Source organism: Mobula hypostoma, chromosome 16, assembly GCF_963921235.1.
Source record: "Mobula hypostoma chromosome 16, sMobHyp1.1, whole genome shotgun sequence".
Lineage (NCBI taxonomy): Eukaryota > Metazoa > Chordata > Chondrichthyes > Myliobatiformes > Myliobatidae > Mobula > Mobula hypostoma.
The window spans coordinates 22,631,730-22,920,087 of record NC_086112.1 but is presented as its reverse complement, the minus strand read 5'-3'; the positions used below and the strand labels follow the sequence as shown (position 1 = coordinate 22,920,087).

Below are 288,358 nucleotides of genomic sequence, written 5' to 3'. Positions count from 1 at the left end.
CTCCAGTTCCTTGACCCTGTCAGTCAGCAGCTGCAGTTGGATGCACTTCCCGCAGATGCCATCATCAGGGAGACTGTTTGATACCCTGAAATCCCACATCACGTAGGAGGAGAATTCCACCCCCTTACCTACAATCCTGCCTTTACTTGTTATACCTCTAACTTCTCAAGCTTAATCAGAATTAGAACCAGGATTATTATCACCAGCATATGTCATGAAATTTATTAAGTGAAGTAGTGTTCATGGGTTCAATATCTATTTAGGAATCAAGTGGCAAAGGGGAAGAAGCTGTTCCTGAATCGCTGAGTGTGTGCCTTCAGGCTTCTGTATTTCCTTCCTGATGGTAACAATGAGAAGAGGGCATGCCCTGGATGGTGGTTGTTCTTAATAAGGTACACCACCTTTCTGAGGTTCCGCTCCTTGAAGATGTCTTGGGTACTATGGAGGCCAGTAACCGAGATGGAGCTGACTAACTTTACAACTTTCTGCAGCTTCTTTCGATCCCGTGCAGTAGTTCTCCCATGCCAGACAGTGATGCAGCCTGTCAGAATGCTCTCCACAGTACATCTGTAAGAGTTTCAAGTGTCTCAGGTGACAAACCAAATCTCCTCAAACCCAAATGGTTCTGTTTATTATCAGAGAATGTATACAATATACAACCTGAGGTACTTGTCCTTGTAGACACCCACGAAAAACAAAAGAACCCCAGAAGAATGAGTAACAGAAAAATATTAGATGCCCAAGCCTTGTCTCCCCCTCCCCCACAGAAGCAGCAAGCATCAACCTCCCACCTCTCCCCACCACCTGTTTCAGCAAAAAGCATCAACGTCCACCACCCACCAAGTAACAGCAAAGCACCCAAAGAGAGACCCTAATCTGCAGTCAACACAAATCATTGTCAGACATCCCACCTCTCCCGGAAGTTCCGGGAGTCTCCTGCATATTAATTCTGGCTCCCTGATGCCCGCAAATTATATACAATGTCCCGGAAATTGAATTTCTTGAGAGCGAGCGTGAGAGAACTCGTGAAAGAGAGCGAGACAGCGAGTGCAAGAAAGCAAGCGCGAGAGAGAGTGACCACGAGAGAGAGAGCGCGAGAGAGAGAGCGAAAAAGCAAGCGCAAGAGAGTGAATGCGAGTGAGAACGACCACGAGAGGGAGAGTGCGAGAGAGAGCGACCACGAGAGAGAGAGTGCGAGAGAGAGAGCGAGCGCAAGAGAGAGAGCGCGAGTGAGAGCGACCACGAGAAAGAGAGAGCGCGCGCGAGAGAGAGCGACCACAAGAGAGAGAGTGCGAGAGAGAGAGCGAGAGAGTGAGAAAGCAAGTGCAAAAGAGTGAGCGCGAGTGAGAGCGACCACGAGAGAGAGAGCGCGAGAGAGAGCGACCACGAGAGAGAGAGTGCGAGAGAGAGAGCAAGAGAACGAGCGCAAGAGAGAGAGCGACCACAAGAGAGAGAGAGCGAGAAAGCAAGTGCAAGAGAGTGAGCGCGAGTGAGAGCGACCACGAGAGAGAGAGAGCGCGAGAGAGAGTGACCATGAGAGAGAGAGCGCGAGAGAGAGTGACCACGAGAGAGAGAGTGCGAGAGAGAGAGCGAGAGAGCGAGCGCAAGAGAGAGAGCACGAGAGCGAGAAAGCAAGCGCAAGAGAGTGAGCGCGAGTGAGAGCGACCACGAGAGAGAGAGAGCGCGCGCGAGAGAGAGTGAGAAAGCAAGCGCGAGAGAGAGCAACCACGAGAGAGAGAGCGACCATGAGAGAGAGAGTGCGAGAGCGAGAAAGCAAGCGCAAGAGAGAGAGCGCGAGAGAGACCGACCACGAGAGAGAGAGCGCGAGAGAGTGACCACAAGAGAGAGAGTGCGAGAGAGCGAGCGCGAGTGAGAATGACCACGAGAGAGAGAGCGCGAGAGAGAGAGCGAGAAAGCAAGCGCAAGAGAGTGAACGCGAGTGAGAACGACCACAGGAGAGAGAGAGCGTGCGCGCGAGAGAGAGAGAAGGAGAGCGAGAGAGCGCACGCGATAGTGAGAGAGCGAGAGCAAGAGCGAGAGAGTTCCAAAAAAAGTCAGAGTGGCAGTGTTCCAAAAAAAAATAAAATGTACGTCACCCAGACTACCCTAAAGTGTACCCCTGCCTAATAGGGGTCAAAAATAATGACAGTGTTGCTCACTGCACTGTTTGCAACGGTGACTTTTCTATTGCCCGTGGTGGGTTAAGACTGTACAAGACATGTTGAAGTGAGTTTAACAGGTGTCATTCGTTCATTAGCGTAGCTAACGTTATTTAAACTAGCTGGCTAGCTGCTAAGGAGCTACTCTATTGCAGACATCCCACCTCTCCCGGAAGTCTCCCACAAATTGATGATGCTACCTCCCTGAAATGAGTTTTTGCGGGGTGGGATGTCTGCATTGTTTACCCAACAGTTCAACATGCCACAGGCTCTCTCTCTCACTAACAAGGCACAGAGAGATATCACCTATTTTCACAGTGAAAAGGGAGACTGACAGTCGCTGTTACAATATTACAGTCTGCTGTGTCACTTTTCCATATGTCCACTGCAGCGAAATCCTGATGTTCCTACTCCTGCGACGCCTCAGTCAGCAATACCGGCCTGAAATTAGTCATCCTCAGGGCCACACCCTGGAGGTGCCATCTTCCAAGCTGTGCCTGGAGAATGTCGGAAAACGGTTGGCCAACAAGCTTCAGGAACGGGAACTCATCTGCCATTAAAAATAAAATGCAGTTTGAGTGCCACTTGCAGATCAGGATCTCGACAGAACCCTGACCACCTTGAACAGGAAAAAAAAAGAGACGTTAAAGAGAGAAATTATAGTAACACACACAAAAATGTTTTAGGACTTCAGCAGGCCAGGCAGCATCTATGGAAAAAATGTTTCTTGGATTTCCAGCATCTGCATATTTTCTCTTGTTTGTGAAAGAAAGAAATTACGCTGTTTTTTGCAGATGAACTCGAAGAGGTAGCCACTTGTGCCATCTTAACTCTGCCCTCCTAATGAAATATAGCTGCTGTCTTGTCTTATTTATAGCTGCATCGATATGTTGGGACAAGGTTAAGTCCTCAGAGATCTTGACACCCAGGAACTTGAAATTGCTCACCCTCTCCACTTCTGATTCCTCTATGAGGAATGGTGTGTGAGCATTTGGCCTACCCTTCCTGAAGTCCACAATCAGCTCTTTGATCTTACTGACGTTGAGTGCAAGGTTGTTGCTGCGACACCACTCCACTAGCTGGTATATCTCACTCCCGTACACCTTCTCGTCTCCATCTGAGATTCTACCAACAATGGTTGTGTCATCAGCAAATTTACAGGCATTTGAGGTGTGCCTAGCCACGAGGCCATGGGTATAGAGAGAGTAGAGCCGTGGGCTAAGCACACATCTTTGTGGTGTGCCAGTGTTGATGGTCAGCAAGGAGGAGTTATTAATACCAAACCACACAGATTACGTTCTTCTAGTTAGGAAGTCAAGGATCCAATTGCAGAGGGATGTACAGAGACCCAGGTTCTGTAGCTTATCAACCAGGACTGACAAGCAAGGACCTGAGGCAGGAGTCAATTCTGACTATGACCAACCCCTCAAAGCATTTCATTACCATTGGTGTGAGGGCTACTGGACGATAGTCATTAAGGTAGCTCACACTTCTCTTCTTGGGCACTGGTATATCTGATGCCCTTTTGAAGCAGGTGGGAACTTCTGACCGTAACAGTGAGAGGTTGAAATACTCCTGCCAGTTGGTTTGCACAAATTTTCAGAGCCTTACCATGTATTCCATCAGGGCCTGCCACCTTAGGAGGGTTAACCCTCCTGAAGACAGCCTGACATCAGCCTCTGAGACAGAGGTCACAGGGCCACCAGGTGCAGCAGGGATCCTCACAGCTGTAGTTATATTCTCCTTTTCAAAGTGGGCATAAAAGGCAATGAGCTCATCTGCTAGTGAAACATCCCTGCCATTCATACTATTGGGTTTCGCTTTGTAGGAAGTAATGTCCTGCGAACCCTTCCAGAGTTGATATGCATCCGATGTCACCTCCAACCTCGCTCAGAATTGTTTCTTCTCTCATGAAATAGTCCTCCACAAGTCATACCTAGTGTTTTTTTTGTACAGATCTGTGTTGACTGACGTAAATGCCACAGATCTAGCCCTCAGCAGACAACAAACCTCCTGGTTCATCCACCTCTTTTGATATGCAAATGTACAGCAAGTTTTCATAGGCACACACTCATCCAAGCAGGTTTTAATGAAGTCAGTAACCACCACGGCATACTCAACCAGATTTGAAGATGAATTCCTGAACATAGTTCAGTCCATCGACCCTAGTCATGCTGCAGTCTTCAGTCTCTGCCTATACTCAGGGAGCAGGAGTACAACCAGGTGATCAGACTTTCCAAAGTGTGGGTGTGGGATGGCACGGTGGGCGTATTTGATGATGGCGTAACAGTGTGTTGTTTCCTCTGGTACAAGTGATTTGTTAATTATAATTGTTTGGTGACTTTTTCAAGTTGGCCTGGTTAAAATCCCCTAAAATGATGGTGATGATGTCGGGGTGTCTTGTTTCATGCATGTTGATTGCATCATTCAGATCATCTAGAGCCTGCTTGACTTTGGCCTAAAGTGGAATGTACACCACTACGAAAACGATCACTGAAATTTCCCACAAAGAGTAACATGAACAACACTTAATTGCAAGGTATTTCAGGTCTGGTGAGCAGAATTGGGATATCACTGAGCACCAAGAGGAGTTGATCATGAGGTATACACCATCACCTCTGCTTTTGAAAGATTCGATCGTCCTATCTCGATGCTATATAATGAACCTGTCAATCTGAATTGGTTGCTGTCCTAATGTCCCTCTGATGCAGTACCCTAGCTTTGAGATTGTCAGTTTTATTTACCAGAGCCTGTATGTTTGCCAGCAAGATGGTTGGTAATAGTAGTCGAAAACCTTGATTTTTAAATGCACTTATACCCCGAGCAACAGCCACATTTCTGATGAGGAGTCCTCCTCGTGAGTATCTTAAGGCTATTATTTCTGTCAGTTTTAAGCAGCACTAGATTATTCAAATGCCTTAAACCATCTTTATTAACTGTACAGACCTTAGATGCAGTTGTGATTTTCTGCTGCAGCCGGCTGAAATGGGAATATTTAATCGTATCCGTCAATCTGTTCTGCACAAAGACACCCTGGAAGATGAGGCACTTGCCTGCGCTTGTTCTTGCCCAAAGGAGATTTCCTCCTTTATAAGAAAAGAATGCATGAAATCAATGTTAACAGCATTACAAGTTCAAGTTATTAATTGGATTTTGAATTCTCCATAAGAGTCCATGCTCTGAAAAATCTTCCCTGTGAAACATCAACTCTGTTTCTCTTTCCACAGACGAACCCTGACATGCTGAAGGTTTCCAGCATTTTTTTTAAAAATGCGTATTCTCTGTGACCTTTGTAAATGCACTGGGGTTGCTTGTTTTGATTTTGTAAGATGTTGTTGATGTATCAGTTATCTCTGGAATCAGTGATGGTGTCACTTCCTGACTGTGGCCATATTATATGCCAGTTCTAGGAGTCTACATCAACTATGTTAATTGTAGTAGGGTACTCAACTTCAGGGTACTTTAAAACTCACAGTCTTCTTCAGTGTTCTCTTCGGTATCTTGTGCTGAGGTGAAGTGGTGTTTGTGCTTTCTGAATCTCTTAACTGCCCTTACAAGATAATTCTTGGAATGGTATCTCTTATCCTATTTTTCTCATATCTGATTCATTCAGCATACAAAGTTCAACATATGATCTGAAACTCCTAGCTTTCCTGCATAATGACTTTGTTTCATCTGGCATTCTTTTACTTTTCTTCCTGATATGTGTCCTGAGTCTTCTTATGACCAGCATTTCTACTGCCATGTGTCTTGTACAAGGCAGCATCAGTCTGAAGCTCAAAAGAAAATCTGCATGTTCATGCTTCATAGTAAGACCAAATTTGTGTTACCACGAATTGCTTTTTAGTGCTGTGTGAAATCATCTTTAGTCTTATCTGTTGAAGGCTAATTGATAAGACAATAAGATGTGATCATTTGCTCCATTTACCCTGCTTTATTTTGAAAGGAAGAATGAGGAGAGGAAATATTGAGTAAATAATATTGTTCTGAAAGGGATTCTGATGCAGAGGGACTTTGTGGTACAGGCACACAAGCCGTTGAGCATAGCAGGCCATGTTGAGAAAATGATTTATGAGCCCACACAATTCTGAACTTTATGTACAGAGGTATAGAATTTTAAAGCAAGAAAGCAATGCTCAAGGTCAATAAAACACAGATCCATCTCAAATAGATATTATGTTCAATTATGGTCACCTAGTCGTGGGAAGAATGTGATTGGGAGAACTGGAAAGCATCCAAAGGGAACTTAAGAGAGTGGTCCCTGAGATGAGGGACAACTGTCATAATGATAGATTAGAGAGGTTGGAGAAGACCAGATGGAAATCTGAATCATGTAAGGTGATGAAGGGTCCGGATAGTAGAAGGGTATTCAAGTTGATCAGTAGCTCGAGAAATAGAGATCAAAGAAATAAAATAAAGGGGAAGTAACTAGTTTTGTGAGGAAAACCCTTTTCTACAAAGCTTCTGGCAGGTAGGAATCTGAAAAGCACTAGCTGCCAAAGTGATAAATACAGGTTCTGTTATGGACTTTTTTATGTTTATTAACTTCAAAACATTAAACTAATTCAAAGAAAAACATGGGGAGTCCGAAAATGCAGGTGTAGCTTTGTCTTTACTTTAAGTGAGTCGCGCACATATCACATGGTAGCACGATGACGTATGTAATTAACACATTTTTACATATAACCCATAATGAATTATTTAAATGATCAAGAACACTTAATCAAACATCATATATACAAGATTACTCAAATATTATTGAAATATTAAATACACAACAGACATCAAGCAGGATTAGATAAATACATGGTGAAGAAAAATTTACCAGATTATAGAGGAAGTGTCCAGTCTGTGGAACTAGTGAACCACCCTCCTAGAGAGATGGTAGGCCATATTGTCTCCTGTGTTGCAAAATCTTTCTATGATTCAATAGTAGACTGTCCAAATTGATGTGATTGTAATAATGGATCATTATCTGATTAGTCCTCATTGGAGAGGTCATGTGTCGGCATCACACACAAAAACTGGAGGAACTCAGTAGGTCTATGGACGGAAATGAATAATGAACTTTTCAGGCTGGGTTTCAGCCCAAAATGTCAACTGTTCATTCCCACCAGAGATACTGTCTGACCTGCTGAATTCCTCCAACATTTTGTGCGTATTACTCAAGATTTCCAGCATTGAAGAATCTCTTTTGTCTCCAATGGTTAGTAAAATGGATCTGAGTTCTGTTGATATATGTTCCATTAAAGTGTATAATCCCAAATGTTTTATCTCAATCCATTTTATTTAGTTTCTTTTTAAAAAAAAAAATTTAGAGATACAGCACAGTAACATACCCTTCTAGCCTAGCAAGTGCACTGCCCAGTGCCACCCAATTATGTTGAAAAATGCACGGTCATGCACTTAGGAAGTAGGAATAAATGTGCGGACTATTTTCTAAATGGGGAGAAAATCCAGGAATCTGAGATGCAGAGGGACTTGGGAGTCCTTGTGCAGAACGCCCTGAAGGTTAACTTGCAGGTTGAGTCGGTGGTGAGGAAGGCAAATGCCATGTTAGCATTCATTTCAAGATGTCTAGAATTTAAGGGCAAGGATGTGGTGCTGAGGCTTTAGAAGGCACTGATAAGGCCTCACCTTAAGTATTGTAAACAGTTTTGGGCCCCTCATCTTAAAAAAGATATGCTGACATTGGAGAAGGTCCAGAGGAGGTTCACATGGTTGATTCCAGGAATGAAAGAGTTATCATATGAGTAACTTTTGATGGCTCTGGGTCTGTACTAGCTGGAATTCAGAAGAATGAAGGGGATCTCTGTGGTAAACCATATATATGTTGTAGCTGGGTTAACTGTCTGGACATGCCCCTCTGCTGACTGCCCCTGTGGCTCTCCCACAGACCCCTGAATAAAGGTGATTCCACCTTGCCCCTCCCCCTCAGTCCGGGGACAGACACTCACCGTGGAAGTTGTATTGTACAGCGAATAAAGGCCTTTCAGTATTTACCCTGCTTCAGTCTTTTGGAATTATTGAAAATGCTTCAATCTCAATGAAACCTTTCGAATGTTGAAAGGCCGAGACAGAGTAGATGTGGACAGGATGTTTTCCATGGTGGTAGAGTCTAGGACAAGAGGGCATAGCCTCAGGATAGAGGGGCGCCCTTTCAAAACAGAGATGCAGAGACATTTCTTTAGCCAAAGGATGGTGAATTTGTGGAATTTGTTGCCACATGCAGCCGTGGAGGCCAGGTTGTTGGGTGTATTTGAGGCAGAGATTGATAGGTTCTTGAGTGGACATGGCATCCAAGGTTATGGGGAGAAGGCCAGGAACTGCGGTTGAGGAGGAGATGGAAAAAAAGGATCAGCCATGATTGAATGGCAGAGCAGACTCGATGGGCCAGATGGCCTAATTCTTCTCCTGTGTCTTATGATCTAGATAACCTACTAACATTAGATTAGATTATGAGAACATTCAGTCCTCTTTTATTGTCATTTAGAAATGCATACATGCATTAAGAAATGATACAATGTTTCTCCAGAGTGATATCACAGAAAACAGGACAAAGCAAAGACTAACACTGACAGAACCACATAATTATAACATATAGTTACAGCAGTGCAAAGCAATACCATAACTTGATGAAGAACAGACCATGGGCACAGTAAAAAATAGTCTCCAAGTCCTGAGTCGATCGACTCCCAAGTCCCTGATAGCGGTGGCAAAAGGAAGAAACTCCCTGCCATGAACCTCCAGGCACCGTCAACTTGCCGATACCGTGGAAGCAGCCGACCATGGCCAACACTGAGTCCATCCATCCAAAAACTCCGAGCTTCCGAGCAGCCTCTCCGATACGGCCTCCCGAGCGCCATCCTCTGCTGAGCGCCTTCGACCTCTCCCCGGCCGCTGAAACACGCAAAGCCGAGGATTTCAGGGTCTTCAGCTCCGGAGATTCTGGTTACCGCACAGTAGCAGTGGCAGCGAAGCGGGCATTTCAGAAGTTTTCCAGATGTTCCTCCGTACCCTCATGTCTGTCTCCATCAAATCAGAATTGTGCAAGGTCCCCTACTTGACAGATAACAGATATCATCACCGAAGTGGCTGCACGCGCTGCCGTTGCGCCGCCATCTTCTCCCCCCTCCCGGTAAAAGATAAACATGTATATCTTTAGAAAGTGGAAGGATACCCAAGGGGTCACATTGAGAACATACAAACTCCTTATAGGCACCATGTTACCCCGAATGGTTCTTCATCAAAACCATAAAGTTGTCCACACTTTTCTCGAGGTAGTCTATATGCACAGATTTGAATTGCTATTTTCATTATTAGAGTGGAACCCCTTGGATTCAAGATTGTTCATTGTCATTCTTCAGTACACGAGTGTATGTCGGAACAAAATGATTGTTACTCCAGATCCGATGCACCATAAAAACACAATAAGCGTAAAAAGCACAATACGTATAAATATAAAAGCAATCCTATAAAACACAATATGTATGTAACTGTGGAGTGTGGAGGTATACATAAGGTTAGCTCATATACATATACTAATTGTACTGTATATACATAAAATGGGATGTAGTGGGTTAATGGGTGGAGGTTTTGATCAGCCTGACAGCTTGGGAGAAGTAACTGTTTTTGTGTCTCGTGGTCCTGGCATGGATGCTGCCTAGCTTCTTCCCTGATGGGAGCGGGACAAACAGTCCACTGGCGGTTCTGATCTGCAGTATTGGCAGACTGTGCTAGTCCATCAATGCCAGCCAATAGAAAAAGTTACAGTCTACATGTTAACAATACCAAATGCTCAGAGTAAAATTCTTCCTTTGTGCTCTTTTGGATATAACTGGATTGTGGCTCCAGACTATTCAGCTGTGTTTAGTGGACGTATTTTAATATTTTTGATGGAGTGATATTTTATTCTCATCCAAATATATGTTTGAATCACTCCAGTCTAAATATTAAAGTCTAAATATTAGAGATTAGTTTTCCATGTCAAATGTCCTTCAGAACATGCATTGAAATGCATCGTTTGCATCAAATCAAATCAAATTAGTGAACATTGTGCTGGGGGCAGCCTGCAGGTGTAGTTATGCTTCCAGTATCGTCATGACATGCCCTCAACTTAATAACCCTAACTTTGGTATGGCTTTGGAATGTGGAAGGAAACCGGAGCAACCAAGAAACACCCACATAGTCACGGGAGGAAATATATTATTATTATATATTTAAATTATTATATGCAAACTTTAATGAGCCCTTGAGAATCATTAATATTTTAATTTTAACTAACCTGGAGATAAAATTGAATTTTGGCCAGCTAGTTTTCCCAGCAGACATTTTCAGATAAGATCTCAAAGGAATTGTAAGGGGAATACAAAGAGAGATGACCACAAATTAAGACTGGCTTTTAAAGTTATTTGAACCTGTAAGACCTATCCCACCTCCCCAGGTAAATGAAATTTAACACATGGATTAACAATCAGCATTGTGTTCACGTTTTTAGACTTCCTTGGGGCAGGAGATCATTCTTAAAAATCTGTCTCTGTGGTGCTTATTTTGCCTCCAGGTGCTGTTACTGACAACAAATATCGGCTAACCCGTTAAGATGACGTATTATTTTGCACTTGCCTAAATGAACAGCAGGTGGTTTCCCAATGCTTGTTTATCTTGTTACTCCTCCAATTCGAGGGGAAACTCTAGCCTGATTAGCAGATTCAGAGATATGCACAACATTATTGTTGAAAGCATGGACCATTATCTATGAGTCATTTTAGCTCCCAAAAGAACTAGTTTACGTAATTTTTAATGTAACTTAGTGCTCTGGCCTCTAGAGATGCAGTTATTTTTGTATGCACACCACTTTCTGTTTGTAAGCTGTTTTTTATATAATTTCTTGCGTGGATTAATTTAGATTTCATTTTAAAGCACACGATGGAAAGACATTTATCTCCTTCCTCTTTTATTTACCCTTGAAGCAGCAATTTTTTTTTCACAAGGAAGATCTCTTTAGAACCCCTGAAGGAAGCTTCTGCCTCAGGTGATTTTTCAAAAGGTGTTCAACTCCCTGCTTAGCTTTGTAAATACGCAATAGAGTGAAAAGATAACTCATCTTCAAGGGCATTGCTCACGGACTGGTGATACGTCTGAATGCCATAGACCATAATGTCAGTTTCTGACCCGAACAATGTTAATCGCCAAATCTGGAAGTGAGGTCTGAATGTGATGCATCTGTAGTATCTTCGCGATGCATAAACGAGTCCACGATTAGCATAGCTGCAGCATGAACTCATGCCAGAGCTGAAGCGGCAAGAATGACAGCGACTTAAGCTAAATGCAAAGTTAAGATGCAAATAGAAAAAGCTCACATTGGCGTGGAGAAAGCTCATGTGGACAATGGAGAAAGCTGATACAGACATGGAGAAAACTCATATAGACATGGAGAGAGCTCATGTAGTCCATGAAGAGAGCTCATGTAGTCAATGGAGAAATCTCATATAGACAATGGAGAAATCTCATACAGACAATGGAGGAATCTCATAGACAATGGAGAGAGCTCATATAGACATGGAGAGAGCTCATGTAGTCAATGGAGAAAGCTCATGTAGTTAATGGAGATAGCTCATGTAGTCAATGGAGAGAGCTCATGTAGACAATAGAGAGAGCTCATATAGACAATGGAGAAAGCTCATGTAGTTAATGGAGAAATCTCATATAGACAATGGAGGAATCTCATAGACAATGGAGAGAGCTCATATAGACATGGAGAGAGCTCATGTAGTTAATGGAGAAATTTCATATAGACAATGGAGAAATCTCATACAGACAATGGAGGAATCTCATAGACAATGGAGAGAGCTCATATAGACATGGAGAGAGCTCATGTAGTCAATGGAGAAAGCTCATATAGACAATGGAGAAATCTCATACAGACAATGGAGGAATCTCATAGACAATGGAGAGAGCTCATATAGACATGGAGAGAGCTCATGTAGACAATGGAGAAAGCTCACACAGACATGGAGGAAGCTCATATAGACATGGAGGAAGCTCATATAGATAATGGAGAAATCTCATATAGACAATGGAGAGAGCTCATGTAGTCAATGGAGAAAGCTCATGTAGTCAATGGAGAAAGCTCATATAGACAATGGAGAAATCTCATAGACAATGGAGAAATCTCATGTAGACAATGGAGAAAGCTCATATAGACAATGGAGAAAGCTCATATAGACAGTGGAGAAAGCTCATATAGACAATGGAGAAAGCTCATATAGACCATGGAGAGAGCTCATGTAGACAATGGAGATAGCTCATATAGACAATGGAGAAAGCTCATATAGACCATGGAGAGAGCTCATGTAGACAATGGAGATAGCTCATATAGACAATGGAGAAAGCTCATATAGACCATGGAGAGAGCTCATGTAGACAATGGAGATAGCTCATATAGACCATGGAGAGAGCTCATGTAGACAATGGAGATAGCTCACACAGACATGGAGAAAGCTCATATAGACATGGAGAAAGCTCATATAGACATGGAGAAAGCTCATATAGATATGGAGAGAATGTGTGTAAGGCTACATTTAGTTTGCTCAAAGAAAAGCATGAAGCTGAAGCTGGCTCAGCAGAGGTAAAAGTATATGAAGCAGCAGCTGATGTAAAACCAGTCACTTTGGGCTCATTAGCCATAGTTGGCAGCTCATACAGGAGGAGGAAAACTCTGATCTCAAACTTTCACTACCTTATGGCTATACCCAGTCAGGGAGAAGGTTTCATGAGTAAGCCCTGAGGAAAAGTATGGAGCTGGAGTCCTTAAGACAGTCCTACACTGAGTTCAACGCTGACTAGCAACACTTGCGATGCCACTGCTGCCAAACTGTATTGGCCTTTGCCATTCCTTTGGAATCATCAGCCACATAGAGATGGGGAGCCTACTGCATGGGCAGCAGCTTGCTCTTCATATCGTACTGCCCTGGCTTGCTTATCACGTAAACAGCTAGAATGCAATATCCATGGTTGAACCCAAGCAATAGAGGGCCCCATTGTCTCATTGACCTTGGATTATGAGAGCCGTATGTCATTGGCAAAGTCAGCATTCTTTGGCACATTCAGTTTCTGTTTCTCCATACACTGTAAAGGTATGCCCCAGAACATTAGAAGTTGCCAGAAAAAGAGCCAGTGGATTTGTCATGGTGTTAACAGGAGGAGAGGTTTGCTTACCTTTCCAAACCCTCATTGAATGTGACCATATTCCATAATAACATAAGATATAGGAGCAGAATTAGGCCATTTGGCCCATTGAGTCTGCTCCACCATTTAATCATGGCAGATGCATTGTCCGTCTCAGCTCCAATCTCCTGCCTTCTCCTGAATCCTTCATGCCCTGACCAATCAAGAATCTATCAGCCTCTGCCTTAAATATACATGAAGCCTCTGGCAACGGATTCCACAGATTCCCTACTCTCTGTTTAAAGAAATTCCTCCTCATCTCAGTTCTAAAAGGACACCCCTCTATTCTGAGGCTATGTCCTCTGGTCTGAGACTGAGACTCTCCCACCATAGGAAACATCCTCTTCACATCCACTCTATCAAGGCCTTTCACCATTCGATAGATTTCAATGAGGTAACCCCTCATTCCTCCGAATTCCAGTGAATTCCAGAGCCATCAAACACTCTTCATGACAAGCCATTTAATCCCGGAATAATTTAAGTGAACTACCTTTGAACCTTCTTCAGTTTCAGCACATCCTTTCTAAGATTAAGGTGCCCCAAACTACTCACAATACTCCAAGAGAGGCCTCACCAGTGGTTTATGAACTCTCAACATTACATCCTTGCTTTTATATTGCATCCTCTTGTCTTCCTCACTACAGACTCAACCTGCAAATTAACCTTTAGGGAATCCTGCACAAGGACTCCCAAATCCCTTTGCACCTCAGTGTCACGGTCCACTCTGTGAAGTCCGTATTCCAGTTCATGGTCCGGTCCATTGTTCCTTATTCCAGGTTTTCCGGTTTTCCCCTGTTCTGTTGGGTGCTCTAATTGAGGCACCGGATTCTCATCTTGGGGCTGGCTACATAAATAGCTCCTGGGTTCAGCTTCTTTTGCTGGACTGTTCCCTTCCCTTCCCTTCACCTTCCTCCTGCAGCCTTTGCCTGCAACCTCGCCTGTATCGCTGTCAAGTTCTACCGCCGGAGCAAGACTGGAGTCTTGCTGTGTTTAGATAAGGAACTGTCTTTCATTGTTTGGAACTGTCTCTTTGTGTCCTTGCCTTCGCTAGGTAGGTCCGGCCATTTGCCGCTACCTTGAGTTGGGAACTGTCTCCGTGTCCACGCCTTCACTAGGTAGATCCGGCCGTTTGCCGCTACCTTGAGTTGGGAACTGTCTCCGTGTCCACACCTTCGCTAGGTAGATCCGGCCGTTTGCCGCTACCTTGCGTTGGGAACTGTCTCTTTGTGTCCTCGCCTCCGCTGGGTAGGTCTGGCCATTTGCTGCTACCCTGAGTGGAGAACTGTCTCTTCGTAGTCAATGTATTGTGTATAGAAAGAGCCCCGGCCCGTGGTCCTGCTCCCAAGGAGGGGTCCCGGCTCTGTGTTTCATGATCCTGTGCTCAAGACCAAGGCTCCATGTTTGCAGTGCTGAAGTCCAAGGCTCCGAGGCTCCGGAGTTCCAAGTCCAAGGCTTCGAGGTTCCTGAGTTCCAAGTCTAAGGTTCCTGAGTTCCAAGTCTAAGGTTCCTGGGTTCCAAATCCAAGGCTCTGAGGTTCCTGAGTTTCAAGTCCAAGGCTCCAAATTTCCTGAGTTCCAAGTCCAAGGCTCCGAAGTTCCTGAGTTCCAGGTCCAAGGCTCCAAGGTTCCTGTCTCCCAAGACCAAGTCATGGCTTCATGTTCTCATCCTGTCCACGTGCCTCGCCCAGCCCAGGAGTACCTCGCCCAGCCCTGTGCTGGAGTTCCCTTGTCTGGTGCTGGAGTTCCCTCATTCTGTCTAGGAGTCTCACGTCCTGTCCTGTAACCACGTCTTGTCCTAGCCTAAACCAGTTCCGAGTCAAGACCCAGGTTCCTAGTCCTAACCAAGACCCAGGTTCCGGGTCCTTGTCCAGGCTCTAGTTCAGGAGTCCCGTGTCCCTAGTCCTTGTCTGGGTTCCATGTTTCTTGTCCATGTCCTAGCCCAGCCCCTGCATCCTAGTCTCGTCCAGGGCCTGTGTCAATGTCCAGTCTCCTTTCTTCCCCATTTCCCTTGCTTTCTTGACACACCGAGTCCTGTTCCTAGAACTTCAGTGTCTGTCAAAACCGCCACCAGTGCCCCCCTTATGACACTCAGATTTCTCAGATTTTTGTATTTTCTCTCCATTTAGAAAATAGTCAACTTTTTCATTTCTTCTACTAAAGTGCATGACCATACACTTCCCTACGTTGCATTCCATCTGCCACTTCTTTGCCCATTCTCCTAATCTGTCTATGTCCTTCTATAACCTCTCTACTTCCACAAAACTACCTGCCCCTCCATCTATCTACATATCATCTGCAACCTTTGCGACAAAGCCATCAATTCCATCATCCAAATCATTGACATATAACATAAAAAGAATCAGTCCCAACACAGACCCCTCCGGAACACCACTAGTCACCAGACGCCAACAGAAGAGGCTTCATTTATTCCTACTCTCTGCCTCTTGCAAATCAGCCACTGCTTTATCCATGCTAGAATCTTTCCCATAATACCATGGGTTTGTAGCTTGTTAAGCAGCCTCATGTGTGGCATCTTGTCAAAGTCCTTTTGATAATCCAAGTACTCAACATCAATCAATTCTCCTTTGTCTATCCTGCTTGTTATTTCCTCAAAAAATTCCAACAAATTTGTTAGGCAAGATTTTCCCTTGAGGAAACCATGCTGACTAATCCCTATTTTATCATTTGCCTCCAAGTACCCCAAAACCACTTCATTAACAGTTGAGTCCAACATCTTCCCAACCACTGAGGTCAGACTAACTGGCCTATAAATCTATAATCTACGCTCTGTCCGCCAGAGAAAGCAGGATCTCCCAGTGGCCACACATTTTAATTCCACATCCCATTCCCATTCTGACATGTCTATCCACGGCCTCCTCTACTGTAAAGATGAAGCCACACTCAGGTTGGAGGAACAACACCTTATATTCCGTCTGGGTAGCCTCCAACCTGATGGCATGAACATCGACTCCTCTAACTTCCGCTAGGCCCCACCTCCCCCTCATACCCCACCTGTTACTTATTTTTATGCACACATTCTTTCTCTCACTCTCCTTTTTCTCCCTCTGTCCCTCTGAATATACTTCTTGCCCATCCTCTGGGTCCCCCCCCGTCTTTCTTCCTGGACCTCCTGTCCCATGATCCTCTCGTATCCCCTTTTGCCTATCACCTGTCCAGCTCTTGGCTCCATCCCTCCCCCTCCTGTCTACTCCTATCATTTTGGATCTCCCCCTCCCCCTCCAACTTTCAAATCCCTTACTCACTCTTCCTTCAGTTAGTCCTGACGAAGGGTCTCGGCCTGAAACGTCGACTGCACCTCTTCCTACAGATGCTGCCTGGCCTGTTGCGTTCACCAGCAACTTTGATGTGTGTTGCTTGAATTTCCAGCATCTGCAGAATTCCTGTTGTTGGCCTATAATTCCGTTTCTTTTGCCTTTCAGGGATGAAATCCTAAATCCTGAAGCTGATACCCCCACTTGACTCTTCTGTTGAGAATCTCCTATTGCTTGACAGAGGCACCATCTGTACAGATAAGGTATGTGAATATCGTAATGGTTGGCACGATGCACTTTTTACCCAATGACTGTACCTGGATTGAGTCATAGTGGATGAAGTCTGCCTTTTATAATAGACTTACAGCATTTACAAGATTTTGTTTTTTTCAGGTAACTTGAAACACATGGTGGAAAGCCACCTATCTCTATCCTTTCATTATGTGGCCTTGAAGCAACAATATGTTTTCACCAGTAAGATCTCACTAAAAACCTTGAATGAAGCTTGCATCTTGGGTGATTTTTGAGGTGTTTAACTCACTGCAGGGCATTGAATATACACTCTGCAAGGGCAGCAGACTTAAATACTAAAGCCCCATCAAACATATGATTATAAAATCAAAATGTTGTAAATGCTGGAAGTAAAAATAAGAACAAAAACATTGCTGGAAATATTCAGCATCTCAAGTTACAAGTAAATTTATCACTAAGGTACATATATACCACCATATATAACCCTGAAATTTATTTTCTTTTAGTAAATCACAGTAAGTACTAGGAACACAACAGAATCAATGAAAGATCACACCCTACAGGACGGACAAACTTCTAATAGAAACATAAAAAACTTACAGCACAATACAGGCCCTTCGGCCCTCAAAGTTGTGCCGAACATGTTCCTACCTTAAAAGTTACTAGGCTTACCCATAGCTCTCTATTTTTCTAAGCTCCATGTACCTATCCAAAAGTCTCTTAAAAGACCCTATCGTATCTGCCTCCACCACTGTTGCCAGCAGCCCATTCCACGCACTCACCACTCTGCATAAAAAATGTACCCCTGACATCTCCTCTGTACCTGCTCCCCAGCACCTCAAACCTGTGTCCTCTTGTGGCAACCATTTCAGCCCTGGGAAAAAGCCTCTGACTATCCACATGATCAATGCCTCTCATCATCTTATACACCTCTATCAGTTCACCTCTCATCCTCCGTCGCTCCAAGGAGAAAAGGCCGAGTTCACTTAACCTGTTTTCATAAGGCATGCTCCCCAATACAGGCAACATCCTTGTAAATCTCCTCTGCACCCTTTCTATGGTTTCCATGTGTGAATGTGTGAAAAAAACAGCAAACTGTACAAATACAAAAAGAAAAAGGAAGAAATAATAATAATGATAATAAGAAAAACGGAAATGATAAATTTGACAAAACACTAGATACGCTTTAGCACTACCTGGGACAGAAGGAGGAAGAGGAATTGCAGATGTAAAAAATTTACACAACAGTCACATTTTCATCAAGGAAAACAGGATTCAGCACTCCATGTGAGCATATGAAATTCTGATAAGAAGTACACACCACTAAACTTAAATGAGAGCACAATCCAGAAAATGAAGACGTTATCACTACAGAAGGAAGGACGTGACCCTCCATGGAAGACGTCCCCATGATCTGAGCAGACTAGGTGTCTACAAGGAAGTGTCAAATGCTTGGATCATAGTCGGTGACATCTTCCCAGAAACAGAGGAGTTCCTTATGGCAATATAGGACCGGGTGCTTAACACAAAATATTATCAAAAATTCATAATGAAAGACCAACAAATTCAAGATGATAAATGCGGAAAATGCCAAGAGAAGCCAGAAACAATGCAAACACTTTACAGGATCCTGTAGAAGTTTAACTCAGTCTGATTACTTAGACACAATCAAGTGGCAAACATTATTCACTAAAATTGTGCTTTAAAATACAAACTCATAGAAGACACAATAACTTGATCCAAATTTTATTATGGCTGATCCATTATTACTGTCAGGATAATCCATAATAACCATCTGGATATACAGTAATATTACAGGATAAACTTAAGCAAGATATGTAGCCATTCCAAGCACACGCAACATAAAGAAATCAGTAAGTAAAAAACACCAGAAATATGTTGAATTAAAAGAGGAAATTGAAAGACTTTGGAACATGAATAAGGCATTCATTAGTAATATCCCAATAATAATGTCTACAACTGGTATCATCCCAAAATCACGACACAATAGCCTTAAACAATTAAGTGACATAGCAATATTTATTTAAATCTCCAGAAAGCTATAATACTAAACACCACTAGAGTAGTCCGAAAATTCCTAGCAATTGAGAAATGATTGTGCTTGGCTATGCCTGTACCTCAGGTTTTACTAGTTTGAGCTGAGAAACAAAAATTACAACAACAATAATAATCAATAAATTAACAATAAATATCAAAAACATAAGATGAAGAGGCCTTGAAAATCAGTCCATAGGTTGTGTAGACAGTTCACTGAAGATGAGTGAAGTTACCCCCCTCTGGTTCAAGAGCCTGATGGTTGAGGGGTAATAACAGTTCTTGAACCCGGTGGTGTGGCTCCTGAGGCTCCTGTACCTTCTTCCGGACAGCAGCAATAAGAGAGCCTGGCTTGGATGGTGGGGCCCTTTGATGATGGATGTTACTTTCCTGCCGTGCTCTATGTAGATGTGCTCAGTAGTTGGGAGGACATTACTAGTGATGGACTGGGCTGTATCCACTACTTTTTGTAGGTATTGGTGTTTCCATACTAGTCTGTGATGCAACTAGTACTGTTTACTACACATCTATAGAAGTTCGTCAAAGTTTCAGATGACATGCCGGATGTGACATAAGAAAGTAGAGGCATTGCCGTGCTTTCTTCATAATAGCATTTACGTACTGGACCCAGGACAGATCTTCTGAAATGATAACTCTGAGGAATTTAAAGTTGCTGCCCTCTCCACCTATGATCCCCTGATGAGCACTGTCTCATGGTTTCCCCCTCCTGAAGTCAATCATTGCTTTGGTCTTGCTGACAATGAGTGAGAGATTGTTGTTGTGACACCGCTCAGCGAGATTTTCAATCTCCCTCCTATATGCTGATTTGTCATTGCCTTTGATTCAGCTAATGGCACTGGTGTTGTCAGCAAACTTAAATACGGCATTGGAGCTATGTTTAAGCCTCCCAGTCATAAGCATAAAGTGAGTAGAGCAGATCCTTTGCCGAAGGAGATTGTGGAGGAGATATTGTTCCCAATCCAATCTGACTGGAGTCTACAAGTGAGGAATTCAACGATCTGGTCACACAAGGAAATACTGAGGCCTAGGACTTGAAGCTTATTAATTAGTTCTGAGGGGATAATAGTATTGAATGCTGAGTTGTAGACAATAAAGAACATCCTGATGTATGCATCTTCATTATCCAGTTGTTCTAGGGTTGAGTGAAGATCTGTTGACCTGTTTTAATGGTAGTCAAGTTGGAGCAGATCCAAGTTGTTTCTCAGGTGGGGTTGATATGTTTCATCACCAAACCCTCAAAGAACTTCATCACACTGGATGTAAGTGCCACTGGATAATAGACATTTAGGCCGGTCACTTCTTGGACACTGGTACAATTGAAGTCTGCTTGAAGCAGGTGGCTACTTCAGACTGTTGAATTGAGAGGTAAATGATATCTATGAACACTCCAGCCAGTTGATCAGTACAGGTCTTTAGTATTCGGCCAGGAACTCTGTCTGGGCCAGATCCTTTCCAGAAGTTCACCCTCTTGAAGGATGCTGTCACGTCAGCCTCAGAGACTGAAATCACAGGGTCATTGGAGGCTGTGGGAGTTTGTGAAGGTGACTCCATGTTTTGACAGTCAAAGTCAGCATAGAGTGCATTGAACTCATCCAGGAGTGAAGCCTCGTTGTCACCTAAGTCACTTGGTTTCAGCTTGTAGGAGGTGATAGCGTTCAAGTTCTGTTGGTTTCCGTTTGTAGGAGGTGATAGCATTCAAGTCCTGCCACAGGTGTCCAACATCCTTCAGTCATTCAAGTTTTTTCCAGAATTGCCGCTTAGCATGTGAGATGGCTTTCCGGAGACTGCACCTCGACCTCTCATATTTACATTGGTCAGCAGACCTGATTGCCCCTTATCTACCCCTCAGCAGGTCACAGATCTCAGGGAAGACTCTAAATGATTTTGTAGGTGGGGAGACACTTGTCTATGACTGTTTTTATGAAGTCTGTGATAACCGCGTGTATTTATTCAGATCCTCTGATGAGTCTGTGGAGGGAGAAAAGTTATCAGTCTGTATCTCTTTACAAATTTTTCCTGACTGACTATTTCCAGTCAAAGAATTTTACAGTCAGTATTGTGACAATCTATAATCATGAATTAGTTTATCCTGAAAATATGGGAATTACCTATGAAAGGTCAATGGCTGGGAGGCATTGTTAAGCATCTGATAAATATGGTCCTCATTATATTACCTATAATCGTGATGCCCTACTCCAGAAAAGACTATGCCTAGGCCACGTCTTACTTGAGACTATGAGACAGCAAAGGCCCCCCTGAATCAATAGTGATCTCTATGTCCCTTCTAACTAAACCTTCAATGGAAACTGAGCAAGAAGACAAGAGGGAGTGTGGAAGAATATGAACAACATGGTTGCAAAAGTGTTAATAATTAACTGTACTTGCTTGCAAGGGCACTATTAAATCTATTAAGTACTGTTTGAAGTTCCAAGTAATTTTATTGTTCCAAGTACATATATGTCTCCATATACAATCCTGAGATTCAGTTTCTTGGGAGTATACTCAATAAATCCAATAACCATAATAGAATCAATGAAAGATCGCACCAACAGCGCGGACAACCAGTGTGCAAAGGACAACAAACTCTGCAAATACAAAAAGAAGGAAGAAAAGAAATAATAATAATATTCTGGTATCTGTCCCCCACTTTTCCTTCGCTGCATCGATGACTGCATTGGTGCTGCTTCCTGCACGCATGCTGAGCTTGTTGATTTTATTAACTTTGCCTCCAACTTTCACCCTGCCCTCAGGTTTGCCTGGTCCATTTCTGACACCTCCCTCCCCTTTCTAGATCTTTCTGTCTCTATCTCTGGAGACAGCTTATCTACTGATGTCTACTATAAGCCTACTGACTCTCACAGCTATCTGGACTATTCCTCTTCTCACCCTGTCTCTTGCAAAAACGCCATCCCCTTCTCGCAATTCCTCCGTCTCCGCCGCATCTGCTCTCAGGATGATGCTTTTCATTCCAGGACGAGGGAGATGTCCTCCTTTTTTAAAGAAAGGGGCTTCCCTTCCTCCACTATCAACTCTGCTCTTAAACGCATCTCCCCCATTTCACGTACATCTGCTCTCACTCCATCCTCCCGCCACCCCACTAGGAATAGGGTTCCCCTGGTCCTCACCTACCATCCCACCAGCCTCCGGGTCCAATATATTATTCTCCGTAACTTCCGCCACCTCCAACGGGATCCCACCACTAAGCACATCTTTCCCTCCCCCACCCTGCTTTCCACAGGAATCGCTCCCTACACGACTCCCTTGTCCATTTGTCCCCCCCATCCCTCCCCACTGGCACTTATCCTTGTAAGCGGAGCAAGTGCTACACATGCCCTTATACTTCCTCCCTTACCACCATTCAGGGCCCCAGACAGTCCTTCCAGGTGAGGCGACATTTCATCTGTGAGTTGGCTGGGGTGAAATACTGCGTCCGGTGCTCCCGATGTGGCCTTCTATATATTGGCGAGACCCGACGCAGACTGGGAGACCACTTTGCTGAACACCTACGCTCTGTCTGCCAGAGAAAGCAGGATCTCCCATTGGCCACACATTTTAATTCCACATCCCATTCCCATTCTGACATGTCTATCCACGGCCTCCTCTATTGTAAAGATGAAGCCACACTCAGGTTGGAGGAACAACTCCTTATATTCTGTCTGGGTAGCCTCCAACCTGATGGCATGAACGTTGACTTCTCTAACTTCCGCTAATGCCCCACCTCCCACTCGTATGCCATCCGTTATTTATTTATATACACACATTCTTTCTCTCTCTCTCCTTTTTCTCCCTCTGTCCCTCTGACTATACCCCTTGCCCATCCTCTGGGTTCCCCCCCCCCCGTCTTTCTCCCCGGACCTCCTGTCCCATGATCCTCTCATATCCCCTTTGCCAATCACCCGTCCAGCTCTTGGCTCCATCCCTCCCTCTCCTGTCTTCTCCTATCATTTTGGATCTCCCCTTCCCCCTCCCACTTTCAAATCTCTTACTAACTCTTCCTTCAGTTAGTCCTGACGAAGGGTCTCGGCCTGAAACGTCGACTGCACCTCTTCCTAGAGATGCTGCCTGGCCTGCTGCATTCACCAGCAACTTTGATGTGTGTTGGTTGAATAATGAAACCCCCGCTGGTTTTCTTGGCTGCGTGAGTCTGGGGAATACACACTCCAGTCCCGTCAAACCTGTGAGATTGAGACAGCTCTCCCCACCTCCCGATCCATGGTTTGTATGGATGCTGTGTAATTTACTACCCTGTTACAACTCAGTACCAAGAAATAACAGACAGCACACTGCATACTATTAAAGGAATTATATTTATGAATCTTAGCCAAAGGGTTAGCAAAAGAAAAGAAAAAAATGAAAAGAGCCCATAATGATTAAACAGTCAGATGTGCACAAGCTGGAGCTCAGTTCTTCCAAAAGTAATATTCGCCGATCCTCAATCGACTGTGGCACCTTCTCCATTGAATCATGGTCCACCACCAGGTCGAATTCTACGATCCGTTCTCTCCAGTGTCTTCCCTCTTAATTTCCTGCTGAACAAAGGACCCAGCTCACATTCCAAAGCACCTGTTATCTCTAAATATAACCCAAACACTGCTTCTTCAGAAAGACCATCACGTTGGCAGGGAAACCTTTCCCAGGGTGTTACAATAATAATAAATATCAAGGCCATAGTTGTGGGAACAGTTCAGTGATGGGTCATGTGAAGTTGAATGAGGTTATCCCCTTTGGTTCAAGAGCCTGACAGTTGAGGGGTAATAACTTCCTGAACCTGGTGGTGTGAGTTCTGAGGCTCCTGTACCTTCTTCCTGATAGCAGCAGTGAGAAGACAGCATGACCTGGGGGTCTCTGATGATGGATGCTGCTTTCCATATTGATGCTCTCAATGGCAGGGAGGGCTTTACCCGTGATAGACTCGGTCATATCTACTGTATTTTTGTAGGATTTTCCGTTCAAGGGCATTGGTGTTTCCTACTGTGATGTATCCAGTCAACTGCTTGAATGAAACGAGCCTTGTACAGTTAGAGTTGAGTTGTTTATTGTCTTTGTCTGCCATCATTTGCTCTCTGTGTGACTTAGCACAGGATTGTTACTGAACAACACGAAACAGTATAAGAAGGAATTGTAAGAAAGCAGGTTGCTCGGTAGATAATTAAAGGATTTCACTGCTACCAGTTGGTGTGCTCGGGTTATTTACTACGGAATGAATTTTATCAATACACCAGAGAAAGCATCCTCTCTGGAGGCAAACGGCCTGGTTTGACAACTGCTCGGTGCGTGACCTCAAGTAACTGCAAGAGTTGTGGACACAGCTCAGCATATCGCAGAAACCAACCTCCCCTCTGTGGACTCTGACTAAACTTCTCGCTGCCTCAGTAAAGTAGCCAGCATCATCAAAGACCTCACTCACCCTGGACGTATTCTCTTCTACCCTCTCCCATAGGGCAGAAGATACAACGTCCTGAAAGCATGTACAACCTGGCTCAGGGGAAGTTTCTATCCCACTGTTATCAGACACATAACTGGACCTCTTGTACAATAAAATGGACTCCTGGCCTCATAATATACCTCATTATAATCTAGCACGTTATCATTTACCCACAGTGCACTTTTTTGGTAGTATTGCACTTTATTCTGCATTGTTATTGTTCTACCTTATTTTAGCACAATGCGATGTGAAATTATTTGATCCATATTTCACTGCGTCTTGGTACATGTTACAATAATAAACCTATCATCATTATCATCATCATCAGGTGCCATGCCCAGTTTGAGCTTTGACTGCCATGGCCCACACACTCCTGTTTTGGGTCAAGTGAATCAATTCAATGGTACTCGTTTCCAGTTCTCTGGCTGCTGTCTCCAACATCATCTGTTTTTGTCTTCCTCTTGCTTTCTTCCCTTCAATCTTTCCCATAATCACCGTGCATTCTAACTTCTCTTTTCTAATCACATGTCCAATGAAGTTATATTGCCTTTTCATGATCTCATACATTATTTCTCTTTTTGTTTGCGCTCTGTTCATGACATCCTCATTAGATGTTTGTTTCGTCCATGATAATCTTTGCATCCTCCTCAAAAACCACATCTCTGCTGCTTCAATTCGTTTCCTCATGTTACTAGATATTGTCCAACATTCTGAGCCATATAACATAACTGGATAAGCGTAACATTTCAGTACTCTGAGGCAGGTTGTCATGCCTAGTTTAGTGAACACTTCATCTGTGAGTCAGCTGGGGTGATATACTGCGTCCAGTGCTCCCGATGTGGCCTTCTATATATTGGCGAGACCCAACGCAGACTGGGAGACCGCTTTACTGAACACCTACGCTCTGTCCGCCAGAAAAAGCAGGATCTCCCAGTGGCCACACATTTTAATTCCACATCCCATTCCCATTCTGACATGTCTATCCACGGCCTCCTCTACTGTAAAGATGAAGCCACACTCAGGTTGGAGGAACAACACCTTATATTCCGTCTGGGTAGCCTCCAACCTGATGGCATGAACATCGACTTCTCTAACTTCCGCTAATGCCCCACCTCCCCCTCGTACCTCATCTGTTATTTATTTTTATACACACATTCTTTCTCTCTCTCTCCTTTTTCTCCCTCTGTCCCTCTGACTATACCCCTTGCCCATCCTCTGGGTCCCCCCCTTTCTCCCCAGACCTCCTGTCCCATGATCCTCTCATATCCCCTTTGCCAATCACCCATCCAGCTCTTGGCTCCATCCCTCCCCCTCCTGTCTTCTCCTATCATTTTGGATCTCCCCCTCCCCCTCCCACTTTCAAATCTCTTAATAACTCTTCCTTCAGTTAGTCCTGACGAAGGGTCTCGGCCTGAAACGTCGACTGTACCTCTTCCTAGAGATGCTGCCTGGCCTGCTGCATTCACCAGCAACTTTGATGTGTGATGCCTAGTTTAGTATTGGTCAGTATACTCTTCATTCTCATAAAGGTGTCTTTTGCTATTCCTATTCTTCTTTTGATGTTTATGTCGCACCTGCCATCTGATGTCACCCAGCTTCCTAAGTAGCAAAAGTTCTGTACTTGTTTTATGTCTTCCCCATTTATTCTCAGCCTGCAGATAGGATTCTCCTTTTTTTTGGATATCACCATACATTCTGTCTTTTTGCAATTGATAGATAGACCCATTTTTGCATTTTCTTTAACAATTATATCAATTAAGTTTTGTAGTTCTTCCTCCGTACTTGCAATTAACAGTGTCATTTGCATATCTGAAATTATTGATGTTTTCACCGCCAACTTTGATTCCCAAGATGTCTCTTATTTTTTGCAATATTGTTTCGCTGTACACATTAAATAAATTAGGGGGGAAAACACACCCTTGTCTAACACTTCTCCTGATTTTCGTAAACTGACTCACTTCTCCATCTATTCTTACAGCGGCAGTTTGTTCCCAGTACAGATTTATGATTAGGCGGAGGTGTTTCGAATCTAGATCTAGAGTTTTCTGTAATATTTCAAATAACTTATTGTGCTTCACTTTATCAAATGCTTTTGTATAGTCGATAAAACAAATAAACCTTTTTGCACTTGAATAGTTCGTTCTGATAGTATCCTTAACATCAAGATTGTGTTTCTTGCACCTTTGTCTTTCACAAAACCACATTGTTCTTTACCTATTTCAGCTTGTATCTTACTTTTAGCTCGTCATCAAAATTCTTAGAAGTATCTTAGAATAAACCTTTACCAATATCAATTATGTAGTTTATGTTTCCAATTATTTGGAAATACATAAAGACATTTGGTCCAATGGGCCAGTTCAGCAGAGTTCCATTTCATTATGATTATATATTAGACTGAAAAATTAATGAAGCTGGACCTGGAGGTGAAGAGTTGTTTGATACAGCAAAAACACCACGGTTTCATTCTCTATTTAATGTATTTTTATTAATAAATACACATAAATATTTTTGCGACTCTATGGTCATAAATATCAAATGTTTACATCCAATCTGGATTATACAGAGAATACTGAAGATCTAGCAGATTGTACATAAATTATCAGCAGTAAATAAACTAACAACTTTGTGTGTTAGTAACATTAAAATAGACTTATTCAGCTGAGCAAAACAATTTTTTTGATGTGTATTAGCACTGCTTATAGATCGTGCTGTGTTTTAAAGACAAAAATAAATGGTTTCTTAAAAATAACTGCATATTTTAATATAAAACATAAAAGCTTAGCTTACAAAATTTCAAATTTTAAACTAATGTAAATTATACATTTTAATATCAATATATCCTGCAAAATGTCTTCCATAGAATATAATACCAGTCATTAAACTATATATAATATTAAACATTTAGGAAAATCACTATGATGTAGTTCTTCAAAATTAGTTACAAAATAGAAAACCACTGACAATCTCCATTTCATTTAAGTTATTTAACTAATTCCTTAAGTAAAATGACCAGTTATTACAATTTAACAAATGTTTACTTAAGGATGAAATAAAACTTTTAAAGTTATGAATTCCATACAAAATAATTTTTAAAAACAATACAATATCTATTTCATATAAATAGCTATATCAAAAATAGATATTTCAACTTTTGAAATATGCAGTTTCTTTGGCTCAATTTGCCTGAATTTTGCATGTTTACAAGGTTTGGATGTATTCTATCAACAATTCTAGCAAGCAGCAATCAGGTTAAGTTGTGTTGGAGAGATAGATCGCAAGATACAAAACTATAGTGTAGCTACATTACTCTGTTGTAATTCATTTTGAAACTGCATCATAATATAAACAAAAATGAAAACAGTTTGGTAATTTATAGCAGTCAGATTGGAAAACAGTGGAATGAAATGATGACTCAATGAAAATCTTACATCCTTTATATTGTAATGTTGGCAAAATTACTGGTATACACCATAATTAACACATAAAACTGTAGTAATTGGAATTTTTTGAAAATGTAGCTTAAACTTAATGTGAATATCCCAAACTAGCTGTGAGCAATCTACTGCACCTTCATAGCTTTCCCTGAAACAATAATGTTGCATCTACTTAAATTGATATTAAAGAGCTTTTTTGCAAATTAGTGCTGCTAAAAATGTTAAGAACTTTATATTTAGTTGCAGTGAGCTGTAGGTGAGGTTTTGCTGTCATACAAAACCTGATTTTTTTTTAAAACAACTCATCAGGCCCAAAAATATCACTGAAACATTCACAGGGAAAAAATGTGATCAATGTATAAGAGACTTTTAAATAAATCGTGTTTTTTTAAAACACTTTTAAAATAGTTTCTGATATTTACGCTTTGAAATGGAGACTGAAAGACACTATATTATGTGTAAAATGTAAATTTAAGTATTGTTTTATAGTTTCCTAATATCATTGGCTGTTCAATAGCTTCATGATATTGCAGCTGCAGAATAGCTAGGATTATTATGCACTGATATTTGATAGCAGCAGGTACACCTGGAAAGTAGATGTTCATTACCCACTACAACTTCATGGAAGCTTTCTTTTAGTTTAGCATATAGTCCTGTTGTTTTCCTCCTGCTAATTTCATGATACTGGATTATGAAAGAGTGGAGAATGCTATTATCAACAAATTATTTAACAGATTTATTGTTTTGAGGTAAAGGTTCCAATCAGATGATCTGATATCAAAGTTTAATTGGATTGAAGAACTCGTAATAAAACTCTATGAGTATACAAATTAGTCTTAATGAGGAACAGTACACAAGATTTTTTGCAAATAACAATCCACGTTGGTCATTTAAAGACAAGGTTAACTCATCTAGCCCATCATGCCTGTTCTGCAAGTCAATGATATTATGCTGCACATCTTGGAATATTTTAGGAATAAAATTAATCCATTTCAGCTTTCATGTTATTGAGCCATTTGAGGAAAGCTTCCAATCATCTACTGCCCTCTACTTGTAGAAATATTTCATAACTTAATTCCTAAAAGGTCTGTCTCCATTTTTAAAAATTGCACGATACTCCAATTCCTGGACATCCCCAGCAAGCAGAAATATTATCCATATATTAATTATCTTTAATGTCTTAAAACATTAATTAAATCATCAGAATTCCAGCTCCACATATTTTACTTCTCCTCATACTTTAGTCTTTGGACTCTAGTTAAAATTCTTAGAAATCTACACTGCACTGGCTCCTAGACTATATAAACTTCTTAAGGAGTGGTATCTAGAACTAATCATTATACAATAAATGGCATTTAAGCAGTATCTGCATAACTCCTGCCTGTAAAATGCTAGAAATGCCATCATTTACATGCCATCTATCATTTGTATACACAAATTCATTATTTCAATAGAGAAGAACACTCACAAAGGACAACTTACAATTTCAGCTAATTTTGTTAAATATTTTACATCATATTTTTGTGTTTATTTTATATTTTCTTAAATGTTTCTAGGATGTTTAATTTCAGTAATTGTTCTGTTGATGATGGGTAGGATTCTTCACAACAGATAGGTAGAATAAACAGAAAAACAAGAATATTGGGAATCTATGAAAATGTTCATGTTCTCAGACTTGTTGGAGTGTTGTTATCCCAGTTATGAAAACTTTCAGGAGTGTTTTTGTGCTTTCTTAGTGCACAATACACAATAGGAAGTACTGCTGCTTTTCATGTTGCTGGTTTTTGTGTTAAGGCTTTGGGGTCAGATCAGTTAAGCACCAACATCCTTGAGCAGAGTTGCCAGGTTGGCTGGTAAGAAGCAAACTTCAAATGCTAAAAAAAAATGCTTCTCAAGAATAAAAAAAGCCACAGGAAATGCAAATCAGCAAATAACATCCAGAATAAAACCGGAAAATGCTGGAAACACTTAGCAAGTCAGGAAACTCTGGTGTGAATAGTGAGAATTAATGTTTTAGATCTGAACTCCTTCATCAGAACAGCGCGAAAGAGAAAACAAGTTAATTTGAGCCAACATATTTGACTCTTCTTTCAACAGCCTCAACATGTGCCTTTGTTTTAACTCTCTCATTTCCCCCACTAATCTATCAACCAAATTGTTTCATGAACATTGTTATCACCTGTACAAACCTGGCATCAGAGACATTCCCTTTATCTTATCTATCTCTTCCCTCGCCGTCTGCAATTTTTAAACAAACTTGATTTCTTGCTTTCCCAGTCCTGATGAGTGGTCTTTTACCTGAAATGTTAATTGTTTTCTCTTTCCACAGATGCTAAACTGCCCAGTGTCCCAGCATTTCCTGTTTTAATGTCAAAATTGTTTTTAACTTGGGTTTAAGACTAAACAAGCAAATGAAAGTGTTATCTCCAGGAAATCTGGCAAACCAAGGAGCAGTTTGTTAACATTAACTCCCACCAGTACTATTCTGCATAAAACCAAAAGATGCTGATGCTACTCAGCAGGTGACATGTTAGCTGTGGATAGATTCTCTTGAATGTGAATAAAAAGTCATTGATTTAAATTTGATTCTGAGTGTGGATGTGCAACCTGCTAAGACTTTCCAGCTTTTCCTTTTTTCAGTTTAATTTCTAACAGTATATTACATTTGTTCCATGTGATAATTTATGATGTAGTAGCCATCACAGAAGCTTTAAATCGGCCAAATCAATTATGTCATTAATTTTACGGTGAGATGCAATAGCAGTTAGTTCAGCCTTTTCACTCTGAAGTAAGTAAAATCCCACTGCCATAAGTAATGGCATTTAAAACATCAAATAATTTAAAGCAAGAGTGCCAGGACATTAAGTTCTACACCAACATGAAGATACAAATTTTAAAGATGCAATGAATCACTGGAGTTTCTTGTTTCTGAATTTGTTGATCCTAAATAAAGCCAATTGCTGTATAGGGACTTCTTTACCTTCATAAGGTTTCTGTTCACCCGAAGTTTGCACGATTCTTTTGTGTCCTTTAAAAGAGAAAGTATTAATAGGTACATTTTAGTGTACCAATTGAGAATAACTTTCAGTACAATTACATCAATTAAATTATTCAGCATCAATTATATTTCATGACAAAATTTACATTATGCAATAGTTGGTTAAGTTTGATAAACAGATAATGTCTATGCTTAAAACCAAGAATAACTTCAATATATTTGACAAATTAAAGCCATTAAGAATGAAATACAGGGTAGCTACAAGATGCAATGGGGAAACTTTGTTAAGATAATATATAAATAAGGATAACAGGGAGCTGGTTTGGGGATGGGAAAGGGTTGGAGTCTGGTTTGTAACAATTTTGGTTTAAGAAACAGTCACAGCTGTAAGGAGGCAAAATATGTTGGAACGATTATTAATTGAAGAGTATGGCCAAGTTAAATTCAGATGGCTATCACACTGTTGTGCATCTTCTATACTAGTTCTCCCTAGGTTACGAAACCATATATACAAGCCAGAATCTGAGAGGCTGGCAGGATGCTGCAAACATCTTCTGTCACCTGGGAATATCATTTCTGGCCACCTTTCTGACCTGTGAACTGTTCTGGTTCTGAACAGTTCACAGGCACAGAACTCTGCTGTAACCTGGAGGCAGCCTGTATTTCTCCACACAGCTTGAAGAAAATGGAAGAGCAAATTTGTTAGCAAATTTCTGACAACTGTCAGTATGGTGGGAATTTCTACTCAAGGTAGTACATTTTGGCCAGCATGTTACAAACACAACAAGAGTAGAGAATATCTACGTAAAAGCATTAATATTAATATCTATGGAAAGATACAAGATTGAAAGAATGCAGAGAAAATTTACAAGGATTTTGCCAGAACTTGAGGACCTGAGTTATTGAGAAAGGTTAAATAAGTTAGGACTTTATTCCATAGAGCATAAAAGAATGAGTGGAGATTTGATAAAATTATGAAGGGTATAGGGTAAATGCAAGCAGGCTTCTTCCACTGAGGTTGGATAAGACTAGAACTAGAGGTCATGGGTTAAGGGCAAAGGTTGAAATATTTAAGGGGAACATGAGGGGGAACTTCTTCACTCAAAGAGTGGAGTGTGAAACGAGCTGCCAGAAGAAGTGGTGGATGTGGGTTCGATTTCAACATTTCAGAGAAATTGGATGGGTACATGGATGGGATGGCTGTGGTACAGGTACAGGTTGATGAGACTAGGTAGCATAATAGTCCAGCATGGGCTAGATGAGCCAAAGGGCGTGTTTCTATGCTGTAGCATGCTATGCCTCTTTCTATAATGCTATTTGTGAAATGGTGTCAATTCAGATAGATTCAGCAAAGCTACGGCTGTAAATGGTAAGTAGTAAAGACTACACACTGAAGCAAGATGAATGCTATGAGACATTAAACAAAAGATGGACAGGAAATAGCCACATTAAGGTAAGTCAGTTTCAAAGCCACGGGAGAATCAAAGGGCTATGGGTAAATATTCCCACAAAGAAAATGTAGGACAGTCAAATCTAGAGCTGGTCATGCATACTCAGATTATCCCATCCTTCCCTTTGAAGCAATGTTGGCATACCAATACCAAATCCAGAGAGGACTGAAAAAAAGTATGGTAAAGAGTCCACAACTTCCACCATACTGCTTTTAATAGCCTGGAATACATTTCATTTAGACCCAGTGTTCCATCCATTTTTAAAAGGTGATGAACCATTGAAACTTTGGACCGTAGGAAAATGTACTTAGTTTGGTCAATTGAACAGAAAAATAGAAAATGAATTTAATCCCAAAAACTATGAGGTAATGTATTTGGAGTTGTGTAACAAAGAAAGGGAATGTACAATAAATATCCAGGATTGTAAAGAAATGAGGACCTTGTAGTGTGCTCAGATCTTTAAGGGTAACTGTTCAGATCAATAACTTGGTTATAAAGGCATATGGATGCTTTACTGTAGTTTCCAAGGCACAGAATAGGGATGTTAAGCCAGAAGTACAGAGAATACCTGTTAGCTGCAGCTTGAACCCCGTATTGTGTTTCAGTCTCCTTGCTACAGGTACAATGCACTGGACAGCCCATAGAGGACGTTTACAAAGGTGTTGCTAATGGATAAGTTTGGGTTACCTTCCCCTGCTATGCTATGTACTTTGTGCTGGAAGATGTGATTAGGTTCACTGGCTATTCATTGACCAGCACAGATTATGATGGGACAAGTGGCCACCTGTATCATAAATATTCTCATTCTCTGACCATCATTTGATTACAAAATGTGGAGTCAAATACATAAAAGATACAAATAAATATTGAAGCTTATTCAACAAGAACTGGAATGAAAACTTTAGCTGAATATTACATACTTTAAAAGAGAGAACAGTAAATGACAGATTAAAATTACCACACAAATGTCTTTGCCACAAGCAATCGTGATGGAATTTAGTGCTTCTGAAATGAGTTCATCCTTTACACACTTGTACTTGCAGATGAGATATATAATTTTCTGAAGTGAATTCTGAAACAAAATTGACTGGATTATGTATCTGGTTAATTTGTTTACCTGCTGTTTTGTTCATAAAATGAAAATGGCGTGCAAACTTTAATAAAACAGTAGATTATAACAATTAGATAGCACATATTGGGCACTCAGTTATCAAGCAGATACTGGAATCTGGAGCAAAAAAATAAAAACACTGCTGGGGGAACTCAGTATCTGTAGAGAGAAATGAACGGTTGATGTTTCAGGTCAAGACCCTTTACCTGGAGAGTTGAGGTCTTTGGGTACAATGAACAGAGTAGATAAAGGGAAACAAGTGTAGTATATTTAGATTTCTAGAGGTATTCAGTAAGGTGGAAAAGATTAACGTAATGTTAATGGAAAAGATTGAAGTTCATAGTATTTGCAATAAATTATTAGAATGGAGAGAGTACTACCAGAAAACCAAGTCATCTTCTAGTTGTCAAACTGTAATTAGCAAGAAGCTAAAGAGAATGAGTTTAGAGGCTTAGCAATTTACAATCTATTATAATAATTTGGATGAAGGAACTGGGTGTGTTACAACAAAAACTGCTGATGATACAAATTTGCTGGGCAAGTGTGTCATGAAGTTGATACAAAGAATAGGCAAAAGGATATGAGGAATGTGAGAAAGCAACAATCTGACAGTTGGAGTGTACTGTAGAGAAATGTGAGCTTATCCAATTTTAATTGAATAAAATGCAGAATACCATTTAAATGAAGAGGAACTGCAGAATTTGGGTGCCCTGGCATGTGAAATACAGAAAGTTATTAGGCAGCAACACACAAAAAAGTTGCCAGTGAATGTAGCAGGCCAGGCAGCATCTCTAGGAAGAGGTACAGTTGACGTTTCGGGTCGAGACCCTTCGTCAGGACTAAGTTAGTCTGCTGCCTGGCCTGCTGCATTCACCAGCAACTTTGTGTGTTGCTTGAAATTCCAGCATCTGCCGATTTCCTTGTGCTTGCGAAGTTATTAGGCAGGTATGGCAGGTATTAGGAGGCAAATGGAATATTAGTCCATTTGCAAAACAAATGGAGTATTTATATAGGGATGCCTAACTATAGATGTGCAGAAAGTTGGCAAGATCACACGTAGAATCTACATACAATTCTAGTCATATTTAAAGAGGGGTATACTTGCATTATAAGCAGTTTGAAGAAGATTCATGAGGTGTAATTTTAGGTGAAGTGATTGTCTTACAAAGAGCTTCTGGTAAGATGGCAGCATGGTTGGACCTAGCAGCTTCTATCGGGCCACCCAAAGGTATTGATGTCTTTTTAAAATGTATTTTTTTACGATTGCAAAACCCCAATGGACAATAAGAACTTAAAGTACTGCAGGTCCACCCATCTGCAAGTTACTCATTGGCGAATAAACTGAAGGAGCTGGACATGGTGCAGATCATGCTGCTGCCAGCATTGGACAGTCAGAATTGGTGCATAAAGGAGGTGTGCAATCTTGCAGTGAATGATCATCTTTGTCACTTGTGATTGCAAGGTCCTGTTGGACATTGTTAATGTGGAATGCTGCAAGCACGATTCACTGATTTGTTGGTGAGTGGTGGGGGACTGCATGACCTTGGTCTTGGCGAGAATTAGGCCTCAAACCACGAGGTCGCCTGCTCATCTTATGTGGCTATCTAGATATCTACTGATCATCTAGATAAGATCTATATAGAAACTTTAGCAGGCTAAACCTCTCCTATCCATATGCTTAACTGGATGCCTTTTAAATGTTGCCAATATATCTACTTCAGCCACTATTTCTGTTAGTTCATTTTAAATACACACTAACTTTTTCCAAGAAGAATCTGTCCATGTCATTTTTAAAATAGTTTGTCTCTGATCTTAAACCTATGCCCTTTTATTTTTAACAGCCCTCTCTGGGGGAAAAAAAGCTGTTTTCACCCTGCCTAAGCCCTTCATAATCTTATATACCTTTATCAGGTCAAACTGCACCCTGCTCCCCCCAACAATCTCCCATATTCTGGGGAATAAAATCCTATTCTCCTTGCATCTAAGGTCCCCAAGCCCAGAAAATACCCTGGTAGACCTCTTCTGCATTCTTTCTAATTTAACAACATATTTACTATAACAGGCTGATCAAAACTGTATACAGTACAGTAAGATCAGTCTCACCAATGTCTTAGATAACTGCAACATAATTTCCCAATTCCTCTACTCAAAGCCTGGACTGAGAAAATCCAACATGCCCAATGCCTTCTTTATCACTCCATCTATCTGTGATGCCACTTTCAGAGGGAGCTAGTTGTGCATTTCTATAGGATTCCCTAGGGCTCCAGCATTCATTTTATAAAACCAACCCCGGTTTGATCTCCCCAAATGCAAACCTCACATTTATCTGTGCTGAAAGCCATTTGCCAGTACTCATCTCACATACCAACTTGACCAAGATCCCCCTGTGATTTGTCATAACCTTCTACATTGTGTTTGTAGATTCACATTCAAATTGCTTATATAAATTACAGAGGTTCCCAGCACTGACCTCTGTGGCACACCACTAGACACAGTCCTCCATTCCGAGGAACGACCCTCAACCATCACCTTCTGCTTCCTAACACTGAGCTAATTAGGAACCCCATCAGCTATCTCCCAGGTAATCTAACCTTTCAGACAAGCCTGCCATGAGAGACCTTGTCAATTGCCTTAGTAAAGTCCATTCAGACAACATCCAGTGTCGCACGCTCTGTCCGCCAGAGAAAGCAAGATCTCCCAGTGGCCACACATTTTAATTCCACATCCCATTCCCATTCTGACATGTCTATCCACGGCCTCCTCTACAGTAAAGATGAAGCCACACTCAGGTTGGAGGAACAACACCTTATATTCCGTCTGGGTAGCCTCCAACCTGATGGCATGAACATCGACTTCTCTAACTTCCGCTAAGGCCCCAACTCCCCCTCGTACCCCATCTGTTACTTATTTTTATGCACACATTCTTTCTCACTCTCCTTTTTCTCCCTCTGTCCCTCTGAATATACCTCTTGCCCATCCTCTGGGTCCCCCCCCCCTTTGTCTTTCTTCCCGGACCTCCTGTCCCATGATCCTCTCGTATCCCTTTTGCCTATCACCTGTCCAGCTCTTGGCTCCATCCCTCCCCCTCCTGTCTTCTCCTATCATTTTGGATCTCCCCCTCCCCCTCCAACTTTCAAATCCCTTACTCACTCTTCCTTCAGTTAGTCCTGACAAAGGGTCTCGGCCTGAAACGTCGACTGCACCTCTTCCTACAGATGCTGCCTGGCCTGCTGCGTTCACCAGCAACTTTGATGTGTGTTGCTTGAATTTCCAGCATCTGCAGAATTCCTGTTGTTTGCCTCATCTAAACTGTTGGCTTTCTCCTTAAACAATCTGACTTCCCACACACTGACTGTGCTGAATCATATTTTCTCTCCAAATACAGATCCTGTTCCTTAGAATCCCCTCCAGCAATTTGTCCAACAGTGATGACAGGTCGGCCTGTAATCTCCTGGCTTGATTTTGCACTTTTTCTAAACAATGGAACCTCATCAATGGCCAGAAGTGAAGTAAAAACCTCTCCAAGGGCTTCTACAATTTCTTCTGTAGTTTTCCACAAGGTCTGATAATGCACTGTTGACTTATCCTCCTTAATGCACTTTAAGGCCCCTAATACCTCCTTCTTGCTAATTTGTATGGGGTGCAAGATATTACCACTCATTTCCTGAGCTTTCATAACTTTCTTCACAGTGAAAACGGAATAGAAATATTCATTAAAAAAATCTCACCCATTTCCTTTGTTTCCACATATAAATGGTCATGTTGGTCTTTTAGTGAACCTATTCTGTCCCAAACCACCCTTTTACTCTTAATATATCTATAGAATCTCTTGGATTTTGCTTCACCTTGTCTGCCAGATCCCCATCATATTCCTCTTTTGCCCTCCTAACTTCTCTTAAGTGGACTGTTAGACTTCTTGTAGCCATCAAGTGATTCATTCATTCTCATTTACTTATGCACAGTATATGCCTCACTCGCTTTTTTCTTAGTCAGTGCCTTAATATCTCTTATCAACTGGAATTCCCTAAACCTGTCTGCCTTGCCCTTCACCCTAACAGGGACATGCAGGCTCTGAGCTCTAGGCATCATATTTTTAAAAACCTCCCACTTGGTAGATGCTCCTTTCACTAAATAGTCTCAATCAATCAACCTCTGCAAGATCCTGCCTAATGGCTCTAAAATTTGTTCTTCCCCAGTTCAGGATCCTAGTCTGTGAACCAATCATATCCTTCTCTATTTTAAAACTAATAGAAATATGGTTACTGGACCCAAAGTGCTCATCTCAGACACTTGCCCTACCTCATTCCCCAGGAAGAGGTTTAGTGTTGCACACTCTCCAGTAGGTCCATCCAGATATTGATAAAGAGAACTTTCTTCCACACTGCTCGTTTCACTCTCTCCAAACCTTTTACACTATAAATAACCCAGTCAATATTAGGGAAATTAAAATCCCCCTCTAAATCTGCCCTATTGTGATTACTAGCTGCAGTCTTGCTGCAAAGCTGTTTCTCCAATCCCTGCTATCTATTGGAGTCCCTATAGTACAATCCTATCAGAATGACCAACCCCTTCTTGTTTCCACGTTCTATTCATATTGCTTCACTGGATATTGCCCTAATAATACCCTCTCTATGGTCAATTGTTTTGTCCTCTCTCATCAAGAAACCAACTCCCCCTTTTGTTTCCTGTATGCTTAATTAATCCAATGTTTACCTGGTTGTCTATCCTCAATATCCTTTGCTCTACATGTATTATATTTGCACCAGGTTTTATTCCCCCATCACCTTTCAGTTGGCTAACAATTAATGCTACCTTCATTTAAAAATTCTCTCTATCCCCAATTTCTTGAGCCTTATGACCTTATGCAAACTTTGAGAGCCTGCAACTTCAGCTGAGTAGGTTTTCCATACCCACTTCCTCTGCCCAACCATTTACGGCTTAATTCATCCATTCCATGTATTCTTATGTTCTAAAATCACTTGTACTTTTCCATTTCCCTGTCTTCTCCCTGAAATCCACTCTGATAAAGTTTTAAACAGCTATGCAAATAATTATTTGTTTTTAAAAAAGTAACTTTTAACTGCATTTTACAAAATCACTTTTCTTATAATATGCTGATAAATGAGAGGCACTATTTTAATATACTGCAAATTTACCTTATTAGCTGGTCCTCTTTCCTGTTTCTGGACAAAAACGGGAGAGAATAATCAGTTAATTACAATTCTTTTTCCAGTTATTCATAAATTAGACTATATTTGCATTTATCTGTTTAATGAAACCAGCTCTAGATAAATTGTATTACAGAACGCAGCTATTCAGAAGTACTCGCAGAAAGCTATGCCGAGGCTCCCAATCAAATTAGGGCACCGTTAACCCGATCTGGAATCTAGCGATGGAAATATCATGTTTTTTTAAACTGCAGATATTTTGGTGGAAAAAAAAACAAAAAGTGCTGGCAGCATATAACAGACCAGGCAACACTTACTGATCTGAAGCGTTAGTGTCTGTCTCTCTCTAGATGCTACCTGACCCGTCGACGCCAACATTTTGTGGCTTTTTTTCCAGCATGCCCAGAGAGTAGCTCCATAAAAAGGTGATTCCTTTTTGGCCACGGACGACGCAACATTTATTATTTACGCATAATATATCATGCACGTGACCGATGCTTCCAATTACACATAACCCTATTTAGAATGAAATAACTTACGAATTCACGAAAAATTATTTCTTGGTCCTGTTTCATTAATGCCACGTTACATCTTTTAACTACGTCGGTGGTATTCTTATCCGCAAACACAAATACAACTTGGAAGAAGATTATGTACCTAAAAAAAGCTGTCAGGAAAAAAGAAGTAAATATAAGACCATTGGAAAACTTCGATTATAACACAAATTTACTATTTCGGATCTTGCAGTGTTCAACATCAGAAGCTGCCACATGCTCAATCATTCATCAGCTACTTTTCTGTACTTAAGAATGACTTACCCATTTTTGAAACCAGTAATGGACCGTTTGCTGATAGAAGTGATATTGACTGCTGTTTCAGTTACACCTATTTATACTGGTTATTAGACGCCCCCACGGAACAACCGAAACAGGTGGGTTTAATATTACAGGTTCATTCTTCCTGAGCGAAATTCAAATGTTCCAATCGAGCTTTAAGATTAGGGAAGAATACCGATATCACCATATTCCCCCACATCCTGACAAGCGAGATATCAAATTATTATTCATGAATGAAGAGGTGTTTTGATGCATTGAATCATTCAGTCTTGGACAAGCCTTTTTTCCCCTTCAATTCATTTTTAACATGTAAATCTAGTTAATTAGGAATGTCCTTACATCATCTTTACCCTCTATTTTATATGTGGGCTTTTGATAGTTAAGCAGGTTTCTTGACTTTGTCTTTAAGACTAATTGTGAATAAGAAATTAGCTCCAAAAATACTTTCTACTGATAAGAATTTTATGTGTGAATATAATAATTGTTATTTTCTCTGTAATTTAGTTTAATATGCATATGCATTATATGTATTATATAATCTAATAACAGTTAGATTATATAATACATATAATGCTTATTAAACTAAGTTATTTGCAGAGTTAATCCTGCTTGAGTAAGAGGTCACAGATTTACAAGTTAAGAGCAAAGCACACATGATGCTGGAGGAACTAAGCAGGTCAGGCAACATCTATGGAGAAGAATAAACAGTTAATGTTCTGGGCTGAGATGATTCTTCACCATAGATGCTGCCTGACCTGCTGAGAGTCTCCATCATTGTGTGTGAACGTGTGTTGTTCTGGATTTCTGCAGAATTTCTTTTTTTAATTATGGTTTACACGTTAATTTCTCTAGTGATACATATCCAAGCCTGCAGATACTGATCTTCAGCTCCTTCAATCCCTTGATTCAAAGATTACTTCTACTGTGATTCATTGAAAAATTCCATGAGAATTTAGTATTCCAATCTTAGATTCACAGATGCATCTTAAGACATTTGAATGATTTACATATAAGAGAAACAGATATGGTTTATTTCTCTTTTGTTTGTACTTTCCTCTTTTCAAGTTTGAATCAGCATTCTGCTTGTTGGAAGTTCTGGATAATTGAAATCACTTTCTGTTAATTTTCCTGGAAGTATTTCCTTTCAGTGCTACTGAACATTAGTCATACAGAGCTGAGGATATAAAGCTTGGCTGAGACAATCTTGAGCATGTGGGCATCAACCTTTTCAGAAAGTTCATGTTTGAGAATCATTCCTTCATTGCTTATGACATTAACTTTGATGGAAATGCCAGATCTTCGTGAAATAGAATTTTTTTCACTTAACACAGAGAGTATTGCAAAGACACTCACTGATGTTCTCATCAGGTTCCTTGGCAGACATCAGCAAAACAACCAAGAAAAATGCGGAAGAACTCAGAAAGATCACTCAATACCTGTAGTGAGAAGAATTATTTTGAAAAATGCATCTCACGATGCTGTGAATACCTCATCAGTGATGTAACTGGGGTTTTCGGGTGTTTCAGTGTTAGACACCCTTAACCAAGCTCCCCAGCCGTGGTTGATCAAGCCATGACTTGTGTTCAGATCCCCAAGGACTTGCTCTCTTCATCCAGAGCCATCTTGATGCTTTCTCTGCTGCCTCGGTGATGTTACCAATGGCTCTCTGCCTCCTTATACCGTACCAGTTAAAGCATTGGGATGGCATCCTTTGGTGGCATCATAATGGTTGCTTAAACAAATCTAAAGATGATTATTTCAACTAGAATTCGTTCGTACCCTGTTAAAGCCTTCATTATAATTAAATGTTAAATACATGGGGTAGTTCAAGATCGAAAGGTACAGCACAGAAAAAGACCCTTCAGCTCACCATGTCTGCAATGACCATGCCCTGAATCTGAACTATTTCCATCTGCCTGCATATGGTCTGTATCCCTCTATGTGTTCATGTGTCAGTCTGGATGTCTCTTAAACATTGCTATCATATCTGCTTCTGCCACTTCCCCAGGCAACATGTTCCAAGCACCTACCACTCTCTGTGTAAAAAAAATAAACTTGCCTCAAAAATCTCCTTTAAATCTTCCTCCCTTAATGTTAAACTTATCCCAGATAGTTTTGATATTTCCCTACTCTGGGGAAAAAGATAACCATGTGCCCTATGATTTTATATGATGCCTCTCATGATTTCATATATTTCAATCAGGTCTCCTCTCAGTTTTTTGATGCTTCAGAGAAAACAATTGAGTTTGTCCAACCTCTGCTTGTAGGTAATGCACTGCTGTCCAGGCAATATCCTGGTGAATGCCTTTTACGCCCTCTCCAAAGTCTCCACATCTTTCCCATAGTGGTGACCAGAACTGCGGACAAATATTTATCTAAATATTTATCTAAATATTTGTGCTCAGTGCCCTGACCAATGAAAGCAAACACAGTGCACACCTTCTTTACCACTTGTGTTGCCATTTCCTGTGACTTATGGACTTGCCATCCAAGATCCCTTTGTTCATCAATGTTTTTAGGGTCCTGTCATTTACTGTACATATGCATTCCTCTTGCATTTGACCCCACACTCATCCAGATTAAACTCCATCTGTTGTTTCTCCACCCAAATTTCCAATTGAGATTGGAGTAAATCCTTATAAATTAAAAGGAAATTGCCTTTCTTTCTCATGCACTGAAGACTGCAGCCATGTATAATTAGGCTATATTATTTAAGAGTTGATGATTTAATACAAATAAAATACACAGGTGCTAATCCCTCTAAAAAGTAAGGGTATAAATAAATGTGCTTCTCAATTCTGGTGAACTATGTGATTCAATGGGACAAAGTATTTGGGAGTGCCATCCGCTTTTAATAATTTTCCAATTTACAGACTTTTCTGATTGGAAATATAGCAGATCATTGCAGGGTTAAACCCAGCAATTCCCTACCTTACAGCATTATAGGAGCACTATCATTACATGGACTGTAGCAGAAGGGGATACATCTGCAGCTTCTGAAGGTAACAAGAGACGGGCAGTAAAGGACAGGATTGCCAGTAATGCATGTGATCCAAATAGTGGACATGTTAATTATTGCTAACTACCAACTGAAACAATAAGCATATCTTAAACAGTCTGCAAATTACTGTCTTCTCTAAATGAGCAACAGTGATCATAGGGAAGAATCTTTCCGTAAGGCATAGGACATAGAAGCATAATTAGGCCATTCAGCCTGTTGAATTTAATCTGCCATTCAATCATGGCAATATATTTTTATTGAGATACAATGCAGAATAGGCACTTCTGGCCCTTCGATCCACACCACCCAGGAATCCCTTGATTTTAATCCCAGCCTAATCACAGGATAATTTACAATGAGTGATTAACCTACCAACTGGTATGTCTCTGGATTATGGGAGGAAACCGTAGAACCTGGAGGAAACCCACACAGTCACGGGGAGAATGTACAAATTCCTTGTAAGCGGCAGTGAGAATTGGACCCAGGTTGCTGGTACTTTAAAGCGTTGTGCTAACCAATGCACTACATTGCCGCCCCAATACATAGTAGTTTGAAATGGAACAGAACCCATTTGATTTTCCCTGTAGTTAAAACAATGCAGATGAAATCTACTGAAGGGCCTGTGATCATTCGTACCATATCTTCATTTCTGCGCTTGTCGGCATTGCCTATGATGCCCATGTGATGAGGTTTAAAATCTACCCTTATATATGGATAGTAGAATGTGCACTATTGAAGTAAATTCAAACATTAGGATAGGGATAATTTCCATAATAAAAACGTTTAAAACATTTGCTTTTCCACAATCCATTTAGTTTTTGATAACATTATAGTTGAAGTTTCTACTAATCCATAAATGTTGCTGAATAACCTGTCCGAACCGAAAGACCTAATTTTATTTATGATCTAATTTCTGCAGAAGAAATATTATTTTGAAAGTTAGATTTTGAATTAGATGCCCATCCCTTCGGATAAGATGCTAGCTTGTGTACAGCACACACTACGTGTGGCAGACTCTGAAACGAAAAGATAAAATCCACACCAGGAAGATTCCTAAATGTTTGTGTGCAACTATCTTCAAGATCTTCCTCTCATTACTGACCACGAAATCTATATGACCATCTTTCAGTTTTTCTCACAACAATTTAAGCACATTTCTAATTCATATCAAACTTACCATATGACTCTTGTAACATCTTTAGAACTTCCATTTTGTGGTATCTGGATTTGAGTATCACTGATAAGTAAGCAGAGAGATAGTGGGTGACAAGCACAATTCAGTAACCCCATGACCCATTAGTGAAAAGCCCAAAAGGGTATATGGACATATACCAAAAACTACCCTGTCATAAAAAAAATCGATGTATCTGATCTGCTTAGCACAGATTTTATTGCTTGGGCCTCTCTGTGGTATCTCTGTGGTGATCAGTAGAGGGCATCCATTGATGGGCTCCTATGTGCAATAGTGAAATCATAGTTTGAACAATACTCGTACAGCAGGTCTGGAAAGAGGGAAAGCCCCTTCTAACATGGTGCAAATTCATGCATTTGCCAACTGCTCATCTTTGAGCACTCTCTTGGATCCTGTTTCCTTCTGCTTTTTCTACATAGTTCCACCTGCTCACGGCTGTTGCACAGCTTCCAGAGGCTGCTAATAGGGAATTACAGAAAACAATGTAGGAGACATCAGACACGTTTGGGCAGCTCTATGCCCAGAAGGCATGGCATCATACTGTCCTATATCTGCATGATTAGCTGCCATCTCGGTTAACTAATTAACAGTCACTGTAGTGATGAGATCATGAATGAATGGATGGATGATAGCATGATTAGGGGGGCGTATGCTAATATTCCAGGGCATGGTGATATCAGGAAGTAGGAGGCACTGGGATTCATGAGGCAAATTAAAGTGGAAAGGTCTCCAGGAGTCTGTCAAAGGTTATTGATACTGGCTCCTAGACAGTGACCTCTTTAGTCACAGAAGACTGGAGAACAGCCAACATTGTTTCTCTGTTTGAGAAGGAGAATAGACAAACCAGGAATTATAGACCAATGAGTCAGTGATAAGGAAGTTATTGGATAGAATACTTGGAGAGAGGATCAACTCATATTTGAAAAAGCATAGATTTATTGTGGATATTTGATATATCTTCATGAGGGGAGATTATGCCTCATAAATTTAATCGAGTTTTCTGAGAAGGTGTCGTAAACTGTCGAAGAGGAGAGGACAGTAGATGTTGTTCGTGTGGACTTCAGCAAAATTTACAACAAGGTCTTTTAAGCTAGTCTCACCCAGAAGGTTAAAACATATGGGATCCATCGTGACTTGGTAGATTGAATTCAAAACTGGCTTGGCCATGGAAGACAGAGTGTAATGGTGGAGGAACTCAGTGGGTTTGGCAGCATCTGTGAAGGGGGTGGGGGAGGAATTGTCATTTGGAGATGAATCCCTGTTCAGGACCCCAATCATCAAAAATTCCTTTCCCACTCAGATGTTGCTCAACCCGTTGAGTTCCTGCAGGAGACTGCACTTTTTGTCCAGATTCCAGCATCTGCATTCTTTTAAATCTCTTGTTTTAGAATGCAAAATGTGTTTAACAGTAAAACCAATGTAGGCGTCAGTCATTCTGGAATTCCTGGGAATTTGTTGAAATTATGCCCTCAATTGCAATCCAGTAGATGACCTGAATTTTCTTTTAAATAATTCAATCTAAAAAAACTTCTTTTGTATTTCAAACACATTGCCATGAGACTAATTCCTCCAATGGGAAGATCAATTGAAAATCAAATACTGAAAATTTAAAACTGATAAAGACTAGAAAAATAAGCAAATTGCATAAATGAATGTAAAAAGGAAAGGAGAATGAAAAAAGAGGGCATGCAAAATAATACAGCAAAAAAAAAATCAAAGAAAGTCTTATATATTTTCTTAGGACATAAAGATCAGTTGTACAACTGAGTATAGGGCCTATTAGCAATAATAAAGGTGATCTGTGTGAAAATCAATGTGACTGAGCTTCTCAAATAATACCTCACAAAAGCAGGGATTGTGCTGAAGTTGTAGGTGAGGAGAATGAGAGTGAAATATTGAATTGTATGAGTGTAGTAAAGGAGGAAGCATTATGGGGTCCAGCACTTTTGAAAATGGATAAAGTGTCTTGGATGAAATGTATTCCAAATTGTTAAAAGAAGCCAGAGAGGAAGCTGCAGAGGTTCTGACCAATTTTCAATCATTCCTTGCTACAGGAGTAGTGCTGGAGGATTGGAGGTTTGCTGTTTAAAAAAGGAAGTAGAATTAAACCAAGTATTCAGAGGGCTGCCGGTTTCAGTGGTGGGGAGAAAAAGCCAAAATCACTGGGATATTATATATCCTCATTTAGAAAGGCACAGATCAATCAAGAACAGTCATCATGGATTTTAAAGAGAAGGTCATGTCTAAGATTGAAAAAAGAAAATATTTAATATAGACAGCAGATCAGGCAGATAAGGAGGGAGTGAGACAGTAATCCTCCATGGAAATTGAGAAAATTTAAATATTAATCATATTTCAAATTGCAGGTTAGTGAGTGGTGGAGCGAATAAAGTTTGTGGTAGGATGGAGGCCAAGGGAAACATAACGACACTAAGAGTATTGGCCCTGGCTGAAAGTGAACAGTGATGGCTTATTCGCTATGCCTGTAGGAGATACAGATAGATCAAGGAAAATGGGAAAAAGGAGAAACAAAAGGAGGAAGAAAACTCAATGAGACACACAATATTCATATAAAAGCAGAAAAAGCTGGAGTCCTAGAGAGGGAGAGGGGAAGGGGGAGAGGGAGGAAGGAGTGGGGGAGAGAGATACAGAGGAAGAGAAGGAAAGGGAAGAGAAGGAAGGGGGAGAGAGGGAAGAGAGAGAGAGGGAATAAAGAGGGGGAAGAGAGGGAGAGAAGGAAAAGAGGGGAGAGAGGGAAGGGAGCAGGGAGAGAGATAGAGAGGAAGGGAAGGAAGAGAGGGGGAGGAGAGGGATGAGAGAGAAAGAAGAGAGAGTGGAGAGAGAGAGGGAATGGGGAGAGAGAGAGGAAGGGAAGGAGAGGGAAGGAAGAGAGAGGGAAGAAAGAGAGAGAGGGGAAAGAGAGAGAGGGGAAGAGAGAGAGGGAGGGAAGGAGAGGGAAGAGAGAGAGAGAGTAAGAAGAGGGAAGGGGGAGAGAGGGAAGGAAGAGAGAGCAGGAAGAGAGAGGGGAGAGTGAGAGAGAGGGAAAAGAGAGAAAGAAGAGAGAGAGGAGAGGGAGAGAGGGAAGAGAGAGGGGAGAGAGGGGATGGAGTGGAGAGAGAGATAAAGGAAGGAGATGGGAGAGAGAGAGAGGGGGAAGGAGAGGGAAGAGAGGGAAGGGAGAGAGAGGAAGAGAGAGAGGAGAACGGGATAGGGGAGAGAGCGAGAAAGGGAAAAGAAGAGAAGTGGAGAGAGAAATAAAGGAAGAAGGAGAAAAAAGAGGAAGGAAACAATAAGACGCAGAACATTCATTAAAAAGCAGAAAAAAACTGGTGTTCTGGAGAGGGAGAGGGAGGGACAGAGGAAGAGGGAGAGAGGGAAAAGAGAGAGGGGAAGGGAAAGAGAGGGAAGGGAAAAGAGGGAAGGGAGAGGTAGAAAGGGAGGGAAGGAGAGGGGAAAGAGGGAAGGGAGAGAGTGGGAAGAGAGAGAGGGAGAGAGAGAAAAGAGAGAGAGGGAAGGGAGTGAGAGTGAGGGGAGAGAGAGAATGAGAGAGAGGGAAGAGAGAGAGATTCAGGGGAAGAAGGAGAAAAAAGAGGAATAAAACTCAACAGGACACACAATATTCATATAAAAGCAGAAAAAGCTGGAGTTCTGGAGAGGGAGAGGGAGGGAGAGAGGGAAAGAGATAGAGAGAGAAGGAAGGAGAAGGAAGGGAGGGGGAGAGAGAAAGAAAGAGAAAAAACTGCTTATTTCAACTCAAATTGGAAAGATCTGAAATGGTTGAATTTCATGTTAAATCTTGAGTAAAATAATGTGCAAGTTGAAAGATGAGATGTTGTTACTTACACTTAAATGGCTTCGTGGGAAGAGTGCAAGAGTCCAAGTAGAGAAAGGTTAACTTAGAATATATGAATAGAGGAGCAGAATTGACGACATTAATGAATGTATTTGATCTAATATATTGGTGCAGCCTTGTTTTGTTCTGTTTGCCCTTTTTTGGGTTTAGTCATTAGTTCTGGTTTTTTTTTTAGTTTTTTTTCCTAGTTTTTTTGGGGGGGGGGTTCTTTGCAATATCCTCTTCTTTTTATTTTTTTCCCATGATTAACTATATCAAAAGTTTGGAAGTCTATTACACTTGTACTATTTGTAGTCTTTTTTTTGTATATGTTTATTAACAATAAGGTAATTCCAATCTCTTTGTATCACTATTGTTATTATGTCTATGAACTTGAAAATTAATAAAAAGATTTAAAAAGAAAGAAAGAAAGAAAGAGAAAGGTCAAAACAGAAATAGGCTGGTGATCGTAGAAAATCTACAGCACATTACAGGCCCTTTGGCCCACAATGTTGTGCTGACCATAGAATTTAAGTAGCAAGTAATAGAAAGCTCAGATCTTCCATGCAAAAGGTGCTTTGCAAAGCAGTCACTCAGTCTACATTTGACTTCTCGTTTGCAGAGAAAACTACAACGTGGGCACTGAATGCAATACACAAAATAGTAATCGATGGTAGTGATCGCTGTTTTACTCAGAACAGGTGTTTGGGTCCCTAGATTGTAGGAAAGGAAGATGGAGAAAAGCAGATATTCTATCTCTTAAAGTTTGATGGGAAGATGCTATGAAAAGGAGGGTGGATGCTTTTGGACATGGAAGAGTGAACTTTCAGAATGCTGATAGGGAAGGGGAGTAGCAAATGTGTCCAGTGACTGAATCATGTTAAAGATGGAAAAATTACACCTGTGGGATGCCGTGGAATGTGGGAAGAAGTTGACGCATCTGGAAAAAATCAATGTGGTCACAGGGAGGATGTCCAAACTCCACTCAGATAGCACTGAGGTCAGGACTGAGCCCAGGGCTCCGGCAATCCAAGGCAGTAACATTGCTGGCTTTAAAGCACAAATGAGATGTTTATCAATAGCCTCACATGTTCAGCTAGTTGAAGGAGGGTATCAGTGGAGGAGAACCAGTTGGATGTCTTTTGAAGGAATAAGTGAATGTTTCTCGAGTCATCCTAGTATGGGATTGGGGGTAGAGGGACTGGATGGCCACGATAAAAATGGGTTGGTTGGGACAATGAAAATGAACATTGTCATATGACAGAGGATGCCTAAGATAACACCAGTAAAGTTCAAAACTCAAAGTACATGTATGACACCATATTCTACTTTGAGATTCATTTTCTTATGGGCATTCACAGTAGATATAAAGAAACACAAAAGAACCAGAGAGAAACTATACACAAAGATGGATAAGCAGCTAATGTGCAAAAGAAGACAAACTGTGCAAAGACATTTAAAAAATAAATAGTTAGTACATAATATTGAGAACAACAATTATAGAGTCCTTGAAAGTGAATCCAAAGATTGTGGAATCAGTTCAGTGTTGAGGTCAATGAAGTTATCCATGCTGGTTCAACAATCTGATGGTTGAAGTGTAACAACTTTTCTTGAACATGGTGGTGTGGGACCTAAGGCTCCTGAACCTTCTTCAATGACAGCAGCAAGAAGAGAGCATGGTCTGGATAGTGGAAGTTCTTAATGATGGATGCTACTTTCCTATGGCAACACTCCTAATAGATGTGTTCACTGACGGAACAAAGGGAGAAAGAGTAGAGTCAATGTAGAAATAAACAATTTTTGAGTGCAGTATTGAGCTTACCAACACCATCCAGCTTGTGGATCTGGGGAAGAAAATCAAGTGGGATGTGCATAGTTGGTGGAAGTAATGAGATAGAGACTGTGAAGGGAAATAATCCAAAGGGAAAGAAATGAGTAAGTTTCTGAGAAACAATGGACTGTTATTCAAACATGGTCTAGGGGGAAATATGAAGAGATGATGAAGGATAGACCTCCAATCCCTTCAAGTAAAGGTCAGGTTTGCTAAAGAACCATAGCAGGCACTGATCTGCAAGTTTGATGACAATATTGGAGTTGGTCCTGGGGAATAGACAAATAGGAAAAAGAAGAACTTAACGTCTTGACAGTTTGAGAAATTGTTGAAGTGGAAATGAAGGGGTTCGTAGCTGAATTTTTGCAGAACACATACCAAGAGAAAGCAAATTACGGTTGTGTAGGTCAGAGCTGCAAATTCTAAGTTGTGCAGGTCAGAGCAAGTGCCTAATGAGGAAAAGTAAGATGATGAATGTCATATCAACAGTTAGCAAAGAGTATGGGGCCAGGGTTTTCTTTGATCTAAGTAGATCAAGAGTTTAAAAATAATTCTCATTTAAGAATTTAGTATTTCAGCAACTGCAATTTTTTTGATTTTCCAGAATTCTGAAGATGGAGGAAGGGTAGGCTGTTCTTTAAGAGAGTATGTTCAGTTAAATGAAGGGGGGCAGTGAGCTGGGGTACTGATTCGTGAATGAATGAATAAATAAATAAATAAATAAATAAATAAATAAATAAATAAATAGACACATTGGAAAGGGAGGAAGAACTTGACGTCTTGACAACCAGAAATCATTGGGATGGGAATGGATGCATTTGAAGCAAAACTTCTGCACAGCACATAGTAAGAGGAAACAAAACAAAGGCTCAAAATGTGAAGAGAGATAGTTTGAGAGGGATAATAAAGCAGACATAATGTAATGGCAGAGCAGTGAGTCAAACAGCCTAATTCTTCTTCTATGTGTTAAGGTCTTATGGTCTTAGAAAAGTGAAGACAAAGAAAGGTATGTAAGAGTTCAAGACCCGCTGAAATTTGAGAGCCTTGACACTCAAAGAAGAAGGAAATTGGTCTTTAGTTAAGGGACTATTCATGACAAAAAATGAAACAGGACTGGAAACCAGTCCTGTTTCATCTTTTGCCATGTGGGTGTGGGGAGTCAGAAGCATGCATGTCCTGACACCTGCATCAGGCATGGATCTCAAACTTCTGTGGTAAAATATTGAGTTTTGTGTAACTATGAGATGAGAAGAAATCTGAAAAATGGAATGTTACTCAGAATTCTCATGGAATAGATCAAACTCAAAGGAACTGTTAAGGAGGGGGAAGTGGGTGTGGAAGTAAGTTTTGGTTAACACCTGGTTTTAAGCATGAGAAATTAGTCATACCTAATTGAATGTTTTTAGAGTTGTTGAAAATGAAAATCAAGGAGAAGGTATATTTTTGATCAAGACTTTTGATAAGGAGAAAATTTAAAAAAAACTGTGGATGCTGCAAATCAGAAAAGGAAACTGAATGTGCTGGAACCTAAAATATTAAATCTTCTTCTCTCGCTGCCTGATGAGTATTTCCAGCAGTTTCTGTTTTTGACAAGGTCCCACACTAAATGCTTCCCTGCTGTAAGGAATCCAAGGAAGAATAACAGAATAGCTCAATGGCAGGAAGCAAAATTATTGATTTACAACTATTTTTGTGATTAGACGGCTGTTAACTGTGTGGTTCCACAAGACTCTGTAACCTAATCCCTTGCTTGTTGTTAGGTTTATTTTCGAAGCAGACATAAACACAGGGAAGATGATAAAGACACTGACTTGCATGATAAAGAATTGATCATGTTGTTGATTTCAGGTGGATATAAATTATCTGGTTACCTGGTTACAAAAGTGGCAAATGGAATTTAATGTGGAAAAAAGTTGTGAGATAATACTTTTAGGGAGGGACAACAAGATGAGGACTAAAACAATAATGGGAGGATTTTGTGAAGTGTGGAAAAACAGAGAGACTTTCAAGTGTATGTCCACAAATCCATAAAGAACCAGGTAAGGTAGTTAAAAAGTTGTAAGGAATGTTTTTCTTTATTAGCTGAGGTAAGGTTAAGAGCAGAAAGATCCAGGAATTGTTTACAACTTCGTTCATGTTTAAGTTTTATTGTCTTAAGCATACACATGAATACAGCAAAGTGAAACAGTGTTCCTCTGGGGTCAGGCTGAAAACACAGTACTCAACAGCCACACACAGTATATAGCACATTTAAGACATCCGTTAGTCTTGCGAGAGCATGGATCTCTGCCTGGAAAGTCTTCACTCTCCAGGGCACAGGCCTGGGCAAGGTTGTATGGAAGACCGGCAGTTGCCCATGCTGCAAGTCTCCCTTCTCCATGACACCGATGTTGTCCAAAGGACAGGGCACCGATGTTGTCCAAGGGAAGGGCAAAGGCCAATACAGCTTGGCACCAGTGTCATTGCAGAGCACTGTGTGGTTAAGTGCCTTGCTCAAGGACACAACACACTGCCTCGTCTGGGGCTCGAACTCACAACCTTCAGATCGCTAGTCCAATGCCTTAACCACTTGGCCACATGCCTACACATAGCACATACAGCAAATATAATTATGATAGCAGAACCTACAGTTACAAAACATAACATGAGAAAAGTAATAATATAGCCCAAGTGTCATGGCTTGTAGAGTGATGATGCATGGATGTTATCCTTGAGCCATGTTCCTGCAAGAACAGCCGCAGCAGTTCCTCATATCACACGGTATAGTCACAGACAAAGGCAATTTAGCTTGTCTCTCACCAAGTGAATACTGGAGAACAGCACAGATGGGAGGAGCCAGCCTCCAAACCAGTGGGAAATCCAATCACAAACAAGAGAAAATCTGCAGATGCTGAAAATCCAAGCAACACACACAAAATGCTGGAGGAACTCAGCAGGCCAGGCAGCATCTATAGAAAAGAGTACAGTGGATATTTCGGGCTGAGACCCTTTGGGTCCTGCCAAAGGATCTTGACTGTCCTCTTTTCTGTAGATGCTGCCTGGCCTGCTGAGTTCCTCCAGCATTTTGATTGTGCAGTGTGGAATCCAGTGGCACCGCCCAGTTCTGTGTCTCCTTCCTCGGCGGCCACAATGGGTGACCCCAAGGCATGAATGAGGGTCTCGTCCACACCACGGCCGAGACTACTCCACTCCCCCACCGTCAGTCTCGCAAGTGAACCAGTGAGTCAGGCTTGCAGTATTCTATATTACCCGTGTTCAACATGATCTTGTAATCACAACAAAAACAGTCTGCACCATACGATGGATCACGCACTGCCCCGATGCCTTCTTCTCTGAGTGGCTGCAACCATTGCGCAAAAGGTCCAGCTCCCCCGCTATCCAGCAGCTCGCTAGAGAGGTTGACCTACAGTGCTGGGTGTTCTTAATATCAGGCAGTGTCTTGCAATCGTGAAAAAGATGTAAAGGACAAACAAGCCTGCTGTTTAAATAATGTGAACACGTCTAGGCTCACACTGAAGGAACTACGTGTTTGTACTCAAGAGCATGCAAATCAAATCCAGATTCATTTATTTATCACATGTGCATAGAAACATACAGTGAAGTGTTTCATTTACAGTAACACCAACACAACCTACGGATGTGCTGGGGGCAGCCTGCAGGTTTTGCTACACATTGCGGCATCAACATAACATGTCCACCATGTTCAGCAGAACAACACGGAACACAACTTAACAGAACATACCAAGCATCAAAGCAAAGCAACAACAGCAAAACAAACCTCATTCCTCCCTCCCAATCACCCATCCACCCACCTAGGCACATACACAATCCTTCAAATTTAGAAGAATATTATCAGACTGAAACAACTTCCATTATGAGGAATTCCAAAGAGCACTGGTGCTACATATTTGAAATAAAGGTTAAAAAATCCTGGAGATATTCGTCAAGTCAGGCAGCATCTTGCTCAATATTCTGTGGAAAGGTCATTGAACTGAAATATTAACTCTGCTTCTTTGTTCTCAGATATTATGTAATTGCTATGTACATTACCTCCAGGGTTTTCTGTTCTTCTTTCAGGCTTCCAGCACCTGTGCTCTTTGCTAATCTTGGGGGGAGTGGCGGGGGTGAATAAATTGCAAGTTAAAAAATTACAGTATAGAATCAAACGGAATGATGCATTTTCTCTAAGGTCAAATATTAGGAAGCATTCGTAGAAGGAATAGGAGGGAGATGAGAAAATTGTTCCATACAGTAGGTGGCAGGCATTCAGGAACTCACTGTTTGGACCCAGAAGTCCACACCACATTTGAAGAGTGTACAGATATGTTTGCATTAAAGGTTTACGAGTCCACCAAGCAAAGTTGAAGTGCTATTCCATCCTAGTGGATGAAGATGAAATGATTTCGCCAAGCACAGATGATGTGGTCTTTTCAACCACTGATTCACAAGCCACAGCGATTCACTCTGGAGAGAGTCATCATACTCCAGGTCAGACGAGAGGTAACCCAGGTCAGGTTTCAGACCACAGTACCCAGGTACATCCTTCAAATGATGGCGGTGGTGAGGAGGTAGAGAAGAAGAGGAAGGTCAAGTGACCAGCAATGGCAGATGAGAAGGCTTGGCATGTGTTTGATGAGGATATTAGTATGATGTTGGAGAACACTCTCAGGGGAACATCAAAGAGAAAGTTGGAAGTGATGGGCAATATGATTTACAATGTTGGAAAGTGCCGGTTTGGTTTGGTTGAGTTGAAGAAAACAAAGCCTACACAGACACCAAGCAGGTGCCAGGAGGAGATTAGTAGGTTGAGGAGAGAGCTTAGATTGTTGAGACAGATGTGGAAGGTAGCAAGTGAGGGTGACAAGCCAGGGCTTGCTAATCTCTGAGAGCTTTCTCAATTAAAGTTAGCATCACTCGGTCGTGCAGAATCACAATGTAAAAAGAGAAAGAAGAGAGAGAAGGCAAGAAAGTCGTTCTTTGAGAACCCTCACCAGTTCACAAAGAAATTGTTTGAACAAAGTAAGAGCTGGCAGCTTAACATCTCTCAACAAGAACTTGAGGATCACCTGGCAAGCGCTTACTCTAATGAACAGCGGGAGGCTCCTTTGCTTGACATTTCAGGGCTTGTGAAGCTTACCAAGCTAGGAGTGAAGTTCAATCTGTCAGAACCCAAATTGGCAGAAGTCAAATGGTTCATCAGAAAGGCAAGGTCAAGTTCAGTGCCAGGACCTAATGGAGTGCTGTATAAGGTGTTCAAGATGTGTGAAGAGCTGAGGAAATACTTGTGGAGATTGTTAAAGGTGGTGTGGAGACAAGGGTGTTGTTCCTTTGTCATGGAGTGAGGCTGAAGGAGTATACATCCCGAAGGAAGAGAATTCTACTAAATTGAATCAGTTCCGACCAATTTCACTCCTGCATGTAGAGGGGAAGATTATGTTTGGCATTCTAGTAGAAAGAATATCTTCATTTGTGATAGAGAATGGATTGGTAAATACAGCTGTGCAGAAGGCAGGAATACCAGGCTCCCTGGGATGCCTTGAACGTACTAGTATGATATGGCATACCATCCAGGAGTCGAAAAGGTTGAGAAGAAATCTGGCTGTAATTTGGCTTGATCTTGCAAATGCTTATGGTTCTGTTCCCCATGCCCTGATTGAGTTTGTGATGGAATTCCTATGGATTCCTGCTAAGGTGAGGAACATTGTTATGCAGTACTACAACGATTTCTGGTTGAGGTTTTACACTCAGCAGTTTACAACTAGGTGGCAGAGCTTGGGTGTTGGAATCCCAATGGGATGGGACCCATCCTTTTTGTGTTAGCCATGGAAGTCATTGTGAGGGCTGCAGAATCAGTGAGACCAGGTGTCGCACTTGATGGCGGAGGGGAGTTACCACCAATACGAGCGTTCATGGACGATCTCACCCTTTTGGGTCCTAGCATGGAGGCAGTGGAAAGTGTAATATCTAGTCTCGAGGAGCTAATGGATTGGGGAAGAATGAAGTTCAAGACCAAGAAGTCAAGGAGCCTTGTTCTTAGGAGAGGAAAGCTGGTTGACTTTCATTTCACCCTTTGTGGAGAGGAGATTCCATCCATTCAGGACTAACCAGTTAAGAGCCTCGGGCGATGGTACACAGAGGGGCTGAGAGACACCAAGAGGGTTAAAAAGACAGGACAACAGATCAGCAGAGGTCTGATGTCTGTCGACAAGTGTGTCTTGCCTGGCAAGTTGAATCTATGGTGCTTGCAGTACAGACTGATGCCATGGATAATGTGGCCACTAACTGTCTATGAAGTGGCAATGTCCCATGCTGAGGCAATGGAACGGAAGATCAACAAGTATGTGAAGAAGTGGCTTGGAGTACCAAGCAGCCTCACCAATGTTGCAATCCACAGTAGCCAGACAAAGCTTACCATCCCAGTGCAATCCCTTGTTGAAGAGGTCAAGGTAGCCAAGGTAAGATCATTCTTGATGCTTCGAGACTCAAAAGACCTTGTCGTCAAGAACACCCAACCGGGTGTGAGATCAGGCAGGAAATGGTCAGCCCATGTAGCAGTTGATGAGGCAGAGTCTAGATTGAAGGACAAGGAGACGGTTGGGGCTATCCAGCTAGGCTGCCAGGGACTTGGATGGACAACCCACAAGTGGTGGTCATCTTCTACAGGTAAGGAGCGCCGTGAGCTTGTAACACAAGAAATACGAGAAATAGAAGAGGAGAAGAGGTTAGCTAAAATAGCTGGCCTGGCCAAACAAGGGGCTTGGACCTGGTGGGAAAGTGTTGAACGACGACGTCTATCTTGGAATGTTCTGTGGCAGATGGAATCATTCCGCATTTCTTTTCTATGCAGAGCAGTGTACGATCTGCTCCCGACATCTGCCAACCTCAGCACCTGGTATGAAGATAAGACAAACAGATGTGCTGCTTGTGGTGAGAAGGGAACACTTCAACATATTTTGAGTGCATGCAGAGTCAATCTTTCCAGCGGCATGTACACTTGGAGACCTAACAACGTTCTCAAAGTTGTAACATAAGCGGTAGAGCAGAGAGTACTGCAGCACAACTTATCTCATGCCCCATGCTGCACAGAACATCACATATCATTTGTGAAAGAAGGCTCCAAGTCAAGGGTGTACAGCGCAGGCTCACGATCAAGCATACTTTCTTCAGCCAATGATTGGTGTGTCAAGGCTGACCTGGACGGGAAAGGCAGTTTCCCAGAGCAAATAGCTTTCACCACATTGCATCCAGATATAATCGTATGGTCTGACACCAGTAGAGAAGTGGTTATTGGTGAACTCACAGTCCCCTGGGAAGACAACATCGATGAAGCCCATGAGCGCAAACTAACCAAGTATGCAGAACTAAGATCAGAGTGCAGAGACAGAGTGTGGAAGGTCTCATGCTATCCATTCGAAGTAGGCTGCCGTGGGTTTATTGCGTTCGCTTTCCAGAAGTGGCTGCGTGACCTTGGCTTCACTAGAAGAGAGATCAAGTCAACCAGCAGGGCTGTAGCTGAGGCAGCAGAGAAACGATCAGCATGGGTGTGGACCAAGTACGTCCAGAGGGGCAGATAGTCAGACAGTGTGTACATCTTTTGCAAACCCTTCAGTAGTTGCATAGACACCTGAAGAGTAGACTATTCGTTGGATGGAAGCGACCAACAACCCTGATAGAGGCAGATGCCAAGTTTTTAAGCTCACCAGTGGGAGGTGGTGCTTTAGCACTGCTGGCCCACCACCTCGAGGGAGTCTTGATCATAAGCGGGCCGAAACTCCTGAAGACAGGTGGCAGATCAACTGATGATCCCACTGGTGATAGCACAGGACAGTTAACATCTTAGTCCACGTGAATTTTCAATTCAATTCTGTAGCCAAAGCCTGCAGGGATATTGGCTAAGTGCTGGAGGATGACATTGGGTTGGGTCGCCCCTTTTTTCTTGGCATGGAGGTAATTCGCTAAATTGCCTCCCTCATTGGTCGTTGGTCCTCAATTATTCAGTGGTCTCAATATTGATGGATAATTAAAATACAATGTTGAATTAGATGGGTTCACATGTCAATAGATTGTAGACTTCCACTGAGGCATACAGTAACTTGATGTCAGGAGCACTGAGCTACAGGTTTTATTGAATTGACTGTGTATGCATGTTGGGACATGAACACAGACTTACATATACTTTCCTGGCTGTATTTTTCTTATGTTTCAGTAACATTAAAACTGTAACAGAAATCGGGCTGTATTGATAAAAAAGATCAATACAGTTCAGTTTCTGAAGCTGCCAGACTGTTACCCTTTAAACTGAGTTTGGAAGTACAGAGCATTTGTATGAACAGCTTTCTTCTGGAGATCTCATAGCTTGCTTGGGACTAAGGGTTCTGACTGAACTTGAGTTTTACCAGCATTGTGGGCATTCACTTATACTTTCATTGATTCAAAATATGGTAATAAAACCAAAGAGCACAATACTAAACTGTCTCTTTTGAAATGATACATTTTAGAGTGAAACATTAACTTATTAAAATATAGGATAAATGAAAGATAATATAAATACTAATTTCCAGAGGAGTTTTCATTAGGAAACTCTAGCTTACTCATAAAAATTTAATGTATCATTGAATCCCTTGTTAAATGTCAATATTCTGTATAGTTTTAGCATTCTAAAAATGACTCATGTCTTTTCAAAGTAAAAATGATATCATCTGGGTTACCTTTCTCTCTGCTTAGTAATGGTAGCTGCCCTAATTTACTATTCCTAAAGGGAAATCATTATTTATTTTGCTCCAACCCACAACACAGATGAGCTGGAAAAATGGTTTGAATGAGGTTTGGGAAAATTCTTTTTATTTAATATTGGCGACTTCCATTTACTTTCACATTCCTAATATGAGGAGTAATGATAATTTGCTGACATTAAGGCAGGATTATTCATAGGCTGTTGAAAAAGTCCTAAATGATCATAATTGATTTTTCAACTTTAAGCACAAAATATGATTTCCATAAATGTTAATAAACAATGTTTTTGAGAGGATGGGAAAATGATTTGTAGGTATATACATTTACACAAGTCCAAGTTCAGCAGAAGATAGTAACAAATAATTGTTTCACAGGCACTTGCATTGTTGGTAATTTTTTAAACATTTTTTTGTCTTCATGATCTTGGCTTTGCAAGAAAGGCTGTTATTTATTGTCCATGCACTCAAGAAATGTGGTAGTGATCTTTGCATTGCTAAAGTCTTTCTAGCAAAATCACACATCCATAATGCTGGAACAGCTTCTCCCCTTATGCCATCAGATTTCTGAATGGTCCATGAATCTATGAACACTACTTTGCTACTCATCTTTCACACTATTGGTTTATTGCAACTTAACATAATTTTTTTTGTATCCTGCATTCTACTGCCGACGAAAAACAACAATTTCATGACATAGAGTATATCAGTGATAATAAATTCTGATTCTGATTCTGGATAGAAAGTGATCCAGTGATGGTGAAGGAATGGCTGTACATTTCCAAATGAAAATGGTGTGCAGTTTGGAGGATCATGGTATTTCTGTATACCTGCTGCACTTGTCTTTTCTCTTTGTGGTCGAGGACCTGGGTTGGAAGGTGCTGTAGGAGCACTCTGACCAAGTGACTAAATTGCATTCTATGGATAGTAGCCCATGCAGCGACAGTGCGCTGGTGTAACAAGTAATGAGTAGTTTTGGTGGTAGACGGTGTGCCAATCAACTTTGCTGCTTTGTCCCATGTGCCGTCAAACTTTTTGAAAGTTATTGGAACTGAACTCATTTTGACAATTAGAAAGTACTGTACAGTATCTGCTTCCTGGCTTAACATTTTAAAAACTGAAACTGGCAGGAAAATACTGACTAATTAACAATGTACCATTCAATTTTTTAAAACTCCCAAAGGGTGGAGTTTCTCATTGTTCTTGCATCTGGATTTTGGCCCAGATTTTGCTGCTGGTGATACTTATCCTTCATTATTCCTTATCAATAGCTGACCAGGTGGTAACTTCAGCTCCACCTTCCCATCCTCGGGCACCTGCAGTAACATAGCAGAATCAGGCTTATTGTCATTGCTGTATGTTATGAAGTTTGTTGTTCTATGGCAGCGGCACAGTGCAAGGCTTAAAAAATTACAATGAGTTACAAAAATAATTAAATAGAGCAAAAGAGGAATGATGAGGTAGCATTCGTGGGGTCAAGGAAATCTCATGGAAGAGGGGGAGAAGCTGTTGCTAAAACGTTGCGTTTAGATCTTCAGTCTTCCGTACCTCTACCCCGTTAATACTAACAAGAAAAGGGCATTTTGTGGATGATGAGGGTCTTGAAATTTTGGATGCCGCCTTCTTGATGCACCACCTCTTGAGGATGTCCTCGGTAGCAGGAACATCTTTGCTGTCAAGGAACTGTCTATTTCTGCCTTGACTTCTGTCACATTTTGGCGAAGAGAGTTTCAAAAGACTCACAACCATAATGAGAGCAAACGGAGTATTCCCTCATCTCTAACTTAAATCAATATCAGTTTTTTTTAACAGAGTGATCCATAATTTTAGATTCCTCACGAGGAAGTACACTCTGCATTATTACCTGGTCAGGGACACACAGGATCTATTATGTCTTAATTATGTCACCTCTCACTCTTCTGAACTCCAGTGGAAGCAAAGTTAGCCTGCTCAGCCTTTCATTCCAGGTATTAATGTAGCAAACGTTATCTGAATTGCTGCCAATGTATTTGCATCTTTAAATAAACAACTCAATACAGTCAAAATATTCTAGATGTGATTTTGCCTGCACTGCATACAAATGGAATATAACCTTCTAACTTCTGTATTTAACTCCTCCAGAAATAAACAGTAATTAGCTTTTCTAATTACTTGCTGCAACTACATGGTAACCTGTTGTGAATCAAGCACTGTTGAGCATCCAGATCCATCTGCTCTTGTAATATCAAGTTAAGTCAAGTCAAGTTGCTTTTTATTGCCATTTCGACCATAAACTGCTGGTACAGTACACAGTAAAAACAAAACAACGTTCCTCCAGGACCATGGTGCTACATGAAACAACACAAAACTACACTAGACTAGGTGAGACAACACAAGGCTACACTAGACTATGTAGGACAACACAAAAGCTACACTAGACTACAGACCTGCACAGGACTACATAAAGTGCACAAAACAGTGCAGGGCAGTACAATAAATAATAAACAAGACAACAGGCACAGTAGAGGACAAATTACAATATAATAATAAATGATGTAGATGTCAGTGTGGTCTCTGGGTATTAAGGAGTCTGATGGCTTGGGGGAAGAAACTGTTGCACAGTCTGATCGTGAGAGCTCGAATGCTTTGGTACCTTTTGCCAGATGGCAGGAGGGAGAAGAGTTTGTATGAGGGGTGCGTGGAATCCTTCACAATAGTGTTGGCTTTATGAGTGCAGCATGTAGTGTAAATGTCTGTAATGGCGAGAAGAGAGACCCCGATGATCTTCTCAGCTGACCTCACTATCCGCTGCAGGGACTTGTGATCCAAGACAGTGCAATCCCTGAACCAGGCAGTGATGCAGCTGCTCAAGATGCTCTCAATACATCCTCTGTAGAATGTGGTGAGGATGGAGGGGGTGGGAGATGGACTTTTCTCAGCCTTCACAGAAAGTAGAGAAGCTGCTGTGCTTTCTTTGCTATGGAGCTGGTTTTGAGGGACCAGGTGAGATTCCTCGCCAGGTAAACACCAAGAAATTTGGTGCTCTTAACGATCTCAATCTTTAGACCATTCTCAAATATCTCATTCTTTAGACAAATTGTTCTGCCAAAATGGTTAATATCACATTATACCCAATTATATTCTATTTGTTAGATCTTTGCCCTCTCACTTAACCTATCTATATGTATATCTTTGTTTCCTCCTCATTTCCTCTTGTTAACTTACTTTCCAATCTATCTCTCATCAGCAAAGTAAGCAACCACAGCTTTGCTACCTCAATCCAATTCATTTACACGTGTTGTAGAAATGGTGCAGTCCCCGCTCCAGTCTCTATGATCTACCATTCATCACATTTTGCTAAGCATAAAGATCCTCCTGATTGCTTTCATTAGCCAGCCAATATTCTATCCATGACAATGCATCGTTATCTTCTACACCATGACCTTTTGTTTTCCACAACAACCTTTCAAGCAGCTTCTCGTCACATGTCTTCTGGAAATTTAAGTACAGTACTTCCAGCAATAGTTGACACAGTGGTGCATTTAGCAGTGTTCCAGGAAACCACGTTCAATCTTGACCACTGGTGTTGAGTTTGCACATTCTCTCTGTGATCATATGGGATTTCCTGGGTGCTCCACTTTCAAGGAGAGGTTGGTGTAGTATTAATGTAAATGGCAGTTTAATGGTTGACACAGATTCAACAGATCTAAAGGCCTATTTCCTTGCTGTATGACCCAATGATTCATTATTTCTTTAAAGAACTTCAATAAATTGGTAAAGCATGATTTCAAGTTAACTTTACCTCATTACCTTGATCTTAATTAGGTGTCCTGCTACAGCGGCCAGTTACTCTTTAACTCTATCTGTAAGTTTGCAGATGACACCACCATAATGGACTGAATCTCAAAAAGAGATTAGGAAGGAGATAGCCTAGTGTCATGATGTCACAGGAAGGGAGGTAGTGCACATCAGCGGTGCTGAGGTCGAGTGGGCTCAGAGCATCAAGTTCCTTGGAGTGAACATCGGAGTCTATTGTAAAGGATGAGGTTTTGGAGTACTTCAAGGCACATGAGAAAATAGGCCAAAGTAGGCGTGGCTTTCGAAAAGGGAAAACTTGCCTGACAAATCTGTTGGAATTATTTGAGGAAATAACAGGCAGGATAGACCCAAAGGAGAATCAGTGGATGTTGTCTATTTGGATTTTCATAAGGCCTTTTACAAAATGCCACACATGAAGCTGCCTAACAAGATAAGGGCCCATGGTATTGCAGGAAAAATACTAACATGGATAAAGGATTGGCTACTAGCAAGAGGTAAATAACTGGAGCTAATCAAAGTTCCTGAATCTACCTATGAGGGTCAAAATGAGCTAGGGCCATGCAGTCCACAGTGAGCTTCTAGATCCTCCCACAACAAACAGCATTTCCCTCTGCATACATCCACAGGATTGTATATTTTTCTGTCCAATCCTCTTCCATTTTTCAAAATTTCAGTCAATGTAAGCATAGCCAGTCCGAACTTCCATTATATAAGACATCCTGTCCATTCCAGGGATTAGTCTAGTAAACTTTCTATGAATTATTTCCAATGAATGTGTATCTTTGCTGGTGTGCAAGTAGATGCAGTGTGTAGTGAGACTATGAAGAAGGACAGGCAGATGATAAGACAAATTTGCAGTCAGTTGGATGAGTTGAAGTGTAACATGGGGAAAATTGTAAAGGGTAATGGATACAGGACTGAAGATGCTATTAGAATTGTGCAATATACAGAATTATGTAGATAATCTTGTAGCGTCGTTAGAAATTAGCAGGTATGACATTGCAGGCATCAGAAGTCGTGGCTGAAATAAGATCATAGTTGGGAGCTTAACAACCAAGGATACACAGGACAGGCAGGTAGGCAGAGGGGGTGGGTTGTTCTCTGTTGGTTAAAAAAAAAGAAATAAAATCCTTAGAAAGTGGTGACATAGGTTGTAGGTAGAGTTAAGAAACTACAAGGGTAAAAAGACTATGATGGGAGTTATAAAAGGCTTCTGAACAGTAGCCAGGATATGGGATAAAAATTACAACAGGAGATAGAAAAGTCATGTAAAAAAAGGCAATGTTATGATAATCAAGGGGGATTTCAATATGCAGGTAGATTGGGAAAATCCCACTGGATTCCAAGACAGGGAATGTGTAGAATGCCTATTCAGAAAATAGAAAAGAACACCTTTTTAGAGCAGCTTATATTTGAGCACACTAGGGGAAAGGTAATTCTGGATTGGGTGATTTGTAATTATCAAGATTTGATTAGGGAGCTTAAAGTAAAGGAACCCTTAGGAAGTAGTGACCATAATATGAAAAAAAGCATCTTGCTGTTTGAGAGGGAGAAGCTAAAGTCAGACGTAACAGTGTTACAGTGGAGTAAAGGGAATTACAGAGGCATGAGAGAGGAGCTGGCCAAAGATGATTGGAAGGGGATTCTAGCAGCAATGGCTAGAGTTTGTCTGGGAGCAATTTGAAAGGTGTAGGATAGATACATCCCAAAGATGAAGAAGTTTTTTAAAGGGAGGATGGTGCAACCACAGCTGATGAAGGAAGGCAAAGACAGCATAAAAGCAAAAGAAAGGGCATCTAATATAGCAAAAAATAGTGGAAAGTTAGAAAATTGGGAAGCTTTTAAAAACTATCAGAAGCAATTAAAATCCATAAGAAGAGAAAAGATTAAATATGAAAGTAAGCTAGCTGATAATATAAAAGGGGACACCAAAGGTCTTTTTCAGTATTAAAAGAGAGGCAAGAGTGAGTATCAGACCTCTGGAAAATTGTGCTGGAGAGGTATAGCACAGAAACAGGCCCTTTGGCCTATCTAATCCTTGCTGAAATCATTTAAGCTGCCTATTCCCATAGACCTGCACCAGGACCATAGCCCTCCATTGGCCCTACCATCTGCGTACCTATCCAAACTTTTCTTAAATGTTGAAACTGAGCTAACATGCACCATTTTGTGCTGAGTGCCCTTTCCAGACACTCACAATCCTCTGAGTGAAGAAGTTCCCCCTGATATTCCCCTTAAACTTTTCACCTTTCACCCTTAAGCCATGACCCCTGGCGGTAGTCCCACCCAACCTCAGTGGAAAAAGCCTGCTTGCATTTAGTCTATCTATACCCCTCATAATTTTGTATACCACTATCAAATATCCTTTCAATCTTCAACCTTCCAAAGAATAAAGTCCTAATGTATTCAATGTTTATAACTCAGGCCCCCCAGACCCAGCAACATACTTGTAAATTTTCTCTGTACTTTTTCAAACATACTTACATCTTTCTTGTAGGTAGGTGACCAAAACTGCACACAATACTCCAAATTAGGTCTCACCAATGTCTTATAAAGCTTCAACATAACATCCCATCTCCTAGACTTAGTACTTTGATATAAGAAGGTCAATGGGCCAAAAGCTTTCTTTACGACCCTACTAACCTGTGATGCCACTTTCAACAAATCATGGACCTGTATTCCCAGATCTCTTTATTATTCCACACTCCTCAGTGCCCTACCACTCACTGTGTAAGACCTGCCTTGATTGGTCTGACCTAAGTGTAATACCTCACATTTGTCTGCATTAAATTCTATCTGCCATTTTTCCAGCTGATCCAAATCCATCTGCAAACCATGATGGCCTTCCTCATTGTCCCCTACATCCCCAGTCTTGGTGTCATCTGCCAGTTTGCTGATCTAGTTAACCACATTGCTATCCAGATCGTTAATACAGATGACAAACAACAATGGACCCAGCACCCATCCCTGCAGCTCCAGTCAGAGAGGAAACCATCTGCTACTACTCTCTAGTTTCTCCCAGAAAGTCAATGTCTAATCCAGTTTACTCCCTCATCTTGAATGCCAAGCAACTGAATCTTCTTGACCAACCTCCCATGCAGGACCTTGTCAAATGCCTTGCTAATTTCCATATAGACAACATCCATTGCCTCCCTTCATCCACTTTCCTTGTAACTTCCTCAAAAAACTCAGTTAGATTGGTGAGACATTACCTACCACACACCTAGACATGCTGGCTATCCTTAATCAGCCCAAATATTTACAGTATACATCTGATCCCTTACAATACTTTCCAATAACTTTTCTACTACTGATGTCAGACTCACTGGCCTATAATTTCCTGGTTTACGTTCAGAGCCTTTCTTAAATATTGGCTATTCTCCAATCCTCTGGTACCTCTCCTGTCGCTAAGAATGATTTAAATTCTCTGCTAGGGCCCCGGTAGTTTCTGCACTTGCCTTCAGTAGGATCTGAAGGAACAACTGGGAACATCCACCCTGATTTGCCTCAAGACAGTAAACACCTCCTCCTCTTTAATCTGTATAGGGTCCATAAAATTGATGTCACTTTGCCTTACTTCCATAGAATGTGTGTTGTTTTCCTGATTAAATACAGTTGCAGAAAACTTATTTAAGATCTCCCCCATTTCTTTTGGTTCCACACATGGATAACCATTCTGATCTTCCAGGGGACCAATTTCGTTTCTTGTAATGCTTTTGCTCTTCACATATCTGTAGAATCCCTTAAGGTTTTCCTTCACCTTGTCTGCCAGGGCAACCTCATGCCTTCTTTTAGCCCTCCTGATTTCTTTCTGAAGTGTTCTCTTGCATTTCTAATACTCCACAAACACCTCATTTGTTCCTACCTGCCTATACCTGCTATCCACCTCCTTTTTTTACTTAGGCAGGGACTCAATATCTCTTGAAAACCAAGGTTCCCTACACTTGTTATCTTTGCATTTTATTCTGACAGGTACATACAAGCTTTGTACTATCAAAATTTCACTTTTGAAGATCTGCCACTTACCAAGTATTTTTGGCAGAAAACAGCCTGTCCCAGTCCACACTTGCCAAGTCATTTCTGATACTATCAGAATTGGTCATAGTCAAAGGTTCAAAGGTACAATCTAATGTCAGAGGAATGTATACAATATACATCTTGAAATGCTTTTTCTTTGCAACCATCCATGAAAACAGAAGAGTGCGCCAAAGAATGAATGACAATTAAATGTTAGAACCCCAAAATCACCCCCAGCTCCCCCTCTCGCGCATAAGCAGCAGCAAGAAACAATCCTCCCTCCCCCTGCCAGCAAAAAAAAACATGGGCACTGCCACTGAGCCCTCAAGCGTGAGCAAAGTAAAAGCAAAGACACAGATTTGCTGTTACCTCAGAGGTTTCACTTTTCACCCGGTATTCAACATACCACAGGTTCTCTCTCTCCCTAATAAGGGAGAAAGAGATGTCTCCATTTTCCCAGTGTGCGGGGAGACATAACAAACAACTCGCTGGTTTACGATGTTAAAAGTCCCATTACGTCACTTTTTTCAAGCTCTGTGCCTGAAGATCGCAAAGATCCCAGGTCTCCAGGCATACAGCAGATATCCTGACTCCCCCAACAACACATGGATCTCCTGTCGTGCCATTGACCCTTGATCTGCCCATCTCCAGAGCCCCGAGATCCTAGGCTTCCGAATTCAAGCCAGACTGTTAGGCCGAGCCTTTGGCGTACCAAAAAATGGCCAGTTGTGAAACCCCGAAAGTGGGTCCCATTCCTGCAAAGAACTGTAGTCAGTGTGTAACTCCAGGTCAGGGTCTTCAAAAGAACCCTGAAAGGGAAAAATAGAGATATTAAAGATGGAAATAGAGCTGTTTCCAAAAATGCCAGCAAAGGAGTCGTTGTTTGGCGCATTTAACCTTCCTAAGCTCCGCCTTCTCCAAATTAGAATCTCAGCCTGCGGACTAGACCTATCTTTTTGCATATTTACTTTGAAACTAATGGCATTGTGATCACTAGGTGCAAAGTTGTTCCCCTACACAAACTTCTGTCACCTGCCTGCCTCATTCCCTGTTAGAGTCATTAGATTTTGGAATGCTTTCAGAGGACTGGAAAATTGCAAATGTCACTCCACTCTTTAAGAAGAGTCAGAAAAAACAAAATTATAGGCTAGTTAGCCTGATTTCAGTAGTTGAATTGAATTGAATTGACTTTATTTCTTACATCCTTGACATACATGAGGAGTAAAAATCTTTATGTTACGTCTCCAGCTAAATGTGCCATGTGCAATCATAGTAATTTATAAGAATTTATAATAAATAGAACAGTCATAACATAGAATACACTCAAATCAGCGTGAGTTCATCAGTCTGATGGCCTGGTGGAAGAAGCTGTCCCAGAGCTTGTTGGTTCTGGCTTTTATGCTGTGGTACTGTTTCCCAGATGGTAGCAGCTGGAATAGATTGTAGTTGGGGTGACTCGAGTCCCCAGTGATCCTACGGGCACTTTTTACACACCTGTCTTTGTAAATGTCCTGAATCATGGGAAGTTCACAACTACAGATGCGCTGGGCTGTCCATACCACTCTCTGCAGAGTCCTGCGATTAAGGGAAGTACAGTTCCCATACCAGGCAGTGATGCAGCCAGTCTGGATGCTCTCAATTGTGCCCCTGTAGAAAGTTCTTAGGATTTGGGGGCCCATACCAAACTTCTTCAACCGTCTGAGGTGAAAGAGGTGCTGTTGTGCCTTTTTCACCACATAGCCGGTGTGTACAGACCACGTGAGGTCCTCGGTGATGTGGATGCCGAGGAACTTGAAGCTGTTTACTCTCTCAACCCCAGATCCATTGATGTCAATAGGGTAGCTCGTCTCCGTTCCTCCTGTAATTCACAACCAGCTGCTTTGTTTTTGCGACATTGAGGGAGAGGTTGTTTTCTTGACACAACTGTGTCAGAGAGATGACTTCTTCCCTGTAGGCTACCTCATTATTGTTTGAGATAAGGCCAATCGATGTAGTGTCATCGGCAAATTTAATTAGCAGATTGGAGCTGTGGGTGGCGACACAGTCATGGGTGTACAGAGAGTAAAGGAGGGGACTCAGTATGCAGCCCTGAGGGGCTCCTGTATTGAGAGTCAGAAAGATGTTGGAGTCCGTTATTAAAGATATTCAGGGTACTTGGAGGCATATAATAAAATAGTTCAAAGTCAGAATGATTACGTTAAGAGGAAATCTTGCCTGACAAATCTGCTAGAATTTTCTGAGGAAATAACAGGCAGCGTAGACAAAGGAGAGTCAGCAGATGTTGTTCACTTGGATTTTCAGATGGCCTTTGACAAGGTGCCTCACATGAAGCTGCTTAACAAGATAAGAGGCCATGGTATGATGAGAAAAATACTAGCATAGGTAGAAGACTGGCATTCTGGCAAGAGGTAAAGAGTGGGAATAAAGGGGGCTTTTTTCTGGCTGGCTGCCGGTGACTAGTTCTGCTCCGCAGGGGTCAGTGTTGGAACTTCTTTTCATGTTGTATGCCGACAATTTGGATGAAAGAATTGATAGCTTTGTGGCCAAGATTGTGAATGATACAAAGACAGTTGGAGGGGCAGGTTGTATTGAGGAAGCAAGGAGTCTGTAGAAGAACTTAGACAGATTGGGAATATAAGCAAAGAAGGAATATAGTATAGGGAAATATACGGTTATGCACTTTGGTAGAAGGAATAAAGGCACAGACTATTTTCTAAATGGGGAGAAAATTTAAAAATCAGAGGTGCAAAGGGACTTTGGATTCCTGATGCAGGATTTCCTAAAGGTTATCTTGCAGGTTGAGTTGGTTGTTAGGAAGGCAATTGCAATGTTAGCATTCATTTTGGGAGGACCAGGATATAATGTTCAGGCTTTATAATGCATTGATCAGAACTACACTTGGAGTATTGGGAGCAGTTTTTGGCCCTTTATCTAAGAAGAGACATGCTGGCATTTTAGGTTGTTCATGAGAATGAATTTGGGAATGAAAGGGTCAATGTATAAGAAGCATTTGATGGTTCTGGGCCTGTACCCACTGGAGCTTAGTAAAATGAGAGGAAGATCTCATTGAAACCTATCAAATATTGGACGTGGAGAGGATGTTTCAATATTGGGGAAGTCTAGGACCAGAGGGCACACCTCAGAATAGAGGGACGACCATTTAGAACAGAGATGAGGTAGAATTTCGTTAGCCGGAGGCTGGTGAATTTGTGGAATTCATTTCCACAGATATCTGTGGGGGCCGTAATTGGGTACATTAAAGCAGAATTTGATAGGTTCTTGATTAGCAAGGGCATCAAAGGTTACAGGGAGAAGGCAGGAGAATGGGGTTGAGAAGGATAATAAATCAGCCATGATGGTATGGCGGAGCAGATTGATGGGCCAAATTAGCAGTTTCTGTTCCTATGTCATATGAAAATAAGGAGACTCATACTCTCACTGATACCCCATATAAAAGAAACATAAGCTTCCTAGTTTTGTACTTGTTTCCCTTTGCACCAAACAATGACATTCAATTCGTTTTCTTAATTATTGATGTTCCTGCATTGGTATTGGTATTGTACCAAGATACAGTGAAAAGAATGTCTTGCATACTGTTTATACAGATTAAAGAATAAGTTAGAGCTAGAATAAGGCAAATAAATAACAATGCAGAATAAAGTGCAAAAGCTACCAAAAAGTGCAGTGCAGGAAAACAATAAAGTGTAAGCTCATAACAAGATAGATTTTAGGTCAAGAATCCACCTTATTGTGCAAGAGGTCCATTCAAGAGACTGATAACATTTGGATAGAAGCTATCTTTGAGCCTGGTGGTACATGCTTTTAGGATTTTGTATCCTCTGCCCATTGAGAGAGGGCAAAAGAGAGAAGGTCTGGGGTGAGTGGGGTCCTTGATGCAAGTATCTTTGTGAATCACACACTAGAACATCCAGGTGCTCTGCGTCTCAAATCTCTAATACTTTAAGGCTCATACCGCAGCAGAATTTGATAACCTCCGGTTCGCTGAAACAATGGGTTGGTCCTGTGGACCTGGCACCTGCACTAATGCTTGGACTTGGAAATGTGGTTTCTCCACAGACGTCTGAGTGCCCGGCACTGCTGTGGGGCGAGTCTGGTAACAATGTTTTTGTCTCTGCTGCATGGGCTGGCAGCTGCCCTTGGATGTAACGGGGAACTCTTCAGAATCAGAATCAGGTTTATGATCACCGGCATGTGACGTGGAATTTGTTAACTTAGCAGCAGCAGTTCAATGCAATACATAGTCTAGCAGAGAAAATAATAATAATAATAATAATAATAAATAAAATAATAATAAATAAACAAGTAAATCAATTACAGTATATGTATATCGAATAGATTACAAGAATGTGCAAAAATAGAAACACTATATTAAAAAAATAATGTAGCATCCAAAGATTCAATGTCCATTTAGGAATCGGATGGCAGAGGGAAGAAGCTGTTCCTGAATCACTGAGTGTGCGCCGTCAGGCTTCTGTGCCTCCTACCTGATGGTAACAGTGAGAAAAGGGCATGTCCTGGGTGCTGGAGGTCCTTAATAATGGATGCTGCCTTTCTGAGACACCGCTCCCTGACGATGTCCTGGGCACTTTGTAGGCTAGTACCCAAGATGGAACTGACTAGATCTACAACCATCTGCAGCTTCTTTCGGTCCTGTGCAGTAGCCTCTCCATACCAGACAGTGATGCAGCCTGTTAGGATGCCCTCCACAGTACAACTATAGAAGTTTTTGAGTGTATTTGTTGACATGGCAAATCTCTTAAAACTCCTAATAAAGTATAGCCACTGTCTTGCCTTCTTTATAACTGCATCAATATGTTGGGACCAGGTTAGATCCTCAGAGATCTTGACACCCAGGAACTTGAAACTGCTCACTTTCTCCACCTCTGATCCCTTTATGAGGATTGGTATGTTCTCCTTCGTCTTACCCTTCCTGAAGTCCACAATCAGCTCTTTCGTCTTACTGACGTTGAGTGCCAGGTTGTTGCTGTGGCACCATTCCACTAGTTGGCATATCTTGCTCCTGTACGCCCTCTCATCACCACCTGAGATTCTACCAATAATGGTTGTATTGTCAGCAAATTTATAGATGGTGTTTGAGCTATGCCTAGCTTTACAGTCATATGTATATAGAGCAGTGGGCTAACCACACATCCGAGGTGAGCCAGTGTTGATCGTCATCGAGGAGGATATGTTATCACCAATCCATACAGATTGTGGTCTTCCGGTTAGGAAGTCGAGGATCCAATTGCAGAGGGAAGTACAGAGGCCCAGGTTCTGCAACTTCTCAATCAGGATTGTGGGAATGATGGTATTAAATGCTGAGCTATAGCCGATGAACAGCATTCTGACATAGGTGTTTATGTTGTCCAGGTGGTCTAAAGCCATGTGGAGAGCCATTAAGATTGCGTCTGCTGTTGACCTGTGGTGGCAATCGGCAAATTGCAATGGGTCCAGGTCCTTGCTGAGGCAGGAGTTCAGTCTAGTCATGACCAACCTCTCAAAGCATTTCATCACTGTCGATGTGAGTGCTACTGGGCGACAGTCATTAATGCAGCCCACATTATTCTCACGAGAGATTGAAAATGTACTTGAATACTCCCACTAGTTGGTTGGCACAGGTTTTCAGAACTTTACCAGGTACTCCATCAGGACCTTCCACCTTGCGAGGGTTCACTCTCTTTAAAGGCAGCCTAACATCGTCCTCTGAGACAGAGATCACAGGATCATCACGTGCAGCACGGATCTTCACAGCGGTAGTTGTGTTTTCCCTTTCAAAGCGTGTTTAGACGGTGTTGAGTTCATCTGGTAGTGAAGCATCGCTGCCATTCATGCTATTGGGTTTCGCTTTGTAGGAAGTAATGTCTTGCAGACGCTCCCAAAGTTGCCGTGCATCCAGTGTCACCTCCAACCTCATTTGAAATTGTTTCTTTGCCCTTGAAATAGCCCTCCTCATGCTATCAAAAAGTTAGCGTGAGCTTCCATAAGGTTGACGTTTGAAAAAGAAATAAGGTTCTTCTCTGAATTATTAATTTATATATATTTTTGTATTTGTAGAGTTTTCTTTTGCACATTGCTTGTTTGTGTATAGATTTACAATGATTCTATTGTTTTTCTTTTTATCTGCTGTGACATATATTATCCATACTTTGATAAATTTACTTTGAACTTTGGATTGAAGATTATGGGGTTTCATTATTTCTGCTTGCAGTGATGCTTTTAATAATTTATAAAAGATTAAAGGCTTTTAGGTGATCTTTATTTGCATGTTATATAATAATTCATAAATATTCTAATAGTTTAATACCTTTTCAATAGTGTTTGAATTCCAACTGCTTGATAGCTTTGAGACAGATGTACAGATTAGCTTTCAGCTTTTTGAATATATTCTCTGTGGTTTTGTGGATAGGCTTTTCTCTTAACATGACAATATTGCATCACTCCAGGCTCTTTCCTAGCACAAAAGTAGCAAGTAAATATACTTCAAATATCTAAGGTATTAAATATCAATTGGATCAGACTGGAGAGCAGCGAATGTTGTGCCTTAACCTAAGAAGGGCTGCAAAGAAAAATTTGGGAATTAGAGACCAGTAAGTGTAATATCTGTGGTAAATTACTGGAAAAGATTGTGATGGATAAGATATACATAATCTGGGAAGGCAGGGGCTGATTAGGACATTCAGCATGGCCTTGTTTGTGGGAGATCATGTCTTGTGAGTATCTTGATGACCAAGAATGACGGTGAGGGCAGCAAAGTAGATACCGCAGCCTTTGATATGTTTCCACAAGGTAGGCTGCTCCAGAAGGTTAGATCGCATGGAATCCAGAGAATTGGATGCATTATTAGTTTCATGTTAAGAAGTACAGTGGAAAGCTGTTTCTCAGTCTGGAGGTCTATGACTTGTGGTGTGCCTCATCTGTTGGTGCTGCAGTCAGTCAATGGTCTGGGTAATGCTGTACAAGGAATTGTTAGTAAGTATGCAGATGACACTAAAATAGATGGGAGAGTGAAGAAAGTTATCAAAAATTGCAGGGGAAAATGATTAGCTGAGTAAGTGAGCCGAGAAGTGGCAACTGGGAGTTTAATTCGGATAAATGCACAGTTTTGCATTTTAGAAAGTCAAATAAAGGTAGCACTTTCACAGTGTACGGCAGGGCTTTGGGGAGTGTTGTAGCACAGCGATACCTTGGAGTTCATGTGTATGGTTCACTGAAAATGGAAAATAGATATGGTAGTGAGGAAGGTTGTTGGCATGCTGGCCATCTGTCAGGGAAGTGAGCATAAAATTGGGGGGTCATAGTGCAGTGGTAAGAAACACTGCGAAGGCTGGACTTGGAGTACTGAATTCAGTTTGGTAATCCTGCCATAGTAGAGATTTTAGTATATGGGAAAGAATGCAGCAAAGATTTACAAGGATATTGCCAGAAACTGAGAGAGTGAGAAATAGGGAGAAATTGGACGGACTAGAACTTAGTCGAGCACCTCCGCTCCGTCCGCCACAACAGACAGGATCTCCCGGTTGCCACCCACTTCAACTCTGCTTCCCATTCCCATTCGGATATGTCCATACATGGCCTCCTCTACTGCCATGATGAGGCTAAACTCAGTTTGGAGGAGCAACACCTCATATACAGTCTAGGTAGTTTCCAGCCCCTTGGTATGAAAATAGAAATCTCCAACTTCCGGTAATTCCCTCCCCCTCCCTTCCCCTATCCCTATTTCACTCTGCCCCCTCCCCCAGCTGCCTATCACCTCCCTCATGGTTCCGCCTCCTTCTACTACCCATTGTGTTTTCCCCTATTCTTTCTTCACCTTTCCTGCCTATCTCCTCCCTGCTTCCCCTCCCCCACCCCTTTATCTTTCCCCTTACTGGTTTTTCACCTGGAACCTACCAGCCTTCTCCTTCCCACCCTCCCCTCACCTTCTTTATAGGGCCTCTGCCCCTTCCCTCTTCAGTCCTGATGAAGTGTTCCGGCCCGAAACGTCGACTGATCGTTTCCACGGATGCTGCCTGACCTGCTGAGTTCCTCCAGTGTGTTGTGAGTGTTGCTTTGACCCCAGCATCTGCAGAGTATTTTGTGTTAACTTTATTCCTTGGAGCATAAAAGACTGAGGGGTGATTTTATAGAGGTGTATATAGTCATGGAGGCACTCAGTCTTTTTCCCAGGGTTGGGAATCAAGAACTGAATGGCATGGAGAGAGGAATTATTTAATAGGAATTTGAAAGGCAACTTTTTTTACACAAAGAATGTCATGTATGTGGACTGAGCCTCTATTGTAGAGGATGTTGTTGAGGCAGGACAATAACAACTTTGATAAGACAGTTGAAGAGGGACATGGACATGAAAGATTTAAAAGGTTATAGGCCAAATGCTGGCAAACGGACTGACTTAGATATTCATCTTGAGCTTCTGTGCTCCTTACCCCTTAAGACTGAGATAAGACTGCATTTAAGAATGTTATTAATTTCAACCTCAAATCTACTTTCTTACCCAATCTCCATATTCCTAAGATTCTTCCAGGGTGGAAAATTCCAGAGATTCAGGAGGGCAGACATTTTCCTTATTTCAGTCCCTCATGCATACCCTTTATTTTGCAACTATGGTTATTACTTCTTGTCTCTCCTGCTGAAGGAAACAGTCATTTGTATCCAGCCTGACAATCTCTATCACAATAATATGTATTCCAGTAAGAGAAGCTCTCAAGCATTCTAACTGCAAACAATGTAGGCAGTGATAGTGCAATCAATAGAACATTCTTTTTCTATAGTTAAAAAGCAATATCTACTATCACATTAGTTTATCTGTTGTCACAGTCAAGTACACTTCATATCAAATCTCATGATATGGAGTTTATTCTATTTACTCTACATTATTTTCCTTTTTAAAAATAGTAACAACCCCATAAAAATCCATAAAATATATAATAAGGTGATAGAATCAGGTTAATTAATTACAACATTAGTTAAGTGATGAATTTAAGCAACTATAAATTCACTCAATCTCCTGGTCTCTTCTTCAAGTATGTAAAAAATCTCTGAAACATTCAGGATGGGTATTATTATTTCTGGTGGTTCTCTCAACTAGAGAGGCTTCTTATGTATCTGGCCTCACTTCCTGTTCTGCAATGATTGTTTCTATGAAATTGTCTTTCTAATTATGAATACACAAATCTGCACATTCAAGACTGCTATTAGAATGGAATACAGTAGAATGCTATTAGAATGGAATAAGTTACCAAACTAGCAGTCATAGTTCAAGGACTTTGAAAGACATGCGTTTAACTCCAGGCCTATCACATGGCAAGTTTAAATTCTATTAATTATATAGGACATTGAACATAGAACACTCCAGCACAATATATCCTCCAGCCATCCTTTTAACCTACTCTGAGATAAATCTAACCCTTTACTTCTACGTAACTCTCCACGTTTTTCTATCATCTATCGGCTTATCTAAGTTTATTAAATGCCCCTAATGTATCTGCCTCCACCTGTGTCAGCTTCATTGAATGCTGGAAGCATAAGGGACTTCAAATGATGGAATCTAGAGTTGAAAAACAAACTGCTTAAGATCTAGAAGCAAGTCTCATTAATGATAAAAGAAATACAACCAGTTCATTAACATCCTCCAGGGAAGGAATCCACTATCCTTACCTTCCTGTGATTCCAGAAGCATTAATGTGGCTCACAATTAAATACTTTCTCAATTAAGGGCAACTAAGGCTGGATTTAAAATGCCTGTTATATCAAGATCCTGTGAATTAATACAGAAATTCCGCTTGGTATTACCATTATGTGTGAAGTGTTCATGTAAAACGACACAGAGACTTAAGAACTCTTACTGATGTTGAAAGTAGTTACAATTATTTCTTACACTTGATAAACTTTGAATCAAAGAAAGGATTAATCAACATGAATAAAATAAACAATGATGGCAAACTAGCAAGAAATAAACATAAACATAGTTGGCTTCCTAAAGTACATAAAAAAGAAAAGTGAAATCAATCAAAGTAAACATAGCATGCTTAGAGATTGAGGCTGAGGAAATAATTATGAAGGACAAGATATGTCAGAGGAATTAACAGATGTTTTACTTGTGTCTTTAAATTCTTTGGCGATACCAGGAACATCCTATTAATATGAGGAGAAAATGAGCAAAGAATTAATTTTTAATACCGTCAGTAAAGAATTAGCATTAAATAAAATAATGGGACCTTAATCTCCTGGACCTCCTGGCTTCATTAGCGAGAAATAATGCCTTCTAGTCATTATAGGTATTTGAAGAAGTAAAAGCCCAAAGCAGATAGAGGGCAACTTGTAGATATAATATACTTGTATTATTAAAAGGAGTTCAATTAAAGTTGTACACTAAAGATTATTTTGAAAGAAGAGCCCACGTGTTGAAGGTAACATGGAAAGAGGAGTAGCTAATTAGAAAGTTGGGATAAAGAGCCTTTTTTATTTTGGCAGTCATGGAGTGCCACGTAGAACTGGGACTCAACTGTTTGCAATAGAGATCAATCAAAGACTGACAACCAATGTGCAAACGAAGACAAACTGCAAAAGCAAAAGGAGCAAATAATAATAAGTGAATAAATAAATAATATTGAGAAAAATATTGAGTTGCAGAGTCCTTGAAAGTGAGTTCGTAGATTATGGGATCAGTTCAGTGTTGAAGTGAGTGAATGTACTCACACTGGTTCAGGAGCCTGATGGTTGAGGAGTAATAACTGTTCCTGAACCGGGTGGTGTGGGTCCTGAGGTTCCTGTAGCTTCTTCCTGATGCTAGCGGCAAGAGGAGAGCATGGTCTGGATGGTGGGTCTCCCTGATGTTGGAGGTACTTTCTTATGAATGTGGGGAGGGCTTTTCTTGTGAAGGACTGGGATGTATCTACTACTTTTAGTAGGTTTTACCATTTAGGGACATTTGGTGTTTCCATACTAGGCTGTGATGCAACCAGTTAGGATACTCTCCATTGTGCTTCTATTGCAGTTCATCAAAGTTTTAGATGACATACCAAATCTGCGCAGACTTCGAAGAAAGCAGAGGGGCTGTCTTGCCTTCTTTGTAATGGTACTTAAGTGCTGGTCCCAGGGCAGATCCTTTACAACGTTAACGCCAAAGAATTTTAAGTTACTGACCCTCCTCCAATCCTCTAGTGAGGACTAGCTTATGGACCTCTGGTTTCTTCCTCCTGTAGTTATTAATCTCTGGTTTTACTGACGTTGAGTTCTTGTTGAGATGTTGAAATGTTGTTGTTCTTTGGCACCATTCAGTCAGATTTTCAATCTCTACTTTTGTCTATGCCTATTTGTCACAACTTTTGATTTGGCCAACAACGGTGGTGTTCTGAGGAAACTTAAATAAGGCATTTCAGCTGTACTTAACCACACAGTCATAAGTATAAAGTAAGTAGAGCGGGGGGCTAAGCAGTCAGCCTTAACACACACAGCTACTAACAAATAACATGAATTTCTGAGACCATGTGGTGTGACAATAATGCAGCATCCTTAAGAATTGATCATCTTATCTTCAGTTTGCCTTTTAAAGACTCAAGCTAAAAACATTATTGACAGTTTGTTTTTAACTGAGACAATGCTCAAGAGGGGTGATATAATCACATACAAAGTAATCTCAAGTGCTTCCTCCCTGATGAACGGAGGTGTTCAAACATAGTTCTGAAAAATGATGATGAAGTAGAATAAAGAAAAAGATGTAAATCATCAACTTTCAATTACATTTCATTTTATTTTTTTTTCAGCAGTCATGAAGTGGATGGACCAGGTGCTCTTTGCATTGGTTGAACACATCGACTTCTTGACTTCAACTTGTTTCTGACTTCAATGTGCGGAGCTGAAAAGTGAACATTAGTTCATGTTTCTCTGCAGCAATGTTGGCTAAGACAGAGAGTGGTACTGTGGGAGGAAGAATGAAGGTAACTTTGGGAATCTTTGGGTGTGTAATGGATATTTTTGGGTTGCCTATCCCTGAAGATAGAAACGGAGAGACCCCTGCCTTCCCTTTCTGGATCTCTCCAACATTCAGTATTGAATTTCTAGCTTTAAGTAAGTAACTCATTCTTTCTGTTTGTATCAGAACTGACCACTTCTGCAATCATCCCACTGATATTTTGACTTCATATTTCTTTCTCCATTACCGCAACCTATTTTCTGGTCAGATATCACGACCTTGCTATTAGTAACACATAATGCAGACAGGTTCTTTAAGGTTGTTATACCTGGGGGGGGGGTGCGGGGGGGGGGGTTGCTGGTAGTGGGGATACGCTCACACTACCTATTAAATGCTCCCAATGGTGTGCTTCTCAAATAACATCTGACAGCCAAGTCCAGCTCCTGGCCTTCATATGTGGCTTAGCTTCTAAGCCCAGCGGGACAGTTTCTATTGACAGGAGAGAAGGGGCTGAGTCAGTTTACTGGTGCATTAAGACATGTCACTTTGGGCAGAAGAGGTCCATCTAGGAGAAGGAGAATTCTGATCTTAAACCTCCACTGCCTTGCGGCTATACCCACTCATGGAGAAGGTTTTGGGCGTAAACCCTGAGGAAAAATCTGGAGCTGGAGTCCCTAATGCAGTCCTACGGTGAGTTAAATTCTGAATGATGCCAAACTGTGTCAGTCTCTGCCATTCCTTTAGATTCATCAGCTGCATGGAGAAGGAGAGGGCTGCAGCTTGCTCTCCATATCGTACTGCCCCAGCTTGCATATCACATACACAACTGGAACACGACATCTACGGTCGACCCTGACAAATGGAGGGCCCTCCAGCGCAGACTAAAAGAGCATACTGAGATAACAATAGCATCTGGCTGCCCATTAACTCCTTTGATCTGGTCGCGTCCTATCACAGATATTAATTTTTGTCCTATCCATCACTCTTTTCACCTTTTCTGCAACTTAAATTTACCTTTTTTTATCCATCTTTCCCAGCTCTGGTGAAAGGTCTTGGACTGGAAACGTTAGCATCAGTTCCTTTTTCCACAGATAGTGCCCGATTGTTCAGTGTTAGCCTGTGGAAAGCACTTCAACAGGTTAAGTCACCACCTGGTGTGTGGGTTCCAACGTGCAGGTTCCAGAGCTCATCCGGCTCCATCCCAGGCACAAGCCTCCCTGCCATCCAGGACATCTTCGAAAGCTAGTGCCTCAGGAAGGCTGTATCCACCATTTAGGGCCGTCACCATTTGGGAGCATGCCTTTTCCTCATTACTGCCATTGAGAAGGAGGAACAGGAGCCCGACGACCCACGTTAGATTTCAGGGATAGCATCTTTCCTTCCACCATCAGATTACTGAACAGTCCATGAACCAATGAACACTACCCCACTATTCCTCTTTTGCGCACATTATTTAATTTTTTATAACTTAACACAATCTTAATGTCTTGCAATGTACTGCTGCCACAGAACAACAAATTTCACAACATATATCAATGATACTAAACCTAATTCTGATTCTGATTATGTATCTTGATGTAAATATTACGTAACTCCCTATTCACCACCTGCCTTTCTGTTCACAGATCCACTTTGACTCTGGTTAAAAATTTATTTGTGGCTGAGGGAAGACCCGATATAAGTTTACAAAATTATGAGAGGTGGAGATAGACTGCCAGCAACTTTGTCCCAGGGCCAAAATGTGTAAAGCTAGACAGCATGTGAAAGGGAGTAAGTTCAAAGGATATATGCAGGACAATTTTCTTCATAGCTTGTGCCTATAATATGCTGTCAGAGGTGCCAGTGGTGGCAAATACAATAGAGGCCTTTAAGAAGCTCCTAGATAGGCACATGAATATGCAGATAATGGGGGAATATGAACCATATGCTGACAGAAGGAATTAGGTGTCATTATCTTAATTGTTTCAGCATATTATGGGGCAAAGGGTCTGCTCCTAAGCTCTATTGTTCTATATTCTATGTTCTACCTTTCCAATGAAGATAGAGCGGTAAATAAATAAACAAATTAGAGAAAAGCAATAGAAGATGGCTGTGTTGACAATGCCCACATCCCTCAGATCAATTGAAAAGAAAAACATATTGAATTGACTTTATTTCTTACATCCTTCACATATATGAGGGTAAAAATCTTTACGTTGCCTCTCTGTCTAAATGTGCAATGTGCAATCATAGTAATTTATAATAAATAGAACAGTCAATATAATATAAAGTACACTCAACTCAGCCTGAGTTCATCAGTCTGATGGCCTGGTGGAAGAAGTTGTCCTGGAGCCTGTTGGTCCTGGCTTTTATACTGCAGTACCGCTTCCCGGATGGTAGCAGCTGGAATAGATTGTGGTTGGGATGATTTGGGCCCCCAATAATCCTACCGGCTCTTTTTACACACCTGTCCTTGTAAATGTCCTGAATCATGGGAAGTTCACAACTACAGATGCGCTGGGCTGTCCGCACCACTCTTTGCAGAGTTCTGCGATTAAGGGAGGTGCAGTTCCCATACCAGGTAGTGATGCAGCCAGTCAGGATGCTCTCAATTGTGTCCCTGTAGAAAGTTCTTAGGATTTGGGGGCCCATACCAAACTGAGGTGAAAGAGGTGCTGTTGTGCCTTTTTCACCACACAGCTGGTGTGTAACAGTGCGTTTTGAATGGCATTTCAAACCGTTTTCCAGACATTATAGTTAATTTGAATTTTCCAGGGTATGAGACTCCCAGCTACCCTCACCTGGTTTAGCTTGCCTGTTGAAGCAGAGTACCGTGGTGTGCTCAAAGTCGCAAGCAAACAGCTGTCTGGAGCTGCAGGTGAGAGCTGAGTGTATGGGGTGTACAGGGAAGGGTAGCACCTCTGGTGAAGGGGCTTGTCATGTCCATTGCAGAGCAGCCTGCTCATATTTGGTCCCCAAATGTGTAATATAGTGCATATTATGAATGCTGGAGAAACATGTGCCTTCAAACCCTTAACACTTCCTGAGTGTGCCTTATAGTTGTGCAGTGCGTGTTTAACAATTGTTCAGGTCGTGCGCTAGAAAGGAAGAAGGGACAATTGAGTGCAGTAGTTGGTTAATTGGGGAATGCTTGGTTGGGAGTCATAGAGTCATAGAAAACTACAGCACAGAAACAGGCCCTTCAGCCCATCTAGTCTGTGCCAGAGCATTTAAAAAACCTAGTTCCATCGACCTGCACCTGGACCATAGCCCTCCATACCCTTCCCATCCATGTACCTATCCAAACTTCTCTTAAACATTCAGAGTCCAGGTACAGGGTGACTTGGAAGTAACTGGAGGGGATTGTGGTCTCGAGTGATTAGAGCATCTTTGGCAATGCTATTCTCCACATTAATTGCTATTAGGGCCTCTATCTAAATTTCCTCCATTAGGATTTGCAATTGAACCTTCAATTTATAACTCTAACATTTCAGAAACAATGCAAGTAAATTTATTTTTTTTTGGTTAATCTACCGTTATAATGTCTCTTCACAATTTTCATTTTAAATGAAGACTGCCTGACTGGCAGACTGGGGTATGTGCGGCTTCAGACCTGTGGGTGCTTGCTGCTTACCCTGTATACCTCGGACTTTAGATACAACACTGAGTCATGTCATCTGCAGAAATTCTCCAATGACTCAGCAATAGCTGGGTGCAGAAAGGGAGGATGGGAGCATGATTATAGGACCCTGCTGGAGGTCTTTATCAAATAGTGCAAGCTGAATCATCTGCAGCTCAGCATTAGTAACACAAAGGAGATGGTGACGAACTTTAGGAAGAGCAGCAATGGTGTGAATTTCTGGGAAAAATGAGGAAGGTGCAGAATAGATGTATTCTAATGAAGAAATACTCAAATGGCAAAATAGTACAACTGTGGCTGACAAGGGAAGTCAAAGCTAATGTAAAAGCAAATGAGAGGGCATACAGTAAAGCAAAATTTTGTAGTAAGACAGAGGATTGGGAAGCTTTTAAAAACCTACAGAGAGCATCTAAAAGAATCATTAGGAGGAAAAAAATGAAATAGGATAGCAAGCTAGCAAACAATATCAAAGTGGATACTAAAAGCTTTTTCAAGGATATAAAAATAATGAGAATGGATATAGGACTGCTAGAAACTGAGGCTAGACTAATAATAATGGGGGACAAGAAGATGGCAGATGAACTGAGTATTTTGCATCAGTCTTCACTGTGGAAGACACTAACAGTACGCCAGATGTTGAAGGGTGTGAGGGAAGAGAAGTGAGTGCAGTTACTATTACAATGGAGAAGGTACCCAAAAAGCTGACAGACCTAAGGGTACATAAATTACTTGAACCAGACGAACTGCACCCTAGGGATCTGAAAGAGGTAGTGGTAGGGATTGTGGAGGCATTAGTAATGATCTTTCAAAAATCATTGGACTCTGGCATGGTGCCAGAGGACGGCAAAATCGCAGATGTCACTCCACTCTTTAAGAAAGGAGGAAGGCAGCAGAAAGAAAATTATAGAACAGTTAGCCTGACCTCAGTGGTTGGAAAGATGTTGGAGTCAATTGTTAAGGATGAGGTTATGGAGTACTTGGTGGCACTGGACAAGATCGGACAAAGTCAGCATGGTTTCCTTAAAGGAAAATCTTGCCTGATGAACCTGTTGGAATTCTTTGAGGAGATTACAAGTAGGATAGATAAAAGGGATGCAGTGGATGTTGTATATTTGGACATTCAGAAGGCCTTTCACAAGGTGCCACACTTGAGGCTGCTTACCAAGTTAAGAGCCCATGGTATTACAGGAAAGTTACTGGCACAGTTAGAGCATTGGCTGTTAGGTAGGAGGCAGCAAGTGGGAATAAAAAGATCCTTTTCTATTTCGTTGCCAGTGACCAGTGGTTTTCTGCAGGGGTCTGTGTTGTGACCACTTCTTTTTATGCTGTATGTCAATGATTTAGATGGCTTTGTTGCCAAGTTTGCAGATGATACGAAGATAGTGGAGGGGCAGGTAGTGTTGAGGAAACAGGTAGGGTGCAGAAAGACTTAGATTAGGAGAATGGACAAGAAAGTGGCAAATGAAATACAATGTTGGAAAATGCATGGTCATGCACTTTGGTAGAAGAAATAGGTGTGCAGACTATTTACTAAATGGGGAGAAAATCCAAAAATCTGAGATACAGACGGACTTGGGAGTCCTTGTGCAGAACACCCTAAAAGTTAACTTGCAGACAGAGTCAGTGGTGAGGAAGGCAAATGCGATGTTAGCATTCATTTCAAGAGGTCCAGAATACAGGAGCAGGGATGTGATGCTGAGGCTTTATAAGGCACTGGTGAGGCCTTAGTTTGAGTATTGTGAACAGTTCTAGTCTCCTCATCTAAGGAAAGATGTGCTGGCATTCGAGAAGGTTCAGAGGAGGTTCGCAAGGATGATTCCGGGAATGAAAGGGTTATCATCCGAAGAGCATTTGATATCTCTGAGTCTGTACTCGCTGGAATTTAGAAGGATGAGGGAGTATCTCATTGAAAACTGAATGTTTAAAGGGCTAGACAGAGTAGATGTGGAAAGGATGTTTCCCATGGTGGGGGAGTCTAGGACAAGAGGGCACAGCCTCGGAGTAAAGGGCCATCCATTTAAAACAGAGATGAAGAGAAATTTCTTTAGCCAGAGGGTGGTGAATTTGTGGAATTTACTACCACAGGCTGCTGTGGAGGCCAGGTTGCTGGGTATATTTAAGGCAGAGCTTGACGGGTTCTTGATTGGACACGGCATCAAAGGTTACAGGGAGAAGTCCAGGGAGTAGGGCTGAAGAGGGGAAAAAAGAGGATCAGCCATGATTGAATGGCAGCGCAAACTCAATGGGTTAAATGGCCTAATTCTGCTCCTATGTCTTATAGTCTTATAGTCCACAGGCTGTCCTGAGCAAACTAAGCTTTCACTGCTCCATGTTACAATTGATGGTGAGGATGTGGTTGTGATAAGGACATACAAGTACTTGGGGGTGCACCTGGATGATAGACTTGAGTGGAGAACCAACACAGAGGCTGTGTACAAGACAGGCCAGAGTCATCTCTGCTTCCTGACGAGACTGAGGTCCTTTGGAGTATGCAGGCTTCTCCTTCACGTGGTCTACTAGTCTGCTCTCGCCAGTAGTGGTGTGCTGGGGCAGTAGCATCAACACAGGTGATGCTAACAGGCTCAATGAACTAATTAGAAAGGCTAGTACTGTTATAGGAGTCAAAATGGACACACTGGAGGGTGTGGTAGAACAAAGGACCCGATGGATAATCTTGGCAATTCTGGACAATGTTTCCCATCCTCTGCATGCCACCTTGGCTGAACAGGGGTGCACTTTTAGTGAAGTCTAAAACAACAGTGCCACTCAAAAAAGCACTGTATGAGGTCATTCTTACCCCCCGGCCATTAGGCTGTATAGTGAGTCAACCTCAAGCCAGGGAAGTGATAACACCCTCCTGTTGGACTGTTTATGGTAACACTTTTTATTCTTTCTACTTCTCTTCTAATATTCATATCTGTGCACTTGTAATGCTACAGTGACATTGTAATTTCCTTTGGGATCAATAAAGTACCTATCTATCTACCTATCTACAGTACAAGTGACTGGGGTTCAATTCCTGCCACTGCCTGTAAGGAATTTGTTTCTGAGTTGTAGTTTTCTATGACCCTATGACCTGGAGAACACAAGGGCTTCCTCTGCGAGCATAGTCCAAAGACGTACTGCTTGCTAGGTTAATTGGTCATTGTAAATTGTGCTATGATTAGGCAAGGGTTAAAGCAGGGGTTGCTGGGTGGCACGGCTTAAACTGCCAGAAGGTCCTATTCCACACCAGAATTGAAAAAAAAAATAAATATTCCTTCAAAAACTAAGGGAATAATGATTAAAGTGCTTACTCAGAAAGATAAGTGAAGAAAGTTGTACTTGTCATGAGGAAGCATAAATTCTGAGCAGAGGAAGAGGGAGTGGTAAAAAGGTGGAGGACAAGCAGCAACAAGCCAACAAATTAATGATACCTGAGATGGAAAAATAAACTTAAATAAACTTAATGATTTGTCTGCTCAAACCTGAGAAAAACATAGAAAATATTTGTAATTTGATTATCTCAACTTATGGTAGTGCAGAAAAAGAAGTTATTTTAAATCTGGGAAGACAATCTCCTTTTCTAATGGGTATGAATACTGAAACAACAAAGTTTGTTGTTAATTATTCCAAGTTGTATCTCCGGTAAGATTGCCTATGGCATTAACGTCACTGTTCTTCAGACATTCATCATATAGCACTCCAGACAACTGACACTTTTTTTCACTTTTTTATGTGCTGAACACAGAAAAGGGGGTGGGAGTTGTGCAATGTGTTTATGTATGGAGTTTCTACAGGCATTCGATACATTGACAGAACATCTGTGGAATGAAGCCCAGGGCCAAAAGAGGCAGTAATAGTATGGACACACAGTTAGCTAAAGATAGAATGCAATAATTTATGTTAACGGGAAGTCATCAATTTGGTGGAAGATATACAATGGATTTCCCCAAGATTTAATACAAGAGTCATTGCTAGCACTAATATGTATTAATAACACAAAATTGAGGGTATCGACCACAGCTGATGACTGACCATTTGTAAGTGCAGTAAATGTGGTAAAATGACCAGGGAGTCTCACTGAAACCTATCAAATGATGGAAGGCCTAGATAGAGTGGAAATATTGTATGGGAAGAAGGCAGGAGAATGGAGCTGAGAGGGATAATAAATTAGCCATGATGGAATGGTGGAGCAAACACTATGAGCTGAATAGTTTAATTCTGCTCCTGTGTCTTATAGTCTTATGGTCTAAATAGTGAGATGGCAGCGGGAGGGAATTGTCCAGCTTGAGTCACTGTAATTCTAATGAAAGAAGACCACAGAGAAGTCAGGAAAAGTGTTCCAAGATTTAGATGCTGTGATGATGAATGCCATTACATAGAAAGCACAGTTCCGCTTCTACTTTCGTAGAAGTTTGTGTCGGTTTGGCATGTCAGCTAAAAGTTTTGATGAGCTTCTATGAATGCAGTGTTTTTGTGTGCTGTGTTTTCATTGATTCTATTGTGTTTCTTAGCATTTACTGTGAATGCCTGCATGAAAATAATTCTCAGGCTAGTATATGGTGACATATATGAACTTTCAACTTCAAAATTTTCCTGTTAGCTTAAACCAGTATGGCCATTCTCCTTTGACCTCTCTCATTAACAGGGCATTTTCTCCCACAGAACTGCCACTCACAGAATGTGTTTTCTTTTGTTTTTCGCACCATTCTCTGTAAACGCTAGGGACTGTTATGCATGAAAGCCCCAGGAAATTAGCAATCTCTGAGACCAAACCACCCCCTCAAGCACCAACATCTTTCCGTGGTCAGAGTAGACTGCAGAGTCTCGACCCAAAACATCAACTGTTTATTCCCACCCATCGATGCTGCCTGACCTGCTGAGCTCCTCCAGCACTTAGTGTGTATTGCTCAAGATCTCCAGCATCTGTAGTACCTCTTGTGTCTCTAACTTGGCAATCCTGCTTACTACTATGACAATTCACCTAGCTATTTGAATATTATTAAGAAACTTCAGCCTGTAACAGGAGATAGTCCAGTCGTGCCAAAGGGTCTTGACCCGAAACGTCAACTGTACTCTTTTGCATGGATGCTGCCTGGCCTGCAGAGTTCCTCCAGCATTTTGTATGTGTTGCTTGGATTTCCAGCATCTGCAGGTTTTCTCTTGCTTGTGAGAGTCTTTTGTTGCCTGATCACCTTTAAGGAAAGGAACTTCAACTGCAAATGGGTGGTGTAGATGTTACCACTTGTACCTCTGGGCTCTTATAAAATCTCAGAGCAGATGACACAACTGCTACTGTTGGTACTAGTGCAGGTGACATTTATAATCATCTATAATACCACATTTATGTGACCAGTGAGGAAAATTAAATATTTAATATTCTTAAATCAACACTGGTTTCCTGAAGAATCAAATATTGTCCGCTTCCTATTACTGGACCTATAATAACAACTAATTTAGAAAGGTCATTTTTGCCAGAGTGGAATTACCCAGTTGTATTGTGATTAAATATTCCATCTTCAAAATGTCCTTATCTCTATGTACTAGATTAAAATATTTACTCAGAAAAAAATTCATTTTAAAGCTTTGTTCAATCAAGATGCAGATATGTGACACCAAGATTAACATCACAAATTCAAAGTAGTTAATTTTCAGGGGCTAATTATGATTCATTTATTCCAGGTAATGCAGAAAGAACAAATAAGTATAAGCACTAATTGTCTGGTGGGCGGCTGTAACTAACGGATTTCAAATTTCTGAATATCTGACAGATACAAATACGGACCTAAGCTGACCCACAATACATGCGCATCTGCACCAGTGGTTCAGCATATGGCTCTTGTAACAGTTGCTAATTGTGAGCAAGATAAGGAAAAGAGAAGGCAAAAATCAATAGGAAGAGAAACGTCGAAAAACAATTCATTGTTTTGTTTCAGGAGTGAGACTGCAATTTTAATCACCCTTTTCAGTGCCTCCGAGGAGGAGTAGCAATGCACGTCCGGAGGCCCTCCGTTGGTCAGGGTCGACCATGGATGTTGCATCCCAGCTGTTTGCATGATATGCAAGCCAGTGTACAAGCCAGGGCAGTACGATGTGGAGAGCAAGCTGTTGCCCGTGTAGCAGGCCCCCCCTCTCTACGCAGCTGATGAATCCAAAGGAACAGCAGAAACAGATACAGTTTGGCACCAGCAGTGTTGCAGGAGTTGCCAGTCAGTGTTAAACTCAACGTAGTGCTGCCTTTGGGATTCTAACTCTGGATTTTTCCTCAGGGTTTATGCAAATCCTTCCCCGTGAGTAGGTATCGCCTACAGTGGAGGTTTGGGATCAGGGTTTTCCTTCTCCTAGATGAGTTGCCAGTCATTCCTGATGAGCCCCATCTGGCTGAAGCAAATGGTTTTAAGATGCCAGTAACTTGCCTTTGCCCCTTCTTTTGTCAAGAGCAACAATCACTGAGCTTTGTAGCTAAGCCACATGTGAAAGCCAGGACCTGGACTAGGTTGTCTGGGTCTATTTGTGATGTGCGCCATTGAGAACATTTAACAGGTAGTGGGAGTTTATCCCCACTACCGTCCCTGGCTATAACAACCTGAAGGGACCGTGTCATTAAGAGTATAAACACAGATATTCTGCAGATGCTGGAAATCCAGAGCAAGACACTCAGAAACATAGAATCATAGAAATCTACAGCACATTACAGGCTCTTCGGCTCACAATGTTGTGCCGACAATGTAACCTACATAGAAACTGCCTAGTATTAGCCTACCACATAGCCCTCTATTTTCCTAAGTTCCATGTACCTATCTAAGAAGCTCTAAAAAGACCCTATTGTACCACTCCACCACTGTTGCTGGCAGTTCATTCCATACACTCACTACTCGCTGTGTGTAAAACTTACCTCTGAATCCCCCTTGTACCTACTTCCAAGCACCTTAAAACTATGCCACTTCATGTTAGCCATTTCAGCCATGGAAAAAAGCCTCTGGCTATCCACATGATCAATGCCTCTCATCATCTTATACACCTCTATCAAGCCACCTCTCATTCTCCGTCGCTCCAAGGAGAAAAGGCCGAGTTCACTCAACCTATTCTTATAAGGCATGATCCCCAGTCCAGGCAACATCCTTGTAAGTCTCCTCTGCACTCTCTCTATAGTATCCACATCCTTTCCTTAGTGAGGTGACCAGAACTGAACACAGTACTCCAAGTAATGCTGGAGGAACTCAGCAGGTCAGGTGCATCTATGGAAATGAATAAAAAGTCAACACTTCAGGCCAAGATCCTTCATCAGGGAGGGGCAAGAAATCAGAATAAGAAGGTGGGGGAGGGGATAGCGTACAAGCTGGAAGGTGATAGGTGAAGCAGGTGGGTGGGGGAGGGGGGTGAAGTACTTACTTTAGATTTAAAGTGGATGGCCTTAAACATATCTACTTTGAAATTCATTTGCTGAAGTTTTCCAATTTGCTTAATATAATATATTAATACCCATTAATAATGTTATGCTTACTTTTTAAATTCTGCTTATTTTGTGTTGGAATAAGATGAGCAATGAAAGTGTAAAACAGGAGCATGTAAGTTCAAAGAGAATAAAAGGAAGAACAACACGAAAGAAATAACACATTGAGTGAAGTTAATATTCTGTAGTTAAAAAAAAGAGAACACGGCCAAAGATCATTCGGAAGAATTTAAAATAAAAGTGAGCAAGCAAGCATACCCGAGCAGAACACAAAAAAACCCTGGAGGAACTCAGCTGGTCAAGCAGCATCTATGGAAAGGAATAAACAGTCGACATTTCAGGCAAAGATCCTTCGTCTGAACCGGAAAGGAAGGGAGAAGAAGCCAGAATAAGAAGGTGAGGGGAGGGGAAGGAGTACAAGCTGGTAGGTGATAGATGAAGCTAGGTGAGGAGGAAGGTAGGTGGGTTGGGGAGGAAGGATGAAGTAAGTAGCTGGGAAATGATAGGTGGAAAAGGTAAAGGGCTAGAGAAGAAGAAATCTAATGGGAGAAGAGAGTGGACCATGGGAGAAATGGAAGGAGGAGGGGCACCAGGGGAGGTGATAGGCAGGTGAGGAGAAGAGAAGATGTAAGGTGGTCGGGCCAAGAGTGGGAAATTGTAGTAGAAGGGAGGGGAAGGCGAAGAATATCCAAAAGTAGGAGAAATGGATGTTCATGCCATCCATTTGGAGGTTACCTAGATGGAACATGAGGTGTGGTGCTCCAACCTCAATGCGATCCTATCATGGCAGTAGAGGAAGACATGGACCAATGTGTTTGGATGGGAATAGGGATTGAAATTAAAATGGCTGGACAATGGGAAACCCTGCCCTTTGTGGATGCAGTGAAGGCTCATTAAGAGTATTCATAGGTCACTACATACCAGCACTAACTTTATGTAATTTTTTTGTAATAGCAACACATTGGACCTTGTGGGCAGCTTCATGGTGAGCCGTGGTTTGTGGCTGTCAAAAGCCAATAGATCAGCAACTTGCAACTCCGTATGTGTTTCATGCGACAATATGAAGGGTTTCATTTCATATACAAAAGATGACAAACACATTAAATATAACTTTATATTCCCAGGAAATTCAAGGTGATTGAAATTTTCAAGTGAATGTGGTATTGGCAAGTGAGTATTTCTACAAAAATAAAAAGCAATTGACTTATTGATCATGGAAAATTTTTTGAGGTTATTGAATAATTTCCTCCTCTGAGATGTATTCCACTACTGCAGGAACTACTCTGACCTGCTCTACTTTCTTATCACTTAAAACTCTGTGGGATTGTTCTGGAATTCAGTGTATACTCAGGAATTCAAAGTGCTAGTAACCTACGCCAATGTAACTTAATGCTGATTGCCCCTGATATTAGTACATGCACACACCTCATAATCATTGCAGTGTTCAGCCAGTGCCAGATACACTGCTTTGTGATGTGTATGTACTCATTTGCTGCTAACATCAACTGCAACTAACTGGTACTGATCAACACCATGTTGCACATAGAATATTACAGCCCTTTGGCCCATGATGTTGTACCGACCTTTTAACCTACTCCAAGATCAATCTAACCCTTCCCTCCCACATAGCCCTCCATTTTTCCGTCTCCTTTGTGCCGTGCACCGTATCTTCAAGTTGCCTCTAACTACCACAGTTTTGGGAGGATTGGAACTGGAATTTGTGTAACATTGTCAAATGTACAAGACACGGTGAGAAGTTTGTGTTACATACCTTTTACACGGATCAAACCATTACGCAGTGTAATGAGGTTGAGCAGCACAAAACAGTAACAGAATGCAGAATAAAGTGTAACAGCTACAGAGAAAGTGCAGTGCAGATAGACAATAATGTGCAAAATCATAACAAGGTAGATTGTCAGGTCGAGAGTCCATTTTATCAAACTAGGTCTTATAAATGGTCTTATAAAAATAGGATAGAAGTTGTCCTTAAGCTTGATGGTGTGTGCTTTCAGGCTTTTGGATCCTCTACCCAATGGGAGAGGGGAGAAGAAAGAATGTCTGGAGCTGGAGTGGTCTTTGATTATGCTGGCTACTCTACTGAGGCAGGAGAAGTACAGACAGAATCCATGGAGGGGAGGCTGGTTTCTATGTTGTGCTAAACTGTGCCCACAACTCTCTATAGTTTCTTGAGGCTACTCTCAATTCCTGTCAGAAGGATGGAGGGGGTTCTCCATCTTCCCCAGACCAGGAAATTCCTGAGGTCCATCTTCAGTGCCCCTGTTAGATGTTAGCAACCAACATCGATTGCAAGATGGTCTCGGCCCATGCAGCAGTTGAATGATCATAGTTTGCGGTCAGTAAATAAATGATCATATCTAATCTCTCAGTAACTATATAACAAAACTCAAATGCTATTCTATTTTGGACACCCCTGTCACTTGCTAATAATAATCTCTATCAATCATGATTCATACAGATGTCGTCCACAACTTTATGTACTTCCCAATACTCTATTCACATTCACATATGTTTATGCACATTGCCAACAATTCAATAATTTGGAAACAAATTATAAATGAATATTTGCAACACTCACTGACTCACTGATACAAACATATGAATTTAAAGCAGGCGGAGGCTACATAACCTCCCAAGCCTGCTTAGCCATTTAATAAGATGGTGACTGATTTCATTTTAACCTCAACTTCCTCTTTACTCACTGTAGCATTTTGCCCTATTGCTTATCAAGAATCTATCTCTAGCTTACTCAATGCTGAGGGAAATTAAAAATCACCTGACCTCTGCCTTAAGTGGATAGTCTTTATTTTTATGGAGTCCCCTAGTTCTAAGTTTTTCCCCAAGAGAAAACACCCCTCTACATCCACCCATCGAAACCGCTCAGAATCTTTATATTTTCTAAATGCTATCAGATACAAGACTAACCAGTCAGACTTCTTAGACCATAAGTCCATAAGACATAGGAGCAGGTTTAGATCATTTGGCTATTCCATCATGGCTGATTTATTAACCCTCTCAACCCCATTTTCCTGTCTTCTCCTTGTAACCTTTGCCATCCTTGCTAATCAGGAACTGATCAGTTTCAGATTTAAATATACCCAGTGACTTAGCCTTCTCAGCCGTCTGTGTTGATGAATTCCACAGATTCGCCACCCTCCAACTAGAGAAATTCCTCCTCATCTCTGATCTAAAGGGACACCCTTGTATTCTGAGGCTGTGCTGTCTGGTCCTGGACTCCCCCACTATGGAAAACATTCTCTCCATGTCTCACTTTATCTAGGCCTTTCAATATTCAATAGGTTTCATTAAGATCCTCCCCACACCCCCATTCTTCTAAACTCCAGTGAGTATTGTCAAAGAGCCATCAAACACTCCTCACATGTTAACTGTTTCATTCTCAGAATCATTCTTGTGTACCTCCTCTGGACCCTCTCCAATTCCAATGCCAGCATGTTCTTTCTTGGATTGGGGGCACAAAACTGCTCACACTACTGCTTTCTCTTAAAGCAATCTGTCCTTTCCAGGTGCAGCACACAATCTGCTGGAAGCACACAACAGGCTGAGCAACATAGGCCAGCTTTGTTCTTTGAGCAGAATATTAGTTGCTCCAGATCCCATCATCTGCGGAAAGCTACTGCTGTTTCCTTGGGCATTTAAGGTAAGGGGTGGGAGGTTCAAGGGGGATATTAGAGGAAGGTTTTTTACTCAGAGAGTGGTTGGTGCGTGGAATGCACTGCCTGAGTCAGTGGTGGAGGCAGATACACTAGTGAAGTTTAAGAGACTACTAGAGCATATGGAGGAATTTAAGGTGGGGGCTTATATGGGAGGCAGGGTTTGAGGGTCAGCACAACATTGTGGGCCGAAGGGCCTGTACTGTGCTGTACTATTCTATATGTCATTAGGACTTCTTTGCAAGAGTAAAGAAGGCTGATGCTGCTTGACCCACTGAGTTCTTCCAGCAGTTAACATGTTGCTTCAGGTTCACCATCTGCAGTCCCGTGTGTCCATTCCAACGATCAGATTTCTTGATTAAGAGAAGTGCAAACACCTAGGTGAACAGCAGTGGCTTTGTGCAGATGCTGAAATATGGAGTAACAAAAATCTGCTGCAAGATCTTCCAGCAGGTTGTTAGCGGTTTTGTGAAACACACTTTCAGGAGGAACACACTTGTGTTCCCATATTGTCACACCACTATCAGTCACCTGTCTCAGACCACCACAGTTTATGGCAAGGCAGCGCAATTAGAAGCAAGGTCATCAAATCTCAGGGCTGCATGAGATTATCCCACAGGATCATCTGCAGCTTCCTGAAAAGCAGGAATCCAGCCTTTACCCAACCTGGCCAAAGCCATTGGAAAGCAGTGTCAGCATTGGACCAGAGGAGTAGGATAACAAGGGTGATTGGTGTGCATTCCTCTTGATTGGGTATATTGCTATGTTTAGTTTCAGAAGGCCTTTGACAAGGTGCCACAGGCAAGGCTGCACAACAGGATATGAACACGTAGTATAAGAGGGAAGATACTACCATGAATGGTTAAGTGGCAGAAGAGAGAGAATGAGGATTAAGGATGGCTACCAGTAACTAGTGAAGTTCCACAGGAATCAATGTTGGGAATGCAGCTTATACGCTAATGACCTGGATGAAAGAACTGATAGCTTTGTGGCCGTGTTTTCAGCTTACGCATAGATAGGTTGAGTGGCTAGTAATGTTGAGTCTGCAGGGAGTCTGCAGAAGAACTTGGACAGGTTGGGAGAGTGGGCAAAGAAATGCAGAAGGAATGCAGTGAAGGAAGGTGTGTGTGCTGTTGTAGGAAGAATTAAGGTGTAGATTATTTTCTAAATGGGGAGAGAAGTCAGAAATTAGAGGTGCAAAGGGACTTGAGAGTCCTAGTGCAGGATTGCCTTAATGTTAACTTGCAGGTTTAGTTGGTAATAAAGAAGACAAATGCAACGTTAGCATTCAGTCAGGGAGAAGGCAGGAGAATACAGTTGAGAAAGATAATGAAACAGCCATGATTGAAAGGTGCAGCAGACTCAATGGGCCTAATTCTGTTCTTATGTCTTCTGTCGTTCGGTCTTATGGTCATTATGGTCAAATATGAATATGAAAGCGAGGATTTACGGCTGAGGCATTTGCTGAAACCATGTTTGGAATATTGTGAGCAATTTTGGGCCCCATATCCTATCGAAACAAGTGCTGGCCCTAGAGAAAGTCCAGAGGAGGTTCATCAGTGCTGCAAATCAGCCCTACCCCCCAGTGTTCACTCAGCAGAAGGCAAACTCTGTTGTGGTTGTCTGCAGGTCTCAGCGGCGTTGGATGGCTTGAGTTTCATCTCTTTTACTGAGCAGCTGTGTCTTTCTACCTTACACATGTTATGTGTGCTTTGTGCTGTGTGTGACTGTCGGAACAGTGTTTTGTACGCTGTCAAGTTTGGCTGTATTCATCACTATTCATATATGGTTGAATGGCAATTAAACTTGGATAGAATTGAATTGAAAGCTTAAACATAGAACATAGAATAGTACAGCACAGTACAGGCCCTTCAGCCCACAATGTTGTGCCGACCCTTAAATCCTACCTCCCATATAACTCCCCACCTTAAGTTCCTCCATATACCTGTCTAGCAGTCTCTTAAACAACAGGAATTCTGCAGATGCTGGAAATTCAAGCAACACACATCAAAGTTGCTGGTGAATGCAGCAGGCCAGGCAGCATCTGTAGGAAGAGGTGCAGTCTACGTTTCAGGCCGAGACCCTTCATCAGGGCTAACAGGCCTTAGTCCTGACGAAGGGTCTCGGCCTGAAATGTCGACTGCACCTCTTCCTACAGGTGCTGCCTGGCCTGCTGCGTTCACCAGCAATTTTGATGTGTGTAGCAGTCTCTTAAATTTCACTAGTGTATCTGCCTCCACCACTGACTCAGGCAGTGCATTCCACCACCAACCACCCTCTGAGTAAAAACCTTCCTCTAATATCCCCCTTGAACTTTCCACCCCTTAAAGCCATGTCCTCTTGTACGGAGCAGTGGTGCCCTGGAGAAGAGGTGCTGCCTATCCACTCTATCTATTCCTCTTAATATCTTGTATACCTGTATCGTGTCTCCTCTCATCCTCCTTCTCTCCAAAGAGTAAAGCCCTAGCTCCCTTAATCTCTGATCATAATGCATACTCTCTAAACCAAGCAGCATCCTGGTAAATCTCCTCTGTACCCTTTCCAATGCTTCCACATCTTTCCTATAGTGAGGCAACCAGAACTGGACATAGTACTCCAAGTGTGACCTAACCAGAGTTTTATAGATCTGCATCATTACATCGTGACTCTTAAACTCTATCCCTCGACTTATGAAAGCTAACACCCCATAAGCTTTCTTAACTACCCTATCTACCTGTGAGGCAACTTTCAGGGATCTGTGGACGTGTACCCCCAAGGTCCCTCTGCTCCTCCACACTACCAAGTATCCTGCCATTTACTTTGTACTCTGCCTTGGAGTTTGTCCTTCCAAAGTGTACCACCTCACACTTTTCTGGGTTGAACTCCATCTGCCACTTCTCAGCCCACTTCTGCATCCTATCAATGTCTCTCTGCAATCTTCGACAATCCTCTACACTATTCACAACATCACCAACCTTTGTGTCATCTGCAAACTTACCAACCCACCCTTCTACCCCCACATCCAGGTCGTTAATAAAAATCACGAAAAGTAGAGGTCCCAGAACAGATCCTTGTGGGACACCACTAGTCACAATCCTCCAATCTGAATGTACTCTCTCCACCACGACCCTCTGCTTTCTGCAGGCGAGCCAATTCTGAATCCATCTGGCCAAACGTCCCTGGATTCCATGCCTTCCAACTTTCTGAATAATCCTACCATGTGGAACCCTGTCAAATGCCTTACTAAAATCCATGTAGATCACATCCACTGCACTACCCTCATCTATATGCCTGGTCACCTCCTCAAAGAACTCTATCAGGCTTGTTAGACACAATCTGCCCTTCACAAAGCCATGCTGACTGTCCCTGATCAGACCATGATTCTCTAAATGCCCATAGATCCTATCTCTAAGAATCTTTTCCAACAGCTTTCCCAGCACAGATGTAAGGCTCACTGATCTATAACTACCCGGACTGTCCCTACTACCTTTTTTGAACAAGGGAACAACATTCGCCTCCCTCCAATCCTCCGGTACCATTCCCGTGGACAAAGAGGACATGAAGATCCCAGCCAGAGGTTCAGCAATCTCTTTCCTCGCCTCAAGGAGCAGCCTGGGGAATATTCCGTCAGGCCCCGGGGACTTATCTGTCCTACTGTATTTTAATAACTCCAACACCTCTCCCTTAATATCAACATGCTCCAGAACATCAACCTCACTCATATTGTCCTCACCTTCATCAAGTTCCCTCTCATTGGTGAATACCGAAGAGAAGTATTCATTGAGGACCTCGCTCACTTCCACAGCCTCCAGGCACATCTTCCCACCTTTATCTCTAATTGGTCCTACCTTTACTCCTGTCATCATTTTGTTCTTCACATAATTGAAGAATGCCTTGGGGTTTTCCTTTACCCTACTCGCCAAGGCCTTCTCATGCCCCCTTCTTGCTCTCTTCAGCCCCTTCTTAAGCTCCTTTCTTGTTACCCTATATTCCTCAATAAACTCATCTGATCCTTGCTTCCTAATCCTCATGTATGCTGCCTTCTTCCACCTGACTAGATTTTCCACCTCACTAGTCACCCATGGCTCCTTCACCCCACCATTCTTTATCTTCCTCACCAGGACAAATTTGTCCCTAGCATCAAGCAAGAGATCCCTAAACATCGACCACATGTCCATAGTACATTTCCCTGCAAAAACATCATCTCAATTATGAATTATCCCAAAAGTATGAAGAGTGTTTGATGGGTGGGCCTCTACTTGCTGGGGATCAGAAGGATGATGGTGGGAGAATCTCATTGAAACCTACCACATACTGAAAAGGCTGGATACAGTCGTTGTGGAGACAATGCTTCTGTTAGTAGGAAAGCCCAGGATTGAATGATGTAATTCTGCTCCCATATCTAACTGGAAATGATGACTGGATGGATCACATATTCATGATATGTCTGTGCTGATGTTGGGATGATCAGCAGCAGACAGATAATAAGATAGGAACTGTTACAAAATAAAGATTTTTCTTAATTTTTTATTGACTTGTGGACTCTGGTGTTACAAGTTGGTCAAGAATTAATTATTATTCCCAACTACACTTGAGAACATAGGGGAAAAGCTGTTCTTCAGTCGTTATCGTGCAAAATGGTTAATAATGAATGTATTTCCACAATGTTCATCAATAAGGAGCTCTAGAATTTTAACACACTGAGCACCCCCACCATCCAGGCATGCTCTCTTCTCGCTTCCACCATCAGGAAAGAGGGACAGGAGCTTTAGCTCTCACACCACCAGGTTCAGGAACAGTTATTACCCTTCTACCATTGGGCTTAAAAAGAGGATCTTCATAGCAGTCATAGAGTCCATTCTCATGTACAGATGTGAGACGTGGACACTCACCAAGACAATGCGAAAGTCTCTAGATGGTTGCTATACACGAATGCTCCGGATGGCTCTTGACATGAGTTGGCAATAGCACATGACAAATGTGAAGGTCTATGACGACCTACCGATGCTCACTACTAAAATCGAAGCGAAAAGACTGCAACTAGCGGGGCACTGTCTACGCCACCCCGAGCTACCTGCCAGCCTAGTCATCATATGGGAGCCCAAGCACGGGAGGATGAACCCTAGGTGCCCTCCCAAGACTATGGTCAACACGCTCCTAGAAGACAGTAGCGCAGCTAATGCAGATGAACTGAACACACCAATGAGGGAGAGGAAGAAGTGGAGAGTCCATCATCGTGCCTGACGCCGGCCCCTAGGCCTGAGTCAACATAGTAGTAGTAGTTGTACCATCTGTCTCCTGAACCTCACTGAATAACTTCACTCACCTCAACACTGAGGTGATTTCACAATCTATGAATTCATTTTCAAGGTCTCTACAAATCAATATTTTCCTCAATATTATTTATTTATTTATTTATTTGCACATCAATTTATTTATGTTTCTATTGTCTATTATTTTTAATATTTTTATATTTGCAGTTTGTCTTTTTTTGCACATTGGCTGTTTGTCAGTCTTTGTGTGTAGTTTTTCATTGATCTATTGTATTTCTCTTTCTATTGTGAATGCCTGCAAGAAAATGACTCTCAGGTTAGTACATGGTGACATATACCTACGTTGACAATAAGTTTACTTTGTATTTGAAGAACACTTTCTTTTCAAAGTTCCTATTGAGTGAAAATAAAAGGTGTCCTCATAGTTTAGTGGCAGTGCCAAGCATTGGCAGACTTGTCTTTCTGGGTGACAGAGGTTCCAGATATTCCAGGTCCTTCTGGTCACTTTTCATCTTTTATTGCTACTGCTTCATATATTTATACAATGGTTTGTTTTATTATAATAGTCCAAGTAACATTATACTGTCTCACATATACATGCGCCTCATTCTATATGTCAACCTGTTGATCTGCAGGCCATTCCACTCAGTAGCTTGTGCTAATATTATTTTGTGACTGTATGTGCTGGATCATATCTACACAATATGAGCTGTGTTGTTCACTTTAACCCCAGAGGAACGATGTTTCGTTTAGCTGTATACCTGTGTACGGTTGAATGGCAATAAACTTGAACTTGAGCTTGAGCTTTTAATCTTTTCTTTTCTTTTCTTTTTCAATCTTTTTGTTAGTTTCATAATAATAAACATAGCATAGTATTGATACAAAGTTATTGGGAATACATTGTTGTAATTGACATCGTTACATATAAGCCCAGTTGACACTTAAATGTTAAAACTCCCAATCATACAGGATACAGATGAACAATATAAAACAAAAAAAAATCTTTAAAAAGTCATGAAAAAGGAAAAAAAAGATATAACCCCCCCCCCCCCCAAAAACTAACCTAAACATGGCATTTAATCTTAATATACCTACAGAACCTCTTGGGATTTTTCTTAAGCTTGCTTGCCATATCCATCTCATACCTCCTTTCCTGCCTTCCTGATTTCACTCTTAAGTACACTCCTACGCATGATACCTGAGGGGTGTCACCTTCTTTTCCCTGAATATTTGTCATCAGTTAAGATTCCCTAAACTTGCCAACCTTTCCTTCATCCTGACAGGAATATGCTGTTCCTAAACCTTTGATATTGCATTGTTAAAAGCCTCCTACTTGCCAGGCTTCCCTTTACCTGCAAACGATCTCTCCAAATCAATTTCCTGGAGGATCCCACCTAATGCCTCCAAAATTGGCCCGACTCCCTGTTAAGATCCTAACCTGTGAACTAATCCTATCTTTCTCCATAACCATGTAAAAACTAAGAAGTGACATTAAGTGACACAAAATCTTTTTTGTCATATTCAGTTCCCTGGTACACAAGTTTACAAACTCTGTTCCTGTATGTATTTTGCCTTAACATAGGGTTAGTTTCATTTCTAGCATGGCAGCCCTTTCACTTCCTCACTGATGAACTCTTGCCTTTTCATTCCCTCACCTATGGAATGTTAAAAATTCAGAGCATTCACCCACTTTGAAGCAAATTAAAGATTAACCAGGTATGACTGGATAAAACATAATCATACACTTTTCAGGGAGTTCTCTAAACATTCAAAGCTTTAAAAAAATTGAAAGGTGAAGATCTGACAAGCACATGTCTACACACCACCACATGAAACAAAACTTCAGGTGTCTCCAGACATGTTTACTTTCTAATCTGATCCACCGCAGAACTAGATTTGATAAAAACAGTTTGTCCCACAGTTCCAGACAATGTATCCAGACTTAACATAAACAACCTTTATCAAAGATCCCCCCATCTGCATCATGCCATGTTTTTTTGCAACGACTATTGGGTAGGAGATACAGAAGCTTAATGTCCCAAGGCATCATTCAAGAACAGCAGCTTTCCTTCAGTCATTTGGTTTGTAAACCAATTGGCAGAAACCTGTTCACCACCACTACAGTTTAGCAACATTATGGCCACTCTGATCACTTTACACTGAAATGGAATTTCTTTTTTTTTAGTTCTACTTGTGATTTTTTTCTCTTGTAAAAGTTCTGCATAGTTTATGTTTTGCTTGTAATGCCACTTATATGATGTTATCTGCATGTGATCTGCTGCAAGTAAGCCTTCAATTCCATTTGTGCATACATGTACTTGTACATTAGCATGACTTTGACTTTGACTTTGACTTTGATTAAAATATATTCTTAAGGTGTGGTGCAATAAAATGTATTGGGTTCTTTTAGCTAATTAACAAACTTCCCTTTCTGGGATCTCCTACTTTTTATTATTTACATAGGTCAACCCACTGTGTATTATGAGTAACATTATCTCTCAGCAGTCTACAATGAAGGCGGCAGACTCTCAAGACATTCCCTTTTTCCCTTGAAAAGCAGTCTCACTGGGGGTTTCCCTTTACTGTGTCATAATTTGCACTGAAAGCAGATTCTTGAATGTCCCGGGACTTTCTTGGGGACCTACATGGTTTTATATAATTTTTCTTCTGTCTACATTATCTATCCCCAAAACAGTTCATACAGTAATGATCACATCATATGTGTGTCTGCACTGATATAAAGAGATAAAATAGTGGTTGCTTTGAAATACTGGCAAAAATGCAGTCATTATAATATTCTTAGCATTATCTTCCAAACTGACAACATACTGTGTATTCTAGATGTCCTCCCACAACTATGTTCAACGTTCAAAGTTCAAGAATGATTTTACTATCAGAGTGTTCATGTCACTGTATACTACCCCGAGATTCATTTTCTTGTGGGCATTCACAGTATAACAAATACACGCAATAGAATCAATGAAAAACTGCACCCAACCATGACTGAAAAACAACCAATATGCAAAAGAAGACAAGCTGTGCAAATACAATAAATAAGTAAATAAACAAACAGACAAATAAATAGGTAAATAAATAATACCGAGAACAAAAGATGTAGAGTCCTTCAAAATGAGTCCATAGAATCCATACTGGCTCAAGAACCTAATGTTTGAGGGGTAATAACTGTTCCTTAACTTAGTGGTATAGGACCTAAGGCTCCTGTACCTCCTTCCCACTGGCAGCAGAGAGAAGACAGCATGGTCTGGATGGTGGGAGTCCTTGATGATAGGTTCTACTTTCTTGTGGGAGTGCTGCTTGTGGAAATGCTCAGTGATGAGAAGGACATTTCCTGTGATGCACTGGGCTGTATCTATTGCTTCTTGTAGGTTTTTCCATTCCTGAGCATTGGTGTTTGCATACCTGGCCATGATGAAACCAGTCAGAATACTTTTCATTGTGCATCATTAAAAGTTTGTTAAAGTTCTATATAACATGCCAACTCTGCACAATCTTCTAAGAAAGTAGAGGCTCTGATGTGCCTTCTTTGTGAAGGTACTTATGTGCTGGTTCTAGGACAGATCTTCTGAAATGACAATGCCAGGAAATTTAATGTTACTGACCTTCTCCACTTCTGATTCCCTAAGAAGAACCTCGGGTTTCTTCCTTCCATAGTCAATAATCAGCTCTTTGGTTTTACTCACATTGAGTGAGAAGTTGTTGTTGTGGCACCATTTAGACAGATTTTCAGTCTCCCTCCTATATGCTGATTCAAACCTTTGATTTGGCCAACAGCAGCGATGTCATCAGCCAGCTTAAATGTGGCATTGAAGCTACACTTAGCCTTGCAGTCGTAAGTATAAAATGTGCAGAGCAGGGGGCTAACCACACAGCCTTGTGGTTCACCTGTGCTGATAATGATTGTAGAAGAGATGTTATTACCAATTTGAACTGACTGGGGTCCGCAAGTGAGGAAATCCAGGAAACAGTTGCACAAGAAGGTATTGACGCCGAGGTCTTGGAGCTTCTTAATTAGTTTTGAGAGCATGGTGGTGTTGAATGCTGAGTGGTGCTCAATGAAGAGTATCCTGATGTTCGCATTTTCTTTGTCCAGATGTTCCAGTGACGAGCCAATAAAATGGCATCTGCGGTGAACCTGTTGTACCAGTAGACAAATTAGAGCAGATCCAGGTCGCTCCTCAGACAGGAGTTGAAATGCTTCATAACCAAACTCTTGAAGCTCTTCTTCACAGTAGATAGTATTGAGGCAGGTCACCATCTTCCTCTTGGGCACTAGTATGATTGAAGCTTGCTTGAAGACTGCTGAAGCAAGAGGTTAAGGATGCCAGTGAACAGTCTGGCCAATTGATGAGCACAACTCTTCAGTATTCAACCAGTGTGTAGAATGTTTGTGAGGTTATTGATCCAAAACCATTGGACAGATATCTGTAGCCCACATTAAGCTATGAGCTGCAATTCTACATAATTGCTGCTGCAGCTTCTTCTCCCGCCATTGACATGTTAGAAATCTGTAAGATTATCAGAGGCATAGATAGAACACACAGCCGATATCTTTTTCCAAGGTCAAAATGTCTAATACTGGGAGGTGAAAGGGGTAAATTCAAAGGAGATGTGCGGGCACTTTTTTTTACATGGTGGTGGGGGCAAATATGATAAAGGCATTTAAAATTCTCTTAAATAGACTGTTTACTTACTTACTGCCCACGGTTAGGGCAGCAATGAAGGTCCTCCATCTCTGTCTGTCCATGACCATCTTTACTATTGTGCCCCAGGTGTGGTTCAGGGTCCTCATTTCTGCCTCTGTGGCATGATGCCAGGTTGTCTTTGGTCTCCTGTCTTTCCTCTGTGGTCTTGAAGATGGAGTTGGCCTCTCTTCTCATCATGTGTGCAATCCATCTCCATTGTTTCCTCGAGATGATTGTGACCATGTCCTCTTGATGACAGTAAAGGAGATGGGCATGGTTGGAGATCTATCTTGCCCAGAAAATACGGAGGATCTTCCAGAGGCTCAAGCTGTGGAATGACAAGAGCTTGGCAAGGTCACTTGCTGCCATGTGCCAGTATTCTGACCCATACAAGAGTGTGGACAGAACACAGCTCTGGTACAGCTTCACCTTGGTGTGGACCCTGGACTTGGTTGATCTTTGATCTGAGGACGTTTCTAGTTTTGCTGAGTCTACACTGGATATCTTCCTTGGTCCCACCATCCTGCTGACTGATGCTGCCCAGGTAGATAGATCTGCCGGTGCTGGGTCGATGTCATATGCCTTGATGGGAGGAGGAGACTCTACATTGATGGTTGTAGCTGCGGTCTTTTTCTGGCTGATTTAAATAAGCACAGTATCTTAAACAGTGCAGAGAATATTTGTTCATTTATTCATTTATTTTGAGGGATATCTACATTCTGTAGGCAGAAGTGATTGATTTAGTTTGGCATTTAATTAATAGTTGTAGTTTACCACAACATTGCAGTCCGAAGGGGCATCCAGGCAGATGGCATTCATCAGCCATGATTGGCAGCTCATCAATGAGAAGGCAAACTCTGATCTTAAAACTCTGCTGCCTTGCAACTTTACCCACTCATTGGGAAGGCTTTGAGAGTAAACCCCAAGGAAAAATCCAGAGCTGGAGTCCCTAAGCTGGAGTTCAATGCTGACTGGCAACTCCTGCGACACCACTGGTGCCAAACTGTATCAGATTCATTCATTCCTTCAGATTCATCAGCTTTGTGGAGAGGTGGAGACCAATGTATGGGCAACAGTTTGATCTCCATATCATACTGCCTTGGCTTGCGTATCACATAGACACCAAGCCCCCTGTTGATCGGTCCCGACAAATGAAGAGCCTCATTATGAGGATGGTCCTATTCTTTTACAGTATTGTTCTGTGTTCTATGTTCTATACACTATTAGGAGACACTCCAGTCCAAGTCAGGCCACTAATTGAATTTCCTTTATTCTGATGATGATTTTGTCTACATATGAGATTTTCTCTTTGTTAGAATTAACATAGAACATAGGATTTAACAGTAGAAGGTGAAAGAGATTATAAAACTTCTATTGGATTTATTAATTTCTAGTCCAAAATCAGAACCAGGTTTTATGATCACTGACAAAAGAGGTTCTGCAGATGCTGAAAGTAGAGTTACACACACAAAATTCTGGATGAAATCAGCAGGTCAGGCAGCATCTATGGAGAGGAATAAAGAGAGGATATTTCAGGCTGAGTTCCTTCATCAAGACACACTGACATACGTCATGACACTTGTTTTGCAACACGTTAACATGGGGCCCACTTTGGTCATTGCTTCAGGTTTCCTGATGACAATTCTCAATAACCGCATGGCAATGACTATGATCTGATCTTTAATTATGAATCATCTTACTGGCTGGGAGGACATTTTACTTTTGCCAATGTATTCACTTGACAACTGATTTCCTTAAGATTCTGCTGAGTTGGTAAATCAGTTTATAGTATTGTCACATGTACTGAGATACAGTGAAAAACTTTGTACTGCGGCATTGAATAAGCTGGAGTCATTTACACACTGCTTCTGCATTATCGCTGCAGCTTGCATCATTCAGATTCTGATACAAATTCATTTATTTATCAAACATAAATCGAAACATACAGGGAAATCTGTCATTTGTATTAACAACCAACAAACTAATGATGCAATGTGAAACTACCTCACTTTTTTAAATTATTTGCTTTGCACCATTTTTAACTCAACTACTTAATATACATATATTTATTTATTATAACGGATTTCTTTTTTTCTATATTATCATGTATTGCATTGTACTGCTGCTGCTAACTTAACAAATTTCATGACTCATGCCGCTGAAAATAAACCTGATTCTGATTCTGATGGGGATAACCTACAAGTGTTGCCACACGTTCCAACATCAACGTAGCATGTCTACAAAGCTCGGGCAGGACAACATATAACACAAAAATGACACCAAATAAAACACTGTTCATCCCTCCCAATGCAAAATGCAGTAATTTTTGATTAATATTGTAAAACCTGTATATTTGATTAAGCAATTCATTATGGTTGTATGTACCAAGTATGTGAATGGCATATATGCGCACCTTGCTTGAAGTAAAAATGAAACTATCACACATGCATTCCGGACTCATATCTTTTTCTTTTAATTAGTTTTATGTTTTGGAGTTACAAATTATAACAGCCAGGATAGTCCATCTTTGGCCTACAATGGACTCGTGGATTCTCAAACATTGGGCTTTAACTTCTCCAGTGGTCCTGCAGAGTCTCAGACCCAGACTCTCAGATATCTGGACTTATACTCAACCTGTGGGTATCGACCCCAGGACTCGCCAGTGAAAATGACTGTGGACCCTGAACACTAGGCCTCGAACTCCTGATGCGCTGATAACGGGATCCTGAACACTAGGCCTTGAGCTCTGGTCTCACTGACTTTCATACCTGGGTGGTCACCGGCTCTCATGCTTTCTGCAGGCGTGGAACTCCGATCCCAAAACCTGCTGAAGACTCGCTGACCCGGGAGTGCAACCAACTCTCATCCCGCCTGGTCTGCCGGCCTGACTTCTGACCACACTAGCCTTCAAACATGAAATGGAGACCTAGATTCTGGCCTGATCTCCAATCCCCTCACATACCTGTCCCTACACACTAAACTGACCCTTAACGCCTCTGTTTCCCCAAAACCTTCTCTACGAACCTAAGCCAACACTAAAAAGTCAACTAAATCTGAGCAGGACCTCGATGGTGACCACAGCTCAGAGCCATCTTGACCGGAAGATTCTAGAAGATCCACAGGTGCTCAGTCTGATTCTATTACTCTAATAACTCTTCACAGTCAGCAAGAACAAGCAGGAGTATCTTTTCATGATACGTTATTGGGGAATAATTTAATGTCCAGAAGGCCCCAGATGAATTCAACTTCATATATTGCTGGACATAGAACACAGCAGAGGACGAAGAAGCAGACGAGGAGGGGATTCCTGTGACAATGGTTGTGCCTAGAGCAGGTCAGAGTGATCATAGGATGTCTCCAGAAGACAGTTAAAGCACAGGTCCTTCTTTGAGTTTCCAGGCTGCTTTTTCTTTAAACCTACTCAAAGTGCAAAGGAAGTTTATAATTTAAGTATGTATATAGTATGTCACCATATGCTACCCTGAGATTAATTTTCTTGCAGGCATTCATAGTAGAAGATAAGTTGTGCTTCCTCCACCTTGAGGGTGGCCTCACCTTGCCACAAGTGGAGAATATGAACTGACATGCCAGAACAGGTATGGGAATCGGAATTGAAATGTTTTGCCACCAGGAAGTCGCGCTTGCGGCGGGTGGAATGGACAGAAGTGCTCAACGAAGTTGTCCTCCAGTTTATGACAGTTCTCACCAACATAGAGGAGGCCATATCAGGAGCACTGGGCACAATAGACCAACCTAGTAGATTCGCAGGTGAAGTATTGTCTCACCTGGAAAGATTGCCTTGAGCCCTGAAATGGAGGTGAGGGAAGAGGCATATGGGCAGGTGTAGCACTTAGGCCACTTGGAGGGATGAGCACTGTGAGGGAGATAAGTGAGGAGGGACAGATAGACAAGGGAATCGCAGAGGGAGTAGTCCCTATGGAAAGCGGGGTTGGGGGGGAGGTAGGTAAAGATATGGTTAGTGGTAGGATCCCTTTGGAGGTGGCAGAAGTTGCACGTGATAATCTGTTGGATGTGGAGGCTGATGGGATAGTAGGGGCTCTATCACTATTAGGATGGAGATGAAATTGAGGAGGTGCGGGTGAGGGCAGCATCAATAGTGGAGGGAAGGAAACCCCGTTCTTTAAAGAAGGAGGACATCTCTGGTGTCCTGGAATGGAAAGCGCATCCTGGGATCAGATGTGATGGAGGCAAAGAAACTGAGAAAAAGGAATAACATTTTTACAAGACATATGACGGGAAGAAATATAGTCAAGATAACTATGGGAATCAGAAGGTTTATAAAAGACATCGGTTGGTAGTTTGACGAGGGTAGGTAGTTTCCCTTGAAAGGGGAGAGAGGTGTCAGAGATGGACCAAGTGAATTTTAGGGAAGGGTAGAAGTTGGAGGCAAAGTTGATGAAATTGACAAGCTCAGCACGAGTGCATGAAGCAGCACCAATGTAGTGGTTAACGTAGCGAAGGAAGAGATGGGGAGTATAACCGGGGAAGGCTTCGAACATGGACTGTTCTATATGCTATGAATATGCAACACCTCTTTGTTGTGAATACAGAACTGAGTCAGTCAGAGATTGCAGCTGAAAGATAAAAGATCTTTTCTCAACAAAGCAGATCTTCTAGAGAATCTGTTTCTCATTCACCCACACTCAACATTGTTTTGTACTCATAAACCACAAAGACAACAATAAACAATTACATTTTCAGTGACTGTAATGACTGCTTTAACATTTTGAAAGTATGCAGATAATTTTCATAGAATTACATATTTATAATGGGAACTGATTCCAACTGGCAAAACTCCTTTGAGTGTTTAAATACTGATATCTCGTCTGAGACCTTCTGAGAACAAACTTTAAACACCCAATATGTATCTCTTTTAGAGCTGAGTCAAATTGTACAGCATGGAAATATGCCAAACTCATCCATGCCAACCAATGGGCACCCTTCCCTTCAATCCCTTTACCCAGCACCTGGTCCATAGCTCTCCTTGCCTAGTGATTCAAGTTCTCATCTGGACTCCACTTACAGATCCAGCTTCAACCATTCTTCCAGGCAGTACTCTCCAAGTATATACCACTCTCTGGGTGAAGAAGGTGTCCCTCTCAATCTCCTTCCTCCTTACCTTAAACATATGTCCTCTAGTTTTACCTTTTTCTGATATGGGGAAATGATTACTGCTGGCTACCCTATCAATACACCTCATAGTTTTATCTACCTCTGTTGCATCATCTCTTAATCTCATCCACTCCAGGACAGACCTGGATTCACCAGTCTCTACTCATAACTGAATTGCTCTGTCTCATCCAGCTGAATCCTCTCTACACCCTCTCCAATGTCTTTGCATTCTTCCTATATTTTGGTGATCAGAACTGCACAGAGTACCCCATTTATTGGTTTATTTTTTCAAATGCAGTTGGTTTTCACGATATGTTTAAGACCTAGAGTTAGTTTGTTGTTCGCAGTAAGGAGTTATTGAAGACTGTTTAGAGTCTAAAAACAGAGCTCATTTCTCTCTCTCGCTCTCTCTTATGATATTGATTCCCTTCATTGGGCTGGATAGTGCTCAGTCCATGAGTGATGGAGTGGAGACACGTCTCTGTCAAAGGAGTGAGGAGGTGTAAGGTGTTCCTTCCCTCCACTAGCCTGCAGGTCACCCTTGGGTACCTGTGACCACCCGATCAGGGTCACGTGAAGCCATGGGCGCAGGTGGAGGATGGTTGTATGAGCAGCTGGTGCATATCACGTCCTGGTTATGCAACCACTGAGGCCAGGCTGACAATCTCCGTAGAATATTGATAATGGCTGGAGTCACAGGTCTTGTAAAGACACTGCCCAGAAGAAGGCAAAGGCAAAGAACAATCATGGTCATGGGACTATAGTCAACTATGTCAAATGACATGGCACGTAATGATAATGGCGAGTACTCAGTCCAGATGGACCTTGCATTTACATCCCAGCTTGCAGGAATCTCATGGCCACACATTTGCTGCTGATGTCCTCGGGCCTCTCTAAGATCAAAAGACTATAAAAACATAGGAACAGAATTAGGCCATTTGGCCCATCGAGTCTGCTCTGTCATTTCATCATGGCTGATCCATTTCTCTCTCAGCTCCATTCTCCTGTCTCTTCCACTCCACCACCTAAGGATATCCTTTCATGCCCTGACTAATCAAGAATCTATTAGCTTCTAGGAGGGATAATAATATCTGAGGAAGACTGGATAATAATATGGAGGTATCAATGGAAGTGTACCAGTTCACAGAAATGGAGGGAGTCTGGGTGGAAAAACTCGATAAGATATTTTATTACACCCTCTCAGAAATCCCATTATGATGGTAACCTCCCTGTTTGCTGGAGAAATTGTGGAAATCAAAATGCAAACCATTATCATATTTTCTGGGAACGCCTCATTATCAAGGACTATTGGAGTGGGATACATAATGCCCTACAAGACGTCTTTAATTGTGAAATACCCTTAGAGAGTAAGACCATATATTTTGGGTATATACCTCAAGAACGGTTGAAAAGAGATAAATATTTAATGAATGTACTGCTGGTGGCTGGTAAAAAGACCCTTACCAGGAAATGGTTATCACAGGAGAGCCCAACTTTAAATGTATGGATGGAAATTACAATGGACATTTACCAAATGGAGAAGATAACAGCATCTGTTAATCATAAGTTGAAATAATTTTATTCATACTGGAAAAATGGTTTAACTACATAACACCTCATAGGCCTGATTTTATTCTCACAAGTCAATGAATATGTTGTAAAAGAAAAGATCACTCCCTACTCTGTACATAGTTTTCTTCTTTCGATTGTTCTTTCTTTCCTCTCCTTTCTATAAGTATATACCTCAGATAAATATTATGTGGAGATTTGTGACAAATATGATTATATGATATATATGTACAGTATCTGAAATACATCTTATGGAAATGTTTGTTTGATGATGAAATTCAATTTAAAAAATTACAAAAAAAAGAATCTATCAACTTCTGCCTTAAATATACCCAATGACTTGGCCTCCTCAGCCAACTGTGGCAATGAAGTCCATATATCCTCCATTCTCTGACTAAAGAAATTTCTCCTCAACTCCATTCTAAATGGATGCCCCTCCATTCTGAGGCTGTGTCCTCTGGTCTTTGATTGCCCCTCTATAGGCAACATCTTCCATACATCTACTCTATCGAGGCCTTTCAACATTCATTTGGCTCCAATGAGATCCTCCCTCATTCTTCTGAATTCCAGTGAATACAGGCCCAGAGCCATCAAGTGCTCTTCACGTGACAAGCCTATCAATCTTGGAATCATTTTGTGACTCTCTTTTGAACCCCCTCCAGTGTCCACACATCTTTTCTAAGATAAGGGCCCAAAACTGCTCACAGTACTCCAAGTGAGGCCTCACCAGTGCCTTATTAAGCCTCAACATTACATCCTTGCTTTTATATTCTACTCCTCTTGAAATGAATGCTAACATCGCATTTTCCTTCCTTACCGCAGACTCAATCTGCAAATTTACCTTTAGGGAATCGCACACAAGGACTGTCAAGTCCCTTTGCACCTCAGATTTTTAATTTTCTCTCCATTTGGAAAATAGTCAACTCTTTCACTTCTTCTACCAAAGTGCATGACTATACAATTCCCAAAACTGTATTCCATCTGCCACTTCTTCGCCCATTCTTCTAATTTGTTTGTCTTTTTGTAGCCTCTCTGATTCATCAACACTACCTGCCCCCCACCTATCTTTGTATCCTCCGTAAACTTGCCACAAAGCCATCAATTCCTTCATCTAAATCATATAATGTAAAAAGAAATGTTTCCAACACAGACCCCTGTGGTACACCACTCGTCACTGGCACCCAACCAGAAAAGGTTCCCTTTATTCCCACTCTTTGCCTCCTGGCAACCAGGCATTGATCTATCCATCCTATTATCTTTCCTGTAATACCATGGACTCTTAATATGTTAAGCAGCCTCACATGCGGCACTTTGTCAAAATCCTTCGGAAAATCCAAAAATCATCCACTATTTCTCTTTTGTTATTTGTTATTTCTGCAAAGAATTCCAATAGATTTGCCACACAAGAGTTTCCCTTAAGGAATCTATGCTGACTTTGGCCTATTTTATCACATGCCAACAAGTATCCTGCAACCACATCCTTAACAATCAACTCTAACATCTTCCCAACCTTTGAGGTCAGACCAATTGGCCTGTAACTTCCTGCCTTCTGCCTCTCTCATTTCTTGAAGAGTGGAATGACATTTGCAATTTTTCAGTCTTCTGCAACCATGCCAGAATCCACTGATTCTTGAAAGATTTTTACTAATACCTCCACAACATTTTTACTAATGCTCTCCAGCTACCTCTTTCAGAACCCTGACACGTAGACCACCTGGTCTACGCGATTTATCTACCTTCAGACCTTTCACTTTCCCAAGCACCTTCTCGCTAGTAATGGCAACTTCACTCACTTCTGATTCCTGACACTTGAACTTCTGGCATACTGCTAGTGTCTTCCACAGTGAAGACTGATGGAAAATACCTATTCAGTATGTTCGCCATTTTCTTGTCACCCGTCACTACCTCTCTAGCATCATTTTCCAGTGGACCAATATCTACTCTTGCCTCTCCTTTACACTTTATATATCCGAAGAAATGTTTGGAATCCTCTTTAATATTATTGGCTAGCTTCCCTTCGTATTCCCCTTTTTGCTTCTTTATGACTTTTTTTTAGTAGTTTTCTGCTGGTTTTTAAAAGTTTCCCAATCCTCTAATTTCCATTTATTTTTGCTCTATTATATGTCCTCTCCTTGACTTTTATGCTGGCTTTGACTTCTTTTGCCAGCCACAGTTGCATGATCCTGCCTTTAGAATACTTCTTCTTAGGGATATGCCTATCGCGTACTTTCCAAATTGCCTCTAGAAATTCCAGCCATTACTGCCCTGCCGTCCCATTCAGGCTGAAAGATTTCATCACTGCCTCTGTTTGTAAACCAACTGCCCTCTCCTCTGGTTCGCATTCCCCTGCCAAAGTAACTTGGCTTCCCTTTGAGTGGGAGAGATCTTCAAACTAACTTGCCAGTGCAGTATAATGGACAGGACACCTGTGACAAGGGGTGTTTATTCATGCAAAGGTTTTTGGTTAGAATTGATTGGAGTTAGAAATACAGTAAATAAAATAACATTTCCATTCCTGATGAAGTGTCTCAGCCCAAAATGCCAACAGTTTATTCCTCTCCATAGATGCTGTTTGACCTTCTGAGTTCCTCCGACACCTTGTGCGTGTTATTCTGGATTTCCAGCTTCTGCAGAATCTCTTCTGCTTTACAAAAGTAAGTATAATCAGAGTCATATAGTGTTAATCAAAATATCAAAAAAGTATATTTAAAAACATCCAATCTATGTAAATTCACAAATGAAATTGATGATAATTAAAATAAGAAACCAGTGAGCTTCATTTACCTTTGTCAGCTAGACTGACAACCTCTTGGCAAGAAGACTGCGGGATGGAGTGAGAGCGGATGGTTAACTCTGTTTCACCGATTAAAGCTTCCATTGTTCCACGATTAAAGCAACGAGAAAGATTGAAACATCGAGGCAAATCTGGAAGGTGAGCAAATCTGGAAGGCTTGCCTGCTTTTTGGACTCTTGGAGGACTATACTTATCCCAAATCAAGGTTTGTTTAACATAAAAATATCAATTAGTAAGGTTGACGTTCTGTTTTTCCTGATGATCTAATGCGCCATTTCCTATTCTAAAATTGATGGCAGCCCATTGATAATTTAGGGTATGAGTCCAAATTATTGAGCAATGAACTGAAGATCTAAGGAGACTTATGATAGAAAACACCAGAAATTGGTTTAGGCTTACATAAAATTGTATTTATTTATTCATTTAGAGATACAGCATGGTAGTCGACACTTTAGACCCATCAAGACTACACCACCCAATTGCATACATGTGACAAATTAATCTACTAACCCATACGTCTTTGGAAAATGTGGAAGGAAATCAAAGCACCCAGAGGAAACTCACACAGTCACAGGCAGAACATACGAGGTTACTACAGACAGTGGTGGGATTGAGGTAAGGTTGCTGACACCGTAATAGCGTTACGCTAAATGTGACTCTACTGTAATGCACTAATCTGTTGTTCTGTAGCTACTTTTGAAAAAATCTACAATTAAGTTATTTTTTCCATCAGATTGCATTCTAAATTACCTATAGCATTAGATTCTTGGGAGAGAGTCCAAAAAGAGGTTATCTCTGGAGAGGGTCCAGAGGAGTTTCATGAAAATGGTCCCAGGAATGAAAGGGTTAACATATGAAGAGCATGTGATGGTGCTGGGCCTGTAGTCGCTGGAGTTCAGAAGAATGAGGGGAATGTCATTGAAACTTATTGAATATTGGAAGGTCTAAATAGAGTTGATGTGGAGAGGATGTTTCCATTAGTGGGAAAGTCTAGAACTAGAGGGTACAGTCCCAGAATAAAAGGACATCCCTTTAGAATGGAGATGAAGTGGAATTCTTTTAGCCAGAGAGTGGTGAATCTGTGGAATTCATTGGCACAGATGGCTGTGGGGGCCAATTCATTGGGAATACTTAAAGTGGAGGTTGGAAGATTCTTGATCAGTAGGAGTGTAAAAGAAATGGGGAGAAGACAGGAGAATAGGGTTGTGAAAGAAAACATATAATCCATGATCAAATGGCAGAGTGCACAGCCTAATTCTGTTCCTGTGTCTCATGGTCTTAAATGTCTGTTGTTTAAAATTAATTGTTCAAATGATCAAAATTCACCTTTTGGATTTTTTTTCTTATTCCACATTTTGATTTCCCTACACCTTCATGCTTGCTCTCGGGTGTATTCAGTTATGCATATTGAGAGTTTCAGGCCTATAAATGGAGCTTGTCCACAGAATTCTACTTTTCTTCAGTACTATTAAAATGCATGAATAAACAGTTCTTAGGTTTCCAGCCAGGTACCAAAGTTGACTTTAACCAACATTTCAATGACAAACTCTACCATCTTCATCCAGGACTGATGCCTGGGCATGTTTAGTTTGGTGGTATTTACCCTCATATAAATTAGGTCGTAAACAAAGTGGGACAGCAGAAACCTGACTGGATGAGGACTAATCAATCAGGAGGGACGGACGGCGGGGGGTATATATACTACCAGACTAGACATACCCAGGCACCATTCTGGATGAAGACAGCAGAGCTTGTCATTGAAACATTGGTTAAAACTGATATCTGTACCTGGCTGGAAGTCGGAAAAAAGTTTATTCATCACGAATGCCAGAAGGCAATAAATCCTTTTGAATTAAAATGCGTGTTCAAATATGTGTTACGGTAATCTCCCTGAACATAAAAACACCCAAAATATTAAGTAGGGCTCATCCTGAATGGTGGATTAAGTGACGGGGATAATGTCTTAAAAAAAATTCTTAATCACTTTCCTGAATCTTTTCATGAACATTTATCCATTGACTGCAGAATTAGAATGTGCAACACACCTAACATTGGTTTCAATGTATTAAAGTGCCAGTGAAAGTTGAATTTGTGAATAGATTTTATTTATTATGACTGGTTCTCATTTTAACTAATGTTTGCTACTTCCACATAATTCATATCTTCAGAATGATCTCCAACAGCTGTTATTTCTGCAACACACATAAGAGTTGCTGGTGAACGCAGCAGGCCAGGCAGCATCTCTAGGAAGAGGTGCAGTCAACGTTTCAGGCCGAGACCCTTCGTCAGGGCTAACTGAAGGAAGAGTGAGTAAGGGATTTGAAAGTTGGAGGGGGAGGGGGAGATCCAAAATGATAGGAGAAGACAGGAGGGGGAAGGATGGAGCCAAGAGCTGGACAGGTGATTGGCAAAAGGGATACGAGAGGATCATGGGACAGGAGGTCCGGGAAGAAAGACAAGGGGGGGGTGACCCAGAGGATGGGCAAGAGGTATATTCAGAGGGACAGAGGGAGAAAAAGGAGAGTGAGAGAAAGAATGTGTGCATAAAAATGAGTAACAGATGGGGTACGAGGGGGAGGTGGGGCCTTAGCGGAAGTTAGAGAAGTCGATGTTCATGCCATCAGGTTGGAGGCTACCCAGACGGAATATGTGTTGTTCCTCCAACCTGAGTGTGGCTTCATCTTTACAGTAGAGGAGGCCGTGGATAGACATGTCAGAATGGGAATGGGATGTGGAATTAAAATGTGTGGCCACTGGGAGATCCTGCTTTCTCTGGCGGACAGAGCGTAGATGTTCAGCAAAGTGGTCTCCCAGTCTGCGTCAGGTCTCGCCAATATATAAAAGGCCACATCGGGAGCACCGGACGCAGTATATCACCCCAGCCGACTCACAGGTGAAGTGTTGCCTCACCTCGAAGGACTGTTTGGGGCCCTGAATGGTGGTAAGGAAGGAAGTGTAAGGGCATGTGTAGCACTTGTTCCGCTTACACGGATAAGTGCCAGGAGGGAGATCAGTGGGGAGGGATGGCGGGGGATCAGCTGTTATTTCTGCTGATATGATCAGGTTTCCTATATGTGACTGCAAAATCCTATTCATAAACACAAACAGTGCCCTTAATGTGCTGAGGTGCTTAGTTGGGTGTGATTGTGGTATGAGTAGGAGGTCACTTGAACAAATGTATATTACTTTAACTGGACCTGTCTTTGATTATGGATGTGTTGCTTGTGGGTCAGCCTCACCAGTGGTCTTAAAGCCCTAGATAAAGGTCAAGCGCAAGCATTGAGATTATGTGGTGGTGCTTTTCAATCAACCCCAATTTCGGCATTACTGGTAGAAATGGGTGAGTTACCTTTACCAGAAAACAGCCGTCCCAAGCCTCACCTGCCAGATCATTCCTGATCCCATCAAAATTGGCCTTTCTTCAGTTTACAGACCTTGGATGTAGTTGTGATTCTTAGCTGTAGCAGGCTGAAATGGGAGCTTGTGGACTTCAGAAAAGGTGGGAGGAGGGATCATGAACCAATCCTCATAGAGTGGAGCAAGTGAGCAATTTCAAGTTCCTGGGCGTCAGTATTTCTGAGGATCTAACCTGGTCCCAACATTTCGATGCAGCTATAAAGACGGCAAGACAGTTGCTATACTTCATTAGAAGTTTGAGGAGATTTGGTCTGTTACCTAAAACATTCAAAAACTTCTATAGATGTACATTCAGACTGGCTGCATTGCTGTCTGGTATGGAGGGGGGTGTGGCAACTGCACAAGATTGAAGTAAGTTGCAGAAACTTGTAGTTAAGAGTTCAAAAATACATGTGGACTAAGATGTTAACTGTCCCGTGCTATCACCAGTGGGATCATCAGTTGATCTGCCACCTGTCTTCAGGAGTTTCGGCCCACTTATGATCAAGACTCCCTCGAGGTGGTGGGCCAGCAGTGATAAAGCACCACCTCCCACTGGTGAGCTTAAAAACTTGGCATCTGCCTCTATCAGAGTTGTTGGTCATTTCCATCCAAGAGATAGTTCTGCTCTTCAGGTGTCTATGCAACTACTGAAGGGTTTGCAAAAGATGTACACACTGTCTGACTATCTGCCCCTCTGGACATACTTGGTCCACACCCATGCTGATCCTTTCTCTGCTGCCTCAGCTACAGCCCTGCTGGTTGATTTGATCTCCCTTCTAGTGAAGCCAAGGTCACGCAGCCACTTCTGGAAAGTGAACGCAATAAACCCACAGCAGCCTACTTCGAATGGATAGCATGAGACCTTCCACACTCTGTCTCTGCACTCTGATCTTAATTCTGCATACTTGGTTAGCTTGCGCTCATGGGCTTCATCGGTGTTGTCTTCCCAGGGGACTGTGAGTTCACCAATAACCACTTCTCTACTGGTGTCAGACCATACGATTATATCTGGATGCAATGTGGTGAAAGCTATTTGCTCTGGGAAACTGCCTTTCCCGTCCAAGTCAGCCTTGACACACCAATCATTGGCTGAAGAAAGTATGCTTGATCGTGAGCCTGCGCTGTACACCCTTGACTTGGAGCCTTCTTTCACAGATGATATGTGATGTTCTGTGCAGCATGGGGCATGAGATAAGCTGTGCTGCAGTACTCTCTGCTCAACCGCTTATGTTATAACTTTGAGAACGTTGTTATGTCTCCAAGTGTACATGCCGCTGGAAAGATTGACTCTGCATGCACTCAAGATATGTTGAAGTGTTCCCTTCTCGCCACAAGCAGCACAGCTGTCTGACTTATCTTCATACCAGGTGCTGAGGTTGGCAGGTGTTGGGAGAAGATCGTACGCTGCTCTGCATAGAAAAGAAATGCGGAGTGGTTCCATCTGCCACAGAATATTCCGAGATGTCATTGTTCAACACTTTCCCACCAGGTCCAAGCCCCTTGTTTGGCCAGGCCAGCTGTTTTAGCTAACCTCTTCTCCTCTTCTACCTCTCATATTCTAATTAAGTCAGGTCCATTATGGGTACCAGCCTTGGTAATATTCAAGACATCTTCAAGGAGCGGAGCCTCAGGAAGGTGACGTCGGTTATTAAGGACCCACATCGCACAGGACATGCCCCCTTCTCATTGCTACTGTCAGGAAGGATGTACAAAAGCCTGAAAGCATGCACTCAATGATTCAGGAACGGCTTCTTTCCCTCTGGCATACGATTCCTAAATGGACATTGAACCATGGGTTAATGGGCTGAATGGCCTAATTCTGCTCCTATGTCTTATGGTCTTACAACATAACCCAAGAACCTCACTTTTTAAAAATATTATTTCTGTTTTTGCATATTTTAAATTTAACTATTTAATATATATATATAAGGAACTACAGTAAGTATATATATTGTCACGTGATCGGCAACAATGAATATATCAATTGAGTCAGGTTTTATAAAAAAACAATCAAACATTTATTAAACTCTGCTCAATATTAAAAAAATAAACAAACGAAAATCTTAACCGGAAGTAAACTGCTGTGCGGCCATTTAACAAACCGCCACTCAATACCAGTTCTTAAAGCGATAAATGCAAAAACACAGTTCTTAAAGTGGTAAATTCAAACACAATTCTTAGAATGGTAAATTCGAAAGTCCAAGAGATTTATACAGTCAATTAGGAGAGACTTTCCTGAAGTAAAGAATTCCTCGAAGACACGACGTCACTGCCGATCCCAGCCGGAACCTGCCTTCTCTGTAGGATTCACGACGACGGAAATAAAACGGTTTAAAGGTACTGACCTTTCCCTCTGGATACTAGATACTGCACAATCTTTTCTGCTGCTTTTAGCAGAGGCTATCTCATGCAGATCACTCTTTCTTGAACAAATTCAATAATGGTCGATACTATCCAAAACCGCCGAACGACTCCTTCAGGTTCTTGTCTTCACTCTCCAATATTACTGAAAAGATACATCAACAAAGCTGGCAGCAATTGGTTAAACTGCCGGCCCAACACTTTTGTACCTTACAATAGAATGTAAAACTCTGTTTTAAATCAAAACTGTGTCATAAGGCAAATACGCAGCGGAGCGGAGTATCTGGCTGACGTTCTAACTGGAAAACCAACCGCGTCACCCCAGGGGTCTCCTTTTATTCCCGTGGTGAACATGTCATCACGTGACCTCACATCGGCAGGAAAATTACATCAGCTGACCTCCGCAAGACCATTTCATCATCCTCACAAGACAGTCACAAGATACCCATGAGGTATGTAACAATATATACTTACTGTAGTTGATTACTTTTTTTTCTATATTATCATGAACTGTATTGTACTGCTACTGTTAAGTTAACAAATTTCACAACATTTGTCAGTGATATTAAACCTGATTCTGCTTCTGATTTAGAATCTCAACTTGTGCACCAAACCTATCTTTTTGCATATTTACTTTGAAACTAATGGCATTGTGACCTGCTTTCTGAAAAGCAGTAGACTTTTCGACATTATGTAAATTTTTTTTGTTGGGGGAGGATTTAGTGGGTATACTTCCTGTCTCTTTACTCCACATTCCAACTCAGTATGTGGTGGTAATGCACCTTATCTTGGTCTGCCAACCGCCATTGGACTTTACAAGAAGAAAAAGATAAACACAAGCGATTCTGCAGAAAACCAGAGCACCACATGCATAATGCTGAAGGAACTCAGCAAGTCAGATAGCATCTATGGAGAAGACAAAACAGTTGACATTTTGGGCTGAGACTCTTCGTCAGGACTGGAAAGGAAGCAGGCGAAGGTGGGGGGAGGGGAAGGAATACAAGTTGGCAGGTGAATAGGTGAGACCAGGTGAGGGAGAAGGTGGGAAAGTGGGGGAGGAGGGGGGATCAAGTAAGAAGCTGAGAGGGGATAGGTGGAAAGGTTAAAGGGCTGGAGAAAAAGGAATCTAGTAGGAGGGGACATGGGGGAATGGGAAGGAGGAGGGGAAGCAGAGTGATGTGATTGGAAGGTGAAGAGAAGGGGTGAGAGGGTAATCACAATGGGGAATGGAAAAAGAGAAAAGGAAGAAGGGGGAACAGGTAGAGAAATTACCAGAAACTAGTGAAATTGATGTTCATGTTACCAGTTTGAGGCTACTCAGATGAAATACAAAGTGTTGCTCCTCCAGCTTGAGTTTGGCCTTATCGGGGCAGTGGAAGAGGTCATGGACAGACATGTCAGAATTTAAATGGGCAACAACTGGGAGATCCTGCCTTTTGTGAGACACAGAATGAAAGTGCTGAACAAAGCAGAGTCCCAATGTGTGTTGGGTCTCACCGAGCTCGGAAGGCTGCACTGGATACAACAGATGCCTCCACGGAATCGAAGGTGAAGTGTTGGGTGCTTTGAATGGTGGTGAGGGAGAAAGTATAGGGGCAGGTGTAGCACTTGTCACACTTACAGGGGTAAGTGCCAGGAGGAAGTTCAATAGGGAGGGTTGAGAGGACAAAAGAATCATGTAGAAAGTGATTCCTATGGAAAGCCAGTGGGAGAGGGGGGATGAGAGAGAAAGACATGCTTAGTGGTACAATCCTGTTGTAGATGACAGAAATTACAGAGAATAAATTGCTGTTTACAGATGCTCATGGGGTGGTAGTTAAGGACAAAGGAAACCCTGTCCCTGTTATAGTGACATAAGATGGAGTGAGGGCAGGCGTGTGGGAAGTGGAGGATATAGGTGAGGGCAGCATTGATGGCAGTAAAAAAAAGGACATTTCAGAAAGCCTAACCTTCAGGATAGATGCAGCAGAGACGGAAGAACTGGGAAAAGGGAATAGCATTTTTACAAGTGCCAGATATAGTCACAATAACTGTGAGAGTCAGTAGATTTGTAAGTTAGTGAACAATCTGTCTCTAGAGATTGAGAATGGGGGGGAGGGAGAAGAGTCAGAAATGAACCAAGTAAATATGAGGGCAGGGTGGAAATGGGAGGCAAAGTTGATCAAATTGCTGAGGTCAGTGTGGGTGCAGGATGTAGCTCCAATGCAGTCTTTAACGTAGCATAGAAAAATTTGGGGCCATTATCAGCATAAACTTGGAACTTGGGCTGTTCCACCTAGCCAACATAAAGGCAAGCATAGGTAAGGCCCATGCCAGTGTCCACGGCCACATCTTTGGTTTGGAGAAAGTGAAGCAGCCAAAGGAGAAATTGTTATGTAACACGCACAAAATCCTGGAGGAAGTTTGCAGCTCAGGCAGCATCGATGGAAAAGTGTAAACAATCAACGTTTTAGGCCAGTCGACTGTTTGCTCTTTTCCATAGACGCTGCCTGACCTGCTGAGGTCCTCCAGCATTTTGTGTGTGTTGCTTTGGATTTCCAGCACCCGCAGATTTTCTCATGTTTGAGAAATAGTTATAGATCCAGTTCTGCTAGATGGAGGAGAGGAACTGGTTAGGCCTGTTCATTCATTTCACCTTAATAAGCAGCACAAGATTTATAGTATGGAATCAAAACTACTGAAAGGATTCCAAATCATTTGGCATCTACTGGACCAAAAATATACAGTATAGTTTGCAATACAGTCACCTCCCTCCCATTTCTTTGTGCAACATTGTTTTAATGATTTTCTCACACATGGAAAGCTTTCCACATGGAAGTAGTTGGATTACTATATCAATATTTAGTGGCAGACTGAAATTTAAAAACTTTTTTTCCTCAAAATTCCAAGGTGACGTTTTAAATATCATAACTGGGCTTTTAAGTTTCAACTTTAGAGTTCCAGAGGGCACAGCCTCAGAATGCAAGGCTTCCCTTTAAAACAGAGCTGAGGAGGAATTTCATTGACCAGAGTGTGGTCAATCAGTGGAATTCATTGCCATAGTTGGCTCTGGAAGCCAAGTCATTGGGTATATTTAAAGTGGAGGTTGATAGGTTTGTTAATTAGTAAGGTTGTCAATGGTTACAAGAAGATAAGTGAATGGGGTTGAGAGGGGAAATAAATCAACTATGATAGAATGATGGAAAAGACCTGAGGGAGTGAATGTCCTAATTCTGCTCCTGTGTCTTATGGTCTAAATGTTAACCTAACCTCTGGATGTTATGCAACATGCACAGAGAGCACAATAAACTTGCGTTAATGACAGCACCTTGGAAGCCTCAGGAAGCTTTGCCTTTCCACAGCCGTCAGCTACTTCAGTAATCAAACCAGAATGTAGAAGAATAAAACTTATGTGGATTGTTGCTGCTGTCTTTATTCACAGCATACAAGAATGAGAAGGCCACAATTTACCAAGTGCATGATGTCAGGGGGAGTACTACTTTTGCCTTTACTACACAAGTATTAAACACAGCAATTGTTAAGGCTATGCTTAGAGGGACACAACACAACCAACACAATTTAATTATTTATTGATAGGAGCAAAATGCTGCAGGTTATGGTGATTCCCATTTTGCCATCTAATTTGTGGATTGCTCATATTAAAGGCATAATTGATAATGAAATCAATGCAAATGCAAAGCAAAAATGAATTGTGTGCTAATAAGTCATGATAGGACACTATGGGGTTTTCAATTGTACCTATTTTTGTGAGAGTTCATTTAACTATCTAATTATAAGGAATCAAATTTAATACTTCCAATATACAAGGATGTTTATTGGTTTTTATTGTCAGTTGGATGAAAAATTGAATTTCAAATGATAATTCCTCCTCTTGCCCCAGGTAGTTATTATAGGTTCAGGTTTCATCTTAACACCTTTAAAAATGTCATCTGCCCAGCAATCACAAAAACTGAAAGAACTTGTCATAAATACTTGTATGCTCTTGCTCTGCTGCCATTTACACACATAACTTGAATGGTGAATCATTAGCTACCAACTACTCTGGGAATATGCAGCTGCTTTAAAAGTGATATTGGGTTCTTCATGTTGGCAGAACTCCTTACTGTCCAGGGCAGAGCAAAGACCTCTCAATTGGCAGAGATGAAATTTTTAAAAAAGCCACAAGGGAAAAAAATTAAGAGTGGTAAATAGAAATCTTGGTCAAAATGAAGAAGAGTATAATTATCATGTACCTTTGATTACCTCATGAAGCTCTAAAGCACAGAATGATTTTAAAATGTATTATATTTTAAGATAGGATAAATGAAGAGTTGCTTTTGCATGGGTGCATGCACAGAATTGGAGCCAGGCAGGGACAGGAATAACTGTATCCATTGAACCATTGAAGAAGTTTTAAAATAAGAACTTTAAAACCGAGGCGTTGAAAATTATGATCCACAGGAACTTGTGAAGAGCAGGAGTAACAGTTGTGCAGAACGAGAAGCAGAATTTTGGATGGGCTGAGTTTCATAGATGGTATGGCAACTGAGAGGCAATGTTAGAGGCAGCATAGCAATTTTCAGCAAAGGATGAACTGAAGTAATATTAGATGAGAATCTGCTGCTGTTTGCCTATCATCACAATAGGGCTACAGTGGATGCATTCTCACTGGCTCTCCACTTGGCCTTGGATCACCTGGACAATGGTAATACTCGTCGTCTATTTATTCATTACAGTTCAGCATTAAACACAATCATACCCTTAGTACAAATCAACAAGCTCCAAAACCTGGGCCTCTGTACCTCCCTCTGTAAACTGGATCATTGACGTCCTCACCAGGAGACCATAGTCTGTGCAGATCAGAAATTACATCTCCTCCTCATGGACAATCAACACTAGCACTCCTCGAGGAGGTGCACTTTGCCCACTGTTCTACTCTCTCTACATCCACGTTTGTGTAGTTAGGCGCAGCTCAAATGTCATCTAAAATTTGTCAATGATAACAATTATTGGCAGAACTGAACAAGGGTCTCGGCTTGAAATATGGACTATTTATTCATTTCCACAGATGCTGCCTGACCTGATGAGTTGGTTTGGATTTCCAGCATCTATGGAATTTCTCATGTTTATTGTTGGCAGAATTTCAGATGATAATGTGGAGGTGTACAGAATCGAAATAGATCTGCTGCTTGAGTGGTGTCGCAGCAACAACCTTGCACACAACATCTGTAAGACCAAAGAACTGATTGTGGACTTCAGGAAGGGGAAGCTGAGGGAACATGCACCAGTCATTATCGAGTAATGGAAAGTGGAAAGGGTGAGCAGGGTGTCAACATCCCTGACAAAGCAAGAACATGACTATATTTAATTAGTTTGAGGGGAAATGGTATATGACCAAAGACACTCACACATTTCTACAGATGTACCATGGAGAGCATTCTAACTATCTGATATGAAGGAGTTACTACACAGGATTGGAAATAGATACAGAAAGTTGTAAACTCAGCCAACTCCATCACAGGCATGAGCCTCCTAGCATCCTTTAAAAGGCAATGCCACAAAAAGCCAGCATCCATTGTCTAGGACACGTCCTCTTCTCATTGCTACCATCAAAAAGGTGGTAGAGGAATCTGAAGACACGTACTGAATGTTCCCAGAACAGCTTCTTCCCTTCTGTTACCAAATATCTGAATGTGCTGTGAACCCATAAACACTACCTCAGTATTTTCCCCTCTCTTTCTGCATTATTTCTGGTCCCTATATTTTATTGTGATTTACAGCTGTTATTACCAGTACTGCACTGTACTGCTGCTGCAAAACACATTTCACGACATATACCAGTGATATTAAACCTAAATCTAATGGAGCAACATTAGAAATAGAACATATTTGATAAAGTATAAGGACCAGAAATAAAGTTGTACCAATATAATGCTCAAGAGATGGAAGTGGGCATCACATAGGGATTCTAACCTTATCTCAGCAATCATCGTTGGGCAGCATGCAGATAATGGAAGCAGCAGAAATGAATGTACTCTCAAGAACTTGAGACAAGGGTGCTGGAACTGGAAGTCCTCAGAGGTACTTTTTGACCAATAATGAAACCAATGTGGACAGTCCCACCAAGTTTGACAATAGGTGGTATTTGAAGAAAAAAAAAGTGAGATAATACAAAAGATGTCTCATTGAAATAATTTAGCTAGTAAGATCAGAAAGCAGTTTAACATTCTGAAAGGAGATTTCAGGTTTAAGCCACATGGTCAAGTTCTCTGGGAAATTAAGCCCCTAGATGATACCTCAAAGTACAAAAGGTAGAAACACAAGAATGTGAAGATGGTTGGGGGGGGGGGCTGGGGGTGTTGCCATAAATGTAAATGACAATCCTGTAGACAAGCATGACACTGTTAAAGCTCGGGGTGTCAGAGTTTGGACTTATATTCAAATGGTGTCTATAATGAGTTTGTATGTCCTTCCTGTAAACATGTGGGTTTCCTCCCATAATCCAAAAATGTACTGGTTATTAGGCTAATTGGACATTATAAATTGTCCTGCAATTAGGGTAGATTGATATGGAGTGTGGTTCTTTGGACGAGAAGTGTCTGCCCCACACTATATCTCTAAATAAAACTAATAATAAAAATAAAAATAAAAATAAGAAAAATGTGACCATTTTGTTTACCTTCATTCATTTGGGGATGCCACTGGCAATGCTGACATTTATTGCTCATCCCTAATTGTGATTTAACTGAGGATTTCAGTTGAGAGTAACCAACTGAGCAGGATGGTGTATTGATGGCAACGTTCTCTCTCTGACAGATGCTAGTAAATTCAAGTGTTTTTTTTTTACAGCAGTTTGGGAATCTTCCAGCTACTGTGACTGTTCAGCACTTCCTAAAAATTTCTAATTTTTATCAATTTTGTTTTAATTTCAGACTTTGATCAACTATTCAAAAACAAATTTTCATTACTATGGGTCAATAGATGTGAATTAAGGCAGCACAGCAGCATAGTGGTTAACACAACGCTTTACAATACAGATGACCTGAATTCAATTCCCACTGCTGCCTGTCAGGAGATTGTACATTCTCCGCATGGGTTTCCTCTCACAGTCCAAAGGTGTACGGTTTGATAGGCTAATTGGTAATTGTAAATTGCCCCCTGATTAGGCTCAGATTACATTGTGGGATTTTTAGGTAGCGTGGCTCAAAGAGCTGGTAGGGTCTTTCCAACACTAACAAACAAATAAATAAATAAATTCTGACAACTAGTCTAGCAATTTAACCATTATGTTACCCTATGCTGCAGCAAATTTACAACGACCTAAATATTTTAGTAAGTAGTTGGCCAATTTCTGGTTTATAAGTATAAATAACTGGAGGGGAGTGGGTGGGGAGAAGAGGAAAGTGATTTCCTTTCTTAGGACTGATACCATGATGGGGTATGAACATAGATGCCCATGGACCTCAAGACAGTGAGTTCGTTGAACGCCAGAAAGATTGCTTTTTAGAGCAGTTTGTTGTTGATCCTACTAGGGGATCAGCTATACTGGATTGGGTGTTATGTAATGAACCAGAGGCAATTAGGGAGCTTAAGGTAAAAGAACCCTTAAGAAACAGTGATCACAATATGATTGAATTCAACTTGAAATTTGATAGGAGAAAGTAAAGTCTGATGTAGCGGTATTTCAGTGGAGTAAGGGAAATTACATTGGTATGAAGAGGAGTTGGCCAAAGTAAACTGGAAGGAGCTACTGGCAGGGATGTTAGCAGAGCAGCAATGGTGTACATTTCTGGGAAAAATGAGGAAGGTGCAGGACATGTGTATTCCAAAAATGAAGAAATACTCAAAAGGCAAAATAGTACAACCATGGCCAACAAAGGAGGTCAAAGCTAATGTAAAAACAAAAGAGTGCAAGGCAAAAATTTGTGAGAAAATAGAGGATTGGGAAGCTTTTAAAAACCTAAAGAGAGCAACTAAAAGAATCATTAGAAGGGAAAAGATGAAATATGAAAGCAAGCTAGCAAATAATATCCAAGTGGACAGTGAAAACTTTTTCAGGTATGTAAAAAATTAAGAGAGAGACATGAGTGGATATAGAACAGTTAGAAAACGAGACAGGAGAAATATAACGGGGACAAGGAGATGGCAGATGAACTAAATAAGTATTTTGCATCAGTCTTCACTGTGAAGACACTAGCAGTGTGTCTGATGTTGTAGTGTGTGAAGGAAGAAAAGTGGGTGCAGTCTCTATTACAAGGGAGAAGGCGTTCAAAAAGCTGAAAAACTTAAGTATATAAGTCGCCAAAACCAGATGAACTGCACCCTAGGGATTTGAAAGAGGTAACATTAGAGATTGTGGTGGCATTAGAAATGATCTTTCAAAAATCATTGGACTCTGGCATGGAGTCAGAGGACTGGAAAATTGCAAATATCACTCCACTCTTTAAGAAAGGAGGAAGGCAACAGAAAGGAAATTATAGACCAGTTAGCCTGACCTCAATGGTTGGGAAGATGTTGGAATCAACTGCTAAGGACGAGGTGATGGAGTACTTAGTAACACAAGACAAGATAGGACAAAGTCAGCATGGTTTTCCTTAAGGGAAAATTCTGCCTGATGATCTTGTTGAAATTCATTGAGGAGATTACAAGTAGGATAAATAAAGGGGATGCAATGAATGTTGTATATTTGGACTTTCAGAAGGCCTTTGACCAGGTGCCACACATGAGGCTGCTTACCAAGTTAAGAGCCCATGGTATTACAGGAAAGCTACTGGCATGATTAGAGCATTGGCTGATTGGAAGAAGGTAGCGAGTAGGAATAAAAGGATCCCTGTCTGGCTGGCTGCCAGTGACTAGTGGTGTTCCGCAGGGGTCGGTTTTGGGGCTTCTTTTTATGCGGTATATCAATGACTTAGATGATGAAATAGATGGCTTTGTTGCCAAGTTTGCAGATGATACAAAGGTTGGTGGAGGGGCAGGTAGTGTTGAGGAAACAGGTAGGATGCAGATGGACAGATTAGGAGAATGGGCAAGAAAGTGGCAAATGAAACATAATATTGGAAAATGCATGATCATGCACTTTGGCAGTAGAAATAAATGTGTGGACTATTTTCTAAATGGGGAGAAAATCCAAAAATCTGAGATGGAAATGGACGTGGGAGTCCTTATGCAGAACATGGCATCAAAGTTGCTGGGAAAAGGACAGGAAATGGGGTTGAGGAGGAGAGAAAAAAAAGTATCAGCTATGAAGCAGATTCGATGGACCAAATGGCCAAATTCTGCTCTTATGTCTTATAAATACAAGGGCAGTTAGAGTATAACTGGCTACAGATTAGTATAACAGTAATCAGAAGGTCAAGAAGTAACTATACTCTTCAGCTTAAATACTGAAGCAACTGATTGACATTATGCTGCAGATTAGTCCCAACAATCACCAGGTATTATTCTGGATTCAGTCAGAAATAATAAGACTTACGTAGCCTTCAATTTTACAACATGCCGCATAAATTCTTTCTTTGAAACAAAATTCAAGCAACAACAGAATTGAAAGAATTTCAGGTGCATTGTTGTTGCTGGAGAGAACAACTACTTGGCATTTATATTGCTTGTGACATGGAATCTGTAGAAGTGCCATGATAAACAATGTTCTGCATTTCCTGCAACAGGTTTATATTTTACTGTATAGTCCTTAAATCTACCAATTAAGTCAGGTCATTGATTGGCAAAGAAAACATACAGCTGAGGAGACACAGGTAGTCATTTGCTGGTGGCAGTAAAATATATCCGCAATTTGGAGCATAATGCTCTCTTCTAAACTAAGCAAAGGGTTAGTAATTTATAGTTGAGAATTACAATTTTTTTTTGGACAGGCAAAAGGACAGACTAATCACAACTTCCAATCCACCTTTCTAACTTAAATTGGTCATCATCAAGGAGCCCCGCCATCCAGACCATGCTCTCTTCTTGCTACTGCCATTAGGAAAGAGATACAGGAGCTTCAGGACCCACACCACCAAGTACAGGAACAGTTACTACCTTCAATCATCTGGCTCTTAAACCAAAGGGGGATAACTTCACTCAACTTCATTCATTCCTCCCTCCTCCGACAAGGACTCTTCAACTCGTTCTCAATAATGATAAATAAGCAATAAATATCATTATTTCTTTAGTATCTTTGTTTCCTTTCTGTGCCTACAAAAAGTTTGCTGGCTTTTGCACATTTGTTATCTGCTTCGTGTGCAGATTTTCATTGATTCCATTGCTTCTTAGTATTTACTGTGAATGCTCACAAGAAAATAAATCTCAGGTGAGTACATAGTCACATATATGTACTTTGATAACAAATTTACTTTGAACTTTTCATTTACTTCTGCAGCTCAGTGCCTACTTCAGATGAGACTGGTGTTTAATACACGCTGAGCAAAAACAGAGGAAACAAAGTATCCATCTTTTTCAGGATATTTTTCTTCCCCACTAAGCACTTATGCACTTTTTTTGAAGTCAACTGATACACTGTGCTTAGACTTCAGGAATAATTTACTTTCTGTACAAGAAAGGTTTGCAGATAACAGGTCTTCAGCCAGTAATTTTCTAACAACATAGATCAGATAAGGGCAATGTGGCATAATTTGAGACATACATGTATATATCAGCAAATTCCCCATCAACTTTCTTGGAATCAGTAATAAGGTAAATATTTCCAGAATCACTATCATACAAAGAATTATCCTATCTTTCAGAAAGTGTTAAGGTCACTTGTGGAATTGAAAGTAGTTACATTAAATTGGACATTGTTAAACACACAATTAGCATTTAATGAAAGCTGTTCTGAGTGAAATCTGGATCCAAGAATTTCCTTTCCATCATTCTGCAACATACAAGCTATTTGCACACGTAACAAAGAATTCCATGCTTTTTTGAGACTTAAGGATTCAGCTTGAAGATTCAAATCTAATTACGATACAAATTTTAAAAATTATTATATAAGATTTTATCTGTTGTGTTGCAGTGAAGTACTACTTGCTTTTTCCCCTTCCTACCTGTCCTGAAAGCATCCCTCCACCTCACCTCCCCAAAGAAAAAAGTAATTTCCACAGAGCCTTTAAAATTTCAATTTAGAGCCAAACCTGCACATTAACAATAGTGGATGTTTCAAAGAGGAATGGATCCAAAATATTGAAGATTACACACTCTCACTGATGTTTAATCCATCGCATTTCAAATTTATACTTTAATTCCATGCCAGTAATAAAGATAAAATGTCAAAGTTTAGAAATGTTTAAATCTTTAAGTTTTGTGGAAAAAAAACACTTGATTCTGTTTAATCACAGTGAAGCTACATTAGGAAATGAGATTGATGAAAGGTCTCGGCCTGAATCATCAACAATTTATTCGTTTCCATTGTTGCTGCCTGACCTCCTGAGTTCCTCCAACATTTTGTGTGTATTGCTTGGATTTTCAGTATCTGCAGAATCACTTCTGTTTAGGTAATGAGATTGATAGATTTCAGTAATTCATAATTTATAGTAAATTAAATTGAAGCTGTTGAGCAAATTGTAACTTCAAAGTAATTTTCAATTAATACATATGATTATTTATCATCATCCAGTGAAGAAAAGAATGCAAGATGCTACTTAAAGACTGCAGATGATGGGGCATTAAGTACCAAACTCAGATATACATGCTTTTTTTCTTTGATAATTTATATATTTAGTTGACCAAACAGGCAAGCATTTGCCCTGGAAAAGTTGAAAATATATATATTTGAACCAGATCACAAATGGCATCACGGCAATACATTAACCTTCATTAAATTGCTATGTTATTAATCATACAGTGATATTATTTAACACGCTACATCCAAAAATAAAGCCACACTCTTGTTACCTTGAACTGAAGAAATTCAGTAAGGCAAAGCCAATCAAAATTAGCAAATGCAAACACTGCGCAGCAAAACACCACTATAACTTCAACCACATATTAAGCCATAATTATTATGATTCTCCCTTACTTACCATTTAATATTTTTTATGTAGACAAATTCACTAAGGACGAAGAATTGTGACACCTTCTGTGATAAAGAAACGTGCCAGGGGCATGAAAATCATCTCCAATCATGGTGCAAGGTTATAGATTTAGATGTTGATCAAAATTACGTTAAAAAGTGCTGTTAGTTATTTCAATCAAGTAATAGAGCAAGATGTTATGGTTATGATTAATCTCTTGCTTAATGCTATTTGAATGGATGCTGCATTATGATATATCAAAAGGAGAATCATGGAGAATAGCAGAGACCACTTTTGAAGGACATTAAAGGTCACATATCATGGACATCTTTACAATTTTACAAATATCTTAATTTTAAAATTAGATTTTCACCAACTCAATAGTTTAACAGTTAACAGTGCATTTTATTAGTGCTTCCTAACATGCACCACAGAAAATTAATAATATATCCTTCATTATTACGGATTATTTATCTTACAAAGACATCTTAAATGCCAGGATTAGGTGGCATTTTGTAACCACATAGAATATATAATCCTAGTTATCTGCAGTACAGCAACGTGCAACGTGTACTGGACAAGAACTGCTCCAAAACCCTTATAAAAGCCAAAGATGCCTTCTTCTTTTTTGATTATGTTAATGCAGTCTTTCATTCCCTCATACTGAGTGTTAATAGGAAGAACTTCATATCCATGGTCTGTGTTGTCAATGATGGTGCGAGTTCCTTGAATATGGAGGCGGTGAAGTACCGTTTCCAATGGATAAACTAAAACATCAGCACAAAGATTTGCAACAAAACCAGCAATAAGTTCAGGGAAATAAGCATCCAGAACAGTTTGTATAGAACTAGAAGTCTCAGTTGGGTACTGTTGCGATGTCTTTCTCCGTAAAAGAAACAGAATTACTTTCTGGATGATGCCACTGATGATGTAATGGAGCACTCCATGCAAGACAGTAGGGAAGACTAAGACTCCAAGAGGAAGCAAACGCTTGCTATGTGGGACACCCATTCCCACCAGTCTGCAGACACCTTCCTTCACACAATCCAATATTCCTGGATTGTCTCTAACAATTTCACTCTGCAAATATAATACACAATAAGTTATTCATTTTTAAATACGTGATACAGCGCAACTCATGTTATAGAAGGGTTACATTCCCAAAAAAGTCCACATTGTAATTTCTGTAAAGCAAACTCTTAACAAAATGCTTTTACCCCCACATTTCATGTTAAATTAATTTTTCCCCTCAGATTCTGAGAGAATAAATCTTTATTCTGCATCTCAAGATCTTGGTTGTGATTTGTGAATTCCATAGGGTAAAGTTATTTCAACAAGAACCTTCAACTACTGCATTTACATTTAAACAATTAATACTGGGTGAATTTTAAAAGGTCAAGTGGAAATTTCCAGATGTAACAGCAAAAAAGGTTTATGCCTTCATTAATTTCTTAGCATTCTACCTTTCATGAAAGTTCATTATAGACTGATTCATTTGTTTTGACAGCAGCTATACAAGATGGAAGTATGGAATATGTGTAACATAATCCTTGAGCGTAGTGCTGTAAAATGACTGTATATCTGAAAATCTCTGCTTTCACTCCTTGTATCAATCTCCATCTCATGCTTTGTATGACCTGGATAAGCATGTAGGAAGAAAATAGTTTTAGTTTCACAAAATCAAGGTCAGGACTGGCATCTAATTGCACTCCAAGTCACGCTGATAATTTCCTGGGGATTTTTCGATGCAGCTGAGAAATTCATAGCACCACTCAGCACCTGTGGAATGAGACAGAGTCAATATTTCAGCTTAAAAACTTTGTCAAATACCTCATTCTGACAAAAGCTCTTAGCTGAAATATTGACTGTTACTCTTTTTGCAAATGTTGACCAATCTGCTGAATGTCTCCAGCATTTTCTGTTAAAGCATCCAGGACCTTTCTAGCAAGGGCAGTTTTTTTTTTGATTTTCACGTGCAGCTACAAAAGTCAGCAATGTAGTGAGTGATAGTCAATCACACTGGTTTACAGGGTTGCATAATAGTAATACTGATAGTGATGTCACCTTGGGAATGCAATTTGGAACTGATGCACAAGGAAGTATAGATACCACTCCTGTGAAAGTTATCACCAAATGTGTGCTGAGAGGGAGGGGAAGCCTCAAAAAAGGAAGGAGAAGCATTGATGTGATAGGATTAGTTTCAGGAGCTAGGGATGAATTTAGAGAACCACAGAAGATGATGATCAATGGATTACCCCATCCTATAAGTGTGCTGGTGAGTTACTGAACAATTCAGATAATTAACAATGTAAAACAATAAATGGAACCAAATTTAGGCTTTAGGTTACTGCAAAAATCTAAGACACACACCATGTCTGTGGTGTGGTTGTGGGATTTATAATTTAGGAGGGGGTTTAGTATGAATTAGTAGAGAAAAAACAAGGTGCAGAGAGAATCAAAATAGTCAGAAACATCTAGAGCAAAGGCAAAGTTCAAAGTATATATATGTCATCTTATACTACCCTGAGATTCATTTTACAGGCATTCATAGAAGAAAGAAATAAAATCAATGAGAAGTTATACACAAAGACTGACATACAACCAATGTGCAAAAAAAAGGACAAACTGCGCACATACAAAATATATATAAGTAAATAAATAACACTGAGAAAATCAGTTGTAGAGTTCTTGAAAGTGAGTCAATAGGTTGTGAAATCAGTTCCGTGGTGAAGTGAGTGAAGTTATCTACGCTAGTTCAGGAGCACTATGGTTGAAGGGTAATAACTGTTCCTGAATATGGTGGTGTGAGACCTAAGGCTCCTGTACCTCCTTCTCAATCAGCAGAGAGAAGAGAGCATGGCCTGGCTGGTGGGGGTCCTTGTGATGGATGCTGCTTTCTTGTGGCAGTGGTCCTTGTAGATGTGCTCAATGATGGGGAGGCTTTTCCTGTGATAGAGGTGCATTTTGGTAGGCTCAGAGAAGGAAATACAAGGCTGTTCAAGAGAGCTAAGAAAAAATAAATAATGAGGCTGAAGATAGATTTGGAGTAGATGTGGAACACATAAAATTGATGAGGTGCAGTCAGAAGGTTGTACAGTGGAACATGATGTTATAGTACACGAAACAAGTCTCAAAATAAATTTTAAAAATTGGAGTTTTTGTCGAAGAAATGTTAAAGGGGCTTTATGAACGCAGCTACAGACTCAGTAACAGATTAATTGATAACACAGGGAAAATGGAGGCTAATGTTTAACATAAGTGTGCCATGTAGAAGAGTGAACAATGAAAAATAAATGGCTGAGACTACAACTTAAAGGCTCAAATGCATTGTTACTGGTAAACATTAACAAATCAGCCATTTCTGTAATTCATAGATGGGTCAGACCCCTTTTCTGCAGAATCCCTCAATCAATGCAATTTCCTAATTTAAGTTTGGATTTTGAAGTCCTAAGATATAAAGTTTCTGAACAGAAAACTGCTATTGATAAACAAAAGGAGGGCAGCAATTTTTCACTAATTTTGTGGAATCATTGACTGCTTAATGGTAAAATTCCTGTACTGTAATCTGTGGTTGTAGTTTTAACAAATAATGAACAATAAATAGCTCTGACATATTTCCCAAGTTTTCAAGTGTTACTTGGTAATGACCATTAGGAAACAGTTTGGATACAAAACAACCATTTACACCCTTCTATATGAAGCACAGATTAATAGACAAAAATGAAAATTTACCTGCACAGTTTCAATTAAACTAGCTGAGTAAAAAGGCATTGCCACAGCACATGTCAACCTGCAAAAGTTAGTGGGAAAAAAATAATTTATTTATTTTAGTCTACCAAAATCTCACAAAATGTTCAAATAACTCCAAAATCCCTTCACTTTAAGCCAGTGGTCCCCAACCTCCGGGCCGTGGACCGATACATTGCCGCAAAGAATGCAGCGGTGCAGTGGTAGTTGGAATGCACCCAGCACATCTTTAAGAAAAAAGCCGAAATAAACAAGCTAATTAATTAGGTGCCACCCAGCACGTAATTAATTAGCTTGTTTATTTCGGCTTTTTTCTTAAAGATGTGCTGGGTGCATTCCGGCTACCGCTGTACCACTGCATTCTTCATGGCAATGTATCAGTCCGCGGCCCGGAGGTTGGGGACCACTGCTTTAAGCTATATCTTAACTTTTTATTGTAAGGTATTTTTATTTACAGATGCAACACAATAAGAAGCCTTTTTGGCCCAACAAGCCCAAGATGCTCAATTACACCCATGTGACCGATTAAACCACTAATCTGTATGTGTATCTTTGGAATGTGGGAGGAAACCCACACTGTCGTGGGGAAAACATACAAATTCCTTACAAGCAGTGGCAGAATTGATGCTGGGTTGCTGGTGCTGCAAGTGTTATGTTAACCACTAGGCTACTGTGCCACCAGAGTTCTGAGTTGAAATGGAAAATGGGACTGTTCTGATTTCTTCTTCTTACCACTCATCAAAGAGCAGATATAACTGGACCATCAAGCCAGCTCTGACATTCATCAAGATCATACATTCTACCTCAGTGCTATTTTCCTGAACCACCCCATATCCCTTGGTTCCCTTATTAATAAGAAATTTATTAATTTGATTGAGGGAACTTCCAGGGCTTGCTGAGTAGAGAACTTTGAAAATTTGTCTTCTTGCAGTTAAATGTGTACTGTAAATAAATACCTGCTACTAACCTGTGCATCCTGGCCTAGGCTTCTCAGTTTGTGAAAACATCCATTCTACCATGCCCTGAAATGAGCCCTTTTCTTTTCAGTGCTGGAAAATAAAGGCCTAGTCTACTTAATTTTTCCCCTCATTCAGCAAACCCACCATCGATGGATTGCTTAATTTGCTGCATTGCTTCTACATTAACTACATCTTTCTTCAGCAGGATAACAAATCTGCACAATACTCCAGAAATACTCTTTTCCAAGACCCCATATAATTGAAGACACAAATGACTGCAGACATTGGAATCTTGAGCAACAAATAACTTGCTGGAGGAATCAGAAGCTCTGGCAGCACCTTTAGCAATGAAAGCAATTATCAACGTTATGGGTCAAAACCTTGTATCAGGCCTTGCAAAAATAAGTGGAGAGTATAAAATCTGGACATCCATGGTAAAAATGAAGCAGAGGAGCAGAGAAACAAAAGTTGTCAAAATAATGGAGAACATGTAAGGTGTACCAAATGTAGGTGGGAGGCCCTAAACAAGGGAGGACAGAATAGAGTCAATGTATGAGGAGATCAATTCAGTGGGCAAGAGCGTGCTGGAACAATGAGCCTACCAGTCCAGTCGTCTAAGTAGATGCACAAGATCTTCTGCAGATGCTGGAAACCCAGAGCGCACACACACAAGAAATGCTTGAGGAAATCAGTAGGTCAGGCAGCATTTATGGAAATAAGTAGCTGATGTTCTGGGCTGAGAGCCTTCATCAGTATTGGAAAGGAAAGGGGAAAGAAGAACAAGCAGGTAGGGGTGAGCAAGGAGTAGAAGCTAGAAGGTGATAGGTGAAGCCAGGTGGGTGGGGGAGGAGGAGGAGGAAGAAAGAAACTGAGAGGTGACAGGTGGAAAAGGTAAAGGGCTGGAGAAGGAGTCTTGACAGGAGAGCAGAGTGGGTGCGTCATGGGACAAAGGAAGAGATGGAGCACGGGGGGGGAGAGGTGATAGGTAGGTGGAGAAGAGATGGGGGGAGGGCAGAGGGAATTGAAGACAGAAGGAGGAGGGTGAAAAGTTACCAAAAGCTGGAGAAACCAATGTTCATGCCATCAGGTTGAAGGCTACTCAGATGGAATATGAGGTGTTGCTCCTCCATCTGAGAGTGGCCTCATTGTGGCAGTAGAGGTGAGCATGGACCGACATATCAGAATGAGAATGGGGATTAGAATTAAAATGGTTGGCCACCGGAAAACCTGCTTTTTGCAGATGAAGAGAAGGTTCTCGCCAAAGCGGTCCCCCAATCTACGTCGGGTCTCACCAATATAGAGGAGGCTGTATCGGGGGCATTGGATACAGTATACGACCTCCACAGATTTGCAGGTGAAGTGTTGCCTTATCTGGAAGAACAGTCTGGGTCTCTGAATGGAAGTGATGGAGGAGGTGAATGGTCAGGTGTAGCATTTCTTTCGCTTACAGGAGGGAGATTAGCATGGAGAGCTGAATGGACAAGGAAGTCACAGAGGGAGCAAAAACTAAAGTAAATGGAGAGTAGGAGGGTGGGGGTGGTAAAAATGAGTCGGGTGGTAGGATCCCATTGAAAATGGCAGAAGTTGCAAGGAATAAAGTGCTGAATGTGGAGGCTCATGGGGTGGTAGGTGAGGACAAGAGGAACTCCATCCCTGTTAAGATGGCATGAAGATGGGGTGAGGGTGGATCTCTGGGAATTGTAGGTGATGCAGGTGAGGGCAACATCAATGGTGGAGGAAAGGAAAACCCAGTCTTTGAAGAAAGAGGACATCTCTGATGTCCTGGAAAGGGAAGCTTCATCCTGAAAACAGATGCAGTGAAGATGAAGGAACTGAAGAGTCTGTGCTCCAAACCTATTCTGGTACTGCTCCCCAACTTTTCCTTCGCTACATTGACGACTACATTGGTGCTGCTTCCTGCAACCATGCTGAGCTCGTCAATTTCATAGACTTTACTTCAAACTTCCACCCAGCCCTCAAATCCACTTGGTCCATCTAGGACACTTCTGCCCCCTTTCTTGATCTCTCAGTCTCCATCTGTGGAGACAGACTGTCCATTGACATCTTCTACAAGCCCACTGACTCTCATAACTACCTTGACTATACCACTTCCCACCCTGCTACATGCAAAAACGCCATTCCCTATTCCCAGTTCCTCCATCTCCGCTGCACCTGCTCCCAGGATGAGACTTTCCGTTCCAGGACATCTCAAATGTCCTCTTTCTTTAAGGATTGTGGTTTCCCTTCTGCCGTCATCAATGATGCCCTCACCTGCATCTCCTCCTTTTCCCGCACTTCAGCCCTCATCCCATCCTCCCGCGACCACAACAGGGACAGAGTTCCCCTTGTCCTCACCTACCACCCCACCAGCCTCCGGATCCAGCATATTATCCTCCGCAACTTACGCCACCTTCAACAAGACCCCACCACTAAGCACATCTTTCCCTCTCCACCCCCTCGGCTTTCCACAGGGATCGGTCCCTCCCTACGGATCTCCCACCCGGCACTTATCCCTGTAAGCATAAGTGCTACACCTGTCCCTACACCTCCCCTCTTGCCACCATTCAGGACCCCAAACAGTCCTTCCAGGTGAGGCAACACTTCACTTGTGAGTCTGTTGGGGTTATCTATTGCATCCGGTGCTCCTGGTGCGGCCTCCTCTACATCGGTGAAACCCGACGCAGATTGGGGGACCGCTTCATCGAGCACCTCCACTCCGTCCGCCACAACAGACAGGATCTCCTGGTTGCCACCCACTTCAACTCTGCTTCCCATTCCCATTCGGATATGTCCATACATGACCTCCTCTACTGCCATGATGAGGCTAAACTGAAGTTGGAGGAGCAACACCTCATATACCATCTAGGTAGTCTCCAGCCCCTTGGTATGAACACAGAATTCTCCAACTTCTGGTAATTCCCTCCCCCTATCCCTATTTCACTCTGCCCCCTCCCCCAGCTGCCCATCACCTCCCTCATGGTTCCGCCTCCTCCTACTACCCACTGTGTTTTCCCCTATTCCTTCTTCACCTTTCCTGCCTATCACCTCCCTGCTTCCCCTCCTCCACCCCTTTATCTTTCCCCTTACTGGTTTTTCACCTGGAACCTACCAGCCTTCTCCTTTCCACCCTCCCCCCACCTTCTTTATAGAGCCTCTGCCCCTTCCCTCTTCAGTCCTGACAAAGGGTTCCAGCCCGAAACGTTGACTGATCATTTCCACGGATGCTGCCCGACCTGCTGAGTTCCTCCAGCGTGTTGTGAGTGTTGCTTTGTACCCAGCATCTGCAGAGTATTTTGTGTTTGAGAAAAGGGAATAGCCTTTCACAGATGGGAAGATGAATAGTCAAGATAGCCATGGGAGTCAGTAGTTTAATAAAAGATATAGATAGTTTGTCTCCAGAGATGGAGGCAGAGACATGGGAGAAAAGGGAGAGCAGTTTCAGAAATGGACCAAATATCAATCCACCATTGAATCTTAGGCAAGAGACAGAAGTGGAAAAAGTTGAGTTGGGGAACCATCTGTCGCTGGTGTAGTCATGGCTCAGTGGCTGGTGTGAGGAAGTATCTGACAGCTGCTGACTCTCCGAGGTAGAATTCAGACTGCCAAACTACAACTCGTGACTGTGGGTTTGATGATGAGGTTGTGACATGTGTCTATTTGTTTTCTTTAGATATAAAGTTTCATGATGTTATTTAAACAGTTAAACGTTTTAAGTTGGAATGTCCAGGTTGGAATCATCCTATTAAGTGTAAGAAAACATTTAAAGTTATGAATCGATTCCAACCTGATATAATTTTTGCACAAGAGACGCATGTCAGATTATGTGATAAAAATCAATTTTTTAAATTTTGGAAGGACCCTCAGATTCATGCAAACTCTCAAAGTAAAATTAGGGGTGTTTCCATTTTTTTTATTGATTCTAATACTCCCTTTAATCAGGAGGATATTATATCTGATATTAATGGTAGATTTTTGTTTGTTAAAGAAACAATTTACAATAAGAAAATGGTTTTAGTTAATATATATGGACCAAATGCTGATGATCCTTCATTTTTTAAAGATGTTTTCGCTCTATTACCTGATTTAAATGAATATATGTTATTAATAGGTGGAGATTTTAATACTTGCTTAAATCCTTTATTAGATAAATCATCATCTAGACATCAACTCCCTAATTGCTCTGCATCACTTATTAATTCCTTTTTAATTGATTATGGGTTAATTGAAGTTTGGAGACATATGCATCCTAGCGATACAGAATATTCCTTTTTTATACATGTTCATAATAAATATTCAAGAATTGACTATTTTATAGCCGACCCTCGACTTTTATTTAATGTTCAGAAATGTGAATATGATGCAATTGTTATTTCTGATCATGCTCCTTTAAACTTAATATTTGATTTGAAAGATGTTGATTCTACAAGACCACCTTCGCGTTTTCTAGAACATTTGTTACCAAGTTCAGATTTTGTTGAGTTTATTGAAACTCAGATAAAAGTTTTTTCTCTTTAATAATACAGGAGATGTCTCAAAGTTAGTAATGTGGGATATGTTAAAAGCTTATTTACGTGGTCAGATTATTTCTTATTTAGCTAAGTTGAAGAAACAGACAAGAATGGAATTAGATAAAATTGTTAAACAAATTAAAGATTTAGATAATATCAATGCAATCTTTGCAAATGTTGATTTGTTTAAAAGAAGAGTGGAACTACAATCACAATATAATTTATTATTAACCTATCGTATTGAAGGATATTTGCTTAAATTAAAAAATCAGTTTTATATTTTTGGGGATAAAAACAATAGGCTCTTAGCTTCCCAATTAAGGGCTGCTGAGCTAAAAGACAAATTTTAAAGATTCGTCAAGATAATGGAGATATAGTAAGTAATTTTGAAGACACTAATAACATTTTTCAGGATTTTTATTCCGATCTTTATAAATCTAGTTTCCTGCAGATCCCTCCAAAATGAAGGCTTTTTAATATAAGATTAAATTTCCTCAAATTACTGTTGAAGATCAACAGAACCTTGATGCTCCAATTGCTGAGCATGAAATTCAGAAAGCTATATGGTCAATGCAATCAGGTAAAGCTCCTGGACTCCGTGGCTATTCGGTAGGATTTTACAAAAAATTTGAAAAATTACTTTCTCCATACCTCTTGGAAATATTTCATGAATCTTTTGAGAAAGGTAATTTACCACCTTTTTATGAAGCTTCTATTTCTTTAATCCTTAAGAAAGATAAAGATCCTACTGAATGCTCATCTTACAGACCTATTTCCTTATTAAATGTGGATGCTAAAATTCTTTCTAAGATAATGGCTCATCGTTTGGAAAACATTTTATCTAAAATTATCTCTATGGATCAAACAGGCTTTATTAGAGGCCGTTATTCTTTTTCTAATGTTCAGAGATTGATGAACATTATATATTCACCATTATCCAGAACACCCCAATGTGTTATTTCTCTGGATGCAGAAAAGGCATTTGATAGAGTTGAATGGACTTATTTGTTTAATGTATTAGAGAAATTTGGCTTTAGTAATAATTTTAATGTGGATTCAAATGATCTATAAGAACCCCATTGTTACTGTTATTACTAATAATCTCAGGTCTCCCTTTTTTTCACTCTCACGAGGTATTCGACAAGAGTATCCATTAAGTCCTTCATTATTTAACCTCGTACTGGAGCCTTTGGCTATAACAATTTGTGAAGCTAAGAACATTCATGGTATCCCTATAAATGGGATCATACATAAGATCTCTCTTTATGCAGATGATCTTTTGGTTTATATTTCGAATCCTGAAGAATCTATTCCAATCTTTTGAAATTATTAAATGATTTTGGAAAATTTTCAGGATATAAACTTAATTTAAATAAAAGTGAATTGTTCCCTTTAAATATTCCTGTTTTTATATATAATGATATTCCATTTAGAATTGTGAATTCTTTTAAATATTTGGGTATTATCATTACAAAAAAAATAAAGATCTTTATAAAGCTAATGTAGCTCCTTTATTGGACTCTATGAAACAATTATTTTCTAGATGGAATCCTCTTACTCTTTCTTTAATAGGTCGTATTCATGCTGTGAAAATGATGATTTTACCTAGATTTTTATACAGTTTTCAAAATATACCTATTTTTCTAACTAAAAAATTTTTGATCAAATTGATTCTATTATTTCATCCTTTATTTGGAATAATAAAAAACCAAGAGTTAATAAGTTTCATTTACAAAAATCCAAAAATATGGTGGACTTGCACTACCTAATTTAAGATTGTACTATTGGGCTGTTAATATTCGACAACTATGTTTTTGGTTATATTGGCTCAACAAGAGCCAAAAACCAGCTTGGATTGATTTGGAATTTAAAGCTATTAAACGATTTCATTTAACTTATTAGGAGCTCCATTACCTTTACAACTTGCTAAAATTCCCAATTTAAATCTCTACTCTGTTATTAAACAGTCCTTACGGATTTGGTTTCAGTTCGCAACTCTTTTAATTTTGAACAATTTAAATTGTCTAGCCCTATATTTTGAAATTTGCTATTTAAGCCTTCAATTACTGATCCCATTTTTCTTTTATGGAGAAATAAGGGGATCTGTTCTTTTGCAGATTTATTTAGTGATGGTCGATTGATAACTTTTGAAGAGTTAATTAGCAAATATTCTCTCTCTCATATACATTTCTTGCAATATTTTCAGGTTAGATTTTTTTTACAAAAGTATGTTTCTACGTTTCCATATATGCGAGAATCTGATTTGTTGGATACTATTTTGAATATGAATCCTTTAGTGAGAGGTTCCATTGGTAGAATTTATAATTTATTTTTACTACAAAAAGATAACCTCTCACTAAAGATTAAACAAGATTGGGTGAGAGAACTTAATATTACTTTTGTTAATAAAGATTGGTTGTGAGTTCTGAAAATGGTTAATTCTTTTTCCACATGTGCCAATCATTGTTTAATTCGAATTAAAATTGTTCACTGTTATTATTTAACAAAGGAGAGGCTATCCAAAATATTTCCTAATATAGATAATTATTGTGATAGGTGTAAAAATGAAGTAGCTACTTTGTCACATGTTCAGGTCATGTTCCTCACTGAAATCTTTTTGGAAATCTTTATTTTCTACAATTTCTAAAGCTTTGAAAATTAATTTACAACCTAATACATTGACTGTTCTATTTGGAATAGTTCCGCATCATATTCAGGGTATTTCATTTTCAAGCCAACATGTAATTGCATTCATTACATTGTTGGCAAGAAGGGCTATTTTATTGAAATGGAAAGATACCTCTGCTCCTACACTAATTCCATGGTTTTCCCAAGTAATGTTATGTCTTAGTTTAGAAAAAATTAGTAGAACTTTTGATCCCTGATTCGATTTTGAGAGAAGGTGGGGCTCTTTTGCCAAATATTATCATTTAATTTGAATTAATTTATATTGTTTCCTTCCAATTTTATGTTATATAAATGTGATTTGGCAGTTGTTTTTTTCTTCTTTTATATATATAGATGATTGTAAGACGTATTGCTCCAGGAGCTGGTTCCTAATGTTTTATTTCTCTTTTGTAGTTAGTGGGGTTTTTTTTGATAGCTGGGGTTCTCTTTTTTCCCTTCTTTTTCTTACATAAATTTTTTTTCCATTAGCATATATACGTTTTTTTCAGCTTTATTAATTATATATATACTAATTTGTTGAACTTTTGTATTTTATAGCTGTGGAAGATTATATATCAATAAAAAGATATTAAAAATGAAAAGTGATTGGTTCAAAGTGAATGGACAGCTGTGCATTCTCAAGGAGTGAGATTCGAACAGAGCAGTGGAGCGAAGAAATCGAGGCAGTTGGTGAGGTAGTAGCAACTGGAGATAAATAAAGTCAAGAGAAAATAAAAGGTCAGAAGGGAGCATCCACAAAGAGCAGGAGTTTGCAAAGGTTCTACATGGCATCTCATACTTTGACAAACTTTTATAGAAGTGCAGTGGAGAGTATATTGATGGCTGCATCACAGCCTGGTATGGAAACACCAATGTCCTTGAACAGAAAATCCTACAAAACGTAGTGGATACATCCCAGTCCATCACAGGAAAAGCTCTCCCCACCACTATGTACATCTATAAGCAGTGCTGCCACAAGAAAGCACCTCCATCATCAGGGAGCCCCACCATCCAGATGATGTAGCCCAGTCCATCACAGGTAAGGCCCTCCCCTCAATTGAGCACAGCTACACTGGAGCGTTGTCGGAGGAAAGCAGCATCCATCATTAAGACTTCCACCCAATCAAGCAGGATATTGCTCTCTTTTCGCTGCTGACATCAGGAAGGTGGTACAGGAGACTCAGGACTCATGCCACCAGCTTCAGGAAGTTATTACCCCTCAGTCATCAGGCCCTTGAACCAGTGGGGATAACTTCATTGAACTTCACTCAACCCATCACTGAACTGTTCCCACGACCTATGGACTCACTTTCCAGGACTCTTCATCTCATGTTCTAGTTCTTTTTTCTCCTCTCTCCTCTCTGCAGTTTGTCTTTTGTACATTGGTTTTTTGTTCACTCTGTTGGGTGCGGTTTTTCATTGATTCTATTATGGTTTTGGAGTTACTGAGTATGCCCACAAGAAAACAAATCTCAGGGTTGTACATAGTGACATACTGTATATGTATTTTGATAATAAATGAACTTTTAACTTTGAATGTTGAAGACACAAGGGGCCATCAGTGGAGGGGCCCCAAAAATAGGCATGGAGGCAGAGGTGATAGAAGGGTTTGATAACATGACAGACCCCAAGCCATGTCCAGATGCAGAGCTTCAACCCAAAATGTCTATAATCTCTCCTCCCCCTCCCCGCACCCCATATATTGCTTGATCCAGAGTTACTCCAGCAGATTGTTCGTTGCCCTATATACAGTGGATTTCAGTTAATTGGGACACATGGGGACCAGAACATTTTGGCCCAATTAGCCAGTCTCATGGAAATAGTTAAAAAGGCATAAAAAAGATAAACTACTGTTGAACTGAGTAAATAATTATGTAGTTATATTAAATACAGAACAAACTAGAACACCACCAATACTACCACAGTATTATAAAACCATGTATTAGTTGCTAACACTGGAATTAATCCAGTGTATGTTGCCATGTTCTTTTGATTGACTGTAAATGAACAAAATCAGCAGAGACACCTAGTGCAGATAATAGACAGCCTTTATACAATGCTTTTGACAACTGCAACGTCCAAATCTTTACTTTCATTGTAATATTCAAGATGATTATTGATACTTTCAAATTCTTCATAGTTTCTAACTTAAAGTCACGAAATTGTTTAATTTTCACTCCCGGCCGTTTCTGGCATCTCTAAAAAAGAATGCTTGAAACCACAATGAGCAAAACAGTTCTGAATTTTCTTACTGCTTATTTCTCACTAACTATGAGTGACAAAAATCAATGCTTTTTTTGAACAGAAACACAAGCAACTGACACCATTTAAAACTATATGCTCTAAGCACAGTGTAATGTCTAATGGCCACACAAGTGCACTCAACTGAGGCTAGTTAGAAACTGTTTCGAAACTGTCTTCTGTCCCAATTACGCGGCACAGTGTCCCAACTAAAAGAATGGAATCCTGTCTATTTTTTCAATTAGTTTTTGTTCTCTAACAGTTGTCCCAAAATAAACTGCTGCCCTGATTAACTAGAATCCACTGTAACTGCAAATCACTACTGATGTTGGAAATCTGAAATTAAAACATCAAAATGCTGGAATAGTGAAGTCAGGCAGCACATGTGAAAATAGAAAAGTCAACATTTTAAATAGAAGACCCTTTATCAGAACCTTTTACTTCCAGCATTTTCTGTACTATACTCAGATCCTCTCATAATAAAGGACAACATATTACTTGCCTTCTTAATTGCTGCTGAATCTGCATTTTAGCTTCCAGTGACTTGTGTAGAAAGGTCCCTTTGAACATCAACATTATTCAATCAACCACTTAAAATAAAATCTGATTTTCTAGAATATTTAACTTCACGTTCTTGCACATTATATTATCATGTTCCTGCTCACTCACTCAGCTTTCCTATATCCCATTGAAAGCTCTTTGCGCTCACATTTTCCTCTGAACTCAATATCCCACCTAGCTTTGTATCATCTACAAATTGGGAAATACTGTAAAACTCAAACTTGGAAATACTCAAACTTGATAATCCCACATTGAGATTTTGCTGGAGCCAGACTGGCAGATATTCCAGACCTCTGGACGTTATTCAAAACCATAAAACAGAGCGGCAGAATTCGGCATTTCAGCCCAGAGAGTCTACTCAGCCATCCCATCCCATTATGGCTGATTTATTATACCGCTCAACCCCATTCTCCTTACTATTCCATCACGGTGATTTTAAAGAGAATGTGGGAAATAAAACTCTGAGTTTAAAGGGAGCAAGAGAAACTCGGCCCTGAAGCCATCATTAACTTGAGATCGATGCATTTATTTTAAATATTTTTTTTAAAATTCCATAAATGCCACTGGAAAACACGTTGCTAGTAGAACTCGAGTTGAATATGATGTTCTCCTAAGGGGTTGTCTATTGTTGGGTCCTCAGGTGGTTCTACAGGCTGACCTGGGATCCTCATACTCTGGTCCAGTACAGGCAACAGTAAATGGTGGTTTCAAATCACATGTGGTGTATCTTTCTATAAACTGCATATACTTTAGGTGCATTATTGATAACATAGCTGTAGCATGAACCTTTGCTCTTATTCCTCCTTTCTACTGTGCTAGGAAACTAGTGGAAGGCTCGACATTATGCTGGCAATCCTACAGGAATATAACCATAGGACTCAGAGTGGACTGGCTCAGGTCACTGAGACAGTACATAATGGTTGTCATTGGGGGCTGGAGCTGAGTGAGTTGGGGCAAGGTGTGCAGCCATTCAGCACTGAAATGAGGGGTTGAGGGGTGCACTCTGGCCAGCATGACGAGTCTGAGCCATTGCTATGATTATGTTATAGACTGTCCAGATTCTATAGCCGCTGTCAGAGAATTCAGGGGCCTGTACCACGTTCCTGCAACAGTAACTTTCAGCCCAGGTGGATGTCTTTTTCAAAATATGGAGACGTATTCCTATGAGCATTCAGATTTCAGCTGCAAGAGTGCTAAAACTAATCAGCATTACAAGCAATTCTGAAGATGCTGGAAATCCAGAGCAACGCACAAAAAGCTGGAGGAACTCAGCAGGTCAGGCAGCATCTATGGAGGGTAACAAACAGTTGTTGCTTCCGGCCAAGATCCTTCATCGGGGTTTTTGATGAGGAGTCTCAACCCGAAAATCAAATAGAATAGTTTAAGTATGGGGGGGGGGAATGGGAAGAATTTTTGAATCAAATGAACAAAAGAAACAATGTAATATCACCTGCCTTTCATGAGCCAAAATGTGCTGAATAACTTGGCGGTTCATCTTTCTTAATGATCTATAATGGTAATGGTCATCTGGGAATTAACATTCTGGGAAGGAAAGAATTATATTATTGTGCTTTTTATTTAATTTGGGGGTGGGGTTGTTGTGGATAGTGTGGAGGGCTGTCAGAGGTTACAGCGGAATATCGATAGGATGCAAAACCGGGCTGAGAAGTGGCAGATGGAGTTCAAAGTGTGAGGTGGTTTATTTTGGTAGGTCAAATATGATGGCAGAATATTAATGGTAAGACTCTTGGCAGTGTGGAGGATCAGAGGGAACTTGGGGTCTGAGTCCATAGGACACTCAAAGTTACTGTGCAGGTTGACTCTGTAGTTAAGAAGGAATACAGTGCATTGGCCTACATCAACCGTACGATTGAGATTAGGAGCTGAGAGGTAATGTTACAGCTACACAGGACCCTGGTCAGGCCCCACTTGGAATACTGTGCTCAGCTCTGGTCATCTCACTATAGGAAGGATGTGGAAACTATAGAAAGGGTGCAGAGGAGATTTACAAGGATGTTGCCTGGATTGGGGAGCATGCCTTGAGAATAGGTTGAGTGAACTCGGCCTTTTCTCTTTGGAGTGGCAGAATATAAGAGGTGACCTGATAGAGGTGTATAAGATGATGAGAGGCATTGATCCTGTGGATAGTCAGAGGCTTTTTCCCAGAGCTGAAATGGCTAGCATAAGAGGGCACAGTTTTAAGGTGCTTGGATGTAGGTACAGAGATCATCTCAGGAGTAAGTTTTGTTTTTAATAACGCAGAGAGTGGTGACTGCGTGGAATGGGCTGCTGGCAATGGTGGTGGAGGTGGCTACAATAAGACTCCTGGATAGGCACATGGAGCTTAGAAAAATAGAGGGCGATGGGTAACCCTGGGTAATTTCTAAGTAAGTACATGCTCAACACAGCATTGTGGGCCGAAGGGCCTGTATTGTGCTGAAGGTTTTCTATGTTTTCTATGGTTTCTATGTTTTCTATGTTATCTATCAATTCCCATAACTCAGGTCATTGCCATTGGATTATACGATAAATAGCAATTAAGCAATACCATGTATGAAACCAACAAATATTGTACAAATATTAATTTTTGCCATATCTGACTTGGCCCAGATGGAACAAAGAACAGAACACTGGAACAACTCACTGAGTGAAGCAGCATTTGTGGAGGCAAAAGCTGCATCACATGTTGCACGATCTTGACCCGAATCCTTCCTGCATTCATTCTTTTTTGTGCCAGATTTAAGTCTCTTTTGTCTTTGTAGCCCAGATGGAATTAGTTTAGACAAATGCCAAGGATGACCAAAATAACAGAATGGAAACATCAAAAATTCCAGGAAGTAAAAGGCAACTTCGTGATGCAACTTACCCTTTGAGTGCAAGATGACCAACAATTTGTTTAGGACTCCATTTATGTGAAACCTCTCTGTAATACAAAGGACATTGATGAAATTATTTTGTGGCTATTGGGAACGGTAATACAGCAAATCAAAATTTCAAACCAAAAATTTGTGTTGCAGACTGAAAAAATCAAAAATCAATAATTAGCAGCATGTTTCTCCTAGATAATCTGAACACATTGCATGTTTTGAAAAAAATATTTGTTTTTCAGGATCTGGGTATTGTAACCAAGTCCACATTTATTGATCATCTGTAACTTTCCTCCATACACTATGCATGAACTGATGTACTCCTACTCAAGATACATTTCCAAAACTGGATTGAACAAAACTTGGTAGAGGAACCTGTGGATGTGGATCCACCTAAGAAAGACGGATGAGCTTAAAGCATGGATTGATACCTGGAAGTATGATGTGGTAGCTATTAGTGAAACATGGTTACAGGAGGGGTGTGATTGGCAACTAAATACTCCTGGATTTAATTGCTTCAGGTGTGATAGAATCCAAGGGACAAGAGGGGGAGGTGTTGCATTGCTTGTCAGAGAAAATATTACAGCGGTGCGTTGGCAGGATAGATTAGAGGGCTCGTCTGGGGAGGATATTTGGGTGGAATTGAGGAATGGGAAAGGTGTAGTAACTCTTATGGGGGTGTATTATAGACCACCAAATGGGGAGCGAGAATTGGAGGAGCAAATTTGTAAGGAGATAGCAAATATTTGTAGTAAGCACAAGGTTGTGATTGTGGGAGATTTTAACTTTCCACACATAGACTGGGAAGCCAATACTGTAAAAGGGCTGGATGGTTTGGAGTTTGTAAAATGTGTGCAGGATAGTTTTCTGCAGCAATACATACAGGTACCAACTAGAGAAGGGGCAGTGTTGGATCTCCTGTTAGGGAATGAGATAGGTCAGGTGACAGAGGTTTGTGGTGGGGAGCACTTCGGGTCCAGTGATCACAATGCTATTAGTTTCAATATAATTATGGAGAAGGATAGACCTGGACCCAGGGTTGAGATTCTTGATTGGAGAAGGGCTAACTTTGAGTAGATGCGAAAGGATTTAGAAGGAATGGATTGGGACAATTTGTTTTATGGGAAGAATGTAATAGAGAAATGGAGGTCATTTAAAGGTGAAATTTTGAGAGTACAGAATCTTTATGTTCCTGTTAGGTTGAAAGGAAAGGTTAAAAGTTTGAGAGAGCCATGGTTTTCAAGGGATATTGGAAACTTGGTTCAGAAAAAGAGAGATATCTACAATAAATATAAGCAGCATGGAGTAAATGAGGTGCTCGAGGAATATAAAAAATGTTAAAAGAATCTTAAGAAAGAAATTAGAAAAGCTAAAAAAAGATATGAGGTTACTTTGGCAAGTAAGGTGAAAATAAATCCCATTATATCTACCATTATATTAATTGCAAAAGGATAGTGAGGGATTAAATTGGTCCATTAGAGAATCAGAGTGGACAGCTATGTGTGGAGCCAAAAGAGATGGGGGAAACTCTGAACAATTTCTTTTCTTTGGTATTCACTAAGGAGAAGGATATTGAATTGTGTAAGATAAGGGAAACAGGTAGGGAAGTTATGGAAACTATGATGATTAAAGAAGAGGAAGCACTGGAGCTTTTAAGGAATATAAAAGTGGATAAGTCTCCGGGTCCTGACAGGATATTCCCTAGGACCTTGAGGGAAGTTAGCGTGGAAATAGCAGGGGCTCTGACAGAAATATTTCAAATGTCATTAGAAACGAGGATGGTGCCGGAGGATTGGCATATTGCTCATGTTGTTCCATTGTTTAAAAAGGGTTCTAAGAGTAAACCTAGCAATTATCGGCCTTTGAGTTTGACGTCAGTGGTGGGTAAATTGATGGAAAGTATTCTTAGAGATGATATATATAATTATCTGGATAGACAGGATCCGATTAGGAACAGTCAACATGGATTTGTGCGTGGAAGGTCATGTTTGACAAATCTTATTGAATTTTTTGAAGAGGTTACTGGGAAAGTTGACGAGGGTAAAGCGGTGGATTCTGTCTTCATGGACTTCAGTAAGGCCTTTGACAAGGTCCCACACGGAAGGTTGGTTAGGAAGGTTCAATCGTTAGGTATTAATATTGAAGTAGTAAAATGGATTCAGCAGTGGCTGGATGGGAGACGCCAGAGAGTGGTGGTAGATAACTGTTTGTCAGGTTGGAGGCCGGTGACTAGTGGTGTGCCTCAGGGATCTGTACTGGGTCCAATGTTATTTGTCATATACATTAATGATCTGGATGATGGGGTGGTAAATTGGATGAGTAAGTATGCAAATAATACTAAGATAGGTGGCGTTGTGGATAACGAAGTAAGTTTTCAAATCTTGTAGAGAGATTTAGGCCAGTTAGAAGAGTGGGCTGAAAGATGGCAGATGGAGTTTAATGCTGATAAATGTGAGGTACTACATTTTGGTAGGACTAATCAAAATAGGAGATACATGGTAAATGGTAGGGCATTGAAGAATGCAGTAGAACAGAGTGATCTAGGAATAATGGTGCATAGTTCCCTGAAGGTGGACTCTCGTGTGGATAGGGTGGTGAAGAAAGCTTTTGGTATGCTGGCCTTTATAAATCAGAGCACTGAGTATAGGAGTTGGGATGTAATGTTGAAATTGTACAAGGCATTGGTGAGGCCAAATTTGGAGTATTGTGTACAGTTTTGGTCACAGAATTATAGGAAAGATGTCAACAAAATAGAGAGAGTACAGAGAAGATTTACTAAAATGTTACCTGGGTTTCATCACCTAAGTTACAGAGAAAGGTTGAACAAGTTGGGCCTTTATTCTTTGGAATGTAAAAGGTTGAGGGGGGACTTGATAGAGGTATTTAAAATTATGAGGGGGATAGATAGAGTTGACATGGATAGGTTTTTTCCATTGAGAGTGGGGGAGATTCAAATAAGGGGACATGAGTTGAGAGTTAAAGGGCAAAAGTTTAGGGGTAACATGAGGGGGAACTTCTTTACTCAGAGAGTGGTAGCTGTGTGGAACGAGCTTCCAGCAGAAGTGGTTGAGGCAAGTTCGATGTTGTCGTTTAAAGTTAAATTGGACAGCTATATGGACAGGGAGGGAATGGAGGGTTATGGACTGAGTGCAGGTCGGTGGGACTAGGTGAGAGTAAGAGCTCGGCACAGACTAGAAGGGCTGAGACAGCCTGTTTCCGTGCTGTAATTGTTATATACGGTTATGTTGGTATGCCTCTTACACTTTTACTACTAAAAGGGTTGAGGGTAAGTCTGTGAGGTGGTGGGGGCGGGGGGGGGGCTGTGATTGCGCTACTGAAGCCTGTATAATTAATTGCATCTTCTAATGTCCTGCAGCCAATGCATGTTGTGGAAGGAATGAATATTTAAAATGGTGGATGGGGCACCCATCAAGCAGGCGGCTTTGGTCTAGATTGGGTTAGGCCTCTAACCCAGTCTAATAACCATGGCATTTATTCTGGATAGTACAGCTGAATTCCTGGTCAGAACTGATGCCAAGTGCATTGACGGTGGGGCCTGAACATTAGAGGTAGGTGGTTAGATTCTATTGCCAAAGATCATTTAAATGGCTCACATTTCTTTATAATGGAGCAGAAAAGGCTGCAGAAAATTGCGAATTCAGCCAGCTCCATCATGGGCATTAGCCTTCCCAGTGTCAGGACATCTTCAAAAGGCAATGCCTCAAAAAGGTGGCAACCATCAAAAAAGCTCTCCATCACCCAGGATATGCCTTCTTCTCATTGGTACCATCAAGGAGGTAGTACAGGAACCTGAAGATACACACTCAATGTTTCAGGAACAGCTTTTTCCCCTCCACCATCAGATTTTTGAATGGACAATGAGCCCATGTACACAACTGTTGGATCTAATTCTTAGATTAAACTGTGTTACTTTTTTTGTTATATCCATATAAGAACTACTTAAAATACAAGCAAATAATTAATTGTGAAATTGCAGTTTAATATGTCTCTAGGGGCTATAGAAAATGTAATTCTGGAAAGCTCTGGAGATTTCTTTGTTCTACATTATTTGAGTAAGTGCTTTCTCATTGGTTAATCTGGCACTGCAGAATTGAATAAGTGCTTTTTACTTGGTTAATTCTTATCTCTAGATTTGAATGGAATTTTCCTTTTCTCTGTGGTACAAAATTGCTGTTCTAGGCTAGGTGCCATCTTTAATCTTTTCCTCTCTCTCTTCAACTTGTAGATCTCTATCGCTCTTTTGTCCGTTTTCTTTATTCTATCAATTCTTAATAAAATTATCGTGAAACAACAAGTTTTGTGCCTCTTTTCTGAACCTTGGATCAAAAACATAAGAATCCAACCCTACCTGAATATATTCCCCTTTTTGCAATGCTTATCTATTTTTTAAAATAATTATTTCAATTTAGTTTTAATTATTATATATTGTAATGTACCGCTGCTGCAAAACAACAAATTTCACGATATATGCCACTGATATTAAACCTGATTCTGATTATTGCAAAATTAACTCAAGCAATTTTTAACCATTTCTCCAAATACGAAAATGAATTGAACCCCTAACACCCCCAAAATCCTCAGTAACATGGTTTCTCTTACGGTTTTATTCATAACGTTTATTATGCTCAAGGAAAAGAACTGGCTTAGTTATTAACTTTCAATAGAAATTGAAGCAGATTTTAAATAGCACAGGATTCTCACTTACCTAGGCAGAGGTGTGAATTCACTGATGATTCCTTCAGTACCCAGAGCTATTCCTTGAACAATAAATGTACTTCCCATCCCTTTCCATAATCCTTTTATACCCTGCAAATATAAAATATAGAATGCAATAATCATATATGTAATCAAATGTTATAAAATTTACCGTGTCTTTAATGAAAGACTATACTGATCTGATCTTGGCCAAGGATCTATTTTCCTGTTTATTCCTCATCTACCCAATAAAACAAAATCCAGCCTATTTTGGCCCTTTCTCTATATCATTTATCTAGATTTGTAAATAGTTTTGGTCCCGGTTCTGATCACGGCAACCATCGAGTCACAGATACCACGGTAGCACAGCAATTAGTGTAACGCTTTTACAGCCCGGGGAATTCTGGAGTTCAGAGTTCAACTCCGGCACCATTCTGTAATGAGTCTCTTATGTCCTCCCCATGGAATGCATGGTTTTCCCCGGGTGCTCCACTTTCCTCCCACAAGTCCAAAGACGTACCAGATAGGTTATTTGGTCATTGTAAATTGTGCTGTCAGGTTAGAGTTAATTGGGATTGTGGGGTTGCAGGGACTGTGTGCCTCAAAGGGCTGGGAGGTCCTCCTGCACACTGTATCACTAAATAAAATAAAGTAAAACTAATTCTAACTTGTTTTCTGATTCCCAATCAATCTTTTATTCATGCTATTACACAAAAACTCCAATAACCTGCCTCCATCAGGCCTGACCAGTATTCACTAGTATTGAATATTATTCCTGCTATTGTCCTTACACTTTACACATCACACAGCAGTGTAATTAATTTTCTAGTGAACTGAGTAAGCTTTAAAGAAGAAACACGCACAAAATTCTGGAGGAACAGCAGATCAGGCAGCATCTCTGGAGGGAAATGAAGAGTTGACATTTTGGGCCGAGACCCTTCATCAGTACTGGAAAGGAAGGGAAGCAGAAGCCAGAATAAAAAGTTGGGAGCAGAAGCACAAGCTGGCAGATAATAAGTGAGTCCACGTGAGATGGGGAAAGTAGAAGGGTGGAAAACGGTAGACGAAAAGGAATCATGGGACAACTAGGAGGTGATGCTTAGTAGAGGCAAAGGGCTGAACAAGGAGGAATCTGATCGGAGCGGATAGAAGAACATGGAATAAAGGGACGGAGGTGGGGAACCACTGGGAAATGATGGACAAATCATGAGGGTAGGGGAGGGGAACAGGAGTGAGCGAGCCACAGGAATGAGGGAAAATAAAGTCGGGGGGCGGGTGAAAAGAGAGAAAACAGAGGGGAGTGGTTACCTGAAGTTAGAGAAATAGATGCTGATGCCATCAGGTTGGAGACTACCAAGACAGAATATGAGATGTTGCCCCTCCAACCTGCATCTGGCCTCACTGTGGAAAGAAAGGAGGCTGCGGACAGACGTATCAGTGTGGGAATGGGAAGTGGAACTGAAATGGTGGCCACCAGGAGATCCTAGCTGTTGCAATGGACAGAGCGAAGGTGCTTGATGAAGTAGTCTCCTAATCTGCACCAGGTCTCACCACTGTAAAGGGGGCTGCACCAGGATCTACACATCACTTCCCTCTAGTTCCATACCCCTTTCCCTTTATTCCATGGTCTACAGTCCTCTCCTAGCAGATTCCTTCTTCAGCCCTTTGCATCTTCCACCTTAATCATTCCCGTTCATCCCACGTGCCTCACCCACCTACCTTCCCCTTCCTTACCTGGACTCACCTGTCGTCTGACAGTTTGTGCTCCTCCCTCTCACCCCACCATTTTACTCCAGCTTCTGCCTCTTCCTTTCCAGTCCTAATGAAGGATCTTGGCCCAAAACATTGATTGCTTATCCCTCTTTATACATACTGCTTGACCTGCTGAGTTCCTACAGCATTTTCTGTGCTTTCAAGATTTCCAACAAATGCAGAATCTTGTGTCTAAGTTTTAAATACACTTGGTTTTCAAGGCCCCTATGAATTTAAAAGGAGCACTGCATACAGGGCTCTGATCAGTTTTTTTTTTGAGTTTATGAAGTAAAAATGTGATGTAAAATAAATAATTCCAGCAAATTCAACTGCACTAACAGCAGAAAATGAAGGACTAGACTGGAAAATACTTGCAGGTCATGTGAAGCCATAGCAGCAGCTGGTGCATAGCACAAGTACTTGTACGCAACCATCGACTCCAGGCAGAGAATCTCTGAAAAGTATTGATAACGGCTGGGTGACCCTTCTTGTAGAGACACTGCCCAGAAGGTGACACTGGCAAACTACTTTCGTAGAAAAATTTCCCAAGAACAATCATGGTCAAATAGACCATGATGACCCACGTCATACAACATGGCTCTTAACGATGACGATGATATACTTCTAATGCCATATGCTCATAAAATATTAAATGCCTTTTGGAAATCAAAATATCACTACATTCAACTTTATAACTGTGCTCATTACATCTTTAAAGAGCCCTAATAGATTAATCAAATATGGTTTACCTTACAAAAATGTATGTTGATTCTGCTCAACTGCCCTCTATAAATTCCTAAATAATGAATTCCGGTATTTGCCCAATGGTTTAAAAGGAAAACTGGACTTTTGTTTCCTGCTCTCTGTCTCCTTTCTTGAATGTAATTACATTTCACGTTCTCAATTACAAATCTATGTGATCACAATTCTACCTCCTTTACCAGCACTGGAGAGAGATAGGAACAGACAAGTTAGGAAAGCATTTAATTGGAGTAAGGGGAAATTTGAGGCTATCAGGCAGGAACTTGGAAGCATAAATTGGGAACAGATGTTCTCAGGGAAATGTACGGCAGAAACGTGGCAAATGTTCAGGGGTATATGGGTGGAGTTCTGCATAGGTACGTTCCAATGAGACAGGGAAGGGATGGCAGCGTACAGGAACCGTGATGTACAAAAGCCGTGTAAATCCAGTTAAGAAGAAAAGAAGAGCTTATGAAAGGTTCAAAAAACTAGGTAATGATAGAGATCTAGAAGATTATAAGGCTAGCAGGAAGGAGCTTAAGAAAGAAATTAGGAGAGCCAGAAGGGGCCATGAGAAGGCCTTGGGGGACAGGATTAATGAAAGCCCCAAGGCATTCTACAAATATGTGAAGAACAAGATGATAAGACGTGACAGAATAGGACCAACCAAATGTGACAGTGAAAAGTGTGTATGGAATTGGAGGAGATAGCACAGGTGCTTAATGAGTGCTTCAGTATTCACTACGGAAAAGGATCTTGACTTACATTGGACTGAAAAGCTTGAGCATGTAGATATTAAGAAAGAGGATGTGCTGGAGCTTTTGGAAAGCATAAAGTTGGATAAGTCATTGGGACAGGATGAGATGTACCCCAGGCTACTGTGGGAGGCGAGGGAGGAGATTGCTGACCCTCTGGTGATGACCTTTGCATCATCAATGGGGACGGCAGAGGTTCCGGAGGATTGGAGGGTTGCGGATGTTGTTCCCTTATTCAAGAAAGGGAGTAGAGATAGCCCATGAAATTATAGACCAGATAGTCTTACTTCAGTGGTTGGTAAGTTGATGGAGAAGATCCTGAGAGGCAGGATTTATGAACATTTGGAGAGGCATGATTAGGAATAGTCAGCATGGCTTTGTCAAAGGCAGGTCGTGCTTTACGAGCCTGATTGAATTTCTTGAGGATGTGACTAAACACATTGATGAAGGTAGAGCAGTAGATGTAGTGTATATGGATTTTAGTAAGGCATTTGACAAGGTACCCCATGCAAGGCTTATTGACAAAGTAAGGAGGCATGGGATCCAAGGGGACCTTGCTTTGCGGATCCAGACTGGCTTGCCCACAGAGGCAGAGAGTGGTTGTAGACGGGTCATATTCTACATGGAGGTCAGTCACCAGTGGTGTGCCTCAGGGATCTGTTCTGGGACCCCTGCTCTTTGTGATTTTTACAAATGACCTGGGTGAGGAAGTGGAGGGATGGGTTAGTAAATTTGCTGATGACACAAAGGTTGGGGGTGTTGTGGACAGTGTGGAGAGCTGTCAGAGGTTAGAGCGGGACACTGATAGGATGCAAAACTAGGCTAAAAAGTGGCAGATGAAGTTCAACCCCCAGATAAATGTGAGGTGGTTCATTTTGGTAGGTCAAATATGATGACAGAATATAGTATTAATGGTAAGACGCATGGCAGTGTGGAGGATCAGAGGCATCTTGGGGTCCGAGTCCAAAGGACACTCAAAGTTGCTGCGCAGGTTGACTCTGTGGTTAAGAAGGCATACGGTACATTGGCCTTCATCAATCGTGGGATTGGGTTTAGGAGTCGAGAGGTAATGTTGCAGCTATATAGGACCCTCATCAGACCCCACTTGGAGTACTGTGCTCAGTTCCGGTCGCCTCACTACAGGAAGGATGTGGAAACAATAGAAAGGATGCAGCAGAGATTTACAAGGATGTTGCCTGGATTGGAGAGTATGCCTTATGAAAACAGGTTGAGTGAACTCCGCCTTTTTTCCGTGAAGCAACAGAGGATGAGAGATGACCTGATAAGAGGTGTATAAGATGATGAGAGTCATTGATTGTGTGGATAATCAGAGGCCTTTTCCCAGGGCTGAAATGGCTAGCACGAGAGAGCACAGTTTTAAGGTGCTTGGAAGTAGGTACAGAGGAGATGTCATGGGTAAGTTTTTTTGTTTACACAGATAGTGGTGAGTACGTAGAATGGGGTGCCAGTGACGGTGGTGGAGGTGGATACGATAGGGTCTTTTAAGAGAGTCCTAGACAGATACATGGAGCTCAGTAAAATAGAGAGCTCTGGGTAACCTTAGGTAATTTCTTTCTTTCTTTCTTTCTTTTTAAATCTTTTTATTGAGTAAGTATACAAAAAAGGTAAGCCATATAAACATTAATACAATGTTAAAGTACAATAAAATTCCAAAAGATAACAATACCAAAAAGAAAATACTACAAACAATGTAATTTAAGCATAAGAAACCAAGATAACATAATAGTATACTAGATTTTATATATATCAATGGAAAAAAAAAAGAAAAAAAAACCCCCCAAAAAAATCCCACCGTGCAACTACCTAAAAGCAAAGCAAAGCAATGGGCTAACTTGAAACCAAACAGAGTTAAACTTAAAATCACGTCCTCAATCCCGACCTCCATTAAAACAGTGAAAAAAAAACAAGAAGGGTAAATATTACATTAAATGAAAATATCGAATAAAAGGTCCCCAAATCTGTTCAAATTTAAATGAAGAATCATAAAGGTTACTTCTAATTTTCTCCAGATTCAAACATAAAATCGTCTGAGAAAACCAAAAAAAGGTAGTTGGAGCATTAAGCTCTTTCCAATGTTGTAAAATACATCTTTTCGCCATTAAAGTAAGAAATGCAATCATTCTACGGGCTGAAGGGGAAAGATTACTAGAAATTTTAGGTAGTCCAAAGATAGCAGTAATAGGGTGAGGAGAGATATCTATATTTAATACCTTAGAAATAATATTGAAAATATCTCTCCAAAAAGTTTCCAAAGTAGGGCAAGACCAAAACATATGAGTTAAAGAGGCTATCTGCCCCGAACATCTATCACAGAAAGGATTAATATGCGAGTAAAAACGCGCTAACTTATCTTTGGACATATGTGCTCTATGAACCACTTTAAATTGAATTAGGGAATGTTTAGCACAAATAGAGGAAGTATTAACTAATTGTAAAATCTGCCCCCAATCATCCACAGAAATGGTAAGCCCCAATTCCTGTTCCCAATCTACCCTAATCTTATCAAATGGAGCTTTCCTAAGTTTCATAATAATATTATAAATCATAGCCGATGCACCTTTCTGACATGGATTAAGGTTAATTATCGAATCTAAAATATATATAGGAGGAAGCATTGGAAAGGAAGAAAGTATAGTACTTAGGAAATTTCTAACTTGTAAATATCTAAAAAAATGTATTCTTGATAAGTTATATTTATTAGATAATTGTTCAAAAGACATAAGGGAACCATCTAAAAATAAATCCAAAAACCGTAAAATACCCTTAGTCTTCCAAGTTTGAAAAGCGCGATCCGTAAAAGAGGGAGGAAAAAATATGTTGCCTAAAATAGGAATCGCTAACCCGAATTGATTAAGATCAAAAAATTTTCTGAATTGAAACCAAATGCGCAAAGCATATTTAACTATCGGGTTAGAGACCTGCTTAAGGCGTTTCGAATCAAAAGGAAGAGAGGAACCTAAAATAGAACCAAGTGTATAACCCTGAACAGATTGTAATTCCAATGCTACCCATTTAGGAATAGATAGTATGTCCCGGTCAAGTAACCAAAATTTCATATGTCGAATATTAATAGCCCAATAATAAAATCTAAAGTTAGGTAATGCTAAACCTCCATCTCTCTTAGCTTTCTGTAAATGTATTTTACCCAGTCTCGGATTCTTATTCTGCCAAATAAATGAAGAAATTTTAGAGTCAACTTTATCAAAAAAAGATTTAGGAACGAAAATTGGTAATGCCTGAAACACATATAAAAATTTTGGCAAAAAAAACATCTTAACTGCATTAATACGACCAATCAAAGTTAAATATAAGGGAAACCATTTAGATGAAAGTTGAGTAATATGGTCTATTAATGGTAAAAAGTTAGTCTTAAATAAATCTTTATGTTTACAAGTAATTTTAATCCCAAGATATGAAAAGTAATTATTAATCAATTTAAATGGAAATTTATAATATAAGGGAAGATGTTTATTAATCGGAAAAAGTTCACTCTTACTAAGATTTAATTTATAACCTGAGAAAAGACCAAATTGTGCTAATAACTCTAAAACAGCAGGAATGGATCTCTCAGGATTAGAAATATATAAAAGTAAATCATCAGCATAGAGTGATAATTTATGGGACTTTAATCCCCGAGTTATCCCAGTAATATTTGAAGATTCTCGAATAGCAATTGCAAGAGGTTCTAATGCAATATCAAATAATAGGGGACTAAGAGGACAGCCTTGTCGAGTACCACGAAAGAGAGGAAAAAAAGGTGAGTTTAAGGAGTTAGTACGAACCGAGGCTACAGGGGAGTGATATAACAGTTTAATCCAGGATATAAATTTCAAGCTAAAATTAAACATTTCAAGCACCTTAAATAAATAAGGCCATTCTACTCTATCAAAAGCTTTCTCGGCATCTAAAGAAATAACACACTCAGGAACATTTTGTGAGGGAGTATAAACGATATTTAACAATGTACGAATATTATAAAAAGAGTAACGACCTTTAATAAAACCCGTTTGGTCTTCCGAAATAATAGAAGGAAGTACTTTTTCTAGTCTATTTGCTAATAACTTAGAAAAAACTTTAGAATCAACATTTAATAAAGATATTGGTCTATAAGATGCACATTGAGCAGGGTCTTTATCCTTCTTTAGTATTAAAGAAATTGATGCTCTATTAAAAGATTCCGGAAGTTTACCAAGTTTCAAAGAAGCCTCAAAAACCTTATAGAGCCAAGGAATCAATAAAGAAGCAAAACATTTATAAAATTCAACGGTAAACCCATCAGGGCCAGGAGCTTTCCCCAGATTCATAGAAAAAATAACATTCTTAATCTCATCCATTGTAATGGAAGTATCTAATAAAGAAGACATATCCTGTGAAATCTGAGGGAAGTCTAACTTATCTAAAAAATCATTCATATATTTAGAATCTCGAGGAGACTCTGATTGATATAAAGAAGAATAAAAATCACAAAAGGTTTGATTAATCCCCACATGATCCAATATCAATCGATCATTTTGGTTATAAATCTGATTGATTTGAGATTTAACATAATTAGATTTCAATTGATTAGCCAGCAGCTTGCCAATTTTATCACTGTGAACATAAAAATCACTTCTTGTTTTCTTTAATTGGTTTACAATCGAGGACGAGAGTAGTAAACTGTGTTCCATTTGAAGTTCAGTTCTTTGTTTGTATAGCTCCTCAGAAGGAGCCATAACATATTTCTTATCAATTTCTTTAATCTTGTCCACAATTGCCATCTCCTCCTGCTTCTGTTTCTTCCTCAAAGCAACGGAATACGAAATAATCTGACCCCGAATATAGGCTTTAAAAGTGTCCCAAAGAGTGTTAACCGAAATATCAAGGTAATTTCTAAGATAAGGACATGTTCAGCACAGCTTTGTGGGCCGAAGGGCCTGTATTCTGCTGTAGGTTTTCTATGTTGCTATGTTCTCAATGTTATTTGCTTATTACTATTTCTTTCTTCTTGTATTTGCAGTTTGTTATCTTTTGCACACTGTTTGAATGTCCAAGTTGGTGCTGTCTTTCATCATTATAGGGTGACATACTGTATGTGTACTTTGATAATAAATTTACTTTGATCTATACTCATTTGTTGATTTCCAGAACAGAGAATTTTGTAAAAACATGTCCATTAGCACATGAAAACAACCTCTCCCTCAATGTCGCAAAAACAAAGGAGCTAATTGTAGACTGCAGGAGAGAAAGAGGCAGGCTAGCCCCTATTGACATCAATAGATCAGGGGTTGAGAAGGTGAACAGCCTTAAGTTCCTCCGCATAAACATCACCAAGGATCTCAAATGGTCTGCATATTACCGGCTGTGTAATGAAAAAGGCACAACAGTGCCTCTTTCACCTCATACAGTTGAAGAAGTTTGATGTGGGTCCCCAAATCCTAAGAACTTTCTATAGGGGCACAATAGAGAGCATCCTGACTGGCTACAATCACTGAATGGTATGGGAACTGTACTTCCCTCAAACGCAGGACTCTGCACAGTGATGCAGACAACCCAGCGCATCTGTAGTTGTGAACTTCCCACTATTCAGGACATTTACAAAGACAGGTGTGGAAAAAGGGCCCGAAGGATCATTGGGGACCCGAGTCACCCCAATCACAAACTGTTCCAGCTGCTACCATCCAGAAAATTGTATTGCAGCGTAAAAGCCAGGACCAAAAGGCTCCAGGACAGCTTCTTCCACTAGGCCATCAGACTGCTTAACTCACGCTGATACAACTGTATTTCTATGTTATATTCACTATCCTGTTGTACATACTATTTATTATAAATTACTATAAATTGCACATTACACATTTAGACGGAGACGTAAAGGTTTTTACTCCTCATGTATATGAAGGATGTAAGTGATAACATCAATTCAATTCAAGTTATTTATTTTAAGGCCATCAAATCCAGGATACCAGTCAGTCATTTGTTTCCATTGCACCTTTTCTCCCTCGTTGTAATTGAGATGCTTTGAGTATAGAAGATAGATACAAAATAGTTGTTGAAAGCCTCTCCAATTTCCTCATTTCACATTAATGTCTCAAACTCCATCTCTCATTATTTCATGTCTTTTTTAAAAGCCTCCCTTATTAGCTATGGATAGACTGTCCTTCAGAAAATCATTATTCCTCAATGGAATATACCTTAGTTGAGAATTAAGAAATATTTCAAAAATGTCTGCTATAGCTTATCTCTATCTTTTAGTTTGCTATCTCAGTCCAGTTTAACCAAATATATCTTCATCTTTGTAGCTACTTTTAATTATGGCATCAGTTTCCGATTTTATTCATGCTCAAGTTGTTAATAATTGATAATTTAATACTTAACAATCACTCTTCCCACAATTATTCACTACAAGATCATTAATTAACCTCGTCTAATTACACATCCAGATATAAAAAAAAAATGTGCCTTGTTTGGTTCCAAGGGGTATTTTCACAGAGAATATCCAAAATACACCTTAAAAGTCCTCAAAATTATCTTTGCCAATTTGATTATGTTAAACTATACGAAGATTAAAGTCTTCCACAAAATATTTCAGCACATTTCTTTCATGACTCCTTTATTTCTTGATTTATATTCTTTCCTACAGTGTACCTATTGTTCAGGACCCAACAGATAACTTCCACCAGTGACTTTCTTTTGCTGCAGAAGCTACAGTATCAGATGATATGGTTTGCCAATGTATAGTAGAAAAGTAAAAACGCAAAGCTACATCATGCATAGAATGGAAAAATACATTGCATTTCTAATGAGTACAATTGTAAAAGCCTACCTGTGTTTTGCTGAAATGGTACATAATATTAACAACGGTGAAAGGAGTAAGATGATAATTTTTTGCATGATAATTAACCTAAAATAGAATGTAGAAGAGGTTAAAAAATATTTTCATCCATAGCAAATACAATATAATAATAACTGTATGTACAATTGCAACAGTTTTAAAAATATCTCTTGCCACTCAATATAGATTTCATGTGCTCACATTCATAATGGTTATTCAGATATTATAAATATTCTGGAAATATTCAATGGACCAGGTAGCACGTGTGGAGAAAATTAATATATCAGGTCAACGGCTTTCCTCGGACCAGAAGGTCTTCAAAACATTCTCTGTTCAGAAATAAGGACTCAATTGAGAATGATGATTCATCCATGGCTATCAAGGGCAAGCAAGGATGGTGCTACGTTGCTTCAATCTCTACAGATACTGCTGGACCTGATTAATATCTAGAGTTTTCATTTTATTTCATATCTTTGAAATGGAAGAAGCCAGAGAGGTAGTAAATTGGATTAGACATTGGTTCAATGGAAGAAGCCAGAGAGTGGTAGTGGAGAATTGCTTCTCTGAGTGGAGGCCTGTGACTAGTGGTGTGCAACAAGGACCTTGAAGGAGACTAGTGTTGAAATTGCAGGGGCCCTGGCAGATATATTTTAAATGTCGGTATCTACGGGTGAGGTGCCGGAGGATTGGAGGATAGCTCATGTTGTTCCGTTGTTTAAAAAAGGCTCTAAAAGTAATCCGGGAAATTATAGGCCAGTAAGTTTGACGTCGGTAGTAGGTAAATTATTGGAAGGAATACTAAGAGATAGGATCTACAAGTATTTGGATAGACAGGGACTTATTAGGGTGAGTCAACATGGCTTTGTGCGTGGTAGGTCATGTTTAACAAATCTATTAGAGTTTTTCGAGGAGGTTACCAGTAGAGTGGATGAAGGGAAGGCAGTGGATGTTGTCTACGTGGACTTCAGTAAGGCCTTTGACAAGGTCCCACATGGGAGGTTAGTTAGGAAGATTCAGTCGCTAGGTATACATGGAGAGGTAGTAAATTGGATTAGACATTGGCTCAATGGAAGAAGCCAGAGAGTGTTAGTGGAGGATTGCTTCTCTGAGTGGAGGCCTGTGACTAGTGGTGTGCCACAGGGATCAGTGCTGGGTCCATTGTTATCTGTCATCTATATCAATGATCTGGATGATCATGTGGTAAGTTGGATCAGCAAATTTGCAGATGATACAAAGCTTGGAGGTGTAGTGGACAGTGAGAAAGGTGTTCAAAGCTTGCAGAGGGATTTGGATCAGCTGGAAAAATGGGCTGAAAAACGGCAGATGGAGTTTAATACAGACAAGTGTGAGGTATTGCACTTGGGAAGGACAAACCAAGGTAGAACATACAAGGTAAATGGTAGGGCACTGAGGAGTGCAGTTGAACAGAGGGATCTGGGAATACAGATACAAAATTCCTTAAAAGTGGCATCACAGGTAGATAGGGTCATAAAGAGAGCTTTTGGTACATTGGCCCTTATAAATCAAAGCATTGAGTGTAAGAGTTGGAATGTTATGGTGAGGTTGTATAAGGCCGAATTTGGAGTATTGTGTGCAGTTTTGGTCAAATTACAGGAAGGATATTAATATGGTTGAAAGAGTGCAGAGAAGGTTTACAAGGATGCAGACGGAACTTGAGAAGCTGAGTTACAGAGGAAGGTTGAATAGGTTAGGACTTTATTCCCTGGACCGTAGAAGAATGAGGGGAGATTTGATAGAGGTATATAAAATTATGATGGGTATAGAGTGAATGCAAGCAGGCTTTTTCCACTGAGACTAGAGGAGAAAAAAACCAGAGGTCATGGGTTAAGGGTGAAGGGGGAAAAGTTTAAAGGGAACACGGGGGGGGGGCTTCTTCACACAGAGAGTGGTGTGAGTGTGGAATGAGCTGCCAGATGAAGTGGTAAATGTGGGCTCACTTTTAATATTTAAGAGAAACTTGGACAAGTACATGGATGAGAGGTGTACGGAAGGTTATGGTCCAGATGCAAGTCAGGGGAACTAGGCAGAAAAATGCTTCGGCACAGCCAAGAAGGGCCAAAAGGCCTGTTTCTGTGCTGTAATGGTCTATGGTTCTATCAAACAGCCGGAGTATTTTTTTTATTTTCAACCATAGGCTGCCAACAGTTACAGGAAATTTTCATTTATTTCTCATTCCCCAAGAATGAGTATACAGCAACATTTAATGGCAGTTGGGAACTAAACCAATACATTTCTTGTTTTTGCTAGAGCTGTATCGGGTGGTGTCCCTTATCATCTGACCACTAGAGAGACCTGTTCACCTAACCCTCCAAACAATAACAATACCTACAGATGGTTTCAAAGTACCTCAAATACTGAAACACCTCAAATAAATACCTCTTTTTCAATTTTGCTCATCAATATCCTTGTGTCCTACATGAATACATGATTAATCTTTGGTGTCAATCATAGCTCAATTTTAGAACACTTGCTTCTAAGTGAAAGAGTGTGGGTTCAAATTCTATTCAGTCACTTGATTAAATGAATTGAGACCAATAATTCAGTACCCCAATTTCAGCTTAGGTGTCTAATCGGATCCTTCAAAATGGCCATAAAAGACTAAGCAACATTTTTTCCAGCAAGATTCCTGGCTAATACTTCCTTTACATTGTACAAAGACTCTCTGGTCTTCATCATGTCCCTGTTTGTGGAACAGAGAGATGTGAAACAGCTTACATCCATGAAAGACATCATTTTCAGTGGGACACACACAAAAAATGCTAGTGAACGCAGCAGGCCAGACAGCATCTCTAGGAAGAGGTACAGTTGACGTTTCAGGCCGAGACCCTTCGTCAGGACTAACTGAAGGAAGAGTTAGTAAGAGATTTGGAAGTGGGAGGGGGAGGGGGAGATCCAAAATGATAGGAGAAGACAGGAGGGGGAGGGATGGAGCCAACAGCTGGACAGGTGATTGGCAAAAGGGATATAACAGGATCATGGGACAGGAGGCCCAGGGACCAGTGGCCACACATTTTAATTCCACGTCCCATTCCCATTCTGATATGTCTATCCAGGGCCTCCTCTACCGTAAAGATGAAGCCACACTCAGGTTGGAGGAACAACACCTTATATTCTGTCTGAAATAGCCTCCAACCTGATGGCATGAACATTGACTTCTCTAACTTCCGCTAATGCTCCACCTCCCCCTCGTACCCCATCCATTATTTATATACACACACATTCTTTCTCTCACTCTCCTTTTTCTTCCCTCTGTCCCTCTGACTATACCCCTTGCCCATCCTCTGGTTCTTTCCCCCTCCTCCCCCTTTTCCTTCTCCCTGGGCCTCCTGTCCCATGATCCTCTCATATCTCTTTTGCCAATCACCTGTCCAGCTCTTGGCTCCATCCCTCCCCCTCCTGTCCTCTCCTATCATTTTGGATCTCCCCCTCCCCCTCCCACTTTCAAATCTCTTACTAGCTCTTCCTTCAGTTAGTCCTGACGAAGGGTCTCGGCCTGAAACGTCGACTGTACCTCTTCCTAGAGATGCTGCCTGGCCTGCTGCGTTCACCAGCAACTTTGATGCGTGTAGCATCTATAGGAAGAGGTTTCAGTGAGACTATTCTTCTGTTGCTCAGAAAAAATTGCAGCTCACTTGACAGTGGCATGCTGTTCTCTCCGCCCATCCCCTTAGTATGGCCACAGCACATCTGAAGACTGCAAAGTATTATCTCAGAGTCTAAAACCTTGATCACTCAAAATCACTAACAGCCAGTGAGTCTCACCCTTCAGGTTCAGTAACCAAAGATGTCAATGCGATTGGGCCACTGAATATTTAAGAAATCACAAATGTTCTGTATACTTGGTTACTTAAGGTAGTTATACCCGTGGGTGGTAAGGGGGACAAGCTCCCAATACCTGTTAAATGATCCCAATAGCATCCACCTCAAATAGCCTCTGACAACCAAGTTCAGCTCCTGGTCATCACGTGTGGCTTAGCTACTAAAAGGTGGAACTGACAGGAGAAGGGGCAGAGGTGGGTTACTGACACCTTAAAATCAGTCACTTAGAGCAGATGGGGCTTGTCAACCGTGGTTGGCAGCTCATCTGGAAGGAAAACTCTGATCTCAAAACTCTGCTGTCTTGCATCTATACCCACTCTACCCACTCATGGGGAAGGTTTCATGAGTATACCAAAAGGAAAAATCCGAAGCTGGAGTCCCAAAAGCAGTCCTACATTGTGTTCAATGCCGACTGGCAACTCCTGCGATGCTGCTGGTACCAAATTGTATTGGTCTCTGCTGTTTATTTGGGTTCATCAGATGTGTGGAGAGGGGGAGCTTCCCACATGGGCAACAGCTTAATCTCCATATTGTTGTGTCCAGGCTTGGGTATCTAGACAGTTAGAAGGCCTCACTCACTCTATAATACTTGGGGCAAGCAAAAATGTCCAAATAAAATTTAACTTTAAATCATTTAACTCAGATTAAATCATCAAAACTAAAACAAATGGCCAGTAAGTTGATGGAAAAGATCCTGAGAGGTAGGATTTATGAACATATGGAGAGGCATAATATGATTAGGAATAGTCAGCATGGCTTTGTCAAAGGCAGGTCGTGCTTTATGAGCCTGATTGAATTTCTTGAGGATGTGACTAAACACATTGATGAAGGTAGAGCAGTAGATGTAGTGTATATGGATTTCAGCAAGGCATTTGACAAGGTACCCCATGCAAGACTTATTGACAAAGTAAGGAGGCATGGGATCCAAGGGGACCTTGCTTTGTGGATCCAGAACTGACTTGCCCACAGAGGCAAAGAGTGGTTGTAGTCGGGTCATATTCTGCATGGAGGTTGGTCACCAGTGGTGTGCTTCAGGGATCTGTTCTGGGACCCTTACTCTTCGTGATTTTTATAAATGACCTGGATGAAGAAGTGCAGGGATGGGTTAGTAAATTTGCTGATGACACAAAGGTTAGGGGTGTTGTGGACAGTGTGGAGGGCTGTCAGAGGTTACAGCAAGACACTGATAAGATGCAAAACTGGGCTGAGAAGCGGCAGATGGCGTTCAACCCAGATAAGTGTGAGATGGTTCATTTTGGTAGGTCAAATATGATGACAGAATATGGTATTAATGGTAAGACTCTTGGCAATGTGGAGGATCAGAGGGACCTTGGGGTCCGAGTCCATAGGGTACTCAAAGATGCTGCGCAGGTTGACTCTGTGGTTAAGAAAGCATACGGTGCATTGGCCATCATCAATCGTGAGATTGAGTTTAGGAGCTGAGAGGTAATGCTGCATTATATAGGACCCTGGTCAGACCCCACTTGGAGTACTGTGCTCAGTTCTGGTCGCCTCACTATATGAAGATGTGAAACCATAGAAAGGGTGCAGAGGAGATTTACAAGGATATTGCCTGGATTGGGGAGCATGCCTTATGAAAATAGGTTGAGTGAACTCGGCCTTTTTTCCTTGGAGCGACGGAAGATGAGAGGTGACCTGATAGAGGTGTATAAGATGATGAGAGGCAATGATTGTGTGGATAGTCAGAGGCCTTTTCCTAGAGCTGAAATGGCTAGCACGAGAGGGCACAGTTTTAAGGTGCTTGGAAATAGGTACAGAGTAGATGTCAGGGGTAAATATTGTTTTTCTTTTACACAGAGAGTGGTGAGTGCGTGGAATGGGCTGCAGGCGACAGTGGTGGAGCCGGATATGATAGGGTCTTTTAAGAGACTCCTGGACAGGTACATGGAGAACAGAAAAAATAGGGGGTTATGAGTAACCTTGAGTGGCACGTGGCCAAGTGGTTAGAACATAGAACATAGAATAGTACAGCACAGTACTGGCCCTTCGGCCCACAATGTTGTGCCAACCCTCAAACCCTGCCTCCCATATAAGCCCCCACCTTAGATTCCTCCATATACCTGTCTAGTAGTCTCTTAAACTTCACTAGTGTATCTGCCTTCACCACTGACTCAGGCAGTGCATTCCACGTACCAACCACTCTCTGAGTAAAAAACCTTCCTTTAATATCCCCCTTGAACTTCCCACCCCTTACCTTAAAGCCATGTCCTCTTGTATTGAGCAGTGGTGCCCTGGGGAAGAGGCGCTGGCTATCCACTCTATCTATTCCTCTTATTATCTTGTACACCTCTATCATGTCTCCTCTCATTCTTCTTCTCTCCAAAGAGTAAAGCCCTAGCTCCCTCAATCTCTGATCATAATGCATACTTTCTAAACCAGGCAACATCTTGGTAAATCTCCTTTCCAATGCTTCCACATCCTTCCTATAGTGAGGTGACCAGAACTGGAAACAATACTCCAAGTGTTGCCTAACCAGAGTTTTATAGAGCTGCATCATTACATCGCGACTCTTAAACTCTATCCCTCGACTTATGAAAGCTAACACCCCATAAGCTTTCTTAACTACCCTATCCACCTGTGAGGCAACTTTCAGGGATCTGTGGACATGTACCTCTGCTCCTCCACACTACCAAGTGTCCTGCCATTTACTTCGTACTCTGCCTTGGAGTTTGTCCTTCCAAAGTGTACCACCTCACACTTCTCCGGGTTGAACTCCATCTGCCACTTCTCAGCCCACTTCTGCATCCTATCAATGTCTCTCTGCAATCTTTGACAATCCTCTACACTATCTACAACACCACCAACCTTTGTGTCGTCTACAAACTTGCCAACCCACCCTTCTACCCCCACATCCAGGTCGTTAATAAAAATCACGAAAAGTAGAGGTCCCAGAACAGATCCTTGTGGGACACCACTAGTCACAATCCTCCAATCTGAATGTACTCCCTCCACCACCACCCTTTGCCTTCTGTAGGCAAGCCAATTCTGAATCCACCTGGCCAAACTTCCCTGGATCCCATGCCTTCTAACTTTCTAAATAAGCCTACCATGTGGAACCTTGTCAAATGCCTTGCTAAAATCCATATAGATCACATCCACTGCACTACCCTCATCTAAATGCCTGGTCATCTCCTCAAAGAACTCTATCAGGCTTGTTAGACACGATCTGCCCTTCACAAAGCCATGCTGACTGTCCCTGATCAGACCATGATTCTCTAAATGCCTATAGATCCTATCCCTAAGAATCTTTTCCAACAGCTTTCCCACCACAGACATAAGGCTCACTGGTCTATAATTACCTGGACTATCCCTACTACTTTTTTTGAACAAGGGAACAACATTCGCCTCCCTCCAATCCTCTGGTACCATTCCCGTAGACAATGAGGACATAAAGATCCTAGCCAAAGGCTCAGCAATCTCTTCTCTTGCCTCGTGGAGCAGCCTGGGGAATATTCCATCAGGCCCCGGGGACTTATCTGTCCTAATGTATTTTAACAACTCCAACACCTCCTCTCCCTTAATATCAACATGCTCCAGAACATCAACCTCACTCATATTGTCCTCACCATCAAGTTCCCTCTCATTGGTGAATACCGAAGAGAAGTATTCATTGAGGACCTCGCTCACTTCCACAGCATCCAGGCACATCTTCCCACCTTTATCTCTAATCGGTCCTACCTTCACTCCTGTCATCCCTTTTTTCTTCACATAATTGAAGAATGCCTTGGGGTTTTCCTTTACCCTACTCGCCAAGGCCTTCTCATGCCCCCTTCTTGCTCTTCTCAGCCCCTTCTTAAGCTCCTTTCTTGCTTCCCTATATTCCTCAATAGACCCAGCTGATCCTTGCTTCCTAAACCTCATGTATGCTGCCTTCTTCCTCCTGATTAGATTTTCCACCTCACTTGTCACCCATGGTTCCTCCATCCTACCATTCTTTATCTTCCTCACCGGGACAAATTTATGCCTTACATCCCGCAAGAGATCTCTAAACATCGACCACATGTCCATAGTACATTTCCCCGCAAGACCATCATCCCAATTCACACCCGCAAGTTCTAGCCTTATAGCCTCATAATTTGCCTTTCCCCAATTAAAAATTTTCCTGTCCTCTTTGATTCTATCCTTTTCCATGATAATTATAAAGGCCAGGGAGCGGTGGTCACTGTCCCCCAGATGCTCACCCACTGAGCGATCTGTGACCTGACCCGGTTCATTACCTAGTACTAGATCTAGTATGGCATTCCCCTGGTCGGCCTGGTTAGGGTGATGGGCTCACGATCTGAAGGTCGTGGGTTCGAGTCTCGGCCAAGGCAGCGTGTTGTGCCTTTGAGCAAGGCACTTAACCACACACTGATCCAGTCCACCCAGCTGAAAATGGGTACCGGCAAATGCTGCGGGTTAACCTCGCGATAGACTGGCATCCTATCCGGGGGGGGAGTCTCGTACTCTCAGTCGCTTCAGGCCACAGAAACCGGCATAAGAACCGGCCTGATGGGCCACAAGGCTCGGGACAGACTTTAACTTTAATGGGTAACCTTAGGTAATTTCTGAGGTAAGGAGATGTTCAGCACAGCTTTGTGGACTGAAGGGCCTATATTGTGCTGTAGGTTTTCTATGTTTCTAAGTAATTGTTAAGTGCTCAGCAATTATTTCTCCCATTCCCTTAAATGGGGCAGCTGTGCTTATGCCATGAAGAGTCCAATAAATAACTCTGGAAAAACCAGACTTCATTGGGGATACCTGGGTAATTTTTGGTACAAGTGCCAAGGCTGGGGAGGAAGTGCTGCCCCATTATATTTCCTTTAATATCAATACAGTTTTGCTAGTATGTCAAGGCAACTTTACAAAACATCATACCTGACATTGCCGCCGGAAAACAATACAGGGATGTGCCAAGACATTTTCTGTAAAGAGACTTTAAAAGATAAAAGATAATCAGACAAAAATACAAAGAACAAATTATTTCACTAAACCTACAAATTTTCCAGCCAAAAACAATTGAGAGTTTAAATCAGCCTGATTCTCATTAGAAATTATGGTGATTCCAAACTGAAGACAAGGATGTCTGCATGTGTACAGTCAAATGACAAATGTCCTGCTCCGAGTGATAGAATCGGATTGCCAAGTCTATCATTGCTGCACATTTGAACTCAGTTTCACTATGATTCTCCGGCTTGGGAGGTGGTGGAAATTGCTGTGTGGATAACTTTCAAAACAGGAGCCAAGTGCCATGGAAAAGGCAAACTCCTAAATTTTAAAAAAACTATTTAAATTGCTTTCAATTTATAATTTATTAACTTATTTAAGGTATTTGAGTTAAATCTGCAGTCTTTGCTGGGTGTCAAAGCTCGCAGGATTATATATGTGCACTGTCTCTTCAGTAGGTTTATAAGAAGCTCTGCTGCTGTTCAAACCACGCCACTCACTGGGATATTGAGAATATGGCAGACGAGAATGAACTTTGGAAGATCACCAGCAAGATTTGGCCCATCAGTAACTTAAGCCCGATTGTAGCTTTGATTTCATTCAAATGAACTAAAATAGGATGTTTTATACAATTCAAATCTAAAATGGTTTGTAATGGTTTATTCCCCTCGGCATCATGACAATTCCCAGGTTCAATGCATAGTAGCTCTTTCCAATTAGTTACAGTCTAATAAATCAGTTTTCCTTTGTTCAACTTATTTGAAAAATAATGTTCACAACAATTTCAAGCAAGTTTAGTCATTTTACATGAAGCATCATGATACTTTGCTAAGCAGTAAATCTGAAATTCCAGAAAAACTATAAAGCATAAGTATAGTACCTTGCAAGACCAATGCCAAATCCTGCAAATCTATTTAACTGATCTGAAACAAAATAAAATAAACAGTTACTATAAATGACCTTTCAAAATTCATGTTAAATACAATCACCTTTTCCACTTTCTCAGCTAGTTCTATTTCAGTATGAAATTATTATCAGTAATTTTGGACTTTATTGATCAAAAACCACAGCCGCAATTAATGCAAGCAGTTTAGAACGATTATAAGGTGTGGCTTAATTCCTTGCTTTTTGAGATCCTTCCCCTCATCTACAAGGGAAAAGTCAGCAGTGTGATGGAATAACCCCCATTTGTCCAGAAAATTGAAATTCCAACACATAAGCAGCTCAGCAGGATAAATGCTCATGATGACTATCACCCATTTATCCCTCTACCAGTGCTGCACTGTAGTTGCAGCGGACTATAATTGCAGCTGCTAAACTTTCATCACTAGCATTTCTCAAACCCTCAGAGGAACACCACCTGCATGTTTTCTCCACTTGAAAAAGAAACGTGTTGCTCCTTCATTAACGCTGGATCAGCTCCCTACTCAATAGCATGGTGCAAGCACCAAAACTGCAGAGGTTTGGAAAGAGTGGTTTAATAACACCTTCTCAAAAGTCACTGGGACTGGGACAGTGCTCATTTTCTGTAAATAATTAAACAAAAATCTCCTTTTTGAAATGTAATTATGTTAATTTTTTGCCAATACCAAAAAGAAAAAAAAAGGTAATAGCCAACAGGTCACACACAACCAGTACAGAAAAGAATGTTTTAAGTTTGAGGCCAAAAACATTTCATGAGGTTACCCAGATGCATAACCACATGAATTTCCTGTCATACATTATCTGATTTAAATAATTATGAAATATTTTGCTTTTTATTAAAAAATGCAGGTTCCACAGTACTTTGGTTCATCAAATATGAATTATTTCACAGTACAAATACTGATTCAACGTTCAACAATTTTAGCAGGGTGACAGTGGTCAAAAAACACTATGTACTCACTTTCAAAGTAAATTTATTATCCAAGTACACACACACACACACATATATATATATATATATATATATGTGTGTGTATATGTATATATCACCATATACAACCCTGAGATTCATTTTCTTCACCTTCACCCTTGATACAATTAAACCTCTCGATTATTCACCAATTTCTGGCTTAGTATTTTACAAATCTTGACATTTGTCAGCACTGGAGGATGATGCAAGTTAGGAGGACAAAGTGGCACAGCTGCAGCCTTGCAGTACGAGTGCCAAGCTCAATCCTGACCTCCAGTGCTGTCTGTATGGAATCTGCACATTCTCCATGTTCCCTATTCCCCAGCTACTCTATTTTCCAAGTCACAAAACAAGTTAACTGCCAAGTTAATTGGATAGTGTCAACTATTTCTGGTGTAGGTGGTTGGAGAATTGGGGTGGCACCAGAAAGAAAAGACCCTAGGAAAAATCAAAAGTTCAAAGCATTTGCAGAGTAAAAAAGAAATGCAATAGAATTTACAAAAAATTATACATGAACAAAGGCTGACAAGCAACCATTATGCAAATAAACAAAATAAATACTGTCAAAGTCAAGGTAAAGTTATCAAAGCAAATACATGTCACCATATACCACCCTGAGATTCATTTTCTTGCAGACATTAAGAAGAAAATAAAGAAATACAGTAGAATTGATGAAAATTGCACGTAACAAAGACTGACAGACATCCAATATGCAAAAGAGAATGAATTGTGCAAATAATAAATAAAAAAAGTAAAGTTGTAGAGTCCTTGAAAGTGAGTCTGTAGCAGGGGTTCCCAACCAGAGGTTCGCAGACTCTTACTTAATGGTATTGAATCATGGCATAAAACAGTTTGAGAACTCCTGGAATATAGGCTGTAGAGTTAGTTCAGCGTTGAGGTGAGTGAAGTTATCCATCCTGGTTCAGGAGCCTGATGGTTGTAACTGTTCCTGAACTTGGTAGTGTGGGCCCTCAAGGCTCCTCTACCACCTGCCCAATGGTAGCAGTGAGAAGGGAATTGGCCTGAATGATGGGGGCCCTGGAACTGACAAATTGACAGGGAAATTAGGTTAATGGGAATGATATAGGTCAGCAAAATAGAGTGCATGGCTGTAGAATAAAGAACTTGAAGAGCAATGATTGTATATTTTTCAGGTCAGGTGACAACATAACTTTTTCTGAACTCTTTAGCATGTGGAGTCTGGAGGTCTGTAGTGTCTGAATGTCTGTCAGTGATCTGATAGCTGGATTCTTTCAAAATTTGGGTTTATCGCTCATCTGTAAACATCAATGTACTGTGAAAACCCAAGGAATGTTGTGTGTCATGGACATTGTGAGATTAAGGAATGAGATAAAAAGGAGTGATCATTGAAATGTCTAATTATTTATAGACTGTATTGATGGACACAATGTGTTGTTTGAATGAAACAAATCAGATTGTGTTAACGGACAAGAACAAAGGATTTGTGTGTCGCTTGATAACTGCACTTGCAAAATTCATATTTAAGAAAGTGCCTTACCAGGGTTTATTGGAATTTCACCTGGACCAGAATCACACTCAGTGCCTGGAGACAAGGGACGGTTTCAAGAGTTGGAATCATAGTTCCGCTGACAACAACTGAGTGGTGACCAGGAATTGTGAGGCCAGAAATCTTTGTGATTTGCTACATTATATTTTGTGCGGTTTATTCTCCCCATCTATGTTATAATAATAAACTAGGCTTAAGTTATTTTGCTGTGCTTGTACACTTACTACCGCATCTCCTGGAGACAGGAATAATTGGATCTGATCCTTTTATCTTATGAAAAAATATGATTAAAAGATCATTCATGCTTGAAGCTGTGAGCTGCTAAGTAAACATTATAGACATCGTAAAATAAATAGTTTTTTTCCAGTATACAAAACAAATAGACAATAAGGAGGTGGACTACTCTTTTTGGAGAATTTCCTACAGAAGACACCTTTCTACCCATTGTATCTAAACCAGCTGATAAAAAGCTAATTTCGCCAACCAGCACCTAGCATATAACCCTGTAGATACATATACATATTTAACTAGTTTGAAAAGCAGCGAGATGTCAGGTAAATACCAACTACATCTTCCCAGCATACAAGAAAAATACACATTTCTATCATTACTTCAGACAGCAAGGAGTTTCAGGAGTTATAATAATCAATTTCAAGAGTTATCGAATCCGAGTGTCCTTACGGGAATAAAAAGTCTCTTCGCTCCTTTAATTCTTCTACCAATTGCTGTTAATCTATGTCTGTGTCTTTGTCTTTGCTGTTAATCTATGTCTTTGGACTTGGTTTATACCAACACAACACAGGCATACAAAGCAGCCCTCCGCCCCCATCTTGGCCACTCTGACCACATATCTGTCATGCTAACACCAGCATATAAACCACTGCTTAAACGTGTGAGAGCAGAGAAAAGAGAGATAAGGCTCTGGCCAAAAGGAGCAGCCTCAGCACTACAAGACTGATTTTTTGCACACAGACTGGGACATATTCAAAACAGCAGCCTCCTATGATGACCATACAGACATTGAGGAGTATGCGGAGGCAGTAATCAGCTACATAGCCAAATGCACAAAGGATGTCACTGTGATGAAAACCTTCACCGCACGTGGTTGTAAAAAGCCATGGATGACAACAGAGGTGCGTTCACTACTGAAGGCCCGTGACACAGCCTACAGATCGGGGGACAGGAGTGCTTTGCTCAGCCAGGTCTGCACTTTCACTAGGGATCAGGAAAGCGAAAAGGGCCTACGCAGGCAAAATACATGGACACTTCTGTGACACAAGTGACACCAGACAGATGTGGCAGGGAATTAAAGCTCTGACAGACTACAAGATCAGGCAGAAAACTGATGACAGCGACGCCTCTCTACCAGACAGGCTTAAAAATTTCTTCCCTGTTTCGAAGCATCAAACACGACAGCAAGGGGGAGAGCCAGTCCCTTTTTACTATCTGACCAGCCGACTCCATTCATTGATCCAAAGCAAACACGGAGGACCCTTGCCAGGGTCAACCCACGAAAAGCGGGAGGTCCCGACAACATCCTTGGACGTGTGCTCAAGGAATGTGCTGATGTATTAGCAGATGTCCTGACAGACATTTTCAACATCTCCCTTAGTCAAGCTATTGTCCCCAGATGCTTCAAAACCTCCACAATCATCCCTGTAGCAAAGAAATCAGTTGTAGCCTGTCTGAATGATTACCGTCCCGTTGCCCTGACCCCCATAGTGATGAAATGTTTTGAACAGCTTGTCAAGCCTCATATCACAGCCAGCCTCCCCTCATCACTGGATCCTCTGCAGTTTGCTTATCGTCCAAATCGCTCTACAGAGGACGCAATATCCACCACACTGCACACAGTTCTCTCTCACTTGGACAACAAAGACACTTATGCCAGAATCCTGTACATTGATTTCAGCTCAGCGTTCAATACCATCATCCTGCAGAGACTAGTGGAGAAACTGTCGCTGCTTGGCCTTAGCACTGCCATGTGTCGCTGGATTCTGGATTTCTTGACAGAGAGACCACAGTCAGTCCATGTTGGCAGGAACATCTCTGATTCCATCACACTGAGCACTGGATCCCCACAAGGCTGTGTGCTTAGCCCACTGCTGTTTACACTGCTAACACATGACTGTGCAGCCAGATTCAAGGAGAACCTGATCATTAAATTTGCAGATGATATCACAGTGGTGGGGCTCATCAGCGAAAATGAAACTATGTACAGGGAGGAGGTCAAACACCTAGAGAGCTGGAGCAGGGATAACAACTTGATGCTTAATGTCACCAAAACCAAGGAGATGATCGTCGATTTCAGACAGTCTCAGCCTGAGCACACATCCCTCAGCATCAGCGGCTCCACAGTGGAGAGAGTGGAAAACATCAAGTTCCTTGGGGTGCAGATCTCGGACAATCTCACCTGGTCCAGGAACACCACTAGGATTGTGAAACGGGCCCAGCAGAGATTGCACTTTCTGGGGAAGCTTAAACAAGCATCACTCTCCACTAACATCTTAACTACATTCTACAGAGGCGTGGCTGAGAGTGTGCTGACCTTTTGCATCACAACCTGGTACTCCAGCTGCAGTGCTGTCGTCAAAAAAGCCTTGCAGAGGGTGGTTAGGGGAGCAGAGAAGGTTATTGGGGTCTCCCTACCTTCTGTTCAAGACCTCTTTCAGAGTCGATGCCTCCAGAAGACATGGTACATCATTAAAGACCCCTCACACCCTCTCCATGAACTGTCTGTTCTTCTGTCATCAGGCAAACGTTACAGGAGCATCAAAACTAAAACCACAAGGCTACTAAACAGCTTCCTCCCACAGGCAGTCAGACTGCTAAATAGCTGCTCTACCTGACTCTGCTTTGAACACTTTTAACTTGCACTGGACACTTATAACTTGATTTTAACTGACATGTGGCTGTTGTGTTTTTACTATTTATTGTTATGTTTATTATTTAGTGTTGCGTTTGTTATGTTATGATTGCACTGCTCCTGGGAAACGCTGTCCCATTCTGCCCTGCAGAGCTGATGTACGGTTAGAATGACAATAAAGTTTTTTGAATCTTTAATGTTGATCTATCTACTAAGCGAAATAGGTTCTTTATATTCATGATAGCTAGGCTTTTCTTATTTTTATACACCTCCATAGTAATCCTGGCCCATACAATCCAATAAGAGGGTTCAATCCATAATCACCAGCATAGATTTTGATAAGCATTTCTTACATGTGCATGAATCATGAAGCATAGTCATTAACTTATCCAAATGCATCCACTAATAGTGACAAACATATTAATAATCACATAGTCACCCACTGAACTTTCCTATGACTGGCTGGCTTTTCCTGAGACTTGACCCACTAACAGTTCCTAGAACTGCCCTCTACAAATGTCAACTTTTCAACGTTAATGACCTAATAACTCTTGATACACAACTGTCATCTTGTTGCAGATGATATTTCCTTAGTGGTTAAAATCTTTTCAAGTGAATAGCTGAACTAACTAAGAACTATCAGAGCTCAATTCCCATTGCGCAGAAGAACAAAATCAAAAAAAAATTCAATATAGGAATTACCAAGAAATCAAACAAGCAAACATAAAAGCTTAAATACAGCACATTCTATGCAATCCCTTTGAAACACGGTCTGAGTAACAGCCAACAATTTTCATTTTACCTTTTTTTTCTTTTCCATCACAATATTGTCCTCAACTATTTCTTAACTTCAAAATGTCCAGTTTCCTTTTATTTCCACCACTGGCTTTAACAATTCTATGTCTTAAAAGTTGGAATCCAATTAAATGCTTTCACGTCCTTCTGCAGGGTCGAATTCTAACTGCTAATTCCTCTATTATCTCCATTGCCCATTCAGTGAGATTTTATTTCCTCCTCTGTTTTACCTGTATTATAGTCGGTAGTCTTTCTAAAAAAAACTGCCTGTTAAAATCTAGTACTTTTTTTCCACCCTCACCATTCACTACATTGAAATCGAGACTCCTAGCAAGAATTGTCTTCATTAATCACATTAAACTATTATTTTTAAATCCACAGTTAAATATCATTTGAAGCTTTGTAATTCTTTTAGATTTTTTTAATATAGCAGACCAGCTTCTCTTTGGGTTCGTAATTCACAAGATCATATATGGAATCCTATAGAACAGAAGCAGGCCAGTCAGATCCTAGTCTACTTGCGTTTCCATTTATTCTGCCCTTCCCATCAGCTCCCTGAGAATCTATCACTCACCTTCCCACTATTTAGAGTGGCCAATTACCCTAGCAACCAGTACATGTAGTAGAGAGAGAAACCAGATGCACTCCCCCCCGCCCCCCCCCCACCCCAGTTCCTCTCCTTTACACCAGGGCTGAATAGGACATAGAGCAGGGGAAGAAAAGATCAAAGCAAGTAAGTATTCAAATTATTTTAGTAAAAAATAGTTGAAGGACTAGCTAGTCTGTACAGAACTACAACCCAGCATGGTGTCCAATGTGGGGAAGGCTAATCTCCTAATCAGTTGCTGATATGACTTCCAGGATCACTGACATTCTACTGCGGAGCGCTTTGATCTGGTCTCAGACTCCTGCTCAGACTCTTCATTCATTACCCCTGACCTCTGACCCCCCCGACCTATGAACTTTAAAAAAAACAACAAAGTCTGAGCAATTACATCAATGGACACAATCTTGTTAGGAACTTAGACCATTGACAACAATCACAAGATGCATCATTGCCTGCTTCAGAATGACAGCAATAGACCAGTCAAGTGGGCACAAAAACAGCACACGGAATTAACTTGCTCAGTTAATGCATGTGGGGAGGGTAATGCAGACAAAATTATACAAGACCATAAGACATAGGAGTAGAATTAGGCCATTTAGCCCTTCAAGTCTGCTCTGCAATTCCAAGATGGCTGGTTTATTATCCCACTCAATCTCCATTCTCCTGCCTTCTCCTTGTAACCTGTAATGCCCTTACTAATCAAGAACCTATCAACTCCCTCTTTAAATATACTCAGTGACTTGGTCTCTAACAGCTGTCTGTGGTAATGAATTCCAAAGATTCACCAATCTCTGGCTAAAGAAATTCTTCCTCATCTCTGTTCTAAATGGAGGTCCCTCTACTCTAAGACTATGCCCTCTGGTCCTAGTCTCTCTCCACATCGACTATCTAGGTTTATCAATACTTGATAAGTTTCAATGAGATTCTTGTTCTTCTAAACTCCAGCTAGTACAGGCCCAGAGCTATCAAATGCTCCTCATAAAGTACATTAATGCTTACATTCCCAGAATCATTCATGAATCCCCTCTCCAATGCCAGCATTTTTTTCCTCGATAAAGGGCCCAGAACTGCTCACAATACTCCAAGTACTGTCTGATCAATCCCATAAAAAGCCTCACCATTGCATCCTTGCTCTTTTATTCTAGTCCTCTCAAAATTAATGCTAACATTGAATTTGCCTTCCTTACTACTGACACAACTTGCAAGTTAACCTTTAGGGAATCCTGTACAAGGACTCCCATGTCTCATTGTACCTCTGTTTTTTTAAAATTTACTTCCCATTTAGAAAATAGCTTACACCTTTATTCCTCTATCAAAGTACATGACCATACACTTCCCCATACTATATTCCATCTGCCACTTCTTTGCCCATTCTCCTAATCTGTCTAACTCCTGCAGACTCCCTGCTTCTTCTACACAACTTGCCCTTCTACCTACTTTCATATCGTTTGCAAACTTGGCCACAAAGCCATCAATTCCTTCATCCAAATCATTGACCTATCATGTGAAAAGAAGCAGTCCCAACACTGACACCTACTAAACACCACTAGTCACCGGCAGCCAACAAGAAAAAGCCCCCTTTATTCCCACTCTGGCTTCTGCCAATCAGCTAATCTTCTATCCATGCTAGTAAGTTTCCTGTAATACCACAGGCTCTTATCTTGTTAAGCAGCCTCATGCGTGGCACTTTATTAAAGGCCTTGTGAAAATCAAAGTAAACAACATCCACTGACACTCTCTAGTCTATCCTACCTGTTATTTCCTCAAAAAACTCCAACAGTTTTGTCAGGCAAGATTTTCCCTTAATGAAACTATGGTGACTTTGGCCTATTTTATTATTTCCCCCCAAGTACCCTGAATAATGGAATCCAACATCTTCCCAATCACTGAAGTCAGCCTAACTGGCCTATAATTTCCTTTAGTCTGCAGACTCAGTGCCAGCGACTCAATTGCTGTGGCTTCCCCGGTAGGTTGTCTCTTCCAACAGTATCTAAATCTAAAACATTAGTTATTATTGAAGGGAATGGCCACAGGGGTACACTGCACGGGCTGCCTATTCCCTTTCTCTTTCCTGACAGTTACCAAGGTATCTGCCTCCTGCAACTTATGGTGCCTACCTCCTTGTAGCTCTTATCTATCACCTCCTCATTCTCTTGAATTAGCCGAAGGTCTTCCAGCTGCAGCTCTGGTTTCTTAACATGGTCTCCAAGGAGCTGCAGCTAGATGCACTTTGTGCAGATGTAGTAATCGGGGAGACTAGAGGTCTCCTACCATTAACACTGCACTATGTACTAATAGGAAAACTTACTAGAAACTTACTTAGAGCCTCTGCCTGATCTCGCCTAAACCTATTGAGCCAAAGACTGACCACTCTAACCTTGGCCCACTCCAACAATGGCCGCTCCCACACTGGCTCCTCTACTTACAACTTGCTTCTTTTTATTGATTCAAATAAAACTCACTCCTAATGACAAGACTTTTTTTTCCTGTTGGCTCCTGCTCTCTCTCTTACTGCTCCGAGTACAGCTCACTCCAGACAAGACTTATTCATTGTGCTACAGGAAGGATGTGATCAAAGAAAAGTTCTAACACAGATCGACTCCATCCAATAATACCAAGTATTTACAATTTTGCCAAGAAGGTCTGGAAATAGATAAAGTAGTTTTCATCCTCAACAGCAGTGTAACACAGGATTCTGTGCCATACAGGTCCTCTCTGTGTGGTGTGTGGTGAAAATGGCACAACAGCGCCTCTTTCACCTCAGACAGTTGAGGAACTTTGGTATGGGCCCCCAAATCTTGAGAACTTTCTACAGGGGCACAATTGCGAGCATCCTGACTGGCTGCATTACTGCCTGGTATGGGAACTGTACCTCCCTTAATAGCAGGACTCTGCAGAGAGTGGTGCCGACAGCCCAGTAGTTGTGAACTTCCCATGATTCAGGACATTTACAAAGACAGGTGTGTAAAAAGGGTCCGCAGGATCATTGGGGACCAGAATCACCCCCAACTACAATCTATTTCAGCTGCTACCATCCAGGAAACAGTAACACAGCATAAAAGCCAGGACCAGCAGGCTCCAGGACAGCTTCTTCCACCAGGCCATCAGACTGATTAACTCACGCTGATTTGAGTGCATTCTATGTTACATTGACTGTTCTATTTATTATAAATCACTATGACTGAACATTGCACATTTAGACGGGAGACGTAACATAAAGATTTTTACTCATGTATGTCAAGGATGTAATAAAGTCAATTCAATTCATTTCAACTCTGGGGCACAAACACTAATAGCAACTGGTGCCAGAAGATTGCTGGAAGTCTAGTGAAACTTGCTGACATCCCATTTGAAGCAGTTGGCCCCTATGTAAGGTAGAAAGAGAACTGAACCAGTAAGACTAACATCAGTCGTGGAAACCTCCAAGAGGACCACAGCCTTGTTGTGGATTGGAGGCTTGCGTGCCTCAATGACCTGGAGAGCTACATTGGCTGCAATCAGCGCTTTATGCTTTGTTCTTGGTAGGGTGACCCATGCCAGACAGGTAAAAGGGTAGAGGCCAGACTAAAGAGTGTCAACTGGTCCTCCAGGTTCGGTGGGCGGTTCAGCTCAGGGCTAACAACCTTGACTGGTAAAATAAGATTGTTACAGACACAGCAAAGACGAATCCTTCTACATCTGAGTGCAACGGTATTTCTGAGTCTCCACCTGGGACTTGAATGAATGACAGTAGTGAAAATTGACAGGAAGCTACTGACATGATGAAGGAGGCCTTGAACACCACCAGAGATGGAGGACGTTCATTGCTGCCCTAAATATCAGTGGTGTAACAGGCAGCAACACAGTAGTGGGAAAGAGCAGCAATCTTTTATTAAAGTAGTAGTAATAGGGCACTTAGAAAATACTAATAATAATTGAGAGTGAAATATCTATATACTACTAAAACTCTCATGCTCTGTCTGTCTGTTCTGACCTCCAATTAGCACAAATGGTGCATTACAGCGGCACTTTTTTTTTGGCTAAATCGAATTAAAATGTGCTAACTTACAGAATGCAGGCAAAGTTCAGGGTTATATATTTGTATAAAATTGCTCATTCGCCAAGAATCAACAAGCTGCCTTTCACCCGAGACCCAATCGGCCATCATGGAAATTGGGACGCCACAGCCCGATGCATGCGCACGGCCAGCCTCAGCCGCGCCTCACGATGCTCACAGAGCCGCTTCAACCTTCCATGAAGACTGCGGCGCCACAGCCCGACGCATGTGCACGGCCAGTCTCAGCAGCTTGGAGGCTCTGGTGTTACTGCTTCCTATCTTCTATCAAGCATTAGGGTAAAAATATATGGATAGCCTAATTATGCTGCGTGGAAAGAGAAGGGGGACATTATGATCAAGAGATGACGCCAAACGTCGTCGGGAAGCGGCAAGGAGAGGGAGAGAACAACAATCGGATGAGGCCAGGGCCGCACGACTCCAGGATCAAAGAGTCAGGACAAAAAAGATGAGAGAAGACAAGACAGAGGAGGACAGGCATGCACGTCTCCAAAATGACAATAGGCACAGACAGAGGAGAGAACAAGAATCCAATCAGGCCAGGGCCGCACGACTCCAAGATCAGAGAGAAAGAACAAATGGTAGAAGAGATGAAGAAACGAAGGACGTAAGGGCTGCGTGTCTCCAGAATGACAAAAACCGGCAGAGAAGGAGGAAAGAGGAAGAGACAGAGGAGAAAAGGAAAGATCAACTCGAGAATATGCGGCACAGAGTAATTATTGCGAGAGTTGCTGAAGACCACAATGGCCGCTTTCGACGACAATACCTTGACAGAAAGAGCAAGGCAAAATGCACGGCTCCCATGCCGTCACATTTCTGCTGATGTTGGTTCGATGACCAAAGTATGCCCTCACTGTCGTGCCTTTCTATTCACTGGAGAAACCACACATTTCTGCTGTATGAAGGGAAAGGTCAGGATAGGCAATTTGCAGCCTCTACCTAATGAATTTCTCAATTTGTGCAGCAATGCTGAACCTGTTGCAAATGAGTTCAGGAAGAACATCAGACAATACAGTTGCCTCTTCCAAATGACATTCTTTGGTGCCAAAGAAGTCATTCCAACTAGGAATCGATGGAATCCTTCTGTGATTATTCAAGGCCAAATCTATCATTACATCGGACATTTAATTCCAGACTCGACCCAGCAAGCCCGATTCCTTCAAATTTACTTCATGGATACTTAATGTTCATTCTGATCACATATTTGTCTTGCTATGCATCTTTCTTCTTTAATAAGCTGAGTTTTTCTTCTTTAATTTCCAAAACAAAGAGATAGCAATAGCATTCAGGAAAATCTAATGTTCATTCTGGTCACATCAGACTGCACTACCTTTCTCTCAAAGGGTGCCCCAACGGGTCACCCCGTTGTCTAGTTGTTTGATAATTCTGTTAGTTTTCAAGGTCATAAATTGCAAAATATGGAAGGGCAAACAAAATGATATTGTCTTTGTTCTTTTAAAGTGCATCCAGTAAGGTGTCACACACGAAATTATTAAATAGAATTAGAGCACACACATTTTTCAGAGTAATAAACTGGCCTGGATGGAACAAAAAAAGGCCGGAAAACTCAGCAGGTTCAGATCTGATGTAAAGGTGTAGATTCATGTTTTGGTCGAGACACAACATCAAAACTGACAGGGAACAAGAAAGCTTGCTGAGGTTTTTTTTTTGCAGTATGAGATTGTGGGTAGGGTGGTGGGATAGACATTAGGTAATAGGTGGAGCTAGATGGAGATAATGGGCAAATGGAACAAGGTTGGGAGGGAAGAGGGGATAGGAAAGGTGAAAAGCAGGGAGAAAGAAAAACTAGGTGGACAGAAGTGTGCATGATAAGAGAGCACCAGGGTTGTAAATCACCTTAAATTAGAAAACTCAATCTTCATACCATTGGTTGCATTACTCAACTGGAATTTAAGATTTGTTCTTCCAATTTGTGTTCGTCATAACCACAGTAATGGAGAAGGTCAAAGACACGTCAGTCCTTGATTATCTGAAGGATAATTAAAATGACATATATACAGAAGCTCAAGATCACTTGCAAACAGAATACAGGTGCTCTGCAAAACAGTGGCCTAGTCTATGCTTGGCCTGGATGGATGATTGGTTAACCGGCAGAGAGCAGGAATAACTGGTCATTTTGGGGTCGTAGGCTGTGATTAGTTGGATGACACAGAGTCCCACCGTTTTGCAGAGCACCTGTACTCTGTCTGCAAGTGTTCTTGAGCTTCTGTATATATGTCATTTTAATTACCCTTCAGATAATCAAGGACTGACGTGTCTTTGACCTTCTCCATTACTGTGGTTATGACAAACACAAATTGGAAAAACAAATCTTAAATTCCAGTTGAGTAACTTGCAACCAATGGTATGAAGATTGAGTTTTCTAATTTAAGGTGATTTACAACCCTGGTGCTCTCTTATCATGCACACTTCTGTCCACCTAGTTTTGCTTTCTTCCTGTTTTTCACCTTTCCTATCCCCTCTTTTCACATATAATTGATGAATTAAGTTCGCTGATGGTATTAAGTTACATGATTATGGGGTAGTGAGGACAATAAAAGATTCACAGGAACATGGACAGTTTAAGTGAATGTGAAAGATGTGGTTTATGGCTCATCCACTTTGAAGAATAATTACAAAAGGTGGCATGTTTATTAATTAAAACATCAATGGAGAAGAATAAATACTTCACATTTCAGGCTGGGATCCTTCAACAGGACCTAATGAAAGGCCTCAGCCTGAAACATCAACATTCCACACCACAAATGATGCCTGACCTGCTGAGTTCCTCCAGCAGTTTGCGTGTGTTGCTCAAGATTTCCAGCATCTACAGAACCTCGTGTTTATGAAAATTGAAAGGTATTGAAATTCAGAAACACTGGGAACCCTTGTACATAAAGGGTTATTGACTTGGGCCTCTGGAGCCAATTGGAAAGAGCCACCCCACCATCAGGCTCTTGAACTGGAGGGAATAACTTCACTTGCCCCCATCACGAAACTGTTCCCACAACCTATGGAATCACTTTCAAGGATTCTTCATCACAGGTTCTTGATATTTACTACTTACTTATTTATTTTTGTATTTACACAGTCTGTCCTCTTTTGCACATTGGTTGAGGTGGTCATTGATTCTATTGTGCTTCTTGTATTTACTGTAAATGTCCACAAGAAAATGAATCACAGGGTTGTTTATGGTGACATACATGTACTTTGATAATAAATTTACTACAAATTCCAAATACTCAACTCTCCAGGTGAAGAAGTTTCTTCTCATCTGAGCCCTGAATGACAGGGCCCTTATTTTACACTGGCTCCTAACACTGCAGTAGAAGTAACAACATTCCAATATTTTGTTTCCTAAAGCCAGTAAGAATTTTGTATGCTTTAATGAGATAATCTCATAGTCTTCTGTCTGCTTAAGCATTCCTAAAATGACAAATCCTTCAACCCAGGAATCAAACTGCTGAACCTTTATTGCAGTCTTTTTCTAGAACAGGTTTGAGGGCTGGAAGTACTATGCAAAGCAGAATGCAATGTCATTGCAGGAAATACTCCTGCTTTTCAAAACAAAAGTGAAAGAGGGCTGCATGATCAACCATGTCAATAACTGTACACAGTGAAAACATGCCGAGGAATGCTACACGCTAAATTGGAAAATTTTTATATTGACGAGGGCCTTTTCAGTGAGGTCACAGATGGTGAAATCTGCCTGGTTCGATGACAATCAAAATTATTGGAGGATGCCAAAAATTTCTAAAATGTTATTGCAAGTGTAGGAAAAGCGAAATGACTTTAGTCCTGGTGTGCCTAATAACAAATCATTAAAAGTAGCATTAAATGGTAACCAACAGGGTTGCCTCTAAAACAAATAGGAATCTGTTTTGGGTTAACAAATTTGCTGTTGAGGAGCCCAGTTTAGACTCTAGAAGTCACTGGGAAGTAAGACAATTAGCTAGATGCCAGTAGATCCAGACTCCGGTCCAGTTCCCCTCTGCCAAAGACGGAACTGACAGCCAGCCAGCCTCAGGGGCATGAGCCGAACTGCGCGATCGGCAGATAGATCCGGCTACACAGACTCGGCCCACGCTGCCTCGAAACCAAGCGGCCGGTTTACTTTTATGTTCAATACTCGCCAGAGGATCCCGCCGCGCTCTCTGGGGCAGTCGCCCCCGCAGTGCTGGCTGGCGCCGGGGTTGTCGCCGCCGCCGCTGCTCTCTCTCCCCAAGGCCCAGCCGCTGGTGCCCGGAACCTGTTCTCCATCGGCCAAGCGTCACTGGTGTCCCAAGACCTTAACGAGCTCGCGTATCCTCCCACCGCCGGCACATCCTCACAACCTCGGCCGCTCAGTCCCTCCTTAAAATCTTGCGGCCGCCGCGGATACATCGAAACGGAGAGGAAGAAAGGCGAGCGTCGGCGGACGGATGAGCTACGCCCCCAGTAACAGGAAATTACCTCAACCGGAAACAAGCCGGGAATTCTGGAGAATGTTGTCCATCCGCTGGAGCTGCAAGTGGGAAAGCTCTACCCATCCAAGCTGTAGGAACAGGATGGCTCAAAATTATAATAATATTCGATGCACATATGTTTACTGATAATTGCTTTGTAAATTGGGTGCTTACCACTATATTGTGCCGTTGATCAGGTGTACATGGATCTTTGATAAGGTTCTTCATTGGATACTGGTCCAAAAGGCTGGAACTCATTGGTTCAAGAGCAGGTTTTTGTTGGGTTTGTGGAACAATCTATGTTCCGTGCCTATTCTGGTATCTGTCCCCCACTTTTCCTTCACTACATCGACGACTGCATTGGCGCTGCTTCCTGCACGCATGCAGAACTCGTTGACTTTATTAACTTTGCCTCCAACTTTCACCCTGCCCTCAAGTTTACCTGGTCCATTTCCGACACCTCCCTCCCCTTTCTAGATCTTTCTGTCTCTGTCTCTGGAGACAGCTTATCCACTGATGTCTATTATAAGCCCACTGACTCTCACAGCTATCTGGACTATTCCTCTTCTCACCCTGTCTCTTGCAAAAACGCCATCCCCTTCTCGCAATTCCTCCGTCTCCGCCGCATCTGCTCTCAGGATGAGGCTTTTCATTCTAGGACAAGGGAGATGTCTTCCTTTTTTAAAGAAAGGGGCTTCCCTTCTTCCACTATCAACTCTGCTCTTAAACGCATCTCCTCCATTTCACGTACATCTGCTCTCACTCCATCCTCCCACCACCCCACTAGGAATAGGGTTCCCCTGGTCCTCACCTACCACCCCACCAGCCTCCGGGTCCAACATATTATTCTCCGTAACTTCCGCCACCTCCAACGGGATCCCACCACTAAGCACATCTTTCCCTCCCCCCCCCCGCATTCTGTAGGGATTGCTCCCTACACAACTCCCTTGTCCATTCGTCCCCCCCATCCCTCCCCACTGATCTCCCTCCTGGCACTTATCCGTGTAAGCGGAACAAGTGCTACACATGCCCTTACACTTCCTCCCTTACCACCATTCAGGGCCCCAAACAGTCCTTCCAGGTGAGGCATCACTTCACCTGTGAGTTGACTGGGGTGATATACTGCGTCTGGTGCTCCCGATGTGGCCTTTTATATATTGGCGAGACCCGACGCAGACTGGGAGACCGCTTTGCTGAACATCTACGCTCTGTCCGCCAGAGAAAGCAGGATCTCCCAGTGGCCACACATTTTAATTCCACATCCCATTCCCATTCTGACATGTCTATCCACGGCCTCCTCTACTGTAAAGATGAAGCCACACTCAGGTTGGAGGAACAACACATATTCTGTCTGGGTAGCCTCCAACCTGATGGCATGAACATCGACTTCTCTAACTTCCGCTAAGGCCCCACCTCCCCCTCGTACCCCATCTGTTACTCATTTTTATGCACACATTCTTTCTCTCACTCTCCTTTTTCTCCCTCTGTCCCTCTGAATATACCTCTTGCCTATCCTCTGGGTCACCCCCCCCCCCGTCTTTCTTCCCGGACCTCCTGTCCCATGATCCTCTCGTATCCCCTTTTGCCTATCACCTGTCCAGCTCTCGGCTCTATCCCTCCCCCTCCTGTCTTCTCCTATCATTTTGGATCTCCCCCTCCCCCTCCAACTTTCAAATCCCTTACTCACTCTTCCTTCAGTTAGTCCTGACGAAGGGTCTCGGCCTGAAATGTCGACTGCACCTCTTCCTACAGATGCTGCTTGGCCTGCTGCGTTCACCAGCAACTTTGATGTATGTTGCTTGAATTTCCAGCATCTGCAGAATTCCTGTTGTTTGTGAATAGGATTCAAGATCGGTTTGAATCAGGGTGAGGGTGATGGTGGATAATTGTTTTTATGATTGATAGACTGTGATCAATGGTGTGCTACAGGGATTGGTACTGTAACCCCATGCTGTTTGACATATAGGATATGTCAAAAGTTCAAACTAAATTTATTTAAATAAATATTATTAAGTATATATATATATGTCGTCATGTGCTACCCTGAGATTCTTTTTTGCGGGGATTCATAGTAAATACAAAGAAACACAGTAGAATCAATGAAAGATCACACACCGGATGGACAAACAACCAATGTGCAAAATACAACAAACTGTGCAAATACAAAAAGAAAAAAACTGAATAATATAATAATAATAAATAAATAGAGAGCATGAAATGAAGAGTCCTTGAAAGTGAGTCTAGGGGTTGTTGGAACAGTGTTGGGGTAGGTGAAGTTGAGTGGAGTTATCCCCTCCAATTTCAAGAGCCTAATGGTTAAGGGTCAATAACTATTAATGAACATGGTGGTGTGGATTCTGAGGTTCCTGTACCTCTTCCTGAGGGCACCAGTGAGAAGAGAGCATGGCCTAGATGGTGGGGTCCTTCCCTGCGACAGCACTCCTTGTAGATGCACTTGATGGTGGGGAGTGCTTTACCTGTGGTAGACTACTTTTGTAGGCTTTTCCATTCAGGGCAATTAGTGTTTCCATACCAGGCTGTGATGCAACTAGTAAGTATACGCTCCACTGCACAACTATAGAAGTTTGTCAAAGTTTTGGGTGACATGCTAAATTTTCATGAACCTGAGGAATTTAAAGTTGCTGACTTTATCTACCTCTGATCCCTTGATGAGGACTGGCTCATGGACCGCCAATTCCCTCCTCTGCTCTTTGGTCCTGCTGACATTGAGTGAGAGGTTGTTGTGGCACCATTCAGCCAGATTTTCAATCTCCCTCCTATATACTGATTTATCACCATCTTTGATTCAGCCAAAAACAGTGGTATCATTAGAAAAGTTAAATATGGCATTGGAGCAGTGCTCAGCCACACAGTCATAAGTGTAAAGAGGGTAGAGCAAGTGGCTAAGCACACAGCCTTGTGCACCTCCGCTGATGGTGATTGTGGAGGAGATGTTGTCAATTCAAACTGACTGGGTTTGCAAGTGAGGGAATCAAGAGCCTAGTTACACAAAGGAGTGTTGTGGCTTATGTCTTGGAACCTATTGATTAGTTTTGAGGGGATGATAGTATTGAATGCAGAGTTGTAGTCAATGACGAGCTTCCTGATGTATCCATCAGATGTTACAGGGTGGAGTGAAGAGCCAATGAAATGGCATCTACTGTTGACCTGTTGTGACAATATGCAAATCGGCATGGATCCAAGTTGATTCTAAGGCACGAGTTTCATCACCAACCTCTCAAATGACTTCCCTACAGTAGATGTCAGTGTGACTGGATGATAGTCATTGAGACAGATTACCACGTTCTTCATGAGCATCGGTATAATTGAAGACTGCATGAAGCAGCTGGGTACATACCTCAGATTGCAGAATCGAGAGGGTAAAGATATCAGTGAACCCTCCAGCTGGTTGATCAGCACAGGTCTTTGGTACTCGGCCAGGTACCCTGTACCCATCTAGGCTGGGTACTTTCAGTAAGTTCACTATCCTGAAGTATACTTTCACATCAGTTTCAGAGACTGAAATCACAAGGTCGTTGGGGCTGTGGGAGTTCATGAAGGCGCCTCCATGTTTTGACGGTCAAAGAAAGCATAAAAGGCATGAGCTCATCTGGGAGTGAAAGCTTGTTGTCACACATTTTGCTTGGTTTTACTTTGTAGGATGCAAATGCATCCAAGCCCTGCCACAGCTGTTGAGGATCCTTCTGCGATTGCAGTTTGGTCTGGAACTTCAACTTTGCATGTGAGATGGCTTTCCGTACCTGGACCTCTGGTATTTTGCTTTCTTGCCAGACCTGAACATCACTGGCCTTCAGAAGATTGTGGTTCTCTTGGTTCATCCAGGGCTTCTGGTTGGGGAACAGTCTTGAATGATTTTGTGGGGATACACTTTTCCATGACTGACTTTATAAAGTCTGTGATAACCGTGGCATATTCATTCAGATTCTCTGTTAAGTCCTTGAACATGGCCCATTCCACCACCTCTTTGTTATCCTGACCTCTGGAGCCTTACTCTTTAGCCCCTGCCTGTATGTAGGTAGGATGACGACAGCTAGATGATCAGATTTCCCGAAATGCAGTCTTGGGATGGAATAGAAAACATTCCTAATTGTAGTGTAGCAGTGGTCAAGTGCGTTGGGATCCCTGGTGCTGCAGGTGATGTGTTGATAATAATTGGGCAGAGATTTCTTGAAGCAAGCCTAATTGAAGTCCCTGACAATGATTTGCAAGGCATTAGTGTAGACTATTTCTTGTTTGCTGATTGCAGTACTCAGTACATCGAGTGCTTGCCTAACATGGCGGTATGGAAATTGTGATCAGGATCACGGAGGAAAACTCACTCAGTAACTAGAACAAGTGGCATTTAATCATTCGATGTTCCAGATTGGGAGAACAAGAGTGCATCAAGACTGCTGTCTCCATGGGCCACAAAGAGTTTATCATGAAACATAGACCCCCACCTCTTGCCTCCCTAAATGTTCTGCAGACCAATCTAACTGATAGATCAAGAGCCCCTTGGGCTGGGCCACCTTGTCTCGCACGTCTTGAGTGAGCCATGTCTCTGTGAAATACTTATGCAGCAGTCCCTCATTTTACTCCAATATAGCAACCTTGCCCTTAATCTTGTTGTCCAATGACTATACATTTATTAACAAGATACAGGGTAGAGGAAGACTTACACCTCACCATTTCAGTCTGGCTTGAAGTCCTGCTCACCAACCTCTCTTTTGGCTGTTGGTGATGTACCTTCATCTGCATAAAGGTGCCGTACCTGCTTTCCAGAGAGTCAGGTCCTCTGAGTCCTTCAGAAGATCATGAAATCGCTAGTTGATCCAAATAGTTCAAAAGTACATTTCTTAAAGGGAAATTATAGGCTGCAGGTTGCAGAGATAGTAATTCGGAAGAAGTATATTCATAAGTTTTGTGAGCTGCCAGAAGACATCACTGTGTATTGCCAGTGCTATCTTGCAGTCAGAAGCACAATGTTGTTTTGCAGATGACATAAAGATTGCTGATGTTGATAGTGAGAAGCATAGGTATGTCCTACAATACAGCATTAATTAGTTAAGATAGATAGATAGATACTTCATTGATCCCAAAGGAAATTATATTGTCACAGTAGTATTACAAGTGCACAGGTATAAATATTAGAAGAGAAGTAGAAAAAAAATAAGTCTAACAGGAGGGGGTCATCTCTTCTCCAGCTATAGGTTGACTCATTATAGAGCCTAATGGCTGAGGGTAAGCATGACCTCATATAGTGCTCTTTGGAACAGCACAGATGTCTTAGTCTATCACTAAAAGTGCTCCTCTGTTCAGCCAACGTGGCATGTAGAGAATAAGAAACATTGTCCAGAATTGCCAGGATTTTCCGTGGAGTCCTTTGGTTTAGACAGCCTCCAGTGTGTCTAGTTTGACTCCTATAACACAGCCAGCTTTTCTAATCAGTTTATTGAGCCTGTTGGCATCACCAGTGTTGATGCCATTGCCCCAGCATTCCACCGCATGGAAGATTGTACTGGCGACAACAAATTGGTAGAGCATGTGAAGGAGAGGCCTGCATACTCCAAAGGACCTCAGTCTCTTCAGGAAGTAGAGGTGACTCTGGCTCTACTTGTACACGGCCTCTGTGTTGGCGCTCCACTCAAGTCTGTCATTCAGGTGCACCCCTAGGTACTTGTAGGTCCTCACCACATCCACATCCTCACCATCAATAGTAGCAGGGAGCAATGCATGCTTAGTCTTCCTAAAGTACATCACCATCTTCTTTGTCTTACTAATGTTGAGCTGCAGATGATTCAAAGTCCAAAGTCCTCCACCAGGACGCTGTATTCATCTTCTCATTCACCCTTTATACATCCAACTATTGCTGAGCCATCTGAGAATTTATACAGATGACATGATTAACTGTTGTATCTAAAGTCTGAGGTGTACAGGGTAAGCAGGAAGGGAGCCAATACAGTCCTCTGCCGGGCCCCAGTGCTTTTTATAGCCATGTCTGACACACAGCTCTGAAGCCGCACATAAAATAGAGTAAGCAATAGCAGATGGAATTTAATCCCAATAAATGATGCACTTCCTGGTTTTCATTAGCTGGGACAGGAAACATAAAAGCAATGAGATTATGTACAACTTTATAAAATGTTGTTTAGTTTACAGCTGAAGTATCATGTATAGTGTTGGTCACCACACTAGGGAAAGGATTTGTAATGGAGAAGGTGCAAGGGAAATTCATAAAGTTCTCTGGAATGAAGAGTTTCAGTTATGAGAGACTGCAATAGCTTGGGTTTGTTTTCCAGTGGAGTGGAGAAGAAACATGAATTGTGTACAACTAGAGTGGATTGTAAGAATCTTTCCTAAAGCAGAGGGGTACTGATCATGGCAATCCAGAAGTCACAGGTACCATGGTAGTGTAGGTCCTCCCCATGGAATATGTGGGTTTTCTCCGGGTGCTCCGGTTTCCTCCCACAGTCCAAAGACGTTCTGGGTAGGTGTTTGATAAGTGGGTTATGACCAAATGAAAAATGGTTGGAGTCGCTTAGCACTTGTGCGTTTGTTAGGTGCGTCAAAAATCAAACTTGGAAAAATTAGCGAAAATAGTGAAAAGAAAATTGCCAATATTTATATAATGATGTCTACCAGAAAACACAGTAATGCTCTGCATTTATTCTTGTCTAAAGTTCTGAAGTTCTAAGTGAATTTCATTATCAAAATACATATATGTGACCATATAAAACCTGAGAGCTTCATTTTCTTGTGGGCATACTCAGCAAATCTATAGAATAGTAACAATTACAGGATCAATGAAAGATCAACCAGAGTGCAGAAGACAACAAACTCTGCACATGCAAATATAAATAAGTAGCAATAAATAACAAGAACATGAGATAATAGGATGAAGAGTCCTTAAATAAGATCATTGGTTATGGGAACTTCTCAACGGATGGGCAAGTGTGTGTAGTTATCCCCTTTTGTTCAAGAGCCTGATGGTTGAGGGGTAGTAACTGTTCTTGAACCTGGTGGTGCGAGTCCTGACACTCTTGTACCTTCTACCTGATGGCAGCAGCAAAAAAGAGCATGCCTGGGTGGTGAGGGTTGCTGATGATAGATGCTGTTTTCCTGTGACAGCATTTCATGTAGATATGCTCAATAGTTGGAAGGGCTTTACCTGTGATGTACTGGGCTGAATCCACTACCTTTTGCAGGATTTTCAGTTCAAAGTCATTGGGATTTCCACACCACGTCACGATGCTTGTGTGAACTCCTGGCAGTCGTTATCTTCCCCCCCTCCCCACCACTGAGGGGGGAGAGGGCATGATCAGCTTCATTTCCTAGGCACCAGGTCATACCATCTTTAATTACCCACAAAGTTAACTTAAGACTATACATGAATTGGAATGTGATGCACCCCACAATGTAATTACAATCATATTACAAAGAAATATCTACATGAAATACAGTATACAAACAACATACACAGACCTGCTGTTCCAAAAGAAACTTGCCTCAGGTCTCCCCTAAATTTTGCCCCTTTAACCTTAAACCTATGTCCTCTCGTATTTGAGACTTCCAATCTAGGGGTAAAGATACTCATCATTCACCCCATCCACACCTCTCATAGTTTTATACGTTTTTATTCTCATCTCTCAGCTTCCAAAAACAAACTAAATTTCTCCAACTTATTGCAGTTAATGCTCTCTAAGTGAGGTACATCCTGGTGAACCTCTTCTGCTCAAATGGTTCAGTTTATCATCAGAGAATGTATACAGTATATAACCTGAAGTACTTGTCTTCGCAGACACCCATGAAAAACAGAAGAACCCTCAAAGAATGAATGACAGAGAAACGTTAGAACCCCAAATCCCCCTGCATCAACCTCCCTCCCCCGCCTGTTTCAACAAAAAGCATCAGCGTCCACCACCCACCAAGTAACAGTAAAGCACCTAAAGAGAGACCACGATCTGCAGTCAACAAAGATTATTGTTAACCCGACTGTTTGACATGCCACAGGCGCTGTCTCTCTCTCACTGACAAGGGACAGAGAGATATCCATTTTTACAGCGAAAGGAGAGACTGACAGTCACTGTTAGGATATTACAGTCTGCTGCGTCGCATTTTGTTCTGAGATTCTCCGACTCGAGAATTGGCAACAAACCACCACCAAGAGAAAGAGAGTGTGACCGCTGGACTACAAAGACCTCTGTCCGTACATCTGCCACAGTGAAATCCTGATGTTCCACCTCCTGCAACACCTCAGTCGGCAACACCGGCCTGAATCGGTCGTTCTCAGGGCTGCACTCCGGATGTGCTATCATCCAAGCCGCGCCTGGAGAATGTCAGAAAACAGTCGGCCAGCGGGCTCCAGGAACAAGAACCCCCCCCCCAAAGAAAACACACAGTTTGAGTGCCACTTGCAGATCAGGACCTCGATGGAACCCCAACCACCTTGAACAGGAAAGGAAAAAACACATTAAAGAGTGGAATTTAAACTGTTTCCGCAGATGAGCTTGAAGAAGCAGCTACTGGGCGCCATCTCACCTCCACCCTCGAATTTTCCATAGGCTCTCTCCAAAGCCTCCACATCCTTCCTGTAATACAAGAACTGCAGGTAACACTCCAAATGTAGCCTAACCAAAATTGTACACAACTGCAATATGACTTTATCACCATTTTTATTCAACATCCTGGCAATGAAGGCAACTATCAGGATCAGAGTCAGATCTAATATCGCTGGCATATGTTGTGAAATTTGTTAACTTTATGGCAGCAGTACAATGAACTACATGATAAATATAGATAAAAAAACTGAGTTACATTAAGTATATATGTGTCTATTGAGTAGTTAAGTTAAAATAAGTAGTGCAAAAAAACAGAAATAAAAAGTAAAGAGGTACTATTCATGAGTTCAACGTCCACTTAGAAATCAGATGGAAGAGGGGAAGAAGCTGTTCCTGAATCGTTGAGTGTGTGCCTTCAGGCTTCTGTACCTCCTGTCTGATGATAACAATGAGAAGAGGCCATGTCCTGGGTGGTGGGAATTCTTAATGATGGACGCAACCTTCCTAAGGCACTGCTCCTTGAAGATGTCTTGGATACTGTGGAGGCTGTCTATGTCACACAGTTTCTTTACTCATCTAGGGATCTGTGTTGCCACCTTCTGGAAACTATGGACATATAACCCAGTATCCATCTGCACTACTTAAAACAATTCAACCTCTCTAAGTTCCTAACTGAATTTTCTATTCATAATCCTGCCCTCCCCAAACCCAACCACAAACAAGAGAAAATCTACAGATGCTGGAAATTCAAGCAACACCCACAAAGTGCTGAAGGAATTCAGCAGGCCAGGCAGCAGCTATAGAAAAGAGTACAGTTGACGTTTTGGGCTGAGACTCTTCAGTAGGACTGGAGGAAAAAAAAGATGAGGAGTCAGAGTTAGAAGATGGGAGGAGAGGAGCAAGAAACACAAAGTGATAGGTGAAACGGGGGGCAAGGAGTGTGAAGTAAAAAGCTGATAAGTTTATTGGTGAAAGTGATACAGGGCTGGAGAAGAGGGAATCTAATAGGATTTTTATATTTATTTCAGAATATCCCTGTTTTTTGATCAAGAAGTTTTTTTGATCGGATTGATTCTATTATCTTTTATTTGGAATAATAAAAGACCAAGAATTAGTAAATGTCACTTACATGAGTTGAAAAAGGAGGGAGGTCTCACTTTGCCTAATTTAAGAATGTATTACTGGGCTGTTAATGTGCAAAACATGTCCTTTTGGTTATATTGGGTTGATAAGAATGATCAGCCAATTTGGGTAGACCTGGAATTGAAAGCTGTGAAACAGTTTTATTTAACCTCGTTATTGGAGCTGCTTTACCTGTACAATTAGCTAAAGTTGCTAATTTAAACCTATACCCTGTGATTAAGAAGTCTTTACAAATTTGGCTCCAGTTCCGCAATTTTTTTAATCTTAAAAAATTTAAACTTCGTAGTTTAATTTATCGAAATTACTTTTTTAAGCATTCTTTGAGTGATCCGATTTTTTTACTTTGGAAAAATAAAGGTATTAATTATTTTTTGGATTTATTTAAAGAAGATAGATTGATGTCTTTTGAACAATTAGTTGATAAATATCCTCTTTCATACTCACACTTTTTACAATACCTTCAAGTTAGACAATTTTACAAAAAATATTTGTAATTTTCCTTACTTATTGGATGCTGACCTGTTAGATACTATTATGGGTATGAACCCCTCGATGAAGGGTTCTATCGGAAGAATTTATAATTTATTATTACAATGGGATAAGCGTCCTTTATTTAAGATTAAACAAGATTGGGAAAAGGAGCTCAATTTGACTTTTATGACGGAGGATTGGACGCAGATTCTGAAGCTGGTTAACTCTTCTTCGATCTGTGCTAGTCATTCACTGATTCAATTTAAAATTGTACATTGTTACCATTTGATGAAGGAGAGACTGTCTAAAATATTTCTTAATGTTGATAGTTATTGTGATAGATGTAAAACTGAGACAGCTACACCAACACACATGTTTTGGTCTTGTTCTATACTGGAACAGTTCTGGAAGTCAGTTTTTTCGACAATTTCTAAAGCACTTAAAGTTAATTTACAACGTAACAAATTTACTGTGCTTTTTGGAATAATTCCTCAAAATATCCGTGGTATCTCTGTGTCTGACCAATATGTTATTGCATTTGTTACATTGATCGGAGGGCCATTTTGATGAAGTGGAAGGATACATCAGCTCCCACTTTGTCACAATGGTTCTCTCAAGTGATGATTTGTCTTAGTTTGGAGAAAATTAAAGTCGAACCTTTGAACATATGTTTGATTTTGAGAAAAGATGGGGTTCATTTGCTCTTTATTATCATTTGAGTTCATTGATAGATTTCCTCCACGATCTAATTGTAAATTTTTGGTACATTTTTTTTCTTGCTGGCAGTTTGATGTTTATCTTTAGAAACTTTTTGTATGACGCACGGCTCTGGGGTTAAACACCTGTTGGGTTTTTTTCCCACTTTTTCTTGCTTAGTAAGGTTTTTTTTATTATCACCAAAAATTTTTCAATCTTTAAAATAATGTTTTTTTTTCTTGAGACATTGTAAGTGTTGCTTACTTCGATGTACTCGTGTTAATGTTGGATAATAATAATAATAATAATAATAAAAAGATTTGTAAAGGAATCTAAAAGGAGAGAAATTGATATTCATGCCATCAGGTTGGAGGCTACCTAGGCAGAATATAAAGTGTTGCTCCTCCAACCTTCCCAAAGTGTGGCCTCATCACGACAGTAGAAGAGGCCATGGATGGACGTCAGAATGAGAATGTGAGGCCACTGGGAGGTCCCACTTTTTCTGGCAGAAGGAGTGAAGTTGCTTGGTGAGGTGGTCTTCGAATCTACATCGATTCCATCATCCAAATTGTTGACATAGAACGTAAAAAGAAGCAGTCCTAACAATGACTCCTGTGGAACATCACTAGTCACTGGCAGCTCCCTTTATTCCCACACTTTGCCTAATGCCAATCAGCTATTGCTCTATCCATGGCAGTATTTTTCTTGTAATACTATGGGCTCTTATCTTGCTAAGTAGCCTCATGTGCTCTGAGGAAAGCAAACTGAGGTTGCTTTCTCTGGAGGGGCAGAGCCTAAGGTTCATTTATCATGTAGTATACAAACCTGAGATTCTTCTTCTCCAGAAACAAAGAAAACCATGGAAGTCAGTTCAAAGAAACAGCAAACTCACCTCCCCAGCACAAAAATGAAAGGCAACACGATCATCGACTACCCCCAAACCACCCTCCCCCACACAAAATGCAACATTCCTCACATGAAACGCAACAAGAACACCGACACCCCCCCAAGCCCCCTGCACAAAGAAAGAATGGCAAAACAATCATTAACCCATCCAAACCCCATCTCCCACACAAAATGCAACATTCCTCACATGAAACGCAACAAGAACACCGACACCCCCCCAAGCCCCCTGCACAAAGAAAGAATGGCAAAACAATCATTAACCCATCCAAACCCCATCTCCCACACAAAATGCAACAAGAACATCAACCCTCAAACCCCACCCCCACTGCACAAAAACAACAAGAAAGAATGGGCCACATCACAAAATATAAAAACTATAAGACTGAAAAAGTCGATAGTCCATAGTCCAAATCGATAAATGCAGAACCTTGATAACATCCTCCTACATCGTGAAAAGAGAGAGACGTGGCTCGAACGCAGAGGCCTACTTTCCAGGCACAGTGATGGACCACACAGGCTCCTTCACTGGCAGCAGAGCAACCCCATCAGTGATCAAAAGGCAGGTAGCCGACACTGAACCCACATTCGACTTCCACTTTTGCCTCGATGTTTCAATCTTCTTCGTCATATTAATCAGCGAATAATGGAAGCATTGATTGACAAAATGGAATCGAACATTGACTCACGCCTTGTCTCATAGTATCTTCACCTTGAGGCTCACGCTCACCTTCTGGAAACTTCTCAGAGACAGCAAAGCACTGGACCTTCCAAACTATCAATCGCAGGCTCTTACAGTTCCAGAAACACATTTAAGATGAAAAACAGATGTAAAAGAAGTCAAATAAATAGTTTTGTGGTCTATCCAGAAAATGTCGACCAAGACCTAATACAAGTTTCTTATAAGATTATGAGGTGCATAGTTAGAGTAGACAGCTTTTCCCTAAGTCTGAAATGCCTAATACTAGAAGACGTGTATTTATGGTGAGAGGAGCAAAATTCATTCAAAATGTGCAGGGCAAGTTGTTTATTTACACAGAGACTATCTCACTGGGGTATGAGGCCATTGGCTACCCTCACCTGGTTTAGCCCACTTGTTGCAGCAGTATACCTGGCTGTGCCCACTGTCACATGCTTGGAGCCACAGGTAAGAGTTGAGTGTTTGGTGGGGCCCAAAGGTGAGTGAGCTGCCCTGGAGTAGCCCCTTCACCAGAGGTGCTACTCCTCACAGTACACCCCATACACCCCTCCTCGGTGCTACTCCTCACAGTACACCCCATACACCCCTCCTCGAGATAAACCATACTAACAGCCCCGTTGAAGTCCAACCACATGGTGAAGAAAGCATTAAAAAGTCTAAAAAAAATTGGCATGTCCCCCTTGACCTTGGCCAATTTTTATAGATGTACCACAGAAAGAATTCTATCAGATGCATCACAGCTTGGTGTGGCAACTACTCCGCCTGAGACTGCAAGAAACTGCAGAGAGTTGTAGACACAGTTCAGCACATCATGGAAACCGGCCTCCCTTCCTACTTCTTGCTGCCTTGATAGAGTAGCCAGCTTAATCAATGGACCACACTGAAGATTCTTTCCTCTCCCATTGAGCTGAAGATATAAGAACCTGAAAGCACATACTGCCAGATCAAGGACAACTTCTATCCTGCCGTTATGAAACTATTGAATGGTCCTCTAATCCAATAAAATGGACACGATCTCACAATGCACCTTATTGTCTACCCGCACTTTCTCTGTAACTAGTACTTCATTCTGCATTGTTATTGTTTTCCCTTTTACTAACTCATTGCACTGTTATGATGAAGTAATCTGTATGGGTGACACACAAAACAAACATTTTTCGCTGTACCTTGGTATATATGACAATAATAAACCAATTTGCTAATTTATCGAAATAATCACAGGCAGAATTAAGACATTTACACAAATGTGGATTGATGAATGAAATTAACATGATGTATTAAAACATGTTTCTAACTTGATAGTTTCTTAAATAATAAAAAGGATTAACAAGGGGATTACAGTTGATTGTTTCCCCAATTGACCCTCGCTGTTAATTGAGATGAAGAAAATACTTCCAAAGGTTTTTGATGAAGTGCTGCATAATAACTTGTCATCAGGTTTGAAAAAAATAAGGGGTTGAGGGAGCACAGCTAGAAAATTGGCTAGGTAACTGGAAAACGAGTTATAAAGAAATGTTTGGTTTACAAGCTGAGGTAGTTGTTTAGTGGAGTTCCTCGAAAGATGGTAGTAGGGTCAGGGTAGGGGAAAGGGTCTCATACCCAGTGAAATGGAAAATAGAGCTTCTCCACTGACCTTGCATAGGACAACCAGATTTACTTTTAAAATCGCACATCCTGTTGAATATGGGACCGTTGACAAATCTAGCACATAACTAATTAGCTGTATTAAATAAAAAGCTATTCAATTCTGAGGTATTTAAAGGGAAGGCCATAAATCCTGGCCTAAGAAATAAATAAAAACGGGATCGTGCATTAGCAGAAATGTTAGCAATCCCTTTATTTCCGTTTCATATATGTTTTTTTGGGGGTGCTGGAGGGCGAATGGCTGTTTTAAATCCATTAAAACATTTAACCTAAACTTTGTTTACAGTAATCACCTTGGCTTCTGGACAACCGCAGCGCAAGCCCCAGAGGGTCTCCATGGAAACCACCGCCGCGACAACAGAGTTGGGACGTCGAGGGACGCTTCGAAATCCGGGCTCGGTCTGAACTGAATGGGAACCGGAGATATCCTCTCATACTGGTATTAGATCAATTTCTGTACTATCGCAGCTACCCCTCTCTTCGTCTCTACACCACGGTATTCTTCTCCTCCTCCGGCAAAATATCATTGAACTAGGAATTGCTTTGCGAGTAGCAATTAAACATCCCATTTAAAAAAAACTTTCCCAAACTTTTGCTTCCTTCTTCATTGCCGCTCTCCTGTTTTTAAATGAACACTTCCGAGGTGGGGTTGATGCGCGTTTCCTTCGAACCCAGGAGTTGAGTATACTGTAGCAGATTATGAATTTAATAATATCGCTATCATTAAAGTGGCGGCGAGCAAATTGGAAACGCAATAACAGTGTATTCTCGATTGTAATGGTTTGAGTCCGACAAACCGGAGGCTGTGTTAAATCTGTCGTTAGGCAAGGTGGCAGTTGATTGAAGGACCGAGTGCCTGGAGGAAGCAGTGACTGGTATTAAATAATAATAACTGGTCAGTTTTGAAACTTCTATCTGCAATAATTGTTTGCCCTGCTTTCAAAAGCATCATTAAGTATTGCGGTAGACAGAATGAGAACTTGATGGGGACAAAAGTAGATTAAAAGACATGGTGAATGCAGGTGGAACTGTAGAAGATTGTTTATCATAAAAATCAGATGCCAAGGAACATATCACTCTGGGAGAACACCTATAATTTAACACCTGAGCAAACAGAATTGAGGCATAGCCAGATAAAATTAAACTGGAGAGAAGAAAATTCAATAAATATTTCCCTCCAGAGGTTTAACAAATACAATTTGGACAAAAGTAAACCATAAATATGAACAGAACAGGACTATTTAACTCATCAAGCTTGTTTAGCTGTTCAGTAACATAATGGCAGGTCTACAGCCTAACCCCCTACACTTGCTACGTTCCCTGTTATCCCTTAGTTCCTATGAACAAAATCTTACCAGTCTCAAACATCAATTAAAAATTTGATTTGGCATCTGTTGCCCTTTGAGGAAGATAGTTCTAAAATTCCAAAGGTTTGCTTCTAATTTGAGTATTGGGATATGAAAAGGACTAGAAAGACTGACTCCCTGTCTGTTTCCCTTCTTTTAATGTCTCCTTAACTCTGATTCAATAATTCCTTGATTTTCCATACTTCTTGGATGTATAACCCAAACAATTTCTCCAAACAACTTAATCCTTGAAGTATAAGTACCACACTAGTGGACCCTCTTCAAGGCCAATGTCATCCTTCCAAAGGCATGGGACCCAGAACAGCAAACAGTATTTTAGATGTGGTCTAATTCTATACCTGTTATATAGCTTATATTTGCTTATTCTACAGTCCCCTAGGTATAAATTTCTGATTTCCAAGGCTGACCTTGAGTTTATTTTTCTGTACTTGTGTATGATCTACGTATATTTGTGGCGTGTGCATCTTGGACTCTCTTTGGTCCTCCTTCATCATTTACAAACCCCATTTCCAGAAAAGTTGGGATATTTTCCAAAATGCAATAAAAACAAAAATCTGTGATATATTAATTCACGTGAACCTTTATTTAACTGACAAAAGTACAAAGAAAAGATTTTCTATAGTTTTACTGACCAACTTAATTGTATTTTGTAAATATTGAAAATCTTTTCTTTGTACTTTTGTCAGTTAAATAAAGGTTCACATGAATTAACATATCACAGATTTTGGTTTTTATTGCATTTTGGAAAATATCCCAACTTTTCTGGAAATGGGGTTTGTAGAAAGTATTTATTTAAGGATTAAAATGGATGACTTCAAACATATCTACCTTGAAATTCATTTGTTGCAGTTTTCCAATTTGCTTAATATATTAATATCTAACAATTTTATGCTTGCTTTTTAAATTCTATTTATGTGTCAGATTAAGATGAGCATCAAAAGTCTAAAAGTGTAAATTCAAAGAGGATAGAGGGGAGAACAATACAAAGAAAACAACACATTGAGTGGTTAACATTGTATAGGTACTGTAATTGAATTGACTTTATTACTTATATCCTTCATACAAATGAGGAGTAAAAATCTTTTAAGTTACGTCTCTGTCTAAATGTGCAATGTGCAACTTATAGTAATTTATAATAAATAGTATGTACAACAGGACAGTCAAGATAACATAGAACTACAGTTGTATCAGTGTGAATTAATCAGTCTGATGGCCTGGTGGAAGAAACTGTACTGAAGCCTATTAGTCCTGCCTTTTATGCTGTGGTACCATTTCCCGGAGGGTAGCAGCTGGAACAATTTGTGGTTGGGGTGACTTGGGTCTCCAATGATCCTTCAGGTCCTTTTTACACACCTGTCTTTGTAAATGTCCTGAATATGGGAAGTTCACAACTACAGATGCGCTGGGCTGTTCACACCACTCTCTGCAGAGCCCTGCGATTGAAGGAAGTACAGTACAGTTTCCATACCGGGCAGTGATGCAGCCAGTCAGGATACTCTCACTTGTGCCCCTGTAGAAAGTTCTTAGGATTTGGGGGCCCATACCGAACTTCTTCAACTGTCTGAGGTGAAAAAGGCACTGTTGTGCCTTTTTCATCACATAGCTGGTGTATATAGACCATGTGAGATCCTCAGTGACGTTTAACCCAAAGAACTTAAAGCTCTTCACCCTCTCACCCCCAATCCATTGATGTCAGTAGGGGTTAGCCTGTCTCCACTCCTCCTGTAGTCCACAACCAGCTCCTTCGTTATTACGGCATTGGGGGAGAGGTTGTTTTCTTGACACCATTGTGTCAGTGTGATGACTTCTTCTCTGTCGGCTGCCTCATTATTATTTGAGATTAGGCAAATCAATGTAGTGTCATCAGCAAATTTAATTAGCATATTGGAGCTATGGGTGGTGACATAGTCATGGGTATATAGAGAATAAAGGAGGGGGCTTAGGGGACAGCCCTGAGGGCACCTGTTTTGAGGGTCAGAGGGGCAGAGATGAGGAAGCCCACTCTTAACACCTCCCAGCAATCTTTCAGGAAGTCCAGGATCCAGCTACACAAGGCAGGGTACACAAGGATCCAATTACATAAGAGAGCATAGGCGAAGAACATTTGTAAGAATTTAAAATAAAAGTGGGCAAGCAAGCATTCCCGAGCAAAACACAAAAAGTGTGAGAGGAACTCAGCCAATCAGATGTCATCTATGGAATTTCAGGCCAAGATCCTGCATCAGGACTAGAAAGGAAGGGGGGGAAAGATAGAATAAGAAGGTGAGCAGAAAGGAAGGCGTACAAACTGGTAGGTGATAGATGAAGCTAAAAGGTGATAGTTGAAGACAGTTTGGTGGAGGTGGGGGTTTGAAATAAGAAGTTGTGAGGTGATAAGTTGAAAAAGTCGGAATCTGATAGGAGGGGAGTGAATCTTGAGCAAAAGGGGAGGAGAATGGGAGGCGATAGGCAGGTGAGGAGAAAAAAGGGGTAAGAGGGGTGGCAGAATAGGGAGTGGTAAAGGAAAGAAGGGAAGGGCGATAAATTATTAGAAGTTGGAGAAATTGATGTTCATGCCATTAAATTGGAGGCTACCCAGACGGAATATGAGGTGTTGCTCCTCCAACCTGAGAGTGGCCTCACTGGGAAAGTAGAGGAGGCTATGAACTGATATTTCGTAATGGAAATGGGGAGTGGAATTAAAATGTTTAGCCACTGGGAAATCCTCCCTATTGGTTGTGTGGCTATACCTTGATGTTAAATGGATAGATTTGGAACAGATTTGGCAACTCAAAACATAGGATCTATGAGGTACCATGAGCTATTGCATTGGACACAATTGGTCAAGAATATCCCTCGCTTTATTATTAATAATCAATCCGGAGGACAAACACATCGTGAGGAATGTAGAAGGGCAAGCCAACAGCAGTGTCAAATGTAACTAAAGTGAAGTGCCAACCTGGCATTCAGGACCACATGCTAAACAATATGACAATAAACTGAACTTGAACTTGAAATGAAGTATTTAATAGACAAAGCTAAACAATCCCCTAAGTAATAAATACAACTGAACCTCAGCAGTGTGCCGCATTCAATTGTGAATGATAGTAGACAAACAACTTGGAAGAAAAAACTCCAAGATGAAATGCCAGAGTCCAGTGCATAATGCTAAATACAAACCTGAAATATTTCAACTACCTTTGGCCAGAAATGCTGAATGGATGATATGGCTTGGCTTCCCCCTGAGATCCCTGCAATCGTAGGAGCCAGGCAATTCACCATTCTGCATGGTATTAAGGAAAAGTGGCAGACCCTGAGTATAGTAAAGGTTATTGGGCTGGACAGTATCCTAATTGTGTTGAAGATTTGCACTCAGTAATTGTGCTTCTTGTTAATCTGTTCCAGTGTAGTTCTGGCACTCAAAACCCTTGGAAAATGTTCTGTTGGAAATTTCATCCATCAGAATGGCCATCAGAAATTGCAATTACTTTCTCTCTTTCTTAACCTCCAGGTATATTAAGGAACTACAGATCTAGAGAGAATGAGGAACAGTGGTTACTAATTATAAATAAAAAGTAATATTAGAGAATTTGGTGAAATTGAAAGCTGATAAATTGCAATGATGTGATAATCTACATCCCAGAGATTTAAAGGAAATGGTTTTGGAGTTAGTGGTCATTAAAAGCTAATATACAGGTGTAGCAGGTGAATAAAAGGCCAAAATGACTTCACAGGAATAAGGAAGTCTTTTTACAGTTGGTTTGCACTTGAGTGAAACTACACCTGGAGAAATAATTACAGGGCCCAAGGAGATGGCAAATGAACTAAATGAGTATTTTGCATAAGTCTTCATTATGGAAGACACTAGTAGTGTGCCAGATGTTAAACGGTGTGAGGGAAGAGAAGGGAGAAGGTTTTCAAAAAGCTGAAAGACCTAAGGGTGCGTAAGTCACCTGGACCAGATGAACTGCACCCTAGGTTCTGAAAGAAGTAACGGTAAAGATTGTGGAGGCATTAGTAATGATCTTTCAAAAATCATTGGACTCTGGTATTGTGCCAGAGGACTGGAAACTTGCAAATACCACTCCACTCTTTATGAAGAGGAAAGCAGCAGAAAGGAAAATATAGACCAGTTAGCCTGACCTCAGTGGTTGAGAAGATGTTGGAGTCAATTGTTAAGGATGAGGTTATGGAGTACTTGGTGACAAAGGGCAAGATAGGACAAAGTCAGCATAGTTTTCTTTTTAAATCTTTTTATTGAATAATTATACAAAAGGGTAAGCCATATAGGCACTAATACACTGTTAGAATATAATAAAATTACAGGAAATATTAATACAGAAAAAAAAGTGATACGAACAATGTAATTTAAACATAACATTACCTTAGTAACATAATAGTATACTAATTTATATATATATATATATCAATAGAGAAAAGGAAAAAAAAACCCAAAAAAACCCACCGTGCAACTAAACTAAAAGCAAAGCAAAGCAATGGGCTAACTTGGAACCAAATAGAGTTAAAGAACTTAAAATCAAGTCCTCAAACCCGACCTCGATTAAAAACAGTAAAAAAAAACAAGAAGGGTATATAAATATGGAGCAAAAAAGAGAAGAAAAAAAATTACATTAAATGAAAATATTGAATAAAAGATTTCCAGGTCTGTTCAAATTTAAGTGAGGAATCATAAAGATTGCTTCTAATTTTCTCCAAATTCAAGCATAGTATCGTCTGAGAAAACCAAAAAAAGGTGGTTGGAGCGTTAAGCTCTTTCCAATGTTGTAAGATACATCTTTTCACCATTAAAGTAAGAAATGCAATCATTCTACGGGCTGAAGGAGAAAGATTACTGGAAATTTTATGTAGTCCAAAGATAGCAGTAATAGGGTGAGGAGAGATATCTATATTCAATACCTTTGAGATAATATTAAAAATGTCTCTCCAAAAAGTTTCCAGAGTAGGACAAGACCAAAACATATGAGTTAAAGAGGCTATCTGCCCCTGACATCTATCACAAAAAGGATTAATATGAGAATAAAAGCGAGCTAATTTATCTTTGGACATATGTGCTCTATGAACAACTTTAAATTGAATTAGGGAATGGTTAGCACAGATAGAGGAAGTATTGACTAATTGTAAAATCTGCCCCCAGTCATCCACGGAAATGAAAGACCCCAATTCCTGTTCCCAATCTACCCTTATCAAATGGAGCTTTCCTAAGTTTCATAATAATATTATAAATCATAACCGATGCACCTTTCTGACATGGATTAAGGTTAATTATAGTATCTAAAATGTATGTAGGAGGAAGCACTGGAAAAGAAAAAAGTATAGTACTTAGGAAATTTCTAATTTGTAGTTATCTAAAAAAATGTAGTCTTGATAAATTATATTTATTAGATAATTGTTCAAAAGACATAAGGGAACTATCTAAAAATAAATCCAAAAACCGTGAAATACCCTTAGTCTTCCAAATTTGAAAAGCACGATCCGTAAAAGAGGGAGGAAAAAATATGTTACCTAAAATAGGAATCGCTAGCCCAAATTGGTTAAGATCGAAAAACTTTCTAAATTGGAACCAAATACGTAAGGTATGTTTAACTATCAGGTTAGATACCTGTTTAAGGCGTTTCAAATCAAAAGGAAGAGAGGAACCTAAAATAGAGCCAAGTGTATAGCCCTGAACAGATTGTAATTCCAATGCTACCCAATTAGGAATGGATAGTATATCCTGGTCAAGTAACCAAAATTTCATAAGTCGGATATTGATTGCCCAATAATAGAATCTAAGGTTAGGTAATGCTAAACCTCCATCTCTCTTAGCTTTCTGTAAATGTATTTTACCCAGTCTCGGGTTTTTATTTTGCCAAATAAATGAAGAAATTTTTGAGTCAATTTTATCAAAAAAAGATTTTGGAACAAAAATCGGTTATGCCTGAAATATATATAGAAATTTTGGCAGAAAAAACATCTTAACTGCATTAATACGACCAATCAAAGTTAAATATAAAGGAAACCATTTAGATGAAAGTTGAATAATATGGTCAATTAAGGGTAAAAAGTTAATCTTAAATAAATCTTTGTGTTTACAAGTAATTTTAATCCCAAGATATGAAAAATAATTATTAATCAATTTAAACGGAAAGTTATGATATAAGGGAAGTTGTTTATTAATTGGGAAAAGTTCACTCTTACTAAGATCTAATTTATAACCTGAAAAGAGACTAAATTGTGCTAATAACTCTAAAACAGCAGGGATGGATTTTTGAGGATTAGAAATATATAAAAGTAAGTCATCAGCATAGAGTGATATTTTATGGGACTTTAAGCCCCGAGTTATCCCAGTAATATTTGGAGATTCTCGAATGGCAATTGCAAGAGGTTCTAATGCAATATCAAATAATAAAGGACTAAGAGGACAACCTTGTCGAGTACCTCGAAAAAGAGGGAAAAAAGGTGAGCTTAGAGAGTTAGTACGGACCGAGGCAGCATGGATTTCTTAAGGGAAAATATTGCCTGATGAACCTGTTGAAATTGTTTGAGGAGGTTACACGTAGGGTAGATAAAGGAGATGCAGTGGATGTTGTATATTTAGACTTTCAGAAGGCCTTTGACAAGCCACACATGAGGCTGCTTACCAAGTTAAGAGCCCATGGTGTTACAGTGTTACGTAACCGGCAACAATGAATATCAATTGAGACAGGTTATATAAAAACAACAAAACATTTATTAAACACGGATAAACGATAAGGAAAAAACAAACAAAAACTTTAACCGGAAGTTAACCGTTATGCAGCCGTTCACCAAATCGTCACTCGGCACTGGTGTTTAAAGCATTAAATGCAAAAATAGTTCTTAAAGCGATACAGTCAGATAGAGTTCTTAAGGCGATAAATTCGGAAGTCCAACAGATTTATACATTCAATTGGGGAGAGACTTCTCTGGAGGAGGATTTCTTCATAGACGCAACTTTCCTGCTGGTTCTGTCCACAGGATTCATGATGCCGAAAATAACAGTTTAAAACAACTGACTTTAAATTCTTTTAGAGAGAGAGCAAACCTTCGCATGAACTGCTTGCTCTTTTTGGCAAGAGTTATCCTCGATGCAGGTCGCTACTCCTCCAACGAAGACTCAATAAGGTCAATCCTTTATTAAACTGCCAAATGATGCCGACTCCTCTCGATCCTTCGATCCTATACTTCGATAAATTCTTCACTCTCCCTTCTACTGTTGGAATTGAGTAAATCAACACATCTAGCAAAAATTTCCAGTCCAATAATATGGTATCTTGCAATAGAACACAATACTCAGTTTTAAAAATGAAACTGCGTCACAAAAACAAACGCAACAGAAACGAAGACACAGCACATTCTACCTGGAAATCTACAAACTAAAAACCAACTGTGTCACCTGGGTTGACCCTTATATACCCATGGTGCACCTGTCATCATGTGACCTCACATCAGCAGGAAAATCATATCAGGTGACCCCCAAAAGACCATTACATCATTCTCACAAAAAAGACAGATCTCCTTGAGTATGTAACAACAGAAAGTTACTGGCATGGTTAGAGGACTGGCTGATTGATAGGGGGCAGCGAATGGATATAAAAGGATCCTTTTCTGGTTGACTGCCAGTGACTAATAGTGTTCCGTAGGGGATGATGTTGGGACCGCTTCTTTTTACGCTGTATATCAGTGATTTAGGTGATGGAATAGAAGACTTTGTTGTGAAGTTTTGATGATAGATATGAAGGTTGGTGGCAGGGCAGGTAGTGTTGAGGAAACAGGTAGGCTGCAGACAGATTAGGAGAATGGGCAAGAGAGGGGCAAATGAAATACAATGTTGGAAAATGCATGGTCATGCACTTCAGTAGAGTATTTTCTAAACAGGGAGAAAATCCAAAAATCTGAGATGCAAAGGGACTTGAGCTTCCTTATGCAGAACATCCTAAAGGTTAAAGTCAGTGATGAGGAATGTTAGCATTCATTTCAAGAGGTATATAATACAAGAGCAGGCATGTGATGCTGAGGCTTTATAAAGTACTGGTGAAGCCTCACCTTGAGTATTGTGAATATGTTTGGGCTCCTCATCGAAGAAAAAATGTGCTGGCATTGGAGAGGGTTCTGAGGAGGTTCACGATGATGAGGAACGTTTGATGTCTCTCAGTCTGTACTTGCTGGAATTTAGAAGGATGGGAGGGATCTCATTGAAACCATTTGAATGTGTAAAAGGCTAGACAGAGTAGATGTGGAAGGGATTTTTCCCATGGTGGGGGAGTCTAGGTCAAGAGGGCACAGCCTCAGGATAGAGGGGCGTCCATATAAAACAGAGATACGGAGAAATTTCTTTAGCCAGAGGGTGGTGAATTTGTGGAGTTTGTTACCACAGGCAACTGTGGAGGCCAGGTCATTGGGTGTCTTTAAGTTAGAGCTTGATAGGTTTTTCATTGGACACAGCATCAAAGGTTATGGGGAGAAGGCCGGGGAGTGGGGCTGAGGAGGGGAAAAAAGGATCAGCCATGATTAAATGGTGGAACAGACTCGATGGGCCAAACGGCCTAATTTTGCTTCTATGTCATATGCTCTTATAGTATTGTGTACTATTTTGGTCTCTTACTTTACAAAGGATTCACATGCCATAGAGGGAGTATAGTAAAATTTCACCAATGTGATTGCAGGAATTGCAGCTTTGCAATCTGCCTAAGATTGAGAAGAGTGGGACTGTTCTTTCTAGAATTTAGCAGAGGAAATTTCATGCAATCCCGTTGGTAAAGGGTTTGACAGACTATTTACTGAAGGATGAAGGGATTTATAATTTATATAACTTATAAAATTATGAAAGGGATGGATAAGTTAGAGGCAGGAAAATTCTTTCCACTGGTAGGTGAGACTAGAACTAGAGGACATAGCCTCAAGATTTGGGGGAGCAGATTTAGGACGGAGATGAGGAGGCACTGCTTTTCCCAGAGAGTGGTGAATCTGTGGAATTCTCTGCCCAATGTAGCAGTGGAGGCTACCTCAGTAAATATATTTAAGGCAAGGTTGGATGGATTTTTCCATTGTAGGGGAATTAAGGGTTATGGGCAGGTAGGTGGAGATGAGTCCACAGCCAGATCAGCCATGATCCTATTGAATGGCGGAGCAGGCTTGACAGGCCTGATGGCCTACTCCTGCTCCTATTTCTTACGTTCTTATGAAAGATGTTTCCCTCACTGATAAGTATAGGACCAGAGGATGCAGTTTGAGAATAAGGGTAGGCCAAATAGGACTGAGATGAGGAAAGATTTCTTCACTCAGCAAGAAATTCTTAATCTCTGGAGGCTCAATTGTTTCATTGATTGATAACAAAGATTGATCGATTACTGGATATTAAGAAAATCAAGTAAAATGGTGATAGTATTGGAAAATGGTGCTGAGGTGCAAGATAACTATTATTTTGGTAAATAGCCTAGCAGGCTACAAGGGACAGCTTACCTACTCCTCCTGTTTATGTAGAGCCATAATGAACTGGCACTCTGTGGGCTGGGCACAAGCCAAGTCTTGCATTTGAAGTTTGCCAAACATTAGGAGCAAACCCTCCAGCAGATCAAGATGAAGAGGTAACTTAAGGACGTATGTTATTTACATCTCTCAGTCTTTGTTTTTATCCATTAGTGTACAGTATTCCTAACAACACTTCTAGATCCCTCTATTAACTGCTGCAGCCCTTGTACACAACTCACTGCACCAGTGATAATGTGATGAAGTCACAAAACCTCTGTGGGTAATTGTGGGTAGAAAACATGTCAGGTATACTGAAGATGTCTTCCCTCCTCTCCTCATGTTTTCCTTCACCTCCATGTCTACGATGACAAGAGGTTCTGTAAGGCTCTGACAGCTTTCCCAAAGCAGCAATGATGCAGCAGTCACAATCTCCATGGTAGCTGCTACCAGGAACTCAGCAATTAATTTTTTATATGGATGAATGATGGTGAAAGCTAGGAGTCTTCTAAAATAGTATGTCAGTTTTATGTTTTCTTTTTGCTGCCACTGCTGAAGGGTCTCTGGCCGAAACTTTAACTGTACTCTTTCCCATTGATGCTGCCTGGTCTGCTGATTTCCTCCATCATTTTGTGTGTGTTCCTTCATTGCTCTATTATTCTATGTTAGTCCACGGTAATTTACAGTAGATGGTAGTGGTTGCCTGCTTTTAGTCAGGAATTACAGTATAATTTCAAAAGCTTGAAATTAATCCATGCAATACAACTATGTTTGTAGTATTCCCTGCTGTACTTGTATAATTTTACTAATGTTCTGTTTTGCATTTATTGTGAACATAGATTGGACGTTTACATCTGTAAAGATGCCGATACTGAAGATACCCATTGTGCACAGATTTGGCATAATTTCCCAAAATGATCACCTACTGCTTGAGGCTAGACCTGCGAAAATGGCTCAAGAAACCTTGAAGTCTCGCTATTCAAAGGATGTCGCAAAAACGTTAAGTTGCACTTTAAGTGCTTATACTGCTATGTCAAATATGATTGCGAAATATATGACAATTCAGCACAAAATAAATGAAGCATATTTATTTATTATTGGTTTGCATTTCATGATGCACTTTTTGATTGTGTATCACAATTTTCTGTTCATCCTTAACAGAATACAGTGAGCATTTCAATTTAAAAAAAATTATACTGTAAATGCATAGTAACAGGTCCCTCCAGCTCAACCAGCCTACACTGCCTGATTACACTCATGTGACCAATTAACCAAGTAATCATAGGTCTTTTGAATGTGGATGGAAGCCGGAGTACCCGGAGGAAACCCACATGATCACGAGGAGAACAAACAAACTCCCCACAGTGAAAGAATTGAACTTGGGACACCGGTGCTCCAGTAGCATTATGCTAAACACTACACTATCATGCCACCTATTATTTCTCCAGTTGATGCCAATTATGATGTACTGAATACACACCGACATTTTATATACTGGTGGGGTTCCCTCTTGACTTATTAGATTTCTGTTTGTGTTGACACAGTTGTGAATTTCCACGGAGGTGGAACTGGTATTGCCCTATTGGAGAGAGTTTAATCTGGCATGATACTGGGATGGGAAACCTGGATAGAAAGGAGATAAGATAACCTAAAAATAGAAAATAAGGCTTCAGGTGAGGGTTATCTTGCTGGATTATGATAGAGGTAATGATGCATTGTGTATTGAGAAGGGACAGAGCAAACAAGGTCTGTCAACAAAAGATCAGAGTAAGGATAAGTGATAAGGTAAAATTAAAGTCCCTTTATCAGAATGCAACAGTCATTGCAACAAGATTGAATTAATGGCACAAACAGAAATAAAAACAGATGTTGACAGCCATTCAAAATACAAGACTGTCAAAGGGCATGGAGAGAGGGAAAATGGTTTTGAGGCCAGGATTGAATCAGCCATTATGTTAGTGAATTGTGGATGAGGATCGGGGGATAATTAGTTATTCTTTTCAGGCATATTAATGAAAACATAATAGACTTAGGAAAAAAAGATGCTGGAATTCTGAAATAAAGAATCAGAAAATGTTACGGATGCTCACTGGTCAATGGGTGTCTGTGGCAACAGAAACAGAGCTAATGTTTCAGGTCAGTGACTGCGCATTTATCAACTGCTCTTAATATTACGGTTTACAATATACTATTTTTTCATTTATTTCAGACCCCTCTTTGAAGTCACAGAACAATTTGTCCTTGAATTTAAGTCTGCAAAAATGCAAAAAGAAAAGGAACAACTGATTGACATGGCTAAAAAAATGCTCACCAGAAATAAGGTATTGGCTTCATAATCAAACATATGAAGAAAACAACATCAATTTGTTGGTATGTTAATTGTAAAAATTATTAACATAGCTGTATGGGTGGGATAACTCACATTTTATGTCTTGCCTGTTTTTTTCCCCCACTTTGTCAAACTAAAAATTACATTTCAAAAAGCATAAAACTTGTAAATAAATCTAAAGGAAAACTGCAAGAGCTGGAAATACAAAATAATAAAAAAAAACCCAGAAAATGCTAGAAAGAGCTGTCAGATCGGGCAGCATTTGTACAGAGAAATGAATATAATATTCCAGGTCCATGGTCTATCGCTGAACCAAGGAGGCTATTGAATTCTGCTTCTCTCTCCTCAGATGCTGCCTGACCTGCTCAGTCTTTCCAACGTTTTTGTATTTTAATTTACTGAGGTCCTATGTGGCACTATCTTAACTTCAAGTAATTCTTTATATGTCACATATTCCAAAACATTAAAAAAAACTACTTTAAAGGAGAAGACAGAGAGTCACTTTAAGTGAGGTATACGTATATCACTCGGTGGCGTGATGATATATGCCATTAACATACTTTGACAGATAACCTGAAATACATTATGTAAAAACAAAATTGCTTAATATGTTTACAATACTACTCAAATATTACTGAAATATTAAATACGCAACACTCCTCACTGCTTAGTGATAAATTCCAAATCAATAGAGAAAACATCTCAACTACATACACTGTATGCTATATAATGCAACTACTATACAAGCATCCACAGCATAGTAAATTTTAAATTGACCCATTCAGGCCGAAATTTCTCCTTTCTTTTTGTCCTTTCATTCATCTAAATGGGCTTTGGTCTTTGCATTTACTTTTACAAGCAGCTTTTTGTCTCTTATTTGTTCATGCAATAATTTTAATGCACACAGAGTAGATTCTGGTTTTACTCACAAAAACTGAATGCTTGCAACTTTCCTGATGCTCCTTGAACTCTCTACCAGCTCAAAACCAAACCGCATGTCACAAGTAACTGCCTGATGAAAATATCAGAAGCTTTCTCAGATATGTTGCCTACAAAAACTGTTGTAGTCAGTCCATTGCTTTTGTTACTTCTATGATTCCTCTGAGCAGCATGACCCTTCCTTGGTCCAATATGCTTTCCAACCAGAGGCACACAGGTTGGCACCAATACTTGTTTGCCCTCTGTTGAGCAATGGTTCATGATGTACAGCATGGAGACAGTTCTGACATCATCCAGTTCCTTTCTTAATTCACTTTTAGTTGACTCTATTACAGGGGATGTGGCATGCAAATAGTGGATGGATCTCCAAACAAGCTGTTGTTGTCTCAGTCAATCATGTCACCAGAATGCTGGCCTTTCTGGTTTTTACCACATACAAGCCCATTGTGGCTTGTTGGTTTTTGTATTTCATTCTTGTATTTAATTCCTGATTCCCACAGGAGTTATCTTTTCTCCAGTATAAGTTCTTAGTTGGATATCTGCAGGCTTCAGTTTAGTATCTTTGAAATGCCTCTCAAACTCATTTTGTGGAATGACTGAAACAGCTGAACCAGTATCCAATCCCATGTTAATTCATTTGCCATTCACTTCTGATATAAACCATATTGCTTGTCTATTGTTGGTTTTCGCAATGTAAATCTCAAGGCTACGCAGACCTGCATCACTGTTATCATTATCAGATTTTACATCAACAGAATGCAGATTAGTGCAACTTCTGTAACTTCAACTTGACTTTTTACTTTTTTTTCTCTTCCCTGTGCAGTGCATTTATTTTTGTCTGACTGGCATGTTCTTTGCATATGTCCTACTTTATTGCATTTTCTGCCCCAAGTTTTGCCTTTGAACCTGCATTAGTCTGGTGTATGTGAACCTCTGTCATAACAGTTACACAGTTTGTTTGGTCAGGCATGCTTCTGTTCAGATGTTGCAAATTTGTTCATGCTCTCTTTCATCGCTGACTGCTACCCAATTGTGCCTCTATCTGCTGTTCCTATTGATGCAGCAATTTCAACTGCTCTTTTAAGTGAAAGTTGTGCCTCAGTTAGGAGCCATTATTGAATTTTCTTGTAAGATTCCACAAATGAAAGATCTTTCGGTGCATCATTAAACCCATCTCTGAACTGACAATGCTCAGCCAATTTCTTCAATTAAGCCAGATACTCTGAAATATACACCCTTTTATTTGTTCCACTTATGAAACGTAAAGCGTTCTGCAATCAACATGGTTTTGGTTCTAAATGTTCCTGTGTTACCTTGGCAATATCAGCAAAACTTCTTTCAGCTGATTTGGTTAGAGCAGTCAAACATCTAAGCAAACTGTATTCCTTTAAATCCAATGCAGTCAGCAGAATTGGCACTGGTTCTTCAATGATTATTTCATGTGCTTCATAATACTATTCAATCCACTCAGTAACATGAGCCAGTTATCAACGGAACACATCTATCTTTCCAATGTAACCAGCTTTTTCTGCTATTTATTTGTTTATTATTATTATCACCTGGTGCTCACTGTTTATGAACCCATGAAATCGTCTTTTATCGGCCTTTTTTAAACAGGATCATCTTTTCTTTTGCGAAGAAAATATGCTGTTCCAAAGAAAAAAAAGTGCTGCACTTTTTTTAAACTTGACCATTTCTCGCTGCACTTTTTTAAAAACTTGAGTACCTCACAGCGCTTTTTTAAAACTTGAACATCTCGCTGTGCTTCAACAGGTTCATTTAAAACTTCCTCATCACCACTGTTATGTTTCGTAATTCCAGAACATAAAGACTAGTTTAAGTGAAAAGATGGAGAGTCTGAAATACAAATCCAACTTAGTTTTTTTACTTTAAGCACACATATCACATGATGGCGTGATGACATACGTCATTTATATACCTTGCAAGATAATCTGTACTGCATTATATAAACAACAAAGAATGCTTAATCAAACAATATTTTTAAAAGCCATGGGTAACAAAGGACATTAAGGACATAATAAACGCTAAAAAGAGGGCATTTAGAGATGGAAATAGGGAGGAGCTAAGGACAATACAGAGGGACCTGAAAGCCAGGATCAGGGAAGCTAAGGACAGGTACAGGAGGAAGCTTGAGTGGAAACTCCAGCAGAACAACATGAGAGAGGTCTGGAGTGGGATGAGGACCATCACTGGGTTCCGGCAAACTAGCAACAGAGGAGCTGAAGGCAGTGTGGACAGGGCCAACGAACTTAACCTGTTCTTTAACCTGCCCATCCCCCACATGAGTCATCTGTTGTCGGCCCCCAACCAACACATATTCCACTCTCCCCTCTTACTCCTCCTCACAGTCCCCCACCCTGCGCTCATGACTATACCCCTTCCCCACACGAAACCACCACGGTGGGCTTCACAGCTGAACAGGTGAGAAGACAGCTGAAGTGTCTCAACCCAAGCAAGGCTGCAGGACCGGATGGTGTCAGTACCAGGGTGCTCAAAGCCTGTGCCCTTCAGCTATGTGGAGTTCTTCGCCATGTCTTCAACCTGAGCCTGAGGCTCCAGAAGGTTCCTGTGCTGTGGAAGACGTTCTGCCTCGTCCCTGTGCCGAAGACACCGCGCCCCAGCGGCCTCATTGACTACAGACCAGTGGCATTGACCTCCCACATCATGAAGACCCTGGAGAGACTTGTTCTGGAGCTGCTCTGGCCTATGGTCAGGCCACACTTAGATCCCCTCCAGTTCGCCTACCAGCCCTGACTAAGAGTTGAGGATGCCATTGTCTACCTGCTGAACCGTGTCTACGCCCACTTGGACAAGCCAGCGAGCACTGTGAGGGTCATGTTTTTTGACTTCTCCAGTGCGTTCAACACCATCCGCCCTGCTCTGCTGGGGGAGAAGCTGACAGCGATGCAGGTGGATGCTCTCCTGGTGTCATGGATTATTGATTACCTGACTGGTAGACCACAGTACGTGTGCTTGCAACGCTGTGTGTCCGACAGAGTGATCAGCAGCACTGGGGCTCCACAGGGGACTGTCTTGTCTCCCTTTCTCTTCACCATTTACACCTCGGACTTCAACTACTGCACAGAGTCTTGTCATCTTCAGAAGTTTTCTGATGACTCTGCCATAGTTGGATGCATCGGCAAGGGAGACGAGGCTGAGTACAGGACTACGGTAGGAAACTTTGTCACATGGTGTGAGCAGAATTATCTGCAGCTTAATGTGAAAAAGACTAAGGAGCTGGTGGTAGACCTGAGGAGAGCTAAGGTACCGGTGACCCCTGCTTCCATCCAGGGGGTCAGTGTGGACATGGTGGAGGATTACAAATACCTGTGGATACGAATTGACAATAAACTGGACTGGTCAAAGAACACTGAGGCTGTCTACAAGAAGGGTCAGAGCCGTCTCTATTTCCTGAGGAGACTGAGGTCCTTTAACATCTGCCGGACGATGCTGAGGATGTTGTACGAGTCCGTGGTGGCCAGTGCGATCATGTTTGCTGTTGTGTGCTGGGGCAACAGGCTGAGGGTAGCAGACACCAATGGAATCAACAAACTCATTCGTAAGGCCAGTGATGTTGTGGGGATGGAACTGGACTCTCTGACGGTGGTGTCTGAAAAGAGGATGCTGTCCAAGTTGCATGCCATCTTGGACAATGTCTCCCATCCACTACATAATGTACTGGTTGGGCATAGAAGTACATTCAGCCAGAGACTCATTCCACCAAGATGCAACACGGAGCGTCATAGGAAGTCATTCCTGCCTGTGGCCGTCAAACTTTACAACTCCTCCCTTGGAGGGTCAGACACCCTGAGCCAATAGGCTGGTCCTGGACTTATTTCCTGGCATAATTTACATATTACTATTTAACTATTTATGGTTTTATTACTATTTAATTATTTATGGTGCAACTGTAACGAAAACCAATTTCCCCTGGGATCAATGAAGTATGATTATGACTATGACTATGACTAAAAGATTCAAAGCACATTCATACCAAAGAATGTATAAATTATACACCTTGAAATTTTTCTGCTTATAGGCAACTGCAAAGCAGGAAACTCGAATAACCCAATTAAAATAAAAAGACTAAAAATCACCATGGAGAGAAAGAGAGGAAAAAACACATTGTGCAAACAATCGAAGCAAGCCGATAGCATTCCAAACCGGAATGAGTACCTAATCTGCTCCTAGAGCAGCCCAAACCTTGCTCCCCAGTTTTCACACCAGCAGGGCAGGAACCATTTCAGTACACAGCCTCAGCACTACAGAGATAAGAATGAACATTGACAGGAAAGCGTGTGAAAATCAGCCCCACTCTCACCTCCGTACTCAACACTCGGGCTACCAGTCTATCTGCACCAATATTTAAATTGTCCAAGCACCAGGTGGTGTCACATTCTAGGACCCAAATCCAGGCATCTCGATATGGCTGGGCCACCCAGCACAAAGCTATTGTTGATCTCACCAAATTGGCCTGGCGCTTGGTACAATCCAGCCTCACACCCGGTGAGGTGAATGGGCATCACAACTCTTCTAAATCTCTTCTCCAAATCACTCACTCCATCTCCAGTAGCTATACGAACTCTGTCTGTGTCCCTGGTGGCTCGAACATTAATATATTGCACCTCAGAATGCCCCAGCAAGCCAGCTCATCCCTTGAATCAGCCTCACCTCTGCCTGCCTTCTCACTATCTGTGGTGATAGTTCACTCCAATTTGCTTCATAAAAGATGTTATAAGTGATGTCCTTAGTCAATTTTCACATCCTCAGTAGCGTCATCTTAACAATATTACAATATTACACAAATATTACTGAAATACTCAATACACACATACACGTATTTGCCTATGGGACAGAAATGCACCCTTACCCATGGACCTCACTGAGCTGCCAGTATTTGCTTAGGAAAATACTTTCACTGTCTGGGCTGGACTGGAGGCTTGCTATATTCTGCACGGCTTTGCTTTGCATTACAGCAACACAGAGAACGTGCAGAGCAATCAGCATCCGAAGATCATTGCCAAAACAATATTGAAAAGGGTAATTAATAATACTGTTTACACCAAGATTTCCTTTGCTATTCAGTTGATCTCCTTAGTGCTCTAGTTTCTTAACTATGAATCATTTGAAGACTAGTAATTATTTGGAAGAATATGCATCCTTGCTTCTGGATTGCCCTGTGCACTGGCATCCATAGCTTTACTGAGGAACATATAAGTGCTGGTTAGTTTTTTTTAAATTTGCAAGTATTTGAAAGAATAAATGGATCTGAGTTTATTGCCCATCTCAGATGACTGCCTAGAGATTGTATTGCTGCTGAATAGGAGTTCTAAACCTGTTAATGCGTGCACATTCACCTTAGTACAACCTAGACATGAGAATTTGATCACGTCTTTGTGCAAATGCATAGACAAGTTTTGAGTGCCTTAAATGGTTACTTCCAGAGGTCCCGAAAATTCAGCATGCTTATCAACACATTCCTTTACCAATTGACATCATCCCTCCATCTCTCAAAAGCAGTCTGCCCGTTAAGCTGCAACCCCTTTGGAAATGACCTGTTGAAACGCTTGAGAGAAGCATTGAAAAGGAGGAAGCATGATCTCCATTTCTCAGAGAGCAACCTGTTGCTGTCAGGGACCAAGATGCTGTGGGACTTCACTGTATATAGTGTTACAGGCCTGGATATTCTGCAAGCACTCTTATTATTTGGCTCATTATGTGTTGTCAGCTGTCATCTGGGAGAACTCCATTGGAACTAAGGCTTGTGGAAGGGCTGATCTCTCAGGAGGAGAGCACCTCTTCTTCAGTACTGCTTCTTCGGAAAAGCCCTCATTGCAGGAAGCTACCCTGGACCTCTGGCTCCAGTTTCACCATTCTCCCCTCCTCTTTACACTGGTTATCTTCCGGATGCAGGGTTTTAGCTCAAAGCATTGATAATTCCTCTCCCTCTATAGGTGCTACTTAACCCATTAAGTGCTTCCAGCAGATTGTTTGTAACCTCATTGGTCTGAGATACTGCATTCTCTGCCCACCTCCCAATAACATTCTTCACCATTCTGTTGTGATTCCATAAGAATCATTGCAGTCGTATTCTGTCGTACTTACAGGGACACGCAGGAATCAGAAGCCGAGAAAGTTGTGGGCTGCTTGTGGGTGGGGTGTTGGTGGTTGAGGTGGGATAGAGTAGCCTTTATCTCCCTGGATCCATCCTCCCAGGAAGGTTAGCAGCAAAAATGTGGCAGGCAGCTTGGATTATGTAACAATGCAAATTCCTTGGAGAGTTTATAATCTATTTTGAGTTGTGTGTTCAGGGAGTGATCAAAGTTGTGATTCGTGAGGAGATCTTTATGTTGAAGCAGAGCTTGAAACGCTGCACTCACACTTCCTTTGGAAGCCCACAACACTTGCAAATTGGCATGTTCACTCAGCAGCAATCTCTCTGCTGAAAGGTGAGTTGTCACAGTGTGAGGTGACAAATGACTGAAGACAGGTGCGGAGGAACGACAAACTCCCATGTTGAGACAGAAGCAAGAGTTTATTAATCGGAACACCAGCTGAACTTCGGTGCCTTGACTGAGCGACGCTGAGAGACGAGTCACTCTCGAAACACACACAAGGACCCCGCAATAAGTGCGAATTGGGATTCTGCTTTAAACTATCACAGTAGGCTGAAAAACTCTTGCCAGTCAAAATAAATTTGACAAGATTAAGCAGAAAGCACAAGGGCTTAAGAACTCTTGATTAGACAACAATTAACAAATGCAGGTGGATGGCAGGCAGGGCTCATGATGTTAGTGACTTAAATCCTTTTCCCAGAATAAAGAGTATCAGTGATCTCCCTGATGCTGTGAGGCACAGTCTGTGAACTGTGGCATAGATCAACCAACGTCAGTTGGAATGATCTGGAGGCTGCTGAGCTCAGAGTCACTGTCATCTTAACTCTATAGGTAAAGCATTCCATTGCTTGGCCCTTGCTCACCCTGCAGCTGGTCACAGCCACGGCTGCCCTAGCAAACCTTAACCTCCAGATACATGGGTCTTTGTAGGGTTGGAGACTTTCCCTGAACGGCCTTAGAGGCTAGGGTTTGCAAACACATTCCTTTATTCTTTAGTCCTGACGAAGGGTCTCGGCCTGAAATGTCGACTGCACCTCTTCCTATAGATGCTGCTTGGCCTGCTGCGTTCACCAGCAACTGTGATGTATGTTGCTTGAATTTCCAGCATCTGCAGAATTCCTGTTGTTTGCGTTTAAATTCACTACTGCGAAGCCTCTTCCGGTGATGCCTACACCGAAGAAGTTTAGATCCTCTCTTCGACGGGAGTTCAGTGAAACCATCTCTCACTGCTCCCCATCTGTAATTTCTTCGGCTCTTCAACTTTTCGACCACAGTTAGTCCTGACGAAGGGTCTCGGCCTGAAACGTCGACTGCACCTCTTCCTATAGATGCTGCTTGGCCTGCTGCGTTCACCAGCAACTTTGATGTATGTTGCTTGAATTTCCAGCATCTGCAGAATTCCTGTTGTTTTCCTTTATTCTTTGTCTCCTTCCCATCCCCCCAAGATCACATGCATGTTTCCCCTGTCCTTAATGTCTCTGCTACCGCTCCAACTCATTCAGTAATGCAGTGGGATGACCTGGGGGGCACAGATGATAAATGAGTAAAGTGTAGAGACCCACTATAACTTGATAACAGATATAATAGGAGCCTCCTGAGTTGACAGGGAGCCACAGGTGTTCTACAACAGGCTGCAGGAGTAAATCAGATGGAGTGTGACTCACACTCTACCTCAGGCCAATGCCAAGCGGGCTTTAGATGATCTGAGCAATGGGATCAACATGCACGAAACAGCGCACCATTGTTTTGGGAGATTTTAACCAGGCCAGTCTGAAAAAAATCACTAAACAATTACCATCAACAGATCACTTGCAATACCAGAGGAAACAACACACAGGACCATTGTTACACCACCAACAAGAATGCCTACCTTGCTATTCCACACCCTCACTTCAGGAAGTCTGATAACCTGGCTGTTCTTCTACTCCCTGAATATAGACAGAGACTGAATATTGCAGCACCAGTGGTGAGGACCAAGAAGGTGTGGACAAGGGAAGCACAGGAGCACTTACAGGACTGTTTTGAATTGGTGGTCTAGATTGTATTCTTCGAATCTGGATGAGTATGCTGCAGTTGTTACCGACTTCATTAAAACCTGTGTGGGTGAGTGTGTGCCCACAAAGACTTACTGTACATTCCCAAATCAAAAGCCATGCATGAACCAGGAAGTATTTCGTCTGCTGAAGGCTAGATCTGTGTGTGGCATTCAGGGCTGGTGACCCAGGTCTGTACCAGAAAGCCAGGTATGACTCGCTGAGGGCTATTTCAAGGGTGAAGGGACAATTTCAAATGAGGTTGGAGGCAACATTGGATGTACGACAACTCTGGCAGGGTTTGCAGGACATTACTTCCTACAAAGCAAAACCCAGTTGCATGAATGGCAGCGATTCTTCACTACCAGATGAACACAATGCCTTCTGTGCCGGCTTTGAAAGGGAGAATATAACTACAATTGTGAAGATCCCTGCTGCAACCGGTGACCCTGTGATCTCTCTCTCGGAGGCCTATGTTAGCCTGTCTTTAAAGAGGGTGAACCCTTACAAGGCGGAAGGCCCCAACCTGGTAAGGCTCTGAAAGCTTGTGCCAACCAACTGGCAGGAGTACTCAAGGACATTTTTAACCTCTCACTGCTAAGGGTGGAAGTTCCTACTTGCTTCAACTATACCAGTGCCTAGGAAGAATAATGTGAGCTGCCTTGAAGATGGTCACCCAGTAGCTTTCACATCGACAGTGATGAAATGCTTTGAGAGGTTGGTCATGACTAGACTAAATTCCTGCCTCTGCAAGGACCTCGACCCACTGCAATTTGCCTATTGTCACAATAGGTCAATGGCAGACACAATCTGAATGGCTCTTCACACGGCTTTAGACCACCTGGATAATACAAACACCTGTTCATCGACTATAGCTCAGCATTGAACACCATTATTCCCACAATCCTGACTGAGAAGTTACAGAACCTGGGCCTCTGTAGCTCCTCTGCAATTGGATCCTTGACTTCCTAACCGGAAGACCATAATCTATGTGGATTGGTGATAAGATGTCCTCTTTGCTGACGATCAACACTGGTGCACTTCAGGGATGTGTGCTTAGCCCACAGCTCTACTCTCTCTGTATAGCTCAAATATCATCTATAAATTTGCTGATGATACAGCCATTGTTGTTAGAATCTCAGATGGTGACAAGAGGGCGTACAGGAGCAAGATATGCCAACTAGTGGAGTGTTGCCGCAGCAACAACCTGGCACTCAGTGTCAGTAAGACGAAAGAGCTGATTGTGGACTTCAGGAAGGGTAAGATGAAGGAACACATACCAATCCTCACAGAGGGATCAGAAGTAGAGAGAGTGAGCAGTTTCAAGTTCTTGGGTATCAAGATCTCTGAGGACCTAACCTGGTCCCAAAATATCAATGTAGCTATAAAGAAGGCAAGACAGTGGCTATACATTAGGAGTTTGACGAGATTTGGTATGTCAACAGAAACACTCAAAAACTTCTATAGCTGTACCGTGGAGAGCATTCTGACAGGCTGCATCACTGCCTGGTAAGGGACGGCTACTGCACAGGACTGAAAGAAGCTGCAGAGGGTCATAAATTTAGTTGGCTCCATCTTGGGTACCAGCCTACAAGGTACGCAGGACATCTTCAAGGAGCGGTGTCTCAGAAAGGCAGCGTCCATTATTAAGGACCCCCAGCACCCAGAGCATGCCCTTTTCTCACTGTTACCATCAGGTAGGAGGTACAGAAGCCTGAAGGCACATGCTCAGTGATTCAGGAACAGCTTCTTCCCCTCTGCCATTCGATTCCTAAATGGCCATTGAATCAGTGAACACTACCTCACTTTTTAATATATTATTCTGTTTTTGCACGGTTTTTAATCTATTCAATATATGTATACTGTAATTTATTTATTTATTGTTTTCCTTTTTTCCCTTCTACATTATGTATTGCAGTGAACTGCTGCTGCAGCTAAGTTAACAAATTTCATGACACATGCCAGTGCTAATAAACCTGATTCTGATTCTGTGTGGACCTTCATGCTGCGGCAGTGGACAGTGTTATAGATTGTCACATGCATGGAAGCAGGTCCTTTGACCCACCCGGACCATCATCCACCCAATAATCCCATTTTTATTCTTTCTGTATTCTCATCAACTCCTCCCTCTGCACCCCCCCCCCGAACCCAACACAGTTTATATTAGGAGTAACTTACAGTGGTCAGTAAACCTACCAATCTGAATGGTTACAGGGAGAAGGCAGGAGAATGGGGTTGAGAGGGATAATAAATAAGTCATGATCAAATGGTGGAGTGGATTCTAGAGAAAGACCCCACAGTCTCAGGAAGTACGTGCAGACTCCACCTGGACAGCACCAGAGGTGGGGATTGAACACAGGTGCCTTGTACTGTTTATCAGCTGCGCCATCACACTGCCCACTGCGGTACAGAGGAGGAAGGCTATTAGCACCGAGTGACTTGTTTAGTAATGGAAGGGCAATGTAAAAACTTTCTACTGGATATATTCGCCAGGTACTGCATTCAAGAAGTTCAAAGTTCAATGTAAATATATTATCAAAGTACATCTATGTTGCCATATACTGTATGACCCTAAGATTAATTTTCTTGCAGGTATACTCAATAAATCTATAGTAGAATAATAACCACAATGAAATCCATGAAAGTCCACACCAACTTGGACATTCTGCCGGTGTGCAAAAGACAAAAAACTGTGCAGATGCAAAAATGAATAATAATAATGAGAGGCATTGATGGTGTCGATAGTCAGAGATTTTTTTCCAAGGGTGAGAGGGCACAGTTTTAAGGTGCTTGGAAGTGGATACAGAGGAGATGTCAGGGGTAAGTTTTTTTACGCAGAGAGTGGTGAGTCCGTGGAATGGGTTGCCGGCGACAGTGGTGGAGGCGGATACGATAGGGTCTTTTAAGAGACTCCTGGATAGGTACATGGAAGTTAGAAAAATAGAGGGCTATGGGTAACCCTAGGTAATTTCTGAAGTAAGCACATGTTTGGCACAGCATTGTGGGCCAAAGGGCTGTATTGTGCTGTAGGTTTTCTACGTTTCTATAATAAATAAATAAATAATAAATACAAAGAACATGAGATAAAGAGTCTTTGAAAGTGAGTTCATGGGTTGTGGGAACATTTCAGTGATGGGGCAAGTGAATTTGAGTGTAGTTATCCCCTTTGGTTCAAGAGCCTGAGGGTTGAGGGGTAGTATCTGTAATAGAAGCAGCAGTTTGTGAGACCATAGAAGAATTGTTTAGAAATGCCAGGGAACTTTGGTGTTGGCAGGATCAGAATACAAAGAGGCTCCTGAGAACGGTTCTCTCAACAGTAATCTGAGGAGTTAAACAGAAAAGAAAAGCATTCAAAATATCTATTTTGGGCCGAGACCTTCATCATTTCCAGCATCTGCAGAACCTCTTGTGTTAAAGAAATGGGTTTCTGTTGCACCCTCCCTAACCTCAGAATGTCCATCCAACATAATCAAGGACCCCCTCCTGCTCCAGTCATTCTCTCTTATCTCACGTCAGGTGGAAGATACAAAAACTTTGAACATGTACAGCCAGGTTCAAGGACAGCTTCTATCCTGCTGTATATAAGGACCTGAAATGGACCTCTTATACAATAAAGATGAACCCTTGATCTCGCAGTCTCCCTTGTCATGGCCTTTGCACTGCATTTGTCTACCTGCACTGCACTTTCTCTGTAACTGCAACGTCGTTCTACATTCTGTTTTGTTTTCTTCTTATACTCTCTCAATATACTCAGTGTGGAATGAACACTAAAATATTTCATTGTATCTCAGTATATGTAATGAATTTTTTAAAAAACATGTTTTGAAGCTTACTCACTGGTGTAATGTGGCAAAGTAGCATTGGGTCAGACTGTTGCATCCAAGATTCCAGAGTGGGGCTTCAACTCACAGCTTCTGAGCTACAAGCAAGAGTACAAACTACCAAGTCCTTGTCAGCAAAAACAAAGGACACTTCTATAACCAATGGGTCCCTATGTTTTTTTTTACATTTATCATCATCCTTAACATCAAGATTTAAGTCCTCAGTTTTCAGGCAAGGTGGGGTGAGAGACAGCAAATGCTTCTGATCAGCCCAGCTGTTGGGAATAGTTAGCAGAATGGGTCTTCCAGGGTTTAACCCAGCATAGTACTGAGAGCTCACATACATTGACCAGATGCACAAAGCTGAGATGTGACAGAGCCCAGGAACTGAAAATACAAATTATTGACAGACACAAACCACTGTACTGCCTGGAATAACAAATGCGTGTGAACTTTCACCAACACGCACACGGTTTGAACTTCCAGTCTTAGCTGTATCATTTCCAACTCATTATGAGAAAAGGAAAGTCATCTGTGTAACCTTTTGGAAATGGGAATGTGTTGTGATTAGTCAGGGGCTAGGAAACAGCTGGTAGTGTTGCCAAATCTGGTCAGCCTCTGTGGATGGTGAGTCCTAACCTGATGTGTCTACCTTACCTTGCATGCCATTACCTGGTTAAAGGTAGGACTTCCTTTTAGTGTACAATCAGTTCATTTCCTTTAAGTACAACATAAATGTTTACAATAGTGGTTTCCTCTTCTCATCCCTTAAGTGGTCAGTGATTTTGTTGGTGTATGAAAATATGGCTCATTTTTATTTGGCTGTGCTCCATGTGAGTGTAGCAAGGCTCTTTTTGGTGAGAAATGGTATTTGAAAGAGTGTTGGATTGAATTTTTCAAAAATGACTCATTGGAGATTAACACTAAACTTCTTGCAGATTAGCTACATTTACACAATTCCACCCCCCATCATTAATTTTTCAGATGTGTAATACTTATAAAGATACACCATATAACTCTGAGGACTTTTGTCCTAGATTGCACAACGGGATTTGAATTGACCACTTTCTGATTTGGGTGAGATTACTACAAGCTGAGCTATGGGTTTTACTCAGCAAAGGGGCTGTGAAGCTAATCTGTAAGTGCCAGTCCAGGGATAACTAATGGGAATATCCAGCTGTGACAACAAGAAGTTGAAATGAATTAAAAATACATGCAAAACAAACTGAGAAATGTCTGAAATTAAAGTTAAGTGATAGAAGGAAAGTCATAAAAATAAACTGCTGGATGGATGACTTGCACTGTAGTGCTCTCCTAAAGGGATAGGAGAAATATCCTTTATAGGCACAGCTTATAGGAATGCTCAATGCATTAACGAAGTGTTTTTTAGTGTCACAAGGAGTGACAAAAATTATGACTTCAGAAATCTGACACAAGGCTGTGAAAACTAGTTAATGTACAGAAGAACTTTTTAGGCAATAAATCTGTTATTTGCAGTTCTAAAGGGTGCTAATGGTACACATAATTATGAATTGCAAAATAGTTCTCAGTTATGATGTTTTATAACTTTTGTTTGATTATTTATGCTATGCAGATTGAGCAGAGGTACAGAATTAAACATCCCTTTGTGAAAAAGTATCTGGTGCTTTCCCAGTGTATATGACGAATAAACTCTTCTTAGGCGTCTGGCCGGGTACAGGCATGGATTATAATCAACGCTTCAAAGACAAACGCTGCCATCATGGCTGGATCCCGTACCATTATACCTGTACCCAGCTGGAAGCCCGAGAAGAGTTTATTCATCCCTTTGTGAAGTTTGGTTGCTCACTGTGAGGATTCAGTTACAAAACGCTTAACTATCTTGTTTAAGTAGTGGAAGTCTGACATTTGTAATACTATCCAACTTAATCTGAGAACCTTGTCCAATGACAAATAGCTTGAATCAGCAGTTCTAGTAGGTTTCATCCTTGCTGACTGCCTTATTCAATGATTGATAAATAACACTTGTATTCAACTTACATGCCTTCATGTTATCTTGCATAAATTTCTTTATTTTTGTGTGCTCCCTGTCCCTCAGTGCATTGATATCAAAACAATCAACCTAATCTGGAAAATTCTTTATTTTTACTGTGATAATTGTATGGTTTCATCTTTTTATTGATGGTATTGATCTCTCCCACCATTATAGTGATAGTATAGGCATTTAACATAGTTTGGAGAGCGAAATGAATTTAGAACAATTTGAAGTACTAATACGCTGCAGAGCTCTTGTTTGATCTGGAACAATTGTCAGTGCAATAACCTTAATTAAGATTTCCCAGGTGAATACTTAAATTAATTAAACATAGACAAGATAAAACTCTTATTGTCCATCTGATGTCCCATTATCTCTGAATAGCAGCAACAGAATAAAAAGAATGTGAATATACTCAATCGATAAGGAGTTCTATTAACTAATATCATAGTCATAAGCTTTGCCTTGTTTTACTCACTGTAATGCACCACTTTTAGTGACTGTGTTACAAAAGTATTAAATACTGAATGCTATAGGCAATTACATTAATTGATTTTCTTCACTCCTTAGCGCAAAGCTGGCCTGAGTACAATGGGCTCAGGAGATCATGTAAATCTATCAGTAGCTTGGACCGAGCTAGCTTTGCTGGTTCAGTGTAAAGGTAAAATTCAAGAAGGTAAGTTTTATGTCAACTTCAATGAAAGATAACAGAAATTACTCTTATCTGTAAGGCAAACTGTAGACTATTGAAGATGCAATGCTAGAATGCCATTCCACTAATTAAACTTGAAATTTGATTAACTGAAATGCTAAGCACCTTGCATAGCACTCAGGGTGTAATTAGTTCATCCTTGGAATTGCACGGTGGATGCAGGCTCCTGGACCAGTATGATTCACCTTAACATTGAATTGACTCCACAACCTACAGACTCACTTTCAAGGACTCTACAACTCATGTTCTCAGTATTATATATTTACTTATTTGGCATTTATTATTTGCATGACTTGTCCTTTTTCCACATTGATTATTTACCAGTCTTTGGTACGTATAGTTTTTCATAAATTCTATTGTATTTCTTTATTTTCCTGTAGATGCCTGCAAAAGAAAATCTCAAGATAGTATTTCAAAGTTCAAAGTAAATTTATGGTCAAAGTACATATACTGTATGTCACCATATACAACCCTGGGATTCACTTTTCGCATGCATACTCAATAAATCCATAGAATAATAACCAAAACAGAATTTAAAAAAAGACTGCATCAACTTGGGTGTTCAATCAGAGTGCAAAAGACAGCAAACTGTGCAAATACAAAAAAAGAAGTAATAATAATAAAAATAATAAATAAATAAGCAGTAAGTATCGGGAACATGAGATGAAGAGTCCTTGAAAGTGAGTCCACAGATTGTGGGAACATTTCAATAATGGGGCAAGTGAAACTGAGTGAAGTTATACCCTTTGGTTCAAAAGCATGATGGTTGAGGGGTAGTAACTGTTCCTGAACCTGGTGGTGTGTGAACTGAGGCTCCTATATCTTCAACCTGATGACAGCAGTGAGATTAGAGTATGTCTTTGGTGGTAGAGGTCCCTGAGGGATGGTGCTTTCCTGTGACAGCATTTCATGTGGATGTGCTCAATGGTTGGGAGGTCTTTACCCATGATGGACTGGACTTTTTGTAGGAATTTCCATTCAAGGGCATTGATGTTTCCTTACCATGTTGTGATGCAGTTAGTCAATATATTTTCCACCACACATCTATAGAAGTTTGTCAAAGTTTTAGATGTCATGCCGAATATTTGTATGCTCCTAAGGAAGTAGAGGCACTGCTGCACTTTCTTCATAATTGCCCTTATGTGCTCAGCTCAGGACAGGTCCTCTGAAGTAATAACACCGAGGAACTTACAGATTCTGACCCTCTCCACCTCTGATCTTCCCATGTGGACTGGTTCATGGTTTCCTTCTCCTGAAGTCAATAATCAGCTGCTTGGTCTTGTTGACATTGAGTAAGAGGTTGTTGTTATGGCACCACTCAGCCAGATTTTCAATCTCCCTCCCATATGCTGATTTATCAGCACCTTTGACTTGGCAGTGAATGTTGTATTGCAGCTGTGCTTAGCCACGCAGTCATAAGTGTAAAGTGAGTAAAGCAGGGAGCTAAGCACACAGACTTGTGATGCACCTGTGCTGGTAGAGATCATGGAGGAGATATTGTTGCCAAGCTGAACTGACTGGGGTCTGCAAGTGAGGAAACTGAGGATCTAATTGCACAAGGAGCCAAGGCCTTGCAGCTTATTTATTAATTCTGAGTAGACGTTGGTATTGAATGCCGAGCTGTAGTCGATAAAGAGCATCCTGATATATGCACATTTGCTGTCCAGATTTTCCAAGGTTGAGTGAAGAGCCAGCAAGATGGCATTTGCTGTGGACCTGTTGCTCCAGTAGGCAAATTGGAGTGTGTCCAAGTGGCTTCTCAGGCTAGAGTTGATATATTTCATCACCAATCTCTCAAAGCACTTCTCCATGTGGACGTAAGTGTGACTGGATGATAGTTATTGAGGCAGGTCAGCATGCTGTCTCAGACACTGGTAGAATTTGAAGCCGGCTTGAAGCAGGTGGGTACCTTAGACTGCCAAAATGAGATGTTAAAGATTTTAGGGCACCCTCCAGCCAGTTGAACAGCACAGGTCTTTAGTACTTGGCCAGGTACCCAATCTGGGACGGATGCTTGCCGTGGGTTCACCCTTCTGAAGGCTGTTCACACTTGGGCATCAGAGACTGAAATCACAGGATCACTGGGGGGCTGTGGAAGTTCACGATGGTTCCTCCATGTTTTGATGGTCACACAGAGCATAGAAGGCATTAAACTCAGGTGAAAGTAAAACCCTGCTGTCATCCATGTTGCTTGATTTAACTTTATAGAGGTGGTAGTATTCAAGCCTTACCACAACCGTTCAGCATCCTTCACCGATTCCAGTTTATACTGAAATTGCTTCTTCACCTGTGAGATGATTTTCTGGAATCATACCTAGACTCTTGGAACTTTCTTGGTCACCAGACTTGAATGTTACTGATCTGGCTCTCTGCATATTGTGGATCTCATGGTTCATCCAGGACTTCTGATTGGGGAAGACAGAATGATTTAGTGGGGGCACACTTGTCTACAATTGTTCCAATAAAGTCTGTGACAGCCATGTTGTATTCATTTAGATTCACAGATGAGTACTTGAACACGGCCCAGTCCACTGACTCAAAGCAATACCATAGCCGCACCTCTGCCTTTGTTGCCCGACCTAATCTCTGGAGCTTTGCTCTTTAGCTTATGCTGACATATGTACTTAGATAATAAATATACTTTGAACTTTGAAAGCACAAATGTAATGTGCACTAGAAGTTATTATGCATCTTTGTAGCATTATGCATAGTGATGCTTTACTAATGGCACACCGTACTGATACCTGCCTCAAACATTTACCGACTTCATCGCTACTGTGGCATGAACTTGGTGCAAATCCCTACCTCTGCTGGTACTCTCTTAGCAATTAATTGTTTAGTCCACAGTGAGTGCTGTAAGGACTAGCTGAAGTGAGCTGTGCCTCCACTCCACAGACTTGGGACTGCATTCTGGCTGCCACGACGAGTGTTGGACAATGCTGGCAATTTACAGTGTTTGCTCCTGATGTTTTCAGACCCCTTAGACCAAACAATCTCCTCTTGGTGTTCTAAAAGCTGCTATCTCTCCCTCTCTGTATGTCTGCATAACCCTCCTTTTCCTAGAGTTTTATAATTTTACCAATGCTATAGTGCCTGGTCATGCCCCCCCACCTGCAGAGGATCGTCACCTTGTTATGGTGGAGAGGCTTGTGATGTCTAAAACCTTGATAACCTTGGGATGAAGTACAGAGTTAGATGTTTCAGATACATCATGAATGTACTGATGGTTGGCGGTCTTTAAAGGCACAGAAAGTTGACAGCTAAGGTCTCTCCAATCCATTTGCTTAAGGGTCTAAATAGTTGCCAAAGATCAGGCAGCATAAAGCTGATACTTCTCTTTGACTTGGTGAACAGGCTGGTGTAAATTTTAATCACAGACTTCTTATCACGAAAAAATCTGGTCAATTTTTTTTAGTTCTCAGTTGAACCTCAAGATCTCTTTTGAATTTAAGACCTTTGATGTTAGTGCAATCGGATATTTACTTAAAAAATATCCTGCTTAAGTTAATAAGTTTAAGGAAAAAGGAACCAACAAGGTTAAATTTGCTTTTATTTATTTAGCATTTCTTGATTTGGTACTCATGTAATTTCTTCTTCATTTATCAAGAAGCGCTGGACATTCTCTTAATTTCTCTGGACCATGCACCATTTCATCCAGATCAGATTCCAGTTTTGTTCTTCCTGGCAGAGTTAGTTTTGTATTGGATTTGTACAGATGCAGTGAAGCAATCATATCTGTACATCTGTGAAGTCAAGATGATCAAGGTACTTTGTTAGATAAAGCATAACTCATTCTTTAAATGTACTTGCACAACAAAAGGATAGGATACTTTGATGTCACAAAATAGATTGAAGTTTAATTTTGAAGTTTAATTTAAGTTTAATTCCCTCATGTTGAAGTTTAATTTAATTTCTACACCAAGTGATCTGTTTGATTGGAGAGTAATGTAAGCAGAAATAAAGCTGCAAGTTTCTACATGGTAGAACAAAAAAGGCATGAAGTGGAAATGCATGGTTAGTTAGCAATAAATAGTGAACGATTATGTGAATTGAAACACGAACAGTTGTGGTGAGAACTTTGATGTATATTAAAGGAGTCAAGACTCTGCAACTGATGCATCCTGAGATGGCATTACAACTATAGAAATTAAATGGCAACAGAGTGACAGAATAGAATGAAGGATAGTAACTGAAAGATAATGAACAACAAAAGGGAGGGACAGTACAGTATCAAAGTGGTTAGCACAACGTATTACGGTATCAGTGACCCGGATTTGATTCCCAGCCACTGCCTGTATGGAGTTTGTATGTTCTCCCGTGACCATGTGGGTTCCCTCTGGGTACACCGGTTTCCTCCCACCGTCCAAAGATGTACCAGATAGTAGGTTAGTTGGTCATTGTAAATTGTCCCGTAAATAAACAAAAAAGTTCAGTATAGTTGTAAAGAGAAAAATATGAATATGTAAAATTACCAAAAGGAAAACAAAAATAAGAAATAATGAGTGCTGAAAATGTGGGGTTTCATAGCCAGAACAACAGATGATTACCAGAAATTATTGAACTCAGTGCAGAGAGACCAGAAGGTAATGTGAGGAGTTAAAAGTTAATTTGGCATTCCCTGAGGTGGCATTTGGCTTTATTGTCTGGAGCCTCTTGTTGTAGTTCCAGAGAATTAGAAGACAGTAGATATTCCTAACAGGAGGTTGTTCATTTGCTTTGTTTCTGAATGCAATGGAATCAGAATCAGAATCAGGTTTATTATCGCCGGCATGTGACATGAAATTTGTTAACTTAGCAGCAGCAGTTCGATGCAATACATAATCTAGCAGAGAGAGAAAAAAATAATAATAAATAAAATAAAACAATAATAAATAAACAAGTAAATCAATTACGTATATTGAATAGATTTTTTTAAATGTGCAAAAAACAGAAAAGTGAGGTAGTGTCCAAAGCTTCAACTTAGTTGGCTTAATTTAAAATTTGTTGAATTAATCTGTTTCATTCCCCCAAGCAGATATTCCCCCTGAGAATCAGCAGGCATGTTCATAATGACTATAAGAAATTGTTACCTATGCTTTCTAGTGCTTTTAACAACAGAAGAAAATGAAGCATTGTACTTTCAGTAACATTGAAACTTAATTCAAGTTCATGAGTGGTATTGAAATTATATTTTTGAATGAAATGTCTAAGAGCTAAACCTATTATTCTTTCATGTCCTTCCAGCTGGCATATCTGATATAATGGGGTCTCAATAAAATAAAAACAGTAAGTGCTGGAAACATTCAGAGGCCAGGCAGGATCTATGAAAAGAGAACATGAATATTTCAATTTCAGGTCTATAAGTTGGACAGTATTTCCAGCATTTCTCATCTTTATTTCAGATTTTCAGCGCCTGCGGTTTTTGATTTTCATTTTAATGAAACCGTCACAAAATGGAGCTGTAGTAAATTTTGAATTTGTTTTACAAATTTAAATCTTTGTAGATAGATTGTTCTTATAGTAGAAGTATACTACCTGGTGTTAATATTTAGAAATTATGTTCACTTTGTTCTTTCAATAGGTTGGATTTTTAACTTTTCTAAGATTGTTTACCTTTCACCTTGCTGGATTGGTAGGACCATTTGAGCAATGTAAATATCGCCTACACGATTTCTTAAAAGGTAAGTATGTGATTAGAACAGTTTACTGAATATCAGGGTGCAGTATTATTGATTAGGCAAAGTTCCACAGCCAGATGTACTAGTTCAGGTTCAAGTTCAAGTTAATTGTCATTAAACCATACACAGAATTATGGCCAAACAAAACAACATCCCTCTGAGGCCAAGGTGCAAACACAGCATCAACAATCACACACAGCACATAGAGCACATATAATAATGAGTGAAGAAAAACATACAGTTACAAAAATAAACAAACAATAATAATATTATAGCCCGCCACTGAGTATCATGACTTGTAGATTGATGTTGCATGGGATATTGTCCTAGAATCACATTTCTGCAGAACAGTCCGCAGCACTTCTTCATCTCGTATAAATGCAATCAAGCTTGTCTTCCCGGGAATGAACACTGGAGGGCAGTGGAGGGCCAGCCTCCCACCCAGTACAGAATCCAGTGGCACAAAACCAGCTTCTGTGTCTTCTTTGTCAGTGGCCGCTGTTGTGTATTTAATATTTCAATAGAATTTGAGTAATCTTGTATTATGTTTGATTAAGCATTCCTGTTTGTTTACATGATTAATTACAGGTTACATCTAAAAATATGTTAGTTGCATACATCATCATGCTACCACATAATATGTGCGTGCCTCACTTAAAGTAAATTCGAAGTATAGACCCGCGTTTTGGACTGTATGTGTCTTCCTTTTGACTTAGTTTAATGCTTTGAAGTTACAAAACATAACAATGATGACAAGGTACTTTAAAAAGTAACCTGAGATGGATACCAACCTGTTCAAGCAGAGTGAGATCTTCAAAGAAAAAAAAGTTTAGCACAGCCCAGCCATTGGAGAGGCAGTCCTCAGAAGGGAAGACATGATCGGGTGTGTTTTTTAAGTTAGAAAACTGAGGAACTCACAGGTTCATAAGGCATGAGTACTGGGTGAGAATAATCATTTTATAAAATCAGAAATACCGGTAGCCGGATACATCGGAAAGATTGGTGGGTTTGATTACATTGGCTCATGTATACTGAGCTACTGGAACATTATTTTATACAAATTAAATAACCACTGAGAAGCAAGTGTAAATTTTGTTAAGTGCATTAGGTTTAAAGGCATAGTTTAACTGCTCCTACCAAACCATCAGAAATGAGCTTTGCTGCTATTGTAAATGTGATGCAGGAACAATTGGAACCAAAGCCATTGTTGATTTCAGAATGCTTTAGGTCTTATAAGTGGAATCAAAAAGAAGGGGAGTCCATTTCAGCATTCATGGCTGAATTAAAGAGATTATCAGAGGATTGTTAGTTCAATGATCGGGTTAATGATGCACAAAGAGATTATTTTGTTTGTGGAATCTTAAAAGAAAGCATTCAAAAATGACTCCTAACTGAAGCACAGGTTACATTTAAATGAGCAGTGGAAATCACTGTTTCAATGGAAATTGCAGATAGAGATGCAAATGAGTTGCAGTCAGGAATCAAACTATATTGTCTAAATAGAACCAGGCCTGACCGAACAAACTGTGTTACCTTTGTGGCAGGGACTCAACGTACACCAAACAAATGTAGATTTAAAATGCAACAAAGTAGGACATGTCATGCAGACAAAAATAAATGGTCTGCACATGGAAGAGAAAAAGATCAAACTTAAAGTTACAGTTTCAAAAAGAGCACTAACCTGCATGCTGTTGATGAAAAATCTGATAATGACGAGAGTAACACTGGATCGTATAGCATTGGTTTACAGTGTGAAAATTAATAATAGACAAGCGATATGGCTTATGCCTGAAGGGAATGGCAAATTAATTAAAATGGAATTAGACACTGGTTCTGCTGTTTCAGTCAGTCCACAAAATGAGTCTGAATGGCATTTTAAAGATTGAAACTGAAAATTGCAGATTCAAAGATTCAAAAAAACTTTATTGTCATTCTAACCGTACATCAGTTCTGCAGGGCAGAATGGGACAGCGTTTCTCAGGAGCAGTGCAATCATAACATAACAAATGCAACACTAAATAATAAACATAACAATAAATAGTAAAACACAACAGCCACATGTCAGTTAAAATCAAGTTATGAGTGTCCAGCACAAATTAAAAGTGTCCAAAGCAGAGTCAGGTAGAGCAGCTATTTAGCAGTCAGACTGCCTGTGGGAGGAAGCTGTTTAGTAGCCTTGTGGTTTTAGTTTCGATGCTCCTGTAACGTTTGCCTGATGGCAGAAGAACAAACAGTTCATGGAGAGGGTGTGAGGAGCCTTTAATGATGTACCGTGTCTTCTGGAGGCATCGACTCTGAAAGAGGTCTTGGACAGAAGGTAGGGAGACCCCAATAAGCTTCTCTGCTCCCCTAACCACCCTCTGCAAGGCTTTTTTGTCGACAGCACTGCAGCTGGAGTACCAGGTTGTGATGCAAAAGGTCAGCACACTCTCAACCACACCTCTGTAGAATGTAGTTAAGATGTTAGTGGGGATATCCAATTATTCAGGAGAAAAGATAACTTCTGTGGGAATGACATCTGTAACTGTGAAATACAACAACCAACAAGCAGCTTGAGCTTGTATGTGGTAAAAAAAACAGAAGGAGCAGCATTGTGGAGATGTGATTGGCTGAGACAACTGCAACTGTACTGGATCTATCCACCACTTGCATGCCATATCCCCTACAATAACGTCAACTGAAAGCAAATTAAGAAACATACTGGATAATGCATTAACTGTCTCCATGCTGAACACAGTGAACTGTTGCCCAACAGAGGACAAACGGGTGTCAGTACCAACCTCTGTGCCTCTGGTTGGAAAGCATATTAGACCAAGGAAGGTTCATGCTGCTCAGAGGAATCATGAAAGTAATGAAACCAGTTCCAACTGCAACAGGTTTTGTAGGTGTAAGCTTGCGATATGTTTATCAGGCAGTTACTTGCAACATGTGGCTTGGTTTTAAGCTGCAAGAGAGTTCAAGGAGCTTCAGGAAAGTTGCAGGTATTCGGCTTTTACGAGTATAAAGAACCAGAATCTACTTTGTGTACATTAAGGTTAACGCATGAACTCAAATGGGAGACAAAAAGTTGCTTGTAAAAGTAGATGCAACGACCAAAACCCAGCTGGATGAATGGAAGGCCAAAAAGAAAGAAGTCAACGGAAATACGAAAACGGAGGATTTGTCAGATGATGGTGTGGATGAGGAAATCAAGAGGAGAGATCAGGTAGATGACAAAGGGAGCAATAAATGGATTAATAAGAGAATACTCCAGTGAACTAAATGCAACTTCCCAAGATAAAGGTGCAAAATCTAAAAGAAGAAAAAGGAGGGAAGAGATGGAGAGAAAGATGTGAAGGATAGAAGGAATGTGAGAAAGAAAAATAAAGGGATTGAAGTTGATCCAGTGAGAGAAAAGGAGAAGAAAGGTATCCAGAGCTGTTAGAACCACTTCCTATGTTCTCAGAATCAATGCCTACAACCACCACAGAGAATGCCCCAGAACCTGAGATTGTTTTCACAGCCACAAGCCTCACCTGCCAAGCAGAGTGATCCCCCTTGTCAAAAGACATGATCCTACAAAAGTGAGATCCTCCACAATGATTAAATCTTTAAGCCTGAATGGCACAATTTAAAATTTACTATGCTGTGGATATCTTTATATGACAGTTGTATTATATAGTATGCTGTGTACATAGTTGAAATGCAATCTCTATTGAGTTGGTGTTTATAGCTAAGCAGGGAGGAGTGTTGTGTATTTAATATTTCAATAATATTTGAGTGATCTATCTATATTGTTTGATTAAGCATTCTTGTTCATTTAAATAATTAATTACAGGTTTTATGTAAAAATATGTTAACTGCATACATCATCACGCTACTACATGATACGTGCGCACCTCGCTTAAGGTAAACTCGAAGTATAAACCTGCACTTTAGAATCCCTGTATCTGTCTTTCAATTAGTTTAATGTTTTGAAGTTAAAAAACATAACAGCCACCAACAGGCATATGGCCCTTGACCGTGCAACAACCGAGGAAATGCCAATGAAGCAGTGAATTGGACTCACAGTATTCAAAGTAAATTTATTATCGAAGTACATATATGTCAACATGTACAACCCTGAGATTCATTTTCCTGTGGACATATTCAATAAATCCAGAAACAATAATGGAATCAATGAAAGACTGCACTAACATTAAATAGACAATCAGTGTGCAAAAAAAAACAAGAAACTGTGCAAATCCAAAAAGAAAGTTAAAAAAAATAATAAAAATAAGCAATAACTATCGGGAAAGAGATGAAGGGTCTTTGAAAGTGAGTCCGTAGGATGTGGGAGCAGTTCAGTGATGGAGACGGTGAAGTTGAGTGCAGTCACCCCTCTGACTGAGGGGTAATTACCATTCCTAAACCTGGTAGTGTGAAGTCCTGAGGCTCCTGGACCACCTTCATGTTGGCAGCAGTGAGAAGAGAACGTGACCTGGATGGTGGGAATCCCTGATGATGGATGCTGTTTTTCTGCGACCATGTTTCATGTAGATATGCTCAATATTGGGGAGGACTTTACCCGTGATGGACTGGGCCATGGCCACTATTTTTTGTAGGATTTTCCATTTAAGGGCATGAGTATTTCCATACCAGGTGGTGATACAGTTAGTCAATCTACTCTCCACCATACATCTGTAGAGGTTTCGCAAACTCCTAAGGAAGTAGAGGTGCTGTCGTGCTTTCTTCATAATTGCACTTAAGTGCTGGGCCCGGGAAAGGTCCTCTGAAATGATAACATTGAGGAATTTAAAGTTGCTGACCCTCTCCACCTCTGATCCTCTGATGAAAACTGTGTCATAGACCTCAAGTTTCCTCCTCCTGAAGTCAATAATCATCTCCTTGTTCTTGCTGACATTGAACAAGAAGGTATTGAAGCCACATACTTGAAGCTTATTGATTAGTTTTGGAGGGATGATACTATTGAATGCTGAGCTGTAGTGTGTAAAGAGCATCCTGACATATGCATCTTTGCTGTCCAGATGTTCCAGGGTTGAGTGAAAAGCCAATGAAATGGCATCTGCTGTGGACTAGTTGTGATGGTAGCCAAATTGGAGTGGATCCAAGTAACCTCTCAGGCCATAATCGATATGTTTCATCACCAACCTCTCAAAACACTTCATCCTATGGATGTAAGTGTACTGGATAATTATCATTGAGCTTACATTACCAATATCCAGTAGGTGTTGCAATCACAAGAAAAATGTTCAAGCCAATTATTTCCACCATTTGTTGGATCTCGCACTGTACGGCTGAAGCAGGCTGCTACACAGTGCACAACAAGTCCAGCTGCATCGCTATGGAGCAACTTGCCAGTGAAGTAGATGTGTATTACTTTATGTTCTTCTTATCCAGCAGTGGCTTGTGAATTCAAGAAAGCCTTAAAGGACAAACAATTATACCATTTTTTTGGAACCAGACAGGACACTGGGACCGCGCACCCCGCCATCTTACCAGGAGATAGGGCGGTATGGTAGCATAGTGGTTAGCACAACGTTTTACAGTACCAGTGACCCGAATTCAATTCCTGCAGCTGCCTGTAAGGAGTTTGTATGTTCTCCCCGTGACCACGTGGGTTTCTTCTGGGTGCTCTGGTTTCCTTCCACAGTGCAAAGACGTACCTGTTGATAGGTTAACCGATCTTTGTAAATTGTCCTGTGATTAGGCTGGGATTAAATCAGGGGATTGCTGGGTGACATGGTTTGAAGGGCCGGAAGGCCTATTCCACGCTGTATGTCAATAAATAAGCAATAAGTAAAAGATTTACAGATTGCAGATTTGTCATACTTTTACACAAAGAGCAAAATATTGTCTGATGATTGGACTTTGTACCCTACAATGGCCATTTGTATTATAGGACAAGTTGTCAAAAAGTATCAGTTACATCTGATGATAGTTCGCATGAAATTAACCCTGGTTTTGTTTGTTGTTTTGGCCCTCACTGTGTGATTAAAGTCACAGAACCATTTGTTGTATTACATCAGCTCACCTCCCTTTTCCCATATTTACACATTTGCCACTATCTTACCTCATATTTTATCCACATTTCAACTTACACACGGCATACTAACTATTCATTCCCAACATGTACTGTACATTCTCCATATGCTCAACTGCAAAGTAATCAAGAGGACAAATACTAGTAGAAAGCTCCACAACATAGGCAGGAAGGGCATGAATTGATGTGGGGTGTATCCTCTCTCAATTGCTTATTTTCTGCTTTCGTATCTATTTCACCCTGTAGCCAATTCTTGTCATCTACTGTTATGTCACATCAGCTCTTGTTTATTTCTTTTTAATTCAGGTGCTCAAAACGTGCACTTCTGTAACATGATGCTGTAGCTTCCTCAAGAACCAGTGTTACTTGATCTAACTCAGTTCAAGAATTTCAGAACATAGGCATGAAGAAGGGATCTGCAGATGGTACATCTCTAGACACAGATGGTCAGGAGCTAAGGCTGAGGATTAAGAACTCAGAGTAACAATTCCATAAGAGATTGAAATAGCTCAATAATTGCATTGCACAGGACCCTATTGCTGATTTTGCATGGCCTGGGATATTAAAGAAATCTGACTTAGCTTGTACAAAAAAAAAGTTCTGAAGTAAAAGGTGACCAAGTTTTATATGATTGTCCATTATTTTTAAAGAATTAACAATTTCTTGTGAAAATTAGCAATTTTTCCTTCGTGTCGCTTTATCTTATTTTTTATCACAATTTGCAAAAGATTGAGGTAATTTGGGTAAATTAAAAATAATCGTTGAAATTCAAGGAGACATTGATTTTACTTCATAGGATTTGAATAGTAGAAAATGAGAAATAATAGAATAATGATAGAGCAGAAATAGGAAATACTGGAAGTACTCAGCAGGTCAGGTCACATCTGTGTGAAGAGAAACAGGGTTTTCCTTTCATGTTAGAAACCCTTTGTCAGAAATTAAAAGGAGGCAATTGCACAACCTCAGAATAAAAGGATGTCTATTTAAAGCTGAGATGAGAAGGAATTTCTTTAGCTAAAAGGTAATGAATCTGTGGAATTCATTGCCACTGAGAGCTATCCAGGCCAAGTCATTGGGCATATTCAAGGCAGGGATTTATAAATTCTTGGTTGGTATTATTGTACTAGGTTAAGGGTTATGTGGATAAAGTGGAAGAATGGGTTTGGAAAAAAAAAGCCATGATTGAATAGTGGATCAGACTCAATGGTCTAATTCTGATCCTATATATTTATTTGTCTTTTCAAGCTCTTTTTGTTAATATCTCACAACTTTTTAAAAATTTGGTACTTTTTTCCTAGGTTAGAAAATGTTCCAACCAGAATAGTCAGGAAACACTGACTTGCAAATCAGAAAGACAAGTAGCATAAAGACAGAAATGGAAATAATATTTTGGGTGATAACCCCTTAATCAGGACTGGAAAAGTGAGAAGAAGTTTTAAATTGGAGAGGTTGCGAGGGTGAAGAGAAGCAGAGGGGATAAAATGCAAACCAAAGTTGGCAAGGAAATATCTAGTTAAAAATAGGCTGGGGACAAAAATAAAAATGAAAAATAGGGAAATAGAAAAGTACATCCTTACCTTTGGAGAGAAAGGTTATAAAAGGCAGGATTAACTGAATTCATTAATTTCATTATTAAGTCCCTGGAACTGTAACATACCCAGATGACAGATTAAGTGCTATACATTGTACTTACATTAGGCATCACTGCCGCAATGTGAGAGGCCCGAGACTGAGCAATGAAAGCGAGACTGGAATGTCAGATATAAATGACAGGATATTGAAGTTCAGGACTGACTTTGTGGACAGAATGGATGTGTTCTGCAAGCTGTTTACCCAATATGAACTGGACTCTCCAGTAAAGTGGAAATGGCAGTTTGACTGATTCCAGGATTTCCTATCTTTGTTTTGGACTTGCAGTGTTTTACAGATTAAAGTTCAAAGTTCAAAATACAAAGAAACAAAAAAAACAGAATAATAATAATGGATAAGTAAGCAATAAATATTAAGAACCTGAGATGAAAAGTCCTTGAAAGTGAGTCCATAGGTTGAAGTAGAGTGAAGTTATCCCCTCTGGTTCTTATTGCTTATTAATTAACTTTTTCAGCTTTTGTTTGTATTTGCACAGGTTGTTAGCTTTTGCACATTGGTTGTTTATCCATCTTGATGTGTGCGGGTTTTCATTCATTCTATTGTGTTTCATTGTATTTACTGTGATTGCTTGCAAGAAAATTAATCTCAGGGTAGTGTATAGTCACATATATGTACTTTCAAGATAAATTTACTTTGAACTTTAATTTTGATTCCTAGACTGAGTCTGTACCAATTCCTTTGATGATAAAATATCTGATTTCAAGATGTATTGTTATGTTTTTAGGTCTCCCACAGTGTGAACCCTGCTATCGATCCTATCCGAGTGTTTTGCTGCATATTCACTTCATCATTAGCACAGGAGAAATAATTTGTGGCTCTCTGACGTCATGTGAAGAACATACTCGTGTTGTTTTGAATGAGGATCCAAACGAAAATAGCTGTGGCCAGGTGAAGAAAATTGAATGTTATGTTTTAAGTCATATCAGTAAGAAAATAACTAGTCAGTTCCCAGAATTCTCAATGACATAAAAATGATATTGCATTCTCTCCAGTCCATAGTAATTTTGGGGAAAAAGTAATTGAAATCTCAGGAGGAAGAGATTTCTTACACCATTGTTTTGTAGTTTCCTTGGCCATTAAAGCAGAGTAATGCCGGGTATAAGAAATCACTTCTAGAGTTTCCTGTCAGATGTCAGTGGAGCCCTTGATTAAATTTGTGCCTTTCCTGAATTTAGATTAGAACCTTTCAGAAGTAGAATCATTTGCATGCATATGGAGGAAAGTACAGAATACATGTCTGAACTCAACTGAGAATTCTGACTCTACAGAACAGAGAAAATATATATAAGAAGCAGAAGCAGGTGGAAGCCTGGTGCCTCCTCCAATATTTAGTTGATCTTGGTTGATGTTTTACTCTAAGGCCATTTCCTGCCTTAACCCAATATCCTTGAATTTTTTAATATCTGAAAATCTATTAATCTCTTCTTGAAAAATACTTAAAATCAATCCTCCAAACTTTCCTGAGTGGAAAATTCGAAGGATTTACTGCAGTCCGGTGAAGGGAATCAGAATCAAGTTTAATTTCACTGGAATATGCCTTTGTTGTTTAGTGGCAGGTGTGTATTGCAATGCTATAAGTCAAGTTAAGTCGTGCAAAAAGAAAAAAATAGTGAGATAGTGTTTACGGGTTCATTGTCCATTCAGAAATCTGATGCAAGAGGAGAAGAAGCTGTTCCTGAAACGTTGAGTGTGTGCCTTCAGACTTCTGTACCTCCCCCCCCCCCTCATTGTAGCAAAGAAAAGAGGGCATGTCTTGGGCAATGGGTGTGTCCTCAATGCTGGGGATACATACTTCTCATCTCAGTCCTGAATGTCTATTCTCATATTTTGCCTTCTGTTATTCCTGGTTCAAGATATACTTCCATCAAGATCAACAAACCCTTCGAACCCCTTATGAATTTTGTATGTTTCAATGCATCATCCACCAATTTTCTAAACTCAAGAGAGTGCAGGCTTAATCTCACTCATACAATAAACATGCTATCTCAGGAATCAGCATTTTGCTGCACTCTCTCTTTAAGCATTGTCTTCTTTAAACTTTCAATGAGGCTCACTGCATTTTAATGTCATACTGTGTATCCTTTTTCAGATATACACTATATCAGGAACTTTGGATAAAATGACATAAATTGTAATTAATGAAGTGTTGTAGTACATAAATCTTAAGGATTTCTTTGGATCTCTAAGGAAGAAATCCTCAGGATGGGGTAGCATGGTAACACAGCAATTAGCATGGCATGTGGTAAGAGTGGGCTCTCTCACCTCTGCCCCTCAACACAGGAGCTCCCCAGGGCTGTGTCCTAAGTCCCCACCTTTACTCTCTGTACACCCATGACTGTGTCACCACCCACAGCTCCAATCTGCTAACTACATTTGCAGATGATACTACATTGATTGGCCTTATCTCAAATAATAATGAGGCATCCTACAGAGAAGAAGTCATCACCCTGACACAGAGGTGTCAAGAAAACAACCTCTCGCTCAATATCACAAAAACAAAGGAGCTGGTTGTGAATTACAGGAAGAATGGAAACAGTCTCACCCCTATTGACATCAATGGAACTGGGGTTGAGGGGGTGAACAGCTTCAAGTTCCTTGGCATACACATCACTGAGGACCTCACTTGGTCTGTACAAAAAGCACAACAGCACAACACTTGGTAAGCACAAAAGCACAACAGCACCTCTTTCACCTCAGATGGCTGAAGAAGTTTGGTACGGGCCCCCAAATGCTAAGGACTTACTGCATCCTGACTGGCTGTATCACTGATTGGTATGGGAACTGTACTTCCCTCAGTTACAGGATTCTGCAGAGAGTGGTGCAGACAGCTTCAAGTTCCTCGGCATACACTTCCCACTATTCAGGACATTTACAGCAACAAGTGTGTAAGAAGGATTATTCCTTCTGAGTCTTCCATCTGGAATTATTCGTTCTGAGAGACCAGAAGGATTATTCCTTCTGAGGGACCTGAGTCACCCCAACCACAAACTGTTCCAACTGCTACCATCCGGGAAACAGTACCACAGCATTAAACTGCTACCATCCGGGAAATGGTACCGCAACATTAAAGCCGGGACCGACAAGCTCCGAGACAGCTTCTTCCACCAGGCCATTAGACGGATTAATTCACTCTGACACGATTGTATGTCTAAGCTATACTGACTGTTCTGTTGTATAGCTTACTGTATTATTACAAATAATATTCTATTTGCTGTACTACTTATTACAAATTACTAATTTGCGCATCACACGTACAGATGGAGACGTAACATAAAGATTTTTACTCCTCCTGTATGTGAAGGATGCAAAGAATGAAGTCAATTCAAATACTCCAATTCAAATTAATGCTGTAATAGTGTCAATGACCCAGGTTCAACTCCACCACTGTCTGTAAGGAGCTTGTATGTTCTCCCTGTGACCACGTGGGTTTCCTCCCACACTCTGTCACATAGGTATAATTGGACCTGTTACCATGCTGTATCTCTCAAATAAATTAAACTATGTAGGATATATAATTACACAAGGTAAAATAATTTCTTTAATCCTGTCAGTGCATTTAATGATACATTTTCTCTGGGAAGGAATTATGTCACATGCAGTTAAGATCCTAATGCATATAAAGCACATAAATAGGTCCAATGGCTGTTTTTCACAATAGAATGGCTACTTATATCCTCGTATTTAGACTTTTTTGCCTGTTTGTCTTGTATGCAGTTGAAAGTTTCTCCAGTGCAATGATTAGAGTGAGGCAGGCAAAAGACTTTTTAAAAAAATGACTAAACAACATTAAAAATAGTAATCATATGAATTATTTTGCAATTCAAATTCCTTTCATAACTATTTATTTATACAATATTGTCACTCACTGTAACTTTAATTGGACTTTTTTTCAACTGAATGGTTTATCGGCAAGTATGTATTACTGGAATTGTTATTACCTTACAAAATGTCACTTTTCTCTTTAGTTAAGAAAGGTTTGTCAATCTCCTCAGCAAGTGGATGAACCTGAACAGAAAAGATGTACCATCAACCCTGTGCTAAGGGAATGCCTTACGGTTTGGATTTGTGTGAAGCATAATATGCAGCTCTTAGATGATGTTCTGCAGCATCTTCTCCAAAAGGAGCAACTCTGTAAGGCTAATTGGTGCGTTTCCTTTTTAAAGCACTTGATTTGTTTCCAAATTTCATAAAAGGATGTAATACAGTTCAAAGAAACTATATCATTAGAGACGGATGATATATTTATTAGAGATTGGTCAGTATGACGTTGTGGGCATCACTGAATCGTGGCTGAAAGAAGGCCATAGTTGGGAGTATAACGTCAAAGGATATACTTTGTATTGAAAGGACAGGCAGGAAGGCATAGGCAGTGGTGCGGCTCTGTTGGTAAGAGATGGAATTATATCTTTAGAAAGACGTAACATAGGGTCAGGAATGTTGAATCATTGTGGGTGGAGTTAAGAAACTGCAAGACTGAAAAAAACATTATGGGAATCATATATAGGTCTCCAAGTAGTAGCCAAGATGCAGGGTTGAGATTGCAAAGGGATCTGGTAAAGGCCTGTAATAAGGGTAATATCACAAATGTAATGGGGGACTTTAATATGCAAGGGGATTGGGAAAATCAAGTTGGTGTCAGATCATAAGAGAGGGAATTTGTTCAATGCCTATGAGATGGCTTTTTAGAACAGCTTGTGCTTGAGCCTACTAGGGGAAAGGCTATCTTGTATTGTGTAATAACCAGATCTTATTAGGGAGCTTAACATAAAGGAACCCTTAGGAGGCAGTCATCATAATATGATTGAATTCATACTGCAATTTGAGAGGGAGAAGTACAAGTCAGGTGTATCAGTATCGCAATTGAATAAAGGAAATTGCAGAGGCATGAGAGAGGAGCTTGCCCACGTGGATTGGAGGAGGATACTGGCGGGGATGGTGGCAGAGCAGAGGTGTCTGAAGTCTCTGGGAATAGTTCACAGGGCACAGAGTAGATATGTCCCATGAAAAAAAGAGTTCTCAAATGGTAGGGGTAGGCAACTGTGGCTGACAAGGGAAGTTAAAGACTACATAAAAGCTAAGAAAAGGGCATATAAGATAGCAAAAGTGAGTGGGAAGTTGGATGATTGGGAAGTCTTTAAAATCCAACATAAGGCAACTTAAAAAGCTATAAGATAATAATATAAAGATAAAAGCCAATAATATAAAGAAGGGTATCAATTTTTTTTGGTTATATAAAAGAAAAAGGGAGATGGGAATTGATATTGAATCACTGGAAAATGATGCTGGTGAGGTAGTAATCAGGGACAAAGAAATGGCAGATAAACTTAATGAGTACTTTGCATCAGTCTTCACTCTGGAAGATACTAGCAGCACGCCAGAGGTCCGTGAGCATCAAGGAAAAAGAGTGAGTGCCATTGCTATTACAAAGGAAAAAGTGCTAGGCACACTGAAAGGTCTTAAGGTGGATAAGTCACCTGGACCAAGTGGACTACATCCCAGAGCCCTGAGAGAGGTTGCTGAAGAAATAATAGATGCATTGGTTATGATCTTTCAAGAATCACCTGATTCTGGCATGGTGCCAGAGGACTTGTAGATTGTAAATGTCACTCCACTCTTTAAGAAGGGAGGAAGTCTGAAGAAAGGACACTATAGGCCAGTCAGCCTAACCTCAGTGGTTGGGAAACTGTTGGAGTGTATTATTGAGGATGAGGTTTCGGGGTACTTGGAGACTAATGATAAAATAAGTCAAAGTCAGTATGATGTCTGTAAAGGGAAATCTTGTGTGACAGATCTGTTTGAATTCTTCGAAGAAGTAACAGGTGCAGTGGACAAAGAAGAGGCAGCGGATGTCATTTACTTGGATATTCAGAGGGCATTTCATAAAGTGCCACACATGAGGCTGCTTAACAAGATAAAATCCTATGGTGTTACAGGAGAGATACTGGCATGGTTAAAGGAATGGCTGACAGGTAGGAGGCAGCGAGTGGGAATAAAGGGGGCCTTTTCTGGTTGGCTGCCAGTGGTTTCTAGTGTTCCTCGGGGGTCAGCATTGGGACCGCTACTTTTCACATTGTTTGTCAGTGATTTAGATAGTGAATTGATAGCTTTGTGGCAAAGTTTGCAGGTGATACAAAGACAGGTAGAATGGTAGGTGGTGGTGAGGAAACAATGCAAATTGGAAGAATGAGCAAAAAAGTGGTGGGTGGAATATGGTGTTGGGAAATGTATGATAATGCATTTTGGTAAAAAGAACAATAGTGCGGACTGTTATCTAAATGGGGGGAAGGTTTAAACATCAGAGGTGCAGACGGACTTAGGAGTCCTCATGCAAGACTCCCAGAAGGTTAATTTACAGGTTGAGTCTGTGGTAAAGAAGGCAAATGCAATTTTGGCATTTATTTCAAGGAGATAATGCTGAGGCTTTATAAGGCACTAGTCTGGCCGCACTTGGACTATTGTCAATGGTTTTGGGCCCCATATCTCAGAAAGGATGTATTGTCATTGAAGAGAGTCCAGAAGAGGTTCATGAGGATAATTCCGAAAATGAAAGGGTTAACATATGATGAGTGCTTGGCAGTTTTGGGCCTCTACTCACTGGAATTTTGAAGAAAGCAAGGGGAATCTCATTGAAACCTACCCAATGTTGAAAGGACTAGACGGGGTGGATGTGGAGAGGATGTTTCCTCTGGTGGGGGTATCCAGTACTAGATGGCACAGCCTCAAAATTTGGGGGTGACCTTTTAGAACAGCGGTAAGGAGGAATTTTTTTAGCTGGTGAGTAGTGAATCTGTGGAAAGCTCTGCCACAGACTGCAGCGGAGGCTAAGTCTGCGGGTATGTTTAAAGCAGAAGTTGATTGTTTCCTGATGGTAAGGGCATCAAAGCATATGGCAAGAAGGCAGGTATATGGGATTGAATGGGATCTAGGTTCAGCCATGATGGAATGGAGGAACAGACTCGATGGGCTGAATTGCCTAATTCTGCTCTTATGTCTTATGGTCTTATAATCTAAGATAACACATCCTCTTAATTAGCAGACTAGGGAGGAATATTTGAAATGCAGGAAAATATAGATGCTGTAAATCGAAATTAAAAGCAGAAAATACGAGGTCAGACAACATCTGTAGAGATAGAAATGGTTTTCTCGTTTCACATCAATGGCATGACTAGAAAGATTCAGAAAACAGGCTTGTATTAACTCACAAAGAAGTGTGAGGAGCAGGGAGAAGAGTGAGAGTACCTGCTGTGATCGAGGGGAGACTACGAGAAAGTGGACAACACAGATTGGTGTTGGTTGAGAGAGGGTGGTAAAGGATTTTGAGGTAACTAGCCTGTCTGGAGAGGGAACTGAGAGTAGAGAAGTAGAAATAAACTGAATTCCATCACAACTGGTCACAAATTGAAAATCAAGGAATACATTGAAAGAAACTTGACATGCATTTTTTATTTTGCTTGCTAGTTTGTCCTCATAGTTAACTGTCTATCTGCTATATCTTTTGGTTCTCCTTTGTTATATTCTGAATTATCCTGATCTTCAGGTATTCTGCTGACTTTTGTCTTCTTATATTAGATTATGAGGACACTCAGTCCTCGTTTATTGTCATTTAGAAATGCATACATGCACTAAGAAATGATACAATGTTCCTCCAGAGTGATATCACAAAAAAACAGGACAAACCAAAGACTAACACTGACAAGACCACATAATTATAACGTATCGTTACAGCAGTGCAAAGCAATACCATCATTTGATAAAGAGTAGACCATGGGCACAGTAAAAAAAAGTCTCAAAGTTCCGATCGATTCCCGATAGTCCCCGATAGCAGGTGGCAGAAGGGAGAAACTCTCCCTACCATAAACCTCCAGGCGCCGACAACTGTCGATGCATTCAAAGCACCTGACCACAGCCGACTCTGAGTCCGTCTGTAAACTTCGAGCCTCCAACCAGTCCTTCGACACCGAGCACTGAGCACCATCCTCTGCCGAGCACTTCGACTCCATCCCGGCTGCCGAGCGACAAGCAAAGCCGAGGACCCGGGGCCTTTCCCTCCGGAGATTCTGAATCACACAGTAACAGCGGCAGCAAAAAAGGCATTTTAGAGGTTTCTCCAGATGTTCCTCCGTTCTCTCACATCTGTCTCCATCAAATCAGGATTGTGCACAGCACCCTACTTGACAGATTACAGATATTATTCACTGGAGTGGCCGCGCAAGCTGCGTCGTGCCGCCATCTTCTCCTCCTCCTTTCTCTTTCAGCTTAATTCCATCCATAACTTTCTTAGTTGACTATGGTTGGTTTATCCTTCCCTTACAGACTTCCTTCCTTATTGGGGTTCACATCAACTGACTGTCAAGAATGCTCCTCAAAGTGTTTGTCACTTTTTGCCTTCTGTCTTTATTGCTCATCTACTTCTACTCTAGCCTATTCTATCCTCATTCCATTATAATTCCCTGTATGTAATTTGAACACATTCTTTGTGACCCAAGTTTCTGCCTGTCAAACAGAATTCAAAATCCTACCACACAGCGGACACTTCTTCCTAGAGAATCTTTTACTCAGAGGCCATCTTCCTATACTGCACTGGAAACAGTCATTAAAAAACACCTGCCAACCATTAAACTTGCTATCCCGCAATGAGTTTGTAATGAGTTCACAACTTTCTGCAGCTTACTTCGATCCTGTGTAGTGCCCACCTTCCCCTACCAGACGGTGATGCAGCCAGTTAGAATGCTCTCCATGGTACATCTGTAGAAATTTGCAGAACAACAGATTTCACAGCATATGTCAGTGATCTTAAACGTGATTCTGATTCTGAGAAAAGATAAAAGCCATGAATGATAATCATGCAAATAAATGATGACAATATCTTGAATTGTTTTTTTAGGATTGATTCTACACTTTGTTTGCTGCTTCTTAGTGAAGCTGCCAAGATAAACATGGCTTGTTTGAAAGCTTTGAAAGAGCTGGGTATAAATCTTTTTACACATCTAAGTGTTCACAACTTAAAGCAGGTAAGGTTATATTGTGTTAGTGCAAACATTCTTCGATGAATTTTATGTGGTAATGAAATGTTTCCATAAAATCTAAAAGCAAAATATCCCACTGTTGGAAATCAGAAGTAAAGCAGAAGAAGCTGGAAAGGCTCAGCATGTTAAGCAACATCTTGATTTTTCCTGCTGTAGAATATGCCTGTTCAATTTTGACAGCATTTTCTGTTCTGTTTCATAAAATCCGCCTTTGATAAAGCTTTAATATAATATGAAACACTGAAGTGGTTCAGATGAACTCCCTTCCTAGTGTGAAACAGTTGCAACACAGATAAGGCAATGGAAATCTTTCTGGTTTGAAAATGTTGACAAGTCTTCTGATTCCCTTTAGAACACTGTCGCTATAAGGGCATTCCTTTAGTCAATAGATCTCTTCTCTAGAACTTTGAAGGCACCAAAATAGGCATGGGAGAGTTTCAAAATGTGATGGTACCCTGTCCAATGGTAGAAGCTGGGGCCACTTTGAGATCAAGTATGTGACAGCAATAAAGAATCTGAAGATCTTGATATTTGTTCAATTTTTTAAAGATATTAATTTGCCCTCTCTATACAATGAGAAGGAGAAAAGGGTCAAGGATGTCATAAGAAATTATTTTGGTCTGATTAGGGAGGGATGTTGGGCTAGTACGAGCAATAAGATTTTGTTTTGTTTATTTCATTTCTTTTGATACAGCCCTCATCTTAGTTCCTTTTAAGTCCAAGTGTTGCAGATTAAAACAAAGGAAGACAGCTAGTGTTAGCCATGTGTCTCCAGGAGCTGGCAAAATAAGACAGCAGTGATAGTTCAAGATCAATCCTGGAGTACAAAGACAGTCTTCAGCTATTCTTCTGTACTGCTAGCTTACAGAATCAAAGAATGATGAAGAACAGGAGGAGGCTGTTCGGTTCATTAAGCTACCTTTGGGAGAATAATGTGCTTAAACAGCCATGACTTTAAACTGTGTGCTGTTTTGTTGTGGTGTGGAATATAGTACCTGCAACAGTAGTGGAGACTTATTCAAAAGAAGGAAAGAAATACTTTAAAAGTTTAAATGTTTAAATCTGCATTCCTCAGACTTAAAAGCAGCTAAAATGAGGGGTGTACCAGAGAGAACCTTGAAGATGTTTTGCTCTATCTTTTCAGTATTGATCTATTTTTTTCCCTTTGAATAAGTTTCCAAGTTGTGTATTCCCAATCTGATCAAAGTAACTTGTAGTTTAAGATAAAACTTTTTATATGTTACTGAAGTTAATCTGATAATCTGTTTAAGTCAGTACCTACCAGTTACTGGCCCATCTGCCATGGAAACTGCCTCTTTATTTACTTGATAAAATCATTCTTGATCTTTATCTCCTCTGTCGTTCTTCTCATTGCCTTTTCTATTGTAAAAACATCTTACATCTGTGCCTCAACCCTCTCCACATCAATAGCGCTTCTGCCCTGATACCATATTGTTAAATCTGCAACCTCTTCTAAAATTTGATAGCATTCTTAAATTTAAAACAATATGCTGAGATCTAACTAATGCAGTGTAAGTAAAGTTGTTGAGTTTCTTACCTTTGTATTCTATTCCTCAATCTATAAAGGCTAAGGTTTCTTTTGTTGTAAATAACATTTGCAATTTTCCTGCTACTTTTAAAGAAATGTCTGTGTACAACTCCAGGTCATCGTGCTTTTGAACCTCCCTGAAAATTGTGTCCTTTGTTTCATATTGATTCTTATTATTTCTATCAAATGTATCATTGTATTAAATTTCATCATCATTTATCTTCCCATTTCACTGGTGGCATCCGTTAGTCTCGTGAGACCATAGATCTGCGCCTGGAAAGTCTTGCTTCAGTCTGTATTGGTAGAGTAGCGTCTGTTGTGGCTGTAGAGGCCCACATGGGAGTGACAGTCTCGGCTGCAGTGACTGCTCTTGAAGGCACTGTCCTCCAGTGTTGTCTTGGTGCTGCTTTTTCATCCAGTGCGCTTTTCTTCAGCAGCAAGCCTCAGCTTCTCTTCTCCTCTTTTTAGACCTCTGTGTAGTTCCAGCCTCCAGTGAGAGTGATCGCTTGCGATGTCCTCCCACCTCTCGACATTCATGTTCAGTGACTTCATGTCTCTTTTGCAAACAGTTTTGAAGCGAAGATGGGGCTGCCCTTGTGCTTTCTTGCCGGAGGCCAGTTCCCCATACAGGAGGTCTTTTGGGATCCTCCCATCTGACACGCAGTGTACGTGGCCCAGCCAGCAGAGACGGCTTTGTTGGAGCAGGGTGAAGAGGCTGAGTATCTGGACACAGGCCAGAGCCTCATTGTTGGTGACTCGGTCAGTCCACTTGATATCCAGGATGAGTCTCAGGCTGCGAAGGTGGAAGGCATTGAGACACCACTCTTGTCTGGAGTAGAGGCTCCAGGTCTCACTGCCATAAAGCAGTGTGCTGAGGACGCAGGCCCTGTAGACCGCAACCTTGGTGTGCGTCGTCAGCTTTCTGTTCTCCCAGACTCTCTTTGTCAGCCTGGAGAATGTTGAGGCTGCTCGTCCGATCCGTCTGTTGATCTCAGGGTCTAGGGAGAGACTGTCTGTGATGGTGGAGCTAAGGTATGTAAATTTGTGAACTACCTCCAGCTTGTAGTTGTTGATAGTAATGGCAGGAGGGTGCTCAACGCCTTGGCCCAACACATTGGTCTTCTTCAGGCTGATGGTCAAGCTGAAGTCCTGGCAGGCTCTTGAGAAGCTGTCCAAGAGACGTTGCTGTTGCTCTTCAGAGTGTGTTGCCAGTGCCGCATCATCTGCAAACAACATGTCCCTGATGAGTACTTCACGAACCTTGGCTTTCGCCCTCAGCCGGGACAGACTGAACAGCCTCCCGTCCGATCTGGTGTGGAGGAAGACACCATCACTTGATGTTCCAAAGGCGTGCTTCAGCATGACTGCGAAGGAGATGCCGAACAGGGTGGGGGCAAGCACACAGCCCTGTTTCACAAAGGGAGTCTGGGAGAACTTCTTCGGAGACCTTCAACATCCGCAGTGGTGTGAAGCAGGGCTGTGTGCTGCCATTTCACTATGATAATCTGTTACTGTCAGTTGCATTGTTTACCATATAAGACCACAGGATATGGGAGCAGAATTAGGCCATTTGACCCATCAAGTCTGCTCTGCCATTTCACTATGGCTGATTCAATCTTCTCCCAATCTCCTGCTTTCTCCCCATAACCTTTCACACCTTGACTTATCAAGAATCTATCAACCTCTGCCTTTAATATACCCAATGACATCATTCATAGATCTTCGAGTTATATATGTTACCTCCAAGCCCTGATTATGATTAGTGATCAGTATTGGGGATCACTGTGTGTGGCACATAGTCTAGCAGTAGAGTAACACTTTGCAGTGTCAGCTGTAAGATTGGGATGCAATTCCTGCCACTGTCTGTACGTTCCTCCTGTGACTCTGTGAGTTTCCTCTGGATGCTTTTGTTTCCTCTCATGTATCAAAGATGTATGGTTAGGATTAGTGAGATGTGGCCATACTTATGTTGGCGCTGGAAGCGTGTTGACAGCTGCGGGCTGCCGAGCACAATTCTTGCTGATTGATTTGACACAAACAACTCATCTCTTCTTTCAGTTAGTCCTGACGAAGGGTCTCGGCCTGAAACGTCGAATGTGCTTCTTCCTATGGATGCTACTTGGCCTGCTGCGTTCCACCAGCATTTTGTGTGCGTTGCTTGAATTTCCAGCATCCGTAGATTTCCTCGTGTTAACTCATTTCACTGTATGTTTCGATGTACACATGGCAAATAAAACTAATCTTCATCTTTCTCTCCAGTCTGAGAAGTAACATTCATTGTAATTCTGATAGCTGCGTTCTTCGGCCAATTTTGTATTCTTGTCGCCACTTCATTCCCTTAATTAAGTTGTTTGCAGCCACATTATTTTAGAAACATAATAAAGGAAAATCCTCACTTGTACACATTTCACAAATTCCTTCTTCACCATACTGATATAAAATGAGTAAAGCAGATATAATATGATCACTGGAGTTCCCAGTACTTATCTCATAGTCACTGAATTACACTTTCAGTAATCTTCTCTCTCGAACAAGTTACTTCAAGTTGGAATTGACAACCCCAGAGAATCTGTTAAATATGTTCCAAGCTACAACTGATAGATTTGCAGGAACTGTAAGGATTAAGTAGGAATGTATACAAGATTGAGAATTAGCCATCATATTGAAAGGCAGAACATGCTTAAGAGGGCTTGTGGACTACTCCAGCTATCACATTTCCTTCATCATCGGTGGGTAAATCCCGGAACTTCCCAGCATTGTGAGACTATGAAACGCTGAAGCAGTTCAAAGAGGTGGATCACTGTCACCTTTCTGATGTCAATTAGAGATGAATAACAAATACTGGGCTGCCCAACAATAGCCATTGAGAAGTGAATGATAGAATGGCTTTAAAGAGCATATGGTGAATTACCAATCACACATTCTCTCAAGCAACCAGAACATGTGATTTCACCTCTGTAACAACCTTTGATATAATTCCTTTAACTCACCTCTGTCTTGCATTCACAATCATAATTAACTTTAGTAAATTATTTCAGTGCTCTCATGATTAGCTCTAAACTATTCCCCCACATAAATTGGGATTCACCCAAATCTGTTGCCAATATCATTGTTCATACTTTCTTTTTCACCTGTCATCTCTTGGTGGCCTTGGTTTTGATGCCTTGATTTTAGTGCCCTCATTTTTATTTCCATTCTCCTCCATAGTTTCACCCTTCATTATATCTGGCACTTTCTCTACCCTAATGCCCTTTGAGATTGTTGCAGTCTTCCATTTGGGGCCTCTTGTACATCCTCAGTTTGAGTCTTCTACCATTGGTAGCTATGTCGTCAGCTGCCTAGATTGCAAGCCCTCTTATTCCTTCCGTAAAAGTCTTGGCCTCCCTTCCTTTCCCTCATGTCTTTAAGATGCTGCTTAAAATCTTCGATTATACTCATCCAGTAACATGTGAATTGATGTCAAATTTTGTTTGAGGAACTACAGAATTAGAATGCTTTCGTATGGTAATTAACTATATAATGGTTGTCGTGTCTGCCTTTTGGCTTATAAATCAGAGCCCTGGCTGTATCTCGCTGATTCTAATCTTCAAATCACAACCAAATTACTTGTGCTTTATGAAGAACAAAGGAAAAGACACCGCTCAAAGAATGAAGAGCTCTATGCATTAAGTGTGCCATGAATTACTGAGTATCTTTGGCCTTTTCAATAGAATAATATTGTTATGTAGCAATGTGACTCAACAATGCTTGTTGTTAGTATTATACAGGATAAATGTTAGAAACCAACATGTCATATTTTGATTCTAGGAAAATGTGAGCACAGATCTGCATGTTTGGCCTTTGCAGCTAAATCATCTCTACTGTTGTATATTAGGAGACATCTGCCTCTATGGCAGTACTCCAGAAATTCAAAAGACTGCTCTAATTGGGTGTAAGATTGCATCAAAATCAGCCGACAGGAACAATACACCAGGATTACTTGACCTTCTACAAATCCAGCCAGCAGCAACACCAGAAGATGGTAAACACGGGGATGAAATGCAAATTGAATTCTAAAGATTTAAAACTGGGAATAAAATGCTTCTTTTTTTACTTTCCAACTATATAGATTTCTAAATCTGCTGTACCATCCATTTTAGAAACCTTACATCCAAATTACCCACAGATATCTTTATCAGCTTTTGAGACCTAGTATTCCCTGTCATGGTCCTGTTCTTCATTGGGATCAGATTCAGAATCAGATTTATTATCACTCGCATATGTTGTGAAATTTGTTGTTTTGTGGTAATAGTACATCGCAATACATAATAACAATTTTAAAAATACAGTAAGTATAATACATGCATTATTAAGAGAGCAAGAGGACATGTCCTGGGTGATGGGAGACCTTCAAGATGGATATGCCTTTTTGATGCATTGCCGTGTGAAGGTGTCCTGGATGCTGGGGAGACTAGTGCACATGAAGGAGCTGGCTGAGTTTACAACTTTCTGCAGCTTTTTCCGATCCTTTACAGTGGCCCTTCCATACCAGGTGGTGATGCAACCAGTTAGAATGCTCTTCATTGTACATCTATAGAAATTTGCATATGTCTTTGACATATTAATTCTCTTCAAACTTCCAATGAAATATAACCAATGTCATGCATCAATATGTTGGGCCTGGGATAGATCCCCCGAGATATCGACACCCAGGAACTTGAAACTGCTTACCCTTTTCACTTCTAATCACTTGATGAGAACTGGTGTGTGTTCCCTTGACTTCCCCTTTCTGAACTCCACATTCAATTCTTTGGTCTTACTGACGTTGAGTGCGAAGTTGTTGTTGCGACACCTCTCAACTAGCTGATCTAGCTCACTCTTGTACGCCTCCTTGTCACCATATGAAATTCTGCCAACCATAGTTGTGTCGTTGGCAAATTTATAGATGCCATTTGAGTTGTGCCTGGCCACACAATCATGGGTGTAGAGAGGGTACAGCAGTGAGTACAGCATGCATCCTTGTGGTGTGACAGTGATTATTGTCAGTGAGGAGGAGATGGTATTTCTGATCCACACAGACCGGGATCTTCCAGTGAGGAACTTGCAACTCTGAAGAATCCAGTTGAAGGGGGAGGAACAGAGGTTCAGGTTTGGAGCTTGTTGTTTAGAACTGAGGGTAAGATTGTTGAACGTTGAGCTGTGGTCAATAAACAGCAGCCTGATGTAGGTATTACTATTGTCCCGGCTGAGTGAAGAGCTGGTGAGATTGCATCCAATGTAGACCTATTGTGGCAAAAGCCAGATAGCAGTGGATCCAGCTCTTTGCTTCCACAGGAGTTGAATCTAGTTATGACCAACTTCTCAAAGCACTTCATCACTGTGGATGTGAGTCCCACTGGGCGATAGTTGTAGAGGCAGCTCACCGTGCTCTTCTTGGGCACTGGTATGATTGTCCCCCTTTTGAATCAGGTGGGAACCTCTGACTGCAGCAGTGAGTAAATGAATATGTCCTTTAACACTCCTGTGGTTTGTTGGCACAGGTTTCAAAGCCCTACCAGGTAACCCAACATGGTCTGACACCCTGCTAGGAATCACTCTCAGCAGATCTAGCCCTCAGCAAACTATGAATCTCCTGGTTCATCCACGGCTTTTGGTTTGGGTATGTCTGGTATGTTCTTAAAAGCTCACACTCATCCACACACATTGTGATTTTTGCGGAGAATGGTGAAGCCATTGGACTGCAGCATTGCACCTGAAATCAGTGGTGTGAGCCATTGATCTATAAAGCAAAGTACATAGCAGTCCCTGATGTTCCTCTAGTACAGCAACCTTGCTCTGAGGACTTCAGTTTCATTTTCTAGAGACTATACATTCACCAGCAAGATGGTCAGGCGTGGAAATCTAAAGTCTCAGTATTTCAATCGTAGGGGCTGACCAGCACAACTAGTCCCTGCTTCTGTTTTCCTGAAGGGGAACTGTGCTTGTGACCTGAATCTGCCATCCGAGAGTCGTCGATTTTGACTATTGATGGATTTTTTAAACAACTTAAAGTGATGCTGCTTACTGAAGTAGCCATGGCTGTGACAGTGGATTTCAACTATAGTAGTCCTAAATGGGAATACTTGATGATATCCATCGGAGTTGCACAGAAACAGTTGCCACTTCATGGCACCATCTGTGCCATATCGAAGGGTTAAGCCACAGTGTGTTCTGGAATTTGGATCAATCAGTCCTTTTTCTAAAAAAAACAGCATGCAAAAATAAGTCATTTCTAGGTGAAATCATGTCAAGGCACCTGCAGCTGAATCCATGCTGGAGGGCCTGACCATTACATAGCATCAGATATGAACACAATGACATTACAATTTCAACACTACATTTCCCCCCCCCCCCGCAACCCCAGCCCCCCTCCCCCCACCACCAAATGTTCTTAACTAAACTTGCTACACCAAGGAAATGACTGTCATTTGAGTAACAAAATGCAAATACCAAAACTTGCAGAGCCCTGAAATAATGTTTATATTCTGATATTGATCTATTGCACAGAGCTGTCAACCTCACTTTGATGATATTGGCCAAGTCATTGGGTGTATTTAAAGCAGAGATAAATAGATTCTTGATTAGCCAGGGCATCAAAGGGTATGGGGTGAAAGCAGGAGAGTGGGGATGACTGGAAGAATTAGATCAGCCCATGATTGAATGGCAGAGCAGACTTGACAGGCCGAATGGCCTACTCCTGCTCTTATATCTTATGGTCTTAAATGATGTGTATGATATTTGAAAGTTTATATGAGTTCAGATTGCCTCAGTCATCTTCCTCTGAGCAGGAGAACTGTTCTTTTCATGTATAGATGCTCTTTGGGTCACATAAGGATTCAGAGAACTGTCTGTAACCCAAAGTTTCTATGAGCCGGAAACACTGTCACTTGAGTTTGCATAAGTTGCACTGGTACATTGGAAGATGTTCCAATGTTCCAATAATCTGAAACCCTGCCTCTTGCACCTAAAAATTCCAACCTTTTATTTCATATTTCTTGCACATAGAGTATTTGCTTTTAAATTCTCAAAGGTAAATGCCCTTTCCAGCACTTGTTGTGTACCAGCAGACAATGGGAATACTGTTCCTAGTCTTCATACATACAATTCTTATCCCACTAATCATGGATTCTATTTCCTCTCCAATATTTCTCCAGTCCTTCTCTCTTCCACCTCACCAGGGTCTGAACTGACTCACAATCATCACCTTCCCAGCAGAATGGCAAATTCTATCCCACAATGTCCAATCTAACCTCCACCACCAAGCTGTAATGCCTTATCTAATGCCTCATCCCAAACTGTAATAGTTTAGCAATTTCCTACTTCTGAATGCCAGGATTATTCCAAGTATTCCTGATTATGGATCTTGCTATTTGGATAACTTTCCACCTGCCAACCAGATTATTAACTTGGTCAGTTATCTAGTAGAAGTTGATTTTTAAATAATTATAGTAAGAAGATTCTACTGGTACTCTGTTGATGTCCCTGTCATGATGGTTTCATCATCTGTTCACTGTCTATCCCGTGTCCTCCCAATTTCCCTACGAGTATCAAATACTAAATTCTGAGACCAAGTAAGATCACTGATTACTTTAAATTCATGTATTCATGCCAGTATTATCAGTTTATAAAATCTAATGTGCCCATCTTCGTCATAGTGAATGCAGTGCTATACCATAAGGGTACATCAGATGTGGAACAGATTATCACTGGTAACTTGTAGTATACACACAATTGCAATGGGAGCTTTCCTGTAATTTATGATTACATAACCTAATGATTCATACCACAAACTGTCTGTAGAGTACCTCTTTAGAGTAACAAATCAATGGGTAGAAATGATCCTCATCCTACCTAGCTTTAAGCAGAAAACAAATGATCCGTTTTGTAGGGCTTTGTCTGATGTATATTAAATACTAAATTAACCTACTGTATATAACTAAAGTCTGTGAAAAATAATGATAAAAACATTTTGGGCTCCTATACTAACTTTTGTCATTTGCATTGCCGTGACTAGGAATGTTGAGGTTCTGCAGGTTATTCCAGAACAACATACCCAAATGCTGGAGGAATTCAGCAGGACAGGCAGTATCTATGGGGAGGAATAAATAGTTGATGTTTCTGCCTGAGACCCTTCATCAGCTCTGATGAAATGTCCCCGAAACATAGATGCTGCCTGACCTTCTGATCTCCAGCATTTTGTGTATGTTGCTCTAGAAATGTGGAGTAATGATTTCAGTGTTATGAATTCTCTCTCCTATGCCTCCAAAAGTAATATCCTTTTTATAAATACATATTTATTGTCGCAAAGATGGATGTTTATATTCTTACTGTATGATTTAATGACATTCCAAAGCATGTCATTTCCTTCTAAGGTATTAGATCTTATTGTCATTTTGGGTATAGGACAATATCACAAGTATTGTAGGATGTGAAGGAAATCTATCTTACAGATCAGAGCAGTTGCTGGTGGATTCGCTATGGAGCAGCATACAGCTTAGGAAAAGTCTGTCATATTCTCCATGGTGACAGAAATCGAGAGGGGATGAGAAATGTTTCATGGAAAGCTCTGCAGGAACATCAGAGCTTGGAACAAGACACTCGAGTGCTTACAGCCATTAAAGTTGCTGAGGTAATTGGAATATGCATGAGTGGGGAAACTGTCAAAAACTTGTCATGTATTCAGAGAAAAGTAAATATGCATACCTTTAACTGGTTATCTTCTGTGCTGATGCATTGACTTTTAATGGTTTAGAGACAAATCCTGTATACTTCAATGCTCCTTCAAGAATCTAGATTCTTATCATGAAGAAGGTATTCAAATTTATCTTTCTTTGAATCATTTTGTGTTAATAAATTATACACTAATATGTGTATTGAATAGATGTGTAATATTCAATCATCTTACATATTACAACATCAAACTTGATCTGTCGTGATTTACTAATGTAACCTGCATCACTGTGAAATTTTTGTGGAGTGATAGGTATGTTGATTCTGTCATATATATAGTACCCTAGAATCAAAAGTAGTTCAATTTACCTGTGCTGTGAGAGTGCTGGAAATACCCAACAAATTACTTTCTGCGGAGAATCAAACAAAATTAGCATTTCATATCAATAGCCTTATTAGAACAAGAAATGTGCAGAAACAAGAGGAGCAGAGGGAACAAAGGGTGATCATGATTGTCCTGGTGACGTAATGCTTTCTGAGCCAAGTAGGTCAAAGATGAACGAGAGTCAGTTTTGAAGAGAGAAACAAAACAAAGCAAAAATGTTGGAAATGTGAATGACTGAACACTGCTGTTGCTGAACATCCACCACAAAAGAAAGTGCTGGAAATAACCAGCAGGTCAGGTAGCATCTGTGGAGAAAGAAAAACTGAGTGAATATAAATAATCTTGCATCAGAAGATAAGCAGGAAAAACTAATTATTTGAAAACAATATTACGTCCAAAAGGCTGCAACAAGTCAGATGAAAGATGAGGTGCTGTTCCTCAAACTTTTACAGGCGACCCCACTCATATTACATTAATACACCTTAAAGTACCCAATTTACTATCCAAGAATTTAAAAATTGGGAAAAAGAGTAAAAAGAGCTGTACATTTTCATCTTAATTTGTGTTTCTTTATGTATATGCAGATAACCTAGCTTTGTCTTAGGGAGAATTGTGATTTCAGCTGTTTCCTACAAAATGCAGTGACCCACCTTCTGCCCTGCTTCCACTGCTTGTAATGTGGGGGATCACCTGTAGAAACAGTGTAGGCCGAAGTCAGAATGGTCAGATTGGGAAGGGATGAAGAATTAAAGTGACAGGTGTTTTGAAGCCTTGTGACTCTCAATGTAGTTGTTCGATCCTTACAAAATACAGGAGGAACTCTGCAAGGTAGGCAGCATGTATGAAGGGGAGTGAATAGCTGACACTTTGGGCTGGGACCCTTCACCAGAACCCTACTCCTTGGTGGAACTAGATGAGGTAAAAGGCATCATTTTACCTCTTCTGGATATACCTTCTTAAGCTCCTTAAGCATATTGAAGGAAAAATTTATTTTGTGTCTCCCTGATTTGCTCTTCCCTCTCCACTGACCACTCCTTTTTACAGGAATTTTCCTATCCAATGGCAGGCAAGGTGCGTTTAGGATGGAGAGCAGATTGGTCATTAACAGAAAACAGAGAGTCAATGTAAATCTATTATTTTTCAGTTTATCCAGTGGGGTACCAAAAGGATTGGAGAAGGGGTCTCAAATATTAACAGTCTGTATTCATGACTGCAGTGGTAGGAACGCAAGTGGTGAGAAGGACACAAAGTCTTTGCATAAGTACATGGGTAGTTTAAATAAAAGGGCAAAAGATCTCACAAGCTTTATTAAATTTTAAGTTCTCCACTTCCGTTGAAATAATGGAAAAATCGGATTTTAATGAAGAGAAACCTCAGAATGTTGTTGTACTGAGAATTCATGGTGCCTTCGTTGATGAAACACAGAAATGTACCCTGTTGAATTAATTCAGTAGTTAGAGCAATAGTCATTATTGCAAGAGGCATGGATTATAAAATCAGGTGAGATAACACTTGCCTACTGCTTATTTAAGAATGATATACAGTGGATTCCAGTTAATTGGGCCATCGATTGATTGGGGCAGCTGCTTATTTGGGACAACTCTGAAAGAACAAAATCAAATTGAGAAAATTGTTGGGATTCCCTTAATTTATTTGGGACATGATGCCACTTAATTGGGGTAGGAGACTTCAAAAAACAGGTTTTAACCAGTGTTAGTGCGTGCAACTGTGTGGCCATTAGACACTACACCGTGCTTAAAGTGAACAGTTTTTAAATAACATTAGTTGCATGTGTTTCTATTAAAAACAATGATTTTTGTCACTGACCATTGGCGAGAATTAAGCAGTAAGACAATAGCAAATTGCTTTGCTCACTGTGGTTTCAAGCATTCAGACTGGGAGATGCCAAAAATGTCTGGGAGTGAAAATGAAATGATTTACGACTACAACAAGTTAGGATCTATGAAGATTTAGAAGGTATTGACAATCATCTTGAACGTTACCTTTGAATCCACCGGACACTTGGCTTTCACCCCTGGCTCCAAGTAGCTGCTAGCATGCAATAGCAGCCACATCCTGGTACACCGTTTCAACAGACAGGCTAAACCAGGTGAGGGTAGCCAACCGGTCTCAAACCCTCGGTGAGATAGGGAGTTGTCTATCCCAGCATGTGAAGATAGACTCCAGCGGATTGAGCGGACGAGACCAAGGAGGCAGTCTCTGCAAGCGTCGTGGAACGTGTAGAGCAGAACAAGACATAGAAGATGTCCTGGTCATCCACTGTGCCTAGTCCCATCTCCAGCCGTCTCGACTCTGTCTTGCCACTGGATCCAGATGAGAATTGGGAAGAGGGAGTGAGGCTGACACTGCGCAACTCTCCTTCACTTAAATTCAAGTCATGCGCTAGTCTCGACACCATCATAATGGTGTTGAGGTCCTCATCGACGTCGACGATGGACGAACAAACCAGGTGAGGGTAGGGGGGGGTCTCATACCCCAATGAGAGACAAAGACAGGCCTGTCCTAGCATGCAAAGTCCACTCTGGCAGACCAGGAGAATGAAATCTACAGTGAGATCCAATGGCTAGGAAGGCAGTTGTACAACACTATGTGAGGAGCGAAGGGCATGACGAGGCACAGAAGAAGTCATGGTCATCCACTGCAATCAAGGAAGACCCCAGTTGTGAGATTTATTCATTCCACTGGACCCGGACTTCCGAGGTCAAGAAAGTGAAACTGCCTCAGTGCAATGGTTTTTCTACTTTAAAAACTCTCCTGCACGTTTTCCTGTCATTGTCGGATACGACAGATAACCACCAGTGGTATTGATAGTGTTTTAATTTGTTCTGTATTTCATTTAAATACATAAATTGTTACTTAGTTAAATGGTAGTTTGTCTTTTTTTATACCTTTTTAATTATTTCCATGAAATTTCGGCTAATAGGAGCAACCGCTTAATTGGGTCATAATGAGCTGGTCCCAATGTGTCCAAGTTAACCCAAATCCGATGCACTTAAATTGAATTGAATTGACTTTATTAGTTACATCCTTCACATACATGAGAAGTAAAAATATTTACATTACGTCTCTGTCTAAATGTGTAATGAGCAATTTATAGTAATTTGTAATAAATTGTATGTACAACAGGACAATCAATGTAACATAGAAACACAATTGTATCAGCGTGAATTATTCAGTCTGATGGCCTGATTAGAGGTGGCTCACAGGTTTATTTCTAGGTTCAGAAGGTTATCTTGTGAAGAATGATGGAGCTGTTTAAAAGAATGAGAGTTGATCTCAACAGGGCAGATACTAGGCATGGTTTCAGAATAAGTGAGGGCATCTATTTAAGATAGTAAAGAAATTTTGCACTCAGAGTGTTCTGACGCTTGGTATTTTAAAGTCTGAGAGAGACATTTTTGAACTGTAGGGGAATCATAGATTATAGGGAGCAGCCTAGAAATGCTTGGATTGGACCTTTGAATGGTGAACAGCCTCAAGGTGGCCTATAACTGACTTCTGCTAATATTTCTTATCTTTGTAACGGTAACACACTGTAAGGTTTCACTGCTAATGTAATGGCTTCTCTGTAATGTTCCACTGCTGAGGTAATGGTTTCTCTGTAGCAGCAATGTTTGGGTTATGACTAGAGATAGCAGGGCATGTTAGCCAATGAGCGGGATGTTGTTTTTTCTTGTGTGTGTGGGAGCCGGGAATTCGCGGTCTCTTGTCAGGGAGAGATAGGAGAGAAGACGCGAATGGAGAGAGCTGGTAGACCTCAGACAGAGTGGATTGGAGTGAGGGTCCGAAGGTCAGCAACGATTAGAGGAGGTCGATGGTGGACACACGGCCTTATCAGTGAGCTTCCGTATTGCGCAATGGACTGTTTCACGAGAATGGGCCCTTTTTCCTGTTTTTGTTTTCTTTACTAACGATATAGTCAAATTAAGAATTATAAAGCTCAAGCGTCTAATCGCATATTGTGTACTGTTTGTTATTTTGTGGTACTGATTTGTAACAGGGAACACATCACGCAGCATCCACCCAGACGAGGTTTCTTAAGTTTGGCTGGGCCAGGGGTTGGGGGGCTATCATTTCCTATATTAAGCCACTAGCCAAAGTGAGAGTTACATAACCACACCAGAGCCCCCACACTTATCGGGCTCCTGATCTCTAGCCTGCTTCCCACACTACAATCCCTGACACGGCCTCTGTCACAGGTGGCACATTTACCATTCAACACTGTGCAAAACCGTGGATGTCATATGCTTGCAGCAATGTTCACACAACAGGGTTCCTTAAGGTTGTCATAGCTGGGGGATGTCGTGGGGATGAACTCCCACTACCTATTAAATGCTCCCTGTGGTGTGTGTCTCAAATAGCTTCTGACAACCAAGTCCAACTCCTGCCCATGGGTGACTTAGCTAATAAGCCTGGAGGAACCGTTTCTACTGACAGGTGGGTCACTGGCACCTTAAAACCAATTACCTCAGGCACATGGAGCTCTTCAGCCGTGTTTGGCAGCTCATCTTGGAGAAGGAAAAAATTTTGATCTCAAACCTTGTGGCTATACCCACTCATGAGGCAGGCTTCGGAAGTAAACCCTGAGAAAAAATCTGGAACTGGAATCCCCAGTGTTGAGTTGAGCACTGACTGGCAACTCCTGCGATGCCACTGGTGCCAATCTGTATCAGTCTTGGCTGTTACTTTGGATCCGAGGTGAGCTGCATGGTGAGGGCGAGTCTGCTACATAGGCAACTGCTTGTTCTCCATATTGTGCAGTCCTTGCTTGTGTACTAGCTTGTGTACTTGCATATCACATAGATGGCTCGGACTCAATTTCCATGGTCGACCCCAACTAATGCAGGGCCTCACACAATGGAAACTATTGGCATGTTATTTGATAGCCACTCCCCATATCCATTGCAGCTCAATAGAATTTCTAGGCATGACCATTTCAGTGATGTTTTTTGAAGAATAACCCAGGGAATCATGGGTTTGTGCCTCTGGTGGACTGTGTCCTCTCCAGGGCACAAGCCTGGGCAGGAAGATTTGAAGAACCGACTGTTGCCCATGCAGTGAGATCCCCCTCTCCACGTCACTGATGTAGTCCAAGGGAAGGGCAAGCGCCGATACAGCTTGGCACCAGTGTCATCACAGAGGCTGCCAGAGTGAAGTTGTAAACAAAATCAAACTGCCTTAGGGACCCCAGCTCCAGATTTCTTCCTTGGGGTTTACTCCCAAAGCCTTTACCATGGATGGGTATGGCCGCAAGGCAGCGGTTTAAAATCAGAGTTTTCCTTCTCCTAGGCGGGCTGCCATCCAAGGCTGATGAGCCCCACCTGCCCAAAGCAACTGGTTTTGAGGTACCAGTGGTCTGCCTTTGCCCCTTCTCTTGTCCGTAGAAACAGTTCCACTGGGCCTAGTAGCTAAGCCACAAGAGTTGGACTACTTGGTTGTCAGAGGCTGTTAATGATGCATGCTATTTGGAGCACTTTATAGGTAGTGAAAGCTTATCCCCACTACCACCTGCAGCTATGATAACCTTAGGAACCAAATTCCTGAATAAGATCACGAAAAATATAGGTGCTCTAGGATTCAGCAATAAAGATGTTTCACCTAATTGTCTGTCTCTATGTTCATGGTAGAGCTGCGGAAATCAATGTTAAAAAATCAGAATTAACATAGCTGTTATAGACACCTACAAAATGTTGACCCTTCATCAGGACTAATGAAAGATCTCAGCCCAGAAACATTGACTGTCCATTCCTCTCTACAGATGCTTCCTGACCGCTGATTTCCTCCAGCATTTAGTGTATGTTATTCTGGATTTCCAGCAGCTGCAGAATCTCATTTGTTTATTATAAACACCTCACTTGGTACTAGGCGAGGGGAGGCCCGGGCCGGTTCAAATTGTTGCTCATCTCCACGCTGAACTTCAACTCGTTACTCCGTGAGATTTACTCACTCTGCACCGAACTGTGGCAGTGGCCTGCAACTATCACAGTGTGAACTCACTGTTGTGAACTTCACTTCTGAATGCTATTTTCTTACTTTTGTTGTTTTGCATGTTTCCTTTCTTTTTCTCTCTCTGCATGTTGGTGTTTGACGGTCTTCTTTCGTTTTAATGGGTTCTATTGGGTTTCTTTGTTTTACAGCTGCCTGTAAGAAGATGAATTTCAAGGTTGTATAAATCATATGGGCTTTGATAATAAACTACTATTTACACATAGGTGGTGCTTAATTGACGGTTCACTTTATTTGTATTGACATCCTGACTTTTTATTTTTCTAGGCAGAATTAAATGGTCCAATAAACCCTTTCATTAACATAAGCTCTAAGACATCATTACCCAAGCACTCAGTAGCATTTTGCTCTCTGGGTTGGCGAATAGCGAATGTTCTGTCTCAGCTGTGTCTACCTCCAGTGGTTCCTTATATTCCTTTGCCTCGATTGCTGCCACAAAGACCCATTCTTACCAGACCTCCAATTCAGAAAAAAATGAATGTCGACAGGAAAAAAGTACGTCTTTCCCTCAGGTCAGTTCAACTTTCATACAGTGATCTGGAAATCTGATAATAAAAAGAACTCCATTGTATGTCTGTGAATTTACAACTAGGAATGGAAGAATAGCACAGCAAACACTAACAATGCCATAGCCCGACCATATTCTTTTTATTTTTAAAACTTACATGAACACACTATGCTTTTAGTATCTTTACATTTTCCATAGCCATCAGATGAAAAATGATCAACAGATTTTGATGTGTGACGGGGCAAAGAAGACTCAGTGAAGTCAGCGAGAGTGAAATACTCATAAATAACAATGTAAGATGCATTACAAGAGCTGTTAGGAAGAATAGACACAGCAGTTTGCAAACTAAGTCAAAATTGAGAGGATATTTGAGTATATTATTAGATTCAGGAGGTGATCAATTACGTTGAGTTGCCTAGGCAAACATTAAAACCTGAGAGTAAACCATCAAAGAGTACATCTGGCAGTCAGTATCACCAGGGGCACATTATATAGAAACCTCTATTGCTAGGAACCAAGGAAAAGAAATAGTGGATGGATTAATGCTAAGAAAAGAAGTAAAAATTAGAAGACTTATTATAAATTTTATCATGAAATTGCAGTAATCAGTGAATTCCAGATATTCTCCAAAGCTGCAAAGGATAACAAATAACAAGAAGAAGAGACAGCTAGAATAATAAACTGGCTAGCTAATACATTCATTGGGTCATAACTAGTACGTTGAAGAGATTTTTTGCTCAGGGAAATCAGTTGTCATTTCCACTGGAACTAAAATTGATTTAATTTATTATAATTTCTGGCTAAATTATATAAATGATGCACACATAAACATTTATTGAGTTGGAAAATGGCAATTAAAGGACTTGCAGAACTGAAGTATTGAAACTGGCATATTTGTGTGCAGATTGGTAACAGCACCATCAGATTACACTTTGGTGATGGCACAAGATTATATGAAGGGAGACAAAACAGTGAACATTGTCTGTGTTAGTAAAGTGTAACTTTTGAACTTAGTTTTGGGATAAGCAATTTTCTAATTCTTTGTTATATTTAACTTTTGTTTAGAATAAGGGAACCAGGAATATACTTTGTAGAAAGGTTGACAAATTTATATTATTTTTCCTACTCTAGTTAATGTGTTGCTAGAAAGATGAAAAATTTCAAAAGCTAGTTTACATAAAAACAAAATAGCCGGAGAGAGTTCAAAGGAAACAAGTGGGGGCAGTCAGACTGTCTGTGTGCCACAGTTTTTGAGGAGAGATTGTATTGTGCATAATTATGCACTTAACAAGGGCTAATAAAAAGAAGTTGAGTTTAAGCGGAGTGGCCATTGTGCGACTGGGCCAATGATAGAATGGGGAGCTCAGGCTTTGGCTCACAGAGACTTCGGTGAGGAGAGGCAAAAGCTGGAGGTTCATTTTTGTTTAGTTTTTCTTTCTTACTGCCCAGTTAGAGCAGTGGAAATGCCAGGCAGCATAGTGGAATGCTCCTCTTGTGGGATATGGGAAAGCAGGGAGACCTCCAGTGTCCCTGATGACTACACCTGCAAAAAGTACAGCCAGCTGCAGCTTCTTTCAGACTGTGTTAAGGAACTGAAGCTGGATCTGGATGAACTCCAGATCATTCAGGATGCTGAGGGGTTGTTTGACAGGACATACAAGGATATGGTTACGCCCAAGGCGTAGGACATAGGTAACTGCGTGACCATCTGGACGGGGAAGGAGGATGGGCAACCAGTGCAGAACACCCCTGTGGCTGTTCCCCTCAACAACAGGTATAGTGCTTTGGATACTGTTGTGGGGTGGGGAAGATGACTGGGCAGAAGGAAGCCACAGCAGTCAGGTCTCTGGCTATGAGTCTGGCTCTGTTACTCAGAAGAGGATGAGGAAGAAGAGGAGTGCAGCAGTGACAGGGGATTCCATAGTTAGAGGAGCAGAAAGGAGATTCTGTGGATGTGAAAGCAACATCCAATGATATGTTGCCTCCCAGGTGTCAGGGACAGAGATGTTTTGGATTGGGTCCACAGCATTCTAAACAGGAAGAGTGAGCAGTCAAAAGTTGTGGTAGATGATGGAACCAAAGGCATAGGTAGAAAGAGGGAGGAGATCCAGAAGAGGAAATTGGTGCAGAGAGCAGCGTTTCAGATTTCTGGATCATTGGGATCTCTTCTGGGGAAGGTATGACCTGCACAAAAAAGATGGATTACAACTGAACCCAAGACAGATCAATATCACTGTGGGCAGAATTGCTAGGGCTGTTGGGTGAGTTTAAACGAATTTGGAAGTGGGATGGGAACTGAAGTGGTGGGGCTGAGGATGGGGCAGTTGGTATACAGGTAGTGTGTAGTGACACTGTGAGGAAGGACAGACAGATGAAAGGGAAAAATTGCAGTCAGTGGGATGAGCTGAAGTGTACCATGGGAGTAAAATTGAAAAGAGGGATGAATGCAGGACTGAAGGTTTCATATTTGAATGCACACAGTATACAGAATAAGGTAGATGGTCTTGTAGCGTAGTTAGAGATTAGCAGGTATGATGTTGTGGGCATCACAAAGACGTGGCTGAAAGAAGATTAGGAGCATATCATCCAAGGATATGCATTGCATCAAAAGGACAGGCAGGCAGGCAGAGGGGGTGAGATGGCTCTGTCAATAGAAAATGAGATCAAATCCTTAGAAAGAGGTGACATAGGATCAGAAAATGTAGAGAAGAGTTAAGAAACTGCAAGGGTAAAAATGCCCTGATGGAAGTTATCTACAGCCTCTGAATAGTAGTCGGGATGTGGGATACAAGTTATAACAGGTGATACAAAAGGTATGTAAGAAGGACAATGTTACGATAGTCAAGGGGGATTTCAACATGCAAGTAGATCAGGAAAATCGGGTTGGTGCTGGATCCCAAGAGAGGGAATTTGTAGAATGCCTATAAGATGGCTTCTTAGAGCAGCTTGTGGTTGCCCTCCCTCGAGGGAAAGGCAATTCTGGATTGGATATTGTGCAATGAACTAGATTTGATTAGGGAGCTTAAGGTAAAGGAACCTTTAGGAGATTGATCTTAATATGATACATATCTGGAGTATTGTGTACAGTTCTGATCACCCCAGTGTAGGAAGAATGTTGAGGCTTTGAAGAGGGTGCAGAAGGGATTTACTAGGATGCTGCCTGGTTTTGAAGGCATTTGCTGTCACAAGAGGCTGGATAAACTTGGATTATTTTCTCTGGAGTGCCAGAGGCTAAGGGGAGATCTGAGATAGGTTTACAAGATTATGAGAGGCATTGATAGAGTGGACAGATTGGCCTGAATGATGTAATTCTGCTCCCATGTCTTATGGTCTTATCTGTTTCCCAGGTTTGAAATATCTAATACCAGAGGGTATGTATTTAAGGTGAGAGGGGGTAGGTTCAAGGGGGATGTGAGGTCTAAGTATTTTACTAAGAGTTTGGTGGATACCTGGAATGCACTGCCTAGTATGCTGATAGAGGCAAATACATTGGAGGCTTTTAAGAGATGTTTGGATCGGCATATATGTATATGGAAGATGGAGGGAAATGGACATGGTGCAGATAGGAGAGATTAGTATTTGGATGTTTTTGATTTGCTTTTTAGCTGGTTTGCAAAACATTGTGGGCCCAATGGCCTGTTCCTGTGTTGTATTGTTCTATGTTCTACGTTCCAATTCACCCTGGAGTTTGAGAGGGAGAAGCTAAAGTTGGATGTATCAGTATTCCAGTGGAGTAAAGGGAATTTCAGAGACACGAGAGAGAAACTGGCCAAAGTTGATTGGAAGGGTGACTAGCAGGGATGATGGCAGAACAGCAGTGGCTGGAGTTTCTGGGAGTAATTTGGAAGGTGCAGGTTAGATACATCCCAAAGATAAAGAGGTATTCTAAAGGGAGGATGAGACAACCATGGCTGGCAGGGAAACCAAAGTCAGCATAAAAGCAAAAAAGAGAGCCTATAATAGAGCAAAAATTAGTGGAAGTTAGAGGGTTGGGAAACTTTTAAAAACCAACAGAAAGCAACTAAAAAGTAATAAAAGATTAAATATAAAGGTAAGCTAGCCAATAATATAAAAGATGATACCAAAAATGTTTTCAGATATATAATGAGTAAGACAGAGGTGAGTGGATATCGGACCACTGGAAAATGACACTGGAGAGGTAGTAATGTGGGACAAAGAAATGGTGGATGAACTTTTTCATCAGTCTTCACTGTGGAAGACAGCAGTAGTATGCCAGAAATTCGAGAGTGTCAAGAAACAAAAATGAGTCGAGTTGCTATTACTAAGAAGATGGTGCTTGGGAAGCTGAAAGAGGTAGCTGCAAAGATTGTGGAGGCATCAGTAGTGATCACCCAAGAATCACTAGTTTCTGGAATGGTTCCACTGGGCTGGAAAATTAAGAAGGGAGGGAGGCAGAAGAAAGAAAATTATAGACCAGTTAACCTGACTTCAGTGGTTGAGAGGATTTTGGAGTCCTTTATTAAAAATGAAGTTTTGGAGTACTTGGAGTCACATGATAAAACAGTCCAAAATCAGCAGCTTTGTGGCCAGGTCTGCGGATGATTCAGTGGAGGGGCAGGCAGTGTTGAGGAAGAAGAGAGTCTGCAGAACAACTTAGACAAATAAGGAGAATAGGCAAAGAAGTGGCAGATGGAATATAGTAAAGGGAAGTCTGTGGTTATGCACTTTGGTAGAAGGAATAAAAGGATAGACTATTTTTTAAACGGGGAGAAAGTTCGAAAATTAGAGGTGCAAAGTGACCGGGGAGCCCTTATGGAGGATTCCCTAAAGGTTAATTTGCAGGTTGAGTCAAAGGTAAGGAAAGCAAGTGCATTTATTTCAAGAGGACTGGAATATAAAAGCAAAGATGTGATGCTGATGCTTTATATGGCATTGTTAGACCACACATGGAGTATTGTGAGCCCAAACGAGAATGATTCCGATAATGTATGAGGAGCGCTTGATGGCTCCGGGCCTGAACACACTGGAGACTGGAAGAATGAGGGAGGATCTCACTGAAACCTATTGAATATTGAATGGGCTATTAGAGTGGATACGGAAAGGATGTTTCCTAAACCGGGAGAGTCTAAGATCAGAGGGCAGCCATGGAATGCAGGAATGTCCATTTAGAACAGAGTTGAGGAGGAATTTCTTCAGCCAGAGGGTGGGGAATCTGTGGAATTTATTGCCACAGATGACTGTGGAGACCAAGTCATTGGGTATATTCGAAGCGGAGATTGATAGGTTCTTGATTAGTCAGAACATCAAAGGTTAAGGGATGAAGACAGAAGAATGGGGTTGAGGCTCTCCACTGGTTGGGGTCAATCATGGATATAGCATCCTAACTGTCTGTGTGATACACAAGCCAGGGTAGTATAATATAGAAAGCAAAAACTATTGCCCATGCAGTAGGCTGACCCTCTCTATGCAGCTGATGAATCTAATGGAACGGCAGAAACTGATACAGTTTGGCACCAGCAGCATCACAGGAGTTGTCAGTCAGTGTTGAGCTCAACATAGAATGGCCTTTGGTACTCCAGCTCCAGATTTTTCCTTGGGGTTTACTCCTGAAACCTTCCTCATAAGTGGATGTAACTGCAAGGCAGTGGAGGTTTGAGATCAGATTTTTCCTTTTCCAAGATAAGCTGCCAACCACAGCTGATGAGCTCCATCTGCCTGAAGTAACTGGTTTTAAGGCACCTTTGCCCTTTTCCTATCAATAGAAATGGTTCTGCTGGGCTTAGTTGTTAAGTCTCATGTGAAGGCCAGGAGCTGGACTTGGCTATTTGAGGCGTATACCATTGGGAGCATTTAATAGGTAGTGTGAGCTTGTCACCATTATCACCCCTGGCTATGAAAACTTTAAGAAACTATGGAGTTGAGAAGGGATAATAAATCAGTCATGATGGAATGATGGAGCAGAAGCAATGGACTGAATGGCCTAATTCTGCTCCTATGCCTTGTGTTCTTTAACACACAATAAGTCATTAACACCTTAAATAGGAAAAATACATTATTATTTAGTTATTTGCATTAAGTCCTTGTTAGAGGATCAATAGTGAAAGTGATGATTAGCGAAACTAGGTTTTTAATTTATGTGTATTCTTTGTGTTGAGTATAGTTTTAAAGCATCACGTTAAAATATTTCAGAGTTTATAGGGGAATGTTAAGTTGTGGCCTAGAAAGAAGTGCATCCTTCTGCTGCAATAACAGAAAAAAATGTGTGTGGGAGCATCTGGAGACTATTGAACCATTCAAGAATTTTATGTGCTCAGAGATGACTTTGTGCATGAATGTATCAGTTGACCACAATTCCCACAGAATATATTTGGTAGGATGCAATCCATTCTCTGTTACTTTCTCCAGCTCTCCAATCTACCAAAATATCTGTGATTATCCCCAAAATCGCTCAAACAGTGGCAGCTGTACCTTCAGTTGCTGAGTCTGTCCACTGCAGAATTTCTTTTCTGAATCTCTCTAAGTCTTTTGAAAGTCCGTTTTGGCTTGTCATTCCTTATTTTTTCATGTTCCTGTTGAGATCATTTTTGCTGTGTTAAAAATACTTCCAGTAAATTATTTGACTAAGTCCTGGGTCCTAGACATATTGGCAAATTGGCTCCATTGGAAGAGGCAGAGGGATTCTGTGGAGGATTGATTTTGTGATTGTAAGTCTGTGTATCAGTGGTACTGGGACCCTTATAATGTTACATAAATATTGACAATTTATTATAAATAGTGCAGTGATTATCAGTAATAACATGAAAGTTGATGGTATTGTTGACATGAGCAGTGTAATCTTAGGCTGTAGGATAATATTGATTAGTTCATAAAATGGGCAAAAAAGTGAGAGCTAAAATTTAGTCCAGAAAAGCATGAAGTGATGCATATTGGAAGGACTCTTAAGGGTAAATATAGTCAATGAATAACAGGGAGAAATGAGGAACAAAGGGGCTTTGGTCTACAAGTACAAAGATCATTGAGATCGATGAATAGTTACATATGGTGGTGAAGAAGGCATTTCTTCTCTGTAGATTTAAAGGAGTTTGTGGAAACAGCATTGGTGGTATCTTGCCAGTGGTACGTAGAGCACAGGGGGAGTCAAGGTACTACTGTAGAGTAAATGATGAGTTTCCTGCCAATCTGACTTTGCTTTCAGGATTACCACAGATTGAGCTCTAACAAGAAATGTGAAGGTTGAATCAAAATGACTTCTACAATGAAATCAATGTGAATATACAAACTTTCTTTAGATGTGTGCTTTTTTAATGAGCCCTTCTCTTATCACACTGTTCACAGTTTAAACAAAATTCTCTCTCTTATAACGTAGTGACACTAATTAACTTCCTGTCTTCAACATGAGTCATTAACATAGCTATAAATGTCATGTTTTATTGCAGGCAAGAAATAATGTTGGCACAAGCTGGTCATATGTCATTACCCGATTTCAATACTCGTGCAAACTTTGATCTGCGAAGAATAGTGGAAGATCAGGTAAACCTACTGACAGTTGAGATTAAATATATTTTTGTGCTCCTTAAGTCCAATTGTGTGAAGTGTTGTTTAGGATGTTCATTAAAAGTCAAAGGGGATTGTGGGGGTGGGAGGGTGGGAATAGATTCTACAGATGCTGGGAATCTTGAGGAAAGTGTACAAAATGTTGGAAGAACTCAGCAAGATGGGACTGCTGCCTGAAACATTGATAGTTTATTACCTTCCATAGATGCTGCCTGACCCACTGAGTTCCTCCAGCATTTTCTGTGTGTTGTGTGTGTGAACATTTTCATCTTTCGGCCTATTTCTATGTGTATTTATTTGTATTACAATAGTTCAAATAATCTCTGCATATTAAATTCCACACTGGAGTCAAATGTTCAAAGGACAGTCAAGACCTTTCATCTGGACTGTAACTGGTGGTTCATGCACATGCATTTAGAGAGGACACTTGAATGCATATTCAAGCTTACCCTGAATGATGAGAACTGTAAATTGTATTTATGTAGCATATGTAATTTAGTAAAATATGCTGATATTATACATGAAATATTATAGCACATCATAAGCAACAACTGAGGCATTTAAATAAGACTAAATTGTCAACAATTGACCATGAAATTATATTTAGAGCAATACTAATGTTCTTGAAACTATTTACGAGGCTAAAATCATCTCAACATGAAATATCCAAAATTGTGTTCTAATAAGAAATTTTAGAGTCATTAAATGTTTCCAGGTCTGCACACCTAAATACAGAAGGTGCCTTTTAACCATTTAAGAATGCCTGATCTGTATGGCAGATAAATTTATGTACCTTTGATCCATTCATTCTGATACACTTATTGGCAAAAGATCTTTCAATCCCACCTTGACTCAACTGCAACACACTCAACTTCCTTAACCTTTCTTGTTGGTGAATTCCTAACAGTATATACAGAAAAGATGTTGATATTGGTTTATACTACTGCTGTTCAGTGCATTTTTGAGCCAGTTCATGGCTACAGCACATGTAATTTCTGTCAGGAACTCATCAGTGAAATGGAGTTTGGAAATTGCACCCTGAACACTTTTGCTAGAGAATGCCTCATGCTGATAACCTTCTATCTCTTCTGCTCTTTCCCTTTTCTAGAAGGTTCCCTTACTCTGCATGTCGTCTTTCCTCCCTGATTTCCATTGACTCCAATTTTGCTAAGCGTTCTCAATAGCCCTTTAAAGAGTGTTACTGTGCTGCTAAGGGAAGTCAGTCTTAGTACATACCCTCTAAATTTCAGTGAGCTGATTATGGATGCATAGGTGTTACACAATAGCTCTGATTACACCATTTTCTATTACACTGCAAATGGCTGAAAGTATACTGATCAGTTGATAATTTGTTTTTTGTGTGCCATACTCTGCCAGAGCCTTGGCGACCACTTTTCAAGTGGTTGTCTTAGGGGAAAGATTCTGTGAGTGGTCCCCCCCCACTTCCTTCTCACAGTGCAGTTTTTTTTACGAGGCCGAGTTGCGAGCTTGACACTCAACCCGGCAGGGATGGAAAGCGTGCATGGGAGCGGCCCGACTGGATTCGAACTCGGGAGCCTTTGCTCCGGAGTCCAGCGTTGATGTCACTGCACCGCCAGCCAGCTGGGTGATAATTAGGCACGTTGAATTTGCCCCATTTTTAGTGAGCAGGGCACCTTTCAACATTGTGAGTAATGTGACAGTGCTAGAGCCAATCAGGAGCGTACACGTCTGCGATATTTTTGGGGTACATTATTTTTGTTGTATCAGACACTCTTGGCCAAGTATTGATATCTTGTTGAAACTTAATGTTTTGAAAACCATAACATTGATGGTGAGGACCATGGTGAGGTAGCAAGAAGCATCATCCAACTAACACATCTGATTGGAAGTACTTGTAAGGGCTTCAGTCTTATCTTTGTATTCACATGCTAGGTTCCACCATCATTCATATCTCAATACTGCATTCTTCCCCTGTCCACATGAGCCTAGTACGAATCTCAATTTAAAATGCAATCAATGACTGAATGCAATCATAACCTTCTGGTTTAGCCAGGTCTAAAGAACTAATGCTGTCAAAAATGTTTCTATAATTCCAGAAACTTGCATACTCCTAATGTTATGATTACTTCTGTCCATTGAATTGTCTGTTGTATCTTTTAATACCCTTTATTAAAATTTCTACCTGATGCCGCTATCAAATATCTGTATTTGAAAAAATTAATATTAGTGAAGTGAAAAACATGTAAAAATGTTTATCTCTTCATTTTATCTAATGTATTCCATTATCCCATGTTTGCCTGACAGTGGAGGAAAGAACTTCATTTTAAAATGGAAGAGGAAGAAAAGAGCAGACAGTTACAATTAGAAGAAAAGCAGAAAATGGTTGCACAAAATTTCAGTGAACTGATGAAGAAGAAGGAAGAGACACTTGAAAAAACTATCAACTGCGCATGAAATGTCTGTTTGAGGGGAAATTGCAAGGAGAACAGGGTATGCTGATTCATCATGGTGTTGGAGAGGCAACATTTCATTGCATGATGAAGCAGGGTCATATGGAAAAGCTTATTCACCCTCTGATTTTTCTGAGGTTCTGTTAGAATTCATTAAAACAAAGAAGCAATAGGAGTTTTTGGAAATTTGATTAATATTAATACTTAAATGCTGTGAAAACAGCCTTACACTGTACTAAAGTATTATGTTCTTTAAACAAAATACATATTAAAGAATATGTTCTTTAAACAAAGAACATCATTACTAATTTGGTCTAATATCAGGGTAGTGATGACTGGTCAGTGTTAATCAGTATGATTGATTTATTCTACAAACGTTTGTACAACTTAATTGTCAATGACATTCACTGACAGGTCATTATTTAAAATGTAGCAGATTACAGTATATGCAGTCCCTAGATTTAAAAAAACATTCAATAATGACCCAAATATTTATCAATTCAAGCAAGCATTAATTGTTGCTTTAATCCAGCATTAATTGCTCATTCCTACATGCATGCAGTCCCCTACTTCTGTGATTTTTCTGTAAGTGTTCTGGTTCTGAAATCTGTTCCACAAGGCAAATTTTATGTAAGTTGTATTTCACTGACATCATAGAAATTTAAAGAAAAGTAACCCATTCTCATAGAAAGATACTATATAGAAACAAGCCCACTGAGTCCATGCTGGCCTTCAAGCACAGGTACCCATTTTTTCATGAATCATTCTAACCCATTTTATTCTCTTCCATTCCCATTAACTCCTGTCATGTTCTACCACTTACACACATAATCAAAACAATTTGCAGAGGTCAATTAACTACCCGCCCATACATCTTTGGAATGTGGGCGGAATTCAAACCATCCAGAGGGAACCCAGGCAGTTACAGGGAAAATGTGCAAATTCCACACAAACACTGGAGTCAGGATTGAATCTGGATCACCAGAGCTAGGAGACAGTACTGTAGAAATAAAAATAAAACCTCATGGATTAATTGGAAAGTAATTTAACATTTAGTATTGGCTTGCTTGTAGTACCCAAATGCCTCAGTCAAGACTTTACCTGTGAACTCTAGGTGAACCATTTGTTTGGATAACTTCAGCGATCTTCTCAGTCTTCAGCTCCAATAAATCCTTTTATGTAAGCTCTTGAGAGTAAGATTTAACAGCATTTTGACATTGTCAACATCTAGCTCAAGTTCAAGTGCTAGAGCTACCTTTGACATCTGTACTGGTAATGCTCCTACATTGAGAGATTAAGGTATGTCAAATAAGATAGTAATACAGGTTACTTGGTTAGACATCCATATAACAATGCCTGAGGACTTCCATGATGATATACTAGAAGAGAACTCAATTTGCAGTCCCCAGCTGCATTGATCCCTCTTCCTTTGCAGTACATGCACAAGGAGGTATTTTGTTCCACAGTACACTAACCATGTCCCAATTTGCTTTGATAAATAACCCACCCCACACCTCACAGATGATTTCAGCTAGCACCTTGCAAATTGCCTGGCTCTCTCCTCTTCAATACCGGCAGCTTCTCCGCTCACTTCCACAACATGAGAATGCACACTTGCTTTCAAACTAATGAAACAACTAATTGGTGAGAAGAGCTTATGGCTTTTAAGGTTAATAGTTTTTCCATTTCTGAAACCCCTCCAGATTATTGCTTCATAAGTGCAGTGGAACTTTTGACATTTTTTTTGTTCCAGGCATGGTGATCACATTGGATATGTTTAAATATAGAGGATGTAAAGTTAATGCTTGCTCATTTCACGTTGCTTCACTGTATTTTTCCTCTATCCTGACGCATAATGCTTCCTACCATCTTTGAGCATGATAAACAGAGCAAAAAACTGAAATTACTGTAGGTTACTGAGCAACTGCATAATAGAAGGACCATATGCCCTGCCAACATGTTAGTAAGTAGTTCCCATGTGCATAGTCATAGAAACATAGAAAATAGGTGCAGGAGTAGGCCATTCGGCCCTTCGAGCCTGCACCGCCATTTATTATGATCATGGCTGATCATCCAGCTCAGAACCCCGCCCCAGCCTTCCCTCCATACCCCCTGACCCCCGTAGCCACAAGGGCCATATCTAACTCCCTCTTAAATATAGCCAATGAACTGGCCTCAACTGTTTCCTGTGGCAGAGAATTCCACAGATTCACCACTCTCTGTGTGAAGAAGTTTTTCCTAATCTCGGTCCTAAAAGGCTTCCCCTCTATCCTCAAACTGTGACCCCTCGTTCTGGACTTCCCCAACATCGGGAACAATCTTCCTGCATCTAGCCTGTCCAATCCCTTTAGGATCTTATACGTTTCAATCAGATCCCCCCTCAATCTTCTAAATTCCAACGAGTACAAGCCCAATTCATCCAGTCTTTCTTCATATGAAAGTCCTGCCATCCCAAGAATCAATCTGGTGAACCTTCTTTGTACTCCCTCTATGGCAAAGATGTCTTTCCTCAGATTAGGGGACCAAAACTGCACACAATACTCCAGGTGTGGTCTCGCCAAGGCCTTGTACAACTGCAGTAGTACGTCCCTGCTCCTGTACTCGAATCCTTTCGCTATAAATGCCAGCATACCATTCGCCTTTTTCACCGCCTGCTGTACCTGCATGCCCACTTTCAATGACTGGTGTATAATGACACCCAGGTCTCGTTGCACCTCCCCTTTTCCTAATCGGCCACCATTCAGATAATAATGTTTTCCTATTTTTGCCACCAAAGTGGATAACTTCACATTTATCCACATTAAATTGCATCTGCCATGAATTTGCCCACTCACCCAACCTATCCAAGTCACCCTGCATCCTCTTAGCATCCTCCTCACTGCTAACACTGCCACCCAGCTTCGTGTCATCCGCAAACTTGGAGATGCTGCATTTAATTCCCTCATCCAAGTCATTAATATATATTGTAAACAACTGGGGTCCCAGCACTGAGCCTTGCGGTACCCCACTAGTCACCGCCTGCCATTCTGAAAAGGTCCCGTTTATTCCCGCTCTTTGCTTCCTGTCTGCTAACCAATTCTCCACCCACACCAATACCTTACCCCCAATACCGTGTGCTTTAAGTTTGCACACTAATCTCCTGTGTGGGACCTTGTCAAAAGCCTTTTGAAAATCCAAATATACCACATCCACTGGTTCTCCCCTATCCACTCTGCTAGTTACATCCTCATAGTCATTACTATGACTCTTTGGCCAACACTTCTGTATTGACCATGGAGTCCATCTAAGCTATTCCCACTTGCCTGCATTTGGCTCATATCCCCCTAAACTTATCCTTTCCATATACTTCAGAAATGTCTCTTAAACATTGTTATTGTATCCTTTTTCAAGCATTCTTTCTGGCAGCTCATTCCCTCTGTGTGAAGAAGTTCCTTTTTCAATCTTTCCCTCTCACCTTAAACCTATGCCCTCTAGTTTTTGATTCCCTTTCACTGGGGAAAAACACTATGTGCATTTACCCTATCTATGGCCCTTGTGATTTTATGCTGTAAGGAATAAATTTCCAGCCTATCCAACCTCTCCCTATTATCTGGCCCTTGAATCCTGGTAACATTCTTGTAAACCTTCATTACACTCTTTCCAGTTGAATAACATCCTTCCTATAGCAGGATGACAAAAATCCTGCACATAATACTCCAAGTTCGATTGTCAAGGATGAGGTTACAGAGTACCTGGAGGCATATGACAAGATGGGCAGAACTCAGCATGGTTTCCTTTAAGAGAAATCCTGCCTAATAAACCTATTACAATTTTTTGAGGAAATTACCAGCAGGCTAGACAAGGGAGATGCAGTGGATGTTGTATATCTGGATTTTCAGAAGGCCTTTGACAAGGTGCCACACATGAGGCTACTTAACAAGATAAGAGCCCATGGAATTACAGGAAAGTTACATACGTGGATAGAGCGTTGCCTGATTGGCAGGAAACAGAGAGTGGGAATAAAGGGATCCTATTCTGGTTGACTGCCGGTTACCAGTGGTGTTCCACAGGGGTCCGTGTTGGAGCCACTTTTTTTTTTACATTGTACATCAACGATTTGGATTATGGAATAGATGGCTTTGTGGCTAAGTTTGCTGACGATACGAAGATAGGTGGAGGGGCCGGTAGTGCTGAGGAAACGGAGAGTCTGCAGAGAGACTTGGATAGATTGGAAGAATGGGCAAAGAAGTGGCAAATGAAGTACAATGTTGGAAAGTGTATGGTTATGCACTTTGGCAGAAGAAATAAACGGGCAGACTATTATTTAAATGGGAAAGAATTCAAAGTTCTGAGATGCAACGGGACTTGGGAGTCCTTGTACAGGATACCCTTAAGGTTAACCTCCAGGTTGAGTCTGTAGTGAAGAAGGCAAATGCAATGTTGACATTCATTTCTAGTGGAATAGAGTATAGGAGCAGGGATGTGATGTTGAGGCTCTATAAGGTGCTGGTGAGACCTCACTTAGAGTACTGTGGGCAGTTTTGGTCTCCTTATTTAAGGAAGGATGTGCTGATGTTGGAGAGGGTACAGAGAAGATTCACTAGAATGACTCCAGGAATGAGAGGGTTAACATACGAGGAACGTTTGTCCACTCTTGGACTGTATTCCTTGGAGTTTAGAAGAATGAGGGGAGACCTCATAGAAACGTTTTGAATGATGAAAGGCACGGACAGAGTGGATGTGGCAAAGTTGTTTCCTATGATGGGGGAGTCTAGTACAAGAGGGCATAACTTAAGCATTGAAGGGCGCCCATTCAGAACAGAAATGCAAAGGAATTTTTTTAGTCAGAGGGTGGTGAATCTATGGAATTTGTTGCCACGAGCAGCAGTGGAGGCCAAGTCATTGGGTGTATTTAAGGCAGAGATTGATAGGTATCTGAGTAGCCAGGACATCAAAGGTTATGGTGAGAAGGCGGGGGAGTGGGACTAAATGGGAGAATGGATCAGCTCATGATAAAATGGCAGAGCAGACTCGATAGGCCAAATGGCCAACTTCTGCTCCTTTGTCTTATGGTCTTGTCTTAAGTTCGCCTTCAGTAATACCTTGTACAACTGCGATAAAATGTCCCAGCTCCTATATTTAATGTGATGACTGATGAAGGCCAGCATCCTAACACCTGTTTCACCACCCTGTCCACATGCAACATCACTTTCAGTGAACTATATACTTATACTCATTGGGCCCACAAAACTCCCCAGGACAGCATTTACTGTATAAGCTCTAACCTTGTTTGCCTTCCTATAAACATTTGTGAAAAATCAGACTACCTAATGTAAAGCCAAATTTGGGCAAGTAAAATGTAACATAACTGAGATGTTGGCAAGTCACCTTCTTGATCTGCTGTACTAATGATTTACTACATCATTTCAGAGGACAATTAAGAATAAGCCAGTTGTTGTAGAAAAGGAGGCGAGGCACACTTAAGTTACAAATAACTCTGATAAAAGGATATTCAAATCTGAAATGTTAACTTTGTTTCCCTTTCCACAAATATTGCCTAAACACCCAATTGTTTCCAGATTTTTTTGTTTTTTTTAAATATATAAACATTAATCAGTTTGGACATGGAAGGCAGAGTTTTCTTCTTAAAGGACATTATCCTCCCAATTGCCTCATTTTCTCTTTAACCAGTACAGTTTTTATTTCTGGATTTGAATTATTGAGTACAAAAATTCAAAGGTCAAGGAATGCACATTCCCATTTATTAACTCCAGATTAGTAGCAAAACCAATATATTAACAGTGCCAGATTTACAAGTAATTGAAAATCAATGCTAGATGCTGAAAATCAGAAATGAAACTATAAACTACTGGAAAAATTCAACAAATTAAGCAGCACTGTAGAATGAGAAATAATTAGCATTTCTGATTGAAGATCTTTCATAAGGTTCTGATTGTGGATCCTGAATCTTAAGTGTTTATTCTGCATTTCCAGCATTTTCTGTACTTCAGGTTTACAAGTATTGGGGAGTAATCTGTTGCATAATAGGCCTTTTAAATCTGCATTGGTACTAACACCGTATCTGAATCAGGTGCTGACAGTCATCACTCAAAATTTCAGGAAGACCCAGGAATACATCATACAGCTCTATGTGGTTATAATGCCTAATGATTTACAGGAAGAGACCTCCCTTGGCAGAGAGAGACCTCCCATTGGAAAATAACTTATTTGGAAACTGGTTGATTTTTCTGCCATCGTTGTATACATGTCGAATCTGTTACTACTGTAATGCCCACTACCCCTAATTCCTAGCCCAACTCCTACACAATAAAATATTTGAATATTTGCAGATTCCTGCTGGGTAATATACAGTATGTCTGTAAATAATTTCAAATTGTCCAACTCCAATAAATTAAATGGGATCAATTTTTCACATTATTATTCATTTACAAAATGTGGACATACCCAAATTGGTCAGCATTTATTGCCTTTCTGTTATTGCCCATAAATTGAATGGCTCACTCAGTCATTGTAAAGAGCACTTGCATTGGTCACTAGGGCTATGTACAGCCTGGAATATTGGAAGGCTGAGATAGACTGGATGTGACTAGGGTGTTTCCTATAGTGGGGAAGTCTAGAACTAGAGGGCACAGCCTCAGAATACTTCAGAACAGAGATGAGGAGGAATTTCTTTAGCCAGATGGTGAATCTGTGGAATTCTTTGACAGACAGCTGTGGTGGCCATATCATTGAGAATACTTAAAGCGGAGGTTGATTGGTTCTTGTTTACTAAAGGTGTCAAAGGTTACAAAGGCAGCAGGATGGAGTTGAGGGGGATAGTTAATCAGCGATGTTGGAATGGTGAAGCAGGCTCAAATGGGCTGAATGGCCTGATACTGCTTCTATGTCTTATCATAAACACAGATGATTTGTTCTTTGAAGGATTCTAAAACACCAGATGGACTTTTACAACAAACCAGCAACATTGTCACTATTCCAGGTTTTTTTTAGTTAAGTAGTTTGCATCTCCCAGCTGCTGAGGTGGCATTGAAACTCAAGTCTCTAGATCAATAATACCAGCTGTTGGATAGTCCCGTAACGTAAATACCATGTTGCTTTGGTGGTAAATTGTAATTCTGAAGCCGGAAAATCCAGAATTGCTGTTGCATTTACTGTATTCCAAAAAAAAAAACAAAATCCAATGTTATTATTTCTAATATCTAGAGCACTTTACTTTCTGTTCAGTTTCTTACAGTTTCACATTTATCTCCCTTATGCTTATAATGATTTTTTTGCCATTTTTAAATGACAATCATTCTGAATATTGAAGAATATTTTTGACAGCTGTTGTTTCACAATTCTTTCACTAGTGAAAAATATAAAGACAAGGACTAACTGCTGGCTGAAAACCAGGTGGTTATATGGTAATTGTAACAGATGTTCTGTTTGTAAACACTGCGGGAAAATAGCATGACAACATACCAGATCAAACACTAATATACTCTCAGGCTCTACCATACATGGAACTTTTCCATTTTCCATTATATTTTACAAAAAAAAGTCACAACCCTTAACTAAAAGAACTTGTAGTTGACAATAAATTACTATGAAATTCTATTTATATTTATGGAATAGAAATACTTTCACATATACTACGATTGGTACAATTTTACCACATTGATCAGATCAAACCACATCAGTTATAGGACTATTTTCTGCTTTATTTAATTGTATTACCTGCAGCTATTAACCATCTGAACAGACTTTTAGGAAATTGCATGGCATTCTTCGGAATGCCAAAGATTTTTTGTGGTGAAAGGCAACTCAGATGTGTGCTCTGATTCTTAACCTAACGGTGAAAATGCCATCAAAAGTTAGATGAAATGGCGAAGTGTACCAGGCACTTCAGCACTCTTTGGCTAAACATACCAGGAGCAGATTCATGAAAAGTGGAAGGACTGAAAGTCTTTCATTCTGGCAGCTTCCAGCCCGAATTGCCTGAACTTGGTCCAGATGTAGTGTCACGTGACTTATCTTTGGAATTTATTGGCTTGGTCAAAAATTACTGCTGGCCAACTCCATATTGGCTGCCATGAGCATTGTTTCCAATGACGTGGAGAATGTACAGCATTTCTCCTTTGCTGCTTGCATGGATTAAACTTCTTAATAAGTTTCTTAAATTTCATCAAAAATATGGTAACAGTCATGGTCTGATAGAACTCAATGGCATATGCACCTTGTCATACAGCATAGAAACAGATCTTTGTCCCACCCAACCACCATGTCTGCACCAACAACAACGCCTATATTATATTAGCTTATATTACAGATGTGCTATTTCATTTTCCCCTTGTTACCACCAACTTCCCACAGAATCTACTCATCTACTCACCAGGGGTAATTTACTGTACCAACTAGCTTTCCAATTTAAGCGACGTTGGAATATGTAGTAGTAATCCAGAGGAAACACATGTGGTCAAATCACAAATGAGAGAAAATCTGCAGATGCTGGAAATCTGAGCAACAGACACAAAATGCCGGAAGAACTCAGCAGACCAGGCAGCATCTATGGGAAAGAGTACAGTCGACATTTCGGGCCAGAACCCTTTGGCAGTGCTGCCGAAACATCGGCTGTAATTTTTCCCACAGATGCTGCCTGGCCTCTGAGTTCCTCACAACACACATCAAAGTTGCTGGTGAACGCAGCAGGCCAGGCAGCATCTCTAGGAAGAGGTACAGTCGACGTTTCGGACCGAGACCTTTCGTCAGGACGAACTGAAAGAAGAGCTAGTAAGAGATTTGAAAGTGGGAGGTGGAGGGGGAGATCCAAAATGATAGGAGAAGACAGGAGGGGGAGGGATGGAGCCAAGAGCTGGACAGTTGATTGGCAAAAGGGATATGAGAGGATCATGGGACAGGAGGCCCAGGGAGAAGGAAAAGGGGTGTGGGGGAACCCAGAGGATGGGCAAGGGGTATAGTCAGAGGGACAGAG

General features: G+C 40.9%; 2 protein-coding genes across 2 annotated transcripts; one reads left to right on the top strand and one right to left on the bottom strand.

Annotated features, from left to right (window-relative positions):
* Positions 1 to 128,029: 128,029 nt before the first annotated feature.
* Positions 128,030 to 186,991, bottom strand: slc25a46 (solute carrier family 25 member 46). The gene is made up of 8 exons (XM_063068640.1): positions 186,685 to 186,991; positions 171,688 to 171,730; positions 170,739 to 170,796; positions 162,012 to 162,089; positions 151,954 to 152,054; positions 147,227 to 147,283; positions 133,410 to 133,467; positions 128,030 to 130,757 (listed from the first exon to the last, which is right to left on the bottom strand). Exons 1-8 carry the CDS (start codon positions 186,932 to 186,934, stop codon positions 130,179 to 130,181), a joined length of 1,224 nt encoding a protein of 407 aa, XP_062924710.1. The 5' UTR covers positions 186,935 to 186,991; the 3' UTR covers positions 128,030 to 130,178.
* A 14,471-nt stretch (positions 186,992 to 201,462) lies between these two features.
* Positions 201,463 to 279,479, top strand: tmem232 (transmembrane protein 232). Its single transcript, XM_063069151.1, has 14 exons — positions 201,463 to 201,550; positions 212,783 to 212,942; positions 214,153 to 214,264; positions 229,787 to 229,892; positions 233,536 to 233,693; positions 235,489 to 235,588; positions 243,982 to 244,145; positions 247,223 to 247,401; positions 252,142 to 252,268; positions 257,640 to 257,853; positions 262,301 to 262,479; positions 269,200 to 269,444; positions 276,838 to 276,931; positions 279,242 to 279,479. The coding sequence occupies exons 2-14, from the start codon at positions 212,806 to 212,808 to the stop codon at positions 279,389 to 279,391; spliced, it is 1,965 nt and encodes a 654-aa protein (XP_062925221.1). The 5' UTR covers positions 201,463 to 201,550; positions 212,783 to 212,805; the 3' UTR covers positions 279,392 to 279,479.
* Positions 279,480 to 288,358: the final 8,879 nt, after the last annotated feature.

Bases quoted from the DNA above. Each gene is read 5' to 3' on its own strand.
- slc25a46 (XM_063068640.1), bottom strand. From the start codon at position 186,934: ATGTATCCGCGGCGGCCGCAAGATTTTAAGGAGGGACTGAGCGGCCGA. The intron at 171,731-186,684 runs GCGAGTATTGAA...ATTTTGTTTCAG, and splicing joins GAGCGCGGCGGGATCCTCTG to ATCAGTTAAATAGATTTGCA. The intron at 133,468-147,226 runs GTAAGTTGCATC...TAACTTTTGCAG, and splicing joins GGTCATCTTGCACTCAAAGG to GTTGACATGTGCTGTGGCAA.
- tmem232 (XM_063069151.1), top strand. From the start codon at position 212,806: ATGCCGATACTGAAGATACCCATTGTGCACAGATTTGGCATAATTTCC. The intron at 235,589-243,981 runs GTAAGTATGTGA...TTATGTTTTTAG, and splicing joins CCTACACGATTTCTTAAAAG to GTCTCCCACAGTGTGAACCC. The intron at 262,480-269,199 runs GTAATTGGAATA...TTATTTTTCTAG, and splicing joins CAGCCATTAAAGTTGCTGAG to GCAGAATTAAATGGTCCAAT.